General features: G+C 34.0%; 15 protein-coding genes, 1 long non-coding RNA gene, 3 other non-coding genes and 1 pseudogene across 28 annotated transcripts; 7 read left to right on the forward strand and 13 right to left on the reverse strand.

The window, feature by feature from the left end:
* The first annotated feature begins 13,373 nt into the window (after window positions 1-13,373).
* LOC117928599 (glycine-rich cell wall structural protein 1.8-like) lies at window positions 13,374-15,057 on the forward strand. Of its 2 annotated transcripts, XM_034848530.1 has the most exons (2): window positions 13,374-13,873; window positions 14,099-15,057. In XM_034848530.1, the coding sequence occupies exons 1-2, from the start codon at window positions 13,423-13,425 to the stop codon at window positions 14,800-14,802; spliced, it is 1,155 nt and encodes a 384-aa protein (XP_034704421.1). In that variant the 5' UTR covers window positions 13,374-13,422; the 3' UTR covers window positions 14,803-15,057. The 2 variants fall into 2 exon arrangements, with proteins under 2 accessions (XP_034704421.1, XP_034704413.1); XM_034848522.1 differs by having other exon boundaries at window positions 13,374-15,057.
* A 5,488-nt stretch (window positions 15,058-20,545) lies between these two features.
* On the reverse strand, window positions 20,546-25,194 carry LOC117926659 (ubiquitin carboxyl-terminal hydrolase 21). The gene is made up of 8 exons (XM_034845851.1): window positions 24,277-25,194; window positions 24,055-24,175; window positions 23,860-23,970; window positions 23,109-23,275; window positions 22,625-22,963; window positions 22,350-22,472; window positions 21,377-21,890; window positions 20,546-21,270 (listed from the first exon to the last, which is right to left on the reverse strand). The coding sequence occupies exons 1-8, from the start codon at window positions 24,886-24,888 to the stop codon at window positions 20,960-20,962; spliced, it is 2,298 nt and encodes a 765-aa protein (XP_034701742.1). The 5' UTR covers window positions 24,889-25,194; the 3' UTR covers window positions 20,546-20,959.
* Window positions 25,195-28,039: 2,845 nt separating this feature from the next.
* LOC117932504 (probable ADP-ribosylation factor GTPase-activating protein AGD8) lies at window positions 28,040-35,868 on the reverse strand. The gene is made up of 7 exons (XM_034853776.1): window positions 35,691-35,868; window positions 35,419-35,537; window positions 31,665-32,097; window positions 31,274-31,534; window positions 29,074-29,199; window positions 28,517-28,618; window positions 28,040-28,360 (listed from the first exon to the last, which is right to left on the reverse strand). Exons 1-7 carry the CDS (start codon window positions 35,757-35,759, stop codon window positions 28,253-28,255), a joined length of 1,218 nt encoding a protein of 405 aa, XP_034709667.1. The 5' UTR covers window positions 35,760-35,868; the 3' UTR covers window positions 28,040-28,252.
* Window positions 35,869-46,429: 10,561 nt separating this feature from the next.
* Window positions 46,430-47,326, reverse strand: LOC117930350. Its single transcript, XM_034850972.1, has one exon. The coding sequence runs from the start codon at window positions 47,324-47,326 to the stop codon at window positions 46,430-46,432; it is 897 nt and encodes a 298-aa protein (XP_034706863.1).
* Window positions 47,327-87,334: 40,008 nt separating this feature from the next.
* LOC117932216 (transcription factor MYC2-like) lies at window positions 87,335-89,948 on the forward strand. Its single transcript, XM_034853339.1, has one exon. It carries the CDS (start codon window positions 87,531-87,533, stop codon window positions 89,520-89,522), a length of 1,992 nt encoding a protein of 663 aa, XP_034709230.1. The 5' UTR covers window positions 87,335-87,530; the 3' UTR covers window positions 89,523-89,948.
* Window positions 89,949-111,268: 21,320 nt separating this feature from the next.
* Window positions 111,269-112,012, forward strand: LOC117906277. Its single transcript, XM_034819259.1, has one exon. The coding sequence runs from the start codon at window positions 111,431-111,433 to the stop codon at window positions 111,749-111,751; it is 321 nt and encodes a 106-aa protein (XP_034675150.1). The 5' UTR covers window positions 111,269-111,430; the 3' UTR covers window positions 111,752-112,012.
* Window positions 112,013-114,160: 2,148 nt separating this feature from the next.
* Window positions 114,161-119,708, reverse strand: LOC117907497. 3 transcript variants are annotated; one of them, XR_004650011.1, is made up of 5 exons: window positions 119,570-119,708; window positions 118,140-118,225; window positions 116,067-116,197; window positions 114,836-115,491; window positions 114,161-114,728 (listed from the first exon to the last, which is right to left on the reverse strand). It is a non-coding gene; the product is annotated as an uncharacterized LOC117907497 (long non-coding RNA). The 3 variants fall into 3 exon arrangements; XR_004650012.1 differs by having other exon boundaries at window positions 118,086-118,225; XR_004650010.1 differs by lacking the exon at window positions 118,140-118,225 and having other exon boundaries at window positions 119,570-119,707.
* Window positions 119,709-120,999: 1,291 nt separating this feature from the next.
* TRNAM-CAU lies at window positions 121,000-121,088 on the forward strand. Its single transcript is given in 2 exon segments — window positions 121,000-121,037; window positions 121,053-121,088. It is a non-coding gene; the product is annotated as a tRNA-Met (tRNA).
* A 70-nt stretch (window positions 121,089-121,158) lies between these two features.
* On the forward strand, window positions 121,159-121,247 carry TRNAM-CAU. The gene is given in 2 exon segments: window positions 121,159-121,196; window positions 121,212-121,247. It is a non-coding gene; the product is annotated as a tRNA-Met (tRNA).
* A 3,008-nt stretch (window positions 121,248-124,255) lies between these two features.
* On the forward strand, window positions 124,256-129,997 carry LOC117933684 (protein HAIKU1). 2 transcript variants are annotated; one of them, XR_004654358.1, is made up of 2 exons: window positions 124,256-124,606; window positions 129,639-129,997. XR_004654358.1 is itself a non-coding variant. In XM_034855172.1 (2 exons), the coding sequence occupies exon 2, from the start codon at window positions 125,055-125,057 to the stop codon at window positions 125,976-125,978; it is 924 nt and encodes a 307-aa protein (XP_034711063.1). In that variant the 5' UTR covers window positions 124,282-124,606; window positions 124,707-125,054; the 3' UTR covers window positions 125,979-126,553. The 2 variants fall into 2 exon arrangements, 1 of the variants encoding a protein (XP_034711063.1); XM_034855172.1 differs by lacking the exon at window positions 129,639-129,997 and adding an exon at window positions 124,707-126,553 and having other exon boundaries at window positions 124,282-124,606.
* Window positions 129,998-147,480: 17,483 nt separating this feature from the next.
* On the reverse strand, window positions 147,481-148,185 carry LOC117928592 (abscisic acid receptor PYR1). The gene has a single exon (XM_034848512.1). The coding sequence runs from the start codon at window positions 148,145-148,147 to the stop codon at window positions 147,506-147,508; it is 642 nt and encodes a 213-aa protein (XP_034704403.1). The 5' UTR covers window positions 148,148-148,185; the 3' UTR covers window positions 147,481-147,505.
* A 2,038-nt stretch (window positions 148,186-150,223) lies between these two features.
* On the reverse strand, window positions 150,224-152,929 carry LOC117904699. Of its 2 annotated transcripts, none has more exons than XM_034817458.1 (4): window positions 152,792-152,929; window positions 151,611-151,754; window positions 150,616-150,807; window positions 150,224-150,494 (listed from the first exon to the last, which is right to left on the reverse strand). In XM_034817458.1, exons 2-4 carry the CDS (start codon window positions 151,752-151,754, stop codon window positions 150,339-150,341), a joined length of 492 nt encoding a protein of 163 aa, XP_034673349.1. In that variant the 5' UTR covers window positions 152,792-152,929; the 3' UTR covers window positions 150,224-150,338. The 2 variants fall into 2 exon arrangements, with proteins under 2 accessions (XP_034673349.1, XP_034673341.1); XM_034817450.1 differs by having other exon boundaries at window positions 151,847-152,929.
* A 188-nt stretch (window positions 152,930-153,117) lies between these two features.
* Window positions 153,118-157,986, reverse strand: LOC117904684 (mitochondrial carnitine/acylcarnitine carrier-like protein). 3 transcript variants are annotated; one of them, XM_034817432.1, is made up of 5 exons: window positions 157,876-157,985; window positions 157,622-157,704; window positions 157,438-157,526; window positions 154,499-154,890; window positions 153,118-153,760 (listed from the first exon to the last, which is right to left on the reverse strand). In XM_034817432.1, exons 4-5 carry the CDS (start codon window positions 154,888-154,890, stop codon window positions 153,262-153,264), a joined length of 891 nt encoding a protein of 296 aa, XP_034673323.1. In that variant the 5' UTR covers window positions 157,438-157,526; window positions 157,622-157,704; window positions 157,876-157,985; the 3' UTR covers window positions 153,118-153,261. The 3 variants fall into 3 exon arrangements, with proteins under 3 accessions (XP_034673323.1, XP_034673314.1, XP_034673330.1); XM_034817423.1 differs by having other exon boundaries at window positions 157,622-157,985; XM_034817439.1 differs by lacking the exon at window positions 157,438-157,526 and having other exon boundaries at window positions 157,622-157,986.
* Window positions 157,987-170,543: 12,557 nt separating this feature from the next.
* On the reverse strand, window positions 170,544-170,617 carry TRNAN-GUU. Its single transcript has one exon. It is a non-coding gene; the product is annotated as a tRNA-Asn (tRNA).
* A 7,510-nt stretch (window positions 170,618-178,127) lies between these two features.
* Window positions 178,128-199,953, reverse strand: LOC117931069. Of its 3 annotated transcripts, none has more exons than XM_034851936.1 (13): window positions 199,476-199,953; window positions 198,762-198,839; window positions 185,996-186,787; window positions 185,608-185,901; window positions 183,671-183,756; window positions 183,032-183,564; window positions 182,371-182,889; window positions 182,131-182,232; window positions 181,440-182,049; window positions 181,091-181,321; window positions 180,861-180,985; window positions 180,420-180,742; window positions 178,128-179,125 (listed from the first exon to the last, which is right to left on the reverse strand). In XM_034851936.1, the coding sequence occupies exons 1-13, from the start codon at window positions 199,542-199,544 to the stop codon at window positions 178,523-178,525; spliced, it is 4,365 nt and encodes a 1,454-aa protein (XP_034707827.1). In that variant the 5' UTR covers window positions 199,545-199,953; the 3' UTR covers window positions 178,128-178,522. The 3 variants fall into 3 exon arrangements, with proteins under 3 accessions (XP_034707827.1, XP_034707834.1, XP_034707818.1); XM_034851943.1 differs by having other exon boundaries at window positions 181,440-182,232; window positions 185,608-185,726; window positions 185,811-185,901; window positions 199,476-199,952; XM_034851927.1 differs by having other exon boundaries at window positions 181,440-182,232.
* Window positions 199,954-216,073: 16,120 nt separating this feature from the next.
* Window positions 216,074-216,670, reverse strand: LOC117930357 (annotated as a pseudogene).
* Window positions 216,671-216,818: 148 nt separating this feature from the next.
* Window positions 216,819-217,261, reverse strand: LOC117930368 (transmembrane emp24 domain-containing protein p24beta2-like). Its single transcript, XM_034850990.1, has 2 exons — window positions 217,144-217,261; window positions 216,819-217,066 (listed from the first exon to the last, which is right to left on the reverse strand). The coding sequence occupies exons 1-2, from the start codon at window positions 217,259-217,261 to the stop codon at window positions 216,819-216,821; spliced, it is 366 nt and encodes a 121-aa protein (XP_034706881.1).
* A 2,520-nt stretch (window positions 217,262-219,781) lies between these two features.
* Window positions 219,782-223,337, forward strand: LOC117931360. The gene is made up of 9 exons (XM_034852329.1): window positions 219,782-220,234; window positions 221,092-221,243; window positions 221,463-221,558; window positions 221,648-221,710; window positions 222,284-222,352; window positions 222,425-222,527; window positions 222,615-222,686; window positions 222,833-222,921; window positions 223,028-223,337. Exons 1-9 carry the CDS (start codon window positions 219,922-219,924, stop codon window positions 223,172-223,174), a joined length of 1,104 nt encoding a protein of 367 aa, XP_034708220.1. The 5' UTR covers window positions 219,782-219,921; the 3' UTR covers window positions 223,175-223,337.
* Window positions 223,338-223,445: 108 nt separating this feature from the next.
* LOC117931351 (acetylornithine deacetylase) lies at window positions 223,446-231,437 on the reverse strand. Its single transcript, XM_034852316.1, has 10 exons — window positions 231,055-231,437; window positions 230,220-230,464; window positions 229,988-230,096; window positions 227,667-227,805; window positions 227,536-227,593; window positions 227,441-227,458; window positions 227,114-227,236; window positions 226,831-226,984; window positions 226,712-226,745; window positions 223,446-223,824 (listed from the first exon to the last, which is right to left on the reverse strand). Exons 1-10 carry the CDS (start codon window positions 231,370-231,372, stop codon window positions 223,721-223,723), a joined length of 1,302 nt encoding a protein of 433 aa, XP_034708207.1. The 5' UTR covers window positions 231,373-231,437; the 3' UTR covers window positions 223,446-223,720.
* A 43,329-nt stretch (window positions 231,438-274,766) lies between these two features.
* LOC117929183 (transcriptional regulator SUPERMAN) lies at window positions 274,767-275,993 on the reverse strand. Its single transcript, XM_034849437.1, has one exon. The coding sequence runs from the start codon at window positions 275,810-275,812 to the stop codon at window positions 275,066-275,068; it is 747 nt and encodes a 248-aa protein (XP_034705328.1). The 5' UTR covers window positions 275,813-275,993; the 3' UTR covers window positions 274,767-275,065.
* Window positions 275,994-288,358: the final 12,365 nt, after the last annotated feature.

Here is a 288,358-nt window from a genome sequence, read left to right on the forward strand (position 1 = left end):
GAAAAATGGGATAAGAAAATAGATTTGACATGCTTCAAGTGCAAAAAACCGAGACACATTAAATATGATTGTCCTCTCTACAAGAGCAAAACCAAAAGAAGAATGAAGAAGGCAATGATGGCCACTTGGAGTGAAAGTGAAGAATCCTCCGAAAAAGAAAATGAGAAGGAAGTGGCAAACATATGCTTCATGGCAATAAATGATCTTGATGAGGTAAACTCTAACTTTAGTGATGAAGATATGCATGATGTTTTTGAAGAATTATATGAGGATTTTGAAAAACTTAGTTTAAAAAATAGTTCTCTTAAAAATAAAATTCAATAACTTGAAAAGGAACTTGAAGAAGTGAAAGAAAAATTTTCAATTGTTGAAATATCTAAAACTCATCTTGAAAAAGAAAATGAGATTTTGAGGAGTGAAAATGAGATTTTGAAAAAAAAAAAAATGAAAGGTTAACCTCCTCTCTTTCAATTTTCTCTTGTGGACAAAAATCTTTTGAAACGATCTTAGCTAGCCAAAAACGTGTCTTTGAAAAACAAGGGCTAGGATTCAAATCTTCAAAAAATCAAAAGTATTTTAAAAACTACTTTGTAAAAGAATCTGCAAGTGCAAGTCCTTCTACCACTTGCAACTTTTGTGGAAGAGGAGGTCACATTAGTAGTACATGTGCCTTAAGAAATGGTTCTCAAAAGAATGCAAATGCTAAAGCTAAAAAGGTTTGGGTTGAGAAATTCAAGGTCACTAACCCTCAAGGACCCAAAAAGATATGGGTACCTTAATCAACTTAAATTTTATTTTGTAGGGATCAAAGAAGGAGAAGTGGTTCTTGGATAGTGGATGCTCAAGACACATGACCGGGGATGAATCCAAGTTTGCTTTCCTTACAAAGAGAAATGGAGGATACATTACCTTTGGAGACAATTCAAAAGGAAGGATCATTGGTCAAGGCAACATTGGTAATGGCACATCCTCTCTTATTGAAAGTGTTTTATTAGTGGATGGTTTAAAACATAATCTTTTGAGCATAAGTCAACTTTGTGACAAAGGTTTTAAAGTGATTTTTGAAGCATCTCATTGCATCATCAAAGATATTCAAAATGATAAAACCATCTTCATGGGCCATAGATGTGATAATGTTTATGCAATAAATATTTCAAAATAATCAGGTCATGATAGATGCTTTTCAATCATACATGATCAAAATTGGTTGTGGCATAGGAGGTTGGGACATGCTAACATGGACCTTATTTCCCAACTCAACAAAGATGAACTTGTTAGAGGTCTTCCCAAAATAAATTTTCAAAAAGACAAAGTTTGTGAAGCTTGTCAAATGAGAAAGCAAATCAAAAACTCTTTTAAAAACAAAAATTTCATTTCAACAACTAGGCCTCTTGAATTGTTGCATATGGATTTATTTGGTCCCTCTAGGACACCAAGCCTTAGAGGAAAATCTTATATTTTTGTTATTGTGGATGACTTCTCTAGATACACTTGGGTCTTATTTTTAAGTCAAAAGAATGAAGCCTTTTATGAGTTTTCAAAGTTTTGAAACAAAGTTCAAAATGAAAAAGGTTTTACAATTACTTGTATAAGAAGTGATCATGGGAGAGAATTTGAAAATATTGATTTTGAAGACTATTGCAATGAACATGGTATTAACCACAAATTTTTGGCTCTTAGAACTCCTCAACAAAATGGGGTAGTTGAAAGGAAAAATAGAACTCTTCAAGAAATGGCTAGAACCATGCTAAATGAAAACAATTTACCAAAATACTTTTGGGCCGAAATGGTTAACACTTCTTGTTATGTTTTAAATAGAATTTTATTAAGACCTATTCTTAAGAAAACTCCCTATGAGCTTTGGAAAAACAAGAAACCCAACATTAGCTATTTCAAAGTCTTTTGGTGCAAATGCTTTATATTAAACCCCAAAGACAATATTGGAAAATGTGATGCAAAATCGGATGTTGGAATTTTTCTTGGTTACTCAACTTCAAGTAAAGCCTTTAGAGTTTTTAACAAAAGAACCATGGTTGTTGAGGAGTCCATCCATGTTATTTTTTATGAATCTAACAATTCTCTCCAAGAAAGAGAGAGCTTTGATGATGATTTAGGCTTTGAGACCTCCATGGGAAAATTACAAATTGAAGATAGAAGGCAACAAGAAGAAGTTGTAGAGGATCCCAAGAAAAAAGAATCACCTTTGGCACTACCTCCTCCTCAACAAGTGCAAGGTGAATCAACCCAATGCCTCCCTAAAGATTGGAAGTTTGTCATCAACCACCCACAAGATCAAATTATAGGTAATCCATCTAGTAGGATAAGAACCAGATCATCTCTTAGAAATATTTGCAATAATCTTGCTTTTATCTCTCAAATTGAACCTAAAAATATAAAATATGCTCTAGTTGATGACAATTGGATGATTGCCATGCAAGAAGAGTTAAATCAATTTGAAAGGAGTGAAGTATGGGAATTAGTGCCAATACCTCAAAATCAAAGTGTTATTGGAACTAGATGGGTCTTTAGAAACAAAATGGATGAAAATGGCATAATTATAAGGAATAAAGCAAGATTGGTAGCCTAAGGTTTTAATCAAGAAGAAGGGATAGATTATGAAGAAACCTTTGCTCCCGTAGCTAGATTGGAAGCCATTAGGATGCTACTTGCTTTTGCATATTTTAAAGATTTTGTTTTTTATCAAATGAATGTGAAAAGTGTTTTCTTAAATGACTTTATAAATGAAGAGGTATATGTTGAACAACCACTCGGCTTTCAAATTTTTAACTTTCCTAATCATGTTTTTAAACTTAAAAAGGCACTTTATGGTTTGAAACAAGCATTTAGAGCATGGTATGAAAGATTGAGTAAATTTATTTTGAAAAGGGGTTTTTAAATGGGAAAAATTGATACAACTCTTTTCATAAAAACCAAAGAAAATGACATGCTCTTAGTGCAAATATACGTTGATGATATCATTTTTGGAGCTATTAATGTCTCTCTTTGTGAAGAATTCTCTAAATGCATGCATAGTGAGTTCGAAATGAGCATGATAGGCAAACTTAACTTCTTCCTTGGACTTCAAATCAAGCAACTAAATGAAGGAACCTTCATCAATCAAGCAAAGTATATAAGAGATCTCCTCAAAAGGTTCAATATGGAGGAAGCCCAAACAATGAAGACTCCAATGAGTTCATCCATCAAGCTTGACATGGATGAGAAAGGTAAGCCCGTCAACTCAACTATGTATAGAGGCATGATAGGTTCTTTGCTATATTTGACCGCTAGTAGACTCGACATCATGTATAGTGTATGCTTGTGTGCTAGATTTCAATCTTGTCCTAAAGAATCTCATTTAAGTGTTGTAAAACGAATTCTTAGATATTGAAAAGGGACTATGGACATAGGCTTATGGTATCCTAAGGGTGATAACTTTGAATTAATTGGATACTCGGATGCCGATTTTGCCGGTTGTAAAGTTGAAAGGAAAAGCACTAGTGCTACTTGTCATTTCCTAGGACACTCACTTGTTTCATGGCATAGTAAGAAGCAAAATTCGGTAGCTTTATTTACGGCGGAAGCCGAATACATAGCAGCCGGTTTATGTTGTGCACAAATCCTTTGGATGAAACAAACACTTAGTGATTTTAATTTGATTTTTGAGCATGTTGCTATAAAATGTGATAACACTAGTGCCATAAACATTTCAAAAAATCCAGTACAACACTCTAGGACTAAGCATATAGAGATAAGACATCATTTTCTTAGAGACCATGCACAAAAGGGTGACATTACACTTGAATTTGTAAGCACAAAAGATCAACTTGCCGATATTTTTACAAAACCCCTAAGTGAAGAGCAATTTGTTGATATTAGAAGACAATTATGGGTGATTTCTTTATGATCAAATGATTGTTTGATGAATTCTTGTTGATATTACACTTGAATATACCCTATGATTGCGTGAAATTCATATCATATGCATCATATAGAAATAATCCTAGGAAAAAGGCCAAATTTTGACCAAAAATCAAAATTCTCGTGGCATTGGACATTAAAAATTGGGGATTTCAACTGAAAAGGGCAGAGGGAGGATCATGAGACAAGAAAATGCAACAAAATTTGGAAAAATTGACCGTTGACCAAGTGGTTGACCGGTTCGTTGGAGTTGGGAATTTAAAAAGCCTTCCTGCGCTTCATTTCTCACCTATTCTCCTCCATAGCTTGAAGTCTCTTCACATCCCTACTTCCAGAAGACCGTTTTGGCCAGATTTCTGACCGATTGCAGGCTGTGGTCTTGATTTTGGGATGCCTTGAGGTTAGGGTTTTGATTTGAAACCCAAGGTTTCAGCTTTTGGGAGCATCTTCTCTCTGCACCGCGCACCTCAAGGTCTGTTCAACTTCATCTCTGTGCGCCTAGGGCTTTGGGTTGGTGGTTGCTCATTCCTATTTGATTTCATTCTCATTTTGGCCTTCTCCTTTTCCCTTCAGTTCATTAGATGGCTCCAAAGCGAGAGACGGGCACTTCCAGGGCTCGGGGAAAGCGCCCTGCTAAGCCATCTCAGCCTAAGCAGACGGAAGCTCGCTGAAAGGCGAGGTATGACACGACCCTCTTCAGTTCGATTGAAGACTATCAACGCTACAAGCAAAAGTTCGCCCAAAGGAAAGTCGTCCTAGGGAAAAGTGTCAATTTCTCCCAACTTCAACACTTCGGGTTTAAGGGACTATTCGGACGGATGGGATGGCTGCTAGTTATGACGATTTCTGAGCCGATCTTTCTGATTCTGATGCGGGTTTTTTATTCCCGGGCGACCTGTGGGCTTGGAGGACCGGTATTGTCCATTGTGGGGGGAGTTGAGATTAGATTGAGTCCCAAGAGTATCTGCCGCATTCTCGACATCTCTTCAGTTGGCCTTAAAGTGTATGAGGCCAAGGCGTGGCCCACTGTGCCGAGATTCGAGCCTAGAGAAGTTGTTTAGAGGTTGTGCGGACTCGTAGATGCCTAGAGGATGGGCAAACCATCAGCACATAGCCTAACCGTGCCCAGCCGAGTCCTTCACCACATGATATGCTCCATTTTATTGCCATGTGGAGGACATCGAGACGAGGTCTCCTACCTTGAGGCATTTATTGTGGACTCGATCCTCACCGGGAGACAGATTCACGTGGGATATCTGATGATGATGCATATGATCTCCTGCGTTGAGAGCACGACACGAGTACTCCTCTACGACCGCTTCCTTACCCGAGTATTCAAGGATTCCGGGGTTGACTTGAGTAAAGAGACGGACTTCGAGGCCCCCACTAGCTATGACACTTATGATGAGCAATCCTTGGGGCGCATGAAGTTTGAGAAGGCACCCGATGGCTCCTAGGTTAGGAGAGTTGGGCGACAGGCCCGGGGACAGGATCGGATGCATCCCGGAGTAGAGGAGGAGGCCGAGATCAGAGAGATGGAGGATAGGTTAGACCCTCAGAGGGACTTTGAGCAGAGAGGGTCTGAGCTTGACATTCCGCCTCCACCTCAGTTAGAGGGCATTCATGTTGAGGCTACCTTCTCAAAGCCTATGATGACTGAGTCGTCTTTCATAGTAGGACCATCATCTTAGCCATCATTTACCGAGTTACCATCTCAGGCACCTCACACTCCTGATCATGCGCTTTGGATAGATGTCTTAGCTTAGATCAGCTCCCTTGGGACTCGTATGGAGGAGCTTGCCTTAGTCCATGACTCTCGCTTCTACTCTATGGAGGAACACATGGATCAGTATCAGACTGGAGTCACTTCTTGGTTTGATCACTTCCAGCAGAGATTCGAGCACATAGAGGAGCGTATGGATCAACAACAGGCTACATTCGAGCATCTCCAACAGAGCATTGATCGTATTGAGAGTCATCAGGTGAGTCAGGATGAGGAGATGATGGCTTACCTCCACTCTATGTTTCCTCCTCCTCCCCCTCAGCCTTGAGATTGTCTCGAGTTCCCCCTCCGTTTCTTTTTTATGTTGCCAAATGAGGAGAAATTTATAGGATCTAGGAGACCCTCATGCATGTCATTGTCATCATAGTCATATCTATCTTGTTTGTACATGTGAGGTTTCATTTCCATATATATATGATATGATATTTTCATGATCCATTGCTTCCTATTCAAATTTTCGTGATTTACATTGTTTCCTATTAAAAATCGTTTGATTGATCCATGATTGGTTTGAGGGGGAGATTTTTTTTTTCTCTCCTAGATAACCAAGGTTTGTCATCATCAAAAAGGGGAAGATTGTTAGCCCAAGGGTTCTCCTAATCGGGTTTTGATGATAACAAACCATGGTTAAGTAACTAATTGGTTTAATGATTAAAAATCTCAGGTATAAACTCGAAAATTCATCAAATGACCAAATGGATACAAGATCGAGACACTTGGAAGACTTGCGATCATAGGAAACTAATGTAAGATGAATGCATGAGTGCACCTAGGATTTTCACACATTTCATGCATCTTTGAAAACTCGATTTATTCTTTAAAACGTCGATTTCATTAAAACCCGAGTTTTTAACTAATGTACCTTAGGCAAAATGTTTCAAAATTGGCTTAATAATTTACCTAAAGACCTTGCCTAAGTGTTAGAAAAGAAAGGAATTAAAAAAATAGGTTTTCGGGGTCAAAAAGGCTCAACCGGTCGAGGTTATGGCCAACGACTCAACTGGTTGAGGAACCGGTCGACCGATTGTGCTTGTTCGGTCGAGAGAGGTCAAAAACCTTCTCTCTCTCCCAATAGCCTTCTCTTCCCGGTCGAGGTGTTTCTCTTACCTATCGAGGTCCGGTTGAGGTAACAGTAACCTATCATGCATTAAATGCTCCAACGGCTAGTGAATCGGTCGACCCCTAACTCGATCGGACGAGGTTACCTTTTACTGTTTTTGACTCCCGAGCTTGGAAACCTATAAATTGAGAGCTCCATTTCATTTATTGACAAGAGAACACTTGCATTCAATAGCCTACCTACTTGTTCTTGATCAAAAAGCTTTCATTTCTTTCATAGTGCATTAAATCACCACGTGCATATCTTTTAGTGCACTCTTGTGTGTCATCCTAGCTTTGTCTTGTATTTGAGCTATCTTTAAGTTAGGTTGAGGGATTATATCTTGTAAAAATCTGAGTGTTAAAGCCTTCAAGAGGGTTGAATCTTGAAGAGGTTGTGTAAGAGCCCATTGGAGCCGAAATCCAAGTGTAAGAAGATTGAAAGCTTGGTTGAAGCCTCAAGTTAGTGGAACCCTCCCTCGATTAGGAGGTTAAGGAGAGTGGACGTAGGCAAGGAAGTGTTGAACCCGAGTTTGAATTCTCTAAACTCTATCTCTTTACTTTGCTTATATTGTGTTTGAATTTGTTGTGATTGAAAAGATTTTAAAAACCTAATTCACCCCCCATTTTGGGTGTTTTTCTTAACTAAGTATAGCCTTTGTTTTCTCACTTATTTTGCTTACTTTACTTCTATCAAATTTGGTTCTTTTCTCTTACCTTCAACTAAGAAAAAAGAATAGTATAAATGAAAAAAAAAAACTCTTTATCTTGAAATGACAACAAATCCAATTCTTACTCTTTCTTTTATTCCCTAGTCAGGTTCTTTTTTTTAAAAAAAAAAAAAAAAAAAAAAAAGAATACTATGATTATTGGAACAATTAAATGGAAACCTTTTTCATTTCTCAAGATCTTTAGGATACCATTTAGAACAACTATCCATAACCTCTTGGCTCTTTAAGTTCTTCAAGTTGGATAACATCACAAAGGAAGCAATACAAGGAAAACAAAAAGAATAATGCTACTTCTTTTCAATACATACAACAAGTGGTATGTAAAACAATTTTTCCAATAACTTTTTATATTAATAAGGAAAAAAATGCATGGGAATTATTAAAGAAGGGATTTCAAGGTTTAAAAAAACCACCACTTAAAAATTGCAATCATAGAGAGATTTTGATAACTTGGTAATGAAGGAAACTAAAAGTATTCATGAATTCTCTTCAAGAGCTATTAAAATAGGAAATAAAATAAAATGTTGTGGACATACGATTGATCAAACAAGAAATTAGTTGAAAAACTCCTATAAAGTCTTCCTACAAAATTTGATCATGTTGTTTCTGCTATAGAAGAATTCAAAGATTTGTCAAAGATGTGTCAAGTTCATTCCAATCACATGAAAAGAAAAAGAAAAAAAATGGCTAACAAGTCCTTGAATTATCAATGGAGCAAAGTCTTTCAATCTAAATCTAAAATGGTAAATAAAAGAGCATTGAATCTAATTAATAAAAGAGTGGAAGATCTTTACAAAGAAAGGATAATCAATATGCAAAAGAAAAAGGGATTAATTGATTAACCTACCTTGGAAAAGATCTTGTTGGTTCCTTTTTGAGAGGTTGGTGATTGAGTAAGAATTGGTTAATTCATTTTACCCTTATTGTTGTGTAAATTGATTTGGAAAAGTGAAGAAAAAAATCTCATTTTTGTGTATTTAGGTTATAATTTGATGAAGGAATGCATCTACAATGTCACACTTGACATGATGGGTTATGCATAATAATGACATTCCAAAGATAGCTTGAGCGAAGAATACTTTGAGCTAACCTAAAATCTTAGTTATTAATTTTCTCATTTCATTTTTAAAAACTATTTTTTTTTTCTAGTTTCATCATTTTCAAAATTTGATAAAAAAAATACCAAAAAAGTTTATCTCCTAATTGAACTTATTCTTGGTCATTTCTTTGGGTTTTATACCTAAATACTTATTAGGTATTACACATTTAAAGTCCTTGGCACTTGGAAATTTGACAACAATGAGAATATAAAATTGAGACACAAGCATTAATCACTTCAAAGTTTTTGGAAGCATTGCTTATGTTCTCCTTCCATCATAAAACAGAGAACTTTGAATAGAAAGGTGAGAAATATGTTTATTGGCTATAATGAATAATCTAAGGGATCACAATTGTTAAATCCTAGAACAAATCAACTTGTAATTTCAAAAGCTATGTCATATTTGATTAAATGGTAGCTTGGGAATGGAAATATGACATGCCTCAAATTTCAAAGACTTGTGAGGTTTTTCAACCATCAACATCTCAGGGTGACACTACTCAACAAACTCTTTCCTAGGAAAATTTATATTCAAGTTCTACATGGCCATTAACAAAAAATCCAGCGATTTATGAGTCTATAGATTCACAAAGTCTACCAAACAAAAGTATCATCTTTAACAAATTGTCTATGAATCTATTGATGTTGTTTTTTTTTATTTATTTTATGAATATGAAATTTTTTAACAAACCACAAAATAAAATATTTGAATCAAAGTCATGAATGAAAAAATAGCTACTATTGAGAAAAACAAAACTTGGGTGTTTATGGACTTTCCTAAAGGAAAAAAAGTAATTGGTTTAAAATGGTCCTACAAGATCAATGTTGGATGGTTTGTTGTGGATGTTGTTGGGAACCCTGGATTACTCTATTCCTTAGGATTGAATCTCTTAAGGTATATATTATTTATCCCTAAGGCTCTCTAAATTTAACATAGCAAAAAATTAACTATGAGTATAAAAACCAAAATAGATATTAAATCTAGAGGCTAGAACACATACATGTGATTTGGATATTTCCAGACCGTTTACAAGTCAATAAAGATGTCAAAAACATTATAAAACTTGTCTACCTGATGTTCTTCCACCTAATCTCTTCTCACATGGGTCTAAGCATGAAAAAAGTGTGGGTTTTTTTTTTTCTTCCTTAAGGGTGGCTAGGATTTCTCTCTGGTGGCTCTTTGGAAGACAAAAAAATGGCTAAAGTCTAAACCATAAACCCTTAAAAGGGTTTATATAAGGCTTCTTGTTGGTTAAAGTAACTTGAACACAAATTAAGCTTAGGTCACTTAATCTAACCCACCTAGGCCCTAATTAATTAATTAGTCCAATCTAGAAAGTCAATTCATAAGATGTAGTCCAACATTATGTTTTTACCAAACACCTTTATGCACACTTATGAACTAAAAACCCAAATCTCTCAAATAAATATGTCTTCATGAATTAGGAACTGAAGCAAGGACTAATAAGACTCATAAGAAAATAATGACTCCCTCAAAATCCAATTATGAAGTTGACTCAGCACTTCACTAAAGACAAGTTAACTACATTCTAGTATCCTACGAAATTACAATGAGTTAGAGTTTGGGTTTGTGACCTACTATTCATTTCATATAGACTACTTATGAACTGGTGTCTGTAATCTAACAAGGTAGTGGTATCAACCCATTAAGATTACATTTCCAATCCTTGAGTTATAGATCCTCTAATTATGTGATCAATTGACATTCTCTAACTCATAAAAATTATATGTCAAATTTCACTTAAGAAATTACTAGGGCCACAAATTTCATGGTCACATGTTCTTTAAATCATCCAATGAGATATCATGGTTCCTCTATCAAGCATACTTGTTGTAACCAACCTCCATACACAATTGTAGGGAATCCTAGATCACTATGTTCCTTATCCCAAGACCAGGTTAGGTGCATGATTTTCTTCCTAAGCCTCCATATTCTAGCAATAGAAGCAAAAATCATACTTTTTAATAAAAACAATCTAAATTTTATGGTCTAAAAAACATTACCTTTGATTTGGACATACCCAAATCAATTTCTTTTGGTGAAGATGAAGCCTAAAGTCTTCAGAGGTCTTAAACACCTAAAATATTTTGCTCGATGACTTTCTCTTAGTCCTTAGTACTCAAACGATGAGGAGGTTTAAGAAGATAAAGGTTAGGGTTATTTCTTCCCTTTGGATGGTGGAAGATGACTAACTTGAAACCCTAACCCCTAAGGGGTATTAATGGGGCTCCATAATTGGACTTAACTTAAGTCTACATGGGTTTGGGTCACTTAATCAAACCTAAAATGAGTCATAATTTATTAATTAACCTCACATGATCATCTAATTAATTAATTCGCTCAATCTAGAGATGTCGTTCACTAACCCTTATGTAACTTTATGTAATTACCAAAATACCCTTGTGCACATAAGTGAACCAAAAGCTAATCCAATCCTTATAAATCGTGCTAACAAAGTATATGAGCTTAAGTGGGGACTACTAGGACACATAAAAAAGTAATGGCTTCCTTTAAATCTAATTCTAAAATTGATTCAACATCCCACTATAGAAAATCAATTGCATTTTAGTACCCTATGTAAATAACGAGGCAATAAGTGCTCAAGTCTATGACCTACTATCCAATGTGTATAGTCTCCCTATGAACTGATATTTGTAATAACAAGGTGAAAGCTATTAGTATTTCAAGACTACCTCTACTGTCCTTAAGTTATATATCATCCTATTATGTCATCAATTGGCACTTTCCAAGAGCTTATTTCAAGTTCTACTTAAGGAACTACTATGACCATAGTTTACATGAACACATTTCCTTAAAATTACCCAAGAGAACACTATGTCTCAATTCCATGATATATCATGATATCTATATTGAGAATAGTTATTGCTAACAACTTCCATTAATAGTGACTCAATCCATCATGAATATATGATCACTTTAAGATTTCACCCATAAGTCAAAACTACTGTTAACGACTTATTGAAAATACTCATTATTACCGACTTCCATTAATAGTTACTTCCATTAAAAGTTAAAACTACTGCTAATTTTAGTACAAACTTAATATTCTTTCAAGGTTGAGAGACAACACAATGAAGCAGTTTGGTAAAGTCGTGACTACTCAATAGTCTTACGTCATAACTCATTGTAGGTCATGTTCAATGTATAATCATACATACTAATGCACTCACCATGAGAAACCTATCTCCAATGGCCAAGTATAATCATCCTTTAATTAGGAAGTGGTACACTAAAACCTCTAATGGTTGTCTAGGCTCATGAACTGACTATGAGTACGTCATTTTTTTATAAGAACTCATGACTTGAATATTTCGTGCAACTTCCAAAGTCTTGTGTTGATTAACACATGCTCAATATCCTCTTAAGGTTGAGAGTCTATACATTATAATAATTTGGTGAATCATTACATCAAATCTTCCTTCTTATTTTTTGAACCGAGTTCTAATACCAAGTTTGTTAGATGATTTTCTGTGGATGCTACATCAACAAGCTATTGTATTTCGCATAGATGAGAAAGCACATGTAAATTTGCAGGAAAAGAAATTAAATTAAAAAAAAAAAAAAGAAGCAAAATCAGGGCACTAATAGCTAGTTGATGACCGTAAGAGGACATCAGGCTATGTTTTCTGCTTGGGATCAAATGTGATATCAATGGAGCTCCAAAAGGAAAAGGTCTGGCTTTATCTTCAGCAAAAGTTCGGTTCATTACTATAACAGATTGTGCATGTGAAACTATATGGCTAAGAAGAATCTTAAATGATTTTCAGTTGAAGCAAGAGGAACCTACAAAGATCTATTGTGGCAACATGTGTGCAATTTCATTAACAAAGAATTCACTTTTTCATGCAAGGTTTGTTCGAGATTTAGTAAGCAAAGGAGAAATTTGTGACTATGGAGGAATTTGAGTGGTTCAAAGACCAATTGAAGATTACAAATTAAGTTGGGGAGTTAAGAGGTTAATTTATAACCTTGGTTTTGGAGTTTGTACTATGGTTCTTCTTAGATTAGAGGCATGGTTGAATTCTTTTAGAATTCCAATATGTTGGTGATGTAGGAAAATAACCATAGCAGAACTCTAGATCCATCCTCTGTTTTAGTCTAATTGTTAGTTGAGAAAATGGGAAGTAGCTTTTCCTAATTATCCCATATGCATGAGCAACAGAGACACAAAGCATAGTTACTGTAATCAGTGATCTTCATTTTAAAGGAGATCATTAATGCAGCAACTAATGACAAAAAATAAATAAATAAATAAAAATTCATGCTCAACCTTTTCCTCTTAAACCTTGTCCAATGTGTTGAAATGTGCCGTGACTAAAATATTATTTTAAAATGGTGAAAGTTGCCTATTTGCTTCAATCATATTTTAATATGGCGTGGGTAGTAGATAAGGGAAGATCACTTGGATACATACAAAGTCGCGATTATCCATTCAAGTTTGAGAAAAGGGAAATTAAAGTCGGGTTTGTTCAAGCTTTGGATCTAAAATATGGATATGCATTTGGGGATGAGATATGGTGGACAGCCAAAGCACACTAGTGAGAGTATGAGACTGCTGGTGCGAGTGTATAGTTGTGTGCATGCTTGTATATTGGGCCACACGATGGGGACATTCAACTTCTCAAACCATGTGCTTCAGCCACCCCTTGTGCAAATAACGCGGTTTTGGACCCCATACTATTCCTATAAATACCCACCCCTTGCTACATTCCTAAACCATGGTTGTGGGATTTTGAAGATATTTGATCCTATGGCCACCCACAGAGCTGTTAGTGCTGTTTTCTTTGTGTTATTAAGCATAGGCATATGTTCAGCCACTAGGGCACTCCTCACTTTTGAAGGAGAAGCTGGCTATGGCACTGGCCATGGCATTGGTGGTGGGGGTGGGGGTGGTTCTGGGTCTGGTGGTGGTGGTGGTTTTCCAGGAGGTTATGGCGGTGGGGGAGGTTCTGGCGGTGGTGGTGGCTATGGAGCAGTAGGGGGATATGGAAGTGGTGGTGGAGGTGGTGGTGGTGGTGGTAGTGGTGGTGGTAGTGGTGGTGGCTATGGAGCTGGTGGAATACATGGTGGAGGATATGGAAGTGGAGGTGGTTCAGGAGGTGGCATTGGATATGGTGCTGGTGGAGAACACGGTGGTGGTGGCGGTAGTGGAGGAGGAGCTGGTGGTGGGGTGGGATATGGCAGTGGTGGCGGAGGCAGTGGTGGTGCTGGAGGTGGTTATCCCGCTGGACCTGAGCATGGTGGTGGGTATGGAAGTGGGGGTGGTCAAGGAGGGGGAGCTGGATACGGTGGTGGAGGAGAACATGGTGGCGGTTATGGTGGAGGCAGCGGTGGCGGTGGTGGTGTTGGGTATGGTGCTGGTGGAGAACACGGTGGTGGTGGCGGTAGTGGAGGAGGAGCTGGTGGTGGGGTGGGATATGGCAGTGGTGGTTCTGGAGGTGGTTATCCCGCTGGACCTGAGCACGGTGGTGGGTCTGGCAGTGGGGGTGGTCAAGGAGGGGGAGCTGGATACGGTGGTGGAGGAGAACATGGTGGCGGTTATGGTGGAGGCAGCGGTGGCGGTGGTGGTGTCGGGTATGGTGCTGGTGGAGAGCATGGTGGTGGATATGGCACTGGGGAAGGAGCTGGCGGTGGTGGCGGCAGTGCTGGCTATGGCCCTGGAATAGAGCATGGTGGAGGATATGGAGGTGGGGGTGGTTCAGGAGGTGGCACGGGGTACGGTGCTGGCGGAGAACATGGTGGTGGATATGGAAGTGGGGGTGGTTCAGGAGGTGGCACCGGATATGGTGCTGGTGGAGAACATGGTGGCGGATATGGCGGTGGTGGCGGCAGTGGTGGTGGTACTGGGTACGGTGCTGGGGGAGACCACGGTGCAGGATACGGCAGTGGCGGAGGATCTGGAGGTGGCATTGGATATGGCGCAGGTGGAGAGCATGGAGGTGGCTACGGAGGTGGTAATGGTGGGGGTGGGGGTGGGGGTGTTGGCTACGGTGCAGGAGGCGAGCATGGAGGAGGATATGGAAGAGGTGGAGGTTCGGGAGGTGGAGCCGGTGCAGGTTCCGGTGGCGGTGGAGGTGGTGGTTATGGTGGCGGATACGGAGGTGGAGTCCATGGTGGCTACATTCCTTAAGAGCATGCAGCTGCGTATCATCCAAGAATTGGTGTCTATTTCTTGAACTATTTCATCAGTCTTTATGTATTAAGAATCTATTTCATCAGTCTTATCATGTATTAAGAATAAGGACAGGCTGAATTTGATAATTTCCTCTTCATCTTAAGTAAAGAGAGAGAGAAAATAGAAATTAGACCTGTTCTAACATTATTATAATTAATTCTACTATTCTTGAGAATGGATAATTACCTGGTTGCAACAGTATTATTATTATCCATCAGCTTATAATTCAACATGCTCACCTTCTCTTTTTCAATGAAAAATGCTTCCAATAAATCATGCCTGATAAAGACCCTCGTCCGTTATCATTCACTTGTTAATCTTGGAAGACATCTTGTCTTTAGTTGTCTTTGTCTTTGTCTTTGTCTTTGATCAGTTAAGCGTTTTAAATTACATGTATATATTAAAATATTTGAAATATCCAGCCAATTTGATCGACTCGCTGTACAAATGAGAAGGTGGGGATGATGATGATGATCGCTTGAACGCACTAACCACAGTCCTCCACATCATGTGACGCTGATATATGCTCTGATCTCTTTCGTACAAAACCACACCAGCAGGATATGGTCACCCACTTTTACTGAAATCGAGCCACGCCTTTGCAATGGCAAGGTGTTAGTGGTGAGCATATCATCAGAGATCATGGTCTGTTGGCCACAGACCTAGGAGCTAGACATGTCCCAATGGGTTCATAGTTTACCTTTTTTCAGTATTAGCATGTCAAATTAACAAGAAATCGTTTTGAGGACTTTAGATGAGTTTTCACCATGTGAAATAATGAACAACTTTCAGTCCAATCAGAGAAATCTACAATCCCACTCTACTAATAAACCTTATTCCCTGGAAAGTGAAGTAGCGGCCTTGCATCCCCAAGCTTAGCCGAGGGCATGAGGATGCAACTAATTATTTTCTATTGTATCAACCGAAGAGAAAAGAAGAGAAAATTTGTCCCCACTTGATCAGCTGGCATAGGTCAAGCCAAAATGGAGTTACCACCCTGTTTCATTCCATTTCCTGTCCTTTCTTTCTCATGCACACTCTCTTTATCATCGTTTTCTTGAGCTTTTTCCTTCAGTTGTTCCGATAACACCACCTTTGGAGTAGGTGCCAAAGAGAGGGGCGACTCCCCGGGAGTGTCTCCATCATTGATCATTGCCCGGCCTTTGATCATGTCAAAACCACCCTCATCATTCATCACCACCATGTTACATGGAACTTTGCTGGCATAGAATTCTCTGTACTTTTGATGATTCCTGTTATCACATGAACCAAGCGTAAAACCATTTGGCACATAACTATTCATAAGGATGTTAATAAGAAGAAAAAGAGAAGACCCAAGACAAAAAACTCTCGTGCGTAATAATGGAGTACCTGTCAAACACAACCCATGTCGCATGAAGGCTTATAATTTGCTCAATAACCACCAATCGTACAGGGTACCCCATTGCAACCTTTATTTGTGGTACAACCTGCGTTACATATGACATATACTTGGCATAATAGTCGGTAAAGAAAAATACTAAAAGAAGCCTTTAGGGTTTATGATACATACCCCATATTTTTGGCAAAGGTCCACTATTGCTTGGAGCTTTTGATACTTGGCATCACTCTTGCCATCATTTCTCTCTTCTATGATCGATAAATCTTGGAGTCCCAGCTCCCAAATATCCGACCGAACCTTGGACAAGACTGCAGCTAGAAAGGAAAATTAATAATCTAGAGGAAACAATAGTTTTCATATTTATTAAACCCCCTGGGGTTTTTTGAACACTTCCTGCAATATACCAAATCATTAATGGGTTTCTTATCTATGGTACTTGTAGCCATTAATCCATCCTTAGGGTAGAATATCTGAGACCTTTGAATATGCTCTAATCCCAAGCCCCAACCTCAAACAGTAGAAAATGAGGCCAAAATGCCTCATGGCATCCAACACAAGTGAGGGGCAAATAGTATAGTACTCACTTGGAATGTTGGGCCATGGCATGACACCAAGGAGGGTAACGGTGCCTCCAGCCTCAAAGATATTCTCAAGAACCCACTCGAGAATCTCCGTGGTGAATTCTTTGAGTGCATCCATCACTATGACCACATGTTTGGTAGATCGTGGTGATTCAAGCGATAACATATCATGTGCTAGTGTTCTCTTCTTGTTAGGGAGGGGTCCTGTCATCGTAGGGTGGTTATCTTCACAGGTAAGCAAAGGAGCTACCATATTGCTGATGACCTGAATCATATTTTGGAAGTTCGTTTTGCGGCTCACCATTAATAGTCGATAAACAGAACAAAAGAGTAGAAAAGGGATTTGATGGAGACTATTGCAAGCCTTATATAGAGTTTAATTTCACTTTTGTATTTAGGAAAAAGTTAAGGTTCTTACACAACCAAAGAATGCTTAGAATGTGCCTTTACATAGACGATGCTTTTATAGCTACCCCAATTATTGTGTTCGATAATGCCATGCTTTGACACATAGAGTAAATCAAACTTCCCAACTCAGAGATTTTTTTCTCTTAAGTTCATGAAGAATAGACTTACCAACTGCTATTGATTTAGGCAGTTATATAACCCATGTCTAAATTAAGGAAGGGTGATCAGCCAAAGTTAATCAGTCTACCACTCACGAAAAAGAAAAAGAAATTGATTGATTTTTGTAGCATAGCATATTTGGAGAACAACTGAGTCATATCTTGAGATAACCATTACCAATTCATTAACATAATGCCATCAGTAATTTTTTATTGAAATGGTCAGAATTTCACTAGACTCGCAATGATGATCTCATGGACTGAAGTTCTGCAGTAACCAAGTTGCACATTCAAATCAGTTTGTCTTTGATCCCTCGTTTAATACAATTTTTAATTTTTAGCATTTCTAGGAAACTTCTTTTGAAGATTTTATCACAATCCAAGAACTTCATACCCTTTTTTTAATATTTTGTATCCAAGAAGGGATTATTGGCACAAAAAAAAAATGAAGAAGAAGAAGACAGCATCCTAGAATTGCACACTTGTGTTAAAGCAATGGAAAATGTCAAATCCACACTTGGGCGTTGGAGACGAAGTATCACTTGCTTTCTGGTGATGCATCAAAGTCAGGCTTAGCTCAAAGCATTTGGCTGTTCCTACAATAGCTATGGAGAACAAAGTAGCTCAATTTTTGTAAAAGGAAACAAAATTCATCGCATGTTGTTTTTGCTGGTTCATCAGCTTTATGGAATCTTGATCAAGGTGAAGACTGGTAGAAACCTGTCATCAATTCCTCATCAGGGTCAGATTTTGTTTTGAGGAAATTCCATTTGAGAGCTTTCATGTGATACAAAAATACACTTGTCATTACTTGCCCATCAGGGGATTGTACTTAGAACTTTATGAAAAGGGATTGACGGAAAAATTGTGGTCTACATGCTCAAGGCAGATACATTTCTGTATAGATAGTACATCTCAGGGAGAAACTTCCAAGTACTATAAACAAGGGCTTTCAAAATCAGAAATGTTTTTATACTTAATTCACTTTGTTGCCAGCATAGGAAGTGCCAACAGGAGTACCATTTTCCTAATATGTTAAAACTTTTTCTTTGGAAAATGTTATTCTTGTAGAAGGAAACAAAGGTATCAATTCTGTCATCCATCTCTTTTCCTTTTTGTTTACCAGATCCAAGCATTGCTTAAGTAGGCCTACTCACATGGATTTAGCTCAAACATGTGGCTGACCCCATTACAAAAATTGCTTTTGCTTCCTCCAAATGCTCGATAAAGAGTAAAAAGAGTAGGAAGAATGGAATTGTTTGAGGCTATTTTGATCCTTGTTACAGTTTGGTTAAAGAAAAAGTCAAGGGTTTAGCATTTGTTTCTACCTAAATAAATCTTTTCTAGCATATAGAAGTGTTTATGATGTTTTGTAACATAAAAGTATATTTGGGAATTTAAAATGTTATTAATTTTTTTTCTATGCTTTAAAATATATTTTTAAAATAACTTTTATGTGTAATGTTTTTATTTTTAATTATTTTTCATATTTATATAATTATTTTTTAAAACAATTATTGGAAAACAAGTGAAAACAACTAAAAAATATTTTTCTTAAGTATCATGTTTTCTATTTTTCGATTGTCAAGTGTGTTTTTCTGTTTTTTTTTTTTTTTTTTTGTCTCAAAGAATAGTAAATTATTTTCAAAAATGGTTACCAAATGGCCTAAAAAAACTCAAGTTCCTTTGTTTATATAAAATCCAAATTAATATCTACAAAAAAAGCATAAATGATAAGGCAACATGCAAAATGAGGTAAAACTTTGAGTGGCAAGGGTCCCTTTAGAGAAGCAAATTTAATAAACAAAGCTTTCAAAATCCATATCAATTTTCAAAGTATGGAAAATGGGAAAGTTCCCTTTGTTAAAATTCATTTTCCTGTGGTGGATCTAAGCAAAGTTATCAAGGAGTTGGCTTTAGAACTTTCAGCTAGAACTTATTCTTTTAAGTCCAAATAACCTGTAGTTTAATAACAGGGATTAATTTTGTACAAGCAATAGAACTTTTTCTCAGAAAAATGTTACTCTGATGAGACAAGGGCTGAGGACAATTTGGGCCAAGTGAGATTGTAGTCATTTGTTTGATGGAAGGAAACAAAGGCGATTATGCCAACATGTGTATTCATTTTCTTGTCAAAAGGCATAATGAGATGAGAATGGAGGCAGGCCTATTCACATAGATTTTGAAAACAATATACAAAACGATTAGTTCAATGGACAATCCAGTCCTTTCAGTCACTGATTTCAACTGTCTGCTTGCTTTCCATCTCAATCCAAGTACCTGGAAATTATCCCCCTTCAAACCACAAGCTCTTGGAAAATACTTCCTTCTCCAATTTGCTTGGTTGGATATTAATAAGAGGTTATATTATATATCTTACCACTTATTTTATCTTAGGTTTGATTGGGTATGAGATATATTTATCCCATCAAATAAGCCTTACCATTTTAGGCATTCAAAACCTGAATCATAAGGTTCCCGATAATAGCAAAGTGAGGTAGTTAGCCGATAAAAGCAATGTGAAGTTGTTTGAATCTGTGAGGTAAATCTGAAGAAGTTGGACAATGCCACTTTGGTTTTTGCTTTTTTGTGTAGAAGTGGGTCAATGTCAGTCCTATGAGGGCCAGCTTTGCTGATGACCCTCAGAATAGGTATACGAAAGGCACCTGAATGTTATTATTTATGTGCTGATACCAAGGCACATAAGGCTCTTTTGTGCTTGCTTCAACACGCAAGCTAACGCACAAGCACCCAGATATGAACAATTATATAAAGGTGGCGCCCTGTTGCCCTGTTATTGACTGCAGTCACTCTTTCTGGGATATTTTTTGGATTTCTGTGCAAGCAGCTTCTTGTAGTATCAGCAAACCACATTGTTTCCGGTTATGGAATCGTTTCCTTTTGTCAGTTCTCAAAAGGAAAAGAGGGTACAAATACAATGGTAAGATGGCTTCAAAAGGTCGGTCTAATTTATCTTTCAAGAGCAGACACTGAATCTCTCACCGACCATAAATTTAAAGACAACACTCACCCACTGAGCACAACTACTTCCTTTGAAATTTCTATTTCAAATGTTGTTGAGGCAACTCTGTTGAAAACTCTCATTTTATTACTACAGCGCCTTGCAAAAATAATAAATCAAAAAGAGTGTATTTTTACCAGTCCAAAAATGGAAAACAGACATTTCAAAATTATTCCATCATCCAACATTTCAGTTTATAAGTTCCATTTTCAGGCAAAATGTAGTGTAAATACAGTTGGCTTCCAAAAGATTTCTCCATCTAAAAGAAACATTTGTGTTACCCAAAAACATGGAAGAACAATTGTTTGACACCTTACTCAAAACTCTGCACATAGTATAAACAAACCTAAGGTAACACGGTATTTACCGTTTTCTTGCCCCAAAAAAGCTGCACTACAACCTTGATCTTCGACACAGGGAAACTCAAAAACTGGTTTGCAGCTTTGTAAGTGCAAATATTCTGTTATTCAGAGGATCAAAGTCAATCTGCATTTAACATCTAATAATATCTATGTTGGCCAAGACAGACCAAGTGTGTTAACCAAAACCCTCACCCCTGCGTTCAGCGAAAATTTCCAGCTGCCACAGTAGGCATGACAGGACATGGGTTGGACTTCCGGCGAGCTCTAGTATTGGACTCTCCATTTGCAGATGATTCCATTCTTCTCTTGCTTTTCTTCTTCCCCAAGGAACCTTCACTTTGTGACCCCTTCATGGCAGCCATAAGTCTCATACTCCTTGATGCAGGCATGTTCTTACATAATTTACAAGCCTCCCTTTTCCGTGAATCCTCCAATGCTTTGTTCAGTGGTTTTTTACAAGCCACTTGGTTCTTCTGTCTCAAATGACCACGGGGAATATTATAACTCACTTCTGCAAATTTCACCCAAATTTGATGTTAGATCTTTATAGCAATTCCAGATGCACATTTTACATCGGAGCAAAGACAAATTTTGTATAGATAAGCAAACACTTTTACCTGGAGGCTCTTCTGCATATATATCTGGACTTGGGGATCTTGGTGGAGTTTGAGGATGGATTTTGGAATTGCAGTTTTCATTGATATGCTGATTTCCATCATGATCTCTGAGAGGGGAAGTGGTAAAAATATTCTGAGTGTGATCTAAAGTTCCATCAAAGCAACTAGTAACCCCAAGTGGCATTGGAGTATCAACCCTGTGAGGTACATCGCCATCTTCATGGACCTGAACTACATCACCTCTTCCCCCTCCAGAAAGATGGGTAGATATTTCATCTGCTGCATCTACAGTTTCACTGGCCTCACGGCTGTAAACATTTGCTAAGGTAGGAAGGGAAGTAGAGATGCTGTCCACATTATCTAGGACTGACTTGGGTGAATTGCCTGAGGTATTTGGGTCTAAGCATGGCTTTTGTGTTTGCATTAAACTTGAAAACCAGGGTGTACCTTGCCTTGCATAGAATAAAATGTACGCCTCTTGATGAAGCACATAATCTTCCGGAACTGAAGTAACCTGCCAATGTTAATCAAACATTAATTTCAGTAGAATTTTCCTCTTTTTCCTTTTTTTTTTTGTTTGATAGGCACACTAAATCCCTTAAGATATGTCATTATCATTAAATAAAAAAGTCAACAGCATCAGGAATGTTGCTTTCAGTTAGTTTATATTTCCAATTTTCTCTCAGAAAATTGCAACCAGAATAGTTAAATTAACTCTAACCCAAACTAAACCCAGAGTTGGGGAAAAAAATTAAGCAATGCAAGCTAATAAGATTCAGTAAACAGAAAAACTCATCTAAAAACAAATTTTGAACAGTATGACAAAAAACATTTGGGTTTGACTACATGGATCCTATATTGCCATTTGGCTCCTTATGCAGTCAAAAACTAACTCAAATCCATAATAATGCAATCCCAAGCTCAAGAAATAAAAACTAAATGCTGTCTCTGCTCTATATATGGAGATTATTACCTTTGAGTCATCCAATCTGTGCCATGTATCCGGTGAAGAACGAATGTAGGAAAAGTAATGCCCGGAAGTAGATGAAAATCCAGTATGCTCCACAATCGCATAGAGTTCATACTTCAATTCCACCTATTGGAGAGAAACAGAGAGAGAGATCCATTATTTGTTCACATGCCAAGAGCACAAACAAAGATAAAGTATCAAATTTGTATTTACAAACACAGCTCACGGGCACAAATAGATTTGGTTGATGCTGGTAGGTAAGAAAAGAAGAAACTCACATTATTGTCCTCCCTCCCTTTGGTGTATGGCAGCAAATCCAATTCTAATGGGAACTCCACGTGCTTATCAATCTTCTCCACATAAGTGCCATCTGTCTTGAATCTCTTCAAATGAAAAGCAGCTACTAAAGGGACCTGATCCAGTAAAAGCTGCTTCTCTACTGACACTTCTTCCTTACAGTTATCACATGTAAACTTCATCTCAGGATCTTCAATCTTTTCTACCTTGGTGAATGATTCCAAAGCACAAGGAAGCGTATCAACATCTTCAATCTCCAAACTCAGATCTATCAAGGGCTCATATGTGTCAGAAATATGCCCACAATTGCAGCATCGAAGCTGATATTCAAATACCAAGAATAAGAAAACAATTAATAAAATTACATTATGAACTCTCTACTTGAAACTAATGTCACGTTTAGAATGATAGTCAAAGAAAGTGAATGATAGAAAGGGAAATTTGAGGTTAGTTTCAAGTCAATACCTTGCTGATGAGATGACCACCAAAAACATGTTTCACTAAGTTATCATCTGGAGAATGAGAGCCTTTATCCTGATTCATCAAGTAAAAACTATCTAGTCTATCTAACAGGCACTGCAAGAATTCATGAGCATCTTCCTGCTGGTATCTCTGCAAACTAGATGAAATATCTGGTAATTTATAAGTTAAGGATCACAACAAAGGACAAAGCTCTTGAAAAAACAAGTATTTGAAATACCAAACAGATCTTGCAAACAAGTATAGATACAATAAATGCAAGATCAAAATCACAATCCCCATTAGGTCGCAGAGGAAAAAAGTTGTATAAATAAACAGGAAAAATAATGAATCAAACCAATGTTTTATGTTCCAACAAATTAAATAGCTATATAATTGTAAGCTGCCCATTATTTAGCCAGCCCTCAATGACCACAGTTTAAATTTCAAAACTTAAGTTCTACTTCCCAACATTTTTGCAACAACCAAACATAAATTATTGATCTTTCAATTTTGCTCAGATCTAGAGCCATGAAAATCATATTACATTTCATAATGATTTCAAAAATTAATATATATATATACATATATATATATATATATATATATATATATATATATATATATATATATATATATATACACACACATATTAATTGCAAACAAGTACACACTAAATTTCAACTATAGATCATCTGTTTAGCACCACATAAACAGAAAACAATTGGTATAGTCATAATCAAGCAGAAGAGGATACTATTCAAATTGTCAACAAGTTTCAAAGGCATAATTGCCCGCCCTGAAGAAGCCAAGGAAAGCTCAATATGATCTCGGAGAGTGCAAAGAACGCAGAACCCTTCATAAAAACCTAAGACAACAAACCATAAATCAGAACAAATCTAATACTAGATATAATAAATGTGGAATACAACAAAATCAATATAGAACTTACTATGACAAGGCATGGCATGATTGCAAGAACGAAGGCCCTGGACAAGGGGGACAGTGTGCGTGAAGCATTGGAGCACTGCATTAAGAAAGCATGTGTTGCCTAGATTTACAAGCCCAGCACCCTACATAATCAAGACATAAACAAAATTCAAGACCCCGAAATATATAACACATATATCTTGTGGGGGAAGAAACATCTTACTAAAGTTCAGCGAGAACCTACCACCATAGTGGGTTCAATTTCCCGAGGAAGGTATGAAGAGAATGGTGGTTTAGTTTCTCTGTTCCAAGACCACGGCGAAGACCAGCGTGAATTACTGAGAGGAAAAAGGGACGGAGAAGAAGACGACGACGAAGACGACAAAGAAGAAGAGAGCATTAGGCTCTCGTCTTCATGCTCTAGGGTTTCTTCCTGAGCCAAGAACCGCGAACTCAAAGAACCATCTAAGGTTTCGCTCTGCAACGGCAAAGAAGCCCCATCCGGATTTAAAAGAGACGGAACCAACGGCCCTGACTGATTAGCTAGGGCTTTAGAATGCGAAGATGGCGAAGACCCATCAATGACAGTCGAAGCCGGACCCAGAAAATGATCGCCTAGGGCTTCCCCATGTGGAAATTCTGAAGACCCATTTACCATTGGCGAAGTAGGAACCAAACCCTGATCATCTAGGGCTTCAAAACGAGAAGACCGCAACGAACCATTTAGGGTTTTCATATCAGGAATAGGAACACGAGCAGATGCGGAAGACCCATCCCGCGAATGATGAGAAAGCAGTGATCTAAAAGGAGCGGACTCAGTTTCTAGTGTTTCCGGGAAGTGGGTAACCAAATCCATCCGAAATTCAGATAGAGAAACGCAAGAGATTAAGAATGACCAGGAACCGAATAGTTTGTCGAAGGTCCAGCTTTGGGGAGAGTTCCTCCAGATTTAGGAGTTAATTGTTTAGGGCTTTTGGAAAATCTGGGGTTTCAAATTGAGAGGGAAGACGAAAAAGAGTCCAATCGTCAAACGTTCTTATTTGGGTTTCGCAGAATTTTGAAAAGGGAGGGAAAACATAGCCGCCATTTCAGTTTTTAAGCTTTCGGACTCAAATTTGAGAATGAGAGAGAGAGAGAGAGGGAGAGAGAGAGTGAGAGAGACATGGGCAATTGGGAACAGCGTGCGACCCAATTTTCCCAACTGTCATATTTACCCCTTTGTCCCCCTCACTTTGCCCCAATTTTGTTATTTTAATATACTTTCCTTCTAAATAACGGTTTCTATTTTTTTCATATCTATTTTTTTATTTTCTGTTTCCTAAAGGCAATATATTATCTATAATCTAAAAAGTAATACCATGTTTGGAACCAATTTTAAAAATGAAACTAAAGCAATTTGATTCTGTTTCCTTCTTTAATTTCTAAAACATGGAAAATAAATTATTCTAATTATTATTCTTGTCATAACCCTCATGCAATCATAAGAAAACATTAGGTCATTTATAACCTTAATCAAAATATTAGAATAAATGTGTAGGGAATTTTATTTATTGCCCAAAATATGAATCTTACTAAATTCAAAGGGAAAATAATAATACCCGTAAACTCTAGCCTTTTGTCATAAGGCTCTTACCTATTAAAAAGTTTTTCATCTCATTTATTTGTAATTTTGTATGCTTTATGTGAATTTTAATATTTAAATATAATAAAATTTATGAAATAATACTTCATCTTGCATGAAAAAGATGGCATGCTTAAGATATTAAGGTCTATTTGAAAACTGTTTTTTAAAATAATTTTTTGTTTTTTAAAATAAAAAAAAACACACAAAAAACGTGTTTTGCAACAAAAAAAAAACGTGTTTAAAAACAAAATACTGTTTTTTGTTTTTTATTTTTAATAATAAAAAATATGATGTTTTAAAATAACATCTTTTAGTTATGTTATATTATTTTAACTTGTTTTTTAGAGTTATTTTAAGAAATAATTATACAAATATGTAAAATGATTAAAAATAAAACACTACATATACATTTTATTTTTAAAGTATATTTAAAACTAGTAAAAAATATTTTAAGTTTTCAAATAAATTTTTATTTTACAAAAAATCATAAAACAATCTTCAAAACCTATTTTTTAAAATTATTTTTACAAACAATTACCAAGGTCTAACACTTTGCATATATATCCTAATATTAAACTAACCTAAAACAAATTTCCACTTTCCATATATATTCTAATATTCAACTAGCCTCCTTCACAATAATTACCACTGCATCTACACTTAGATCCTACTTGAACGAGTAGAAAAGTTTGATAGGAGTTGTCAATATAATTTAAATCCAACACAATTTATACAAGTTTTAGTTAAGTATAATTATAATTAGGTCAAATTCATATCGACTTTTAAAATCAATTTAATAACTCAATAGTTTGGGTCAATTTATATGATATAATTTTAACATGAATTGACCCATTTAATAATCATGCTAATTAATATAATTGTAACCTTAAATTATTTAACTCATTTTAAATAAATACGTTAATTAAGTCATAAATAAATTTGATTAAAATATTAATCATATAAACTTATATGAGACATAAGTCAATTTAATTATTAAATAAAATGACTTAATCATTAAATGAGTTAGATAGGTTATAGAATGTGTTACTTGTTTAATAATTAAATACTATTCGGTTTATATTTTTGAACATGATTATTATGCTTATAGATTTTAAATTGAAATTCTATCTTGAAAAATTCTCTTTTAATAAAAAAAAATGTAAACATTTGTGACCTTTCACCCACTAAAGTCTAAATGACTTTTTATATTAATTTCTATTTCATATCTCGACCAAATTTAGACATAATTAGTTTTTTTTTATTTATATAACAAAAAAAAAAAGACAAAAACAAAAACAAAAAAATCTTAGGTTGCTATCTATTTCCAAATAACTTTGGGAAAAACTCTTTAATGCATTTTATATGAAACAATTTTTTAGACATTTTGTTAGGAACATTTCTTGCGTAGTATTTCATCCACAACACTTTTCTCAAAATATTTTTTTATAAAGAATTAATGAATTTTTTGATAGAAAAATAGTAATGTGATGCTTAATAAAAATAAAAAGTTATTTTTAGAAACACCAACTCCCACTGAACACTTAACTTTTTTGCAATGTTATCAACTACTGGAAAACTTTTCCAATTCTCCCAAAATTACTCCCTACCTGCTCCCATAATCCAACTCCCAACTGGCTTTAAATATATATATATAACAAGGAGGAGTCACATTTGGAGCCTACCACGAGTGTGCACCCCAGTGACATCACTAGACAATACCATTGAAGGGTGGAACTGGTAGGAATCTTACAGCGTCAATTACTCACGTAGGGCTTCAGGCTTCGGAATCTTATAGCGTCAATTACTCACGTAGGCTTCAGGCTTCAAACTGAATTCAGCTACGCTATCATCCTCAAGAGGCAAGAGCTGTTTCAGCATGGAAACAATTTCTATTCATTGCCCCTCTCCACTCTCATGATTCATCCATGTATGCTGTTTCCTCTTTGCTCCCCAATTTCAGTGTCCGCTCATTCAACCGTCTGGGAGCAGGGGAAATAATCAGATGGGTTTGCATGGTTGCCCAAGGTTCATTAACCTCCACCTCAAGCCTCAGGAATAAACACATTCCTCATTGATAATCCAGCAATCAACCTTTCCAACCAACTGCAAATTCACCGAGCTCACACACACACTCTGAAATTCTAGACAAAGAATGGCCAAAAATGGGTTTTTGCTCTGGTTTAATCCCAGCTCAACTATTTGAATTAGGATCAATGGATTAAGCTCACAAATATGAAAATCTACCACCCTGTGACTCCTACTCCACAACGAGGATAATATTCATTTATTTCCAACAGAACTATTCATCTGCATTCCAATTCCTACTCCAAAGCTTGGGGCTTTCGATTCAAAAGCTGGCACGATTATTAGATAAAAAAAATAAGAAACTAAAAACCAGAAATATGTATATGTATTCAAATCTCAAAAGCAATACCACTTCTACAAAATAAACCAGCCCATTAAAAAGCCTGGATAAACATAAAATCTTATTTTCATCTTCTGAAAGAATTTCATCAACTCTTTTTTACACCCACTAGATAAAGTTTTGGCTGGTATAGTAACAAACTCAGGTGTTTTGAACACAAAATGAAACATATCAGAGGATTCTGTCTTGAAGATCTGTCATTAAAGTTGATGCCAGCGAGCTGAGTTTCTTCCCGGTCTCACCTGCAATACTCTTGAGAGAAGAGTAATCTTGCTGTGCCTGTGAAGAGAAGATCATCAGCAATATCAATCCATATGTAGTGCATTCATGACAAGAAAAAAAAATTACATAAAACTAAACATCATTAGCACAACATTCTTTGAAAATCTTCGAACTTAATCATAAACCGGAAACATCATAAATCTGCAAAGTTACCTGGAAAGAGAGCCGATTGATCAAGTCACCGGCAGAAATATCAAGGGGGGAATTATCTGAACTGTGACCAAAGAGATCAGCACTTGATATGGCCGTTGAACCCTAAGAGAGGAGAGGAACATTAAAGAAAAGATCATGAAACCAGGATGAGTCAAAAGACTATTAAAATCTTATGTTGGACTCCACACTGAAGGTCTCTACATTATGTTTCAGTTCACTTCCATAAATTTCAGTTAAAACCACTCCTGAATGAAACAGGTTAAAATAATAAAGAGCTATTGTCTTTAGGAGCTTAGCAAAACTTATTCTCCAGAGCCTATACCCGTAAATCCTATGCTTTCAGAATTATTCCCAAACCCCAATAGAAGAAAAACCAAGGGAAAAAGAAAGAAATACACTTTCATAAAACATAGCAGTACATTAAAATTCATTCAAATGACCCAGGAATCATTATGCATTAAAGATACAGGAATTCCCATTCCATGGAATAAAGAACACACTGGGAAATAATACAGTTGACAATATTTCAATTAAGTCAGTGAGGCAAGGATACATACTGAGAACTTCTGCAAGGAAACTTGAGAGTCCATGTCATTGGCTTTATTCGGATCCCCGAAATATTGGGCTGATGAGATAGATTTTGCATTTGAGAACTTCCTCCTAGCTTCATCACTTTCCTCAATCTGATAATTGTTAGATGTAAGAATGAAATTGCACTGGAGGAAGAACATGCTTCACATGCAAATTTACAGCTAACACAATAAACTGAAATAGTAATGATATGATAAAATTCAACTTTCTAATCAATGTTTGATGCAATTCATGCTAGGTCCAAAAAGGACCCAAAATTCTAAAAAAAATAATAACCAGATTTTTTTTTTTGATAGGTAAGCACGTCTTTACATTCATACATAATAAATGGTACATAATATTGCTACTACATGTTACTCTTTTGGAACAAAAAGGAGAGATAACTGGATTTGTGATATGTAAGAAATAAACACCAAACAGAAGCTTGTGAACAAATAACTGACATCAAGACGAGTCCAAACAGAAGAAACCATTGGATTCCTTATGCTCCTAAATAAGTAGGGTAAAAACACACAAACACACCCACTCCTGAATCTGCTTCTACTTTTTTCCTTCTAAGGTCCAAAAAACTCACTGCTGCAGAATAAATGTAAAACCTCACTTAAATCTGGTTATCACATCCCAACTTGTTGCTTACAAATTTGAAATTTAGCTATCCTATTAAAATATATTTTGTGGATAATTGATATGATTATACTTAATCTTCAGTTTACTAGCACAGGCAACAGAAACCCTGTCCAAATAGTAGTGTATAAGGGGACGAAGATCTCAAACAAGGAAATTTAAACCTTCTGTGCTATGCATGCTGTAAGATTGAATCTCCAACGAGGCTGTACAAGTTGTTGCTTCTCCATAAGTATGTTGGAACCATGAGTTTGAGCTGTAGTGATAACAGAGAAGCAAACTCCTTCAGGGACAGGGCAACAATTCAAAGTTTACAATCCCCTTTTTTTAATTTCTTTGCAGGTCTTAATTCATTTTTATAGATGGGCCTAACAGCAACCCCATAGTTCCATTTGACAAAATTAGAAGAACACTCAGGTTCAACAACTTTCTAACTTCGCAATTTCTCCTTCCCCATTCAATGTAAAACAGAAGTTGCTTGCTAAATAATATAAGAACCCACCATGCCCAAAATAAGAAACACATGTTCAACATGCCAAGGTTAAAGCTCAGAAATGAACAGCAATAAAAGATCAATGTTCCAAGGCTAAAGCTCAGTAAATGAACAGAGACAAATGATGGATCATCATAGTATTACCTAGCGTAATATAAAAAAGAAAACCAAATGAAGCAAATGGTAATAACGCACTATATGATGATTTCTACACATTCCTCAGCAGCAAGTAGTGAGAAGCATGTGAAGCAAATGGTAATAATGCACTACGTGATAATTTCTACACATTCCTCAGTGGCAAATAGTGAGAAGCATGTGTTTTTTAATAACATGATGGTACAAATAAAGGATAAGAACATTTGGTGACCGGGGCTTTATAGAGTAGAAGCAAGTGATTTTGGTCAGTCCTGCCGTATATCAGTAACGACGTTCCCTTAATATGATAGTATAAATTCATTCAACAGGCTGTTACTTCATTGCCTCTCACTTCCCAACCAAGAGGACTTAAATCTTGTTAAGTTAAAACAGGCTGTCATAAGTTAAAAAAGCTTGGAACAAAAAACTATAACAGGACCACCACCTGCCAGAAAACTCAAACATGTAGTTTAAAGTTCAAGTTAAAAAAGGAATTAATGAATATGCATGTTGACCAGGCTATACTCACCAACATCAACTAGGTTATGCTCACTAACAGAACAAATTATACCCCAGGTCATATATCAGAGACAAGAACACGATGAGCAGCTGAGGCCAACCAGAAACAAAATGCTATTTTAAACTCTAGGTCATTGGAAATTAAGTTTCAATGTTGATACGACCCTCATTATGTTGCCACTCAAATTTAGACCATAAAAGACTGATGTAGCCAGTGTGACAAGCCACATAAGTTACTAGGCAAAGTCAATCTTTAAACCCTTCCAATGATCATATAAGTGAGAATTTACAGTTAACAAGGATATGATCTACTTGGTGAACTGCATATACAAGGAGTAGGATAACCTAGTCTTGGTCAGCCATTTACAAGAAAAAAGATGGGCTGTAAAGCTTACTTGCACTTTTGAGGAATTTGAGCTTGCTTTCTTCTGAAAACCGCTGTCCATGCCATATTCCGCAAAGAAACTTGATGACTTTGGTGGAGATACATGGCTAAGCACATGTGTGCCTCCAGAATTCATCTCAGAAGATTGAACATTTTCAATGTACTCAAAGCGAGATGCAAAAGAAGAGCCAACAGAAGGGGTGTTATTAGTTGAGGTGGAAACAGGTACAGATGGTTCTTCAGGCTTCTGTTCATAGAGATTTTCACTTGGCTGCATCCAAGAAGGTTATTTTGTTAAAGAAAAAATGCACTTTAATTATGCATGATCAAGTAACAAAATTGGATTTCAGAAAAAGTATTCTATGTTAGTTTGTCAATACAGATAAGAGAATAGGATCTACCTTTGTTGTTAGCTTTCTAGCACCAAGCCCAGAACTTTTTCCGGTTCTCCTTGCACCAATAGGCTTCTTGACAGAACTTGACATAACTGTATGAGGAGCTTTCGGTGAAACAGGGACATCAGAGGCTTCTTGCTTTCCCAAAGAACTTTCTTTTGGGGCTTCATTGATCTTAAAATCAGCAAGTCCATTAGTTGCTTGTGCTGACTGTGAAGCAACAGGAGATGATGGCAAACCTGCATCTTCAGCAACACTTTTAGCAACCTCTTTAGAAAGCAATTGCCTATATAACTCGGCAGCTCTTGATGTATATTTAGCCTCAATTTTGCCTCCATCAGACCATCCATGCTGCTTAAAGAAAGCCTGTGCACGGTTGTTTCCCCCAAAGCTCATCATCTTTAACTGCTCTGCACTCCATGAGTCTAAATTTGTAGACCTGGAGCAAATCAATTTTTGGCACAGCAATTAGTAAAACAAAACTATCAAAAAGGGTGAAAAAAAAAGGAGAAAGGATGAAAAGGAAATGCTCCACACATCTCAAATGGTACAAGACAAGATTTCAATAACTAACATCATTACGATCCATATTTGGCGTACACAAAAGTTCAAAACTTTCCAAATGTATATAATTGGAACAACCAAATTATCATCTTCACTTCACTTTCCTAGTCATTTAATGATCCATTTGTTATATCATCAATTGTTTCACACTAAAATATATGGTTTAAAATGCTAGATAGAAAAAGATGGGAATTCCGTGAACTTCTTGTTTCGATGTCACTCCATGAAAGGTATATAAAAAAATTAAACTTTACTTTCAATTCTATGGTTGTTTGTAGCACATCCATATAAAAAAGAGCATATCAAGATAATTATTCCTATAAAAATGAAATAAAGTTGGATGTATTTACCATAAAGTCAAGAAATGAGACAAGGTCAAAATTTATTATTCATAAGCATTGGCCCCATATAGTTGACCATATAAACTCACAATAATAAAAAAAACCATCATTTTCTGTGCAATGTTGTTTTGATCCTTGAATGCTAACCAGAGCTATAAATCATTGAGTAAATAGCTTCATTTTCCATTCAATGTTTCTGTGCAATGTTGTATTGAGTATATATATAGCTTCATTTTCCATTCAATGTTATCTTGAAGCAAAATGTGATTGTAGTCGAGATATTTTAATTAATTCAGTATTAGCATTACATATCTGTGGTCTTAAAATTAAATCAATATCAGGTTCTGACGGTGTATCATACATATTTGGATAAGAAAAGAAGAAATTAATAGGCAAAGAAAGGTATGTATAACTCAATAACAAAAAATGTACACCGAAGTACGCAGGAGGTACGCATGGGGGGCACCTAAAAGAAGCTACAAAAAAAACCACCCTCACTCTCAAGAAGGCCCACCCAATCTACAAAATCAATCAAAGGATTTGACTCTTCTCTTATGCATGTGTTAACCCAAGCTGAAAGTTTACAAAGGAATGAATGTTTTAACTTTGATTGGTTTGTTCCTCATTTTCAAATGCTCTCCGGTTTTGTTCCTGCCATATCATCCAAAAGTATGCAAAGAGGGGCAGTGTTCACATCTTCTTCCTTTTCCTCAATCTTCACTACAAAGGAGCCATGCCAACTAGAATTCTCAAGATCTAGTGATGTAGCCAGGTGGATGTACATTGGATACAACTCAGAGGCAGAACTCACAAGATCTAATTTTAGATCACCTTTATGATCCCAATTTTCCAGATCTTCCAAATGACCGCACATATACACACAAAGCGTTCTTGGGCCAAGTCTGTAAGTTATTCCATCCCTGAGAAACCTCAATCCCAATTACATGAACTCTAACAACCTAGAACGAGAAAATTTTAAAGAATGGCCCTAACCCACTAAAACTTGTAACTTATCAAGAAAAAAAAAAGAAGAAGGCCATTGAAACTTGTAGAAGCTAAAACTCAGGCCAAACAATCAAAGAAGGGAAGAAAAATAACTTTTGCGGGCAACTGCAGAAAACTACAATCTTATTCCATGTCCAATTTATGAGCAAAGCCATACAGGATAAAACTACAAAGGATATTTTGGGTTTTCACACACAATTTCAGTCTGGAGAGGAAAAAAAAACAATTTGATAAGGAATGGAGGAATGATCTGAGGGAGGTGATTGAGAGAGAGAGAGAGAGAAGATAACTGAAGAATTTTGGCTTTGCATGTTGCAGACTGGCCGGCAGCAAGTTTTGTAAGACAAGAACTCAATCACAGTTTCTTAAGGTTGAAAATGGAAGCACAAAGTTAGGTGGGAAAGCTAGGTGATCTTCAAAGGAAAATAGAACAAGGCATGGCCAATTTCAAGGAGAAGTTGCTCTCCATGCAAAGTTGCATCTTAAGTTTATCAATTGACTTACTTCTCTCATCAAGTTTTTCCCCCTGCCGCAAACATCTGTAAATTGCCCTTTACACAGATTCAATTTTCACCTTCAACTTTGCATTAACACATTAAAATACTATTTTAGAGGAAATTCCAAAAAAAAGGCTTCATACTTCTTGATGGTTAAAAGCACAATAATGGTCAATAGGACAGACAGTTTGATAAGATGAACTGGGTTGTAAGAAGAACAAAGCAACCTTCAAGAAAGAAAACCTTGAAATATTGTATATGTAACAAGGCCCCACAAAGTACTCATCCTAACTAGTCCCAAGAGAACAACAAGGAGGAAAACAACTGCTTGTTCACTCATCTAGCCAAATCAGAGATCTTGGTGATTCAAGGCTGCCAACCCTAATAAATGAAATCACTGCAGAGGACTCACCCTTGGCCAAATTATCAACAAGGCATAAGGCCCACCAAGAAGGATCCACCTCCACCTTAAATGGTCATCCCTCATAGAAGAGATAGAGAAAGAAGAATGATATTGGAACAAGAATGTTCAAAAATTTCCTCAACGCTGAGGGGGTCCAAACTTGACTCTAGAGAGCCGTTATGAGGAGGGCATCCCCATCCAGTCCATAATAATTAACAAGATGGGAATTTTACCAAATTGTTTCATAACCTTAACCTAAATAAAATATAAAAAAATAAAAAAATTGATGATGAGGAGAATAGGACTATATACCTCCCCTGCTGAGATTTCCCCTAAGCCACTACAAATGTTAGATCTACTTGTATAAGCATCCTTATATATAAGTGCAATTAGCTCCCTTCCACCTAGCATCTAATTCAACTTTCCAATGAATTCCATCCCCTTGCAACCCAGAACTAGACCAGCTTCCTCCATGTCATACCTTACAATTCAGATGAATTTATGAGATTTACCCCATTCAAATACAAGAAAGTTCTTCCTCAAAATCCAGGATTGGTTTTATGGGTCACAGTAAGATCAATCGAGGTCTTCACTCAAATCTCAGAATTAAATCACCACACAAATTGATCTCAACCAACCAGGACGCCACTTGGTGGGCATAGAGGGTCTTCCATGACCCTCAGCCATGACCGACACAACAAGCAAGTAGGTTAAAATCGACCACATTGGTTATTCAGGTCCTAACTCGAGCAACCAACGAGCAATTTATCACTGTAACAAAATTTGCAGTACTGGCTTATAATACAACATAAACACGTGTATCACTAAGAAATTAAATAAATAAACATAGATCTTAAATCAAAACCCTAGTCGAAATATCAAATCACCAAATTGAACTGCCAAAACCCTAAATCATGGATCAAACCACCAAAACTCAAAATTGAAATCACCTGACGAAGCTGATGTGAACCCCAAGACTCCTATGCACGGCGGAGCAGTCGATGCAGAGGAAGATTCCATACGTGACGGACGCCCAAGTCGGGTTCTTCGCATTACAATCAAAACACATCTAAAAACCAAAAAGAAACAAAATAAAAAACCGAGATCCAATCGCGAAACCTCCAGATCTGAACCAGATCTCAAGAACAGAAAACCAAAAACCAAAATAAAAACAAAAGAAAACATTTAAAAATACCGCGAAGAAATTCAGTAAAGTACAGACCTTGTTGTCGGACTTGGCCTTGAGTTTCCTGAACACAGCATTCTTGTCGGTGAAGCCTTCGGAAGCCATTAGATAAAGAAGAGTAAATTTTCCGAGAGGAGGTGACGGGGGTTTACGGAAGATGGAGACCTCCTCTGGGAAAATGTCAGAAATATAAGCGAAACCGCAAATTGCTTTTTTGTGTTTTCAGAAAGTGTTTTATTTATTTATTGGTACAGGTTTGGATCCAAGTCCCCAAATTGCCCTCGAGTTTTGAGGAATATGCCGAATCCGGCTGTGCCCATGCTTCGGTGCAGTGGGTGATCCGTTTGTTTTCTTTGGAGTTGCACGTAAATGCCCCTCACTACACGTGTGCTTTGGCTCGTGGCATGTGGCAACGTCTTTCTCCGTTGAACCTCAATCCATCTTTGTTGTTAATTCGCTCCTGGACAGAAACGGCCCTGAAATGATACGACGGTTCAGTTTAGTCGGTTGTTTTGAAATGAATTCCAAAATTAAAACACTTCAAGCCACCAAGGAATCCTACGGATTTTACTTAAACTAAGTATTTGACCTTTTGCTAATATCTTTATAACCAACAAAAGTTACTGCATAAGTAAACAATTAAGTCATAAAAACAGAAAAAAAATTCAATATGACCAAAAATAGAGAGATGAAGTATAAGCTTTAATACCTTAAAAGAAAATATTAAATTCCTCTATCGAATTAGTATTAATGTTATATATGTAGGGACTCCTCTCCACGTGTTACCTTCCCTCATTCGAAGTTTTCCATCTGGACCATGAGACTAGACAATAGGCACGATCGGACTCTCTGAATGGACGAAACCACCCAGTCAACCTTTAAGGCATGTTGACCTGCGTAATCATTCGTATATGGCAGATGAATGATTGATGGGACCTCCCTCAACCCGTAAGTCGATGTCAATAAATTACCACACACAACCCCACACCTTCAGCAGGTTGAGGGGACAAGTAACTGCACGATTAGACATCATGTCATATCTTCTGACAACACCTACCAGCCGCCTAAAGCTGTAATGATTATCCTGCCACTTACAGGGCAGCCATCATTACAAAAAAGGTTAAAGTGATTGGTCAACACCATAGTGGCTTTCTCTTGAGCACTATAAAAAACCCTCTTGAAACATAACCCAGGTACACACGCTTAAATTGACCCATTCATTCTCTCCTTGAAAGAGTCTGACCTATCTTTGCTTAACTTAAGCTTCGGATGGGCATGCCCGAACCACCTGTCCGGACATCCTTTGTACAGGTAAAAAGCTCACTCAGTTTCCCATCACTGGACAAGAGCTCTAAGAAGCATAATGTAAGGAGGATACGACTCCAGTTGACCTTGCATCAACAATATATATATAGACATACCTTTACAAATAAGGTATGCAAGCATATTGTCTCAAGAATTGTTAGATAGATGTTTTTTTATGGTTGAAGGAAAATTTACTTGAACTATTAATAGGAAAATATTGGTTTAAAAAGTGGTTGTGGACTATATTTTGCATTATTATAATCACATGTTTATGTGTTTAGTTGATCTTATTTAGTTCTTGATTATTGTCCTCAATTTATGTGCTTGATTTATCCTTGTTAATTTTAATGTAATATCTTGTTAGTCATATTTGATTGAAAGTCGTTTAGTTTATTGTTTTAGTGGTTGTTTGTTAAATTTGATTTTTTAAGGCCTTCGCAAATAATGAAGATTGACCTATACTCTCATGTTTAGTTTGTTTGGTTGTCAAAGTTTCACTTTGTGATTTTAGTTTCTCTTGTATTGCTTGGTTTGAAATCCTTGGGTTTTGTTATTTGTCAATTCCAAATTCTCTTTTCTCTTTTAAAAAGAAAACATTTTCTCAAAATGTTTCTATTAAAATTGATTTAAAAAATTCACTTAGAATCCTTATGGTTGAAATCTCTTTTTGTGAAGATATACAACCAAATTTTATTTTATTTGCACCATTTTGGTTTTTGATAACATTTTATTGTTGAGTGAAACATGAATCCAAGTTTATGGTTCTAAACCAATGACATAACTCTTGGTTTTGGTAAATTTATCATTACTCATGCAAGGTTGGGAATGCATAAGCTAGACTCATATAGTATCAATTGGGGAACCCTTACATTTTATTTTATTTAAAAAAAAAAAACTTTAGTATTAACTTATTGGATTTACTGTATATTTGAATTAAAATTTTGATTTGACTAACTTAGGGTATTTTAAAAAATTTATAGTAGTTGTATGATGTTTTAAACTTTTTGAACTTGATTTTCAAATTTTGTTTAAGTTAAAAAGCAATTTTGAAGTTGGAGTTATGAATTAGTATTTTAGATAGTTCAATTTTCGCTTAGTTTTGGACATCCAAGTTCTTGTATTTTTAAATTATTAGATAACCCTATAAAATATTAAAAAATATTTTCCAATTAGGAGAAATAATTTTCCATTTTTGCACTCATTGCAATGTCCTTATTTTGATCGAGAGAGGGCCTTTGCTTGATTTAAAATTTGATCTATGTGTATCTTTACTTTTCCATTATTTTCTTATAAATTAGACATTTTGAATATGTCGTATGATTTTTTGCATGATTTTATCACACATCCACATTGGTTAAAAAAAAATACTTTTGTGCATGCTTAAAATTCACTCATCATATTTTGGATCCTTTAGAATATTTTTGTAAACTAGAATTACTTCAATAAATTGCTTGATCAATTGGATGATAATCTAGACATGTAGGATAGGTTCTCAAATTTTTTTTTTTAATTAAATTCTCCATCCAAATATTTTTTTTTAAGATTTATTTTGTGATGACTTTTATTTTGACCGCATGTTGGAATTCCTATATAATGTTTAACTTATCTTTTAATATAAAATTAATTGACATATCATGACTTGATTTTGACTCTTATTCTACAATATAGACATAATGAGAAGGTTGCCTAATTTTTTCCATAATAAAATAATGCTTTTAGATATTTATTTAGGATTTTTCTTGTAAATGTCTTTGTTCTAATTGTTTGTTGAGTATTTGGAATAAGTCATTATTTGTGTTATTTTTAGTTCACTTTCAAATTTCTCTAATCTTAGTTATAAGTTGTAAATATGCCATATAGGATAGATGAACTCTTATTTAAGCTCTAGGCTCACTTTAGTATTTTATGTTTTGTAATTGTATGTTTGCTAGAAATGCGAATCGTGATGTTGTATATTATTCGAATTTCTTAACTTCCTAATTTAAGTTGTATATATATATATATATATATATATATATATATATATATATATATATCAAGTAATATTTAGGGTTTTTTTTTATCATGTTATTCTTCTACTAATTGTTATTACTTGTCAGCTAATCCCTCTAGTCATAGACAAGTACCTTGTAAGATATGCATGCTATTTAGGTACGTTCCTCACCCATCCTTTAATTCTATAAATATGAAAACTTTATGGGTGCGCCTTTTCATACTTGACATTACTTTGTAGCTTTGACTATTGCTTAATTTCGAGAATGGATAAGAATGCGTGTTGTATGTTGTATTGTTTATTAAACTAACTTTTGATGTTTTCATAAAAGCGCTTTAGGATGCAACTCGAGCATCCTCATATCATTTGCCTATGTGATTGATTTCTTTGGTACGTTTATTTTGATGTGTATAGAATATTGTTTGGCTTTAATCACTTTCGTTATCCTTGATATCCTTGATTTATTGATCAAGAGCAGTACTACTTTTATGGTACATTTCCGATAAGAAATCTAACCTTCGGACCTTGACTCGTGTTTTCAAAGCATGATTTTCTAAAAATAAGGAGTCATTTTTTAAGAGTTTTATTTCTTATTTTATTTTTCCTTTTTAAAAATAAATAAAAATAAATGATGACTCCAATTTTATAAAAATCAAATTTTCATTACAAAAACGAGTCTTTTCATCGAGTAGGGACACGTGAAAAATATGGGTCCCTACCATGCATTAATCATTAAGCACTCAATCTAATTAGTAAGTTTAGCAAGAATGTAATCCTCTTGAATTTCTATATTTATCTTATGCCAGACATCCTAGTATCATAAGAATCCAACCTACTTTGGGTAGATCATGATTTTATTTCTAGGTAGAGACCCTCTTTAATTAATCTTTTTATCTTAAACTTGGAAAGTTTCCTAAGGTAAGTTTTTAGAGTCAAAATATGTGCTCCAATGACACATATTTGATATAATTTATGCACCATAAGACATTCAAATCATCCAACTTGATGCAAATCAATGCTAAGACCCTAGTCATGAATTTAAATTTTCTTTTGAAGATTTATTTTAGGCTTAAGAGAAGAAAATGATGCAAATTGAAATCATTTTAGATTTTAAAAGAGTAAGAAAAGGTTAAATGAGAAAATGAGCAAGTCAAAACTGGTAGAATATTCGGAGAGGCAAAACGAGGATGTCATGAGTTTGGAAAATGAGGAATAACCATTATGAGTAAGAAAGAAGACACACAAATATGGGAAATGAGCTATGAAGCAAAATTCATCAAATTTGCGTGAAAATTTGGAACTCAAAATCTTGTAGCAACATGTACTCTGAATTTAAGTTGAAATTTGGGGCACTTCCCAAAGTCAATTTTACGAAATCTATACATCTTTCAAAGCTCGAGAAGTCAAGATTCCAATGCTTCAAATGGTGTACAAATAAGAGCTAAAACAAGGAAGTCATGCGTGTTTGAAACGAACTAATCAGAGAGGAATGTTGAGTTCTAAATTAGTAACTTGAATTTGAAATGTTTTTTAGCCATTTAGAACTCAAAGGAATGCAAGAAAACTTTTGGCAGAGGCTAAGTTTGAATCCTCCTGCCTATTTCAAACAAAAAACATAGAATTTGAATGGGCAATGAGTGAGTTCGAAATTCACTATGAATTTTGAACTCGTCATGTAGATTTTGAATTGGACATTTTTTTTTTCCTATTCATGAGTTCAAAATTGATTTGAAACTCACCTAAATTTTGAATTCAACCATTCATAATCAAGTTTGAGTTTCGAAATACGTAGAAACAAGTTCCAAATGCATTCATCTAATTCAGAATTTTTCACACTTATTTAGATCTCGTAATTTTTGAAGTTTTTTTTAGGTTGTTTATAACCTTTCTTTGTAATAAATGGTCAATAGGAGTGTGTCACATGTTAGGTTATTGAATTTACTTTATAAACTCTCTTAGTTCTAGGGTTAAGAGTTCTCTTCTGGAAGTTTGACATTTATGGTAGAAGAAAATAACAACTTTGGTTTGTTTCCTTTCTTATTTATTAAATACAATGTTTTTAGTTTCTTTTGATTCAAATTAGAGACTTTTACTCTATTATGGATTGTGAATGCGACATCACACCCATGAGAGACTAAAAGTCAACTTGGAGCTTGAAGCATGAAAACTTAAGGGCTAAAAACTTATAAGAATAATGGATAAATTATTACAATAATGAAATTAATTAATGGTTAGGTTACAATTCATCCATTTTTGATCCTATCATTGTGAGTTATTTTAGGGAATGATATCATTATTACCTAATACTAGTGATTCTTGGTGACTTTTAATAATTAGTTATCCTAATCTTCCCTATTGTTATCTGCTCTGAAACAAAGTTATAAGGAGTAGGAAGGGTTAAAAAACTAAACCTTGAACCGGTAAACAATCTCATTCATTTGATGGTTTTAAAAATTTGTTTTAAAAAGGGAAAATTAAGTTTCAAATGCAATTATGAGTTATAGAGCTCAGGTTGATAGCAAGCAAACGAGGATCCTAAAACCCTAAAATCACTCACTTAAGAAACCCTTGTTCTCTCTGATTTCTATACCTAAAGTTGGATTGTGGAAAACTTCAGACTTGAATCAATTGAATTAAAAATCAATATTCATTTTATTATTAATTTGGTTTTCTTTACTTAGTTTTATTTCATAAAAGCAACTTATTTAACCCATTTTTGACACATTTCGTAAGCCAGGCCTTAAGAATGATATCCGAAATACTACGAAAGTTGTAGTAGCTTTTTCTCTAGAGCTACTATGTATTTAAGCTTATATATTTTGGTACAACAACTAAAATTAGTCAATAAGATGAACATACATTTTGTTTAACCCTTAGATTTTGTAAATGAGACCATTTTAAGTGATTATACTACTTCATATCTAAATTAAATGTATAACTAAAATCTTTGACTTCAATATTATCGAGGAGTTCTATTTTTAGGATTGACCACTCCCTAATTTACATATTTAGTCTAATCCTTAAAAAGAATGTTAATGTCCTTTTTTTCCTCAACATAACCCATCTATAGGATGGTGATGAACCAAAATCAAAATGGGCTTGATCTTGGAGGCTATGAGCTTGTCAAGGGCTCTCTCCCACTTAATATTTTGAAAATAAGAGTTTTTAATCATTTTTTATAACCTCCATAAAAATAAATAAGAGTTTTTACCCTATTTATTTAAGATTTAAAAAAACATTTTTCCAAAAATGAAAATTTTGATTCTTAAAGATCTAAAAAAGATGTTTGAGAAGATTTTTAAAATAAAATCTTTAAGAATAATTTTATAAAAGAAAATATTTCTTTTAACCTATTTCACAAAATCTTTTCATGAAAAAAACTTTCCTTATTTCATGCATATTCCAATTTACAACAAAAACATATACAATTAAACCTTAAGTAAACATTTTTATCAATACAAAATGTAATGTTACCTTCTTAAAAAATTTTAAGAATTAATGCCTATCATAATTTAACCTTCTTTATATTCAACAAACCCATATAGACTACAGTAGAGGATTATTGTTAGCCCCTTAGCCTTTTGACCCAATGATGGAAGAAAGGGTATCATGGGAAGACCTTGCACCCATGGGGATCCTAGACAGAAAGTAGGGATAGCCTGGAGGTTTGGTGGTTCAAACCCTAGGAGATAAAATGAGGAAACTATGTGCGCTCTAGACGGGCACCGTGCACACACTAGATTGGCACTGCGTGCGCACAACAATCTTGCACACCAAGCCACGCCCATGCGTGCACCATGTCACGCCCATGCGTGCACTAGGCCACACCCGCGCACACCAGACATATGTGGGGCTATGGAGTTAGTGTAGATGAAGGGTGAGGTTTCTTATGGAATATAATTATTAATTATTTAAATATTTCATTATGTCTCCTCAAAAGGGTCCGATGTCTCATCTAGACATCTTGAGAATGACCTGTAATGCTCTTTAAAAGGGGAAGGGGGATAGGTGACTCAAGAAGGCACCAAGAGGGTACCACGACATGGCCTTGGGGGTGCCTAGGACACACAGACGACACTCAAACATGCACACATGGACTCCACGACATGTGTGGTGTGCACCCCGTGGCAGCACAGCAAGGGGCTTGGCGCGCCCTACCTCTTCTCTACACTGGCACAGGGGCGCCTAAAGACTTGTGCAGTGAGCCAACTGGAGAAGCCATGGGCGTAATGTCGTGGTTCAATGAGGCGTTAAACATGCAGCTAACTCGGACCCTTGATGTCTATGCATGACACAGGAGCACAATGCCCTGTGCACCAAAAAGGAACAGCCATGGGCGGAACGCCATGACATGATATTGTGGAGCCTTGACCTGACAGTGAGAGCTAGACACATGCTCGGGCCATGGGCAGCTTGACATGGCATGGGCTTAGACATCAGTGTAGGGAAGACACACTGATGCACTAGACACCTGGTTAGTTGATTGATGCATGTTGCTGATTTAGAAGGCCTTGATCAGAGACACTTTGGTGGGCACCCGTTCACAAGAGACACCTTATAGGGATGAGATAACTTGTTAGGGAGGACTCATCAATAGCTCGATGAAAAAGGCTTGAGGGGACAATAACTAGCTAGTGGCAGCAGGTTGATTAGGACAATACTCAATAATAGGGAATTGGTAGATGGTTGTGATGTTGGTGGCTGGTGCGAAGAGACACCTTGGTTAGGAGGGGTGTTTCCAGTTGGGTGGTTATGGGCGGTTACATAACCACCGACAAGCTCTTTGGTTTGAATTTCAAAATGTAAACTACAGGCCAGATTATATAAAAGCCCTATGCATCTCTGAGACAGAGTATGGATGATGTTTTTGAATGCTTAGGAGTTTAAGCATTGGAATCTCTGACTCAGGCAAAGTGTTGAGACATTTTGGAAAGTAATTTTGTATTATTGTAGAGATTGGAATAATACAAGTTGGGAAGCATTCCCGTAATTGAGTTGGCTTGTTATGTTGCTTTTATAAGGGTTGAAGAGAAAGGTTGGCTAAGAAAGGGTTCTTAGCATTGCACACTCAGTGAAAAATTAAGGCACATTTTTAGGGGTGTGACAAGTGGTATCAGAGTTTGTACCAGAGATGGCTGGTGGTAGTGCAACAGAAGCCTTGCGGGAAAGGATTGCTCCGATGGAAGAAATGTTGGGAGAATGGGCATGTGAGGATGACATTGTGGCTTTGTAGGTAATGCACACTGTGAGAGAAGTGCAGAGGAGTTTGCTGGAGACGCATGATAAATTCTTTGATGAGAAGTTTGCTGGCTTCAAGATAGAAATCCAATCACTGATGGATGATTTTAGGGGCACCTTGTAGTCTTATGGAGAAGACATTGTAGTCCTCAAGAAGGTAGTATTGTAGGGATGTTCCTCAAGCTCTGAAGCCCCTCCCAAAGTCCGGGTCCCAGAGCCGAAGGTCTTCAATTGTAACAGGAATGCGAAAGAGTTAGAGAATTTCTTGTGGGATATGGAGTAGTTCTTCAAGGCTGCTCATGTTCTTGATAGTGAGAAAGTCTCCATTACTAGCCTATATCTGACTAACGATGCGAAACTATGGTTACGAACAAGGATAGAGGATGATGCAGAGTCTAGAAAGCCCCAAATCACCACTTGGGAGACTCTGAAAAAAAGAATTGAAGGATCAATTCCTCCCCAGCAACAAGACTTGGGTGGTCAGAGAATCCTTGAAAAGACTCAGACACATCGGATCAGTGAGAGACTATGTCAAGAAAATCAGTTCCTTAATGCTGGATACAAAGAACATGTGAGAGGATGACAAACTTTTCAATTTTATGTCCGGAATGCAATGGTGGGCTCATATGGAACTTCGGAGACAAGGGGTTCGTGATCTCCCTATTGCCATGGTTGCAATAGATTGCTTGGTGGATTACAAGATGGGTGGCGCCATCTCCACCATTCAGAAACCAAAGTCAGAAGGAGATAGGAAAGTAAGGCTGAGGGCAAGACTTCTAAGTAGTCAGGGTGGAAGAAACAGAACAAAAATGTGTTGTAGGGATAAAACCAGTGGATGAGACCACTAAATTTGTGCAATAGTACACCCGGATGGTAGGATGCTTTATCTACAATGGCCCACACCGAGCAAAGTTTTTAAATGCGAAAGTGTAAGGCGAGGCGTTTTTGTGTTCGTGAGGCGAGGCGTAAGCCTCGAGGCGTTGAGGCGTAAACTTTTTGAGCCTCACATTATATAATTAATTAATATTTTTAAATATTAAAATAAAATAGCATAAATAGAAACATGAAAACAATTCATTAGAATCATAAAAAAAAAACATACAAGTACCATACTTTCACAAAAAAAACCATAACAAAATCATAAAATAGATTCTAGATTCAACTATACTAATAGTTTCAAACTTTAACAAAAAACCATAACTAAGTCATGAAATAGAAAATAGAGTCAACAATAATAATAGTTCTAAACTTTTACAAAAAATCCATAACTAAGTCATGAAATAACAACTAGCGTCAATTGTTTCAACTTAAATCCTCATCTCCAAGGTCATCATCATCCTCATCCAATGTATCAATAGTAGGAAAATGTCCACTATCATGTATCCCCATTTCATGTAAATCTTCATCTTCATCAATTGGTGTCAAATTCAACTCCTTCTCTTTGCCTTTGCCTCCACTTGTACCTAGCATAAAGAATTAATTAAGTGTAAATATTATAAGTTTTTTTTTATTAAATTTAATCAAATTTATGACTTCAATTTTTGAGTACTTACTTGGTACTTCATTATGTTTTCTTTTGTAGGAATGTGAAGAAACCATGTGATTCGATGATGTTTCAATCTCTTGGGAGTTGGATGACACAGCTCTAATGGCATCAACACTGAATAACTCATTATCTTGAATCCAACAAAGATCAAGGGAGAGGAGGAGATCTTCTTTCTCCGCAATCCATTCATCATCCGAATCAATCTCCTATACCAAAATCGGATCAACATTTTGTTTCCTTTATAGACTTCGCTCTCTCAATCTAGTGTTGTATCTTACATACACTAGAGCATTCAACCTTTGATGTTCAAGTCTATTTTTTTTATTGTATGAATCTACAAATAATAAAGGAAACAAATTTATGTGTTAAAATGAAATAAGGTTCTCTAACATTGAAATATAAATATATGTATAAAAATTTACAAAAATAGAAGTATTACCAACTCAAATGTGCTCCAATTTCTTTCACATCCCGAAGCACTACAAGTAAGGCTAAGGATTCGAATAGCAAACTTTTGCAACTCCGGTGTTGAACCCCCAAAATGCATCCACCAACTTGTAGGACTTCTTAATGTTCGAGAATCAATTGCAATACGACTCCCAAATTCACCCATTGCTTGGTCATATGAGTCCAATTGAATGTCAGCTTTAAACGTTCTTGATAATCCAACATCCTATCCATGCATTCAAATAATCACTTCCTCACCTCATTAGCATTAGAGAACTTATCTCCATACTGCAATTGAGGATTAAGATAATAACCCGCTGCATGTAAAGGTCGATGAAGTTGCGGAGTCCATCTTGCATCAATTTTTCTCCAAATTGGGCCATATTTTCTCTCCACACCCCGACAATTAAATGCAATCTTCTCCTTAGTTGAATCCATCAACTCATAAATATAACCTATGGTTGGTCTTTCCTCTGAATCAACCTCTCTCAAGACACTAACTAATGGAATAGTGGTCTTTATGCAAAAAGCAACATGAAGCCAAAAATTTTGATCAAACAACATTGTACTTCGAGTTTTCACACCTTCTACCTTTTTAGCCCATGTGCTTGAATACCATTTTTCTGAGGAGAACATTGCTATAAGAGATTGCTTTTGCTTATAAAGACTTTGGAGAGTAAGAAATGCAGTGGCAAATCGTGTAATTGCTGGATGAAGAAGATCATGATTTTTTGTAAATGTTCTCATCAAGCTAAAAACCCAAGTATGCCCATATATGAACTTCACTACTTGCCTAGCTCGAGATAGTGTAGTAGCATGAACATTTAGCTTTCCAATATCCTTCAACGTCAAATCAATACAATGAGCAGCACAAGGAGTCCACCACAACTTTCTCATTTTTTCCATAAGCCTCATTCCAGCATTCACATAATTAGAGGCATTATCAGTGATGACTTGCACAACATTCTCCTCTCCAATTTCTTTAACCACCTCATCAAGATATTTGAACATCAATTCCCCGATTTTTATTGTATCAGAAGCATCAATTGATTTCATAAACCAAGTGCCAACAGGACTATTCACCAAAAAATTGATAAGACGCCTCTCTTTCCATATGTCCAACCATCTGACATAATTGAACATCCATATTGTTTCCAAGCTTTTTTGTGATTTTCCATAATGATACTTAGGTCATTCACCTCTTCTTTAAGAATCCATGTCCTCAATTCATGCATAGATGGAGGCTTAAACCTGGGCCCAAAATTTGCAACAGCATCTATCATAGGAAACCAATAAGGATCATTCACAGTGTTGAATGAAAGACCTTTTGAATACATAAACTTACCAATTTTTCTACACACTTCCTTCCTTTCTTCTTGCTTCCACTTTGAATTCAAAATAGTTTGTCTAGGTTGTGAAGTGGTAAATTTATCCATGGGTCCCCTAGGAATAGGTTCCCCATTCCCACTTACACTCCCACTCCCACTCCCTAATGTCTCTATTGTTTTAGACAAGGCACTCTCATGCATTGAAGTTGGACCCATACCAATTTCTTGGAGCAATTCATTTCTTTTCATTTTTTGATCTTTAAAATTGGCCAATGCCTCTTTGCATTCCAATCTAGCATATTCACTAACCTTGTTGCATGGTTTCATACCATGATGAGTTCCGGCTAAGTGATGCTTGAGTCTATTCACCCCTCCCGTGCATCTTTGATTGCAAAATTTACATCTTAAATATTGCTCCCCGGTAACTTCAATAACATACTTCCACACAAAATCTTTTCTTGAATTTGTTGAATCAAATGAACTCATTCTAAAAAAAAAAACACCAATAATAATATTCAAATTTCTGTATAACAATATAATTGACTAAAAAATAATAACAAGACATAATTGAAAGGAATTTAAAAATGAAATTCAAAATTTAATTGGTTTTAATTTAAAAAAACCAATATTTTTTTTAAAAGGAATTTAAAAATTATACACATAAATTTTAATTGGAATTTAATAATGAAATAAAGAAAATTTGGGTGAAAAATAAAATTAAACCAAAATTAAAAAAATAATTTTAAGCAACCAATTTACTGGAATATTTAGAAAATAAAAATGGCTTTGGGTGAAAAATAAAATTAAAGCAGAAATATAAAAATAATTTTAAGTAAAGGATTTACTGGAATATTTACAAAATAGAAATGGATGAAGAAGAAACGACTAGCTAAGAGTCTGAGACTGAAAGCTGGTCAAAATTATTGGCTGAGGGGTCAAATGATATATATATATATATATATATATATATATATATATATATATATATATATATGCATATATATTGGATGAAGAGGCATTTGATTTTATAAAAAAAAATTGATGAAGTGGGAGACCCCTACTGCCAAGAGAGAGCCAACCTCTGTGTCAATTTGTCGACTGCCATGGAAGATGGAGAAAACCATGGCAGATAGAGAAAAAGATGAAGAGATGAAACCGAGAGGGGGAAGCATCGGAGACGAAGAAAGGGAGATCGCGACATACCTGAAGATGAACAAGAGGGATCACCACTAGAGAAGATGCTCTGCGATTGGTCGTCGCCGGAGAAGATGCTATGCGATTGGTCGCGGCTGAGGTTGAGCACTCCGTCGCCGCTTCAGGTAGGGTTTCCTTTTGGATTTTTTCTCCCAATTTCTGTTTGTCTTCAATCGGGACTCGAGTTTTGCTTTAGGGATCAGTTAGGGTTTTTTTTTTTTTTTTTTTTTTATTAATTTCTTCATGGCCACATTAGCTTCTACGATGCGTGCACCTTCTTCTTGAAGCGTAAAAGGCGCGATCAAAGTGCGCCTCAGACATGCCTCACTGGAAAAGGCGTACGCCTTTCTCGCATTGCGTTTTATTATTTATGCGTCAGGGTGTTTTTGCCCCGCCTCGCCCTAAGGCGCGCTTGAGATACGCCTTTGAAAACTTTGACACCGAGCCAGGGGTTTCCCTAAAAGAGAAAAACTCTCGGCCCTTGTGATTGTAGATGACAAGGGAAAATTTGACTCAGAGACCCCTCCTAGAGTAAATCCATTGCAACTCCTGAATGTCATTCATGGTGAGACTCCTGTTCAAAAGTCCCTATTGCATGTGCATGTGATTGTGAATAGTGTGCAGGTTAAGGCTATGGTGGATAGTGGTGCCACTCACAATTTTGTGGACACCCGAAAGGTAGCCAAGTTGGGACTGAAATTAGAAGAGGATACCAGTCAGATCAAAGCAGTCAATAGCAGAGCCTAGAAGATCCAAGGTGTAGCAAAAAATGTCCTCGTGCAAGTTGGTGACTAGAAGGGCACATGTAGCCTACTTTGTATGCCCTTGATCCCGCATTTTGATGGCTTGATGGTGCTAGAAGAAAGTCAGCCATGTTTCGTGCAAGCCTCGAGGGCAAAGGATGGTGGTAAGTGTCAACCTGAAATGTTTTCTGCTATACAGTTAAAGAAAGGACTGAAGCGGGGCTAAGATACATACGTTGCAACCTTGATCGAGATTAAGGAGGGACAGTCGGAGAAAGTCCCTGATTCAATGGTCAAGATTCTGAAGGAGTTCAAAGATGTGATGCCTGCATTACTCCCCAAGGAGTTGCCACCCTGACGACCTATTGACCATAAGATATAATTATTGCATGGAACAAAGCTCCCGATTCAAGCCCCTTACAGGATGTCTCAAGCAGAACTGTTGGAGCTACGCAAACGGTTGAAAGAAAAATTGGATGCAAGCTGATCCAGCCCTCGAGGGCTCCATATGGTGCACCAGTGCTGTTCCAAAAGAAACACGATGGTTCTCTACGCATGTGTGTGGATTATAGGGCCCTCAACAAGGTCACTATAAAGAACAAATACCCAATCCCCTTGGTAGCCGAGTTGTTTGATAGATTGTTAAAAGCTTCCTATTTCACCAAGTTGGATCTGAGATCGGGCTATGGGGTTCAAATCCCCTCAACAGAAAAAGGAATGGCCTTTTTCTAGGCACTGTAGGGTCACTGTAGCGAATTGACTTCACTGTATTGCGTTTGACCGCGTTGACCATATGATATATCGGGAAAAATCGTCGATATATTGCGAGATATTGCCGATTTTTGGGGATTTCTGCCAAAATTTCGCCGAATTGATATTTCTCCATTAAATATCGTATCGGTACCCTTTGATACACGATATATAGCCGACATATCGCGATATTTTCTTCCTTGGCAATAGAAGATGAGAGAAAAACCACCTATGTAACTCGGTATGGTTCATACGAGTTTTTGGTAATGCCCTTTAAGCTAACTAATGCCTCTGCCACTTTTTGTAATTTAATGAATGATGTCCTGTTTGATTATTTAGATGCATTTGTGGTAGTATATCTAGATGATATTGTGGTATACAACCAACCTTTAACAGAACATGAAAAACATTTAAGAATGGTGTTCCAACGATTGAAGGAGCACATACTTTATGTAAAGACAAAAAAAATGTGAGTTTTCTCAGGAGGATATCACATTTTTGGGACACAAGATCAGTGCAGACTTGATCAGGATGAATGAAGGCAAGGTACAAGCTATCAAGGAGTGGCCAATTCCTAGCAAATTGACAGAGTTGCGGTCCTTCCTTGGCTTGACCGACTACTACAGAAGGTTCATCAAAGAGTATTCAAAAATGGTGTCTCCCCTTATTGACCTATTGAAAAAGGACAACAAGTGGGACTGGAGCATGCAGTGTCAGATGGCCTTTAAAGGCTTGAAGGAAGCCATCTCCACTAAACCTGTATTGCGATTGCCAGACTTGGACTTACCTTTTGAAGTCCAAACGGATGTCTCAGATAAGGCCTTGGGTGGGGTCCTGGTGTAGGAAGGACACCATGTGGCATTTGAAAGTAGGAAATTGAATAGTGCTGAGCATAAATACTCCACTCATGAGAAGGAAATGACAATTCTGGTTCATTGCCTGTAGCAGTTGAGACATTACTTTTTGGGAAGCGTATTCACAGTGGTCACTAACAATGTGGCTAACACCTTCTTCAAAACTCAGAAGAAGTTGAGTCCCAGACAAGCTCGATGACAGGAGTTTTTGGATGACTTCAAGTTTGAATGGCTGCATCGACCAAGAAAACATAACACAGTGGTCGATGCCTTAAGTAGAAAGAAAGTGATCGCTTATATCACTGTCATCTCAAAAGTCATCTCTGACTTCAGTGAAAGAATCAAGCAGACTGCAAAACATGATGCTGCATATGGTCGGTTGAGACAACAAGTTAAGGAGGGTGTAGTAAGGAGGCATTGACTAGAGGGAGACCTCCTTGTGGAAAAATGGGGAATGTGGTATGTTCCTACAGGTGGTTTGAGAAGAGAACTATTGCAAGAAACTCGTGATGCGAAGTGGGTAGGCCATCCTGGTGAAGAAAATGACTTTGGCATTGTTAGTTAGATCCTATTATTGGCCAAAGATGGGTGCGGATGTACAGGCTTATGTGAAGTCCTGTCCGGTTTGTCAGATGGACAAGACCGAGAGGAAGAAGGCTGTAGGGTTGTTGTAGCCCCTCCCCATTCCATAAAAACCTTGGGAAAACATTTTCATGGATTTCATCACCGGATTTCCAAAGGTTCGTGACTTCAAATCTACTTTGTTATTGTGGATAGATTTTCTAAGTACTATGTGTTTATACCTACTCCTGATGCATGTCATGCGGAAGAAGTTGCTAGGTTGTTCTTCAATCATGTTGTAAAACACTTTGGGTTGCCTCGAGACATAGTAAGTGATCGTGATGCATGATTCATAGGCCATTTTTGGGTGGAGCTGTTCAAACTCTTGGATTCAGAGTTGAAGTTTTCCACAACCAATCATCCTCAGACTGATAGGCAAACAGAGAGGATCAATGCCTTATTGAAGGAATACCTCAGGCACTATGTGATGACAACACAAAAGAATTGAGTTGATTTGCTCCACATTGCCCAGTTGTGCTATAATCTGTAGAGGAGTTCAACAACAGGGATGAGCCCCTTTGAATTGGCAATTGGGGTGCAACCAAGGATGCCTTTGGAGGTGGTCAAGCAAAATGTAGGAGAAAATAGACTTGTAGCCTAAAAATTGGCTCGATCTTGGCAGGAGATGTTTGATGAGGCCTAGGACAATCTAGAGAAGGCAATTAGACGGATGAAGAAGTATGCAGATTGTGATCGGCAACCCTCGGAATTTCAGGTTAGGGATAGGGTCCTCCTAAAATTGACTCCTTAGATATGGAAGAAAATTAGTAGCAAGACAAGACAGATGGGTCTGATTCCTAAATATGATGAATCGTTTGAGGTAATAAAACGGGTGGGATAGGTGACCTACATGTTGAAGTTGCCTGAGAGGCTCAAGCTTCACCCAACTTTTCATGTCAGCTTTCTGAAGGCATACCATGAAGATTTGGACGAAGAGAGGGTGTAGACAAAGCGGGCCCCTCCCTTGGTCATGAAACAATTTAATCAAGAGGTGGAGAAGATCTTGGATCACAGGACCATGGGACATAGTAGAAAGAACTGATGAACCAATTTTTTGGTTCAGTGGAAAAAAACTTCAGAAGCAGAAGCTACATGGGGAGGGATGTTACCTTGTGGCAGTTTGAGGAGGTGGTCCAAGCATACTGGCAAACTAAGTCGACGAAGGCATCGATTTCAACAAGCGAGGGTGGGTTTGTCAGCCCCTTAGCCTCCTGACCCAATGACGGAGGAAAGGGCCTCATGGGAAGGCCTTGCACCCATGGCGTTCCTAGACGGAGAGTAAGGATAGCCTGGAGGTTTGATGGTTCAAACCCCATGAGATAAAATGCGGAGACCATGCACGCGCCAAATAGGCACCGCGCACACACAACAATCTCGCGCACCAAGCAACGCCCATGTGCACACCATGCCATGCCCATGCGTGCACCAGGCCACACCCATGCGAGCACCAAGCCACACCCACACGCACACCAAGCATATGTGAGGCTATGGAATTGGTGCAAATAAATGATGAGGTTTTTTATGGAATATAATTATTAATTATTTAAATATTCCATTATGTTTCCTCAAGGGGGTCTGATGTCTCCTCTAGACATCTTGAGATAGCTCATAATGCTCTTTAAGGAGAGAGATGGTTGGTGACTCAAGGGAGCACCAAGGCCAAGCCTTAGCTGCACCGAGGGGGCACCACGACATGACTTTGGGCATGCCTAGGATAAACAGACGACACTCAAACATGCACACATGGGCTTCACAACATGTATGGTGTGCACCCCGTGGCCGTAAGGGCACGGGGCTTGGCACAACCTACTTCCTTCCTATGCTGGCACGAAGGCGCCTAAAGATATGTGTAGTGAGCCAGCTGGAGAAGCCATGGGCGCAATGCCATGGTTCAAACATGCAACTGACTCGGACCTTTGATGCTTATGCATGACACATGGGCATAATGCCTTGTGCACCAAGAATGAACAACCATGGGCACAACGCCATGGCTCAATGTTGTGGAGCCTTGACCTAATAGTGGGAACTAGACATATCCTGAGCCATGGGCACCTTGACATGTCATAGGCTCAAACATCAGTGTAAGGAAGGCACACTTATGCACTAGACACCTGGTCAACTGGTTGATGTATGTTGTTGATTCAGAAGGCCTTGATCAGAGACATTTTGGTGGACACCTGTTCACAAGAGGCACCTTACGGGGAAGAGGCAGCTTGTTAGGGGGACTCATCAGCAGTTCAATGAAAAGGGCTTGAGGGGACAACAACTAGCTAGTGGCAGTAGGTTGATTAGGACAACACTCAGCACTAGGGAACTGGTAGAGGGCTGTGATGTTGGTGGCTAGTGCGAAAAGACACCTTGGTTCGGAGGGATGTCTCTAACTAGGTGGTTATGGGCGGTTACATAACCACCAATAGGCTCATTGGTTTGAATTTCAAAATGTAAACTGCAAGCTGAGTCATATAAAAGCCCCCTGCATCTCTGAGACAGAGTATGGATGATGTTTTTGAATGCTTAGGAGTTTAAGCATTGGAATTTTTTACTCAAGCAAAGTGTTGAGACACTTGGAAAGCAATTTTGTATTCTTGTAGAGATTGGAATAATACAAGTTGGGAAGCATTCTCATAATTGAGTTGGCCTGTTACATTGCTTTTATAAGGGTTGAAGAGAAATGTTGGCTAAGAAAGGGTTCTTAGCACAATACACTCTGAAAAATTAAGACAAATTTTCAGGGATGTGACAATGTCATGGATTGATGCATTATCCTATTTGTCACCTCCAAAAATTAGAAACTAAAAAAATGGAAATTAAAGAAAAAAAAAAGGCAATCCACCACAAAAATGGAAGTATCATTTGTACCAACACAAAATGGAATGGTACCTTGAAATTTTTTAAGAATTAATAACTATCATAATTTAACCCTCTTTTTATCCAAAAAAATCTATGTATAAACACACCAGGGGACTAGTATTATAATTTGAGTAAATCCCTCTTTATTTTAGAGATAAATTCAATCAACAATTCTAAAAAAAAGTTTACTAGAAAGGAAGTCACACTAAAAGTAGTATCAAGAAGGGAAAGAAAAAAAATATAAATCTATATATATGTATATACATACAATTCTTGAACATGGAGATAACCCCCAACCAATTTGACGCACATGGGTCTATCTTTTTCCAATGGTTGGGTTTCTACTTAGAATCACCGAGCTTGCAACAGATTGCCCTCAAATATCAATACAATTATTGTGGTCAATTACAAACAAGCATTTCAACCTTGACCATTTTTTGATTTACTAATCATCAACGAATGTGTAGATAACACCATTTTTTAGGATCCCTATGTTTTTATTAGTTGCTCTTTTTTTTTTTTTTTTTAACACTTTGATGATGTGCCCACCTAGGTCTTCAAAATAATGAAATAAAACGGAGTCCTCAATGACTTTTATTTATAACCTCTGGTCAAATTAGGCTTCGATATCATATTGAACAATCAATTTTTCTAAAACCCTAAATGTATAATATTTGAGCACAGTATGCATATCATGTTTCTTAATACATATCACACAATATGTAAAAATATACAAATTATTAATATGAAATGAAATGCGAAAATGTGAAAAAAAAAGAGCACATTTTCTTTTTTATTTATCATTTGTGTAAGCAACAGGGCAATGGAAAAGCAATTCTATCAAATCAATACAAGTCCTAATTGAACATCAAATGCATGACATTAGGCTTCCATAGTAAGAAAAAGATCCAAAAGTCCTAATTGAACATGCTTCAATGCATTAATCAATACAAATGAGGCTACCAACAACAAAACAAAGAAATAAATCCATAGTCAAGTATGCACTAATGAATGATAAAATTAACAGGAACCACCAGCTTCAAGGAACACCCATTATGGCTACAAAAAATTTGAACGAGAGAGGGTATCCATCATTGCCTATCATAATAAACCCATTAGTGCAAAAGGTGACTTCAACAATCATTCAATTACTCCTATCTCGTCACAAGAAAAAGTTAAGGTAAAGCATTTCAGCCATTCAACTTTTAAGACATGTTGCTCATTTCAGACAAGAGTGGTTGGTCTGAGTTTATCATCTACAAATGCAGCATGCCCTAGCCAAAAGCCTAACAACTGTGATAAATTTTCATTTCTTAACTATATTTTCAATCTAAAGTTCAATTAGATCATTTTTCAAAATTTTTGTAAAATCCAACCACCGATATTCCCTCCTGTCAATTTCCTATGTCTTCATCCTTCCTTCTGAAATAAGAGTGTGCTGCTTGACCTTGTTAAAATTATCCAGGTCCTAGCCAAACTTGGGCCAGGAGAAATCTTGAGCTTAAAAGTTTGGCCCATATGGATGGATCCATGTTGAAACCCAGGTTGGGTCATCTCCACTACATGGGCGAATATTACTTTAATCAGTGTCCATTAAAGTACCCACCCAATACAATGTGGGCTCTAATGGGCTTTCCTCACAACCCATCATTGGTTTGATGAGCCTGAAAAGGGTATTATTACATGGAATTTGGGTTTCTCAAGATCTCCTCATATATTAATATGCCAATTCCTTTTCATAAAGTTTCCCAGCAAAAGGGCCCTATAAAATGTCAAATAATTTAGGTGGGTCCCTAAAATGCCTAATAGGACCCATCGGAATGAGGTCACTTTATTATTTTTTAGGGGCATTTGTTGGTTGAGAAAGGAATTGTTTCATTGATTGATGAAATTTAATATGCCAAGTTGGGGTATTTAATTTATTAAAGTTCATTAAAGTTATGAATTAAGTGACCTTTGTATTATTGGTTCACTTTCGGTTGATTCTGATCATGGTTTTTGAGTAGCCAACTTGCCATTTCATCCCTCTGCTACACCTAACAGGACTGCAATGTGACAACTCCTTGAGCTTTATTTTTTAGAATAAAGACCAATTTGATAACTTTGAAGACACGTTTGTCAAGCTTTTAACAAAATAAAATAAAATAAAATTTTAAACATTTATTCTAAAAATTAAATTATTTTTTGAAATAAATTGAAGTGTTTTTAGTTATTTCTTATTAAGAGTTTTAAACAACAACCGAAAATATATGAAAAATATCTTGTAAATTTTTGCATTGTCCATAAATGCAATTCGAAAAATTAATTGAATTTTCAAAAAGAATTTTCATTGTAAAAATAAATGCAAGCAGTTTTTAACAATCCGTTTTTAAAATAAATCATTTTTTGAGAGTTATTTTTGAAAATATTGTAAAACAAATACTAAATTTTTTTATTTTTTATTTAAAATTAAAAATAAGACCTAACTTGAAAAAAAAAATACTAAACATAGGGAGTGTATTAGGACTTCAAAATAATATATATATATATATATATATAATAAAAAGGAAGGCATGTGGCTCTCGCTAATCAACCCCCACACCAAAACAAAAAGGGTCCACACGCTCCCCATTGTAGCACCCTAACAAATATCATCATGATTTCTGGTAACTAACCGTGCCACATGGCTTATATGAATATCAAAACCCTGAAGCTTGTGGGTTCCAACTTTTGGCCAATTTCTGACACAAACCTAAATCAAACAACCCTCCCCTCCACTTCCCTCAACTGGCAAATTTCCAAAGTAAAACCATTTATTTTCCTCCCTTCTGGGGTAGACCATTAAGGCTTCCATTTTCTGCTTTCAAACCCCCTCATTCATGGTTGACATTTTGGTACGGTTTTCACAAACTGTCTGAGTGGAGAGGTGGCGATGAATGAAGAAATGGTGTCATTTTGGGCGAGGGAAGTCTCCCGAGGGCCCTTCAAAACCTGCAGGTCTCGTCCTAAACAATTAGTCACTGCTTGACCAAAAGGGAAAAATGTTCAGAATCCCACATGCTCTCTCTCTCCATTTTCCCCTTTCTATCTATCTCTGTCTCTTCACAGAATTTTCTACACACAAGCACGTTTTAAATTGCAAAGGGAAAGACACACAAATCAAAATCAATAAGGGCTATCATTGTCACCCTCTCTTCATGATACAATCATTCAGCCTTTGTTTTTGTGGTTCAAAATTCATATCATAGATTCGATGCACCGTGGCCCCTTTTTCCCCCAATGGTTCATTCCTTTTACTATTTATCTTATATTAAAATAAGAAATTTTATTTTCGAAAATCATAAGCAAAAAGGAATATATTTTAATTTTGAATAATGTTTGATTTTTGTAACGCGAAAAATAAAAAATAATATGGTTTGGAAGGTGGGATATGGGGGAGGAATTGTGGATAGCTGATAGTGAACTAAGGAAGGAGGGGGGAGGGGGACTGTGGAACGATAATGAGTGGAGGGTTGAAAAGGAAAAGTAGATAAGAGTGTGCATGAACCACGTGGAGGTGGTTGTCCCAATGCAGCCCCACAGGCACTGAATGCGAATGCGATGGCGGTGGTGGTGGACCAGTGGTGGTGCTCCACGAACATAGATATCACGTGTATATCCTGGGGAGCCCAAATCAGATTTTTATTCATAATCATAACAAAATTAATTACTCAATTGAAAAATAATAATGGGTCCCACACGTCTAGTTCTTCTCACACCAAACTCGTGCCCATTGCTGCCCTGCCTTTCCCTCACATGCTGCCTGCCCGCGAATTCTTGATAAATGTACTGCTATTAGGAAAAATAATATTTAAAATACCGTAGTTTAGAAAATAATTCCAATTCTACTGCACTTTTGAACACGTAGGATGAGATATGAAAACTTATTCCCCCTTTCCATTTCCCTTCCCGTTTTTCTTCTCTGCATCAAAACTCCTCTGCCCAAAAACCCATTGTCCTGCACCTGATCATGGGGTGGAGATCCTTGCCTCAACACCAATAGGAAAGAAGTGAAGTGCAGATCTGAGAAACCATTGCCCCTGGTGTTTTCTGTAAGTTTTGTGGTTATATTTGGTGGTGTGGTTGTGTTTGGTCACCGAGAAAGTGTGGGAAAGTTGTAAAAAAAATAAAGTTTTCGTTTTTTTTTACAATGAAACTGAGTAGACTAAAAATAATGAAGAAAGTTTTAGTTTTTTTGTGGTTCAGCTTGTTATGATTCTGTTTGGTTGCCAAGAAAGTGTGGGAAAGTTGGAAAAAAAAAATTTCCCAATATTTCCTACCAGTCCAGCCCGCGCACAGGATACAAAATCTGTCAAATTTTTTTTTTTTTTTTTATAAAAAAAACATAAGCTATTTGGTAATCTGATCATGATTTGAGGGGAAAGGTTGTGTTTTTCAGCCTGGCTCAAAAATGGTGGATTTAGGGTTTGTGAAATTTAAATCCAATGGCACAAAAGCAAAGAGACCCCTAGAACAGATCCAGAAAGCATGGAAAAAAAAAAAAGCATTTTTTTGTTTGTTTTTCTAAGGGGTTTTGCATGGACTTTCTCGAAAATCAAAGGAGGATGAATTTTCCCGGAAAGCGAATGGAGGATGGATTTTCTTGGGAATCAAACGGGGATTGCAAAAACTTGGGAATCAAACGGGGGTTGCAACAAAATAAAAAAATAATAACCTGATTAGATTAGTACCTGCAATAATTGAAATTGAAATTTAAATTTAAGGAGATTCTTCACTTTTTATTTGTTAAAATAAAAAATAAAAAATACTATCTTTTTATTTGTTAAAATTAAAAATAAATAATAAATATTTTTATTTGTTTCATTGCTCTCAACTCTTGCAAGAAGGTATGTTGATCTTTAATAGGCAATTCACATACATCAGTTGAAGAAATATTTTTATTTCTATACGAATCCTTGGTTGTCTTGTTTAATAATTTATTCATTTTTTATCTTTATTTCTATACGAATTTGAAGGAATAAAGTGGTGTGAGTATCTATGATACGGTTTAGGTTTGGATAAGATTGAATTTGTTTTTAGATATAGTGAAAATTAGACTAAACTCCAAGGTAAACGGAATCAGTTACATGTTTGGATAAATGTTTGATATATTAATAATATTAAAAACACGATGAATAAAATTGTGATATATTTTTACTAATTGAAAATTTTTCATTCAATTATAAAATAGTTATAATTAATTTGTTATTTAAAGTATTTTTTAATATTGTATTTATATCCTAACTTTTGATATATATTTCTTTAGTGCATATCATTTATCATGGGACAAGTTTGTCCTAGTGGAGTTGGGATACATGTTGAACCTTTTGTTGGGGGTTCGAATCACCCAACAGTGGCAAAAAAACTATAAATTTGATAAGTGTACATTGATTATTAAATGATATAAAATATTATTTGATGATAATAATGTGAAATGTGATTATAACATGTTTAATTTTAAAATCTATTTAATATTAAAAAATTATGATATATTATAAAATAAATTATGATAAATACATAAAATTTTAATATATTAATAATATTAAAAACACTATGAATAAAATTATAATATATTTTTACTAATCAATTAAATGAAAATTTTTCATTCAATTATAAAATAGTTATAATTAATTTTTTATTTAAAGTGTTTTTTTAATATTGTATTTATATTCTAACTTTTGATATATATTTCTTTAGTGCATATTATACGTCATGGGGCAAGTTTGCCCTAGTGGAGTTGGGGATGCATGTTGAACCTTTTGTTGGGGGTTCGAATCCCTGTTAATAAAAAATATAAATTTGATAAGTGTATTGATTATTAAATTATATAAAATACATTAAATTGAATATGATAAATTAAAATAAATTTAATTTGATTTAGTCTTATATATCTTTTATTTGATTCTTTTTAGGTACATCAATGGATAGTTTGCTTACAATTGTGTGTTATAAGGATTGTGAAATAATTGATGACACATCTCATCTGAAGAAGAGAGTCCTTTTGATTTAATCTAGACATTAAAGTTTATCATCGAAATCAACTCAAATGAATCGCTACATGATTTGCACGCTCCCTTAGTTTTCATTTCCTTTTTTTTTTTTCCTTCATATTAATTCCACTACCAAATTTGATAAAATCAAAATTAAGTTTTGTAAGTCTCTAAGTGATAAAAAAAAAAAAAAAGACATTCTATCGAGAAAATGGGTTATTTCTGAACACAAAAAATCGGTATAGAAGACCTTTATTGAAAATGGTGTTACTGCTTTGAAAAGTTTGAATGGACAAGACTCTAAGTTGAGTTGATGGGAAGAGGAAGAGACGCGGTTTATTGCGACTTTTAAGAGAAATATTTTTTTCCTCCACACCATCCTTTGACATTGACCACTTGTAACTCATCAATTGACCAACTTCGTTTATATGATTTATTATTATTTTTTCCAATTTTTCTAATGAAAACATTTCTTTGGTTTGAATAAATATTCATGTTAATGGTTCAGATAGAGAATTTTTCTATTTAAAATATTTTTCATCAAAATTAAAAAAAAAAACGTTGTAAAAGATTTTAAAATTTTTAAAAATATTTTCTAAATTTTATCAACTTTATTTTATAAAATTTTCTAAAATTATAAAAAAAAATTAATTTTATGAAAAAAAAACATTTATTATTACATCATTATTTATCATTTTAGAAAATTTTATAAAAAAAGGTTGATAAAATTTAGAAAATATTTAAAAAAAAATTGAAATCTTTTATAACGTTTTTTTTTTAAAAAAAAAAAATTGATGAAAAATATTTTAAATAGAAAGATTCTCTATCCAAACCATTAACATGAATATTTCTTCAAACCAAAGAAATGTTTTCATTAGAAAAATTGGAAAAAATAATAATAAATCATATAAACGAAGTTGGTCAATTGATGAGTTACAAGTGATCGATGTCAAAGGATGGTGTGGAGGAGAAAAATATTTATCTTAAAGTCCCAATAAATTGCGTCTCTTCCTCTTCCCATCAACTCAACTTAGAGTCTTGTCCATTCAAACTTTTCAAAGCAGCAACACCATTTTCAATAAAGGTCTTCTATGCCAACTCTCTGTGTTAAGAAATAACCCCATTTCTCGATAGAAGGTCTTTTTTTTTTTTTTATCACTTAGAGGTTTATAAAACTTAATTTTGATTTTATCAGATTTGGTGGTGGAATTAATATGAAGGAAAAAAAAAAGGAAATGAAAATTAAGGGAGCGTGCAAATCATGTAGCGATTCATTTTAGTTGATCTCGATGATAAACTTTAATGCCTAGATTATATCAAAAGGACTCTCTTTTTCAAATGAGATGTGTTATTTCCCATAATGGTACGTCTGTTTTACTATAGTCCACCACCTCATCAGCAGTCGATATCATCCATTACTCGATCAAGAGGTGTACGGACTAGAGGGCGAGAGGCTCATACGAGAGGGACTAGGCATACATCTGTTCTTAGAGATGCACCATCGACTGACATTAGCTTGCCACCTGTTCAGGAGACTCTTATTACACCTATGGAGGTGTCATCCACCCCACCTGTAGTACCACTTGTTGCATCATCACCGCCATCGATAAAGGCTACATTGGTTGATGAGGAGTTAGTTCATATAGCAAATGATGATCAACAATGACAAAAGACTAATCGTGGTTGAGAACATGGTCGAGGACGTGGTAGGAAACGTGGTCGTGGAGCTCATGGAGGGTTACATGTTAGCCCCATAGATACAATAATGGAACATGCACATCATAAACGTCCACTACGGAAGAGGAAGACTTCTTCGTGCGGTACACATTGAGCATGTTACTACATATGACTTGTATTTTGGATACTATTAGTATTTTGCATATCATTATTTTGGACAAATACTCAAGATGTATGTTTTTACTTGTTATATTTTGGATTAACTAACTTTTTATTAACGTAAGTTCTATAGTATTCTATCTATTTTGGACTTATTTTGCACAAAATAGTATTGTTATTATTTTGGAAAGGTGTTGATTTTGACATTTGGTTTATTTGTTTTCATTGGTTTTGGATTGAATGTCAAAATATTGATTATAATGTATACATGTGATAAACTTTAAACATTTGGTTGTACAGTAGATAATACTAATTAAGAGATAGGTTTTTTTTTTCTTTTGTGGAAGGTGTCTCTTGAAGAGACACCTTCAGCATAAATTCGAAATTTTTTACTGTGTATGGAAATTGTGGAAAGTGTCTCTTCAAGAGACACTTTTAGTATAAATCGAATTTTTTAAAAAAATAATGAAAATTGTGGAAAGTGTCTCTTGAAGAGACACTTTCCGTATAAACCCAATTTTTTTTCAAATTATGGAAGGTGTCTTTTACCTTTAGTATAATTCTATTTTTTTGGGAATTGTAGAATGTCCTTTTTCAAAATTCGAAATTTCCACTAAAAAATTGCTGAAAAATTGTGGAAATTGTCTCTTTAAGAGACAGTTTTAGTATAAACCCAATTTTTTAAAAATTATGAAAGGCGTCCGAATATAATTCCATTTTTTTTTTAAATTATGGCCTTCAGCATAAATTCAAAATTTTTCACTGTTTGAATGAAAATTGTGGAAAGTATCTTTTGAATAGGCACTTTCAGTATAAACCCAATATTTTTAAAATTATGGAAGGTGTCAAGAGACACCTTTCACAATTCCCAAAAAATGGAATTATATTAAAGGTGTCTCTTCAAGAGACACCTTCCATTATTTTAAAAAATTTGGGTTTATACACTTTCCACAATTTTCATACATTGAAGAGAGACATCTTGAGCTTTAAAATCATTTCCACAATTTTTAATACATTTGGAATTTTGTGGAATTATGGAAAGTGTCTTTCCAAAAGACATCTTTAGTATAAATCTAATTTTTTGGAATTCTAGAAGGTGTCTCTTCAAGAGACATCTTTAGTTTTAAAATCACATTCATGAGACATTCAAATTTGTCAAATTGTGAAAGGTGTTTCTTCAAGAGACACCTTTAATGCATATCGGATTTTTTGCCACGTGGAAAGTGTCTTTTAATGAGACACTTTTAATATAAATCCAATTTTCTGGAATTGTAGGTGTCTCTTCAAGAGACACCTTTACCTTAAATTCAATTCTTTCATGATTTCGAAAATTGTGGAAGGTGTCTCTTCAAAAGACACATTTCACGTGGCCAAAACTACCGTAAATCTATCAATATTTTCACAATTACCATTTTTTAATAATAATTTTTTAAAATTGCCGCATAAGTTAAAAAAGCCCCTTGCCCGGTTTTTTCAGAATTGTACGGTGAATTTAAAATTAATTAAAAAATTATAGTGCATTAAAAAATATTTTCAAATCTATATTATTTTATGGCATTTAAAAAAATATATTTTATTATTTTTATATCAATGATATACATTCAAAAAAATTGAATTTATGTTGAAGAAGACAAAAATTATTTTCAAATCTATATTATTTTATGGCATTCTAAAAAATATCTTTTATTATTTTTATATCAATGATATACATTAAAAAAAAAAATTGAATTTATGTTGAAGAAGACAAAAGACACCTTTTACAATTTTTATATTAATAACACACATTAAAAAAATTTGAATTTACCTTAAAAGTGTCTCTCTAAGAAACACATTTTAAAATTCTATAAAATTGAATTTATATTAAAAGTGTCTTTTAAATAGATATTTTTTATAATTTTCATATCAATTGCATAGTGAAAAAATTGAATTTATACTAAAAATGTATTTTTAAAAGACATATTTCATAATTTCATAAAATTAAATTTATATTGAAATATTTTTTTTTGAAAGATATTTTTAGTATAAATTTAATTTTTTCAATATGTGGCTAATATAAAAATTATGAAAAGTGTTTCTTTAAAGGACACGTTTAATATAAATTCAATTTTGTTTAATTGTAGAAATGTCTTCAATGTAAATTCAATTTTTTTTTTTCATTGTGTAATTGATATGAAAATTGTGGAAGATGTCTTTTCAAGAAACACCTTTAGGCTATGTTTGGTTCCCGGAAAATGTATGAGAAAGAAAATAGAAAGGAAAAATGGAAGGATAGAAAAAACGAGGGAAAATAACAATGAATTTAAAATCAATAATTATTTTTACATACTACTTCAAACTCATTTTACTTATTTTCACTTTCCAATATAAAGATTAAATAATTTGAAAATATATAATTTTTTAATTAATCTTACTTATATATTATTTTCTATAAGATAACCAAACATGAGAAAATTATTTTCCTTAAGGCTATGTTTGGTTCCCGAAAAATGCGAGAGAAAGAAAATTGGGAGGAAAAATGGAAGGAAAAAAAAAACTAAGGAAAGGAATATAAATTATTTCACTTGTTTGGTTATCTATGAAAAATTCAGGAAAAAAAAAAATTATTTTCTTTTGTTTGGTTAACCACGAAAAAAAGTTAAGGAAAAAATATAAGGAAAACAAAATCAATAATTTGTCTTAAATGATTATCAATTTGTTAAATAATAAAATAAATTTTGTGCTCTTATTTTCTAACAAATAATTATAGGAGAACGCATTTTGTGGGAGCCCATTGTTCAATAACTATTGAAAACTTACCCTTTTTTAATGGTACCTTGGCAAATTTTTTTTTCTTCATGTATATACAGTTCAACCCTCTCACCCTCACCATACCAAAATTTTAAAAATAAAATAAAACCCATGTGATCCCAGAGGTAGCCCAGAGCCGTTGATTAAACTCATCTTGCATCTCATTAGGCACAAATGGGGTCCTACAAAGCGGATAGGTCTTCTGATCGTGATTCATCCAACGGTCTAGATAGCTCCGGTGGAAAATGTGTTTACAATTGGTCAACCGCCTGATCTCTTCTCCTACTTCGAAGTCGTACAGACATACAGTGCGTCGCCGCCGCCACAAACCGCCTCCCCGAACTTCATCACCGACAGGATTTCACGAATCAGAATCGCCAATACAGGTGGGTATTCCGGCACTTGCGTCTGCATTTTGAACCACGAAACGTCGGTTTCCAGGAAATCGGAGAGACCCAAAAAGTGAAAGAGCGAGAAAATGAGTTTCCTGATGAAACCCAGAGCGATACAGCCACTGCTCCTTCGTCGTCTCCAACGGTTAAACAATGATGGAGTCGTTGAAAATGCGCTGCAAAGTGGTCCCGGCGACTCATATGAGAAGTTTGATCAACTTCTCATCTCCTCCGCCATCTGCAACAATGAAGATCTCGGTCCCTTCGTTCGCAAAGCCTTCACTCCTGGCAAGCCGATACCACCCAGATAAAATTTCCCCCAACTTTTCCCCTTTCTTTTCTCTTATTTTCCTCATTATTTTTTAAGGAAAATAGTAGGGAAAATATTATGATATTTTCTTTAATATTTTCCTTTATATTTTTTTTCCATCATATTTTCCATGTCACCTAAACTAAAGAAAATCATTTTCTATATGATTTTTTTTCCTTTCCTTAGCATTTTCCAGGAACCAAACATAGCCTAACAATTTTTTTCTTTCCTTAGTACTTTCCCGGAACCAAATATAACCTTAGTATAAATTTAATTTTATGGTATTATGGAAATGATATTTCTTTAATATAAATTCAATTTTGTTTAATTGTAGAGACGTCTTCAATATAAATTCATTTTTTTTTTACTGTGTGGTTGATATGAAAATTGTAGAAGATATATCTTGAAAAGACACCTTTAGTATAAATTTAATTTTATGGTATTATAGAAATGATATTTCTTTAGTATAAATTCAATTTCTTTTAATGTGTATGACTAATAAAAAAATATAGGAAAATTGTTTTTTGAAGAAACTCCTTTAGCACAAATTTAATTTTATGGAGTTATAAAAGGTGTCTCTTGAAAAGACACTATTAGTGTAAATTCACCTTTTTTTTTTAACATGTATCGTTGATATAAAAAATATGGAATGTGTCTCTTCAAGAAACACATTTCAAAGTAGCAAAAAATATCGTAGATTTATCAATAATTTTATAACCACGATATTTTAAGAATTTTTTTGGAAGTATCATTTTTTTAAATATCCGTACTAGTTAAATGCCCCTCCCACTTTACTGATCCTCGTCTCTCCATCACCACGCTTTTCAAGTTTCAAGCCACCACCGCCCACCTTATATAACACATATCAATCAAATTATGACATCAAACTTTTACTTATATATCTTATAATTTTATTATTATTTATATTTAAGAGATTGGGAGTTTTATAAATACCCAATCTATATCTCCTCTCTTTTTATACTCTTTTCTATGCACCTACTCTTCTTCTTCTTAACCATTTTCGTTTGGATTTATTCTTTGATAGGTATCGCTTCATTTGTTCCTTTTACTTTTTCTTTTCCTTCTTTGTTTACTTCTTTCGCTTCCATGCCAAAACCATGGATACAATTATTAGATATGATTTATCCATAGGATGACAACGGGACAAATACAGAAGAGTTCATCTCATCCCAATCTCATCTTTTTCATTTAAATAAATTCTCTTTTTTACCACTAAAAAAAATTTATTCAAGGTGGGGTGGGGTAGGTATGGAAATTTTCCATATTGGCCCATTTAATTTTTTATTTTTTAAATATTAAATTCTATTAAAAACAAACACAATTTATAATTAAATAAATATTATAAATATTTATAATTTATTTTTATTAAAAATAATATTTTTTATATATTAAAAAAGTTGAAATTGAAAAAAAAATCAATAAAATAATTTTTTATTGAATATTATGTATTATCGGGGCAAGATTGAATAATAAATTCATACTCAAACTTATCCCGAGTTTTAAAGGATTTTTCAAATTCATCATAAACCTATTTAATATTTAGATAAAAGAGAAAAAAAATGTGAAATAAATTTGAAATAGTATATAAAAATAATTTATTGACTTTAAATTTAATTTTTATTTTTCTTCATTTTTTTTTTCTTTATTTTCTTTCCCTTCCATTTTTTTGCAATTTTTGTTAACCAAACATAACCTAAAATTTTATATTTTGTTGTGGGATGTAGTCCAAATTTTCATGTGATGGCAGATGCAATTAAACACCTTCAATTATGACAATTACATGAAGAAACATTGCCTGAGTTTCCTATCCCACCTAGAAAGTGGGTGAGAAAAAAAAATTGTCCGATAATTCCTAAGTATGAGGAATTATTCTTGAATAAGTGGAAAATATTTTTCTATATTAAAAAAAATAAAATATAGAAAATCTTTTTCACTTATTTAAGTAACAACTAATGTGATTTTCTTCACTATTCAAATTTTGGTTTTCTATATTTTCATATTTGTTCATATATTCAATAAAATTTGTCATGCGATCTTGAGTACCCTATCAAATGAGTTAGTTCATGTTTATTTTTATAAATAAAAAATATGAGAAAAGATATATGAAAAAATTGAACAAAAAATATTTCTTTACAAGAACCTAAACATATGTCCTAAGAAACTTTAGAAATTTCTTGACGATTGTGGATAAAGATGTCTCACCTTATATCCATGCATATCATGGTTAAATTATTGGCTTATAGAATAAGCACATTAAGCAACCTTCAACCATCATGTTTCTTTTTGTTTTAGTCAAACCATGCAATCTTTAGGGGATTGGAGGAAGATTCTCCAAGTGTTTGTCCATGTAAGAAGTGGATAAGAAAGGAAAAAAGTGTTGTTATTAATGTTATTTCTGTTACATGCCCACAAGACCCATTTCACAAAATGGGTATCAATCTCCATTAGTTGTAGAAGTTTATTTGAGGTGGTCCAACACCTCTAACCAAGTCTTCCACATTCCCTATAGTCCAAGAACGTGACCCACGACTGTTTTGAAATGGTGGCAACGACAACAATATGGTTTTGATGGGAAATCACAACTCTAAATATATCATTTTGGTCCCTAAACTTGTCTCTTAAGATTTTCTTCAATAGTACACCATCTTCCCTGAGAGATTAGAGTTTGATTTGTGCGAATTTGTATGTTTGTATTATTCATGCCAATATTATGTTGGTACAATTTATTTAAGTTATTGTATATGTAAATTTATAACTTTATTTGCATGCAATATTGCCTAAATTGTGCTAGATAAATTATAGTTATAATATATAATTTTAGTTAAAATTATTTAGCACATTAAGATTCATAATCTATTCACAAATTAATTAAAATAATTATTTGGGGTGAACAATTAAGTTATGAATAATTCATTAACAATTTTGTGGTTGCCTATTATTTTACTACGTAGAGCCTAAAATATAGTTTTTAATGTCTAGTGAACCATATTATTTTAAATAATTAAGTAGTCACAGCATCTTTAATTATATAAAATTATATATTAAGTGGATAAGGATTACATAATAAATATTAATTGTAATTAATTATAAAAATATAACGATTTTGCCCTATAGAGATTTTATTATGTTTATATAATTAATTAGGATAAAATATTAAAATTAGTTTTTCCTAATTTACCCACAAGAGTTAGGAAGAATTAATTTAATAGTTTATCATGAAGTTTAAAGATAGAAGATATCAAACTATAATCATAATAAACATTAAAATTATGAATTCAATAAAATAGTTTGATAAAATCTATCATAAAGATAATAAATATGATTGAATTAGAGATTTAGCCTACAGTTAATAAAATTAGATTAAACTTTTAAACATGTTTTACATTGGTAAAACATGAATTTATTTTAAGCTTCAAATATTAATAAGCTTGTAATCTTTTTGTGTAGTTTTACCTAGTATTTCTGATATTTGTTGTAAGGTTCCTAAACTTAGGGGAGATAACTTTAAGATTTGGAATGAGAGAGTTCTTCTTCAATTAGAGTGCATGGACATAGACTATGTCATCAAGAAAGATGAACCACCTAAGATCAGTGATACCAACACACTTGATCAAATTCTATTGTACGAACGTTGGGAGAAATCTAATCGCCTCAGCGTGATGTATATTAAGACTAAGATTAGTGTTGGTATACATGGTTCAATTGAGCAGCACGAGAATGTCCATGAATTGCTAAAGGCTATTGACGAGCAATTCGTCACTTCAGATAAAGCCTTGGTGAGCACCCTAATTATGAAGTTCACATCCCTAAAGTTCACCGGTATAAAAGGTGTACGCGAACACATCATGGAAATGAGGGACGTAGTGGCTCAACTGAAAAAGCTTGAGGTAGAAATGTGTGAATCCTTTTTGGTGCACTTTATCCTCAACACTCTTCTGCCTCAGTATGGACCTTTCAAAATCTTTTACAACGCACATAAGGATAAGTGGTCTATCAATGAATTGATGACCATGTGTGTTCAAGAGGAAGAAAGGTTAATGATGGAGCAAGGAGACAGTGTCATGCTGGTAACGCAAAAGAAAGGAAAATCTCAAGCCAGTTAGAAAGGGAAGCATCAAATTCCTCCCACAGCTAACATTAAGAAAGACGAAAAGTGTTTCTTCTGTAAAAAGAAAGGACACGTGAAGAAAAAATGTCTGAAATTCCAAAAATGGCTTGAGAAGAAAGGTAACCCTACCTTGTTTGTTTGTTAAGAATCTAATATAGTTAACGTAAATACCAACACATGGTGGATTGATTCTAGATCTACAATCCACATTTCAAATTCCTTGTAGGGTATGCAAAACCTAAGGAAGCCAGTGAAAAGTGAGCAATTCATCTTATTCGGAAACAAGATGGGCTCATATGTGGAAGCAATAGGGACATGTTATTTAACTTTAGATGGTGGTTTTGTTTTAGAATTACAAAAGACCTTTTATGTACCAAATTTCTCATAAACTTGATTTTGGTTTCTAGACTTTGTATCTTTTGGATATTCCTTTCATTTTTCATGAACATCTTTTAGTTTGACATATAAATATAATTGTGTTGGGAATGGTATTTTGTTTGATGGTCTTTATCACATATTCTTACAAAATGATACCACTTATAATTCATTACATGTCCAAAATGGCATTAAGAGATGTGTTATAAATGAGGATTCCTCTATATTATGGGACCAGAGATTAGGTCATATCTCCATAGATAGAATCAAAAGGTTGGTAAATGATAGGGGACTTAGTACTCTTGATTTTACTGACTTTAAGACTTGTGTGGACTACATTAAAGGAAAACAAACCAACAAGTCAAAGAAAGGTGCTACTAGGAGTTCTGTTATATTAGATATCATACATACTGATATGTAGTCTAGACATGGACTCTCATTGTCAGAAATTCTTCATCTCTTTCATAGATGATTACTCATGATACATGTATCTCTACATGCTTCGCAACAAAAATGAAGCATTAGATGTCTTTAAGGTTTTCAAGGCAGAAGTAGAAAAACAATGCGGTAAACAAATTAAGATCGTGAGATCAAATAGAGGTGGAGAATATTATGGTAAATACATGGAAGCTGAACAAGCACCTGAGCCATTTGTGAAGTTTCTTCAAGAACATGGGATTGTTGCCCAATACACCATGTCTGGCTCTCCAAACCAAAATGGTGTAGTAGAGAGAAGAAACTGAACTTTATTGGACATGGTGAGGAGTATACTGAGCAGCTCAAAACTTCCTAGATTTTTGTGGACTGAAGCACTTAAGACGACAATGTATATATTAAACCGAGTTCCAACCAAGGTTGTCCCAAATACGCCATTTGAGTTATAGAAATGTTGGAAACCGAGTTTGCGACATATGCACGTTTGGGGATGCTTGTCTAAAGTGAGAATTTATAATCTGCAAAAGAAGAAACTGGACCCAAGGACTATAAGTGGGTATTTCATTGGATATGTTGAAAGGTCTAAGGGGTACATATTTTACTGTCTATCTCATAGCACTAGGATTGTGAAATCAAAAAATGCTAAATTTCTTGAATATGACTTGGTCAGTGGGAGTGATCAATTCAGTAACATAGTTTCTGATTATGATTATATAGAGTCTCAACTTTCCACTTCGAGTGATAAATTGTTTGTTGTTCATAACACCCCTCAAGTTCGAATGGGTGTAGAACAAACAATCGTTGAAGTTCAACCAATCACTGAAGACCAACCAATTATTGAAGTTCCACAAGTTGTTGACAACATTTTAGTAGATCAAGTTGATCAAGAGTTGCCTGACACTTCTGAACAACAAGTTGAACCTCATACTTCTCTAAAAGATAATGGTGCAACCTTAAAAAGGTCTACTTGAACTAAGAAGTCAGCAATTCCTAGTGATTATGTAGTGTATCTACAAGAATCTAACTACAATATAGGAGCCGAAAATGATCCCGAATCTTTCTCACAAGTCATGAGTTGCAAAGAATCACAATTGTGGTATAATGCCATGAAGAATGAGATGAGTTCCATGAGGTGCAAAAATGTATGAGACCTTGTTGAGTTGCCCAATTGTGCAAAAACCATTGGTTGTAAATGGGTCTCTAAGACAAAGAAAGACTCATTAGGCAACATTAAGAAATACAAGGCCAAACTTGTTGCAAAGGGGTTCACTCAGAAAGAATGAATCGATTACATGGAGACCTTTTCTCTTGTATCTAAGAAAGATTCCTTACGGATTATATTGGCATTAGTAGCTCATTTTGATTTGGAGTTGCAACAAATGGATGTGAAAACTGCATTTCTTAATAGAAAGCTAGAAAATGAGGTTTACATGAAACAACCTGAAGGATTCCCTTCTAGTGATGGTGTGCAAGCTCAAGAAATCCACATACAATTTAAAACAAGCATCCCGCCAATGGTATTTAAAATTCCATAACGTAATTTTTTCATTTGGTTTTGTAGAAAATGTTATGGATCAATGCATAAACCTTAAGGTTAGTGGAAGTAAAGTCTATTTTCTTGTTTTATACATGAATGACATCTTACTTGCAAGCAATGATAAGGGTTTACTTCATGAGGTGAAACAATTCCTCTCTAAAAATTTTGACATTAAGGATATGGGTGAGGCATCTTATTTCATTGGCATTAAAATCCATAGAGACAAATTTTAAGGTATCTTACGTTTGTCTCAAGAAACCTATATTAATAAAGTTTTAAAGAGATTTCAAATGAAGGATTGTTCACCTAGTGTTTCTCCCATAGTGAAGAGTGATAGGTTCAATCTGAACCAATGCCCGAAAAATGATCTTGAGAGAAAACATATGAAGAAGATTTCATATGCTTCTGTAGTCGGAAGTCTGATGTATGCTCAGGTCTGCACAAGGCTTGACATTGCGTTTGTTGTTGGAATGTTAGGATGATATCAAAGTAACCTAGGTTTGGACCACTGGAGAGCTGCAAAGAAAGTGATGAGATATCTTCAAGGAACCAAAGACTATAAGCTTATGTACTGACGGACAAGCAATTTAAAGGTTGTTAGTTACTCAAATTCAGACTTTGTTGGCTGTGTTGATTCCCGTAAATCAACATCTGGATACATTTTTATATTGGCCGGTGGAGCTATATCTTGGAGGAGCGTTAGGCAGACCTTGACTGCTACTTCTACTATGGAAGCTGAGTTCATAACCAAGAAATTATGACAAAATTGTTCTCTTTTATTTTTATTATTAATTAATATTATGGAATGTTTGTATATTTTTTATTCTTAGTTTAGTTTTTCTTTTTATACAATTCTAATTAAGCAATATATGTGGAATCATATAAATGAGAAATTCTCTTAGCTTGTAGCTATGAAGAAGAATATAATTGTGATAAATTTTCAAAGCTTGAAGCTATTATCTTATGCATGCATTTAAAATTTTTTATATGACTCATAGTCTGAAGCTATATGAATTTTATGTGTTTTCATAACTAGAAACTATGAAGAAATTATGTGAAATTTTTATTTTTGAATCGGATTATAGAGATTCTTAATTTGTTAAAATTCAAAGTTGATTTGATTGTCACTTCACTATTATCTTTAAACTATGGAGACAACTAAAAGACATTCAAATATAGCCATACACATTTTATGGTATCTTGCAGATCAATCAAGCAATAATGATGATCACCTTTTTAGATCATTAAAAGATACTCTCAATTCATAAAACAAATCGTGAATGTGTACTAAGGTCAATGATCCAACATATTTAGAAATCATGTGGACTATCCTTCATTAAAGATCATGCTACCAAGTTACATGATATTTAATGTTTCTTATATTACGCAAATTAAAGGAGGATTTATAAAAGGTGATAGAATTAAGCATATCTCCCACAATTTCTTCTATACTCACAAGTGCTAAGAGAATGGTGAAATTGATATTCAGTAAATCTAGTCATGTGATAATCTAGCATATCTATTCATAAAAGTGTTACCATTAATTATTTTGAAAATGTTAAGATGCAGTATTGTAATATAGAAATTGAGAGATCTTCTTGTTGAAGAAAGCATAATCATGTCTACATGAGAGGGGAATATTGATATGGATATACCACATTCTTTTTCTTTTGTCCAAGTTTTGTTTTATCGGGTTTTATTGGCAAGGTTTTTAATAAAACAGTTTTAAATGGTTAAAGCATTTAAAGGATATTGTAATATTTTTCCTTCATTAAGGTTTTTTCCACTAGGTTTTTCTTAGTAAGATTTTAATGAGACATATTTTTAAAATCATCCAAAAGTAGTGTTATAAAATATGAGAATTTATCAAATTCTAGGAACTCGTAAATGATCGTCCATATCGATGTAAATCTATTTGTGACTCATTATAAAAAGGGGATACCTCTAACGAGATATTCATTTAGTTTTCTTTCTTAAAATTCTATTTTTCCATGAGCATTCACATTTATTCTCTTCTCTTTTCCTTCTTTTAAGTCTTTTATTTTACAACAATAATAGATATTATTACCAAAATTTGTTGATAAAAAAACTTAATTTAGATAATGATTCACTTTTAAAAAAAATATATATCATAATTTAAATTTTCATTCTTAATTTATTCAATAAAAAAATATATGTTTAGATAAAAATCAAATAAATATAAAAAATAATTATTTTGAATTAATTTCTTTTTTCAAATCCAAATTTTAAACATGATTTTTTCTTTAATGTGTATGGCAAGTTGTAGCCATGAGGCTTAGACCACTCCCTTTGGAAGGTTCCACATTTTTTTTTTCATATGAGGAATGTCGAGACTTCTTGTCTTGAATCTCGATATAAAAATCCTAAGTTCCTATTTTTGTTATTATTATTATTATTATTATATTATTATTATTATTATTATTATTGTTGTTGTTGTTGTTGTTATTTTAACAGTTAACTTTAGGGTTAAAAAATTAATATTTTAAGATGATATAAGTTTTTCTATATAAAAAAAATTAATAATAATTTATGCTCTTATTTTGATTAATTTACTCAGTAAAAAGCTTCTTAAAAATAAAAAATTCACAAATATCTATTGTTGTGAATTGATTTATTTCTTTAGATCTAATTTTTTTTTAAAAAAATAATATATATTCAATTATATAATAATCAATGTTTTAAAATCCAAGTTGGACATTAAACTGAAAAAGTTTCTGGTTCACGATTCACTAATCGAATCAATGGTTGAATTGGTGATGTCATAAAAATATAATATGTATTTTATTAAAATTAAAAATAATTTTAATAAATTAATAAATATATATAAAATTAAAAATAAATAATATTTATTTTTTCATCTTTTATATAAATGTATTAGTATTTGAAATTTTATTAAATAAAATATGTATAATATTTAAATATGAAAATATATATTGAAAATGAAAGAAAATTTGTATTATATAATTTTGCTATATATAAGTTTTAAAAATATTAGATTATTTTATTTATATTGATTTTTTGAAATAACATACATATTTTTATTTTTTATTTTTACAATTCTTAACAACTCTAGGTGTCCAGTAGATTAGTTGTTTTACATTATCTTGAAGCTTTAGTATAAGTTTCAAGCCTTCCTTCTATGCACATTCAACTTGAATTTTGTTTAAATAAGCTACCAGACTCATCCCACATCGGAAATTCAAGAAGATGAAAAGAGGTTTATAAACCTCATTCAACCTTGATAAATCAAGTGGTAAGAACATAAAGTTTTGTTTGATGGTTAAAGCCCTTCAAAAATTGATTTTATAATAAATATTAAAAATTATTATCTATTTATTTTATATTTCTTATTAAAATACACATTGTTGATACCAGTTATTACTAATTATTAAAAATTAATTTTTCAAATATTAAATTATTAATATTTCAACAAATTGATCTTCAAAATTATTATCAAAAAAATTATTTAAAACAATGATTAGTAAAAAACTAAAAATTAAATGAGCATAAAATATAAATTTATATGTCAACTTTTATCCAATATAATAACAACAAATTTATTGTTGAGAGTGATAATAGAAAGGAGGAAGTTGTTCTTGCTTCTTAATGATATTCCATGTAAGAATTCATGGAATTCTTATTATGGAACAGAACATTAAGAGTCTTAATTGAGTAATAGACTGAGATAAAATCTTACTCTTGTAGAACTTGAATTTTTCTTGAATTTCAAGAGGAAAAATGGAGTCTGGTAAACAAAGAAAATCCACCATTTTTGAAACCAAGCTCGAAATTAGGGTGTTGCAGCCTCTTGAAAATTGAATAAACTATGAATGCTAATAACTTTACAGATAGAACATGTTATACCAGACATTCATGTAGTCTTTGTAGTTATAGCTCATGGGATGGAAATGTTGACTAAAAGCCTTGCAAGTAAAGGGTTTTTTTATTCCAATCAGTTAGGGTCATGACTCTAAGAATTTGACATTTAGAGAACGCAATCCTCTGAAGATTGTTTTTATCAGTGTTATGAGTAATTTTGATTGAATCAGTATCAATTGAGATAAACTCATAAAATTTAAGAGTTTTCAAATGATAATCTGAATTAAAATTGACTCATTGAGGAAAGATGGAAGGAAGGATTTTAGAAACTTCTACAAATTTGAACTCAGGTTCAATGAAAGCAATTTCTAATGTTTTAGGTTTTTTGACATATTGACTAGTTGAAAAAAAAACATGTAGTATTGAAATAGTGTTAGGGCTGGATCGACTCTAACCAGGAATACTTTTAAAGGTTGATTAGAAGTTTGCATGAAGCTTTTTGAAGGTTAAAGAGGAGGAAAAAATGGACTTGGGACTTAAAAGGAATTTGATGTCTGTAATGGAAAAGTAAGCCAAATATTTGAAAATTTTGAAATTATTGTATATACAGCTTTCATTTTCTTAGATGATGAAAGAGGTCAAGGTCTAACAAAAGTACCCATTACGATAAGGGAGATTCTTATCCCTTACTCTCTTAAATTATTAATTTATACTTAAAATTTATTAGAAACTATTTATAAATTTTGATTTTAATGAAATAAGTATAAATTAAATCAAGCCAGGATGGGAGAATGGAAAATAATTAAATCATAACTTGGATGGCGACGTAATGGACGTCAAAGTTCCAGCATGTCAAGAAATCGTCCTCAACTCCACACGCAGTCGAAGGAAAAATAAAAGCGCACCCAAATGAAGAAGTTTCTGTAATTTACTAATTTATATCGAAATAGAGGAAACGCGCCGCGTTCCCCCTCTTTTTTTGTAAGCCGCCAATTTTGAAGCCTTCGTGTCCATTAATTAAATTATTTATTTATTTTTAAAATAATAATAATAATAATAATAATAATAGTAACACGAGCAGGCGGCTAAAGGGCAGGCGGGTGATGTGGACGCCGACGCGTGGCGAATTTTCAACGCGTTGGAAAAGCGACTGAAAGCATGAATCACGTGCAGCAACCTCCCCGCTTGACAAATTTAAAACATATAACATTAAAAGGGGGCCGACATGGATTGGCTTGATATAGGGCCAACTTGCCTTGCCCTGACCCTGTCACGTTTATCTCATGCGCTTCACCAGCACTCTCCACGTGGGCTCCACGCTGTTGCTTTGGTACGCGTGCCATTTTCACAGTTTCACTCGGTATGCTCACCCTCTTTATCTCACCATCCTCCTGCAGATTTCAAATTTAACTACATATTTTATTCTACCCAACCCATATCCGAAAAAAAATATAATAATTTTTTTTATAAATATTAAATTTTTTTATCTTGAGCTAGGGCTAAAGTGTGTGACACATGACACATGACACATCAATATAATAATAGCTTTGAATATAATATTTGGCTTTCTTTGAATCCACAGTTGCATACTGATCTTCAAAAGCTTGTACTATTGCCAAATGTTCACTTCCCATCTACTCAATAACATAATTCTTTCATATTTTTATACTTTTTTTTTTTTTTTGGGTACATTGTCCATTCGAACACTTTGTATTAGCAATAATGTTTTAAGACAAGTCACCGACCACCTATTAGTACAATCAATCATATTTTTATGATTTTAAAACTTAATGAGTAATTATTTGAATTTTAAAATCATTAAAGAAGATTTTTAACTATTAAAAAATAAAATATAAAATTTCCATTTTAATGAAATAATTAGTCATTTTATTTATTTTTACATTTAATAAATCTTTTGTATCATCATATGCTTTTAGGAAAACTAATAATTTAACATTATATTAGAATTTAATAACATGCATATCTATGTTTATTTTCTAATTTGTAATTCTATATAAATTATTAAAAAAATTATTTTATTTTTTTATATTTGGTTTTATTAAATAAAATATAAAAAAAATTAAATAAAATGAGTTAAATTTATATATTTTCAAATTATTTAAATTCTATATAAATCTAAAATATATATATTAAATTTAAATCTATTTCTTATTTTCTTTTATTTTTTCTTTCTCGATCCCGTCCAACTCGAAGGCTAGTCCCAAGCCACCGAAGGGGACCAAGCTATTTATTTCTTTATTTTTACATTTTTTCTTTGATTTGGTTCTTGCTATATATGATTCTCTATCCATAGTTTAAATTATGTATGGCCTAGGATGGCAACAAGTGAAAATTCAAAATCAACCCTACTTAAAACACTCATTTAGGAATTTGATTCTCCTCCAAACATGTCTTTAAATTCATTTTGACATCATTTAATGGCTTTGAAATTTTATATTTAAAATTAGTCACTTTCTAATCATTTTGAATTATCAAAATGCTTTCCTTTTTATCAAACATAAAAGAAAATATGTCATTGTTTGTTTGGAATTTGAAACAGCTTTAAGAAAACAAATTTTGAAAACAACCCTTAAATACTAAATTTGACGAGAAAATGAGGTGCTTTGAAAAAAAACGAAGTATATTATCGTGTATTCTTTTTCCTCTTTATATTTTTAATTTATATTTTTTTTTTATAAAAAACACGAGAAAACCACCCAAGTTATTAATCGTATTTTCATATTTAAAAAAAAAATCATTGAAAAATGTTAGATTGATAACTCGCTATTAAACATGTGTTTTTTAACATGATTTTTAATTTTTACTTTTTATTGTCGTGCTCATTACCATTCACATGCTTAAGGTGTTAAAATAATTACAAAGCGTGGCCTAAGCATGTGCGCCTTCTCACAGAGAAAGAGAAGGAATATCCAAATAAATAAATGAATAAATAAAAGCATATTCTACGGGAATCTCATGTCCACATCTGGAAATATTTAATAAAATTTGAGTCACCCCCACAGGCTGTATGCTTACCCGTCTTATATACAAATCATGAAACCATATCCTCCTCCATCATTTATATAGGAAATTACATCATTATCCTTTCTCGCTACTTTATCTAAAGCTTGATGTTTATCATGATTGAGCCTCCACTAATACTTCTTAATTCCACTAAATCCATGATTCTACTATTATTATCTCCTCCAACCCATACCCACAAGTGAAGGTTTTTTTTTCTTTTCCTTAAAGTTGAGTGATTCTCTAATTAAATTCCCTATGTTTGATTTTAAACCCTTTTTTCTCTCGTATTTTTTCTTAATGTTATATTGTTATCATGAAAAATATGAAAAAAAAAAAATCTTATTAATGAAAATATTTTCCTCATATTTGGTTTTACAATGAAATCAAATGTAAATCCAATGAATGTCTATAGGATATACACCCCTTCTGATTTTTATTTATTTATTTTATTTATTGTAAATATGTCAAAAACCCTTTATTATCATTAGGTTACACATACTTTTTTTTTTTTCACTTTTAGTGAAATTAATAGTTAGATTTACCCCCTTCTAGCCATTTTTGGACTTCGCCATACTAGGAAATAAAATAAAATATAAACTTATACATTTTAAATTCAATTTTAATATAAAAAATATTAAAATATTTTTTCTTTGATTTTCTTTATTTTTACATTTTTATTTAGATTTTCTAGAACCAAACATAATTTAAATTTTCTAAAAATCCAAAAATAAGATTAATCAAAGTTAATGCCAATGACATTTACAATCTCACCTCTAAAGAACATTCAAAGCTAGAAACAAGGAAATTGGATTGATGAATATTTCTTTCTTATAAAGTAATATACCCATAGCTAAAAAGTCAAAATAGAAACCATTCAATGAATGGTAGATTTCAAATTCTTTAATGCCACAAAGTTCCACATTCTCTCTATATTTAATTAACTTTTACTCTTTTCAATTATGGAGTTTGAGATTATGCTAAGATCCACATCATTTTTATACATACTTTAAAGTCAAAATAATATTTTTTTTTTCCCCTTTAAGGGCCAAATAGCATTCTTCTTGCTACCCCTTTGCAAGTTGTTTTGACTTTAATGATAAAAATAAAAAAAGTAAAAAAAAATAAAAAATAAAAATTTTAAATTAAAAATTCCTACAATCATTAATAGTATAGTTCAAGAAATTAAGGTAGGACTGGTGAGCATGAAGAGGACAAAATAGGGTGTTATTTTTAATGTAAGGTCAGTAGTCCATGTGAAAGACGCAACCAAAAAGGAAGAGAAGTCTCACACGACACTTAGAAAACCGGAAATGATTTATAAAACAAAGTATGGGGGATTGAATAAGAAACATCATGTTCTCAAAACCACAAAAGCCTAAACTAAATGTTATGACAGCTGATTGATAAGACTTAAAAACTGCCAAGTTTGAGGCTGCATCGATTAAAAGTAACGTATATATACAAAGAAAATTAATTCAACTAATCGGCCCCATGAAGAAAAAAATACCCTAATGAGTTGAAAATGTTCAAACGTATCTTTCTACCTAACTTTTTCCAGGAAAATTTCTAAATTTAGGATTCGTCATCATGAAATGAATTTAACACGTTTTTGGTGATTTTGGGTTAAATTTGTGTGGACATACATTATGCGTTTAATAAATAAATAATTTTCATATTAACTATATAATATAAATTTGACTCGAATTAACTCATCTCATAATCTCGTTACTAATATAATTATATTTTTAAGTTATATAATTCATATTTGACTTATTTTAAATTTGCTTTTAAATAAATAAATTAATTAAATTATAAATATATTGATTAAGACTTAAGTTAATTTGATTATTAAATAGGTTATACATATTACACTATATTTATTTAATAATTAAGTAATATTTGAGTTCATATTTTTAATATGATTAATAATTGTATCGGGTCTAAATTGAACTATATAATAGAATATCTAAACTTTAATGCAATACAAATACGATTCATCAATATGAATTAGGTTTGGGTTAAACTATGTATTAAAACATCTAAACTTTTTATCATGAGAGAGATAGGTTTTAGAATTTGTTCCGATAATAATACTAATTCCCGTTGACAAATATGAACATATAGCAAAAATTTAAGATATTAGGACTCGCATAGAATCCCAACAAATCTGTAAGATATGTGATATATCATGCATGTGTTGCATTGCATGTAGAGAAAATTAGTTTAAAAGGTATGGGAAAAGATTGATTAAGATCATGATAAAGATTCTTATAATTTATAATGATAATATACTCAACACACTTTTGAAAAGCTCTAGGTTTTGATTTAAAATCATTACATAAATGGGTTGTTGGTCCAAATTCATCTACAAAGAAAGTAGTCTCTACCTAAAAAGGACTGATTTTTTATTTTTAAGGTTGAAAGAGAAATGATAGGGTAATGCACATAAGATGGAGTTATTTTTCTATAGTTTTCCCATGTGACATTTCTACTAAATTCCATCTATTTATGGTATGTTACAATAAGATAAGAAGTAAAAAAAAGCCTAGGGTTTATATGATTTAAAAAAAAAAAATTATAACATAAATCAAGATATATCATTTTTTTTAATGATTCTTCAATAGGATTTTTTTCATTACTATAATTAATTTTATAACAAATATGCAACATGTCATTAAAGCTAAATATTTTCAAAATATTATCAATTAAAAAAAACGTAAAATCATGAATCAATAAGAAATTTTCACACTTAACTAAAAATTAAAAAATAGGGATAATTTCATTGGCCTTTCTCGATATTTTAACTAAATACAATTAATCTCTATTGGTTTGAAAATTATTAAAGGGAATATTAGTGAAAATATTAAATGAGAAAAAAGAGACATATGATGAAATTTCAAATCAAGAAGAGATAAATGTATTTAACCAAAATCTTGAGACGTCAATGAAATTAACCCTTTAAAAATATTACTATTTATAATGAAATGATTTTATGTGAACATAAATTTTTTTTAAGATATCATGTTAGAAGCACTTTTTAGGTTATGTTTTGTTATCCAACAAATTAAGAAAAGAAAAAAATATTAAGAAAAAATGAGTTTTTTTTTTTTTTTTTTTTTTGCTGTATTATGAGAAATACTAAAGAAAATTTATGAATTTATGAATTATTTAATTTTTATATAAAAAAATTAAAATAAGTGAAATGAAATTGAAGTAATATATAAATATAATTTATTAATTTTAATGTTTTTATTTTATTTTTATTGATATTTTAATTTTTTGAAAACCAAGTATAGTGTAAAAATATATCTATATTTATTTATTTATATGGAAGATAAGTTAATATTAAAATATAATAGCCCAAAAGTGATTTTTGAAAGCAACTTCCTATGTTGACTCCACGTCTCCAGCGGAACCCTTCATGCAGCAAGGGCGAGAACTTGAAATTGCACAAATAAAGTGAGAGTTTATAAATAGCCCAAAAGTGAAGGGCAGTTTTACAAAAACGCAATAAGATATGAAATTGCTCCAGTGGGTTTTACATTTGCAAAGTAGTTCATTGTCCACGTGCCCCAACGTTTAAAAATATCCATGGAATAGACGTTATTTTCACGACACGCATCGAGCAAAACGTGCCGCAAAAAATAATATTTTTATTATTAATTTAAGCAATTTATATGAGCATCGGACGGAGGAGGACGACCCCATCAAGGGCCACAATTTCTGTGTCTCGTGACACCAAATGTGGACCCCACTATTTTGTAATTTTTTTTCTTTATTTTGCTTTGTCTTTATCTCGAATCATATCTTAGAAAACATCTAACTAGAGTTAGGGCAAATTAGTTAACTAGAGTCAATTTGACTGCCGATTATTTCGGGGTGCCCCGCGATTATTTGGTTACTGCTGGCGGCTCCACCCTCGTGGAGGCCCCAACCCCGAAAAGCATCTAATCAGAACTTTTACGCGGTTGGATTAAATCATCTTGGATACTGTTTAAACTAACTCTTCTTCAATTTCGTTGGGCCTTTTTTAAAATAATTATTTTCAAATAAAATTACGAGGATTCTGTGATACAAGCAGACGCCATGATGTAATTATTTGCAAGTTAATTCCAATAATAATAATTAAAATTGAGAAAATTGAATTTCCTTTACTAATTTGAAAAAATATGAAAAAAAAACTTCAAATATTTTCATATTAACTGACTCATTAATTGATCATTATTGTCTTGATCACTGAGAACTTAAGAGACATGATTATCCATATGGTGTGTCACATCCTAATGTTTGAAATCATGATTCAACTTGATATTTAAAAATAATATGATTAATGAATTTGAAGTATGAACTATGAAATATGATGGTATTTATATTAATTAGGTTGTATTATGCCAGCGAAAACTTTGATATCAACAATGTTAGTTTAAGAACACAAAGATAAAACAATCATACATACGGTACACGAGGTTTTAACGTGGTTCGGCCAACCATGCCTACGTCCACAGATGAGAGAGAATGATTTTATTATATAATAGAGAATATTACAGAGAACAAAACCATATACAACTATTGGGTTTCCAAAACATCTCATGTTTCCCCACTCCTTGTATCCATACCTTACTACGAGCCCTCTCGCTCCACCGGGTACCTCCCGTTCTTCCTCACATCTCTATCCACCTCGTATAGTCTCTATAGGCCCATCTCCATCTCATAACTTTTTCCCCTCATGACCTAAAATATTTATAGAGATATTTCTAACAACCTTCCTTATTCTATAAGGAAGTCTAATATTACAATAATATATCAGCTTAGAAATATTATATATAGTATTATTTACAAAAAAATGAATCTATACTAATTAGGAATTTTGGACACTTCCTAACAATCTCCACCTTGGACCAAATTCCATGAAATTAATCTTCAATTTCTCCATGACACAAACCTTTTTGTATCATATCGAAAGAGCAATCAACTCTACCTTAAGTGAAAATTTTTTTTTTTTCATCTTGTGTGCTTTGTGATCTTTTACTTTTCCAAAAATCTTCAACCCAAGCTCTGATACCAATTGTTATGCCAGCGAAAGCTTTGATGCCAATAATGTTAATTCAAGAACACAAAGATAAAACAATCACACATACGGTACCCGAGGTTTTAACGTGGTTCGGTCAACCATGCCTACGTCCATGGATGAGAGATAATGATTCCACTATACAATAGAGAATATTACAGAGGACAGAACCAGATACAACTATTGGGTTCCCGAAACATTTCATGTTTCCTCACTCCTTGTATCCATACCCTATTACGAGCCATCTCGCTCCATAGAGTACCTCCCGTTCTTCCTCACATCTCTATCCACCTCGTATAGTCTTTATAGGTCCATCTCCATTACATGTTTCCCCACTCCTTGTATCCATACCTTACTATGAGCCCTCTCGTTCCACTAGGTACCTCATGTTCTTCCTCACATCTCTATCCACCTCGTATAGTCTCTACAGGCCCATCTCCATCTCATCCGTGGACGTAGGCATGGTTGGGCTAACCATGTTAAAACCTCGTGTACCGTATGTGTGATTGTTTTATTTATGTGTTCTTGAGCTAACATTGTTGGCATCAAAGCTTTCGCTGGCATAACAACTGGTATCAGAGCTTGAGTTGAAGATTTCTGGAAGAGTAAAAGATCACAAAGCACACAAGATGAAAACAAAAGGAATTTTCACTGAAGGTGGAGTTGATTGCTCTTTCGTGGTGATATGATATAAAAAGGTTTGTGTCATGGAGAGATTGAAGATTAATTTCATGGAATTTGGTCCAAGGTGGAGATTGTTAGGAAGTGTCACAAATTCCTAATTAGTATAGATTCCTTTTTTGTAAAGAATATTATATAGAATATTTCTAGGTTGATATATTATTGTAATATTAGACTTTCTTATAGAATAAGGAAGGTTGTTGGAAATATCTCTATAAATATTCTAGGCCATGAGAGGAAAAAGTTATGATGAGATGGAGATGAACCTGTAAAGACTATATGAGGTGGATAGAGATGTGAGGAAGAACGGGGGGTACTCTGTGGAGCGAGAGGGCTCGTAGTAGGGTATGGATACAAGGAGTGGGGAAACATGAGATGTTTCGGGAACCCAATAGTTGTATCTGGTTCTGTCCTCTATAATATTCTTTATTGTATAGTGGAATCATTATTTCTCATCCGTGGACGTAGGCATGGTTGGCCGAACCACGTTAAAACCTCGTGTACTGTATGTGTGATTGTTTTATCTTTGTGTTCTTGAACTAACATTGTTGGCATCAAAGCTTTCACTGGCATAACAACTGGTATCAGAGCTTGAGTTGAAGATTTCTGGAAGAGTAAAAGATCACAAAGCACACAAGATGAAAACAAAATGAATTTTCACTAAAGATGGAGTCAATTGCTCTTTCGTGGTGATATGATATAAAAAAGGTTTGTGTCTTCGGCTAACCATGCCTACGTCCACGGATGAGAGATAATGATTCCATTATACAATAGAGAATATTATAGAGGACAAAACCATATACAACTATTGGGTTCCCGAAACATCTCATGTTTCCCCACTCCTTGTATACATACCCTACTACGAGCCCTCTTGCTCCACAGAGTACCTCCTGTTCTTCCTCACATCTCTATCCACCTCGTATAGTCTCTATAGGTCCATCTCCATCTCATGACTTTTCCCCCTCCTTGTATCCATACCCTACTACAAGCCTTCTCGTTCCACAGAGTACCTCCCGTTATTCCTCACATCTTTATCCACATCGTATAGTCTCTATAGGTCCATCTCCATCTCATGACTTTTCCCCCTCCTTGTATCCATACCCTACTACCAGCCCTCTCGCTCCATAGGGTACCTCCCGTTATTCCTCACATCTTTATCCACATCGTATAGTCTCTACAGGTCCATCTCCATCTCATAACTTTTTCCCCTTATGACCTAGAATACTTATAGAGATATTTTCAACAACCTTCCTTATTCTATAAGGAAGTCTAATATTACAATAATATATCAACCTAGAAATATTCTATATAATATTCTTTACAAAAAAAGAATCTATACTAATTAGGAATTTGGGACACTTCCTAACAGGTTGTGATTCACGCCTTATTACATTTTGATTCACCATTTATTTAAGTGAATAATTTTAGCCCTGGTGTGTAGGGATTGCTCCCTAGATAATATGATGCAATAGATTGAATTCATTTCTTTATCTATGTTTCTTAGTTTTTATTTTTAAAATTTTTTTATCCCATAAGTATTAATTGGTTATTTGAGAATACATGCTTACATCATTTGTATTATTTATGACTTCAATGCATTAAGAGTTATATAGAAAATTCAAATAATGGGTTCTTTATAAAGTGATGTATAATTCGTAATCGGTTCATGAATTTGAATAATTCATTTGAGAATATAATACACTGTCTCTTAATGGGAGGGATAACTTGTTTTGTTCATCCGGATGTTTTCCCATGATGAGTGCACTAATATGTGTTATGCACATTAAACAAGATTTAAGGTGAATCATAACATAAGATTATTAATTATCATGTTTTCAAATAAATTTTTATTTTATAAAATATAATAAAACACCTTTTAAAAATTATTTTTAAAAACTATTTTTTTATAGAGCCTTAGCTTTTATATGATTTTTAATTTTATATAACAAACATTTATTAAGGTTCTTTATGATTTGATTATTATAAACGGTTTGTTAAATTGATCATTAGTTATTGAAATTAGAAAGGAATGGTTTATACTGATTATGAATAAAACTAGTAAGTGCGAAGTCACCTAAAAATTGTGCAGGCCAGAGACACGGGAGAGCTCAGCTTCCAGTCACTTCTCAGTTTCAAAAAGGGTCTTGCAGATGTACCCGGTCAAAGCCCTTTCAAAGAATTGACACGTGTGCAGCACGTGCCACGTCCAGAAGCTACCATCTTGCTTCGTCTAGTGGTACTAGATACGCCGGCTTACACGATTAGACGCTGCGATTAAATCGGCGTAGGCTTTGTGGAACCCGCCTCCTCTGTCCCACTCCCTCTTTCATCCCAACCACTCAAATTGGTCCCAAATTCACTTCAAATAAACCCCAAATCCAAATGCAATCCAAATTCCCCTCCCCGACCACCACCACTTATCACCACCTCCATCACCCCACCGCTCCATTCATACCACCACTTTCTCTATCCCTCTGCCTCTGCCACTGCCACTGCCACTGAAGTGGTATTTCACCGCTAAACCCCTTTTCACAGCAGAGAATTTAAATTTCCTCTTATCAGTCGTGGTTTTTCCGGTGTATGGAATGACGGAATATCGTGTGCCAACCATGAATCTGTGGACCGACGATAACGCTTCTATGATGGAGGCTTTTATAAGCTCTGATCTCTCTTCCTTTAGTTGGGGGCCATCCTCCGCTGCTTCTACGTCTACTCCTGCGCCTGACCCCTCAAGGAATCTCGCCCAATCTCAGCCTTCCATGGCCGTCTTCAACCAGGAGACCCTCCAGCAGCGACTTCAAGCCCTAATTGAAGGCGCCCGAGAGAGCTGGACCTACGCAATTTTTTGGCAGTCCAGCGTTGATTTCTCGGGTGCCTCTTTGTTAGGATGGGGTGACGGCTACTATAAAGGTGAGGAAGATAAAGGGAAGAGGAAGATGACCCCGTCGTCTGTTTCCGAGCAGGAACACCGGAAGAAAGTGCTCCGGGAGCTGAATTCGCTCATTTCTGGGACGGTGTCGTCGTCGGACGACGCTGTCGATGAGGAGGTCACCGACACCGAGTGGTTCTTCCTTGTATCGATGACTCAGTCGTTTGTGAACGGCGCTGGGTTGCCGGGTCAGGCGCTCTTCAACTCGAGTCCGGTGTGGGTTGTCGGAACCGAACGGCTCATGAGTTCTCCTTGCGAGAGAGCCCGGCAGGCGCAGGTGTTCGGGTTACAGACTATGGTTTGTATACCATCGGCTAACGGCGTCGTCGAACTGGGCTCCACCGAATTGATTTACCAGAGCTCAGATCTGATGAACAAGGTTAGAGTTTTGTTCAATTTCAATAACCTTGAAGTTGGTTCATGGCCGATCGGAGCCGCCGCTCCCGACCAGGGCGAGAGCGATCCTTCGTCGCTCTGGATCTCCGATCCGACCTCTAATGTCGAAATCAAGGATTCTGTGAATACTACAGCTACTGGAGCTTCCAATCCCATTGGTAATCAGCAGAATTCCAAGTCAATTCAATTTGAGAACCCTAGCTCAAGTAGTTTAACTGAAAACCCTAGTATTATGCATAATCCTCAGCAGCAACAGCAGATTCACACGCAGGGTTTTTTCACTAGGGAGTTGAATTTCTCGGAATTTGGATTTGATGGAAATAATGGGAGAAATGGTAACTTGCATTCCCTGAAGCCCGAGTCTGGGGAAATTTTGAATTTTGGAGACAGTAAGAGGAGTTCTTGTAGTGCGAATGGGAATATGTTTTCAGGTCATTCACAGGTAGTTGCAGAGGAAAATAAGAAGAGGAGGTCACCGACTTCAAGAGGAAGTGCCGAAGAAGGCATGCTTTCGTTTACTTCAGGTGTGATATTGCCATCCTCTTGTGTGGTGAAGTCAAGTGGTGGTGGTGGAGATTCTGATCACTCGGATCTTGAAGCTTCAGTGGTTCGAGAGGCAGATAGTAGTAGAGTGGTGGAACCAGAAAAAAGGCCTAGGAAGCGTGGGAGAAAACCGGCAAATGGAAGGGAAGAGCCATTGAATCATGTGGAGGCAGAGCGGCAGAGGAGGGAGAAGCTTAACCAGAGGTTTTATGCCCTCCGAGCTGTGGTTCCAAATGTGTCAAAGATGGATAAAGCCTCCCTTCTTGGTGATGCAATTTCATATATCAATGAGCTCAGGACAAAGCTACAAAGTGCAGAGTCGGACAAGGAGGACCTTCAGAAGGAAGTGAATTCAATGAAGAAGGAGTTGGCTAGTAAAGATTCACAGTACTCCGGTTCATCTCGACCACCGCCAGACCAAGATCTCAAGATGTCGAATCACCACGGTAGCAAATTGGTAGAAATGGATATTGATGTGAAGATAATCGGGTGGGATGCCATGATTCGAATTCAGTGTAGTAAAAAGAACCATCCTGCTGCAAAGCTTATGGGGGCTCTCAAGGAGCTGGACCTAGATGTGAACCACGCGAGTGTGTCGGTGGTGAATGATTTGATGATCCAACAGGCAACCGTGAAGATGGGAAGTAGGTTTTACACTCAAGATCAGCTGAGGCTAGCCCTGTCATCCAAATTTGCAGACAGCAGGTAGGCGTTGCGTATAGCTTATTACACGACCCGGCCTGGGGTTTCAGTGTCAAAAAGGTTTAGGGCTCTGGGACATTTTAAGGCTCCCAGAAGGCGAGCTCTGTAAAATACACCACTCTTACCTGGTCTTTAGTAGTCTTTAGTATATAATTGCAGTTGAGGCGAGTTTGTCTTTTAGGATGAAGGATCCGGCACCGGCATCTGTTGATTAAGAACAGCCCTAGCCCCTTTTTTGGTGTTCATCTTTTGTTGTCAATGTATATAAGTGTTTACCTGATGAAGTTTCAGGGTTTTTATTAGTGTACTAGCCTGCTTTTCTGTTTGCGATATTGAAATCTACTATAATCTCTTGTATCCTCTCTAGGATTCTTTGTTGATTGAGTTCAACTCTGATGAAGGTAATAAAGTCAGACAAATTCAATCTTGTTCAGTTGGAAGTTGGGTCACCCAAATTGTTTCTCTAGTGTTTGAACTAATTGTGAGGGGAAAATGAAGCTTTCTGTTCTGCAGTTACCATAAATCCGTACTCGAGATTTATTGGGAGAACCCTGAAACTTGTATTTACTTTGATAAAACAGCAAATTGATTCCTTTTTCTGGAAAGCCTGCCTGCCTTTAAACCGGCTTTAAGTCATGAAAATACACCACACATGCATGGTAGCAGTGAGGCTGAATATAGTTGGACGTTTTCCTCCAATCTGGTATTGATATTGAATGGTGAAAGTTGTTTGAACGCAACTACTGTTCTGAAAAAAGCACCCCCAACTTGCACTATTTTGTAAGGGCCATATTAACATTGCCCCTCTTGCTTCTTTCTGGTGCATAAATTTGGAATTGTTAAAACCTAAAAGATGCCAAAAGCAGTTGGGTTTCTTTTTCTGTTGTTTTTTTTCCCTTGGCTTTACCCTCCCTCCTAAGGTGCATGTTGGGATTTGATACTTGTCAGGTTCAAAATAATCCAAAATCCACCACATCATTGCAGATTTTGGGCGGTGTTATGGGCTCTTTCTCTAAAGTGAAAACAGCAGGACCTTTTTCTTTTCTACAGATTTCATAAGGTGGGATTTCTTAGATCTTCTCTGCAATAGCTTTTCTTCATTGATTCTTCTACGCAACCCTCAAAAACTTTCGACCTTTCAGAAGAACATTCCTCTCTGCCCATTGCCTGTTTTCTCACCCTTACTTGGAATATTAACTGACTAAGTTGTGCCGATACCTCCAGTTAGTCAGAGCCCTTGGAAGTAGGTTTATCTGATTCATTCCTCCACTCTTCAACTACTCTACACCTGATGCCCAATTGTAGACACAATAAATTTTGCGGCCCCTCTGCTTCCGTTTGAAGGTTGCCCTGCCCTGCCCTGCTTTCAAAGCTTGATCTCATGCATAGAATCTTACCTCCATGCAATGAAACCATGTCAATATGTCAAAAAAGTACAACTAATCCTGTAGGGGTCTCTTTCAGCATTCCTAACCTTATCGTCTCTTTCCCACCTTTAATTTATTTATTTATTAAATTTCTTTTTTAAGCAAGGTTGCCAAGTATAACATGCATGAACCAGAGACGACATATGAAACAGAAGCATATGTGATGATTGAAAAAGACAGCAATATCTGTGTGCTGATCAGAAACAGATGAGACAGGAGCCCTTGAAATTTTTTTACTTTCTGTTCAATTTTGTGGAGAGAGAACCATAGTCCAAGGCATTTCATTTTCTTCTCCTTAGCTATCATTCCTAGACTGATGCGTCACCCAAATCACTCCTACTGCCCGGGCCATCCCTGTATGATTACTGAAAATTGTAAAGCGGATCAACACATGATTAGAGGACGAAACTTGGTGACTTTTGTATTACGTCTGGCACGTAGTCCCCCACTTGGTTGCCTGGGCTTATAGCTCATGCAATACGCAGCAGGACCACCAACTGGGTGGTCATTCACAAAATGTCTTATCTTTTGGTGACAATGAAAGAAAATGTTAGGTCGAGCAAGTGAATGGAAAATCTAGACTCTGTTCGGAAAGTTTTAAAAAACAGTTTTTGATAATAGTCTTTTAACAACCATTCTTTAGCGTTTTATAGAACAAAAATATATTTTAGAGGATGAAAAATTGTTTTTCGAAAACAGTTATCAAACTTACTTATCGTCATCTTGACATAGGGACTCATAATCATACATAGTTTTATTATGGGAATACTTAGCAGCCTCACAAGGTCATTTACACCTTATTGTAAGAAGACAAAGTTCAAATGGACCCAAAACATCAAAAGCAAACATGAAAATTGAGGATAAGAGTGACCATTCAAACAACTTTGATAACTCAGCCAAAAAACAGGGCAATCCAAGTGGGCGTGGTGCATGCGCATCATTTAATATTGTTAGCTCATAAGGCTAAGCGCATAAAACAAGCTTGAATTTAGATTCTTCAAGCAAATACTAGGGCTATGTTTGGTTCCCGAAAAATTTGAGGGAAAATGCGAGGGAAAGAAAATACAAAGGAAAAATAGAAGGAAAGAAAAAGTGAAGGAAAATAAAAAAATAGATTAAAAATTGATAAATTATTTTTTTTGTTACATCAAACTCATTTTATTTATTTTAACTCATCAATATAAAGATTAAATAATTTAAAAATACATAAGTTTTTAATTAGTTTTAATTATATTTGATTTTCTTTGATATTTTTCATAGGACAACCAAACATGAGAAAATCATTTTCCTTAGCATTTTTTTTTCTTTCCTTTGTACTTTCCGGGAACCAAACATAGCCTAGGGGGAATGTTACCAAAAAAAAAATACAGAAATGGAGCTATATCCACATGGGTATCGATTGGACCTTCTTGTTTGGAATTAGTACCTAATCGTGGGCCCTTGAAATTACTGCAGAGCCGTGATCTCGACCATGTACAATACAACAAACATTCAGAACTAGCTAGTAATACTTATTCTAATGTCATGTTTCATACAATATTCACCCTCAATCGTAGGATGAAGGTCTTGTTGGACATAATTTTTTTTTTTTTTTCCTATGCCTATAAACCCTTCTAAGAGTTTTAAATATGATTATATACAATATATTTGGTTACAATTAAAGGGTTTTTTTTTTAAATTATTTTATTAAAAATTACAACTTTAAGAAAAAGGGGAAAAAAAAAAATGGGGATCTACACACAGCTTCACTTATGCTTTGCTAAGATCATGATGTCTGGAGGTCCAAGAAGAGGGGCCGGAATGATGGTTCATAAAACAGGTAGCTGAGACAAACCAAATCAGCATTATTCTGGATAATTAACAAAGTAGGTTTAGGGCACATGCTGAATGAGACATGGTCAATTGACAATCATTGGAAAGAGTGAAGTGGTCCAAAGTTCAATTAATCCAAAGTTCAATCACCCATTAGTAACAAAAGTCTTAAAATTGTTAAATAATGCTCTAATCGATCCGTCATTTCTCAGTACCAGTCTTGTTTTATCAATGTAAAAGGGGACCAAGAGGAAAGTTGGTATCATGTGAATGGAAACTTTCCCATGTCATGAAATTTGTTGTTTATGCATAATTTCATGGATGGTGCAGGGCATTTATTGAAAATTTTTCTCCCTCAAGACTTTCGACTTTCGAGATTCAAAGAATGTGATATCAAACATGTCACACATCCACCCACTAGGGCCACCGCACACTTTCCTTGGCATGCCTTGAGCTTCACGTTTTAGTAAATGAGAATCAATCATATTCACATCAATCATTTACCCAACGTGAATCATGAGTGAGCGAGGTTCATGTATCATTAAATTTTGGGTATGCTCACTTCTTGAATTAATGGTCATATTTCCATTTGTATCCAAGACACATTCTTATTTGATACTTTGAATGGCATGATCATCACGTAGAATTACTTACTAAAAACTGATCACTTTTTCATAATTTGGCACAATTGAATTATACCTTAAATGACAATGACAAATATTGAATACTGTGCACTGAGACACAAATAGGGGAATTGATTCGGTCAAGCCTTATTTGCAATCAAATTGCGTGGACAATCTTAAGCCCGATGTTGATTTTTTTTGTAGAAATTTAACTTAGCCCTGTAGGTTTTTAGGCTTGGATTGGATTGATATGATTCTTTTCACTTCACTAAGACAAAAGTTGGGGAGAGGGGATCACTAGGAGGAATAGAGAATCAAAAACTCAACTTATTTTAATAAGTTTTTTTGGTAAAATATTCAAATAAATGCCGACCAAATATTGCTAAAATTAAGGGTTGATTTCATCATATTTTTTGATACTTACTTTAAAAGTTATTTTTGTTAAAGAATAGAAAATGGTTTTTGAAAATTTTATAAAATTGATGTTGTTTAGAAAGCTATTTTTAAAAGCATTTTTTCTATATAAAAAACTTGTTTGAATAAATTGTTTTTAAAAAATATTTTTACTAATTTGATTTTGTAAAAACATTGTAAATTTAATTTATGCAATATTAATAAAATTTAATTCAATTATTAAAAATGAAATTAGTTTGGTAATTACAAATAAATTTAAAAATAAATATCTTTTAGTAAAACATGAATAGTATATATATATATATATATATAAAGACTAATTTTAATAGAGAAAACACTCAAGATAGGGTGAATTAGGCTTTAAAAAATATTTTCTCAATCACAACAAATTCAAGTAAATGAAATACAAATATAAGGAAATAAAGTTAAAGAGAGCAAACTCGGATTTTATAGTGGTTCGACACTTTCTTGCTTACGTCCACTCTCCTCAAGCTCCTAACCGAGTAAGGGTTCCACTATACTTGAAGTTTTAACTAAACTTTTAATCACCTTTACACTTGGATTCTAGCATCAATGGTCTTTTACACAATCTTTTCAAGTTTCTACTCACTTGAAGGTTTTAACACTCCAATGACAAGTTTGAATCTCTCAACGTAACTTAACAAGGGCTCAAATACAATTTAAATGCTAAGAAGAATCACAAGGGCACACTAAGAAATATACAAATGAAGATTTAATGCACCAAGGAAAGAATGAGATCTTTTAAGGCAAGAATAAGTAGGTAAACAAATAAATACAAGTGTTCTCTTATTTATAAATGAAGTGGAACTCTCAATTTATAGGTTTCTAACATCGATAGCCAAAATACCAAAATGCCAAAAAGCAACCTTGACCAATCGAGTTGGGGGTTGTCCGATTAATTAGTTGTTAGGTAATAAATTCGTGGCGGGTAACCGTTAGTCCTCGATCGGTCTTCAATCGGATATCGACCAAACCTCGACCAATAAGGCATATCCCTCAACCAGGAATGAAAGACTACTGGAAAAGAAAAGATTTTTTGCATCTCTCAATCTAATCTTGACCAGGAAAGTGTAACTGGTAGACTGGTACCCTAGCCGATTGAGTCGGTTAATTAGTGTCTCGACCAGTTCACCTTTTTTGGCCCGAAAATCTTTTTTTTTTTTTTTTGTTATTTTCTCTTCTAACACTTAGGGTTTTTAGGTAAATTAATATACCAATTTTGAAACGATTTGCCTAAAGTTCATTTGATAAAACTCGGGTGTAGATGAAAATGTATCTTTAATGCATAAACTAAGTTTTTAAAGATGCATGAAAAGATATGAAAATTCTAAGTGCACCAATGCTTTCATCTTACATATGTTTCCTATGATTAAAGGGTCTTCCAATTGTCTTGATCATGCATTCATTGAGTCATTTGATGAATTTGCAAACTAACACCTAAAATTTTTTATAACTCAAACCAATTAACAACTTAACCATGGTTTGTTATCATCAAAACGCAATTAGAAGAACCCTTGGGTTAACATATATATATATATATATATATTGTAAAAAAAACATACTATTTTAGTATAAGTTAAAAAATATAAACATCAACATCTTTGTTAAGCATCTGAGAACAATTCTTCTGTCATTTGAAATAAAAAATTGTTCCCTCTATGGATAAAGATGTGATGTCAGGACCAGTGACTTTTTTTTAGTCTTATTTTACTTTTGGCATTTAGAGACTATAACTCGATTCTTGAGTATTGTCTTTATTATCCTTCTTTTTTTGCATGATGTACTAATCAGTTATTCCATTGGATGTCTTTTCCTTTATGAACATATGCTTGTGTTTTGTGATATGATGTATTATTTCTTGAGACATTTATTAGCTTGCACCTTGAGGTCTTAAGGCTTGACCTATCATGGAGGATATTGAGCCTATTAGCCTAGGATCAGAGATTTGACCTAGAGAGTTTGATACTATGACCCATCTTCTTATGATCAGAGCAGTACCTTACTCACTTTCACACCTTGACTTTGTTGTGACCTACATCCATCCATTATGAGCTTTGCACAACATCACCCTTGACACCATTACATGACCTTCCCATTACTAGTTGTTTTTATCTTTGCACATTTCCTTTTTGATCCGATTAGGTAGAATGTGAGGAGTTTGAGCCCAGGGTTGATCTTGCATGGTGAGGGATGACTTATGATCTTTGGGTGGCTTACGATGTGAGAATTGGTCGATTGCTTAATGGGACTGTTACTTATTCTGCCATGAGTATAGACATTGATCTTGTATGATGAGAGCTGGCTTGTGATGGGCAGTCGTGCTTGATGAGATCATTGTTTACTTTGCTTTGAGAAGATTATCTTCGAGATTATTCTGGAGCATTTGGAGTACGGTTTGGTGCACGATTCCAGAGGGTTGACGTGGTTATATTAGATAGACATCGATCTTCAGTATTGATTATCTGAGGGTTTGAGAACACGATGTTTGAGACCGTGGTTGCAAGATGGGTGGCCTTCATTTTGGTTAGCCGATACCCAATTACTTTCATTGACATCTAGACCATTCCTAGACCTTTGAGCCTTGCATGAGCATCATAACCTTTTATTTCATATAGCATTGCTCACCTTTTACACCGGGATAGGGGCCCTCTAATGTATACATGCTTTATAAAAGAGTCTCATGAGCCATTGACTTATTGACTTATCTTCTTCATTTTTTTTTGGTTGTCTTACCATCATTTCTCATCATACGTCATTGTTTATATCCTTTGTTCCATCTTTTGTCTTTGTCATCACATTTTTTTCATGCCATGGGTGATGATCTTTCACATTTTAGTGCATGGAGGACGGTCATGTCTCTTTCCACTCCTATCTCATGGATATTGGTTCGGAGATCCTTAGTTGAGAAGGTCATCTTGTCAGAGAGAGTTCATGTACATCATTGTTTGAGAGTATATCCATTTCATTATGTATTCTAAGAGGAGTTCATTTATTGATATTCAGAGTATGAGCGGGTAAAAAAAATATAAAACAAAAAAGAAATGAAAAAAAAATGATGATGATAAAAAAAAAAAAAAAAAAAGGTAATAAGCGCATGTATTTATGTTTGTATATGGTGTCATTCTCCATTGAGTGTGTATATTGGTCATTGAGGTTGCTTTATTGAGTTAGTTGCTTATGAAAGTTTGTATGTGAAATTTTAGGAGGCTTTCATCTCCTTGTGCCTATTTCTTTATGTATCTTATGTGTGAGAGACGAGTGACCTTCTCTTAGGGACTCCGGATCATTGTCTTCTCCATCATTGCATACATTGGTGATTTGACTGTTCTCTATGACTTGATTTGAGTGGATTAGTGCTCATTCATTTTCCTTTGATATATTTGTTCATCTCATGGTATTTCATTCGCCTTAACTACATTGTTCTTTATACATATCAGTTTATATTTCGTGTTCGATATTTTCCACATTTCATTTTTCTACATCCCATCAGCAATTCGATATTCTTCATTTCTTCTTTTCATCATTGATATATTCATCTTGGATTCTTTCTTCATCATCGATACATTCATATTGGACGTCCTTAGGTCCATGTTTTATGAGATTCGCTATACATATTGCATTCTACATATAAGGGTACAAATTTTGATTATTTGGTATTTGAGCCTAGTTTCATTTCGTTTCTTTCACCTTATTACCTTAGCCTACGTTACGTCCCGGGTCTTAAGACCACCCTAAGGCCATGGCATCACACATTGTGTTTGATAGCTCTTATGTAGGCGATACTTGGGATTGGTTCGAGAATATTTTGATTGTGATAGACCAAGAGTTGTGGTATGACCCTACACTAGGGCATAGCCACCTTAGAGAGCATTTTTTTTATAGGGCAATCATTTAGCTTGATACATGGCATTTAGGCATACCTTTCTTGGTCGAGGGTTGATTTTTTAGATGACCATTATGTCGAGGCATACTTCTCTCAGTTATTGACAGATTTTTGAGTCATGGCCATCCTTCGGAGAATATCAGATGTCCTTTTTCACATTGGAGCATGAGACATGATTGATATATTTCATCTGGTGTACCTTACTCAGGGGCAATCCCTTCTTAGTCAATGATGGTTTTTGAGGCATAGATGTTCCTTGGAGGTGATTAGATTCCTTTCACATTGGAGTATGAGATATGACTGAGTGATTTCCTTAATGTGATAACAGGAGCATAACCTTCTCGTCATTGTTGATAGATTTTTGGGATGATTGGATCAGGACACAGACACTTGTGAGAGCATGCAACGAAGTTTAGTTATTTAAGAGATTGCCCTATACTGGGGCATAACTTTTTCATTGGTGATTGATCTTAGAGATACTAGCTTACATCTAGGCATGATCATGTTAGAGTGCATTTTTGTTGAGGCATACCACTTTGCTCGATTTTTTTTCCACATTGGGACATGATATTTCTTTAGATGAGGTCAAATACTCTCTTCACATTACCACGATGACTTTAAGGAGCGGATATTCATTTTGATTAGATGTTGTATGATTGGTTGTACTATTTTCATCAATGTTTGCTTTGGAGATGCTTACACTGGGGCATAACCCACTCATTGATGATAGATTTTGTGAGATGACAGTTTATGCCAAACATATACTTTCCAAAGATTATCTTATACTGAGGGTTTACCCATTTTGAGATGATGCATTCATACTGGGGCATAACCACCTTGCTGATTTTGACGCTGAGACTCCACCTTCTGTTATGATTGTTGTTTTTGATGGATCATAATAGAGTTATTGACACCATGGGTTCAATCTTCTCAACATACTTAGTTCGACTAGGATACCCACTTTCCTTTGTTACACACCCATACATCCTATATTTGACACCATTATACTTGCATCCATCTTATCAGAGCCTTACACCTTTTGAGCCCACATATTTCATCATCTTACATGACATTATCCTCTTCTCTTGATCAGAGGAGGATATAGACTAGTCTTGAGCTTTCTAGTTGAGTTTTCACATGCCTTTAGACCTTAGGTTCAACATTTTCCATGATGGTAGGGCCTGTCAAATTGTTGATATATTTGTAGTGATGTTTTCATGTTGACAGTTGACATGTTGTGTCTTGACTTGCTTACATTTTAGACTTAGAGTCTTGGTCAGTTTTTGTTTGGTCCCTTGTTTTAGTTTTGCTTTGTCAACATAGTTTCAATGTTGCATTGGTCTTGTTTAAGCATTTATTCATTGATCTTAGACTTTTTCATTGCATCATCATTGAGCATATCCTAGAATGTCTTGTATGGTGACATTCTGTTGTCTTATGTTGGTTACTATCTTACATTGGGGCATACCCCCATCCTTGAGTTCATCAGATCTTTCGCTGGTTTTCTCATTACTCGATCTATTTCTTAATCTTTGCGAGTCGTCATACTGGGGCATACTCCCTTTAGCACTCTTCTACTGAGGCATACGCCTTCTCTAGGTTCATCATATCTCCTGTTGATTTCATGATCATTCGACCCATTTGCTGATACTTTCGAGTCTTTTACTGGGGCATACCCCATTTTCATTGAATTCATTATCCTAGTCATTTTTTTTATGGTTCTTTTGGGCGTTTCTAGTTGTAAACCACATTCCTTGTTTCTTGTTTTTGCTTTAGGTGTTTTCGTTTGCAGATCGCATACTTCTTCATTTTTCGTTAGTTTGTTTAGGGGCATCCCTCTACTGTCAATTTGTTTAGGGCATCCCCATTTCCTCAGCTTATTTAGGGCATCCCTTTATCGTCAGTTTGTTTGGGGTATCCCCCTTTCTTCTAGTTTGTTTAAGTCATTTCCCATTTCTTTCAATTTATTTAGGGCATCCCCCTTTCTTCAGTTTGTTTAGGGCATCCCCTTACCGTTAATTTGTTTAGGGCATCCCCATTCTTTTAGTTTTCACCACCATAGATCAAACATCTATGGGCATTTCAGTTTCACCACCATAGATTTTCATCTATGGGCATTTCAGTTATTTCACCACCATAAATTTTCATCTATGGGTTTTGATCAGTTATCACTACCATAGATCAAACATCTATGGACATTTCAAATTCACCACCATAGATTGTGTATCTATGGGCATTTGTTACAATTATCTCACTATCATTGATTTTCATCTATGAACATTTATTTCAGTTTTACCACCATATCAGACATCTATGGACATTTCAGATTCACCACCATAGATTTTCATCTATGGGCCTTGATCAGTTTTCACCACCATAGATCAGACATCTATGGGCATTTCAGATTCACCACCATAGATATTCATCTATGGGCCTTGATTAGTTTTCACCACCATAGATCGGACATCTATGGGCATTTCAGTTATCTCACCATCATAAATCTTCATTTATGAGCATTTGTTTCAGTTATCTCACCACTATAGATCAGACATTTATGAGCATTTCAGATTCACCACCATAGATTTTCATTCTTGGGCCTTTGAGATTATCACCACCACAAAATTTTATCTATGGGCCTTTAAGAGTTTCACTAGCATAGATTGACATCTATGGGCATTCCTGTTATATCACCACCGTGGGTCTTCACCTATGGGCCTTCTAATTTAGCGTTTAGAGTTAGTTTTTTGGTTTGGCTTCTAGAGCCATTTTTTCTCAGTTTAATGTTTAGAGTCAGTTTTGTCATTCAGAGCCATAGTTCCTAATATTCATGATCACTAGCATTACATGCTTTGTTCTCACAGTTTCACATTTCATCTTACTTCTCTTTGTTGCATATGTGTTTCTCATTTCATTGTGATATTCTAAAGTTTCTTCTCATCTTTTGTGTAGGATATAGTTCTATGAGCTCGTAGTATGTGTCTTGATTGTATTGTTAGATACTCTACGCCTTGTGTCCTCGTATGGTACACGTATGGTTTTTCCCTTTGTACTCATTCCTATGCTCTTTGGTGGTTCGACTGTTACTCGACTTCAATATCGATTTTTGAGTCACTCTTGCAGACTTTTAAGGGGTAGTTCGGGTCCATAGTGCAACTCTAGAGGCATTCTGAGAGCTACCATTCTCTTAGGATTTTAGAGTCCTTTTTGTTCTTTGTTGGTTTGAACGAGTTTGTATTTTACTTGTTTACTTTTAGGGGTCTTTCTTTTTCTTCGGTAGAGTTTACTTCATTCCACTCACTATTCACACTTTCTTTTCACTCAAGTGTTCATATTCCTTACACTCGTGAACTCCACCAAAGAGGGGCATATTTGTAGACCTCTTCTTTTTGCAAACCAACTCCAATGTTTATTATTATGACTTTTATCAATAGCACTAAAGGGTATTTTATATCACCCCGGAGAGGAGCTGAAAATATTTTTTTGGAAGTGGGGGACAACTTCCATGAAGCTGCATGCATGAGACGCGTGGCAAGGATATGACTACCTTGAAGCAATGGCGACGATTGAAGCAGTAGAGCAGAGGAGTAGCTGGGGAGGGGGATGATTAAAAAGAGATAGCAAAAAATGATGATCTGAGCAGGAGCAGGGAACATGAGAAGTTTGCATGAAAAGAAAGAGCACGGGAGGTTGAAAAAAGGGAGAAGATAGCTTGGAAGGAAAACAAAGCTTGAGAGGAGTCTCTTTCAGGTATGATTTCCACAACATTTTTTATCTTCTTACTTCTACATGATTCTATACTATTTTTTGGTACATTTATGAGTGTCATTTGATTGATTGGTGTGGGTATCAAGAGCTATTTGTTGATCTTGCTGAATATGATTATGCTCATACATGCTTTGTTTTTGGGTTTCACTTTGGTTCCTGTTATTTTCCTTATAACTGATTGATACATGGATTATTTTCTTTGAATTGGATATTTGATTAATCTTACAAATGCTCACTGTTCGTTCCACCTGCTTAAATCCATTGAATACAACATGAAATGGAATCTAGATTAATGGATTGTTCGTTTAGAGCATGCTCTGTTTCTTAAGGCCCTCATTGCTTTTGAAAAAATCCTGTCATTATTTTGAAAACTATCTCGAGGTTCAAATAGATTGTTGGATTTTTCTTGTACTCCAAGACCCTTGGAACACAACCCAGCTTCGATCCTTAGCTCCAACCAATCCAGATTACCTCCCCGCTGCCATTAGCATCGACCTATGTGAAAGAAGATGCATAAAAATGTGTTCATTATGTTCAAGACTTAGAATGAGGCTTAGAAGGCGCTAAAGAAGCTACAGAAAAATATTGGGAACTGAATGACAGCGTGCCAACTTGCTTCGATAGGTTCGGTGTCATCTCCAACGGTGAGGCAAACTGCTATGTCTGTATCGACAGCCCAGTTGGTGTCAGAGTATACGCAGAGGAAGATCTATGTGAGCAATGTGGAAGCAGGACTCAAGAGGTGGGAGATTGGAGAGATTGCATCTCGGATTGCACAACTTTATTTTGGGCAGCATATGTGGACGAGTGAGGCAAGTTTTTGATGGTGTGTTTGGTTTTGAATGGAAGATAAATGGTGCATCAGTTGATTAGCTGGCTTAATTATTAGTTGATGAGTGTAAGTGGACATTTCAAGAAGGAGACTTTAAAAAATGGAAGTTGATGGTTCAAGAAATATATAGATTTTTGAAAGCTGACACAACTTTTATGAAGCATCAGATGGGTTCACAACCCTATTTATGCTTTCAAAATATTAATTTTCAAAACTTTAAATTTTAAATAAATTTCCAAGACTCCAATTTTTATTTTTATTTTTCAAAACTCTTTTTTTTTTTTTTTATCAAAACTTTAACTTCCTAAACTTTAATTATCTTTTTAAATTTAATTTTCCAAACTTTCATTTTCAAATAAATTTCCAAAATTCCAATTTTCAATTTAATTTTTCAAAACTCCATTTTTTAAGTTAATTTTCAAAAACTTTAACTTTCCAAACTTTAATTATCTTTTTAAATTTAATTTTCCAACTTTCATTTTCAAACAAATTTCCAAAACTCCAATTTTTAAGTTTAATTTTCAAAACTTTAACTTCCCAAACTTTAATTATTTTCAAAATTTCCATTCTCAAATAATTTTTAAAATTTCAACTTCTTTCAAATTTAATTTCCAAAATTCCAATTCTTAAATTTAATTTTCAAAATTTCTCTCAAATTTAATTTCCAAAATTCCAATTCTTAAATTTAATTTCCAAAACTCCAATTCTTAAAACTAATTTTCAAAACTCCAATTCTCAATTAATTTTTAAAATTTCAATTTCTTTCAAATTTAATTTTCAAAATTCTAATTCTTAAATTTAATTTTCAAAACTCCAATTCTCAATTAATTTTCAGAACTCCAATTTCTTTCAAATTTAATTTTCAAAACTCCAATTCTTAAATTTAACTTTCAAAACTTCAATTCTCAAATAATTTTCAAAATTCCAATTTCTTTCAAATTTAATTTCCAAAATTCTAATTCTTAAATTTAATTTTCAAAACTCCAATTTTCAAATAAATTTCAAAAATCTAGTTTTCTTTCAAATAATTTTAATTTCACTCCAGTTTTCAAACATTTTTTAATTCTACTACTTTTCATCCTTAATTAGGATTTTAAGTCTCTAAAAATCCCGTTTTTAAATAAATTTGCTACATTTCCTTTCAAGTAAGCACTTTTCTCAAATTTTCTTTGATTTTAAAATAATTTTTCATTTTCCTTTATTTTTAATAAGTATGAAGACAATTTTCATAATTTCAAAATAATGGAATTTGTGGGATTAATTCATGTAAAATCAATTGGGCTTTGATGGGGGCTCTATATATGAGTTTTCTCTTCTGACTATCAACTACTATAGTTAATTAATACTGTCTGATCTTTGTCTTGCTCTTTGATATGCATGTGATATATTTTGTATTCATTATTATGCATTAACTCTATTTCATGATAGCCCTTTATTACCTGCTGCCAAGGTACGCTCTCACTCTCACTTTATTTATTTATTCTTTATTATGACTTACTTTTAATCTATGATCATTTTGGTATTAATTGATTTCCTAGTTAATTGTCATGTTTGTCTCACCTTATTTAGTAGAAACCCATTTTTAGGTGCTTAGAGGGGTACTACGGCTCACCACCGTATATTCCCAATAGGTAGCTTGACCAAGACTAGGTTTTCACAGACCTGTTTTTCCTTCAGGAGTCACACTTAGAGTTTTTCTTTCTTATTTTGTTTTCTCTTTAAAAAAAAATTAAAATAAGTGACGATTCCAAGTTTTTTTTCTTCTAAAAATCATATTCTCAACAAATAAATAAAAAACGAGTTTCGTCATCGAGTAGGGACGCATCGAGTGAAAATACGGGGTCCACAAATATCTTTCTTTTTCTCTCTCCACAAATTAATATCAATACCAAAAATCTTAAACTATGATATTCCTTTAAATTACAATTACTTTTCTAATATATTTTTTTCATTGTTTTAAAAATCGGACTAAACCGGCCAGTCTGACTGTCGGCCGGTCACCATTTCGGTCCGGTCTAGTCAATTGGACTAGATTGGGATTGAACCGGGGTTGGACCGCTTGAACTGGTGGTCCAACCGGTGAATCGGACGAACCAGTCGGTTCACAGGGAACTGACAGGTTCAATTGATTTTTTTTTTTAATTTTTTAAAAACAACATCAAAATGACGTCGTTTTGGAGTCCTAAGCTTGCAACCTCCACAGTCCAAACCCTCACTCCTCCCCCCGCAGCAGCTACCGCTCCACCCTTCGTCGACGCATCGCGGCTCGCGACATCCAATCAACTCCTGCCGGCAACCGTTACAATACGACAACCCTCCCTGTCGTCGCCTCTTCTAGTCTTCTTAATTCCCCGCTGTGGCGTTGGAAGTCGGCGTTAGAAACACCTCTCTGCTGCTGGAAGCTTGGAAACCACCCCGACCGACTGGTACCCTCATTCCGGTTGTAAACACCCCACACCCCCCGGGTGCTTGTAAACCCCCCATCCCCCGGCGTTTCAGAGAAAAGAGAAGGAAAGAGAAAGAAATGAAAAAAAAAAAAATTATTATTCATGCAATGTATTTTTTTTTTCAAATAAAAAACTCTGCTTTTCTAGTTTGATATTTTTCTTTTTGGGGGTTCAATTAATTTGGTAAGTTAACTAGTTTCTTTACTAATTTAGATAGAATTTATTAATTTATTAATTTTAAATAATATATAAAATAATAAAATATATTTATTATGTTATCGGTTCGACCGTGGTTCGATCGCCGATCTGACCAATGAACCGTGGACCGGTAACTTTTCCAATTTAATGATCGATCCAGTTCTGAAAACATTTTTTTTTAACCTCTCTACAATTTTTCATTAAACAAATAAATTTCAAATTAAAGTGTACTCCATATACAAAATTTATTAATTTTTAAAAATAATTTAAAATTCAAAATTTTATTTAATTAATATTAAAAATCATGAAACTAAAAAATTGATCTAAAACAACTGTATTGTTTCTCTTTTACATATAATCATTGTTTTTCGATTTTTTTTCACCAGATAAATAAACTCTAAATTAAACAAGACTTAATGCATTCGATCCATTAACAAGTTTAATAATTTTAAAAATAATTTAAAACTCAAATAATGAACTAATTAATATAAGAAATTTATGGATAAAACTTGGTTTAAAATGACTTTATGATTTTTCTTCTAGGTAGAATCATTATTTTTTATTTTTTAATCAAACAAATAAGCTCTAAATTAAACAAAATTTAATGTGATAAATTCATTAATAAGTTTAATAATTTTTAAAAATAATTTGAAACTCAAATAATAAACTCATTAATACCATAAATTTATGAATAAAAATTGGTTTATAATAGCTCTATTTTTTTTTTCTACACAAAATTATATTTTCATAAATTTTCTTACTATAAAAGTGAACTTCAAATAAATACAACTTGTATTGAATTTATTAACGAGTTTAACAATTTTTAAAAATATTTTGAAACTCAAAAAGTAATCTAATTATTAAAAATAATAATAAATTAAAATTAATATATTATAAGTTATGACTTTATTGTTTCTCCTATATAAACAAATATATATTTTTTAATTTAGGTAAATAAATTATAATTTAAGTAAGACATAATTATAATTTAAATTCTTTAATGAATTTTAAAAATTTTAAGAATAATTTTGAATTCAAAAACTGTTTCAATTAATTGTAAATTAAATAAAAACATTCTAAAATATTATATTTGTAATTCAATAATGAATACGTACATGCAATGAAAAACTTAACTCCTTTTTAAGTTAAACTTTATTCATTATTCATTTAAAATAAAATATTATTAAATTTTATTATTTTAAATTATTATTGTTTATTTTTTAAACAAAAAAATTTACAAGATATTAATATCCTTATGTTTCTAACATATACTAAAATAGTATTTTTTTTTTTTATAAAATACATAATTTATGATTTTATTATAATATTATTATTCATGTTCTACTAAAAACTATTCATTTTTTTTTAATTTATTTGTAGTTACAAAACTATTTTCATTTTTAATAAAACTTGAATTAAATTAATTTATATTGTATAAATTAAATTTGCAATGTTTTTACAATACTAAAACAAAAAGATTATTTTTAAAAACAACTTATTCAAACAAGTTTCTAGTTTTTTATTTTTAAAAACAATTTTCCAAATACCCTTATTTTTATAAAACACTAAAAAACTATTTTTATCCTTTATTTGAAAGACAAGTTTTTAAAAAAAAAAATTGGAAAACATGATCAAACAGATTTTTTTTTTAACACCCATAAACATTCAAATGCATGATGCATGGAGTTTCATATTATTTCATTCTTTAACAAGGCAAATATATATCTTATCCAAAATTTTACTAATTATTAATTAAAATTAATACGACATCAAATATTATTATTAAACATTAGAATTCAAGAATGAAAACATAAAGAGTTGTCTTGAATAAAAAAATGTCAGGTGAAATCAAAACCTTAGGACTCTTATTCTATTTCATTTATTAGTATACAACACACCTAGTATTTAACATAATAATTTAGGAAGATGTATAATGAGGATCTAAAACCATAAAGGAGTTATACTCTGCTGACTCTCAGCGATGCAGAGTAAGCCGAGCAAGCGCTTGTGAATCATGTTCAACATGTTTTGCCAGGGCCTCTCCATGTTCAAACAACTATGTTGTCCTTCCACGCATGCTATCCTCACCTCATCTTCCCCCATTTGCTCTCTAAGAACCCTATGCCACACTCCTAACACCCAACAATGGTTTTTGTCCTGTCTGAGAATGCTATTAGCCACTCCCGTATGGCGGAACACTGCATTACTAATAAGAGATAGACATGCATCCCACAGGCGATAGCTCGATAGCTCTCTAGCCAATTAGCGCACCAAGGATTTTCTATAAAAGTAATATCAAGTACCAAAGAAGGTAAGTGAATTGTCTCTTACGTACTCATTGCTTTTCCCTTATCTTTATGCGAAACTCAGCTTAGTTATTGGAGGGGGATTCCCAAAATCTACCCAAGTCTTTTTTTATTGCAAGAGTGTCCACCATTGAAGTGCTAAAAGATTCGAAAGCGAGAGATTAAGTGGGGGTGATCAGCTAAGCTGGCTACATTGGATATGTACCAACAACTAACATCTCCGGGGACCTAAACAAAAATTATTACATGTTATGTAAAATATTACATGACATGTGAACCTCGACAAAAAAATTGACAAAAAAATATCAAATAGCAAGAGTGCATTCTTGCAACTTCTACCCTATGAGTCGTTAGTGGAGCTACTTTATAGTGAACTAAATATAAGGCAACTAACGCCTCGTAGGAGCACGCTTAGGCTATCTTATCCCCTTAGGCTTATAAGGAGGCTAGGAATTCTCAACTTAATGCCCCGAAACCATTCACAATGCGCCCAGACCTGTTGCCCTCTTTGAGTGTATGAAAGAGTGGATGGACCAAGGATCTGGTTGGATCAACCGGTATAATATTGGATGACATGTGGTACACTCTCATATCATGCATTATGATTCCCCTCGAGACTTTGTTGTGCTTAATTTTACTATGTACAATGGCACCACAGATGCCTTCGACCACATCATGCATTACCTTAAAGCGATGACCCATTGTTGTGCAAGGCTTTTGCAAACAACTAGCATGTTTACTTAGATGGTCCTAAGGATATGTGATAAAAAAAAAAAACTATGACCATAGTAATTCTTTAATTAAAATTTGACATATGCTCTTAGACAATTAAAGTATGTCAATTGATCATACAATTGGAAGATCTAAAATTCAAGAATAGTAAAGGTAATCTTGAAAGGTTGATAACTTTCACCTCATTATATTATGGACATTAGTTCATGGAAAACTTATATATAGTTGATAGTAGGTCATAGACCTGAGGTCTAATATCATGTTTTAATATCATAGAATATTGAAGTGTAGTTAATTATCTCTAGTGGGATGTTGAGTCGATCATCAACCTCAAAATTGGATTTTGAAAGAGTTAGTATTTTCTTATGAGTCTCAATGATCCCCATTCAAACTCTCATTCATAAGCGACACATTTATTGAGGAATAGTTAGGTTCTCTATTCATATGTGTGCATAAAGACATATTGGTAAATACACAAGGTTGCAACAAGAACTTATGAATTGTCTTTTTAGATTTAGTTAATTAATTAATTGAATACTAATAAGGATAATTAATTAATTAGGATTCAATAGGTTGGATTAAGTGACCCAAGCCCAAGATGAGCTCAAGTTAATTAAGCCCACAAGAAAGCCCATATAAACCTCTTTAGGGATTAAGGCTTTATATTCTTATAATTGCTATTCAGTCTTCTAGAGAAGATTCCACTTCCTTGCATGCCTTCTAGGAAAGAGAATTATTGGATGGAAGATCTACTAATCTTTGAGATCTATGTTGACTTTTCACCTATAGGATTGGTTAAGGAATATCTAGATTACAAGTATAACATCTATTCTTTAGATATATTGTTTTAAAAAGTTTTATGCTTTTATTATGTAGATCTAGAGAGCCCTTACGATAGTTTTACATGCACCCTATAGATCTAGGAGTAGGAAATGGAGTAATCTAGGTTTTTCTTCAAATACAACAAGCGAGCATGTTTAAGACAATTCCACAAAGATGACCTAGTTTTATGACAAATATTTGGCAATACTACATACCCAAGTGTGGGAAACTTGGTCCCACCTAGGAAGGGTCGTATAAGGTTGCTCCTTACCACCTTGAACATTTGCATGGGAAGCTAATCCCCCACCTTTGGCATGTAGTTACTTCGCAACCACTAATGTAGCTCATTGTTTACGCAAAAGGTTTTTAATTCAAGCAACTACTTTTGATAATCCTTATAAGTCCTTTGATCCAGGCAAGAGCTTTTAAAGCTCCTAGGTAGCTTTAATACCTTAACCATCACCTAATTCATTCTTCCCCTCCCCCCCTCCCCCATCCCCATCCCCTTCCTCTCTCATCTTCCTTTCTCCCTCTTTTTTAGGTGATTAATGTATGTCAGATTAGAAACTTGATAGTGAAGACGAGGAAAAAAGAAAAATGGAATGAGGAGAACTAGAAGCTTACCAAAATAATGAAGCAACAACAACTAAAAAATAGCTCTAGTGACCTCCCAAGTAGCAAGAATGTAGGAGAGATGAGCCCGGCCACAAACAAGAGGCGAAGTATGGAAAATAAGCCAAACATGAAAGGGCAGACCTTTAAATACCCTCAATGGGAATGTCGCCACCACTAACATTATTAGCTCATTTAGCAACTAATTGTTAGGCACGAAGCTCTACAATCATGCCAATTAAACCCTTCAAGTACACCCCATCTCTTTCACTTAGCACTAGATTCATGTTGGTAGTGTGTGTGTGTTATAAAGTGAAAAAGAAGGAAAAATGTCAATCCCATAATGGAAAGGGATGAACACTTTTAGTGGCTATATAATACTAACTCACTTTCCTTAGTTTCATGGGGTTGTAGAGAGGTGAGGGGAAGCCTCGCGGGCCAAGGGACCCAAACCCATTCGAGAGGGAATTCGGATGGGTTGAACCAAAAATCCTTGATGTGCAATGTGTCTGCACACGCATCTTACGTGAGGGGACCTCCTCCTTCCTTGCATATGCACGCGAGTCCAACGAGTTTTTGCAATTTGAAAACCAAAAATTTTATTTTAAATTTTGAATTTGGAACTAGCAACCATCAGATTAAATTTAATTCTTCCATTGGGTTTTTAAATTTGATTTTTTAAACTAGGTCAAATGTGCTTTAAATTATTTTTCCATTCAATCAAAGAAGGATTAAATGGATTTTAATTTGTTTTATTCTGATTTAATTCTTTTAGTCATTTAACCTTTAAGGCTTATAGTTGTCTGGCTTTTAAGGCTTGTAGTCGTTTTGTATTGACTCTTGTTTTGACCATTTGGGAGATGCCTATATATTGGCCCTCTCATTAGAACATTTTCATATCATCTACTGCTCTGCCATCTCTCTCAAGCTGCTCTCTTACTGCTTTGTCGTGAACACAACAAGTTCCTTTCCCCCATCGCAACTGCTCCTACAATGCTCTTATACGATAGACCAGCCTTCTGATCCTACTAATGCAAGTTTGTTCTTACATCTTGCTTTCCTTTTATCCTTTGCGTCATCTGGAGAAATCCCTATTTCGAGTTGTACCATACCTAGTCAAAGGTGTGCAGCCGAGTCTTCTTTTGCTACAGAAGCATCCACCATTGGAGTGGTAGGAGATTCGAAAGTAAGAGATTAAGCGGGGTGACATCCTAAGCTGGCCAGATTGTAGTTATTCCAACATATATATGCCCTGTCCAAAAATATATATTAATTCGTACATACCACAATTAACTAAAAAAGTCTCTATCATTTATGTTTCTTTGCTATGCAATTTGTAATTGTTAAGAGAGTTGTTGGGTCCATTTCCTGAATATAATGCTCTAGGTTATATTTGACCGATGGATCATATCAATATGTAAAAGTCTTATTAAGAAAAAAGGAAACTTTAAAGTTGTTTTGCTGGAAACTTTTCCAATCAAAACTTATATATATCATGTTTAAGAAAAAAGGTTGACTTCTTCTACTTAAGTGAAGCTGGCTGCCAGCCATAATAAGATAGATAGAGGTTATTAGGAGGAAGCTGCTCCACGCATTACGATAATAAGATGGATGCAGAATACTATTAGAAGACATAGACACTGAGGTCTAAGAAATCGTTGTGAAATTACCTTCTTTTAGGCTCAAAAGTAGAAAAATCTATTTTAAGAATTGTTTATTTAAAGCATGCTTGAATGAGAAGCCAATAAAAGAAGTGGTGTAGCTGTGTTTCCGCGGCTCATTTACCCTAAATCCATGCAAAGAAAACAATGGTTGTTGTTTGTAATTAACAAACACCTATCGTCTCTCCGAACAAAAACCATCGACCTTGCTCACAACCCCTTCAAACACGAACCTTTCTCCACAGCGCAATCTCTCTCCCTCTCCCTTCTTTCTCTTCGATCACTTGTACCCCAATTCATGTAGACGCCTCTTTCTCTCTTTCTCTCTCTCCACCTAGAGCCTCTTGCTTTGTGTAAATCATGACTCTTAACTGCTTGAACTGTGGGCCTGCCTTGCAACGGACAGACTCAGACACACAGAAGAGGTATGAAGATAGGTCACGTTTAAGACTCTGTAGAGGGGTTGAGAGAAGCTGGTCTGGCAACTTGGCTCCACCCCCGTCACCATACGGGTCAATGAGACATGGTTCGGCCAAGAAGGCCGGGAAGGGTCATCGCAGGCTCAATAGTGTAGGAGAGGAGCCCAAATTGATACGAAGTGGTGGAATGAGAAGGGATTGGAGCTTTGAGGATCTGAGACAAAGAAGAGATGAGAAGAGAATACTGCTCAATAAGGCCTAGTACTTTTTCTTCTTTTTCAATAATTTTCTACCTTTTGTTTTTTTATTTTCAAATTGTCATATATGTTGCTGGTTGTATGCTCAGGCAATGGAGATTAACAGATGGGACTTACTGAAGTTCGTCTCATGGTTGGAGTGGGGGTTGCAATTTGTATTCTATTTTTTTTTTCTTCTTTAAATTTATTCCTTTCTTTTGGCCCCTTAATGGTTCGTTTTGTACCATTTCTCAATTTATCATGCTTCTTGTCTGCATTTCTGTGCATCCATTCACATCTGAAAATGTATTGCATCAAGGAAAATGATCAAATTAAACTTGACTGGATTATTAAAGTAATGATAACAAAATATTCTACCAGTTTCTCAACCCAAATGCATTCTCCCAGAAAGAACTTGTTAGTTCCAACTATTAAACATATGACAAAGATGAGATTTCCTGATGGCATCCTCTCTGAAACACTTTCAATGATAAAGAAATCAAAATTTTCTAATTGACGAGCAGCTTGGCCTTTTAACAGACGTAAGACATATTCTTACCTTTTTATCATCTAAACTGCCGCTTAGAATCAATTCATAATCTTCCAGTCAAGTCTCTCAGAACCCACCTGAGTACTCATTTGATTACCATGTGCATCTCCATCTAGCTTAACCGGGTTAATTGACTTGTTTCCAAAGGGAATTAAATTCTAGCTCTTGGTTACTTCAAAATTTTATCTGTTCCTCGTGGTCCCATGAGCGAGTCTGGGTTGCATTGCAGCTTTCTACACTCCCTTCCATAATAGGGAGATGTTGTCTTTACCAAATGAAATTCGTCCTCTAATGCTCGTAACTGTTGAATGGCTAAGGTAGTGGGGAAGAAAATAGGACAGAATTTGGGTAACATGAATGGAGTAAATGGGCGTTAAAAGCAAGCATTTGAATGGAATATGGGTCTCTCTCATTCTAGGCCTGGAGTCACCTGGCTAGATTTGGACACCTATGGTTTCCAAGATGATGAAGATGCTTATACCAGCGTAGCCTTGAGCTCTAACGTAAATAGTACACAATCCTCTCTGTCCTTGCCTTCTCCTCTCACTCACATTTGTGCAACATCACCAACTTTCATAAGGTTGCAAAATTATAATATAATGTTGGCTAAATGCCACCTTATTCGTCTAACCATGTGTTCTATTCTCTTATCAATTGTGATATTCCAAGTCATTTTAATGCCCTGATGGGTTGCACTCTCAAGGCCATTTTGAAGCTGGGTCCAATTCCCATATTTAGAAAACGTTTGGAGTTAAAATCTAGCTAGTCTAGCCACCTTGGATTACACAATCATCACCAATTTACCCTTGAAAGTGGGCCTTGCCAAAATGTCAGGAACAAATTCGGCCCAAGTACGAGCCTCTTTTTGCAGATTCATCTTCTGCCATGGCTGAGCGGCTGCTTTTGATGGTTACACCTACATAGGCAGTTCTGAAGGCAGTGGATTCCAGGCTTGTTGGAAAGTAACTCTATGTCTGTCAAGGGTCTTTGACATAGCACGAATTGTGAATTGCATCACCACCTCTCAGGACATGTCACGTGTATAACTTAAATTTCATTGCTTTATACTTTCATTTATACCGACTTACACACCCCGATGATCCGATCCTTGAACACTTGATCCAAACCTCAAGGACATTCATTTATACCGCACACACAATCTCATTCCCTTACACCTTTATCTCATTGTCTTTGTACTTGGTCTCATATCTGTACCTTTGTTTAAGGTCTCAGATTTCATCATACACTAGCTTCGAGCCAGATTGATTCAAAGTTCAAATAGATACCGATTCTATACCCTCACATTTTCCTTTGTCAAGAGAGATGGCCTTTTCATGTATATTTTTACCCTTATCTCTAAAAGAGATTTTTTTTTTCTTGGTAAATATCAAAGAATTTTCATCGTAATCCATGGATCAAGTTGCTTACTTGAAGCTAATCGTCCTCGTGCTTTTTCATGAAAGCTCATCTACAAGAACTTGGTGGCAAATCAAGATTTTCTTGCCCATCACAATGCAAAACCCAGAAGATGAATGATGGTTAAGATGGTTGGCACTTTGTACCAGAACCAATCGTTGGCTCAATTTTCAAGTTTTGGTACTATTCTTATAAACAAGTGGAGAAGAGGGTTGAAGGCAACAAAACCCAAGTGCACAAGTAGCACAGAAGAATCGAGGTAGACAAACACAGGGAAATTTAAAAAAATAAAAAATTGAAGTCCTTAAATTACAACTTCCTAATCGCTTTCCTTCTGGTTCAAGAATATAAAAAGATGCATTACATATTCTTCTGGTATCACGTTCCTTTCAGAGGTTGCAATCCCATTTAAAAAACACAAAAATATTGCACTCCTTTAACCGGCATCAAGTTATGTGAATAAAGAATGTTCTCTAATGTAATTTTCTATTCCGCCTGATAAACTTTCCATGCCAACTAGAGAGTTCTTCTCATCATCCATCATAGGCATCCAAGTTATTCCGAACAATAATAACATCATTCATTTTCGGATTACCTTACATCAATCATTTAAAAATAAGATTGACCTTTCTAACTCTGAACGGCGGCCAGAAAATACTTTAATTACATAACTCCATGATCTTGTAATGGAAGCAAAACCAATCAAAGAGTTTTATGAATAACATAGTCTTGTAATTATCTAAATGGACTTGCCAATAGAAAATTCAGATGTTATATTCAGAATTCAGAATTCAGAAACAAACATGTGCTGCCTGACATAAGCCGCACAGCAAATGTATGTTGCTTCTCACATACAGGGGTTAAAATTTAATCACCCTAGCATTCTCATCTGTAATAGTTCTATACCAATGACATATCCTACTCACCCGGGATTTTCCAACTTAAAGCAGGTTTCTCCAGGGCTGTTCTGCATCGTCTTTTAGTATGACAGATAACCAAATTGTCAACTGATGGATATATTATTTGAAGCCCCCCATCTGCAATCTCAAAACTAGGCAAAGTTATAAAGAAAATGGAAATTACAAAAAAAATAAAAAAAGAAGAATTATAATTCTTCTGAGAGACCATTAATAAATTGACTCACCACACAATTATGAGTCCTTTAGCCATTACAACTTCTTTGAAGATATTCACATTCCAACACTTCATGTTTCATCAGCCACTAAATTTGGTATCTGTAAAATGTTCATCCTACTCCACAAAAGGAACCATGAAACTGCCATTCTAGTTCTTCTTATTTCTTGCATCTGCTTTCCAATCTCTTCGCCGATGCACAGTTCCATTTGCTTCACGACTGTCCAAGCTACGAGAATTTTCAGACTGCATTTCATTTTCTAGCAGTTGTTTTGCCTTCATTTCAGGGAGTAAACTGGGTGCTTCACTTTCATTAACCAAGGGCACAGTGGGGGTGACAGGTTCAGCAGATTTGAGTTGCTCCTGAGAAGCACGGACCCTGGCATCTTTCTTCCAATTTCGTTTACAATAGACCCGAGTGGTGCAACAAACCTCATTTAACTGCAATTCTACTGGCACTGGAGATGCTTGGTTCAAGATGGAGCCTCTTTCCATATCTGCTTGAAGACGCTTCCTAGCCCTGTATCTACGTTGTCGTTCCCGATTTTTTAAGCGACGGGTCATCATGCGTTCTCTTTGATCAACAGACTTCATAGAAACACTATCTTTTCCTCGGCTAGCACTCATATTTTGCCTGTTTTCCATTCTATATAAAGCGTGTAATCTCTGTACAAATAAGAGATGCAACACAAGAGAGGGTTAAAATTAAAATTAGCTTTTCTATTTATAAAACATACTTTTTCATCATTTCATGGTCTCAACCATCTAGTCAGTAAGTGAATGGAACAATACTTATAGAAGCTACACTGTAACACCTCGTTGTTAGATCGGTCAATAAATGATAATCCATGATACTTCCTTTTCACAACCCAAATGAATATGATCCAACAAATGGTTAACATCAGATAAGTTTGAATTCTGCAATATGCTCAACTCAATGTGTATTTTTCGTTTATGCATGTTTCATCATTCAAGTGAAGCCAGTTGTATAGATCCCAAAATGAGGAACATGGTGAAAAAGTGCTAGATTTTATTTATTTATTTTTTAGTCTGTTTTTCATTAACAGTTCATTTCTGAGAATAAAAGTTAAAATCATTCATTTCTGAAAATAAAAGTGACAATAATAGGAGAAAAAGGCTTGATGGAAGACACTTCATTCAATAGTCCAGTGGCCCAAACCTCATTTTTGCCATATATTCAAGCAATTTAACATGGAAAGTTTTTTGAGAAGAATTCTCACCTATATGAGCTCAATGTGAGATATGCTCTGGAAGAAGTACATCTGCATCTTCTCTAGCATTCATTCCAAAAGGCAGAGTGCTGGATCCATGAGGTTGAAAAGATACAGCCCTTAAAGGGGTTTTGAACACACTGCAAATACAAATTGTCCATCCAATGGTGAATTCACGAATCACAATAATAAAAAGGTTAGGGTCATTATATATCATAGGTATACTGATTACCAAGGGCCCATTTGCTGCAGCTATAACTTTCAGTGAAATATTCCTATGCAAAGAGGAGGTTATTATTTAATCTGTAAAGTTCTAAAATTCTGCAGCCTCTTAAACTCTTCTGCAAAAGAATCTTCTTTCACAAAAAAATAAAAATAACATTTCAGCTTCAAATCCCTTCTGCTTTAATGTGCTTTGGTATTGTGACCAAACACCCAGTAAAGGGCTTCAATAGGTTTAGGCAATTAAGAAGATAAGCCAAATATGGTCTATGAATCAATCTTTGAAAAATTATAGTTGATTTTCTAGGATTAGCTTGGTTGATTCAAACAACGCATTCTTTTAGTCACCAGATATTCAATTTATTGCACCTTATCTTACATATTATCAGCCACATTTGAACATCATTTTTCTAACAACAATCTGAAGGTTTACCTACTTCAACAATACGTGACAAGAGCAATGCTCTGGTCTCTTTTCTTTTTTTTCTTCGGAAATTTAAGCATAAAAAACCATAGACCCTAACTCAATACATTAAATCAATTAGGCAGCGAGACTACATCTATGCACACAGCATTGCACATTCGTGTATGCAGGCCTGCAATGCACAACAGCCAGGGGTCACATGATTCATTCATTTCTTAAAGAAAACTGGTTTTTTTTCTTTAAGAAAGACAACACATAACCAAATAAACAAGGGCATGATTTTTAAATGAAAATTTTGAACACGGAACTTTTTCCGCATACTGTTTACTACATGTTAGTTCAATTGCATCATTTTGGCCAAAGGATTATTGGGGTCTATAAAGATTTGAAGGTGCTTTTAGATCCTCATAGTGGCAACTAGTTTTCACTTGACAAGCGATCTGTTCTTCTCACCAGATGCCATTTGCACATAGAAAGCAGTTTCATGCTCAATTTAATCAAAACCATGCATAATTTAACTTCAGCAAATGTAAGCCACCCCTGTCAACCAAAATAATGTCATACCTAGTAATAACTTGCTAACTCTTAAACTAGGATCTGTCGTTTTAAAGGCAAGAGGCACATGCAAGTGTTTTGATTCTCCAATTTGTATGAGATTATATTCAGCTTGTGTATGAAGTACACACTCCAATGTAATATGAGTCTTGTATATTGAGATGATGTTTAATGAGAGAACCACAAATTTTGTGCCTTGAGGTATCTTCCTTGAGCCTGACCCAGAGGCAAGCCTCGAGGAATAAGCTTTGGAAGCCTTTTAAAACTTTACTGGAAGCAAATCACTGGTGAAACAAATTAAGCTCTTAGCATAGTTTTGCAACCCAAAAAAATGAGCCTCAAGGCATAGACCTCAAAAGCCTTCTAAAACTAAGCTAGAATTGAACCACTGATCATTTTAGGCTCTTTGCACAGTTCAATAACTTGAACCACTAATCTAAAATATGCTTTTTTTCATCAAAGCGTGCCCCAACCATAAAAGCATTTTATAAAGGAGGAGCAGCTTTGGCCCAAGACAAGGGAAAACAATGTCCTAAGAGATTCAAACGCCTATGATGGATAGGACACATCAAAAAATGCGTGCACATTTGCAAATGTGAGCTCATGTTAATGACAAAACTAGAAGAGAGAATTAATTATTTTGCATTACAATTGCGTTATTATTGAAACTTCAGCTAGAAAATTACGAAGCCAAAATTTTTAATACAAACAAATATTCCATTTCTGTCTGAAGATAATTAGATAACTGCCCTTTTAATCTTAAACATTTGAGCAAGAAAACTTATTATTTATTTTCTTCCAAACCTGTATCAAAAATTATTTCATACATGAACCATTTCAGTTTTGTCTCCAAGTGATCCCAAATTATGTAAATGCTAGACCTGTTTTTCAGTCACAAGAGAACCACCAATTCTCTAGAGTCCTTAATGGGAATGCAGAATGAAGGTTATGAGGCAGGAGCATGGTCCTACATAAAAAATTCATATCAGTAAGGGAACATAGGAGCAAGGTTTAAAAGTTAGGAGCATGTGGGAAGCATCAATACAACATATGCAAAAACCAACTCAGCAACGTTGCCTTCTTCAACTGAAAAACGAAAAAAAACTTTCATATTACAGTGAATAATCAATAAAAAATTATGTAAGAAACATATCTAAAATTTCACTAATCCATTTTCCTCGAAATTGATTTGGTTTTAAGTTGCCTCCAAGGCTTAGAGCTAAATGATTAACTCTGACTGTGGCCCATGGGAGAGTGAACACCTTTGATAAGCTTTGAAGAGGAAGCCCCTCGACACTCTCTCCACAGATATGTAACAGCTCCACTAACAAGTTGGTCTATCATCTTTCCCAATCTCCAGTTTCAAACCCTTTACAGAATATGAACATTTTGAAAACAGTAATAGCATCACTAAGGAGCCTCACTGCACATCATCCCATTCCCATAGTAGTTAAAAGCACACCCAAAGGAATAAAAGGGCCAAGGCTCGGTGAGGCACAAGTGGAGTGCCTTGCTTTGTCCTTGGTCGGGTGCCTCGTGCCTCTATGAAGGCGTCACTTTAGGCCGGCAACACCTTCCAATTTATTATTATCATAAAACATACTGAACCATGTTTGTTACTGTGTTCCGGTGCCATTCTACAAAATCTGTGTTATGAAAGATGCCTTAGCAACCATCATTTCCATATAATTTTTCCCCTGAAATTTCCCACTGGAATAGCTGTTCTACTGGCTCCATATCCTGAAACTCTATCACAGATGCCCTTAATTTTGCAAATAAAAAATAAAATCAAACAACAGGGCAATGCCACTATGTCATATCAGACAGAAAATTTGGACAATCCAGCAAAAAGACAGTACTATTTTCCTTCTACTTTCTACATCATTTAAAACTAGTCCATTCATTACCCTGTACAGTTAATAAATCTTAAGATTTCATAGCAGGACATGAATTCAATTTTTCACTGCCCCAATTTGGGGTTTTTCTGCCAGACCCCCACAAAAGCGGGATCAACCAATTCAAAATCAAAGCATATAAAACAAAAACAGAATCAGAAATTTCCCATCTACAACAGCCCCTAACAAATTACAAAACCATTAAAGCATTCATTGGGAACATAGCTTCATGGGTCATTGCCCATTTTGCATGAAACAATCAATCAAAACATAACAAACAAAACAGGAAAACGGTACCAGAAAAAAACAGTCAAACCCAAATACAGAGTGAAAAAGAGGAAAATATTAATTAAAGAAGGGGAAACCAAAAAAGGAAAGAAAAAAAAAAGAGAAGAAAAAAAAAAAAAAAAGAGAACCTTTGTGGAGAACAAGTGTGAATGCAGATGGGTCTGTTTTGTTGACGGAGAGAAACGAGAGAGATGTGAGAAGAGGAAGAGATAGATGATTGAGGGTGCTGGAGAGCTTTTTTTGCCGATCTTAACGAGAAGATACATCAGACATCACCATATTTAAGAGGGTCCGGCTCCTCACGACTCACGATACCTATTTACCAATTTGACCAAAAAAAAAAAAAAAAAAACACCGAATATAAATATAATAAAAATTATGCAAATCTAATATAAACTCAAAGATTCTCTATCCCTTGTAATAATGTCGTACATGAATTTTTCACTCGATCTTTGTCCAAAATTGTAATAAATATTTTAAGAGATGTTGGTAAGTGTTGATTTAGATATATACTTCTTATTTTATTTTTAAATTAAAAAAATATTAATAATTTTTATATAAAAATAAAATTTTAATTTATATCTTTAAACATCATTCTTAAAATTTAAGATAATTAAATTTTTATGATGTTTCAACTATTTTTTAAATCATTACCTTTTCAATAAAATTATTATTATTTTCTAATTTAAAAACAAAAAAAAAACTCAATTAATACCTCTTAATTAATAAAATAAAAAAATAATGATATAATTAATAATTTTTAATGTGTAAATATTAACACATAGTGTTGATTTTGTAAATTAATTTTTTTTTTATATTAAATATTAACTATTCAATACTTTTAGTTGTAAAGGAAATTTAAACCAAATTTTTAAAAAGTTTTCAAAGTTGTTTTTGCTATTACATAACATGACCAAATATTATTATAAAAACAATAAGGAAAATAATGAAAACATTTACAATAGCAAATATTTTCAACTTCCCAAAAATTATGATTACATTTGATTCTCAAAAAGTACTAAGGAATAAAGAAAAATTAAGAAAAATAATTTTTTTCGTTATTAGTTATCACATGAAAAAAAATTTTAAAAACAAATATAATTAAAACTAGTGAGCAACTTACATATTTTCAAATTATTTAATATTTCTATTGATGAGTTAAAACAAGCAAAATGAATTTGAATTAGCAAATAAAAATAATTTATTAATTTTAAATTTACTTTTTATTTTCCTCCATTTTTTCTTTCTTTCTCCTTTCTCCCTCTACTTTCTTTCTTTTTTATATTCTCTCAAATTTTTTAGGAACCAAACATACCTATGTTTAGTTTCACTATAAAATACAAGAAAGAAAATCAAATATAATTTACATTATTTAGAAATTTATATATTTTAAAATCATTTAATGCTTAAATAATGAAGAAAAATAAATTAAATAAGTTTGAAGAAATATATAATAATAATTTATTGACTTTGAGCCTATTTTAAATTTTCCTTCATTTTTTTTCCTCTAATTTCTAATGTACGTATTAATAATATTATAGACTAAAATGCCCACCAAGGGGTGGTGGCGCAGTTGGCTAGCGCGTAGGTCTCATAGCTATTGGTTGAGTTATCCTGAGGTCGAGAGTTCGAGCCTCTCTCACCCCAATATTTTTACTAGTTAGATAATTAACATTCTTTTATTAAATTGGTTAGGCAGTTGTGCCATAACTCATAAGGGGTGGTGGCGCAGTTGGCTAGCGCGTAGGTCTCATAGCTATTATTTGAGTTATCCTGAGGTCGAGAGTTCGAGCCTCTCTCACCCCATTTTTTTTTTATTAAACTAAATTATGTTGTTTAATTATATTATTTCTCTTATTCAACTTTTGATAGATAGATAGTTTGTGATATATTCATCACATGTTCATAACTTATATTATATTCATCATGACATAGAATTTGTCTAATAGTTTTATGGTAGTCAAGTAATACATGGTACATTTAAACAATGTTTCTAAATTTGGAACTATACATTTAACGAAAAAAATTATTGTTCTTGGTTTAATGGTTTGATGGTCAAAATTATAGTTGAATTGGTGACATCATAAGTATATAATTTATATATTATTAAAATTAAAAATAATTATAAAAGGTTTTAAATAATTTACATTATTTTTATTCATTTTATTATAGTAATTGCATGCTATTGTGGTAAGTGGGGTGGCACACGTCATTTGTCATGGCATGGGCGATGATATTTGTCACTTGTTATGGCACGAACGATGACATGGATGGTAACATGCATCATGTGTCTTGGTATGAACCGTGACATCATGATAAACATCGTGATATGCGTTATGACACACGCGGTGTCACGTGTCTTAGCACAAGACATGACACCATGACATGTATCTTAACATGAACGGTGGCACACTATGAGAAAATTAGAGAGACTTCAACAAATTTATTATTTCCGCAATACCCTTACAAGAAATCAAAGCAATCCATGAGAAAATTAAAGGATCATATTATGTGCATTATACACTTTTTAGAAAATGTTTCTAAAATATAATTTGAATAAAATGCAACCATTGAGGGAGTAGATTTGGCATTAAGTTTTCTAACAACATTTCTTCAAAGATTGAAGGTTCACTACAAGTAAAATAATAGAAGGGGTCGGAGCGAGCCTATGGGAGAGCCATTAAAATAATTTGTCTGTCTTCATTAAAATATTTTCTCTAAATTTTAAGTATGGATAAACAAATATTACAAAGTAGAGTATATTACATTTTACCATGTCCATTTCCCTTACAAGAATTTATGTGTTACATTTCAAGGTGATAGGTTACAATGTCATATCTTTATGTGCACTAAATTATGATATTTGGTAATCAACTCACTCTTAAAAATTCTAACTCTTTGTCTACGCTTGGTTCAACATAAACTTTGAGGAAAATTGTAAAAAAAAGAATACATGTGAAAAATAAAATGAAAGAAAAAGTGAAGGAAAATGAAAAATAAATTTAAAATAATATATTATTTTGATATAATACTTTAAACTTATTTAACTTATTTTGTCTTTTTATATAAAAATAAAATAATTTGATTTATATTTTATGTAGTATAACTAAATATGAGAAAATAATTTTCTTTAATATTTTTTGAGAATCAAACATAACCTTAATATCAAAACCTTAATTTGATTTCACTCAATTAATTTATTCTACCTCCCTAGAAGCACATCAAATGAGAATTGATTGAAAAAAAATGGCATGATAAATTTATAATGAAAATTTACGCCCTTGGTTGATCCCACATGAAACCAAATGATTTGTTGGGCTAAGCCCACGTTTGGGTTCTAACTTCTTACCTATACCCATATATTGGGCTGGGTTTTAAGCCCGATGTGTGAGAGCAGCCTGCTGTTCGTTTTGGAGGAGGTTGAAGTCCAATTTTTGGGCAAATCATTGAGAGTGAAAAAGGGAGAAAAATAGGGGCTGTTTTTTACTTTTTTTAGGCATTTTCCTGAACTTAATTGCAGGGCCCTGGATTTCTTTCTATTTTATAGCAAACCCTTGAATGTCATCAACCAATGGGACCCATTTGAGGATGACGGTTGAGGATTAAGTGTACAAAAATAGATTGGTCAAAAGTTTACCTATGAAATTTGCAAGCATTTACCATCAAAGAATATTCCCTCATTCTTTAGTCCTTTCCCATATACATACATGAATAATTGGCATCATGATTGTTGACTCCCTGGGACACCTTGAATGACATCAAGGGTCTTGACATGGAGGCATTTTTAAGTGTTACATTTAAATCATCAAAGAAATCATACACATGCCTTCATTTTCTCACACCATCATGACACAAATTTCATTCTTTCAATAATAATAATAATAATAATAATAATAATATAAAATAAAATTCAGTCCTTCAAATTTTTTAATCTAACCGACTACTAGCTTAGGTAGGTGTCCCAAGCGTAAGCACGCTACCAATATTAATATGATGGCTCCAAGTTTTGGGTGGGGGTTCCTTGGAAGGCTCTCAAGGATTCTTCCTTTTTCCTCATCCTCATCAACAAATGAGGACCTTGTATTTCAATTTTCACACGTTGGCTGCTATTAAAGTTCGTGTGATATATGGCCTATTGCCTAACTTTTTCGTTACGGAGAGAAAAAATTGAAGAATGAGAGTACTTGAATGGGGGATTAATTCTTTAACATTATTTTAAATATAGAAACATCATAAAGGGGTTGCCCTTTATGATGTACGTACCATACGAGGCAGGGCAGGGTGGAATTTGAAAGGGTCAAATTCCAAGAAATCATGCCTAATTTGAAGTGTTCCAAATCGGACATGTAGAATTGGACTAATTGGAGAAATGACCAGGTACCCGAAGCTGTCCTAAAAGAAAATTAATGTCATATTTCAAACCTTATCTTATATTTGAATAAGGGCATGTGACTCAACTAAATTTCAAACTTACCGTGTAGAAAGGTTGTATTAAACTTCCGAAGATTGGAAGGAGTGACTTTGGGTACGTGGCTAGTATTGAAGCCATATATTTAAGGGATTGGTGTTACTTATTTTGGTATGCTTTGTACCAATTTTTAAATTGGTACCGAAATAAGTATAATTTTATTAATGTTAAAAATTAATTGTGAAAATAATTAGGAAGAAGGGGAATAGAGATGTTGGCTGAGTATCCAAATAATTAAATTAAATTAAATGGGAGTACAGGCGGAATAGGCCAAAAGGAGTTAGCCGCAAAGCCGGCGTGAGGCGCGTTGCTTTGACTGGCTTCACCACCACCACTCTCTCTCTCTCTCTCACCTAATTATTCACTTTCCTATTGACTACGGTGGCCTCTCTTCCTTTTCCATCTTCTCCACCTAGGGTTTCTCTTCTCTCTCTTTTTCTTTCCTTCAAATTCTATCTCCCTCTAGAGACAGAGGATCCCACATGCACTTGTGATTATAACGCCACTGTCCCCCAAGTCAAGGCGTAATCTCCTCACTCGTCCCTTTTTTGGTGTTGTTCTGCTTTTTTGCACCGCTTCTCTTTTGCTGGTTGGAGCTTGTAGAAGATTGTTGGTGTTTACTGGAGCTGATTTGTGGGGGCCTTTTTTGAGGCTGATTTGTTCTTGGATTTTTGGGATCCGGGAGGCTTGGAAAAGGGTATGATTTCTGCCTCTTGATTCTCATTTTTTTTGGAGCTTGGTTTGCCCCCTTTTTTGAGGGTTTCTTTGTTGTATTTTTGGGTTGCTGTGGATGATAGTTGGTGCTTGGGATTTGAATTTTGGAGTTGTGGGTGTCGTTTTGAAGCCTTGGACTGGTTTGACTTTGTGGGTTTTTGATAAAAACTGATGGTTTTGATTCTGGTGAAAGATTGGTAGTGTTTGAACTGGAAATTTGAAGTCTTGGGCGTTGGTTTGGAGCTATCCAGTGGTTTGAGTTTGTGCAAAATCCATATTTGGGATTGTCGTGACGGGTTATTGGTGTTTGCGTTCAAAAATTGAAGTTCGGGGCATTGTTAACGAGCTCTGGGATGGTTTGACTGGGTGGGTCTGTGTTAAAATCAGTATTTGTCTTGCTAGGAACAAGTTTGGGTTGTGACTTTGTGGAAATGGAATCGAAAAACAGACATAATGAGCATTTGGGAGTGAACAAGATTGGAAAGAATATAAGGAAGAGTCCGTTGCATCAACCGAATTTTGGCAATACTGCTAGACAGCAACCTCAGCCTCAGGTTTACAACATAAGCAAGAATGATTTTCGAAACATAGTTCAACAGCTGACAGGTTCCCCATCACAAGAGCCCCTGCCTAGACCTCCCCAGAATCCCCCCAAACACCCCAGTATGCGCTTGCAAAGGATCCGTCCACCTCCATTAAGTCCAATTAACCGACCTCATATTCCTCCTCCTGCCCTGGTTCCTGCTCCTGCTCCAGCTCTTGCTCCAGCCCCTGGCCAAGTTCCTTACAACCATGGCTTAGTTAGGCCTCCTCCTCAATTTGCTCAACCACATCCTATGCCTGTTCAGCCATTGATGCCAGGGGACACATCTTGGACTCATGTTGCTGAGTCTCCTATCTCAGCTTATATGCGGTACCTTCAAAACTCGATCATAGATTCAGGCCCCAGGCCACACCAAGGCCAAGGACCACCTAGATTGCAATCCCCAGTTCTGGGTTCGGTTCAAGCTCAGCCACCAGTTTCGGGTTTAATTCCTAATCCGCATGTTCCCCCTTTCCCTTCCCCTCGAATGAATGGTCCTGCCCTGTTGCCTTCTCCGACTTCTCAGTACCCATTTCCATCACCAAGTGGTTTCTTGAATTTGTTGTCTCCTCGATCCCCTTATCCACTGCTTTCTCCAGGGTATCAGTTTCCTCCACCACTGACACCTAACTTTTCATTTTCACCCATGGCTGGGTCGGGGATTTTAGGACCTGGTCCTCAACCTCCACCTTCTCCAGGCATTGTGTTTCCGTTATCCCCTTCGGGATTTTTCCCCCTCACAAGTCCAAGTCCGAGGTGGCGGGATCCATAGGTGTAAAGACAGCCTGGCACTTATACACGAGTTCCTTGTTTGATCACATCATGGGACTTTCTTTGTGTTTATTCTCCTCCTCATAGGAGCTTCAATTGTGAAAATTGTAATGTACACTGGTGGTGAAAGAGGTTCTCTTTGAAGTTTGTAGTACTCCCTTTTTCTCTTTATTTTCCCTTATTATCTTTTGTTGATACCCATTTCATGGTTTGTTTTTGAGATATGGATTCTGTAACAGTTGCAATCTTTCTAGTTTATTGGACAAGTTTTACTTTAGGTGATTTAGTGGAAGATGGAACTATTCAACTGGATACTTGTGGAGCTGTAGCAGGAAAGATAGAGCTGTAATGAAAAAGGAGGTAGAATCACAAACATTAAAATTTAATGTGTAGGAAAACTAATGGAAAGAGTTCTTGTATTTTTGTAATATTTTGGATTAAATATTTTTTTTTAAATATTTTACTTCTTGGAGTTTAATTTTCAGTTCACTGCCTTGTGGAAGGGATTGTCAAGGTGTCAGTTGTATGCTTATTGCACCATGTTATGATTAACAAGGGTTTAAATATTGTTTGTCATTTCAAATTTTGCTAGAGATTATTATTTTCTTTTAACTGCTGTTTATAGTATGGTCTTTGCTGCAATAGTCCCATAATTAGTTATGAGTTTTTATAGAGCACCATCATTGTGTTTGGATGAGCAAAAAATGGAAGAAGGATTCTGAAGAAAAGCAGTTTTTTTTTTTCATTTAATTGCTAAAAATGAATCAGAAAGTTGAAACTTTCTTTGGTTGTCAATTTGATTCTCTTTGAAAGGAATTTGAAACTGGGGAGAGAGAATCGTGGTATAGCTACTCCCTTGAGTTTCTGATTTTCTGACCTCTAACTCTAAGTGCCTGTCTATAGCTACTCCCTCGAGTTTCTGATTTTCTGACCTCTAACTGACTGTTGTCTGCTGGGAGTGTACAATTTGCAATTTGATGCCCTAGGAGGATGTTCTTGAGATGGTGAAAACCTTCTACTTGGAGCCTACACTGGTAAATTTCATTCAATGGTCCTTCAGTGTTGGACTTTCATAGCTGGACTCAGGGTCACATACAGATTATTCTGTGTTTCTTTCTTGTTCTGTTTTTGAACTTATTTTTCTATTTTGTTCTTCATTCCTTCTTTACGGATATATATATATATAGTCATGAATTCTTCTATCTTTTTAACAATCTGCTTCAATGACAAATGAAGGTTGCCATTTCTGTGACTGCAATGTACCATTCCAAGTAACAATAACTGAACAAAATTTCCATAATCCACCAATCTGTGACCTGATGTGCGCAGGCACTGAATAATTGTAGACAATCATCTCCTTGGGTGTGAAAAATCTCTCAGGAATTGATCAGAAATGACTCTCTCATGTTATCATATCCTTTCGATTCTTGGCATCTAGCCTCAGTATAAGAGTTTACTGTTACCCTAAATCTGAGAGGAAACTGTAATATCATACCACTGTGAGAGCTAATGTAATACTTGAATCCTTTGGTTTTTGCCTTTTGTAATTCCCCTTCTTACTCTTTTTCCTGTCTTTATATCTTTGCTTTTTTATAGGTAATTTTTTTCTTTATATTGGCATTTATTATTATTGTCATGCACGATTACTTACAGGATGGAGTTTCCTGAGGATTTGTGTTGTCCCTCCCGCAGTTTTTTGTCGTGTCTTATCATCAAGTTTATTTCTTCAAAAATTTGCTTTTGTTATGTAATTAATTACCATTTGATATGAAGTAGGAGTTCAATTGTTTCACTTTGTTTGTTTTTTACTTTTTCGAGTTTATTATGAGCTGTGGATTTCATTTTGAAATTTGACAAACTCTGCTTCCTTTGAAGGGATGCAACATACTTGTCCATCCCTCATTGTCTTCTATCTTCCTGAGTCTTGATTGTTTTAACCTGAGGTTCATGTTTTGATTACTGGGATAGGCATATTTCATTTTCTTGTAAAAATGGTGTCTTTTTTTTTTTTTTTTTAAATTGGTTTGGGGTGAATGTCATGGTTGCTGAGCTGAAACCTAGGAACTGTAGCTGGAAGAAGATACCTACTAACTCTTAGTTGTCGTACCACATACTTGTGAAAGGTTGTCAATGGATTTGAATGAGATATTATGATGATTTGATATCAGCTAATGGCATCATAAAACCCCATCATCCCTCTCCCTTCCTCTTTCACCCTGTAACAAACAAGGAGAAAGAAGACTTCTTTTTCCCGGTTTTTTCTTCATCCCCTGTTCTGTTGGTGGTTGCTGGGAAACAATGACTCATTTAACTTAGTTGTAAGGCACTAGGATGTCAGTATTTGTGAAATCTTACCAGGCTGCTTGTTTAGATTGATGCTTGATATTAACATTCAATGGGTCTGAGAATGAGCATCATCTCTTTTGGAACTCCTAAATTCATGTGACTTGAACTCTGAGTCATGAATTATTGTGGTTAGTCTTTAGGTGTGATAGTTTAGTAGATGTTGTGATCAAATTAGTACCTGACTGAGGACCATCTGCTGTATTTGCATTTAGACTCATCATCTTGAGCTCCTTGCCCTGAATTACTATTGTTTAGCCTTCGTATGTGTTGTGATAATTTAGCTGATAGTATGAAGCAGGATTTGGTTGCTTTCTCCAATACCGAACTTTAATTCATTGTAAGATTTCAAGCTACTTTTGTGGCATTACTCCTGGTATTTGTTCAAATCTTTGATTAGATGCCTAGTTATAGATTAGCAAGCTGGTTTTTTCACCTCTTAAATTATCAAAGTTGGTTATCTAGAGAGTATGGTTTTTAGGCTTTTATCAAATTTGATTGCCCCCACCAACCTTATGGGGCTGGCAATAGTGAACCTGTTTCCTGTATGATTGTCCAGTTGCTTATCTTTTCACGGTTACAACTGGTGAACTTGGAGTTAAATGAAAGAATCTAGAGATCTATTGGACATGTTTGGGAAGACTTTACCTCTGGTCTTATGAGGAGGTGGGACATAAACCCGATAATGATTGAATCTTGCATTACTCGCTTGACTTGTAGCATAGTCAGGGCTCTTACCACCTCCTGTTTGGGAAATCAAAGGAAGCAATGAAGGATTCTATTTAATAGGAGAAAAGGTTCAAAGGTTAAAGATTGATGTTGAAAGGTGTGATATTATGGTTGTGTTATCATTTGATAGTCGACTGGCATTTCCCCCCCCCCCCCTAAAAAGATGGCTTTAGTGGTCTGGTGAAGAATCCATTCTGGTGGTATGTGGTAGGGTAATCACATAGATGATTTCGTTTTATTAAACAATTTTACAGTAGGTAGATAATTCTCTGTTTACTCCTGGGTAGTTACCATTTTCAATGTTGGGTTTCCGATATATTGATTGACATTGAATTTTTTGACCATGAGACCTTCATATAATGCCCAGAAGTTTCTGCAGAATTTCTGAGTTGTTTCTGCAGAAGGTGGTAGGGGTTTATTATTTTTTAATTTATATGTAGCACCATGTTAAGTGGGTTGCGCAATGCAGAAGTGGTAAATACCGGGTAGGTGGTAGGATTCTGAATGATCAAGCATATATAATTGTCTGAATTTTTGAGGACTTCGTTGTGGGTGCTTCAATTCTCATTGATTGCCAACTCCTATACAGACTTTGAATGGGGAGGAGGAAGTTGCCGTGCGGGACTCGTTTGTTTGACTGAGAGGTCCAAAGGGCTCTAAAAGTCAACTAAGTAGACATGTATAGTTGAATTCCATGCTGAGTTTGAAGTTTGAACGCTAATCTGTGTTCCTCAAGAATTTGACTCACATTGTTGGTAGGTGGGCTTTGACTGGTCTCTTCTTAACAGAGCTTTTAGTTATCTGACTGATGATCTATCTTTCAAAACCCAGATGGACTTGGTTGTTTAGCACTCCAGATGCTAATTAAGTGGAGATTAGTAGTGTGGAACTTTTGACTCCAGATATTTTAATGCAATTCCAATGAGAATTTGTTTCAACATTTTATCCCATTGTTTTTTGCCTCGAACCATCACATTGGAAGCCCACTAGTTATTCTTCTGATGAATTTATTTCATAATGATTTATACTTTGGTTTAATGAGACTCTTCTACACTACCCTAAATTTGTCTCTTCTTGATGTTCACTTTTGAATTAAAAAAAAAAAAGGGTTCAAATTGAAAATTTTATTAAAATTTTCCATCACTGTACAATATATTGTTGATGGGTTGTGGTGTTTGGGCCTTTGGAGTGGAAAACTTGCAATATGAGTTGGGCTTTCCAGCTCTTAAGTTGGGTATTGGTGAGATGTGGAGCCCAGTTTCCATGGGTTTGAAGACTTTGGGTTGTATATCCTAAAATGTCTCTATCTATGAATATGATACCATGAAGCCAGGCCGAGGACTGATTGACCAGCTAAAGCATGTACGATACAAACATATTCAAGACAAAAATCATATCCAAAAGCCAAATTTAATGTTTCACTTTCCATCCACTGTGGCTTTTTGGATATGAACGAATGCTTTTGAGTTTTGACATCTCAATTTGCTTCACAAACTTACATAGTTTGCTTTTGTTTATATTCAAGAAAACAGCTGTTTTTCTCTCTAAGACATTTTTTTTTTTTAAATTTCTATTTTCTTTAAAATACTTTGCTTCTCTTGTGGTCCTGTTACCTTTCTATCTTTAATGGCCTTATCAATTGGTGGTGCCTTTTTATCTGCCTAGCCTTTATGCCATCAATTTCTTCTTCTGTTTTTCGTTAAAAAGAATAAAGAATAAAAAATAAAATAAAATAAAATTGGGTGGGTGTTTTGTATGAAAAAGAGAATAATGAGATTAAATCTGCTCTAAATTTGAGGGTGAACCAAGACAAATATGGGTGAGTGTAAGGAAGATGTCACATGGCAGTGGGTCTGAGGGGCATCGAAGTCTAAAGGCCACATGGAGTAGATGAAGAGGGTACCGCATATAAAAGTTCATATGACCCCACCCTCTACTCTTAGGGTCTTATCCTCCTGGGTGTCTCACAAGTTTTTACTTAGGTGGTGTTTGTTATTTTGGCTTTTTGCTGAAATCAATTTGTTTTCAGAATTTACATTGTTTGTTTTTCTATTTTTTCATGACTTATTATAAACTTTTTATTAAATAAAAAAAACCAAAATATGTAGTTTTTTCTAAATAAAAAAAATAATATATTGATTTTTCTTTATTTTTTAATACTTAATAAAAATAAAATATTACAAAAACAAACAACCCAATATTTAACACTTCTAAGTATTAAGGTTCTATTTAAAATTAAGTAAAAAAAAAACAAACACCATTTTAGTCCCCAACATGATTGCACCCAATAATAGTCGATGCCAGCCCAATTTAGAAAACCTATGCGATACAAAAAGCGATGAAAACCCGAAATATACACTTAGTTGCCACTGAATAGGGAATCTCTGGCTATCCATGTGCCCTATTTTACAAAAACAGCAAGCCAACAAACTGGTTAATTACACAGAGGAGAGCAGAAGAGGGAGTCGACCAGATGGGAAGAAAGACTTGGAGGAATGGCATCAACAGAAGAATCCAAAGGATGGGAGATGTAGGAGGGTAGCATAACCTTTTTGGCCCATAAATATATGACCCAGAAAAAAATTAAATGTGTCCATCCCCCACCTCCCCCAGATTGCTCTTGTGACCACTACTTTTGTTTCAAAAGAGGCCAATAAATTTAAGTAAAAGAAATGGCTCAGATGAGGCAAAGATTCTTTGACAACCCACCTAACATTTCAATCCTCTCTAAAAAGCTGGTGTTTGTTGCTTGCATATGACTCCCTCTTTAAATTTTTATTTATTTATTTATTTCTTTTGCTTTGTTTTATAGGCAAGTTGGCAAGTTGCAGGGCACAGTGAAATGGGCTTTAAGAGTTCAAAGGAGAGGAGGGGGGGTCACTTTCTTAAGACTTAGATTGCGATGAGGTTTAGTGGTGGTGATCACATGGTGAAGGCAAATCTTTATGAAGTTTCCATTCCAATGTGTGAACATAATTTAAAGTTGGATGGGGGGAGTTTTATAGGGTCAAGCATACCCATCTAATCAGGTATGTGAATGGATATTCAAAGGGGTTTTTGACAAGTTGGATGATGGGTGCATGGTGGCTTCATTTTCCATACCTTCCACTGTCCCCACTCTTCTACCAGTTTTATCAATTATCCAATTGAAATTTTCAGCCTCTCCTGTAGGTCCCATCTCCCTTAAATTTCTGAATTGATTGCTCATCCTTCTTCTAGCTTCTAACAACCCGCTTATGGATGTATAGAATTGGTGCATTTCTATCTTTTACCAAAGCTGATATCTAATGTCCATGGAAGTTTTCTTTTTATCTTTTTTTTTTCCTCCTGAAATTCTAAAGATTTGTCCCTTGTTTGGATAAATAACTAAACATGGTGACCCACACATAATGCATTTGGAGGAGGTAAAGGAAAGAGACGTTTGAGAAATATTAGGGGTGCACCACAAGGCTCTGTCTTCATAATGTTGGAAAGCAAGCCAAATCCCTGTCACATATTTTCTTGGAAAAGCCTTCGAGGCTGTCCTTTTCTTCAAGATGCAGTCTTGCGGCTCTCAGCTGTTCTGCTTTAGAAACCTCTATGGACTTGAGCACCCTGCAATGAGCCAACCTACATTTTATTTTGGGACAATTACGCGGGAATTACAAGTACATCTATCCCTTCCAAGGGGTCAGAGCCAAATTCTACTTGGAGAGAATAGAATAGAGTGTAATCTGCCAAACTCCACTAAAAAGTAATTTTTGAAACATCAGAAGAGCTCCGAGAAAAAGAACATCTAAGGCCATCTTCGTAAATCAAAGTTATATTCTTTAGGACGACATCATCCATCTCACATTGTTATGAGAAGTTCTTAAAAGTCTCTACCAAAAGTCAAAAGAAAGTGACCTTTATCAACAAATTTGATAAAATGGAACAAGATTTGAAAAGCAAATCTGGCCTATTGGTACACGAATTTCTTGGGCTTTGATATGCTGCTATGCGACCCTTGTAAGCATTTTTTGTCATTTCTTGACCCTAGGTTCCATGTATCAACTGATCAAGTCATGTCCTAACTAGCTTGAGAAGGGTGCCTTTGATATCCTTAGGTCTTTCGATTAATACTAGTCAAGCATGTCGAAACCTTCTATTTGAGAAGAGACTCCTCGATCACATAGTCTAAGACTCTTGCCACATGTGACCATGTATGGAGTGTAACTCCAAGGTAAGATTACATTCCATTAACAGAAGACATCCTTGACAACCTGCTAAACATCGTTTAATGTAGTTGTGACTAGCCAACAATGAGCTTAATGCGATACCTAAGGTCTGACTCGTTGATCTACCTTTTTCTAAGAAGGGGATTGATTAATCTTCCAACCAATCAAAGCTTAGTAGACGAAACCTATAAATAGATCTTGGGTTTTAAGAAAAAGAGTCCATTCCAGGGGGGAAAATAGGAACATTCCTTGTCTCCCTTCTCTAAAGACTCTTGACCAATCTCTTGTTCCACTCCTTGCTCCTTACTCTATACAAAAGGCACCTCCTCAAAAAAATCCACTTGCTTAAGCAACCCATTAGCTAGAGTAGGAACAACCATGATTGGCACCCTAATAGGCACATTCTTGTGCACCTCTCTAATCAAATCGAAGAGTCTATGATGCTAATACTTGCCCACTTTAGGGTAGTTCCCCAATAGTGATGCCTCAAGAACTAGTGGACCCATCCTTCATGGCCACAACCCTTTTCTTCTTCCTTTGCTCCTCAATACTAGTTGTCAACACACCTAGATTCATCTCCTCAGGTTGTATGTCCTCATTTTCTATTATATGGAATTGACAAGGGTAGTTGCAAGATTGAGAAACTTGAAGAGACTTTGCAGCCTACTCATGTCTTGTTGTATAAGTTGCATGTTAAGCCTACTCTTGGTGAAGAGTCCCTTCATGTTGCTTGCGATTCCTATTGGCTAGTAGTCAACACTAGGCCTTAGACTCCTCTACCCATGCCTGTTTGTAATTCTCCGTCCCTTATTATGAAACACTCACTAAGAATGAAGATTGTGGAACCTTGTGGGAAAGCACTTGTTGAACAAATCTCTATGAGTTTCTCTAAACATCTATAAAATTCGACGAAGTCAAATGAACCATATACTTTTCCTGCATAACATTGATATTCAAAAGCCAGTAGATATAGTTAAAAGAGGCTTTCTTCACCCACTCAACTAGATGACTGAGCTTGCCTTGACTTGCTCTAGCATAATTAAAATTTAGTACAAATTGAAGTGTTAGGCTATGCATAAAACTTGATGGCATGCTCTACTTGGGTGCTCACACTTGTCTCCCAAGCCCTAAACACAAGTACATTATCTTTTTCCCATTATTTCTTGAATTAAAAAGATTTGTCTAGTAGTGAAAAGTGTAAAACTTAGCTAAAAAAGGTAAACCTATCAAATGAACTTAGATGCAAGGTGTATATAAAGAACACCTCTAGCACAATAAGGCTAAGTCCATACAACTAGTTCAACACAACACATCCCATCAGCAACTAAACAATGTTTAAATACATATGCGCTAGATGCATCCTTGAATAGTATAAAAACTCTCACTATGGATGACAAAGATAGCTAGAGTCCTACTTTGAATTACTTCCAAGTCAAATATACATTATCGTTCAATGAGCTCATGGTAGACTCCAAGATCTCAAGTTATTAGGAAAGCTTATCTAGACATCATCCGAGATTTAGTATCAGGTGTGGAATTCGACAATGGCAACTCTAATCCTAAAGCTACCTACCATGATGCAAGGTGAGTAGCTTTATGAAGCACTAAGCTCCACATCCGTTGTCGCACTCAATATAGCCATACTCAAAACTTTTAGTCTATAAGCGGATGTTCCTTGCTTTCCATGCTTTCTGTCTCGAATGACACAACTAACATTTATAGACCTACTTAGGACATAAGTCATAGCATAGTGTGCCATACACAATTAGTGAATGAACCTAACCAGAGTCAAGGGGTATCGTGCTACCAACCTATCCTCTCACATGAGTGCCTGATCCACTACAACCATGAATCATAAATCCACTTAAAGCAACACTCAAACTCTGTGTTTCTCAAGTAGATAAACATGCCTCACCAAACTCTAAAATCTAAAACCCTAGAAACTAATTCCACAACCCTCTTACACCCTCCCAACCTACTCATGTTATGGTAATGCAACTCTTGCACAATCGCGATCATTGTGTATCACCAACACCTTTCTACCTTTCATGAAAGAGTAACTTACCATCATCATCAATCATTCAAACCAAAAGCAATCAATGTAATTGAAAAAAAAAAAATAGAAAAAAAGTGCATATCTCGAACATAAAGCCCATATATCACTTTCCTCACTAGAAAAAGAACCCATCAGAAAATACGTAATAGTCGTCAATGGTTGGGCAACACAGACCCTTTTACTTGTCTAATGAGAAACAAATTCCAAGAGAACCTCTAAAGTTAGCCTAAAACTTTTTTATTTTATTTTATATGCTTAACATGACATTAGTGAGGGTATTGACATGCACCTAAAAGAACATGCCCCATCATAACATTGTTCGTCACACTCACTGATGTAGTAAACTATATCAAGGTAACATATGTCCCATCCCAAAACTCAAAACTCTAAAAAACCATTGGCCTTGTTTGATAGAAAGTTACTCGCCTTAGTTCACAATTAGCATCAATTCCACCTGCATGCGAAAGTGGACATTAGGGTACTGACACTTGGATAAGTGGAAGTACCTATTAGGATAAAGTCTTAGAAAACATAACATGATGTAACTAATGGTTAATTCATTAATGAATTTATTTATTTATGTTTCTTGGCTTCCTTTATTATCTCATATGCATTAATTGGTCATTTGAGCATTCATGCTTATATCATTTGCATTGTACATGACATGAGTACATTAAGAATTGCATAGAGGATACAAATCATGAATGTCTTTCAAGATGATAAGTAGTTTATAGTCGGTTCATGGATTAGGACAATCTAGTGAACATTATAGTGCATTACCTCCAAATTGTAGGAATTACTTATCTTAGTCTTCAACAAGGGTTTCCCATGGTGAATGCATTAGTATATATTATTACATATTAAATATGACCTACAATGAATCATGATGTAAGATTATTGATTGTCATAATTCACTAAGTTACTATACTATATGGACTTTCAACATTGAGAGGATATTGAGAATGTGTTGAAGTCAACATGAGGCTTTAACCCGTGTGAGACCCTAATGTGGTCATTGTGAAACCAATGTTTGGTTAATCTTTATTTTGATGATAACAAAACAAGATTTAGAACTAATGATCATATTTCAAGTGTGATTAGGCAAGACGACTTCCAAAGTGGCAATCCGAAGACAAATCAAGCCAAGGATAAATCATGAAGAAGAAGACCACCTCAAAGAGAAGAGTTTTTCAAGACCAAAGTTTCTTAAGGTCTCTTTGTAAGGTTGTTGGTGCACTAGGACTTTCATGCATTTCATTATTTATTTATACACCAAAATCATCCAAGAGTAATATTGTTTTAAATATCTTAAGAATTGGATGATTTCATGTTTTCAACTAAAACCTTGTGTTAAATGATTTTCAAACTTGTGTTAAAAGGTTTTAAGTTGAAAGAGGTGAGTGTTGAGCCAAAAAAATGGCTCAACTGGGTCAACCGGTCGACCGGTTGTGCTCGTTCGGTCGAGGACCGGTTGAGGGAGGCAAAAAAGTTTCTCTTTCTCCCAATGGCCTTCTCTTCCTGGTCAAGGTTGAACCTCAACCGGTTAAGGTCCGATCGAGGTCCGGTTGAGGCCTAACAGTCACTTTTTCTAACGGCTAGTCAACCAGTCGACCCCTAACTTGACCGGTCGAACCCTTAACGGCTAGTATGACTTTTTTCTTCTATAAAAAGACTCCAAACTTCATTGTTTCATAAGCTTAACCTTCTCAAATCTTTCTTGATTATATTTGAGCCGTGGAAGAGTATTTTTGAGTGCACCATTATTTCAAAACTTGCATATCTTTAGTGCACCATTCAATCCTAGTTTTTCTTGTATCTTTGAGCCTAAAGTTCTATTACTAGGATTTTTGTGAGATCATTATTTGTATATCTTTGTGAGGAATTTTCTCAAGTGAGGGGTATCACTTGAGATGTTGTTTAAGAGAGGGATATCTCTTGAAGAAGTGTAAAGGGTGCTTGGAGCCAAAAGTCCAAGAGGGTGAATTGGAACCATAATACAATTGTAAAGAGATTGGAAGCTTGGTTGAAGCTTCAAGATAGCGGAACCCTCACTTGGTTAGGAGGTTGAGGAGAGTGGACGTAGGCGAAGAAGTGCCGAACCACTATAAACTCTCGTGTTTGCATTATATGCAATTGTCTTTATTTTGCTTATTATATACTTGTATATAATTGTTTCTTATTTTTGCATAGTTTAAATTTGTGAAAAAGAGACCATCACTCTATTTACCCCCCCCCCCTCCTCCCCTCTAGGGTGGTTATTATAGTTTGGATTAGCCTCAAATTCCTAATAGCCATATATCCCTATGGATTTGGTCACTATTGATGGAGGTTGGTAGAAATAGGTATTCTCGATAAAGGCATCGTGATATTTCATGGGATTGAGATAGTGTGTTATTTTGGGTGATCCAAAGGACATGTAATCAAGAAGACTATGACCATAATAATTCCTTTAGTGGAATTTAATATATGTTTTTTGGAGTTAGAGTATGTCAACTGATCACATAATTGGTAAATGTAAAACTCAAGGATAAAGAAGTAACCTTGATAGGTTGGTAATACTATTATTAGATTATGAACACTTGTTCATAGAGAGTCTGCATGTAGTAGATAATAGGTCAAATACTCGAGCTTTACCTTGTTGTAATTTCATAAGATATTGAAGTACAATTTATTCTCTTTGGTGGAGTTTTAAATCAACTTTAGAATCGAATTATGAGAAAGCCACTATTTTCCTGTGGGTTCTAATGATCTCTACTCGAGCTCCTAATTCATCGTGACATATTTTATTCAAAGGATTTGGGTTTGTGGTTTATAAGTGTGTAAAATGGTGTTTTGGTAAAAACTTAAGGTTGCATTAGATTTTATAAATTGTCATTTTAGACTGGATTAATTAATTAATTGAAGTCTAATAAGGCTATAATTAAGACCAAAGTGGGTTGGATTACGTTACCTAAGTCCAATTTAGGCTCAAGTCACTTAAGCTTATAGAGAAGCTAATACATATCTTTAAAGGGTTAAGGCTTCAAACTTTTAACACTTTGTCTTCCATAAAGGTTTTTTCAAAGAGAAACCCTAACCACTCTCAAGAGAAAGGAGAAGCCCACACTTCTTTACATGTCTAGATTCATGTGAGGAGAGATTGGGTGGAAAAACACATAGTAGACATAATCTACGACTTCTTTGATGACTTCAATGAATCAGAATTGATTTGGGAACATCCAAATCATAATTATGAATTATTTCTTCTCTGGATTAGTTTATCTTCTTGGTTTTTATAATATGTTTTCCGTTTTGATTATATCTAGAGAAGTCTAGGGCTAGATGCATGCACCTTATTTGATATTGGGTCAGGAAATGGAGAAATATAGGATTCTCAATAGTACCAACACCTTGATCATATAAGATATAAGTACCTAAATAAATTGATAAGCCTTACTTAGGGTGTATATACCATTAGATCAGGTTTATCGGGCCATTGTCATTAAGAGCTAGCCCAACCATTTCTTTAGGGGTAGACTATCCTTACTCCCAAAAGCTGTTAAAATGACATAGCTAAGCAATTAACATTCGTATTGCGTAGGTGTCATACCCTAAGTCAGAATCTCTGTGATGTTCCAACCTTGGATTCCATATATCAACTGGCCAAGTCATGTCCTAGCTAGCTTGGGAAGGGCGTCTTTTATATTCTTAGTCGACCAAGACTAAGAATTGGCAAAAGTCTTTTGACTATTACCAATTGGGCACATTGGAACCTTTATCCCAAAAGAGCTAGATGCCAGCCACATAGATTAAGAATCTTGCCACTTATGACCATGTGTAAATAGTCAACTCCAAGGTAGGGATATATCCTATCATTCCTAGTGACTCGCTAAATGCCACTTGGCTTAGGTGTAACCAGCTAATAAAGAGCTTGATGCAACACCTACGGTTAGACTTGTTGATTTGCCTTTTTCCAAGGAAAAGGTTGACTAATTTTCTAGCCAATCAAGGCTTGATAAATAAAAATTATATAAATAGATCTTGGTTCTCAAGAACATGGGGTTCATTCCAAGAGAAAAAAAAATGAACATTTCTTGTTGCCTTTTTTTGAAAACTCTCAGCCAATCTCTTATTTCACATTTGTCCCTTACTATACACATCTAAATATAACTTATTCATTTAAAGGGGCAAAACTGGATTTCTCATCGACTCCTCCTTATTGCAAGTATCATAAGACATTTGAGAGGCTCTAGTAGTCATTTCTTAATATTATTAGAGTTGCATAACAATATATTAGAGTCCTGGAAGGTTATGCACCAGCATAACCTATGAATTTGAAACAAGAAAGCTAAAATAAGTTATGTTATTTTTCATTGAAGAAATTTAACATCTTTATCCTTACCAAAAATTTTGTTCACAACCTTTGCCTAGGTTTTAATCTTTGCCAACCAAAATGTAATTGTAATAGTAATTTTCTCAAGTCACATTATTTAGAAAATGTTTTTCAACTTGAATATTGGTAGCTCGACTCATGTTATTGAAACTAGTAATGTGTGAATGGTGTGGTAGTGGATTACTGTCAAGAAGGAGAGTGACATATATCCAGGTTTGGAATTTGTTTTAAATTTGAAAATGACATGTACTAGTCAATCCTCATTCTTTGTATAAAAGTAGGAGAAACCAGAGCCCAAAAACAATTATTTTTTTGAATAAAGTGATACCCATTTATTTCTCTTTATTTATTTTTATCTGTTTCTTTACATGATATTAGGGCTCCGAGAGCTTCTCTAACAATGACATCCTCTCTCTAAACATCATCGAGCTACTCAAGTATTATGTAACAATAAGTGAGAACAGTTTCAACAACCATAGTTAATCCAACAACCCAACCCATTGTTTTAAAATTAGGTGACCACAACAATCTCCTATGGAAGCAACAAATCTATACTACTATAAAAGGATTAGGTTTGAAGAGATTCACATCTGGATCTACCATGTGTCTAGTTGAATTTGTCTCCACCACTCTTGGTAACAACTAGGAGCTTAAATGTAACCTAAATTTTGATTTGTGGAATCGCCAAAACAAATTGATAGTTTCCTGGTTGCTTGGCTCCATTTTAATGAGCATTCTCCCTCAATTAGTAGGTTGTAAAACCTTTTGTGAGATTGAGGATGTTTTAACATCTTACTTTGCTACTCAAAATGAAACTCAAATTATGCAATACAAATTTGATTTACAAAAGCTTTAAAAGAGAGGATCCACAACAGAGGGTATCTTAATCAAAAGAAAACTCTCATGGACTCATAGAGATATCATCTTTAAACGTGATTAGATCCTTATTTTCATTATATGGCTTGACAAAGAATATGAATATGTTGTTGTTCTGATCGTTTCACACCTGGATTCATACAATTTCTTTTATATTTCTACTCTTTTATTGGCTCATGAGAAGAGAATTGAACAATATAAAACTACTATTGTTGGATTTGTTATGATTGTTAACTTGGTTTTTTAGGGACAATACAAGAAATTTTCATCTTAATTCAGGAAATCGGTTTCAAAGTAATCAAGGAAATAAGTGGAAAGAAAAACAAAAATTATGTGGACAATTTGGCAGTGGGTGTAAACCTCAATGCCAACTTTACAAAAAACTTGGTCATGTAATGATAAAATGCTATCATCATTTTGAATACTTTTTTTTCACTAGACTCAACAAATTTATCACACTATTGTTAGTGATGACTCAAATTCTTTAGAGAGAAAAGACCAAGTGAGAATTATGGTTGTTGTATATACCTAGAATAAATAATGACATGTCTGATGAAGCATGGTTCCTTGAATTTGGAGCCACAAACCATGTCACCAATGATTTTAACAATCTTAACATTGGTATTGCATATCAAGGCAACAACAAATTGTATATGGACAATGGAGTAGGTTTTGGCATTCTTCACATTGGCCAATCTACTTTCTCTTTATCCACTTCTTACTATCCACTCATTCTTCGAAATCTCTTACATGTTCCTTATATAACCAAAAATCTAATAAGTGTATCTCAATTTCCAAGGGATAATCATGTTTATTTTGAATTCCACTTTTTTGTTTATTTTGTCAAGGATTTGGAAATGAGTCAAATTCTACTTCGAACAATGCTCACGAATGGCTTGTACAATTCAACTTGTCTTGCTCAAAACATCAGCTTAGTTCACCAATCACAACTTCAGTCTCTCCCATTTCTATTCCTACTATCACCATGCCTACATGTTAAACTACTACTTTTACAGTTTCTAACTTAGGTTATTTTCAATCAAGTTGTAACTCACAACATCAAAACAATTTTGCTTTGTAGCATTAAAGACTGGGTCATCTAGTTGCCAAGGTTGTATACCTTGTTTTCTCTCACTGTAATGAATTTTTCTCATCTAATGACAAATCTTTGTTTTGTTGCTTATCATTTGGGTATAAGTCATAAGCTTATTTTCTTTAGTTTTGGAACTCAATACACAAGACTTCTACAACTTGTGCATTATGATATTTGGGATCTTTACCTTCAATTTCCATAATTGGTTTTAGATATCATGTCACATTCATTGATGCTTACTCTCGTTTTACCTAGGTTTATTTTCTTAAAAATAAAATTGAGATGTTTCATATGTTCCAATACTTCAAAATACTAACTAAATTGTATCTCAACTTCCATTTAAAAACTTTAAGAATTGATTAAGGAAGAGAATATCGTTCCTTGACAACACTCCTACAAAATTTTGGCCTCATTTGTCAACTTTCCTGTACTTGCACTCCTGAACAAAATGGAGTAGTTGAACGTAAACATAAACATAATTTTTAGCAAGGTCTTACACTCTTAGCTCAAGCATCCCTATCTATGACATATTAGGATCATGCCTTTGCTATTGTTGTATACCTTAGAAATCCTTTACCAATTCCAGTGCCAATACTTATCCTATGGAATTTCCATTTCATATCAAGCCAAGTTACCCAGAACTCAAAGTGTTTGGTTGCACCTATTTTCCTTATCTTCAACCTTATAATGCCAATAATCTTGAATATAAATTATCTCATTGCACTTTTCTTGGATACAACACTCATCACAAAGGTTACAAGTGTATGCCTCATGATGGTAGACTTTATATCTTTAGGCATGTTAAATTTGATGAGCAATTCTTTCCCTTTGCTTAGTTCAATGCATCATCTTTACCATAGTCTTGTCCACCTTCTCCCTTGTTAACTCCCTTTGCTGCGCCACTGGTCTTTACACCTCTTCTCCCCATTTCTTACACTTTCTGTCTACACACTTCATTTACCTGAACTCTAGTGCTACCTCCTACTACTTCCTCCATACCACATTCTTCTTCTTTTCCTACTCTTTCTGCACATCATTCTTTAAAATTGGCCAATGAGTTGAATACTCATCCCATGATTACTCATGCCAAAGATGTTATCTACAAAACCAAAATATTTTCCATTTCTGCAGGTGAAGCCATTAAACCTCCCAATATTCAAATAACTTTCTTTGATAAGACTTGGAAAAATGCAATGCAAGAGGAGTATGATGCTCTTTTCTACAATAATACTTAGACCTTGGTTCTTATCCCTATTGATAGGAAAGTAATGGGTTGCAAATAGGTCTTTTGCATTAAACAACATGCTAATGGCACTATTGCTAAGTATAAAGCTCGTTTGGTTGTAAAAGAGTATCATCAAACCGTTGGCCTTGATTTCAAGGAATTCTCCAGCCTTGCGGTCAAACTAGTAACAGTGATTATTCTCACCTTGACCCTAGCTCAGAATTAGGTGCCAATAATGCCTTACTTAATGGCATTCTGAAAAATGATATTTACATATTTCAACATCCTGGATTTGAGCAAGGTAATTCCTCCACTACAGTTTTCAAACTTAATAAGGCTATTTATAGATTGAAGTAGGCTCCCCAAGCTTGGTTTGAAAAGCTTAAATTTGAACTACAACAACTTTGTTTCAAGTCTTCCTAGGCTGATGTCTCTCTATTAATTAAACGCATTACTTAGTCCTGCATTTTTTTTTTTTTTTTTATGTTGATGATATAATCATCACTAACAACAACTCTCACAAGGTTTAGTCTCTCATTAGTCACTTGCATATGATGTTTACTCTCAAGGACCTAGGTCCTCTGAATTTTTTCTTGGGGATTGAAGTTCATAAACTCCAAGATGGTAACCTTCATCTCAATCAAGGGAAGTATGCGACAAATCTACTTGAAAGAGCAAAAATGCTCAATGTAAAATCTATGTCAACTTGTATGATAACAGACACTCCACTCTTAGCTCGACTTAGCGATCCTATGGAAGATCCACCATTGTATAGAAGTATCGTTGGAGCTCTGCATTATGTCACCATCACTAGACTTGAGATCTTATATTGTGTTAAACAAAGTTTGTCAATTCATGCAACATCCCTCGAACATTCATTAGAAGGTAGTCAAATGGATATTGAGATACTTGAAGGGAACAACTAATCATGGTATGTTACTTCACAAACCCAACAATCTCTTTGTCATAGGCTACTTCGATTTTGATTGGGTCTTCGACTTTGATGATAAAAGATCTACTTTAGGTTATTGTGTCTACTTAGGTGGAAATTTGGTGTCATGGAGCTCTAAGAAACAACAACCTATTTCAAGATCTTCAATAGAAGCAGAGTATCGTAGTTAAGCTCATGTAACTACAGAGATCCTATGGTTACAAAGTCTTCTTGGAGAATTGGGTGTCAAACAAACCAAGGCACCATTGGAATGGTATAATAATCTTAACATAGTCTCCTTGTTAGTGAACCCAATATTACATTCACTCACAAAACACATGAAACTCTTAGAGGAAGTCATTGAAAAGAAACTACAAGTTTATCATGTTCCTTCTTTGGATCCAATGGCGGATATACTCACAAAGACTTTATTAGCTTCACATTTTCATAGAATAAAAGGCAAGCTAAATGTTGTTTAATTGACCTCAATTAGCTTGAGGGGAAGTATTGAAGCTAGTAATATGTAAATAGTGTGGTAGTGGATTATTGTCAAGGAGTGCGACATGTATATAAGTTGTTTGGAATTTGTTTTAAATTTGAAAATGACATGTATTGGTTAATTTCCTTCCACAAAATAAAAATAGGGGATGCTAGAGCCCAAAAATAATTATTTTTCTTGAATAAAGTGACATCCATTTATTTTTCTGTCTATTTTTCCTTGTCAATTTCTCTATTTCTATACACACTTGATAAGAAAAGAGTTTGATAGATTAGACTACCCTCCTCAAAAAAATGAACAAATATTTTTTATTCTAGATAGAAATCACCTACCTCAATCAAAGGAATTTTTAATTGGTTCTTTAATATTTTCTACCACTTCAATTACCAAATTCATTGCTAAGATGAAGCCAATATTGCGATCACAATCACAACATGACTCAATAGTCAAAGGTTTCCTAGGCCTTTATTTCAAGACCGACTCAACTTGAGCTAACAAGTTTTAGGTAGGCCATTGGAATCTTTTTTCATTGGATGATATAATTTCTTAATTATAAAAAATATTTTAATAAATTTTATGGCACTTGAGCCCCCCACCCCAAAAAATAACAATAATAACAAAAGTCTCACAATATGCTTACAAAGCTTCAACTAATCCTCTACCAAGCCACTTGTGGGACATATGTATCATTTCTGTGATGCTCAAGTATGAAAATAATTCATGGATGCCACACACTAAATTTAATACTCTCTCCCTCACCACAAATGCCACCACCACGTCACCACTTGTTTGCTGATATGGATTCTGTTATGCTAAACGCGCCAAAATCTAGTTAAATTTCCATTATGTCACATCAAAAACATTAATTATAAAAAATATAAATATGAATTAATTTTCTCTAGAAATGTGTATAATGAAGAAGTAGTTTGTTAATAAAAGCATTACCAATTAAAACCTTTTTTTTTTTTTTATAATTACAACTACTCCCAAAAATAGGTTTAAAAGTGTAGAGGATATATAATATGGGATAAAAATAAATAAATTAAAGAGGATAAAAAAAACTTTTAAATTATTAAATTTTTTAAAATTTTGAAATAAAATCTTAGGAACCGTTTTTTTAGAATAGTTTTATGTTTTCGAAAATAAAAAATATAAATAATATGATATTTTTTCTTAACATTTTTTAATTATTTTATATTGTTTTTATTTATATTTTGAGGGTTGTTTTAAGAAAGAATGGTATAAATATATAAAATAATTAAAAATAAAACATTAGATATAAAAAATATTTTTAAAAATATTAAAGATAGATTAAAAATATTTTAAGTTTCAAACATTTTTTTTATTTATAAATTTATAGAATAATCTTTATAAATTATTTTTGAAAATAATTATCAAATAGACCTTTAGGTTTTATTTTATTTATTTATTTATTTATTTTTATAATAAATGCTAACAAGTACTATAGATAATTGAACCACTTAAAACACATAATTTTATTGATTAAACTTTTACTTTTTAGCATTTATTGATATTTTAATATAAATTTTTCTAAACAATTAAGAAAATTTGAGTTTTCTTTTTTCTTATAATTTAAAATAAACAAATTATATGATTTGTCATAAATATCTAATAAAAACTAGAAAAATAATGAAGTGGGGGGCCCGAATCAATTGCCTTCCTTGATTGAGCCAAATTTGCAAAATATATTGAAGTTATTGTGAATGAAAATTTCCATTAAGCATAGATGAAGCAGGAGGTGGCGCATCTAACATGGAAATCAGCCTCACGTTCAGACAATTTAAAATAAGATGATAAGATTCCATCTAGTGTGATCATTTTTATTGATGGCATCGAACAAACCCTACCAATCATACAACAGAGAGGACTGAGGAGGAGCCCCATCAAGCATGATGCCACCTGACACCTCCACCACAAACAATGCCGACGGTTGCAAATGAAAGCTTATGATTGTGATTGGACGGCCATGATGAGTCTGATCGAGGCGAATAGGCCCCCCCCCCATGGCCTTAAAACTTAAAAGCATTGGGAGCAAGTTTTATGAGACTTAAAGGAAAACAAGTAGTGGAGAGACAGCCTTAGGCAAATCAGACCACACTTTTTATCCTGTTACTGAAAATGGAATGTGGGCTTCTTCCATGACTTGCCAGAAATGGCCTCTCCATTTCTTCAGCTTCCCCAGAAATTCCACTCCCACCCTGGACTCAACTGTACTTTCTCTTCCCAATGAACCAAAACCCCTCCTCACAGAGGCCAAGGACAGTGGCCACAACCTAGGGATTTCTTAACCTTGAAAAAGGGTACGAGATGCTGCTGCCATTATCTGCTTCTTTTATGTTTTTTTACACTATTGTAAAAAAATACCTATCTCAGCTGTACTAAAAGCAACCCTAAAAAAGAAAAAAAAAATCCCAATATAAAAATTTATCAAGACCTTGTAATCTTTTGAGACAATAAAAAGTGAAAAGGACAAAAAGAAGATAGAAGGAGAAGCATTCAAAAGAATGTCCTAAAAAGAAGGATAGAGAGGGGAAAGAAGAAATGGAAAAGGAAATAGAACAAGTAGAAGAAGAGAAGGGAGGGGAATGAATATTCAACAAAGACAATGATAATAGGAGTATTATTTGAGAGAGTAGAAGGAGGTGGAGGCAAGTGGCAACAGCCCCTTTCATTGTATGAGATTGAAAAAGATCACCAAGCACATTGGATGGGGTCCCTTTATCCCCTCTGGATTTTTGGATTTTTCCCACTACAAATACCTCATTTTCCTATCTTCCAATCTATCATTTTTATCATATTGGACGATCAAATAACGGAAACAAAATTGCCATTCTCCATCTCAGATATCAAAATTTCAAAGAAATTTTTTTCACAGGAAGCAAAGGGACACCAATAACCTCAATCCAGCATGTTTCTGTACAACTTCATCCACTAAGATGCCCTCCAAATGCTATTATGATTCCAAACTATTCCATTACCGCCAGGAATCACATTGCATCTCAGGCCGAGGGTGTTTCCACCATTTCACAACCATTTAAAGCAGGAAACCAGAAAAAAAAAAAAAAAAAAAAAGGAAAAAAGAAAAAAGAAAAAGAAAAAAGAAACAGCCGGATCTTTTTCTTTTCTCTCTCTTTCTCTCTCTCTCTCTCTCTCTTTCATATATTTTTTTTTTTTACAAGTTGGATTTTCACATCACCTGGTCCCGTGCCATGCCTTCGGTCACCGACGCCAGCTTCTGCAGATTCAACTTCACCACGGTATCGGCGAACAAACGCGTGTCCTCCTCTGTGTTCCCTTCTGGCATATCCACCACGTACGATTCCAAAACAACGGTCCAGATCTCTCCCCCATGATTCTGATATTCATGCACCGTAGTCACCGACCGGTAGTTCCGCAGCCGATGCTCCCCTCCGATGATACTGAACCCGGTCACGTGCCTCTCGTCGTCCAGTATATCCAATCTCTCCGTGCTGGTCTCCGCCGGCAGACCAGAGATGACGTTGACGTCTCTGAGGCATCCCACTCTCATTTCGAAACCGTCTTCCACATGGCAGCTCTTGATGAAATGCTTGTAGGTCTGCGGTTTGTCGAAGCGACGGACGACGGACCAGACAGTAGGGAGCGGCGCGTGGACACGTTGAGCGAGTAGGGAGGAGCATTGGCCTGGGCCGACTTGGTAGGTGTGGAACTCGCTGATGGAGTGGGCCAACTCTTGGAACTCGGGCTGAGTCAGGCCTGGTGGGATGGTGAGGTGGTGGGTCGTGGGTGTTGTTGTTTCTGAATCTTCGGACTCCGCCTCTGCCATTGATGAGGTCTCAGCTTTGTTCATCGCCGCAAAAAGAGACGCTGGAGAGGAGAAATGAGAGGAGGTTTTGTATTTCTCAATTTCCTGGGTTATAAGGGGGGAAATTGGGAGGAAGCGTGAGGGCAAAATGGGAAATGAGAGTGGGTATTGTTTTTTGGTGTCAAATGTTAAAAAGAAAAAAATAATAAAATAATTGGAAATGGGAAATAAAATAGTAATAATTTTGGGATGGTGGAAAGGTGTCAACTTGGTGATGACGACAGCTGGGTTCTCTCTACCTCCCTCCTCTCTTCTTGCTTGACACCTCAATCTACCTCACCTCCATTTTTTACCTCCTTTTAAAAAAGTAAAAGTAAAAGTAAAAGTAAATAAATAAATACACTCTTTATTTTTTCATCTTCATGAGAATTTAGTGTAGGTAAAAAATTGTCCGTGAGTTCTTAAAGGTTCCTTTTCCGTTTGGTATCTTTATATTATTTTAAAAGAAGTTGAATATTAAATAGAAATAATGTGAAATTGTAATTTCCCTATAAAAAAAAATTAATCTTGGTAAAATCAAATGATAAAATTAAATTTAGAATATCATGCATGGGCAATTTAATTATCCATGCTCATCGGTCTGACACGTCATTTTTGGAGGGGGAGTTGCAAGCACAGGCTAAGTTACAACTTACAACGCAGTGGAAATACGGTGTGTGCCCGATCCAAGATTGGCCCACTCCAGACCAAGCCCAAACCCGAAATAGAACCGATAGGCTCAAGCCAGCCCATCTTCCCCTTGACCAAACCCAATTTCCACTCCAACAATCACATTAATCTTTTCCGCATTAAATGGAATAATTATTTAAAAAATATGAATTAATTTCGTACATAGTAGACTAATCAATTTCAAATCTGAGGGATGAAAAGCCCTTTGTGTCAATAGAAGTTAAATCGATCCGAGAGTATAGCATTTCTAGGACATAATAATATTAAAAGCTGGGGATAAAGAATATCACTGAATGACATTGATGGAAGCACTTAAATCGTCTCAATCAAATTGACCCATTCATCATGCCCGATTGCTTTCATAAAACAGTTTTTTTTTTTTTTTTTTTTAATTTTAAATTTAATACCTCTTTTATTATCAGTACACCCTTACATCATTGCATCAACATAATATAATATTATTGCAACGCCATCACATTAATATAATATAAAGTTTTTATGCAACTTGCCCGCGTTTGTCACGTTACGTGACTAGAAAAACATTTGATGAGACTAGCATCTTTTATCCCTTCTCATCTCAGCTAAATCATGATACATAACGAAAATTAAAAAACAAAATAAAATGACAGGAGAAAGTGGAGGATGCGTGGTTTCCCCCCTAGAAAGAAAATTAAAAAAAAAAAGAAAGAAAAAAAAAGAAAAAAGAAAAAAGAAGCAAGGTGTCCACATCATTCCACGGCTGGTCCAGCTATGCAATCTCCATAATTCAAGTCACAACTTGCGCTTATTTTATTTTTCACCCAAATTCGTAAGTTGACCATTTGGGGCATGGTCCATGGTCCATGGTCCATTTTGAAATGGTCATACTGTGTCCTCCCAAGCTAATACAAAGCTGAGGAAATAAAATATAAGTTAATTACATGGCCATCAACCTTCCAACAGGGTTCTCAAGCAATCATGTCCATGAATTCATGTTGGCTTGTATATTTTATTAATTTTTTGGTTAAAGGGGTTTTGGATTCTTGTTCATACTTTTGCCTGAACCTGTTAAAAAAGTAGAAAAAGGAGAATGTCAGATGGGTGTAAATTGTTTAGTTAAACGTCCAATTGAGGGGGACATGATGTTAAACATTGGTGAAGCCTCCATCTTTGGTCTGGTTTATTTATATTTGTTTAATAATTTAAATTTTATTAATATATACAAAGACTGCAACCTCAGTAAGTGCGGAGTCTATAAAATTATAAAATTATAAAATTTAATAGTATATTTGATCGTCGTTTATGTAAAATAACCATTATGTCCTTAGAATGGATGTCTGGGCTGTCACCCACATCAAAGCACAGAATATCCATTGGGAAAGCACCATATGACAACTGAAAAAAACTTGGGAAAAGAATAAGGCCGGGAATGAAATTGCAGTATCGGGAGATATGGTATGGGATTAAGAAAGCAACAATAAAGAGTTAAAGGGAAGGAAAAGAAAGAAATTAGCTAGGGTGAGGTGGACTAGCAACCCAACATTTTAAAGTGAGGCCAATTGGGAGGCATTCTCTTTCCACTTTTGCTCGTCTTATCTTCTTTATTGGTCCTATTCTTCTTCCCGACTTGCTGCTTTAGTGTACTTGGGTGTTTCTGCCTCTGTTGCCCTCTATCAGATTTCCCCTACCAAAAATATCTCACTATCAACACTTGTTCTCTACTGTATGATCTACTGTTCACTGTAATAATTTTTTTTTTTTTCTTTTTTTTGGGGGGGGGGGGGGGAGAAAACTGAAGATATTACCTGATATTCAAACCTAGGGACATGGAATTGGGAGGTTTGTTTGTGGCCATGATTATGGTTTCGAGTGCTGAAAACTGGGAATGAACAAGAAAGTTCCTTCTTGGGTCCATGTCTAGAAGATGTTTCCCCAGCTGTTTGCATCCGTGAGGGATGAGGCTGCTGCTTGCTCCTAGTTTCCAGCTGCATGGATAGCTGAAGAATATGGATTTGGCAAATACCAAAGAATGGAATGAGTAAAATATGTATTAACAGTGATGCTGTATTAAAGAAATCGAGTGACAGCCTTATTCTAAGGCCCCCCCATGCACATAGATAAAATATAGAATGCTGTGAATAGCACCTTTAGAAGCCTAAATGCATACAAAAAAGAGAGAATATTTTTGTTGATCTCTTCGATCTAGACTTCAGAGAATCTGAAACCTCATGTGCTATGTACAGTCATCAATTTAGAAAGCTGAAAAGCCCATCAATTCTATGTGGAACCCAAGGGTCCATGGCTCTACTACTTTTTCTTTTTTTTTTTCCTCCTCTTTTCTTTCAAGATGCCACTACTTTTCAAATCATAAATGCTCTGAACTTTTTGGCTTAATGAAACTGTTGTCATCTCCACACCATGAGGAAGCATGATATCAATATCAATATCAACACCATCCCCACGGCATTGAAGAATGCCAATCTCTCCTATCATGTTTTTTGAAGAAAAAAAGGGGTTTGCAAACATGTTTTGAAAATGCGTTACTTTAGAAAACATTGAAACATCATTTCCGCCCGTTGGATTCATGACGATTACAGAGGGTTGGCATTTGTTTTTGTAAATAATTGCAACATAAATTACAAATGATCACAATGCTAAGATAGGGGCAAAAGCAAATTTGGAATTATATCTAAAAATATTTTCATTTTTAATGTCTAATAGAAACAAAATGATTAATGAACCCAAACGAAACAAAAATATTAAAAGCAAAAAATTGGAGAAAAATAGAAGCATGGATCACCTTATGAAGCCGCTGTTCGAGCCAAGTGATCCGATCTAACAGTGACCCTTTGAACTGAGCCTCTCTCACTGCCAAATCCATCGGTATGCATTGTTTCTCACCTTTTTCTTCCATTAAATTTTGCTTTCCCTCTAAGTATTTCATCTGCATTTATACCAAATCACACAAATCTTAAAAACCACGGCCATACAAGGAAAAAAAGAAAAGAAAAGAAAAGAAAGAGAAGAGAGACTGACAGTAGAATCCAAGCGATCCACCCTAGAAAAAAGAGGCATGCAGGAGAGAGGTTTTCTTCTATCACCCATAATTTTTTTGCCATAAATTTTTGGTGTGAGAGATTGAGGTGATTGGGAAAGGTTGAGAAGGGTTATGGTTATGTTGTTTGTTGAAGCGTTTTAACTTGAACCGTTACAGAGAGATTGGATCCACTTGGCTGACCAAACCACACCACCTAGGATTCATGCAAACAGTTTGTTACACCACGTGGCAGAGTCGTAAGGTGAGGTGGTAGTGGAAACTGGAGAGGTCTTTGGCGGGTTTTGGGCTTTGGCAACCTCATCAAAACCACATTTTACATTTTGACATCTCCTCTAGTTTTAAAGCTGCCCCTCCTTGCTTTTCAGCTTTGAAGCAAAGCATCACAAAAATGGGGAAGAAACCCATCTGGGAAAATACATAGTAGTGGGAAGTGACACCAATTGCAATCACAACTTGGTTTATAGACAACTTAGATTATAGAGAACTTTTGTAGTAGGCTTATGAATGAATGAATTAAGGAAAAAGAAAAAAAAAAGTTTGTTTCTCTATCCAACATTGGATTACACAATAGCATATCATGAATTCTAATCAAGCGTCTTAAAGAAAATTATACCTCTAATATCATCAACCCTGACATCTAGTCATGCTACCATTGGGTTAAAAGTATTTGATTCCTAAAGTTCATTTGGGTAGCCAAGGAAGAGGAAAAGAAAGAAAAATGTTAGAAAATAGCTTGGGAATGGATTCTATTGTAAGATAACCTTTGTCTACGTATCATTTTCTATTGTGTATGCATCTTCCTTTTTTCTTTCCTTGGTTCCTTCCAAAGTCATCTTTGTTTATGAACTCATATTTGCTGAGTGTCCTAGGTGAGAGGGTCCAGGGGAAACTCAAAATGTCCTCATTTGGTGAATTATGCCAACCTGGTGAGAGTGCTTCTGCACTATTCTGGTGCACAGTATCCATACGAAGTCAGGTGGGCCATAACAGTTTCACTCAAACTAGGCCCCTGACCCAATTTCCTCATCCATCTGCATCAAATTGGACTGATTCAGCCTTCTGCGAATGGTGCTTCTGGTTTGGGACACCCTCAAAGGAAGGCTTGGCCTTGGGAACTTTCTGCAACATACATAGGAGTCAGCTTGAAGGAAAAATTTCTACAGACATCATGCCTGAATGTTGGTCATTGCTTGATGGAAGCATGCTTGAAGCTCCAAAAGGAAAATTAAAGAAATCTTGAAGCATAGCATGGCCAAAGTTGGATTGACATTTTTTGATAACAGACGTCATTTAATGGCCCAAAAATGGCATCAAGATAAATGATAAGTAATTGATGGCTAAGATTTATTCAAATGGACTCAGTTCATTCATATCTTGGCCAGTTGGCAGATAATCATCCTAAACTTGATCTTGTCACCTCATATGCCAAGAAGCATGCTGCATTTGCTGGCACGCTTCGAGCCATGGCAGGTCCGAACCCCTTGTACAGGCCTTTGACTCCCTCTGAAGCCAAGGTTTTCCTGAAGGCGTCAATTGAGCCAGAGAACTTTGGATTTTTATAATCATCCACCTGAATTACACTCTTGACCACATCGGTTGGGTAGACAGAAGCCCAGAAGGAAGCTCCAGCCAGGCCTCCAGCCAAAATCAAAGAGCCTCTTCCCAACCCAGATGTGTCTGGGCCACCTGCAAGATATTGCTTCAGTGCTTCATAGACGCCAAACATTGCAGCGTTTCCAGGTATTTCACGTGCCATAGTTGGCACCAAGCCCTTGAAAAGACCCCTCACACCACCTGATTTGATAACATGCCTCGCCACATCCATTGGCCCTCCATACTTCACTGCCACTCCAGGTGAACCAGAACTTGCCAGTGCACTCTGAGCTTGAAGCCTGTTCCCAGAATATCAAGCAATGGAGTAACTTTGAACATATTAGTAGATTCCTCATGAAAAATAACAAAGTTACACATCAGTAAAATTCAGTAATTATTTGCTGCCACCAAATAGGAATTTGGGATCAATCAAGATAGAGTGATGACCACCTTCAAGAAAAATTCAAGAATGTTAAAGAGTTTCAGGAATAAAAATATTCAGGTTATCATATTGATCTGAGTAATGTTACACTTCATGACCCATTAACAAAATTTATGGACAACTTGGATGACACTTTTCTTCTTCATTTCAAATCCAAATAATAAGTTGTCCTGTTTACTTTTCTTTATGTTTGCCACATAAGATTACAGGATTAGAGAATACACATATATATGTGCGTTGTGCACACACTAGAATAAAAAAACCATTTACAAATTCTACGGATAGTGTTAGTGCCACTTTCTTCATTTCAAATCCAAACAATCATAAACCATCTCATTATTTTGAAATATGTTGTTGCGAAATCAGATTTAAGGGATTTGTGATGGGGGATTTCATATTCCACGTTTAGAATCATTAGGGAATTTCACACAGACCAGGACTTATTCATAACATTCAAAATACTAACTACTAATTTAAATTCAATTTGAACTTGTATGTAGCCATGATAAAAAAGAACAAAGTCAAATTCAGGCATGCAAAACAATTGGAAGTTCATGTCACAATTTAAGAGGAAAAATAACACCACAATACCGACCTGCACTTGATCAATTCAGTTGGGCAAGCAAGAAAGGAAACAGCAACTCCAGCCCCAGCCCCAGCAACGATCTGCTGGTTGACTGTAAGTGGGGCACCAGGTTGAGACCTCAGTAATGCCTCCATTTGTCCCCTCACTGAGAAGAGTACAGCATTGAAGGCTGCTACAGTGGCAAGAGGTGCCCCCATACCTTTATACAAACCCCTTGGGCCTTCTGCTGCTACTGTCTGCCTGACAGCATCCATTGCACCAGAGAACTTGGGGGGTTGGCCAGGGAGTGGAGGAGGCTGGCTTTGAAGCTTGACCTTAATGGTATCAAAAGGGTGACCCACAATCAACTGTGCTGCCCCTCCAACAGTCCCAGCAGTTAGGTCCTTAGCTACGTCTGCCATCTGTGAATATATGAAAGGAAGAAAGAAACCAAAAAAAAGAGGAGAAAGTTAGCTTTGGAATATGAAATCAAATCATTGAATGGACCATAATGAATTGTCTAAAGAAAACATGGTTATCTTTGTTTTCCTGGATATATAGCCAATTGAACTCTGGATTTGCAACGGAGATATCAAGGACAACAGTTTTGTTCCATCAGCACTCTCAATTTTGAAATGATAGTAAAATGAATGAATGCTTCAGAGATGAGGATAAGAACATTGGGGCAATGTGGTGCAATATCCACAGGGTGTTTGAGATGCTTACAGAGGGACACAACAGGTCCTAACATGTAAACAGAGCCCCACAAATGGAGCACTAAAAACTGTGAAATTAAAGGCTTTTCTTCTTATGGATCTAACCAAACTTCAAGAATAAGCGGCACCTGTTGTTGTCACTTTGTAAAGAATTCAGTCACCAACCAATGCTTGCATTACACCCCACAACACTTTGTTCTGGGACTAGGAAAACTATAGCCACATTAGCTCCACTTGAGCATCCATCTTATTCATCAATGACAGATCACCTACCAACTCTTTTACTTGTCATAATGACCATTAAAATGAAAGAAGGTCCTAAATCATGTTCTTTTATTACTTCCAACATTGTTGAACATCATTTTCAAAGGTGATGATAATATAATGAAACAATAACAGGAAAATCCATTAATGTACAGAGATCAATCAAAAGAAATCAAATATATTTTTCTCTTAATTGGCAATACAAAGCATGTAACAGAACCCAATAAAAGATTTCCTTGGGCAATGAAGATTGTTCAACTCAGCTCAGACAACCTCTTTCCAATTATATGGGGTCAGCAAAAGATAGCTCCAAACATTATGTTCCACATAATCAAACAAGAAAAGTAATTAAATACTTGACTAGAACTTTAATACTATTCAAGAAAAGAAACAATTTATGAAAGAGATCAGATATATGAGCATGGATCAAGAAACACAAGGTCTCTGACATTAGTGCTGTAAGTGAAAGCAAATATTAATAAACCAGAAGAAAAGTGGCATATGCAAGGAGAAGTGGTGTGGCAGTGGTCACCAGAATTTCTGGGAACAGAAACTGGACTCTCCTAAAATGATAAAGCATATGGATGCTTAGCATGCTCGTTCAATTCCATGATATCATGGAAAGCTTTTGCACCTAGGAAATGATGATACCCAAATCATTATTTTGTGTGTGGGATTAGCTTACCGATATTTGGGCATAAGAAACAATTACTTTTATATGGATGCACATTGTATCAAGATGAGATAGAATTATCTTTTGTTGACTATTCAAAACTTGGCTGCAGACAATGCATTTCCTATTGCTAATATCTATTGTCAAATCTACAATCTATAAATGCCATTTATTATGACCAATCAAACGGAATTTGGTATGAGGCAATCTAATGGCAAGATGAGAGCTACCCTGCATTGGCACATATCAACATCGAATAAGCCCCAGTTGAGGATATCTATTGCCTTACGTGAGAAAGAAGTATTCCATGTAAAAATGTAAAGATTGAGATCACTTAACAAAATACTTAGTAAAAAAGGCCAATACAAAATTAATTACCCTGCAATGCAGTTGAGTTAGAAATTGTTAGAACCGTATGTGAGAGACACCAGGATAGCACTCCAGTCATTAGAGGCTCCTCACTATCCAAAGGCTATATCTATAAATCTGTACTATAGTTGAGCCAAATACCATATTCTCTCCTAGGTAGCTCTTACTGTGTCCACAATGGATCTACTACATATGTCATACACTATACTAAACAGCCATTCACTTAAACTAATAACTTATGTTCCCTCTCCTCTATTTTTCCTTTGGTTTTCATTTCTCTCTCTTTCTCTCTCTCTTTATTCCATCAACTACACTAAAAGAAAAATAACAAAATGACTCCATTTTTCCATATTAGAGAAATAATCAAGTAAGAAAGGAAAGTCACAACTTCTGACAATATATAACCGTTCTCTACATTATATTTTGAAGACACTTTACACAGTTGTCTGTGGATTCATTGCATATGTACTACCATACTTTCCATTAAAGAATTTATAATATGCAACAAATATCTGAAAATATACTTCAACCCGGAATTGATTCGAAGAGCTCTATTCCATAACCAAGAAAAAAACACTCAAAATCTACTTTCCTTTAAAGCATTTATAAATCATCTCATTCATGATGCAACAAACATCAGTAAAATCTATTTCCACCCATAATTGATTTTAAGAGCTATCATTCACATCCAAGAAAAAAACAGCCAAAACCCAATGTAAATTTCAGTAGATTTGGACTTCAAATCAGATAAACAAAATTATATTTTTCCTACAGATTATTTCATTTCCAATGCCAGAACTGCACCAAGTTGATTCACACCAAAACAAATGGAGCCCAGGTGAAATCAAACGATTCGCAAGTTCAAATACAATAATTCCCACTTCATTACTAATCTAAAAATCCGAGTATAAACGAAATCAAACGATTCAATAGAACCCGAATCTCACCAGTTCCGACTTTCACGCCAGCAAGAAGTTGCAATGGAAAGAAGCGTAGAGTTGAACCCAGCAAAAACCCTTTACTCAGAAAGGCCAAACTGAGAGACCCAAAAGAAAAACCAATAGAAAACCAGATCTAATAATAATAAAAAGGGGACAGAAAAAGAAAGATTAAGAGAAAATGGTAAAATACCCAAGAGTGAGAACTAAGTTGGCATTGCAACCGCCCTTAGAAAGGAGGGAATGGGCACCCTACAATCGCTAAAGTTGAGATTTCTGAAGCAAGCAGAGAAAGGGGGAACTCACAATTATCCCCTTATATAGAAAATAAATAAGAATTAAATAAACTATCAAAAGAAATGAATGTAAAGAATCTTTGAAGATTCAGAGCCTCAGGTTGAATTGGGACAAAAGTGAAGGGAAAGGAGATATGGTTGCGATGTGAACCAGTGAGAGAAGAGGCTGCAGACTAGGACACCCATCACACTCTTTCAACACCAAAAATCAATCTCAATTCTCGACCTCTCCAACGCTCCTGGGATCCCTCTCACTCTCCACTAACAAACAATTCCTTTTCCCCCATTTATATAGTCATCCTTTTATATATTAGAAAATGCACGCCAACTCATTATTTCTTAGGAGTTCAAATAATTGGATCACTTACCTGAATCTAAACAAGACACAATCATTTTTTCGCCTAAAAATTTACTCTTTTTTTTTTTGGTTTAATTGTTGTTTGCTTAGACACAACCAAGGATTGAAATATCGGTTTTTACGGATATATCGATACTTCGATTTTACGGATATATCGGAAATATCGGAGAAATATCGGTGGATATTTTTTCACAAATATCGATAGAGTGAAAATTATTTAAAATTAATAGGAATGCTTGAAAAAACTTCAAAAAATGATAAAATAAGTAAAAATACACATTTTAAAGTTATCTTGTAAGTGTAATTAACATATATATAATTAAGAAGAAAAATATCGTAAACAAATATATATTGGTAGATTCGATATTTGAATTTTAAAAATAATATATATGAATTTTAAAAGTGTATAAAGTTATAATTGAGTTAAAAAAATATTTGATTTTATTGAATAAAAACAATTTATACATAAATATAATACATATGAGATTACAATAATCCTTATACTAAGGAAGAGATCGATGTGGTTTCATTATATTGTTAGATAAAGAGGACTCAACTTGTTGAAGATAATATTTATTTAAAAATTTTTAAAATACTTTTATTAAAACATGTATTATTATATTTAAAATGAAAATTAAATTAAATTATTTAAAATATTTTATTTGAGATTTAATTTTAAAAATTTTATTAAAAATATATAGTAACAACTTTTTTTTATTAATATTAATTTATTTAATAATCAAAATAAAATTGGATAATTTATAATTATTTATATGGATAGAGGAAAATTGTTCTCATGATTTGTTTTTTTTTTTTTACCTCTACTAAATCTAAAAATTAAAAGGGCTACCCAGTTAAGTTGCCCTCCAGCCCAAGTTGCCCTCCAGGCTCCAGCCGAGAGAAATCCTTTTTCTGAAATTGCCCTCCAGCCGAGAGAATTCCTAAAAAATACCTATTTTCCTCTGCCACTCTCAATCCTCGCAGGTACTAATCTAATCACGTTGATATTATTTTTTTTGCAACCCCCGTTTGATTCCCAAGAAAATCCATCCCCCATTCGATTTCCGGGAAAATTCATCCTCGTTTGATTTCCGAGAAAATCCATTCAAAACCCCCAAAGAAAACCAAAAAATGTGCTTTTCTTTTGCTCCCTGTGTTTTCTAGATCTGTTTTAAGGGTCTCTTTGCTGTTGTGCCATTGGATTTAAATTTCACGAACCCTAAATCCACGATTTTTGAGCCAGATTTGTATCCTGTGCGCGGGCCGGACTGGTAGGAAATATCGGGAAATTTTCCGAAAAATCGGTAAAAATACCGAAAAATAGGCGATATTTTCGGCGATATTTTGAAATTCTCCTCCGGTTGCTCCGCGCATCAGATCCACTCGCGATTTTTCTCCGATTTATCGGTGCTTCACTGATATTTCGCCGATATATCGGCGATTTTGCCGATTTTTTGTCGATTTTTCCGTCCGATATCCGATATTTCTCCGAAATATCGGCGATATTTCCCGATTTTTCAATCCCTGGACACAACCTCTTACCTACTATTTCTTAAACTATGCTCTAAATAAATCAAAGAATAATTTTTAAAATTTGGAAACAAAATTATCCCATTACTCATATAAATAAATTAGAGGATATGTTATTAAAAAGAAATAAAATTATGTCTAAATTAAAATTGCAACGATTTTTTAGAAAGGGAAAATGACACTTTTTTTTAAAACAAAAATACCCTTAATAGATTTATTAAAAAAACGAAAAAAAGGAAAATCTATTTTTATCCATTTAAAATTACATTTATAATTGTAAATATGAGGTCATTTTTAATATTTTAATTGTTTAGCCTAAATATTCCATAAGATTTATGTCCATATAAAGATATCTATAAATAAATGAGACTATGAAAATAATCTTTCTATATCTAAAATTGAGATTATAAAAATAAAGATTAATTTCATTCATCGTCTCTAAGGTTTTAGCTAAATACACATAGTTTTTATTGGTTTCAAATTTCACCAACACCTTCTTATAATTTTTATTTCTAATTTTCACTGACTTTCATTTTCATTCAAAATAAAAGAGACATTTGATGAAATTTCAAACTTGTGAGGATTAAATGTGCTAAACTAAAACCTTAAACGAGGGGAATGAAATTAATCGTAAAAATAATGACTATAAAGGGATTTGTAGATTTCAAATTTGTTTTGGGGAAGGTCTACCCAAAAGGGAAACACAAATTTAAACTGTATTTGTGCCCAAAAGGTATTAGACCATTGTTTGCACGAGTGTAGATTCAACCCAATTCTAAATGAAGATTGGCAGAAATGTTGAATTTTCCACATTGAGCTTAGGCTCAACCTAATCTAGAAATGAGAAAAACATAAAACTAGTGGGTTTTTTTTTTCCCTCTATGTAACCCTAAAATGAGGGTGTAAAACCATAAATTTAGGTATAGACTTTAATTAATTCTAAGAAAAGTACGAGAAAGAAACAAGTATGCAAATATACACAAATTTGGAGAAAAGAATTAAAATTTGAAAACTTGATTTTCCATTTTACAACTTGAGTGCACTTCTTTCAAAAAAAATTCCTTCAGAATGCATTTTCTTAGTAACATCTCAATTATGTAAAAAATATCTTCACACATAAACTTCTTTTAAATAGAAAAAATTATGGAATAAATTGGTTTTAATTGATTTTCAAAATTAAGAGTAAAATCTATATACATCGTTCTATTTTGTAATATTAACTTTGAAGGAACTTAATTTAGACGATGGCTTGATCTTGGGCCTAAGCTTAATCCTTGACTTGAATAACTTTGATTGAATGGTAAATACTTGATTCAAATTGAAGATGCTTTGAACTTGTTCTTCAAATCTTTGAAGGCTTGAAACAAGATCTTTCCAACTTTTCTCATGTGTTTAAATGTAAAAATATGTATCTTTTGAAAGACGAGAAGGTCTCCTTATAGAAGAATATAATTTAACTTTTTATAATTTATCATACATTCAAGTTAATTATGGATCAACAAAAAAATCAAATAGTCATAATTATTTTATAGTGCGACTAACTAAAAGTTGCCTCATGATATAAATTTTTCTACCATTAAATTAATGTCATGGGTAGTGTGTGTTTCTCACAAAGATGAAACAAGTTATTTTTCATTTATATATATATAAAAAAAATACATGTTTTGATCAAATTTTATCATCAATGAATCAAGTCTAGTGATAAGCACCCACTAACTTAGTGTAAGAATTAAAGATATCATATTTTGGTAGACTTGTAGAGAGTTAATCTTTTTCCTTTCTCTCTCTCTCTCTCTTCAACATGGTTGCACTCCTTCATGAGATCGTCCATTGGGTCATACTCCTCCTCTAGATAAGAATGACCTTAGTCACTCATGACTGAATTAACCATCCTGAATAATAATAATAGTAATAAACAAATTGAAAGATTCTATTGAATTGGATTAAATTAAATTAGTAAAATGAAATTAATGAATGTACTTAATGATGATTTATCTCAACGCATAAATGAATGTATATATAGGGTGCATGGTAAACCCTAATATCAATACTAACATACAATGTCTTTTTTCAAAAAAGACTTAAAAATGGAAAACAAAGGATTTTGAAGTGATTTGCTATGATATGGAACTAAATTAGAAGTGTGCTCAAAGTTGACCATGTTTGCATACGCACTATAATGTGCATAGTTTCTCTACTCAAGGATTGATGTTGTCACTATAGTGTTGAGTTTATGCATAATGTGGTGAGCATATGTTGAAGGGGTTATGCATATGAACAATCATGCACTCACTTGGTCCTCTTGGAATTTTTTTTTTTTTTTTTTTTTTTTTTGTGTTGAGTAGTTTGTGCATGGTATGTGTGCACACTTGGGCTCATGTTGATTGCTTTTTCACTTGGATTGTAGTGTGCCTATGCACACTACATTTGCTCACTAAATTTTATGCACACTTAGTGTTCTTTATGGTTCATATATGTGCACACACTTTTCTGCGCATGGTTTGCTCATGCTCATGGTCTTTTGCAAACAACTTATGCACAATACTGTGTACACTTAACTTGTGAATAGTCTTCCTTCTTCATAGTTTGTGTCTTTTACATATATAGACTTAGATGCTATAAGTTCTAGTAATCCTATCTTTGGTATTTTATTTTATTATTATTATTATTATTATTATTATTTATCAAGGACATCATGTAATTTAGGCCTTAGTATTTTATTACAACAAAAATTTGTAGTCACTAGCTAACAAAATTTTCTACATTGCCATAAAGTATCTAGTCATTGAACTTGTAGAACCCACTTATGTTTTTATAACCTTTGTTAATCTTAAATGACGAAAAAGAATGTTTGAGTAGTTTGATGTACTTATTTGAAATGGAACTTGAGAGTTTTTTCCTCTATCTCTATATAGAATTGTAGTGGGTGTAAATGAGTTTTACATATCAATAAAAATTTTGATGGCTTTATTATAAGCTGTAATGTTTGTTTAGTTTCAAAGGGCTTTCATTGGTGCCTTGGTCTTGATTACACAAATACTTTCAATCCTATTAACAGTCTCATAAAACTTCACCTTGTTTTATGTCTTGTTTTTTTTTTTTTTTTTTTTTTTTTTGTAATATTGGACCCTTCTACAATTTGATGTGAACATTGCTATTCTTTAAGGTCTTCTTAGTGATGAAGTTTATGACCTTGTTTAGGATAACTTATCTTTGAATTTAGTTGGAGTTGAAGTTAAAACAAAAGACACAATTTTTAAAGGATAATATTGATATTGTAACAGTTTTATTAAACTGAAAGAACTTCTTGCATAAGCCAAAGCTTCCATCAAGGACTATGGACGTCTTCATTATTTTTTGGGTGTTGAAGTCATTCCCACTAAAACGGTCTTTATCTCTCTCAAGAAAAGTACATTCATGATTTATTTGAGTGTACATCCATGCTTGGTGCTAAGGATGTCCAAACCTTGATGTCCAAATCTTTTTTACTAACCTTACACGATGCCTTTAATTTTGTTGATGCTATTGAGTACTACCATGTTATAGTGACCTTTTATACCTCCTTATATTGCTTTCATAGTAAATAAGTAGTTGATATATTAAGCTAGTTGGAAATTTTGTTCTATTTCTTATTAATTAGATGCCAAATACTTCATTGGGTCTTATTACCTTCTATTTGACTCCAGATTACTTCAAGATTAATTTTGAGCCTTTTTAGAGTTAATGTTTTTCAAGGTATGTATTCATTTAAAGTTGATAAAGCTTATGGAATGGTTGAAAAGAATTTAAGATATAGATGATATAGAAAAGTTTGAAAATCATGAAATTAGCAAGCTAGAAAATGGAGAACATTCAAACAACCAATGGGGTCAAACATTCTTTTTGAATGTTAACGCCCTACTTAGGGGTTCAAACATTCAACCTTCTAAATTCATTTCCTACTTTGCCACTAACTCTAAAAACTTGTTTTTAGAATGTTTCAAAATTGAGAAATTCTCTATAATTAATTTCTTAGGTTTTTCAAGTATAAATAGATATGTGTAACTGAAAATTAGTGCACTCTGAAATCCTAGAGAATCAAATCATTCTTAAAATTTGTATCTTTATCCCAAATATTTCAACTTCTTTCTTGATAGAACCTTTTGACTACAATAAACATCTAGGAGTTGCATTTCTTAAACTTTGACAAGGACTTTAAGGGATCTATTAAAGAGCATGAGGGAGTGCTGCATCTAGGATGTAAAAAATGAGTGCAGGTGTTAATGGTATAACACAACTATATAAGACCCTAAGGAGTAGTGCATCTGATTGAGTAAAATTAACCATGCACTCTTTTATCATATTTAGTAGATTATTTAACAATTAAGAGACCACCTATGATTTTTTTTTTTTTTTAACATGGTAGGTTATTAAGTGGTTTGTCCATGTTATATCGCATGCTTATTATGCAAATCTTGTAGGTGTTAATGGTATAACACAACTGTTAGGAATTTGAGGCTAATCCAAACTATGGTAATCACCCTAAAGGGGGGGGGGGGGGGGGGGGGGGGGGTAAATAGGGTTGTGGTCTCTTTTTCACAAATTTATATTATGCAAAAATAAGAGACAATTATATGCAAATATATAATAAACAAAATAAACACAATTGCATATAATTTAAAAGAGTTAGGGAAGAGAGAGTGCAAACATGAGAGTTTATAGTGGTTCGACACTTCCTTGCCTACGTCCACTCTCTTCAACCTCCTAACCGAGTGAGGGTTCCACTATCTTGAAGCTTCAACCAAGCTTCCAATCTCTTTACAATTGGATTATGGTTCCAATTCACTCTCTTGGACTTTTGGCTCCAAGCACCCTTTACACTTCTTCAAGAGATATCCTTCTCTTGAACAACCTCTCAAGTGATACCCCTCACTTGAGAAAATTCCTCACAAAGATATACAAATAATGATCTCTCAAAATCTTAGTAATAGAACTTTAGGTTCAAAGATACAAGAAAAACTAGGATTGAATGATGCACTAAAGATATGCAAGTTTTGGAATAATGGTGCACTAAAAAATACTCTTCCAAGGCTCAAATATAATCAAGAAAGATTTGGGAAGGTTTTGCTTATGAAACAATGAAGTTTGGAGCCTTTTTATAGAAGAAAAAAGTCATACTAGCCGTTGGGGGTTCGACCGGTCGAGCTAGGGGTCGATCGGTTGACTAGCCGTTAGGGAAAGTGACCGTTGGGCCTCAACCGGTCCTCGATCGGACCTCAACCACTTGAGGTTCAACCTTGATCGAGAAGAGAAGGCCACTGGGAGAGAGAGAAAATTTTTGGCCTCCCTCAACCGGTTCTCGACCGGACGAGCACAACCGGTCGACCGGTTGAACCGGTTGAGCCATTCTTTTGGCTCAACACTCAACCTTTTTCAACTTAAAACCTTTTAACACAAGTTTGAAAATCATTTAACACAAGGTTTTAGTTGAAAACATGAAATCATCCAATTCTTAAGATATTTAAAACAATATTACTCTTGGATGATTTTGGTGCATAAATAAAGAATGAAATGCATGAAAGTCCTAGTGCACCAACAACCTTACAAAGAGATCTTAAGAAGCTTTGGTCTTGAAAAACTCTTCTCTTTGAGGTGATCTTCTTCTTCATGATTTCTCCTTGGTTTGATTTGTCTTTGGATTGCCACTTTGGAAGTCGTCTTGCCTAATCACACTTGAAATATAATCATTAGTTCTAAACCTTGTTTTGTTATCATCAAAATCAAGATTAACCAAACCTTGGTTTCACAACAACTATATTAAACCCTAAGGAGTAGTGCATCTGATTGAGTAAAATTAACCATGTACTCTTTTCTCATATTTAGTAGATTATTTAACAGTTAAGAGACCACCTATGATTTTTTTTTTAGCATAGTAGGTTATTAAGTGGTTTTTCCATGTTATATTTTATGTTTATTATGCAAATCTTGTAAATGTAATTGATAACATATTAATCATAATGGAATAAGAAATAAATAAAAAATTTAATTTAGGGTTTAGTGTTTGGAATACGTAATCACCCTCCCTCTATGTAGTTCTATATATCAAGGCTTAGAAATTTCTTTCATAAGCCTTTCAACTAATGCATGAACTGCATATTACTCATTGGATTGCAACTAAGTGAATTTTACGGTATCTTAAAGATACACCATTTCATTAACTTTTTCTTTAGAAAAGTTCTCCATACCATCTTCATACATTTTTAAATGCTAAGTAGGTTGGGAATAAGAATGGTAGGACGCTTACAAGTGTTTATTGATCTTTCTTGGTCATAATGCTATCTCATGGAACTCAAAGAAACAATGGTTGATTGCTTTTTCATCTACTAAAACTAAGAATAAGACCATTCCCACTATTATAGCATAGCTTAGTTCGATTTACTCTTTATTAAATGAATTTGGGGTTGTTTGATTAAAAAGGTAACCACTAAAATATAGAAAAAACAATGGTAAGTCTCATTTTTTAAGTACATTTGATAACGCACTTAAACTTCTTGACTTAGAAACTACCAAATCTATTTAGTAATAGAAACTTGACTAATCACATATAGTAGCAATACATGATTAGTGAATTATAAATTTATATACTTTTTTAATTCCATTTTTATTATTTTTTTATAAAATAAAGATTTTATTGTTGAATCCTTTATATAATAAATTAAAACATTTTATTATATATTTTAACCAATTTATGGAATATACTTTTAATGGATTTCTTTTAAAAATTTATCATTTTTTAAAAAATTTATTATTAAATTGTAAAATATATATTTTTTAAATCAAACATTAATTCATTTTATGTAATAAAATTAAAATTCCTAAAATTATATTAAGTGATGATCCATTTTTAATAGGTTTATGTTGAAATTGACTTTCTTTTATAATAAAACAATTTATTTATAATTATTTAATACAATAAAATTGGATTTTAAAATAAACTATATTTCATTCATTTATAAGAACTTCTAGATTACATATCCTTTAGATCACTCAAGGGGACACATGGTCTTAATCTATGAGATATCATAGCATCTCTATTGAGAATACCTATTGTCACTAGCCTCCATCAATAGTGACCCAAATCCATAGGGATATATGAACACTTTATGGTCCCACCCATGGGTCAAAGGCTCCTATTAACTTTGGCACAAATCCAATATCATCTCAAGGTTAAAAGTCCATGCAGTATAGTAGTTTGATGAATCATGACAACTGATAGCCTTGTGTCATGATTCACCGTAGGTCCTTTCCAATGCGTATCACATTCACTAGTACACTCACCATAGGAAAATCATCCTGACAGCCAAGACAAGCTATCTCTCCAATTAGGAGGTAGTATACTACAGTCTCATATGGATAACCTAAATCCATGAACCAATTGTGAACAACTCATTACTCTACAAAGAACCTATGATTTGGATTTTTTTATCCAACTCCTAATGCACCCAAGTCATGTACAATATAAGTAATGTAGGGCGTGTATGCTCAAATAACCAATTAATACAAATGAGATATTTAAAAGAAACTAATAAACATAAATAAATAAATAAATTTGTAAATGAATCTCAATTTGTTACATCATGTCGTATTTTCCAGGGCTCAATTCCAACATCCTCGACCATGATAATCCTCTTATCCTTGTTAATCATCAAGTTGTAACAACCTACACCCAATTGTATAAATATTGTCTACTTTGAAACCAAGTAAGAGGAGCCTATACATATATAGTGTCAAGAATTTTCTTTCCTATCTAATATGAAATATCACAAACACTTACCCATGTAAACATAACGTTCTTGTTGTGTCCTATGAGATTGTGGGGCCAAACAGATAGACACCTTTCATGGGACCAAACAAACCCTTATATTAGGGTCAAAGATTGACTTTGATACCATTTTGTAGTGACCTACACCTAACCGTGTAGACATTGTTTGCTTTGGACTCAAAAGAGCTCTCACGGTTTTAAAACACATCTACAAAGTAAGAAGAGCCTATACATATATAGTGCTAAGAACTTTCTCCCACATCGAATATGGGATATCACAAACACATTCCCATGTAGACACAACGTCTTTATTGTGTCGTATGGGATTGTGGGGACAAACAGACAAACATACCCTATGGTGCCAAACAAGCCTCCATATTGGGGCCGGGGATCGACTCTAATACAATTTGTAATGATCTGCACCCAATCGTTTAGATATTATCCATTTTTGGGTCTAAAAGGGCTCTCACAGCTTTAAAACATATTTATAAGGTTAAATATATATAAAATAATAAAATATATAGATTTTATTATATATTAGATTCAATATAACCATTAGATTAAAGGAAATCTTATTGCCTATCACACTTAAATATAACCCTTAGATTCAATCTTGTTTTTGCTATCATAAAAACACAAAACTAACCAAATCTTGATCTTACATCCTATGGGCAATTGTGGGATATGATGAGGATATTGTATTTTCTATCATAAAAAGTTGGAAATTTTTTTTGATACTATGTATGTATGAGCTTCTTTTAATCATGTAAACATGTTTTAAAGTCATAAAGACTCATTGGGCTTAAGACAGACAATATTTACATCAATTAGAGCGAGTTTGTATAGGAAATATATAAATTATGTTACATTAATGAGAATAAAAGTAATTTAGTCATTATATTAAAAGAATAATGAATCTCTTCAAAAGAAAAGAAAAAATTGTTTTCATCTCATGCAAAAAAAAAAAAAAAAGTAATAAATGAACTAAAAGAATTGTATATAATCTCTTTACTGTGTTTTAATCTTTTGAGAAAAAATTGGTAATTAATCTAACCTCTCTACTGTGTTTTGATATTTTATTTTTAATTAACAAATTTGAGAAGTATTTAAAATGGAAAATTAATTAACTAAAATGAGAGCTTGAACCTCCAACCTTGTCGTTAACAACCACATGCTCTAGCGAACTGAACTATTCCAACTACATTTGAGTTAGAAAATATCATAATAATTTATTATTATTATTTTTAGTAGTTTTTAAGATTGAAAATGTATAAATTACGTGATAATAAACGCACTTTAATCATTATATTAAAGGAATGACTCTTTTAGTAAATTTCTTCACAAGAAATAAGATGTGTTTTCGTCTTATAAGAAAAAAATTATATAAAAAAAAACTAAAAATTGTGCTAGCACACCGTTTATAGCATAGTTTGACGCATCTGTGTGTAGTTTAAATGGCTTAATGTAATTTGACAATTGCAATATAGGGTCAACAATCACTACCTACTTTAGGTCCTCAAAAGCTTTTTGACACTCTTCTGATTAGTGCATTGCCATGATCGTTTCATACATCCCTTAGGAGATTTTTGAGTTGAGTAGCCCTCTTCGAGTAGTTCACAATGAATCTTTGGTAATAGTTCACAAGCCCTAAAAATAATCTTAACTCACTCACATGGATCTTGGAAGTTGTGGCGAAGGGCTTTGATCACTAAGAAAATTAGGGGGATACAAAATACTAGACCAAGGTATAAATGACCTATGGAAAATGGTTTTGATATGTTAGACCTTGACTTGAGTTCTATTTGTTGAGGTTCTACTTGAAGAATGATTATCCGTATGTACTTGAAGAAGGCCTTATCTCATTGTTAGCAAATGGAAACTAGAGTTTATTCCATGCACGACATCAACCAACCTAGGTCTTTCATCATAGAAAGGGTAAAAGGAACCCTCATACCTACTTTCCTTCTCCACCCCAAACCTGAATAGATATAAGGTTGTCAGTGTTCAAGCTAAGCCTTCCATTGGTTTTAGCTTGAAAAATGAAAAAAATAAAAAAATAAAAATTGAGAGTTAGCCACAATCAAACAAAAAAGTATTATAATATTTTTTATTTTAATAGTTTTTGTAAGATTGCAATTGTATAAATTATGTGATAATAAAGTTACTTTAGTCATTATATTAAAAGAATGATTCTTTTGTAAATCTCTTTACATGAAACAAGATGTGTTTTCATCTTATGAGGAAAAAAAAATTGAGAAATGAAAAAGAAAAAAATAAAAAATTATTAAAATAGAAATTTAATTTCACTAGAAGGAGATTATAATAATTTATTATTATTATTTTAATAGTTTTTAAGATTGAAAATGTGTAAATTATGTGATAATAAAGGTACTTTAATCATTAAAAGAACGACTCCTTTAGTTAATCTCTTCATATGAAATAAGATGTGTTTTCACCTTACAAGAAAAAAAATTGAAAAATGAAAAAATTTTGAGAATTAGCCACAATTAAACAAGAAAATATTATAATATTTTTATAATTTTCAATATTTTTGTAAGATTGAAAATGTATATATTATGTGATAATAAAGGTACTTTAGTCATTATATTAAAAGAATGTTCCTTTTATAAATCTCTTTCACATGAAAGAAGATGTGTTTTCATATTATGAGAAAATTTTGAGAAATGAAAAGAAAACTAAAAATTAATGAAAATGAAATAAAGAGAATTATTAAAATAAAAAATTAATTTTAAAAGAAAATATTATAATAGAAAATTATTATATTAATTTTAAAATTATTTTAATAGTTTTAAGATTAAAATGGTATAAATTATGTGATAACAAATGTACTTTTAAGTATTATATTAATAAATCTCTTCATATGAAATCAGATGTGTTTTCATCTTATAAGAAAAAAATTGAAAATTGGAAAAAATAAAATAAAATTAGCCACAATTAAATAAGAGAATATTATAATATTTTTTATTATTTTAATAGTTTTTTAAGATTGGAGAATGTATAAACTATATAAAGGTATTTAGTCATTATATTAAAAGAATGATTCTTTTAATAACTTCACATGGAATAAGACATGTTTTTGAGGAAAAATTTAAAAAATAATAATAAATTTCGCTAGAAGGAGGGCTTGAACCTCCGACCTTGTGGTTAACAGCCACACGCTCTAACCAACTGAGCTATTCCAGCTTTTGCGCTTATGAATTATTATTGCCTTTATTTATACACATTAATTTGTTCTTTAGCCTTTTCCCTTCCTTTTTTACACATATTTTTCTTACAAATCCTTCCTTTATTATTATTATATTTTTTTCTTGTGTTTTTGTTATACACTTTTTTCTTTTTTCTGTCCTAATCACTCATACATTGTTTTTTTTTTTTTTTTTCACTTTATAAACATTTATCCTTATATTTAAATCACAATAAATGATCATTCATCAAGGGTTCTATTTGAACTTTAATTTTAAAAAATCATAACCAATTTTACATGCACATTTTTTTATATATATATGTACATTTTTTTTCTTTTTTCTTTTTTAGTACAATTTAGATAAAAATAAATAAATAAATTTATGATTATATATATCTCGTACCTTAATTTAAGATTATTTTATCTCATATAGAAGAGAAATAAAAAGAAGGTTATAATAATATTATCTTTTATCTTTCGTGTTTGATTCAATATAGGATATGATAAGTGATGAGATAACTAATGTTATATAATTGCTAACGAAATATGACATAAGATATGTTATCTCATGTCCTATCTTATCTATGTAATATCCAATCAACCAAAAATAACCTAAATATTTAAGAAAATAATAATTTGAATAATACAAATCAACCTATGGTGGAGATCAATATGATTTTGGGATAATTATCTTTAAAGTAAACATATTAACTTATTCCCCAGCAGTTATCATACTCCTGGCTATTACTAAACAATTTACATATATAGGATCCTCAAACCGGAAATTGGTGGCTTGCGATAACTGGGAAAGATGAGGTACTGGTTAAAGTAGGGTACTGGCCAAGGGAAATTCTGACCCACTTAAATGATGGAGCAAACACAGTGGCATGGGGAGGATATGTGATTGTGGGGACCGATGGGGAATGGTCACAGGCCAGATGGTGATTATTCTCATGCTTGTTCTTTTACTGATATCATGCACATAGACCAAGCTAGTCATGCGCATCCCTCCATGTTTAACGCAAGGAAGTATGTTGATAGACCTGTCTGTTATGGCTTGGAAAAAGGACCAGAGACTTGGAAGGGTAGATCTATAGGTTATGGCTTCACTTTTGGGGGTCCAGGAGGCCTTTGCTTTTCCATCGAAAAAGCTTACCTTGAGGGTTGGTTTTCCTCCCTGAATGTCTAAAACCTTCAATCTCCTCTCTTAGGTATAGACGGATAATATTTTTACATGGAATGGAAAAATCATATGCTCCTCAAAAATGGAGTTAATAACCCATCTATAAAAAAAGAGAAAAAAAAACTTTTTACATTGAAAAATAAAATCCTATACTTCTTATGGATTTTATTACAACCCAATCTAGAGAAAAGGATTCATAAAGAAGATTATTCAAACAATCATCTAACATTCATTCACTCATCCCTATGACCTAGGGATGAATAAAAAAAACCCTTCAAAACAAAGGTAAGCCCACCTTAGAAAGGTTCTAACATGCCTTTCCCTAACCTAGGGCTCTAATACTAGTTGTAGGAATGATTAGAAAAAAAAATCATTAGGGTGCACAAAAACCTATCCTAAGGATCTCTAGATCTACAAATGAAAGCATTAACATAAAAACAAAATAAAATCCTAAATCTAGGAGTGTAAAAGCAATACTTGCAATCTAGATGTTCCAAGAATCAATTCTAGTTAGTGAAGTGGTTGGGGTGGATCTCAAATACCTCATGATCTTCCGCCTTATGGTTTTTTCTTAAACATTGGCATGTGGGGATGGTGGAATCCTCTTTATAGGGATAGAGGCTAGGGCTATCTCCTTTTGGAAAACAGAATGGCTAAAGTCCCAAGCCCTAAACACTTAAAAAGGTTTGTATAGCTTATTTTTCGGCTTAGACTTAAATGCATCTTTGATTTAGGTCACTTCAACTAGTGCATTGGGTCTTAATTAATTAATTAGTCATATTAGGCTTTATTAATCAATATTTTCATAATAGGATCGGTGATTAAACTGGAAAAGTTACTAGTTCATGGTTCACTGGTCGGACCGGTGATTGAACCGTAATGTCATAAATAATAATTTATATATTATATAAAAATTTAAATAATTATAAGAAATTAAAATTATATATAATTAAAAATTTTAATAATATTTTATTTTTATATTTGACATATCAAATTAAATGATGAAGAGAAATATAAATATATTAATATTTTAAATTTTATTAAATAGAACATTTATAATATTTAAATATAAAGATATATTTAAAATGAAAAAAAAATTATAATATTTAATTTTATTTGCATGTCTTTTGTATTTTATTATTTTGAAATTATTATATTAATTAATTTATATTATTATTTTAATTACATTATATAATTATTATAAAAATAAATGTGAAAGTATTTTATACTTTTATAGAATAAAATTTTGAAAAAAAAATATTAATTTTTTTATATATTTTTATTTGCAAATATAATACAATGAAGAAACTTCATAACTTAATGATTAAGCTTCAATTTTTACACTTGAAGGTCTCAGCTCAAGCTTTCCAGCTTGCAAATATATATATAGGGATTGTAGGGTATAAAAGATATGCAAGAATCATTAACTTGTAAGACTAAAAGCTTATTGGGCTTTATGACAAATGGGTCGGATGAGCTCCTCATAGAGTGATATGGTTCCCTTAGGAAACATTGTCGTTTTGGTGCAAAATGCATCAAAATGTTTTTTTGGCTTAAAAAATGGCTTTAAAAAAAAAATTGGCTTAAAAAAAAAAAAAAAAAAAATCTTGAATCGGTTAGTTCGTCCGATTCGATTGTCGGTTCAATCAGTTTGATTCCGATTCAACCCTTAGCCAACTCATTTAGTATGACCGAACCGAAACTGTAACCGACCGATCTGATCTGATTTTTAAAACCATGTTATTAATTAATCAACCTTGTGCATTTACCGAAATTCCCTTATACACATATATGAACAAAGAACCTATATGTCTCCCAAACAATGTGTCACCAAGGAATATGAATTCAAGCATGGACTATTATAACCCATAGGAATATATTAACTCCATCAAAATCCAAATCTAAAGTTGACTTAACATCCCTCTATAGAAACTCAACTACACTCTAATATCTTATGATATTGGATCGGGATAAAAAAAATTGAAGTCCATGACCCACTAACGATTACATGTAAGCCCCCCATGAATCGGTGTTTGTAATCTAACGAGGTGAATGTTATCAACTCCTCAATATTACTTCTAATATTCTCTCAAACTTGATAACTCATTATCACAAGTCCTTAGACCAAGAACTGTTAACTCTATATGACCCAAGAGGAGATGTGTACCAAAGCATACTTTAATTTTCTTTGTAGAGATCTAACCCTGGAAGAAAGAAATATGTTTTTATTATGGAGAAATGTAAAAGGAATTATCATTGGCATTGGTAATATTGATAATGGTGTTTCTCCCAAAATTAAAATACTTTAATTTGAAATATCATTTTGCTAAACCTTAATCATCTTTTAAGAAAATCTTGAGGATCATATTTTGATTTATCATTTGAATACAATTTCCACAAAAGAAAATTTTTGAAAAAATGTAATGAAGCATCTCTTAGTTTCAAATGGCTTATACGATTCTATAAATGTTAGGATAGAACCCTTTAAAGCATGAAATGATGTAATAAATTCAGAGTTTGTTATTCATTTAATAAAGTTCCAATTTCACTTCAATCTATCCTTATTTTATTCATTCCACCTTATGATCATTTTGGTCCCCATCTCTTGCATTGTACATGACTTGGGTGCATTAGAAGTTGTATGAAATATTTAAGTTATGGGTTCCTTACAAATAGATGAATTATTCATAACCAAATCACAAGCTTAGGCAATCCATTTGAGACTGTAGTGCATTATCTCCTAATTTGAGAGATTGATAGTTTTGGTCATCAAGATGGGTTCCCCATGAAAAGTGCACTAGTGTGTATGGTTATACATTGGACAAGACCTATAATAAGTCATAACATAAGGCTGTTAGGTAATCATGACTTTACCAAGTTGTTATGTTATATTATCTTTCAACCGTGAGAGAATACTGAACTTGTGTCAAAGTTAGTAGTGACTTTGACATACGAGTGAAATCCTAAAGTAATCATATATTTCATATGAATTGGGTCATTGTTGATGGAAACCGCTAGCAACAAGTATTCTCAAATAGAGGCATCATGATATTTCATAAGATTGAGACAGTGTGTCTCCTTCGTTGATCCTAAGGAGGTGCATTCATATAAATTATGGTCATAATAGTTCATTAAGTGGAACTTGACATAAACTCTTTGTGAACTAAGATATGTCAATTGATTACATCATAGGAAGATAGTACAAGTAGTCTTGAGAGACTAGGAGTTTTCACTTTGTTAGGCTACAAACATTAGTTCATGGTAAGACTATATATAGTGGATAGTAGGTCATAGACTCAAGCACTTAATGTCTCATTATCATTTACATAGGGTGCTAGAATGTAGTTGATTCATTATCCCACAAGTCCCAACGGTCCTCACTCAAGCTCATATACCTTAATGTCATGGTTTATGAGGATTGGATTGACTCTTAATTCATTTATGTGCATAAGGACATTTTGGTAATTTCATAAGATCACAAATGGCTTATTGGAAGGTATCTTTATATTAGACTAATTGATTAATTAGACAACCCTAATGGGTTAATTAATGAATTAAGACTCTTTTGAGCTAGATTAAGTGACTCAAACTCATGGTAAACTTAAGTTACTTAAGTCTAGTAAGAACTCTATAAATATCGCTTTAAAGGTTAAGGTTTCAATCTTTTGCTTCTTCTACCATCCAAAAAGAGAACCCCAACCTCCATCCTCTAAACCCCCTATTGTTTGAATGCCAAGGTTCAAGGAAGAGTTATTGGGTAGAAGATTGTGGGTGTACAAGGCTTCTGACAACATCATTTGGTTCTTCATCAAAGGGAAAAAGATTTGGGAACATTCAAATATGTGATAAAGTTTTATAAACCATATATCTAGATTTATTTTTGTTTAAAAATGCATTTTTGCTTTTGTTGCTAGGATCTAGATTCCTTAGGGATGCATCCATGCACCTAACTTGATCTTGGAATAGGGAATGAAGTGATCCAATATTCCCTACAACAAAGACATCTATGATATTTGATCAATCTATCTTTTTTTTTTTTATTGAGTATATGCCAAAAATGATGATGAAATATAAATTAGAAAAAAGAATTGATGAAATTTAGCCCAACAACAATGGAAAGTGAAGGAGAATGAAACCTCAAATGAGGTTGAAGAAAACTCCACAACAAATAGAACAAGCAACCAAAGAATCTTCCTGAGAAATGGAGATAATGTAAATCATCATCAAATGGACCATATTAATGTAAGTGGAGTAAAGATTTTGATTCTTAAATTAAATATGCTTATTTCTCTTGTCCTCTTATTAATTTGAAATTTTTATGAGGCAAAATTGATAATGTTTCGAATTACAATCATATATAGAAAAGCTAACAAATCACTTTGATGAAATTGACATAATTATGAGCCCAAGGTTTGAACTAAGAAGAAGTCATCATTAATGAAAACCTTAAGTGAAATAAAACAATCATATGCTTACATGTTTCAATGGAAAATCTCTCATTCCCCTCGATTTTTCTTTCTCTAAATTTAAATTGAAAAAATGTTCTAAGAATGACCAAATTTTTATTTGGAATATGTTTTCAAGTCCTAAAAAAATAATAATAAAATAAAATATATAAAAGAGTGAGAGAAAAAAAAATGATTTCATCTTGCATATCTTACATATTTCTATGTAAAATGTTATTATGTTAATTGTTTGTTTTTATGATATAATTTAGGATTAATTAAGACTTTTTATTGAAGACAAAAAGGAGGAGAAATAATTTTATTTTGTTATTGTATTAAAATGTTAATATTATTTTAACAATTCTATCAATATTGATGTCATGTACAAATTAATTATATATGTATACATCTTAATTAACATCAATATCTTGTCAATTGCTAATTGTTCCTTGTATTATTTATATTTGGGTATATTATTTGAGCACCCTTATTATACTTCTTAAAAGTTATTAAATTTGAATATTTTTTTTACACCAAAGGAGCATATGGTGAGGGAGAAAATTTTAGCAATCTTGTTTTTGCCATCATAAAAAATGGGAGGATTGTTTTACTAAGATTTAGTTAATCTCGATTTAATGATAACAAAATAAGTATTAGATCTAATTTGACTTTTTAACTCCTATATAAACACCCTATACCACATTTAATGCTGATAAAAGAGTTCCAAATTATTGTTCAATGATCTTTTAAGCCTTAGGAAATATCTTGAGTACGTTGAGCATAAATTTGCATCTCATTCTTAATGCATCACTCAATCCTAATTTTCTTAGTATCCTTAATGTCACAAGATGCTCCAAATAACCCTCCCCGTGGCTTATAATGAAGGGCAAGAAGCTTTTGGAGATTCCATAAGTACCACACGAGCTTAGGAAAAAACCAAGTATGACATTTAAGTTTAATATAGTGGAACCTCAGAAGCATAAGTATGAGGAAGATTTTGGGTTTGTTCACATCTAACCCCACCATGGATGAGGTAGTACAGCTTCTTCAACCAAAATTGATAATCTGTCTTGTGAGGACACTTAAATCTTTTTGTTCATAATCATCAACTAATTATCTGATGTTGTTAGCCCCTTTTATTTTTTTTTTTCCCATATGGAATCACATTTTCTTCCCTAAGAGCATGCTCCCATGGAATGCATCAGTTTCTGTAGAACGACGAAAATACATTACTCCATTCACATCAAGCAAAATGAGACACTGTTGTGGCTAATGTACTAAAACAGCCATTGCACGGTAAGGATTAACTTTATGGATCTGAATTCTTCATTCTTGGGGAAAATATTTTTGGTTTATAAGCTTTCCTCATGATGTAATCTGATAAAAGTTCAGGCCCTATAACACCCATTGTATTATCTCGCATCAATCGTTGCATGTTAGCATTCTATGCTGTGTAAACCAGCCTTGCTGGTTGGTATAAAGCCTAAAGGTGTTAAACAACAACATTACGGTTAAGAGATACCAAAATGTATCATTTATTGTTAGGAACTTAACCCACATTATCCTACTCAACGCAGATCTACTCCCAACTGTAATTTTCAATTGCCAGTGAGAAAACAACAGCCCTAAACTAAGCAGGTGTTTAACCTAATAAAGATGATAATAAGAAAGCAACACCCAGACCTTAATCTCGTTGGGATTCATGCTATCCACCGTAAACTTCCTTCTTAGAAGGATAAAGGAGAGGAAGCAAGACAAACCTTGCAACACAACAGCTGAGAGACATGCCACGGCTTTCTCACCAGCTGAGTTAACACCCTTACCCCTCTGGAACATCTGCAGAAGGCAAAAACTTTAGCAATTTATCCTGATAACAAGATATTGGAAGAGGCAACCAAGCCATGTCATGATTTTAGATAAACATCTGCAACTCCTCTCAGACAACACTAGGTATGGGTTGCCGTCACTTTGTTTCAAGTTACGCCAAAAAATGAAACCATGCCTACGCAGCAAGCATGAAATAAGAAATGAACAAAGAAAAAAGGAAGGCCAGAACTTTGCAATCTCTTGAAGGTTCTTGTATTATCATGAAAAGATGGAAAATTGGTGGTCCTTTACAGAACATGGTCAAGATTATCGATGATCCTGTACACACCAACATCCAAGTTGGGCGACCATGAGCAGCACATATTCTGAAACTAGTTGGGAAGCCACCCAAACAGAATAAAAAATTATTCATAGCATGCTTCTCAGGCAAAGGCTGCACCACTTTTGAATCAGGCTCTGGCATTAGTTCTGTCAGGGAAAGATAAACCAAGAGAAAGAGAAAGGGATAGTTCTTCATCACTATTTTTCCTGTTTGAATCTGGATTTTGATGCTTATCTTGGTTACTTTTCTTGTTCACAATCCCAAGAAATGAAGGCGCCATTTCTTGTTTTGTTGGTTTCTTTTCAGCCCCTAAAGAAAGCTCAAGATTTGGATACCCAGATTTTGTCTGGTCTTCTCCATCTATTGAGGGTACTTGCTGCTGACTGAACTTGACTCCCAAACCAAGGTCTACTGAACCTGATGCAGAAAATGCAGATCCCCCCGTCATCTTTAATTTCTCAGAAATCTCAATGTTATGAGCTCCCTGACATCTTTGATCCTCAACAGGGAAACTACAATGAGGATCATTCACCCCAGATGGATATCCATTACCCGAATACTTTGCGTCTCTAGCAGTATTGTACTCATACATTCCACAGAAGTCACTCTGAGCCCTCTCACATTCAGTTTTTTCCTCAACTTTCATGCCTTCACTCCTATGTTCTCCCCTTGCCTGAAGACACAGTTTGGGATCCACCTCCACTCTTCCCCCACAACCTCTATGTTCATTCTGCAGGAAGACAAATATACATCAGTAGTGATTTAACGGGGTTATGAACATGTTGGTATCTCATGCAAATTTGGAGGACGTCAAAGTAAAGAAATGTGAGCTATGATAAACAACAACAACAATAGAAGGAGAGAAGCCAACACACACAACATATTCATTAAAGAACATAAAAGGGAACATGAGGGATGTATAAGTGCCAGCATCAAACACATTCACTCCTAAATCATGTATTCCTCTGAAAGTAACCACCATAAACATTCTAAGAATATTGTTTCAGGCTTGTCGAATATTAATAAAGTAACTATCATAAAACAATAAGGAAAAGATAAAGAAGTAAAAAATTAGCTTGAACTTAGTTTTACTTCTCAGAAAATTGAACCATTTTTACTTCGGAAACTTAAACTGCATTACATGTCAATGATGGCAATAACATTATGATAAATTATTTCTCAAAATAGTAACATACTGGTTTCAGTCTTTGTATTTTCAGTGTTGGTTGTGCACAGCAAGAAATTTTCCAAGTTACATTTGCTCTAGAAGGTTATCTGTTTCTTTGGCAATTTAGTTCTAAGAAGGTCAAGGCCATAGTTGTCAAAAAACAATAAAAGCCTGAGATGGCTCTGGTGATTGCCCAACACTGGGCCAGGTCAGAGTTAGACACTGGCATACTTGGCTGGCCAGCCTCATGTGTTCCATTATTATTACTGATATCAGTCAGCAGTTATATGCTTCTAGATGATCCAATTGTATACTGAAATACCAAACAAAGCCTGATTATATGAAGACAACTAATAGAATTTTATGGACAACTACAAAATATACAGAAAGGCAAGACAAGAAAGCATTTCAAGTATCAAAACTAATGAATTTAGAATGAAAAATCAGAAAAAGTAATCTACACTCCACGTGATTTTAAAGATAGATGTCAACTGACGACAACAATGCTACTAAAGCAGGGACCACATCCATCATAAGCATCACAAGACAACATCAAATCAAGGAAAAAGGAGATGAATATTTTCCATATTCATCACCCACCTCAACTTGTTGTATGTATTTTGCATTCAATAAAAATTACCAAGTAAAATCGAGTTTCCAATCCACATTGTTTCAAATGTACAAACTCTATCCTAACCAATAAGATCATTGCCATTTAAAAGTAAATGAAGGTACTAAGCAATAAAATACTAGTTAAAACTATCCATAAGATTTTAAAGGCCAGAAAATTTTAAATAAAACTGAAGAAAGTAAATCAATTAATAACACGACCAATGTGCAAACAAACCAATATTACCAGGGAGATGTTAGTCTGTAGCATATCATTGGAGAACTGCTCTCCTATAGGAGCACTAGAACATGAAATGTTATTGACTCTACTTGGTTTCTGATCAAAACTTGTCCTTCCAGAATTGATGCGTCGTAATTCCTGTGGGGCTACGTTAGTTGCAGATCGACTTTCAAACAACTGCCCAGAGGTAGTAATAGACAAATCTTGGTCTGAGGGTAATATATTCAAGCAGGGAACAGAAACCTGTATATGAGAAGTAGGGACATGTTCTGAGTTATTTACCCTCCTTACTCTGAATACACCCCATAAAAATGATAATGCATTCCAACCTGCCAAGAACAGATTGTATAAGTTAGCAAATAAACATATGCATGAGCATGTACTTTGTGCTGTGCACATGAGACATGGCCTCTAATATGAAGGTTGGAGTATTAAGACCATTCTTACGCTGGGATTTTTCAGGAAGCAGGTTGGATGAAAATATCAGAAGTTCTATTCCCTTGAGATTTCCTTTGAGGGCTAAATCATTCTTAATCATCCATTCCAGCAAGCTCTTGTAGTTTCTCCCATAGCTGCATAAGAAGCATATTTAAGAGAATGTCAGTAAGAAAGGAAGCAGTAGCAATTTATACATGGAAATTTACATGAACAAAGACAAATATGGCTAAAAACCAAACCTCTCAAGATCTGCTGCAAAGAAGTAGAGAGCAATGTTATCTTCAGTGGCATAATTTTCCAGGAACTGAGCTGGCCAAGTACTCAAGCGAGGTACTTCCTCCAAAATGATTTTTGGAGGAAGCATGTGCACCGCTTCAAGAACTTTTGGTGATGCACAAGTCGATAAATGTGCTTGAATCCCAGTATAATGACTCGAAAGCCTTCCAATTCTATGCACTTCAAATCCTCCTCTGCATGAAACATGAGAAATTTGTTCATTAGCATTCAAAAGGAACAGCACTGATTTGAGTCAAACGAACACTCGACAAACTTAAAAATGCACATCCTGAAAAGAGGAAAAGGCTATACTGCCATATGTAATCAAGCTCTGGAACAGCAGAAATCCGAGAAGGAAAGGACACCGTAGAAGCAAGCCTTGGCACATCTCTCACATACAACCTTTCATCAGAAGTAACAATGGAATTTGAGTTCTCTACTTTGATCATATTTGCTGCTTGTGTATTGTGCTCAGCATGCCATCTCACATCCTTAGCAACTCTAATTTGTTGTTCATTGGTTTCATCAGCAGAAAACAGATTCACTAACCAACTTGAATGCCTTGATAGGTAATCTCTTGAAGAAACTTTGCTGTTCACATTGGAACTGGACATAGATAACTCATCAGATTGATTGGGACATCTGGACCTTTTGTGCAATTCATCTCTTCCAACAATAGCAGCTTTGGCCACATCTCCCATCTTACTACTTTTGTTCACTTCTTTTGAATTTCCAGCATCAAGAATAGGAACCTGAGAACTCATGGTTGGGCAAGATTCTCTAGAATGGCCTATTCCTTTGCATCTGTGGCAGTGTGCACTTCTACTTCCAACTGAGATTTTCAGCCTGGGCTGGCTGAAAGAACAGATAACCCTGGATTGTTCTTCCTGATTAGAGAATTTTCCCGTTTGAGATGATTGATCTTGCAGAATAGCACCAGGATTACAGTTATGCCTATTAATAGTCAATGATGAGCTAGACGTGAGCACAACCTCAGGGATACCTCGGTTCAGCTTGGGTTCATGAGAAGAATCAGACATTCTGGGAGATGGATCTTTATCCACATCAGATAAACACAAAGCTGACCTCTTTGCTCCACTAACTCCTGCTAACCACTAGAAAATAATCAATCAGTGCGAATCAAACATTCAACAAAAAAAATTAGATGAACCAATAATCAAATAAAGAAAAGAACAACAGTATAAAAACCATTTTTTTAAATGAAAAAGAAATAATTTCCTGCCTTGGCCATGGTAACATTTTAAGTCTTTAGGAGCAAGCCGACTGGTCGGTTCTGAAGAATTATTAGAATTTCTATGAAACTGCATAAACCTCAACTCATTGCAAGTGATCCCAGAAGAATAGGCTAATACAGTTTCACCACGAGAAGCTGTTTTTTTGTCAGTTGTTGGTGCAGAATCACCAGAGCCAGCCACTGGTGAAATCATGTGTGGGTTATATGATTTGGATTTATGATCCCTTTGAAGTGAGTTCTGTTTTGCATGTCGTAATCTCTTCAAATCCTCAACATGAGAAAAATTAGAAGAGAACATTTTAACTTTTGATTGAGCAACATTCAAATGTTTTGAGCCAACATCATTAAATGACAAGGATTTACTCATCATTCTGCCAATCCCCTTTTTCATGTCACTGGTATCAGTTTCTCTGGTAAATTTTTGCTTCTGAAGAACAGCTTTCTCAGGCAGTTTAACTTTCAGATTTGCGTCTAAAATGTGGAATGAATTTGATTTAAGAAGAGAACCTGTAAAAAGAAAGACAAAAGAAAAGAAAACCCCCAGTTAGTAGATTACAACCATAAACCAAAAGTCCACCTAGAAATGCTAAAGCTTCTGTCTCACGGATAAAATGATCTTCCAGGAGAAAAGGCTGTCAGAAAAATTTACCCTGTGACATTTGTAGCTGTTGTGGAATTTTTTGTGACTTATGATCTGACACAGTAGGTAAGCATGCATTTTGCAGCGTATTATTAGAAGAATTATCACCAAAAGATGTTTCATGGGCTTGCTTCACTTTCCCCTTACACAAGTTCCTGAATGAAGGATCCCGTGATAATATATCTTTTTTGTGGGGGCTGGGTACCTTAGTTGGTCTGGTAATGGTTTCAAGAGTCCTCTTTTTCGTAACTGGGACAGTTTCTAGACTGTCTGCAGGTCTCTTAGCAGAGAATTGGGGTGCAGAATCAAGGCTTTTTGTTCTGCTTCTGGAAACAGTTGAATCCATACTCTCAAATTCCAAGAAATTCTCAAATTTAGAAGTACTTGAATTCCCAGAATTCTTTCTTGTTTGATTCAAGGATGACCCTTTTAAAAATCCAGTTGTACACTTCATTTCTTTTTGAGTTTCTTCCTTGGCCATGCATTCTTCACACATCCAATCCCGTCCAGGAACTTTCTCCAGCTTTATACGCATGCAGTAACTGCTTGATAGGAAGTATGTTAGTATGTTGACTTCTATATACATGCAGTCATTCAAAATCAAGCAAAAAGGAGAAATTTTAAAATATATATATATATAGGACTGACATGTGCTCTGCCCCATCACGGCACTGGGTACAAGTAGCAAGCAGTTCCTCCAGACCTGCATCCCCACATATATCACAAACTTTTACCTGTTTACCAGAGGCACAAGAAAAATAACCATGCAATGTTATTCCCAAAACAATCATAAAAGAAAGAATGTAGTGGACTTCAAAGAGTCGACATCAATGAAGCAATCAAAACTACAACAATGATAAAAATAGGAAAAAGAAGCAAAGATGATAATGTGGCTTCACTGACATGCCTTTGTCCAATATAACAATCATAATTTCAGATAAAAGTACCCTCCAAAAGATTTTAGCCCAATCAGATACTAAAGCCTCCAAAAGGTGCATTAGTTTCATTTAGTTAAGCATATTTATGCCATAAATTAAAATAGATGTTGATAAGCAGAGACATTAAATTCATTCAACAGAACACAATTGAAATCTCTGGATCAACTTTACAACCTCTACACCAAAAAGGGAAAAGAAATCAGGCTTTCAAAAGATGATAATTATGGATACTTAAGTTCTTTTATAGCTGAGCAAAATATAATTGATAATTCATTCTCTAAAAGTTTTTACACCACAGCATTAAGTTTTGGACTGTAATAATTAGCGAGAATTTTGCCCCTTCTCAGGTGAGCACTGTAAATCTAACACTAATATAAAGAACCTATGGTCCTATACGGTTCTGCAGTTACCCTATAAATCAATGTAGGGTATAGTCCATTGTGCATTAAAATTTACTGTTGGCCATGGTGAAATCAAAAGTAGTCTAGTAACAAATAAAATCACATGTCGATTTATAGAGTGAGGTTTGACACCCACCGTATAGGTCCATACACAATCTAGTTCATTTAATTTGCCCCAGGTCATGTTGAAATCAAAAGTAGTCTGGTAGCCAATAAAATCACATCAACCAACCTTTCTAAAGATTGAGAGAGACCAGATGATCCATCCTATTTATCAAGTATATAAAAAACAGGCTACCTCCATGGAAGTTTAACCATTTGTCCCAGTAAACAGCAACACATAATGTAGACAACAAAAGGATGTGAAACTAAAACTAAAATAGAATCCACAAAATAAGGAGTACCCATCAAAGAATATATAGGTGATATGTAAAATGGATGGGTTAGATTAACAATATCTCAGATCATTTGGACATCATAAAACAAACCAGAAGAGTTTACCAATCCATGGTACAGACCGGCTTAGCAATCATAAACAAAATGAATTCTCGTGTAACACTTATTTCAGATCTCAAAATTGAGAAGCCTAAGAAATTGCCTTCCTAGGAAATGACAAATATCTCTTTATTATATAATATTCTGACTTGTAAGGTCTTCTGGCACATACAGTTTCATACTTTAAATAGCAAGCCTTTAGCAGCATAAGTAGACACTACCCCACACTCCTACACCTGTCCTCCCCACTCACCCCCAAAACCCCACCCCATGCAGCCCAACCTAATAATTAAAAGTTCTATTATAGAAAAACCACCCAATCCCTAGATTACTACCAAAGTTAGTAGTCATTAGTTAGTATAAAATATAAAAATATTACAAAATTGAAGATAGCCAGACTTTGACCATCATCCTTCACTACTGCAGCTCACAAGGTGTTACAATTGAAACACTGAAAATGGGAACAGCAGAACAGGTCTCCAGAATATCACATTTCTACCCCTGTTCCTGACACCATGTCACCTAGGTGACCATAAAAGGCCTCATAATTGCTGAATATGTAGACCACAGGGTAAGCAATATAAGTGCCTTCTGCATGAGGATGCCTTGACTACACCAGTTCTTAACTAGAGAAAAATTACCATTGCTAATAAAAAGATAAATAATAAATAATAATAATAATAAAAAGAGGTGTTCTCAGTGCCATGAACAGATATCTTGGCAATATAAATTGAGAATAAAAGATGCTTACTTCATATTCCAAAACATCTGATTTAACATTATCATCAACAAGCTGAGATTGCAAAGGACGTTTCTGTGCGCTTGATGTCTTAAGCAATGCACAAGACTTCTCAGAATGTTCCTTTTTGTCTGAAAAGTGTACAGCTTCAGTTTCTTGGTGCCCATCATCCAAATCAATATCAGATTTCACAGATCTAGCACAGTTGGGAATACCTGGCATTTGACCACCAAAGCTAGAGGTTGCCACTGCCACTCTTGCCGATGATGATTCAACTTGTTTTCCAGAGCATTCAGAAGATTCTCCCTGGAAATAAAACAGGTATTAAGTAACAAACCCTTGAGATTCGCATCATGGAAAGGAATTTTTCCATCTAGAAAAGAAACTTTGAAATCTACACCTTTGGTGATGTTGGACTCGGGCCAGCATAAACACCTCTTAAGGAAGAAATCTCTGATGGGTCCAATTTGTTTGATAAGCCAGCAGTTTTCCTCATAGATTCTTTAGTAAATTCAGATTTGTGTTCCAATTCTTCTCCACAATGACTACTAACCAGACAATGTGAAGTTGGTTCAACATTGACGGTAGCTACAGCTATAGGAGAGCTATTAACTGAAGCAGAACTGTATGATACATTCTTCCTGTCTCCTTCCCCATTATGATCACCAACTGGGCCATCAGCCCTACTAATGCATGAGATATCATCACCAGGGCATTCTAAATCATTCTGCTTTTTGTGCTGATTTGAGAAGATTATATTACCATGAAATGTTGATGGATTTGGAAGACCACTATCTTCTGCAAGAGGTTGACCCATCTCAATGTCTTCAGAAGTATGAGAAGCCCTCAAAATAACCTTACTTTCAGCATTTTCAGAGAATGACTCATGACTTGAGCACCCGCTGAGAAGATTACTTGTTTCGCTACTTGTATGCTGCTGGTCATCACTGGCATTGCTCTTGCAAGGAGATAGCAACTCCGCATCATTGAAAAAGCACTGACTAGCTATCTTTTCCTGACAGCCTTCATCTGAAAACTCCGTCATTTTTCCCACTAGTGATGCCACGCGGTCAAAATGCATGCAAGATGAGCACGGGGTAGCACACACGTTGTATATCCCAGATTCTGCTCTTGTATAAAGTTTCCCACTTGAGAAATGCCCACTAAATCCTTTTTCAGTACCACATGATCCCTGTGATGAAAACAGTAAAAAATTATAACCAAAAGAGATGGATCTGTAAAAGGAAATACCATAATCTAATAACTAACCTACAAGTATTTAAGCAGAAATTAAAAAAAATTTAAAATTGGAAAAGAGAGAGAGAGAGAGAGAGAGAGAAATGAGGCTGGCAACAAAAGAGGGTGGGGGATTAACAAAACAAGCTACTTGGCGACAATGCTGAGCACAGGTAATTGGAAAGAACTGGATACAGTTCCACGTCACCCAATTCACCACTTCAGAAAATTAGGTTTTCAGGAGATGACAACTTATTTGAAGAAAATAGTGAAGCAAAATCAAGTAAACAGAATTGAGTTAGATTTAACAACACTGGATCTTATGAACAAGATAACATATACGTGAGCAAAGGTTAGTGAGCTTACTAATGCAACACTATCAAATTTTTTATGTAGGTATTAAGTTACAAGACTTCACATCCCAAAATTATGCATTAATGCTGAAAAAAATAAATATCTTGCATATAAAGATCCAGAGTGTAATTGCCCAATATACGGCCACATGGCACTCATACATTTGGAAGTGTACATTCTATTTATATATAAATTCACAGATTCAGTTTCCCAGTGTATAACAGCAACAGTGGGAAATAAAACATCCAAGACTATGACTTATTCGAAAGCATCTATGGTGTGTATGCATATACTTGTAAATGTGATTTCCAAACACAATATAATAACAAAGGATGCAAATGTCAATAAAATATTGGTGGTTTGATTTTATAGAAATATCAACATTGAGATTAGTAAAAAATGAAAGAAGTCATGAAAACTGACCCCAAAACATGAAAATTCTGAATGAAACTTTGAGAAATTAAAAAAACAATCCACAATTTGCAAATTAAACTAATTTTGTTAACAATATAGCTATATCTATCTATCTATCTATAATTAGTGTCATTGGTCAATAATATAATGCACGTTGATAACAAATATGACTTTGAAAGTGAATACTAAGTAATAATATGGAGATAAAAATTTTGATTCATTAAATTTCAATATTTGAAAACACATTACATACAAAATGATTACCTATGTTGTTTGAAGGTACTTGATGATGATAAGATACATGAGAGAGGGAAACCAAATGAAAGAAAAATGAGAGAGGTGTTTCAATGAGAGAAAAACAAGATAGGGGGCTTATTTATAGGTTGGAGTTCAACCAATCATTGAGGACAAAAGTTACCATTGGAATTTGTAAAAAGGAGGCCCAGCAGTCATAATGGAAATATCTAGTCTCCCAACATATTGCCAAAATATAGGAAAATATTGGCAATATTTTGACACATTTAGTGTTAAATTTTCCTCATTTCAGTGATATTGATATTTTGAAGATATTTTGGCAATAGATCAACAACATTTTGAGTAAATGTTGTAAATTTCCATATATCCCCCTCTTTTTATGGTGGTACCACAAAGTTATTGATATTTCGACAAAAATATCAATTTTTTCATCCTTCGGCAATAAAACTTCCAATTTATTCTTCTTTAAAAGCTCTCTCTCCTGGTGATAAGGTTAAGATGTAAAATCAATTGCAATATTACCAAAATCTGTTTCAGTGGGGCCACAAACTAAATTGTCTTTTTCAGTGGTTAGGTTTGTAGGCTTGATGCCAATTCAACCGAACCTTATGTCAAGTTGGATTTTCAACCAAAGGTTAAGTCAAGTCAACTAACCAGCACATACTCAAAATAGTAACAGTTACATGCAAAATTATGCATCTATAGTATAGTAAGGAATTGAAATAAATCACAAGAAAACATAAAAGCTTACAACATATATATATATATATGTTAATCGTATTAAAAAGAAAAGAGTATACACGATGTATACAAGCAACCAAAAAGCAAAAAGGCGCGGATACACAAAAACAAACAACCTCACACTATGGAGTACCTAACCAATCCACAAAATCAAGCATCGATAAAGAGTCATCCCCAATATACAATCTAACCCAATCCCAAAATAGATACAAAAAAAACTTTTAAAAGAATGATCTAAACTTTTAAAATTCTCAAAGGCTCTCTTATTTCTCTCCCTCCAAATGATCTAAAAAAACATAAAGGAGCAACCTTTCAAGCCTTTTTCCTTTTTCTACCAACAAAAAAGCCTCCCCAACTCAAGAGCAACCCTCTCACTGAAGAATGCATCACCCACTGTACACCAAATAAAGCAAAAATCAGTTGCCACAAAATACGAGCTTTCAGACAATGAAGAAGAATATGATCACTCGTTTCTTCTTCTTCTTTGCACATGTAGCATCTATTAAGCATTGTTCGACTCCTCTTTCTGAGCTGATTCAAAGTCAAAATTTTGGCCCAAGTCGCCTCCCAAGCAAAGAAGCTAACTCTAATAGGAAACCAAGAGTTCCAAACTGTACCATGAGGGAAAAGATCTGCTCCCCTACTATCCAAGGAAAAGTAGAAGGACTTAACTAAAAAAAGACCACTCTGTGTCTGCCCACTCCACTATGTCCTTAGAATCCATAGAAAGGGAATGATCATGTAGCCTCCCAAAGAAGTTGTCTACTTTCTCCAACTCCTGATCATTGAACTGTCTAATAAACCTAGGATTACAACTACCACCATCCCAAACATCAACCACTCGAGCATCTTTAGAGGAGGCTATAGAAAAAAGATTCGGGAAAGCATCCCTCAATGGAAAATCCCCGCACCATCTATCCTTCCAAAACTTCACCTTGTTCCCAGAACCAACCATGAAGCAAGTTCTAACTTCGAAATCCTCCCAACCATTTCTAATTGTCTTCCAAACCCCCACTTTATACTTCTCTCTCACCCCATTCATGCACCAACCCCCATCTTCTTGTCCATACTTGCCAACAATTACCCATTTCCAAATAGGATTTTTTTCAATCACAAATCTCTAAAGCCAATTACCCAAAAGGGCCTTATTAAAAGTACCAAGATTTCTAAATCTCAATCCCCATTTCACTTTTTTCCAAGCAAACAACCAACCAGCTCAATAGATGGGTTTTTTAACCAAAGCTCACCCACATCAAAGGAAATCCCTTTGAATCTTTTTTCCAATCTAGCCACTATCCTCTTAAGGATGACAAAGAGGGACATATAGTAAATCGGTAAGCTAGATAAGGTACTCTTAATCAAGGTCTACCTTCCGTCTTTTGAGAAATACCGCCCCTTCCACCAAGCAAGCCTTTTTTGAAACTTCTCCTCCAACCCTTCCCAAACCTTAGAAGACTTGTAAGGAACACCTAAAGGGAGACCAAGGTAGGTGGTTAGGATGGCACCCACCTTGCAACCTAAAACCTTAGCAAGCTCCTCCAAATTTAGGACATTTCCTATTGCAATCATCTCACTTTTCCCCAAGTTTATCTTCAGTCCTAAACACACGTCAAACCACATGAAAACTAAACTCAGATACTTAAGATTTTCCTTACTACCATCACATAGAATGAGGGAATTGTCTACGAACAACAAGTGAGACACCTCTATTCCCACAACACTTTTTCCTCTTGACTAAAAAACCATTAATAAAACCACTTTCCTTTGCCCTAGAGAGCAAGCAGGAAAGAGTCTCCATCGCCAAAATGAACAGACAAGGAGACAAAGGGTCTCCTTGTCTCGGCCCTGTAGAATTTTGGAAAAAACTTGAAGATGAACCATTTACCAAAACAGAGAAACACGTTGTAGATATATACCATATGATCCATCTTATCTACTTTGAACCCCATTTTCTCCATAACTGTCAAGACAAAATTCCAATTAACATGGTCATAAGCCTTTTCGATGTCTAGATTGCATAAGACACCTCTCAAATTGTCCTTAATTCTGAAATGAATGGCTCATTTGCTATCAACACAACATCTAAAATTTGTCTTCCCACCACAAAGACATGTTGAAAATCTGAAATTAAGGAGCCCACCACCTTTTTAAGTCTATTTGTTAGAACCTTAGCCAAAAGCTTGTAAAACACTCCAACCAAACCAATAGGTTTAAAGTCCTTTAGGTCATCTACAACCCCAACACCCCCCCTCTTTTCTTAGGCACCAAAACTAAGAATGGAGCATTCAGACCCCAAGCCATAGAATTCAGCCAAAAAACCCATAACCTCAAGTTTCACAAAATCCCAACAATGTTGCCAAAATGCTAAGGAAAAACCATTTGGACCTAGGGCCTTATCTCCACTCAAGTTGGATAAAGCTACAAGGACCTCCCCTTCAAAGAAAGGGGTCTCCAAAGCTTCAAATCAACAAGCTGCAAGGAATCAAAGACCAGCCCATCTATACTCATCCTCCACTCCCCTGTTTCTGCCATAATTCTTTGAAAAGCATTTGTGATTGTTTCTTTGATGTTATCCTCCCCGTCTACCATTACACCGCCTACCCTTAGCTTGGCCATAAAGTTCCTTTTTCTACGAGCATTGGCCATTTTGTGAAAGAATCTACTGTTTTTGTTCCCTTGTTTTAGCAACAACACTCTTGACTTTTGTTTCCAAGAGATTTCCTCCATCTCTGCCTATTTCTTAAACTCATCCACCACACCTCTTTTAACCTTAGTTTCCTCCATTGTGAGAGTTCTTTCCCTTTCTTTTGCATCCCACAACCCTAGTTGTGCCAAGGCCTCCAGTTCCTTGGTGGTCACATTTCCAAGAACCTTCTTATTCCAAGTTTTCAGGTCCTGTTTCAAGGCTTTAAGCTTCACTGCCAGAATGTGACAAAAGGACCCTTGAACAATGTACCCCTCCCACCAATTCCTAATAAGATCTTTGAAGTTTTCTACCTTTAACCACATATTCTCAAATCTGAAAGGTATCTTAACTTTCCTTATCTCTCCACCATCCAACAATATTGGCGTATGATCTGAGACTGGCTTTGAAAGGATGCTTTGAAACAGCCGATTGAAATGATTATCCCAATCATCAAATACAAGAAAGCAATCCAACCTAAAGGCAAACCCATTATTTGACCCACCACAACAAGTGAACAAACCACCAGAAAATGGAAGATCTTTAAGGCACATCTCCTCAATAAATTGAGAAAAGCGCCTCATAGAAGCCGATAATCTTTGACAATTCCTCATTTCCTCCGAGAATCTTACTATATTGAAATCCCTTCCCACACTCCAAGGATCGTTCCAGAGACCTCTAATAACACTCAATTCATTCCAAAAGTCTTCCTTCTCCTCAACCAAAACAAGGTCGTACACCCCTATAAACATCCAAATAAAATTATCCCCGCAATTTTTGAAACAATAAGAAACTGAAAATGCACCTAACTCCATATCCATAAGCTCCAGCATCTGATTGTCCCAAAAAACCAACATACCCCCTAATTGACCCCTAACATACATAGCCCCCCAGTCTAGACACCTCCCCACACCCAAACTCCTTACCAGGCAAGTTGTCATTTGTTGTACCTTTGTTTCTTGAAGACAGACAAGGTCAACCAAGTGGGAATGAATCATAGATTTAATGATTCAGCACTTATCCCCCTCATTAATCCCTCGCATATTCCAAGAAAAAATTCGTAGCTTCATGGACACTTCGACTAATTTCCTAGAAAATTTCCTTCCTCTTCTCCTACCAAACAAATTAGTTTTATAAGAGACTAAGCATTCCAATTTCCTTAGCTCCCTCTCAAATTTGGACCCATCAAAGCTAGACTTTTTCACCACCTGCCCCATAGACTTCCTATTTGTTCGGAATTCCAATTTTCGAAAAAGACCCAAAATTTCCCTTTCGTAGCCATCCACTTGAAGCCCTAAAAAATTGCCACTCATTTATTGAAATTGCCCTGGGAGAAGACGAGATCCCCCTGACTCCATTGGGACACTATCCTTAACCAAAGTTAACTGTACATCCTCTTCCCACCCCTAGTTATCAACCTCAAAGCCATTGTGATATAAATGAAGATTCGTTAACGACCTATCCTTTAAGATCAGAGCAAGGGAACCGCCTCTAACTGCCTCTTCTACAAAGGACATCTTGTTGTCCTTTGTCGCCATATCCCCCCAACAGATCATCTCCAAGTCACGCCTTGCTTCATCGACCAAGCCCTCCAGGGCAAAAAATGGAGTAGAAGATAGAGACCCCTACTCCAAAGAAAAAGAAAAGTGGTTCCTCGTATCTTGGAATAGAGCCGCTTTCACCACCAAAGCTTCATCGACAGGGGAGAGAGCACCTTCCAAAGAGAACAAGGAGCTTCTACATAGCACTTCTCCAGACTTAGGGCAGAGATTGCCCCCACAATGATGAGTCCACCTCGCTTGGCTCTTAAAAAGGTCATGTTACTCTTTTAGGCCAACGGAGAAAGGGAGTAGGCCAACTTTCCATCACCGACCCAAACCTCCTTACCTGGGCCAAGGACCCTTTCTAAGGGTCAAGCCTTCTCTCTACCACAGCCCACAACTTTAAAAGGGCACTCCATTCCCACTTTCAACCCTTGAAAAGAATCCTCTGCAGCAGGAAGTCGGTTACCCTCTTCCCATGCAATCCCAGTAGTCGTATGCTGCTCCAAACGCAGCCTTTCCTCTTAAAAGCTTGAAGAAGTCTCACTTCTTGCAGCACTTGGCCTTTTAGAAATCGGCAACACACCTTCTGGAAGCAACCCCACAAAACCCCACGCAAGAAAGCATGGGTGAATCCTCTAACTTCTTTTTCCCTTCTTCCAGTCTCTCCTTACAAAGGGTTATCGTAACCACCCAAGGCGGGAGCTCCCACCACAGGTATACAATAAAACAAAGGTATCTACCACCACCTGCAACTTTCCCAACACCTTTCTCCCATTTGTCCAAAGTAACACTCTTGCCCACTACTGATTTTTTTCCTCCCACTGTCTCCTCATCCACCCCCAAATAGCCCCTACAAGCATCAACCACTTGTTTAAAGAAATCCCTATGCCAAAGCAAGAGTAGAAGGTCCATTATCCTCACCTAAGTAGACTTTGTTTGAACTTCTCTTAAACAGCTTGTTGTCAGGGCCCATCTCTCCAACAACAAGGTCTTCTGCTTAAACACCTGCTCTCTTTCCTACAACACCCTCCTCTTTGCCTTCTTTGGGAATTCAAATTCAAACAAAATCAAAGCACCTCCCAATAAGAACAAAGAAAGGTTCCCCTTTAACCTCCAATGGTATCTAGCCCACTCCTTCAAAGGAGATAAGAACAAACCGTCATCCGAGAAATCTCCTTACCGACCCACCAAGCACCAGTTAAGAGTATGCAGCTTGTTGAAAGCATCAACACCCCCAAACTATAGCCATACCAACTCACTCTCACTTCCCCAATCAATTGACACATTATCAATCTTCAAAGGCTCTTTCCTCTTAATAAGGCCAAATTGAGGTTTAGGACCATCATCTACCTTGATTGTGAGCTTCACTCCACGGCTGCTGAAGCTTATAACTTCTCCCTCCCTCCAACCAAGACTTGTTGAAAACCTTCAAATCCTCCTATAGATAGCAAGCCCCTACCCCTTTTAGCAGCAAGAATAAACCCCTCTCTCCAAATATAATCTAAGAAGAGAAACTTCTTCCCCTCTCAGTGATGACCCCAAAGATCTTCTCATTATATGACTCCAACAGAAATCTCGAAGGATCTAGAGTCAACCCTAAACCATACTCCACCTCCACTCCTACCCCTCATGCTCTCATCTCCACCCACTTCAAACAACTTCTTCTAAGAATGTTACACCAAGCCGATATCATGAAAAAATAACATATATTGGTTTAGATAATGATTTCCTATCAATTTGATAATTTGCTAAAAGGGTTGCTCCATTTTCTATTTCATATACTTCATTGACTCCATTTTTTCTTTTTATGCATCAGATATGGCAAAAGCGAGGTCTACCACTACTAAAAATGTCAATTGTCAACAACAATTTCTCACAACAACAATCCTTTATATTACTTCAAACAATAAGAACAATAATAGTAAAATATATGTTAGATTGGATTAGGTTTGCGTCTGACTAAACTAAAATTTCTCAACTTAAGCCTATCCTCTTTTTTTTTTTGGATAGGCAAATGAAATAAATTTATAGACAATGCCAAAGAAATGGAAAACCAAGGTATACAAGACATATACAAAGCACACCAAAAGGCCATATCAAAAAAGAAAGCACAAAAATAAATAAAATAATATATATATATATATAAATAAATAAAACCACCTCCCCTCTCTCAACAAGATCTCAACCAATCTATAAAATCAATTAAAAGGATTGAGCCTTCTCCTATACAACCTAACCCACATTAAAAGGTTACTAAGGAATGTACATTTTATCATTTGATTAGATTGCTCCTCATTTTGAATGATATACAATTCATTTCCTTCCATATTGGGCAAAAAATGCACAAATCAAATATTCCCTTATTTACCAGTCTTATGTTTTCATATGACTAAATAATCAAACCAATCTAACAAAGCCTTTGTAACCATGGAAGGTAGCACCCAAGCTACACCGAATAAAGAAAAGAGTAATTTCCATAAAAACCTTGTTTTAGCACAATGAAAGAGAATGCAATCAATTGATTCTTCTTCGTTAAAGTATTTCTACATTATCCAACTTTCAATCATTCAAATGTCTAGAGACACAAGTATTCCAATGCCTCTCATACCTAACTGATCATACAAATCTATTACCCAAGCCTCTTTTGATGAGGCTATGGCCTATTACATGGGGAAGGACAAACAAAGCTCATCCTACACCACTTATCCTTCCAAAAATTCACCTCCTCCCATTATTCACTACAAAGGATGTTCTAATGTTAAAAAGGTCACATCCCTTCCAGTAATTTTCCATAAACCAACACTATAATCAGCTTTCACCTTACAAGTATGCCAACCCCCTTTTTCCCTGTACTTCCCATCTATAACTTGTTTCCACAGTGCTTCTCCTTCAAATGCATACAAATGGGACACCTCCATCCCCTCGCCACCCCTTCTCATTACCTTGAAACACAACAAGAAATCTCCCTGCCTAGCCCTTCTTAAGAGACAATTGAGGGCCTCCATTTCCAACACTAGCAAATAAAAAAGAGGATCCCCTTGTCTCAAAACCCTAGAGCTTGAGGAAAAAAAAAAAAAAAAAAAACAAATGCGTGTTATTAACTAGCAGAGAAAACTACACCGTCAATATGCACCTTTTAATCCATCCAATCCATTTATAGCAAAACTCCAACTTTTCAAGAATTGCTAATAGAAAACCCTAGTCAACATTGTTATAAGATTTCAATATTAAACTTGCAAATAACTTCAAAAGATTTCCTCATCAACATAGAATCAATGGCCTCATTAACTATAAGGACTACATCTAGAATTTGTTTTCCCTTTATGAAAGTGTTTTGGGACTTGGTGACTACTTTTCCTACCATCTTCTTCAACCTTTATGCTAGGATATAAGCTAGAATCATGTACATACCATTTTACTAGACTTCTAGGCCTAAACTCTTTCAAGTCCTCTACACCTTCTTTCTTTGAGATTAACACCAAAAACATACCATTCAAACATTTTTCAAACTTTCCCTCATCATAGAACTCCTTGAAAAAAAAAATCATGTCATCCTTCACAAAGTTCCAACTAAATAGTCAAAAGGCCATTAAGGACTCATACGAACCTAGAGCTTTATTCCCATTAAAATCCAACAAAGCACTAAATACCTCCTCCTTTGAGAATGGCACCTTTAATCCTTCTGCCTATTTAATGCTATAAATGACATACCATTAATGCTAGGTCCCCAATCCCCTATATTAGGCTAGAGATTGTGAAATGCCTTAATCATCCCTACCTTTATCTCATTCTTCCCAAAGAGCGAAACCCCATTAACTTCAATCCTAACCAAAAAGTTCTTTCTTCTATGCACATTAGCCATTTTGTCAAAAACCTTAGTGTTTCTATCACCTTCCTTCAACCCAATCTCTCTAGATTCCTAGTTTCATGTGGCTTCTTCCAATAAGGCCCACTTAGGATACCCTTTCCTCACTATCCTTCTAGCTTCAACCTCCTCAATAGTCAACCCAAGCCTATCCTTTTAAATAAGTCTCAATGAAGAATGCAGTCAACATACCTAGTTTCCACCCCTAGTTATAAGGGAATATTGCAGTTCACTTGGATTACAGGACTCCAACTCACAATTCAACCAACCCCTGCCTCAAGTTAAGAAGTTTTCAACCTAAGATTGACTTAAGTCAAGTCGATTGGGTTTCTCAATTTAGGTGAGCAATGAATGTTTTTACTACATTATATACTTTGTAGTTATTAATGTTTTAAGTACATTGCCAACTAACCAGCACAGGCTCAAACGAGTGATGATGACACTTACATAATCATGCATCTATATATGAAAATTGCAACAAGTTGCACAACAACATAAAAGCATATGATATTTCATGGAATGAAAACAATTATGATTTTGTAAATAAAAACAAATGAATATTGGTCTGGATTATGGTTTCACTGGGTTACTCCATTTTCTCTTTCATCTTGCACGTTACTGTCTCCAATTTTTTTTTATGCATTGGACATGGCAAAAGCAAGGCAGATATAGACCTGCCACTACTTTAAAAAGAATCAACTCTCACTCGCTTTTTCTCACAACTTCAAAACCAAAAATAAATATATAGTACCTCCAGATAAGAACATAATCATATGATAAAAGCACACACATTAAATGATAAAATATGTATAGGTTAAATTGAATTAGGGTTGAAGTGAGCTGGATTACAATTTACCAACCTAAGCCTATCTATTTCCAAATTGGTCCCAATTGGGATTCTATTGAACCTGCCGGGTTTCCAAGCCTTGTTATGAGGGAATATGGATTAACTCACTTGGGTTAAAGGATGGTAATATCACAATTCAACCAAACTGCACCTTAGGTTGGAAGTTTTCAACCCATGGTTGACCTAAGTCATGTTGATTGGGTTGCTTAATTTAGGTGAGCAATGAATGTTCTTACTAAATTATATATTTTGTATTTATTAATGCTTAAGCACATTGTCAACTAACCAGTCCATGCTCAAAAGAGTGACTATTAGACTTACAAAATCCTGCACTATAGATAGGAATTTAAATAAGTTGCAAAACAATATAAAAGCTTATAATACATATGAAATGAAAACAATTATGGTTTATATAATAAAAAAAAAAACGAACATTGGTTTGGATGATGGTGTCCCATCAATGTTCTAATTTGCTAAATGGGTTGCTCCATTTTCTATTTCATATTATACTTTATCCACTCCATTTCTTTTTTAAATTTATGCCACTTCTAAAAACATCAATGGTTATTGATAATTTCTCACAACTAAAATCTCTTTATAGCTTTAAAAATAAATAAATAAATAAATAAATAAATAAATAAATAACAATAAAATTTAACATCTTACATTTAAGAACATAACCATAAATAAAACTACATAATATATGATTAAATATGGATATGCTAGAGTAGATTAGGGTTGGGTCGAGTTGGATTGTGATTTCTCAATCCAAGTCTATGCTTTTCCAAATTGATCACAAATAGGAATAGGTCAACCTTCCCAATTTCCTATCCTAGTTCTATGAAATATTGATTCCTTGCTGAGCATACAGCCTTCTTAAACATTCTTAATGATATTTAAGCTTATTTAGTCTTTCCTAAACTTATCACCAATGACAACACAAAACTTAAAAATAAATAAATAAATCATCATCTATGTATCTAAACTAACCTCTTTAATTCCAATTTAGTTCTCCAAACTTTTCACAGAAGGCAATAGCATGAATACACAATAGTTATTAATATCCCAAAAGACTTAACTGACACTTCACTTTACCAGCATTGCTTAAGAACTTTCTTGATTAAGTGCATTGACAAGCTAATTAGCTAAAATCAAACATATGCTATATTCCTAATTAAAATTACACAGATAGAATTTTAAAGATAGAAACAAAAATCGAGGCCTCACCGTGGTCAATTGAATTACAGATTCTGCATCATCTGCTGGCCCCTGTATCCGATAACCCCCTTTCAGAACTGGTGTGATCTAAATAGCATGCAAAAACTCAAAGTTAATTACCATACTCAAGATCACAAACACCGAAAAATACAGATTTTTCTGGGAGGGAACCACAGAATTGCCACATAAAAAAAAATTAAAAAAAAAATATATATATATATATAAGGTTCATATTAAAAAAAAAAACGTCTTTAAAATGATCAAATGCAGGAAAAGAAGGTGATCGATTGAGGTCAATTCAATTTAACCTCTCTTCTAATAAGCAAAGAACTTAAATTATGAAATCATCATATTTTTTTCATCATAAAAGACCAGTTTTTCATGTTTCCTAAGACAAAACAGCATAATAACTCAAAACTTTCTCTTCCTTTTCTTTCTTCACCTTGCGCCCAGTCCCCGGCAAACAAACAGAAACTGAACGAATTCATCCACACAAACCACTGAAACAAACCAGCCAATAACAGAAAACTAAAAACAACCCGCAACCCAAAACCCAAAAATGGAAGAATTCAAACACCAAACCCTAGTCCCCCGAAAGCAAAACCAGCAAATCACATAGCAAAACCAAAACATTCGCAGAGAATGATAACAACTGATGCATAAACCAATCCAAACCCAAGAAATAGCTCAACAGAGACAAACAATCAACGCCAAAATCCATGCCTTGGGTTGCGAAACCTCTTCACTGACACCATACAGCTCTTCCAGAGTTCGAAACTTGTGCTTCGTCATTGTACATAAGTGTAGACTAGGAAACTTGACCCATCAACGACCACAACAATCAAGAATTATCAGTTCCGTAAGTGTAATGGTGTATGTATATATAGAATGAACAAAGTGAAGAAGCCTCAGTCTCTCTCTACTTTCTCTCACCACACAGAACCAACGTGTTCTTTGCTTCTCTCGGTCTTTCTCTCTCTCTCTCTACACTATTTCGAGGAATATTAGAAATTAAATTTTGTTGAATGAACTGCCTTTTTTGAGAAGCAGATTTTTTTTCTGGGGAGCGCCAATTTCGTGTTTCGAATTCTCCTTCTTATAGTGGGGCTTCGTCTCCGCCGTACCAGCTCTTCCTGACTTGCCTGCCGTTTGATTCCAGGGTTCTTCGGATTCGTAGCTTCTGGATTTTCATCGCACGGTACGATTGATACGTGCTGGATGTGCGCTAGTACACCCCTTATTTAACGCTGCGGATGGAACAAGCAACGGACAGGTGGCACGTGCAGTGCTCATGAATTTGGAAGTGCTCTTCCGCTTCCACGTCCATCATACTTAAGCTGCTCCCTCCTTCTCGGATGAAGACACGCGATCTAGACTCTAGAATGTGGCAACTTTGGAGAAAAATCATTATTTCAAAAAGTAAAATTGATTATCATTTCCATTTTCTTGCCAGGTGGCAGAATATCATAAGGGAACAGGTAGTGTCAGAAGCAGGTGATAATTCATTTCAAACGGTAGTTATGGACGTCACGCTAGGGTCCGGTAGTAATCGCTATCTTGCGCACAGTGCGTGTGTCTCTCTAAGGGTGCCATCCGCAATATGACACGTGTCGTGACGTATCGTATTCAAACGTGAAGGTGCTGAAAATTTTCATGGTCTAAAATGGTAAACTGTAGCGTGAGAGTCATGATATATGGTTTTTAATTCGACGGTCCTGATTGAAATGCATTCAACCCAACGTCTCTTCCACTCCAGATCTTTGAAAACAACTCTGATCCCATGTGGTCCCTCCCATAGCTGGTAACATCGACCCTCGGCTTCTGAATTCCTCAACCTTTTGATTTATCTTAAAATATGAAAATGAAATGAGATGTGATGGAAGTGTTAGGTATAAATTTCCGAGTGGCCAAATATAGTATTTATGGAGATTAATATATAGAATTAAAGAAATTAAAAAGGAAACAACTTGTATTTAAATAAAATATTTTTTTTAGTGATGTGCACTCATAGAAAAAGGAGAATCAAATTTAATAATTATTTTAAAATTCCATACCCATTACCTTCCTTCTTATCAATTTCTCAAAATATTTTATATTACAAAATTTTAAAACATGTTTGATAACTGTTTTTCAAAAATAATTTCAAAAAATAGTTTTTGAGAATTATTTAAAAAAAAATGTTCTTTGATTTTTGCATAACAAAAGTTTGTTTGAAAACCTAAAATATTTTTAATTTTTTATATATGTTTTAAAAATTATTTTTAAATCTATCGTACATGTTTGTATAATTATTTATTAAAACAAATGAAGATAACAAAAAATAATTAAAAAATATTCTCTAATAACATCGTATTTTTTGTTCTTAAAAACAAAAAACAGAAAACAGTTTTTAGTTGTCAAACACGTTTTTTATATTTTTTGTTCTAAAAAATAAAAAACTGTTATAAAAAACAATTTCCAAGCATTTTCATTTAAGTTATAGTTGTGAATCTTGTGATAATGAACATAAATAGTATTTTTCCAAATAAAGACTCTAAAAATATTTGTGATTTTAGGTAAAATTATATAACATATGATTAATTTATTAGAAAATCTTATGTTATATTTAAGAAAAAATAGAACATGAGAAAGTAGGTGACCATTAATGAGGTGAAGTGAATCACCCATATTGCTTAGCTTACTTTTGTTTTGAGAAGATGTTGCTTGTTAGTCTTGGGAAAGCAACAAATGCATCTTTACCCATTATTTAGGAACAAATTGCCACTAGGTGCTTTCATTTTTGAAAACAACATTTTTCCTTTTGGCTTCTTATACTTCATTCTTATTTTCAAAGAGGTAGCTGGCCACACATGCTTCATGCCCATGAATAGGGATAGGTTTTTGGGGAACTGAAAATGAAATTTATAAAATATATATATTCATTATATATGTTACCATGGGTTTCAAAAGAGGAAAGGAAAATTTGGTGCTTGAACCCTACACAAGTTAGTGGGTTGTTTGGCTTTCTATGGTAAAAACCTAACATGGTGGAAAACTATGTGATTGGAATAAAAATCTCATAATTGAATAACAAGAAAGTTCGGAGAGAAATCCTAATGTATTTGGTTACCAGATGGTAGAAGAAAAAAAATTGTAAAAGAAAATAATAAAAAAGAAAAGTAAACATAATTAAAATTAATTAGAAACTAGTATATTTGTCTAATTATATAATATTTATATAAAGCAATTATAATAAATAAATAAGTTTGGAACCCATCTCAAAGTTTACAACCTTCTTTCAAACCATATGGTTTTCTGAATGAAGATGACAATATCGAATAATGAAGTACTATAAGAGTGGATATATATGAATTCAAATATGTCAATCACTCATGTTATGATTGGCTTATGTTTTTTATCTAGCATTCAAATCGAATGACTAAATGAAATTATATCGATACTTTCACATATTATGTGTAACGTAGGGGATATTTTTATTTTTCCTCAGTAAATCTTTAGAACCATTGTAACTCAATTTTTTTTTTTCCTTTTACCTTTTCTCTTTTTTCTTTGCCTCAAAATTTTCCTCAAATTTTACAAAACCAAACACAACCTAATATCTTCATGAGATTTTCCTCAAGCCTAGCTAAATTCATATGATTTTTAATCATCATACAACTTGAATTCCACCGCCTTGATAATTTTGGAGTCTATTTGATAAGAATTCGTTATAACTCCCCTGATTTCATAGGAGTTTAATAAATTAGGTGATTGATTAAGCAATCAAATTTATTGGAAAATAATCTTGTTATATAAAAAATAAAACCATTTCATTTTCATTGGGAATTTTTTAAAAGTATAGTATAATTCATTTTATACCAATTATCTTCGCCTATCTTAGTCAATATTGCAAATAATATTTAACTTTGTCTTGTAATCTTATTCATTTATATTTTGCCTCCATTATTAGTCCTTTGATCCAATCATTTGCGGAGCCAACATATGCCCCAAAAGAGCAAGTCCCCCCAAAAAGCAAAATTCCCACTAAATTAAAAGAAAAAAAAAAGGTTTAACAACTAAACTAAATTTACTTCTTTATACGATATTGTTCCCGAAAATCAATTTTTCTATTCTACCTCCTCCGTCCAACATTTCTAACTTCGGTAGTGGATCCAATGACATCAACGATGAAAAATTGAAAATTTGATAATTAATTACAATTGGTATCTTAGTTTTTGACTTTTTCCCAAGGTTTTAAACATATTCACTCATCCACCTTGTATATAAGGATATAATAACCCATGAAATAGACCTTAGCTTGCCCACACTAAAAAAATATTTACCTTGCCTAACTTGTAGATTAAGCTATGTTTCCCCCATGGTTGATGCAAACAACGTTTCGATTAAATTGTTTATTTTATGATTCGTCAAATAGTTTGTCTTCCCTAACATATTTTATGCTTTGAAAAGCTTGGATATCATGTGTTTTTCTTTTTTATTATTTTTTAATCCAATAGTTTGGTTTCAATGGCGTGATTAAAAAATATATATATTATTAAAAAATGATACTACCTTTTGATTTGTTATGTATTTATAATGAACTCATGAAAAATGAGTTTATCTTTCACACAAAACTCATTTTTCAATTCGTCTTTTTAGAAGATGAGTTTAATTTTTTTTATTAAATTTAAATTTTAAAAAAATAAATTTTATGCGTAATTCAATTGAATACAAATTATAATAATTTTTAGATTAATTTTATAGAATAATGTTTTAAATATTTATTTTTAAAGGAAGGAATCCGTGTACTTAGGGCAAAAAAACCCTTAATGATGCTTGGAAAAGGATTAAGACATGGAACTTGGGGCTACTGTAATCCCACGTGGTTTGGGTGGTGTGAGTAGTTATCAACTATTATAGCAGTAGGTTTGGAAATCTTTGCATGCATATAGGCATTACCTACCACGTGGTAATTTTTTTCGTGTTTTTTAAAGTATAGTACGATTTTTTCCGTGGCTTTTAAAGCAGTGTAGTACGACCACGTTTTAAATGAGTGTCACATGCATGTCATCCTACTTTTACACCAAATATGTCGGTCTGAAGAGCGATAATTGAAGATGGGTGTGGCCCAAACCCATTTTCCTTCGGACGTGGGAATGCAGAAACGGGCGGTCTTCTTTTCCTCTTCCCTTCAATCACGGGAAATGATATGTAGCATGAAACAAGAGAGACTATTCTTTGTGAATGATGAAAAGGGAAATAAAATTTTATTTTGTTTAAGCTTTTTTTTGGTCGTTTTAAAAGAAAATAGAAATTTTAATTTAAAATATAAAAATTATCTTCTATTTTTTAGTGGATATAATATAAATAAAATTTCGTTTAATAGTAATTTTATGAAGTATTTTTAATATTTTTAATATTTGAAAATTTTTATCATTTAAAAATTAAAAATAATAAAAATACTTTCTAAAATCACTCGTAAAAATATTTTAAGAGTTTCGTTTAGTAATAATTTTAGAAAGTACTTTTAATTTTTTTTAATATTTAAAAAAAATTTATTTTTAAAATATAACTTTATAGGATCACTGTAAAAAAATATTATAAATTTTTGGTTTATTTTTCTTATTAAAATAAGGGTATACATTTTCAAAAAAATTCTCTAAAAAGAAATTAGTGTAAGAAAAGTTGTTCTTTCATTGAAACTATCATATAAAAATGTATCATATAAAAAAATGGTACATTATAAGATATTTCCTACCTTTAAAAGGCTCTTTTTAAGTGAAATTAACATGTTTTTAGATATTAAAATAAATAATAATAATAAATTTAATTTATTTATATATCTTATTATTAAATATTTATTTTTATTTGACATATATTTGTGAAAAGTTTATAAAATAAAAATGAATATTTAAAATACATATCAAAATAATTAAATAAAGGGTTACCCCATTTGAGGGGTTTTTAGTACACAGGAATATGGAATGAAAATAAATATTTTATTTCTATTCCTACTTTTTGATAAATGAAAATGAATTTGGTGATTTCATTTCTAGTTTTTGAATGAACCTAGAATTCAAGATTGAAATGATTATTTATTTTCATTCTAATGTTTGATAATAATAGAAAAGAAAATGAAAAATAAATAAATTGATAATAATAATCTTACACATAGTTTAAAATATATATTTTTTTATTTTCATTTTAAAAAATAAATTTTGATAGTTTTTTTGTTACTAAATAATAAGAGTAAAAAAATAGTATTATTATGGGATGAATAGACATTGAGGTTTGATAAATGAAATCTAGGGGAAAAATAGTAATTTTAAACTATGTTATATTTTTTTATGGGATGAATAAATCAGAATATTACCTATTTGCAATGAATTGAAATCCCACTGCTAAGTAGGATTTGATTTATGTCAAAATCATTTATTATTCTATTCCTATCTTCATAAAATTTATCCAAACATAAAAATGAGGAGGGAAATGAATGAGATGTTTATTCTCACTCCTAATTCTCACATACCAAACACCCCCTTAAGGTTTTAACTTAATACAATTAGTGTCATTAGCCTAAAAATTTGTCAAATACCTTTCTTATTTTGAATTAGACAGGAAATGAGTGAAAATAATAAATGAAAAATTGAGGGAAGGTATTTAAAGAAATTTCAAATTGATTAGACCAGATGTATTTAATCAAAATTTCGAGAGGTCAATGAAATTAACCCTTAAATAAACTATAAAAAGCATGAGATATTTGATTGAACGAGAACTTACTATTCAAGATATGCATGTTAAAAAGTGGGGAAATTATATGGAATTTTTAGATTATTTTATCTTTATATCGAGACACTAACATGTGACATTAAAGTTTTCATTGATAATTTAATTCCAAAAATGTCAATCCTTGAAATGAATGGGTGACAAGACACAAAAATTTGCTTTTAATTTTATAAATAAATAGATTTTAGGTTGGGGCAATTGTGAAAGCCTATATTCAACGGCAAAGTTCGATATGGGGAAAAGATTTTGGTACAAATATATTAATGGAATGGCATAAAGTCACACACAGCGATGCTGATATGTTTTTAGTTGCAGAGGACAAGCTAGCTCTTAAGTCTTAAGGACCACAAGGCTGAATATAAAGACAAACCAACCTTATGGTCAATGTTTGTTGAGTATTGGACCCCCCATACCGACTTCATTTTCCATGGCTCATCTCTTAAGTGGATGGAAAATAGACTGTTGTTTATATTTTATTTTTGTACAATTCTGATATGGACTGGGTTGGGCCAGTCACCAACTATTCAAATTCAGTGCAGGCCCAATTAGCGCTTCAGAAAATCTTGAGGCCCGAGTTTGACCATTTATATATATTCCATATTCTATGTGTAATATTTGGATTTGCATACGGTAGATGCTCATGATATATGACAAAAATTGTGAAGGGAAAAGGGAAGAAAATTCAAATATGATAAAAATTATTTAAAACTTACCCATTTTGAGAATTTCACTTATATATATATATATAAAGAAAGAAGGAAAATAAATTAATAAAAATGCGTGAAATTTTTTACCAAATTTAAGTTTGTAATTTATTTTTCTTTCCTTTTTTTTTCCTCACAATTTTTGTCTCCCTCAAACTTTCTAACAAATCTCATTGTCTTTTGACATACAAATGAATTATTATAAGTGAAATACCATCTTTAGATTCAGGTGATAATGTTGTTCCACTCATCTTGGTTTAGGATTTTGCGTATTTTCTTATGATTTATATTATTTGAAGGCTCAAGATTCTTCTAAAATTAACCCCAGATCAAACATGTAAGTGTGATTGAGTTAAGAATAATGACATAAAAAGTATAAAATGGACTTATATAGAAATAAAAAATATAAGAGCTTGTTTGGATACATTTTTTGTTTTTTGTTTTTAATAACAAAAAATGACAATAACTTTTATATAAAATGTAAGAACTTTTATCTAAAAAGATAATGAGTTAAAAAAATTGTTTAAAAAAATTGAGACATTAAAAAAATTTTAATACCTCAACTTTTTAAAATTTTAATAGTATTTTTTTTAAGGACATAAGATATGACTTTTAAAAATAGTTTAAAAAAATTAAGGTTAATTTTTTTTTTACTATTCAAAGTTTAAAAATAACTTTTAAGGATATAATATGAGTATATATTTTTTTATAAGAGTCTTTGCATTTTATGTAAAAGTTACCATTATTTTATATTTTTAAAAATAAAAAATAAAAAGATTATTCAAATAGCCTCTAAGTGTTTTGAAAACATATAAATATATATATATATATATATATATATATATATATATATATATATATATATATATATATATATATATATATATATGTGTGTGTGTGTGCGCGCGCGCGCGTGTTTAAAAATTACAAAAATAAGAAATTTTAATTAGAGTACTCAAGTGAGCCCTCAAGGGTCACTTAAGCAATCCTAATGCCCCAACATCCTTAAAAGGTGCTTAAGTGCTCCAACATCCTTAAAAGATTTGTAATCTTTAGGCTAAAAAAAATAAAAAATAAAAAATATAAGGATAAAATCCATAAAAATAGTGATATGATGTAACAATTTGATTTATATCGATTATTTTCTATCTTGTTTGCATTATTTATCTTCTATAGATGAATATTTATGTCTATTTTGATTTTATTGCATATGACTTAAGTGTCTTGAGAATTGCATAAAAGATTCAAGTCAAAAGTTCTTTACAAGGTGATAAGTTGTTCATGACTAGTTCATGAATTTTGGTAATCCATTAGAAATTGTAATGCACTATTTCTAAAGTGATAGATGTTATTTGTTTTGCTCATCGAAATGGTTTTCCTATGATGAATGTATATAGTCACATATTGAATTAGACCTACAAAGAGTCATGACTAGATTATCAATTTGTCATAACTTCTCTAAGCTTTTACAACACATGGGTTCTCAACTTGAGAGAGTATTGTATTCATCAGTGACTTTGACCTATGAGTGAAATCCTAACGTGATCATATATCCTCCATGGATTGAGTGATTAGTAATTTAAGCAAGTAGTAATAGATATTCTCCATAGAGGCATCATGATATCCCATAGGTTTGAGACAATATATCCTCTTAGGTGATCTTAAGCATTTATGAAACCCATAACTACAATAATTCATTTAATGGAATTTGACATTTGTCCTTTATGGATAAAAGTATATCAATTGATCATTATGTAAGTGAATCTAAGACTGAAGGATTAAAGAGATAATCATGAGAGGTTGACAACTACTACCTTGTTAGATTATAGATATTAGTTCATGGTCTTAAAAGGTGCTGAGTTGAAATCCTTAACAAAATTTGGTGTATCTTTAAAAAAAATTGGTACATGCAATCCTTGAGTTGTCAAGACCTCTATCTTATTACCCATGGTCCGTTTATTCCTTTAAGGATCTTTGGGAAGTGATTGGACATTGTTCCCTATCCCAAAACGGACTTTGGAACCCTAGGGACATCCTTAAGGAGATTTGGTACATCATTAGAAAATTTGGTACATTCAATCCTCGGTTAGCGGGACCTCAACTATCTTCCTGTGGTCCATATTATCCTTTAAGGACCCTTAAGTAGTGATTATATGTCATTCCTCACCCCAAAATAGACTTTGAAATTTTAGGTACATCCTTAAAAAGATTTGGTACATCCAATCATTGGGCCATCAAGACCCCTATTTTCATTCTTGTGGTCCATTTGTTCATTTGGGGACTCTCGGGTAATGATTGGAGGTTGTTCCTTGCCCTCAGAACAAACTTTGAAACTCTAGGTACATTCTTAAGAAAATTTGGTACATCTAATTCTCGGGCTACCGAGATTCCTATCTCCATTCCTTTGGTTTATTTGTTCATTTGGGGACCTTGGACAGTGATTGGAGGTCATTCCCCATCTTGAACTGGCTTTGGAACCCTAAATACATCCTTAAGAAAATTTAGTACATTCTTAAAAAAAATTTGATACATCCTTAAGAAAACTTGGTACATCTAATCATTGGGCTACTGAGACCCCTATCTTATTTCATATGATCCATTTGTTCCTTCAGTGACCCTCGGGAAGTGATTGGAGGTTATTTCCTACTCCGGAATGGACTTTGGAACTCTAGGCACATCCTTAAGAAAATTTGGTACATCTAATCCTCGGGCTAATATAACCCTTATCTCTTTTCCCATGGTCCACTTATTCATTTGGGGGCCATCGGGAAGTGATTGAAGGTTATTCCTCATCTCGAAACGAACTTTAGAACCTTAAGTACATCCTTAAGAAAATTTGGTACATCCAATTCTCGGGCTATTGGGACCCTTATCTCCCATTTCATGGTTCATTTATTCCTTTGAGGACCATCAAGAAGTGATTGGTGGCTGTTCCTCACCTTTAGAATAGACTTTGAAGCCAAAGTAAATTCTTAATAAAATTTTGTACATCCTTAAGAAAATTTGATACATCCAATCCTTGAGCTACTGTGACTCCTATCTTCCTTCCCATTGTCTATTTGTTCTTTTAGGGACTCCACAAGAAGTGATTGGAGGTCGTTCCCTACCTTTAGAATGGACTTTTGGACTCTAAGTATATCCTTAAGAGAATTTGGTACATCCAATCTTCAGGCTACTAGAACTCTATTCACATGGTCCACTTGTTCCTTTGGAAACCATCGAGAAGTGATTGGAGGTTGTTCCCTACCTTGAAACGGATTTTGGAACCCTAGGTATATCCTGAAGAAAATTTGGTACATCCAATCCTTGGGCTATCATGACCCCTATCCCTATCCATAATTGATTTCTTCATTAAGGGATGCTTGAAAAGTGATTGGAGGTCATTCCCCATCCTAGAATAGACTTTGGAACCTTAGGTACATCCTTAAGAAAACTTGAAATAAATTGGCATATGGTAATGTATATTTATTTACTTTTACCTTTAAGTTGAATGTTTTCTTTTTAGCAATTGATTGTCTTATTTAAATTTGGACTACATTGCTTAGGATGAAAGAGGTGAACAACTTCAAATGTACAATCGTTAGCAATTATACTTTATATTTCAATGGATAAAACAAGTAATGTTGTCATAAATTCACACAAAGGGGCGAGTTCAAGCAAGTTTATAAAGCTATATTAGTTGATACTATATTATATGAATTCAAACCATAAGCAAGTGACAATGTATGTATTATTTATTTGAAAATGTTCATATAGAATACATAAGATAAGTGATTGAAGTAATTGTGATTCAAATGTTGTTATTTGTACACCCCAATGAATGTAAAGTATATGATTCTTTTAACAAACTTTATTTGTGGTGACTGATTTTTTGAACCAATTATTTGTGAAGTGTCAAGTATCAAAGAATTGTGGTATGTGTAGTTGTCCTCATTGTATACAAAATTGAATTGAAATAAGGAAATATATTGAAGACATTCATTAACTTCATGAAGTATAAAACCATAAGTCTTATACAATTTAGATTGATAGTTAGTGCAGTCCTAGATTATATTTATATGGTTTTATAATGGTTTGATGTTGTTGATCCAAATGAGGTAGTTGAGTCATATTTCATAGTCATAAGAGGAAAATAGATTGTGTTTATTCATGACTTGATGAAAATGAATAATAAATGAGATTATTGTCACATTTGATGGTATTATACTGTGAATCATTTGAATGGTTTTCTTCAAAATATTTGTCAATTTCAAATGGACTATAATTGAATTGAAAAAGAAAGGAATATAGTTTTAATAAAGGAGGGGTGAATTTTTGTGGGCATTATGGAAGAAAGAGGTTGACTCTTACATGAAAAAGTGAGCCTAAAAAAAAAAAAAAAAACAGATTGTTAACTGGTAGGCATAATAGTGACCAACCTTTTCATATAGGGGTTGACTCTTTTTGGCTTATGACCCTTCATCATAATATTAGTTTTGTTTGAAGTGGTCAGTAGCTAAAATAAGGGTTGGCCCTTTAGTTTATAGGCAATCCCATCATGTTTTAAAAATAGGTTTTGTTTTATGTGGGTAGTAGGCAAAACGACAGATGGCCTATTATTTAATAGGTAGGCCTTTGAACATGGACATTGCAACCTTAGAACGTGGATAGTGAGGAAAATAGTGGTTAACCCATGTATTCAGAGGTGGAGCCTGGACTTATAGCACATATCAAATAAGTATCCAAAAAATAAATAAACAAAAGTAAATGCATTGCGTGATGTTTGGTATAGACAATACATTTCAATATTTAGCACATTAATATCATACCATAAAGTGTTAATGAAACTGACTTGGATTGCTCATAATCTAACCAAGACATTAATATACGATGAGTATAGGTATGCTCATGACAATTATTATAAGTAATTAGTTTTGACAGGGAATAAAATAATTATACTTATTTTTGTAAATGATGTAAGTATTTTTATAAGGAATATATGTATTATTGGAAATATTTATGAACATATGTAATTTCTTGATATATATATATATATATATATATATATATATATATATATATATATGTATGTATGTATAAAAAAAGTAAAATTAGGGATGTACATCCATTCCTCATAAGGGTGTACCTAAGGTTCTGAAGTTCGTTCTAGGGTGATGTTTAGAATAACTTCCAATCACTTCCCAAGGGTCCTTAAAGGAACAACCGGACCATGGGTAATACGATAGGGGTACTGATAGCTTGAGAATTAGATGTACCGAATTTTATTAAGGATGTATCAAATTTTGTTAAGTATGTACCGCGGGTTCCAAAGTTCATTTTGGGTGGGGAACAACCTCCAATCACTTGTCTATGGGTTCCCAAATGAACAAATGAATTATGGATAATAATATAGGGGTCCTGGTGACCTGAGATTGGATGTGTCAAATTTGGTTAAGAATGTGCCAAATTTTGTTAAGGATATACCAAATTTTATAAAGGATGTACCTAGGGTTTTGAATTTTGTTTTGGGGTGGGGAACGACTTTCAATCACTTCTTGAGGGTCTTTAAAGGAACAAATGGACCATGGGTACTAAGATAAGGGTATTGGTAGTAAGAGGATTGGATGTACCAAATTTTGTTAAGGATGTACCAAGGGTTCCAAAGTTCGTTCTGGGTGGGGAACAACCTCCAATAACTTCCCTATGAGTTCTCAAATGAACAAATGGACCATGGATAGTAATATAAGGGTCTCGGTAGCCTGAAGATTGGATGTACCGATTTTCTTAAGGATGTACCAAATTTTGTAAATGATGTACCTAAAGTTTTGTAGTCCATTCCAGGGTAGGGAACAACCTCCAATCAATTCCCAAAGATCCCTAAAGGAATAAACAAACCATGGGTAATAAGATAAGGGTCCCGGTAGTTCAAGGATTGAATGTACCATTTTTTTTTTAAGAATATACCAAATTTTGTTAAAGATGTACTAAATTTTGTAAAAGATGTATCAAGGGTTCCAAAATCCATTATGAGGTGAGGAATGACTTTCAATCACTTTCCGATGGTCCCCAAAGGAATAAATGGACTATGAGAAGGGAGATAGGTATTCTGTTAGCCTAAAGATTGGATGTACCAAGTTTTTTTATTTATGTACCTAGGGTTCCAATATCTGTTTCGGGGTGGGGAGCGATCTCCAATCATTTTCAAGGGTCCCCAAAGGAACAAACAGATCATGGGAAGAGAAATAGGGGTTTTAGTAGCCAGATGATTGAATGTATCAAATTTTTTTAAGGATGTATCTAAGGTTTCATAGTCTATTTTAGGGTAGGGAATGATCTCCAATCCTTTCCCGAGGGTCCCCAAATGAATATATGGAATATGAAAAGGGAGATAAATGTCTCAATTTCCCTAAGAATGGATGTACCTATTTTTGTTAAGGATGTACCTAGACAGAGGACCTTTGAACGCTTATTGAGGGTTTCCAAAGGAATATATAAACCATAATAATGGTGATAGGGATCTTGTCGTATGTATATTATTTTTCTCTTAAGGATGTACCTATTTTTTTTTTTATGAAATTAATATTAAATGTTAAATATAATTTTTTTTAAAAAGATATTGTGGACCCCGCATTTCGGCTCATGCATTTCCCACTCGATGGCGAACTCGATTTTTATTTGAAAAATGATTTATTTTATTTACTAGAAAAATGACTTGGAGTCACCACTTATTTTTGTTTTATTTTAAAGGGTAAACAAAATAAGAAAGAAAACCCTAAGTGCGACTCCTTATTTTGGAAAAGGTGATCTACAAAAAACCTAATCGGATTTGGGGGTCAGATTACTTATCGGGAAGGTACGGTAAAGACCGTAGCACCCCTCTAAGTCCCTAAAGTCAGGTCTCTACTAATAAAATGAAGCTGATGTGGCAATGAGGAGGAAAACAATGAATAATCGAATCGATCATGCACATATGAGTATCAAAATATGTATAGAGAATAACCAAAGTGGAAGTGGATGCGTACCTGATCAGTAAACGGCAACGCGCTATCACAAAATGGGGTTAGTGCATAGTAATGAACATAAAGTGTATCACTCATATCACCCAACCAAATAAAGAAGCACCAATATCATGTATGGTATTATTTCAATTCCATTTTTATTTTAAAGGAAATTTATTTGATGTCAGGTTCCCACCATAGCCCAATCTATTTTTGAGTGAATCAATTTCGTAAATTCTATCACCAAGAATTACGAAAAGTAAATTCACACTTATTTTAAAACATTTTGAAAAACAAAGAAAATGCAAAAGTGGCTTGCCAGAAAGAAAATGGCAACCAAATTTGATTGAAAATGAGTCTTGCGGAACCTAAAGATTCTAACTATGAAAACTTTGAAGATTGGAAGTTATTTAAAAAAGAAACATAATTTGGAATTACAAAATGAAGTCAGGAAAAATTATTTTCTAAACCGAAGAGGATTGTAGAAAAAGGAAACTGACACATGGCTCCTGAGTTGCATGCCAAAGGTGGCCATGCAAAACAGGTCGTGCTTGAGGAAAGAGAATGGGCCTGGGGTGCAAATGAACTGGCCACTGAACCACAGTATTAAACACACAACTACTGGTCTTCACCCGGATGCTGAACTCCCGATTTGTATTGAACAAAAGGTCTAACTACAAACCCTTGTTTTCTCAGGGAACCTAATCATCCTTGAGGTCCTCCAGAAAAACTAGATCAACTTGTTGGCTGAGATAAACCATTGATGTCAAAGGAGGAATTTCCATTGGAGTTCGCGCCGCTCAACATCCCCATCGAGCTCAGATTATTGAATACTGGGACCCGCCTTGAGATAATTGACCTTCAATGGTAAGATAGAAACTTCCTAGCATAGAAATCACCTATAGAAGTGCTCATCATAGATGATCCTCTACCAAAGTTGATGTTCCACCCCATGCTGCCTCCACCAACTATGTTTCCCATTGAACTCATAACCCGAGGACTTGCATTAATCCCAACGAATTTAGCGAAATCCAACATTTTTCGTCATCTCTGTTCCACAAGGACTACACAATTAGCCAACTCTTTTTTGATTCGGAAGCTTTTATTCACTTTCTGCAACTTCAACGCAGCCTGGGATGTTTTGTTAAGACGACCTTGCGGACGACCCAGAAGTTCAACCAAGCTCTAGCCATATTAACCTAAAATCAACAGAAATGTTGCCAAAGGATCATGCATGTCTTCACTGCTCCCTATCTCCAAAACAATTAAACATTCATCATTTGGCAGCATACCATATTCAGCATCAATCCCCTTGCAAATTGATGTCACATAGGCTGACCTGGGATGCAACTGATTCTACACGTTGAAGTGTGTGACTGTGTCTGCAATGAACTCCGCTCTTGTTACCCTGGCAACCTCTCCCATCTCATGTGGAGTCACCATTGATGTTTAGTAGGTCAGATCCATGATTGCTTACAACTGATCTTGCCGAACTGTGCTTGGTATCCTTCCGATGCTTTCAGGATTAAAGTAGCACCCTTACTCTTCAATTTGTTTTCAGTTGGACCCAATAGAGCAAGCAAGGAGCTGTTTTGCTGCTATACAAGCTGCTAAATCAAAACAACTTCAAGCTATAATGTTGTCTTTGGCCTGCAGCGATCTGAGTCAACAAAATATCCAGCTTCTTAATTGGTTCGGACAACCTTGACTGATTCTTCGAAGCTAAATTCTGTCTATTCAGAAGTCCACGCGGAACTGCAAAAGAATTCCCAGCAATTACAACACGAACTATCTTTACTGCAGTACCTTGTTCCTTCTTATCTCTTAGATGTCTTGTCTTCCCTTGATTTTAGTGGCAGCCTTATCTGCGGTGGTAGGTCAGCGTCCAGAATATCTTGTACCAAAAATTCACCAGCACTGGTTTCTTTTCCATGCAGACCAGTAACAGTCCCTGTAACATATACAGAAGGTAAAAGCATTGTTCCACCAAGTTTAACTCTTCCACTCTCATCCTCTAGCACCAAACTATCATCTGAGTGCATACAGTTATGAGGCTTGACAAGCGAGGCCACAAATTTCTCCTTAGAGTAGCCTTAACCACAACATTGAAGTCTATCACCTGTCTGAGATTATCAACAAAAACATTCCCACTTATTATCAGTGGTTGATTGTTAATTCCATCATCTGCAACACCTCCTTCTTTGGCGGCTTTTTCTTATCTCTCCCTCATCATGAACAGCAAAACAACTACTGTCACCGATACAAAACAGCCGAACCAGAACCAATAACGACTAAAATAATCCTGTAAGAAACCCTGTGATGGTTGGTCTAATGATCAGAACCATTAGTCCCACAGGAAGAACTCAATGGCTCACCACATAGCCCTTTATTCCTAAAAAAATTATTTTTGTCAGGAATGGCTATAGATTAGCTTGCGTCTATGGACATTCCTCAAAGGTGTGACTAACTTATGATGAAACCCTCATTCGCAAATACCCACTGCTCAGAATCAATGAACAGCTCATCCACCGAAATGTTGAAATTATCAAAACTTATGTCTTTGAATTGATCTGCAGGTTCGAGGCATTTATAACCTTTCAAAACTTCTGAACCAGTCCTTTCATAATCACTTTCAGATTATTCTCTCTGCACGAGGTTAGGAATTGATCCTGTCTTCTTATTATTCTTTTGGAAAACAACCAGTGGAAGAGGCTTTGATGCACGAAAGATGAGGAGGCTGCCAAGGATGGCAAGGGTGTCAACTGAGCCTCTTTAAACAATTGAGCAGTAGTTGTGCTCGAACCAGATGCTCGTAGGTGTTCATGGATAACAAGTAAGAGTTCCCTGGAATGATAGGTAATAGACGTGGCAGTAGCTATAGCTGCTCTATGCGCCTCAAGGTAAGGGTAGCAGCATCTATAGCTGCTGATGTATAGGTGAGAACTAGTCCGCCTGGCTTATAAAGTGGTATAAGCTGACCAGATGAACCCAAAACCACAGTTACAAGAGTTTCCATGATAGACTCTTCCTCTGCAGTGGGGTCTACTAGGATGTAATTCTTGTGGAGTATGCCTGTCAATGAGAATAGCAAGATACTCAGTGTGAGCTTCCTCTTCTCTTTATTGACTAGCTCCTTCTCTGACTTCCATACCTCATTTTCCTCAGAAACAACTACTACTCTTCTCTCCTCATTCAAAGAAACTATTGGGATCCGCAAGTGAGAGAAGGCAGCCACTACTGCAAGTAAGGCAGCCACTGCTGCAAGTAAAGCAGCATCAAACAGAGAACCATCTGCATCCAGACAGTACATGTCCAGGTAGGCCATCCAAGCGGTTTTTCCACTGACTTAGGATAGATTTTTCAAATTAATCACGCCAGAGCTTAAAATAGTGTCAGATAATTGCTTTGAAACAACTAGAGCTTCCTCAACTGGCCTGCTGGACATGACAAATGGAGAACAAATTGGAGGCATGTAGACAGCTGAAGAACAAAAGTGATGGACATCATCTTTAGTTTTAGTGGCAAATGGCTTTGCATGATAGCATCCTTGACAAACCACTAGGCGATATTTTGTAGTATACATTTTCATGCGACCATAAATATCCGTGGCAGCAGTTCATTTAAACTCGGAATATCCCAAACTTCCTTTCAAACAGGAGTTGCAGGAGGTAGATTTGGAGGAGATTAGCTCCCATTAATGCTATAGATTCGAACATAGCCTGGTGGACTGCTCTTTGGCTCATTCCTTCATTCACTATTGCCTGAGCTTGCCTTACAGCCCCCTGGAGTGCAGTTTCCAGCATCTTCATCTCCAACTTCAATTTCTCAACTTCAACAATAGAATCTACAGAGTCCGACACATTGGTTCCTAATCCAAATGCTAATTCCTTAACGTCAGTGTTGTAATCATGGGCTTGCGGATCAACTATTCAGCATCCTTCTCACTCTCGTCCCTGACTTCTTGCATGCAGGAACTTTTCTTAAAGGGCTCCACCTTTACACCCATTTGTGTCCTGAAACGATAGTGCAACGCATCTGGATTCATGCACTTAGTTTCTTCCATGGTGGGTGTACCCAGAAATTAATGATTTCCACCAACTGATCAACACCATTTTTCACCAGAAACAGTAGCTATTCAACCACAAGGCAGCCTGTCGACCATGTATCCGAGGCAATTGCGTATTTTGTAGCTTTAAACTCTCCTGCATACTAGGCAAACCACCAGCCTTCAAAGAACCAATTCTACAAGCCTAATACATCACCCATAAAACCATAGGAGTATTAGTAGAATAGTCACCTCTGCCATACAGATCGCTGACAACAATGGTATCCACAGTGCGGACCGCTCTCTGTTCATATGCTCAAACACTGATCTACCAAGCTCTTAGTAACCTTTTCAGGATAAACAGATTCAAGGAGTCCCAATCCCTCACAGTCTCGTCATCCCATAGTCCCACTCCCCATTACGGCTTCATATTTAAGAAAGTCCAAACACGCAGAGCAGAGACAAAAAGTAGCAAAAACAGAGCAATGGAGGGGGAGAATGAAATGAATCATTAAGAACAATGCTTCACCTCTTAGTTAGTGGGCTTGCAAATGAGTGAATTAAAAGGTCTTTTTTCTTTAAAATGTCACAGAGGAGGTAAAACAAAGTTAAATCAATTTTCAGTCATAAACAGGAGCAAAAGAGGAGCAGTCAACCATGAAGAACAGAGCATAACCCATCCAAAGATCAACAACAATGCATCTCAATAACAATAAATGAAGAGAAAAAGGAAGAAACAAGAACACAGTGGAAAACTTACCCCTGGGAAAATCTCGGAGGCCCCCTTTCTCTGTTCTTCCCTACAACCTCAAAACTTCCTCCCCTAAGCCCCCAAAAAAAAAACTCCTCTCTCTCCAGCTGGCCTTGAAGACTCCCACCAGCTCAGGAATCCTCCCCAAAACTCAATCCCTCCTGAAGCTCTCTCCCAAAAATCTCTCGTTGCTCCCACCTCCCTCTCTCATACGCCCCCCTTTTCCTCTAGCTACCAGCCTCATTTTCTTTGCAGCTGGCCTGCTACCCAATAATGGCCTGCAAAATCCCCAGCATATCCTCCCATATGTGTTGCTCTCTCATTTGTCCATCAACTCCACTAAGCTGATTCCACAGCAACCAACCATGAATGGACACGTGGCTCCTTGAGAGCCCTCCACTTGCAAAGAATTATAACCTGTAGAGATGCAAAGGAATGAGCCCCAAATGGGGGTCTACAGATATATTTTATTTTAATTAAAAAATTGAAGTTAAGGATTGAATGTACTAATTTTTCTTAAGGATGTACATAAGATTCCATAGTCCGTTTTTGAGGTAGGGAACAACTTCCAATCCCTTCTTGAGGGCCTCTAAAGAAATATGTGGACTAAACAAAGGAAGATAGGGGTCTCGATTTCCTTAAGAATTGATATATCTATTTTTGTTAAGGATGTACCTAAGGAGAGGGCCTTTAATTACTTATTGAAGGTTAAATGAATATATAGATCATGATAATTGAGATAGAAGTCTCGATTCCTCTAGGAATGGATATACATATTTTTCTTAAGGATTTATCTATTTTTTATGAAGTTAATATAAAAGGTTAAATACCGTTTTTTTTTATGAAAAAAAAAATTCTTTTATATTTTATTTTAATTAAAAAATTGAAGATTTTAATCAAACAAAAAGTAAGATCCACAATTAAGTTAAAATCATAAAAAAAAAGATAAAAGTATCATCACTTATTGTGATTTTGATATGATAAATTTTAAATAAAAATAAAAATAATAAAATAGTATTACAAATATATTTTTTACTTTTACATTTATAAAGTAAATAAACATTTTATTTAATATTAATAAAAAAATCTTATATCATAAACCTCTATAATAAAATATAATTTTTAAATTTAAACCTCAATTTATCAAATGCATTATTATAATTAATATTTTAAATCATCAACTATATTATTTATGGGATAATATTTTATTTTTGTCTATTATATATTTATGTTTTTATTCAATTTGTTATATTAATTATTTACGATATACTATCATTAAGGTTAATACGTAGAAATAATAATTAAAATAAATAAATATAAAGAGATTAGAGTGAAAAAATTAAAATTAAAAAAAGTTTAATGAGAGAATAAATAAGTATATTAAAAGAAATGTAGAGGAAGAGAAAGAATTGACCATAGGTGGCAAGGGATAGGATGGTTGGAGTGGGAAAAAAAGATAAAAAAAAATGGGCAGGATAGACATTTCAAACCCGGTACCACAAGAGAGTCCCATGCATTTGTCTCACTTCCTGATGCGTTTTTGGCGATGCAAGTAGGGAGCCTAGCTTTTCATAACCAATGTACTTTCATACTGTTTGTGCATTATCTTATTCCACGTGGTTCCGTCCCCTTGGCCGCTCAGATTTTCTTTCGAATGCACGCCATGTTAACAAGCATCCGAAACAGGTACATCACAAAAGCTGTGGGGCCAGTAGGCCCCAGTTCTTCCACCATTCTCATTTTCTCACCGTCGGCTCAACCCCTATCACAGATCCTACGGCCACAACAACGTCAACTACTTTTCCAGGTCCATTCAGTCAAATAAACAAATGGTCCAGATCCCTCGTCTTCCTCACAACTCTGAATCCTCACGCTCAGCGATGCTCCTCCACGAACACGAACTTCACTTCGTTCGAAACTTCGGTTGATGGAGATTCCGCTCATATCTCGGACCCCACATCCTCCGACGACATCGTTTTGCTCCTCTTCCGGGGGAGCAGGGTTCTGTGTTTTACCGGCCACGAAGAAGAGGAATGAGTCGAAGCGGTGTTTTGGAGGCTTCGTTAGGGCTTCGGCGGAGCGGAGCAGGGAAGGGATCGATGGAGGGAGAGAGGGAGAGCGTGGTGGAGGGTTCACGAGCCCGGCCATGGAGGTGACCACATTGAATCGGAGCTTCAACGACACTGAGTTCCCCGTTTGGGAGAAGATCGGAGCCGTTGTGAGGCTCAGCTATGGAATCGGTATTGCTCTTTTTTCTTTTCTGATTCGGAATGGAATAGATTATGTACGCAAAAGTTTATTGTCCAAAAGGGAATTCTTTTGCCTTTTGGAATGGAAACATTTGGTGCTTTAACACGTTCGGTTAGGGAAAGCAGCGAAGAAAGAAAAAGAAAAAAAAAAAAAAAAGAGAAAAATCTTAAAAAATGATTTTCTTTGCTCTAACAGTCGAAAATAGGGGAAAATAGCATTATTCAAGTCACAAGTAGAAATTTGTTTTTTCCTTTTTGTCCTTCTTTTGCTTGGAAAACAAGAAAAGTGCTATTGAAATTTTAGATAGTAGTTGTATTAGTCAAGCAATATCTTCATGGAACTGTGATAATTTATTTATTTATTTTTTTGTTGGATATAATTCTTGTTTGGGTATTTTCAGAAACAACAATCCTTGAAAAATTGCTTATTGTTAGTGTTTCTATGCTCAGGCTATACTGTTAAAATCCTGCTAGAGATTATACACAATATTTTGTGGACCCCAATGTTCTTTGTGGCACAAATTATTTCATGTTTTTCCAACTGCTCATTTCTCTAGGATTCTATTTGCAAAATTTTCTTTGGCCCTGTTTGGCACAGTCTTAAGCTTTCGAGACCTAAAAGCTCTCTTGGTCGTGGGTGAGAAAAGCTTTAGGATAAAGCTTTCAGAATTTAAAGCTTTTAACAAGAATATGTAAACTGTGGCTCATATAACGTGTAGTTGATTGTTTTCTTTTCTTTTCTTTTCTTTTATAGTGAAGGGAGAGAAGAGTGTTTTAATGAAATGCAAGTTTAATTTTAAAGTCTCTGATGGTTCTTCCACCCACTTTTCATTTGGGAAAATTTTTAGGTATATATGGTGCAATGGCTTTAGCGGGAAGATTCATATGCTCAATGACTGGAATCGATAGCATGGGAGGTTTCAATCCATCTTTAGATGCGATTCTAGAGGGTCTTGGATATGCAGCGCCACCAATCATGGCCCTTCTCTTCATACTCGATGTATGTTAATCAGCTTTAACAAATTTGGAACATTCTCAAATTTGTTTATTTGAGTTTATATGGGTTTCTTTTTTATGTTTTCTGGCTGGAAAAATTCATAATGACAACAATGACAGCTGTTGTCATTGTGAGATTTTGGATATTCTTGCCATTTTTTCTCAATTTGTTTTTGCTTTTTCTTAATTCATGGCTAATCTAAACAAATTGATATGGTCACAGGATGAAGTTGTGAAGTTATCACCCCATGCTCGGGCCATCAGGGATGTAGAGGATGAGGAAATACGGAGTTTCTTCTATGGGATGTCACCATGGCAGGTTTGTTTTAAATTTTATATTGGTAGGATACCCTTTTTCATTTACATTTGGAAAAAGAAACCAACAATTTTTTCAATAATATGCTACAGTTCATACTCATGGTTGCTGCTAGTTCAGTGGGGGAGGAGCTTTTCTACCGAGCTGCTATTCAGGTTAGGCTTGGAGAAGTGTTATTCAATCTTTTTGTATGAAATGTCAAGGTTGTTTTTGTGTGGATTACAAGATATCATCTTCCAAAATCATAGGCTAGTGAGAAATGTCAAGCTGACTTTCTTGTTCATTGAGGCTTGGGCGCTTTACTGAAATTATTCTACTAAAGTCTAAGTAATAATAATATAAAATAATGTAACTTGAAAAGATGTATTGACAATAATATCAGCCACCATGTGTCTCCTGAAAAGCATTCCCCACTTGGGTTTTATTTTATTTTTTATTTTTGGATTTATAGGAGCTGTTCTGCTTGGAGTCTCAGATCTTTTTTGGCTTTGTCTGTTCTACAGGCCTTGTCAAATGTTGTTTAGTTCATTCATCAGCCAAAAAGGTTTTTCATATGTTTTAAACCGGAAAAGGAGTGCTGTATTATACTAGTTTGAATGAGAAAATAATGTTCTGATCCAATAATGTTCTGTTAGGCTGCCATTTGTTCTCATTCCTTTTTGTGTTCTTGAGCAAGATGTATACTTTGATGCTACTAGTAATATGAGAAATTGTGATATTTGTTGTAGGGAGCATTGGCTGATATATTTCTAAGGGGCACCAATTTTGTGACCGATGCTCGAGGGATGACAGCACTGGTAAGAGCTCCTTGGTTTCTTACTACCATGACAACTGAATTTATATCTGACTGTGAATTCTTCAAATTGTAGACTGGAGTGCTGCCTCCATTTGTGCCATTTGCCCAGGCGTTTGCAGCTGTAATCACAGCTGCTCTTACTGGTTCCCTCTATTATGTGGCTGCCTCTCCAAAAGGTTGATTATATTACACCTCTTTTAAACAATGTACCTAATCATTTCATTTCCTACACTTTGATTTACAAGTTTCTTTTTCCATATCAGATCCTACTTATGTGGTTGCACCAGTTTTGCAATCTCGCTCCGGTCGTGCGGATCTAAAAAAGCTCTTTGCAGGTTTAATCCTTGTTCCTCGACTTATCAATCTGTGAATAGCTTCATGGTGTTACTCATGTTTTTGGGGTGGTGGATATTTTTGATAAATGAATAGTGAATACCATGAGTCCTTCACCCTTATCTATTTCTGTTGTAACATTGTGCAGCCTGGTATGAAAGAAGGCAAATGAAAAAGATCTACTCTCCACTCCTGGAAGGACTCCTAGCCCTTTATCTTGGGTTTGAATGGATCCAGGTAACCCTGGCTACCTACTCTTTGTGATTATTAAACTAACTGCTGGCAAAACGTCAGAGATCAAAACCTGATAAATTTTGCTGTATTTTTCTGATGCAAATGTCAGACAAATAATATTCTTGCTCCCATCATCACACACGGTATATACTCCACTGTTATACTGGGACACGGCCTTTGGAAGATTCACGACCACCGCAGAAGACTGCGCCAGAGGGTCCGGCAGCTTAAGACAGACGTAAAAAATAAATCATGAACATGTGTAAAGAGGTAGCTGGGTTTGGATCAGATTTGTATATTATGTAGCAGAGCCTGTTGTGTCTTGGACGAATCTCAGAGGAAGTAGAACGTAGGAATAATTGTATACAAACAATATATACAAAATTTCATAATACTAAGGGGATTGCATTCATGGCTTATTTGTTCATTTATTTTATTTTTTATTTTTACCGATAAATTATTCTCTCATATTCTAATTTCTATTAACCAAGACAGTTTCTACTCGGCCTGCAAAAAGAAATTAGTCAGACAAACTGCAACTGATGTAGGGCACAATCTATTGCAGAATCTCAGTATGTAAAGCATGAGATTGTCTGAAAACATAGAGAAGGGGAAGGAAAACAAAACTAAAGACAGTCAATATCAAATCAAGAAACGTAAGCCCTGCATGTAAAACAAGTAACTGGCTTTGAAAACTTATACAATCCCTTAATACTGAAAGGATTAGAGAAGAAAAGTTCATGAGTTTATTTGAGCATTTGCATATTTTATGTTTGCTGGTATGATTTAGCAGTCAGCAGTGTCAATCTTCCAACTGGGAAATGATGCTGACAAACACTTGGTAGCCTTGGCACATATCAGAAAGAAGGCAGTATTCATTCTTGGCATGGTATGTCGCCATTAAACCTGCCAAGCAAGGAACACCGTCAGATCAACAAAAGCATGCTTTGTTTACTTTCCTGAAAACTCCATTCAAAGGTAAAACATCTTGTTTAGGTTCCATTTGGATCCAGGAAATCGTAAGGGAAATTAAGAGAGGGCGGGGAAAGGAAAGCACAACCAGAGGAAAATAAAAGAAAATATCTGAGCTAAATAAGATTTTTCTTCACCCTTTCTCCAACTTTGTTCACTTTTTTAAAATAGGGAATGAGGAGTTCAGGCAGAAATTATAAACTGAAAGAGGCAATATTGCTGCTGGAAATGCTATGCTGTGGAATCAGGCAGAAATTCCTTGAGCATCAAAGTGGCACATATTAGGATCTGTGTGGCTTTTAAAACCCTAGAACCCATTTAAAATGACAGTTCTTTGGATATGACTCCATTTAGGATGCCATTAAAATTTGTTATTGGTTTCTTGTAGGTTTGCCCTTTATTTCTTTTTAAAATTATTGATTGTATTCCGTTATGAATGTCGCTAAGGAATTGAAAAAAGACGGTAATTATTTTATAGGTCAATAAAAACTAAACTATTATGGGCCTAAAGCCTATAAAACAAAAACTATTAAGCCCTTTAGGGGGACACTGCCAAGGTACGCAGGATATAAGCGCCGATCACTCAAGAGACAGAAAATGAAACAAAAGGGATTCCCTCCATCTTAAAGACATCCCAAAGCATCAGTGAACTCTAAAAACAACAGCATTACATTTCTAACTGATCTCGCTAAACGCTCAAGCAAAGAATTCAAAGAAACATTTATAGTAGCAACTCTGTTTGCTCTAACCAGTTATTCCAGTTTGAACATTCCACAGAAACACCAAATAGGCAGAGAGCCTTATCCATGGCTCCTCCCCCCTGTAGACTTTCCTTGCCAACTAACCAAAGCTTTCTTAATTGATTTTGGTAGCACCCAAGAAGATACCAAGACAAAAACCAAAGTACACAATAAACTCCGAGCCATCCCATAATGGATAATCAAATGTTTGGTCAGATTCCCCGTCCTGCTAGCACAAACAACACCAATTTGCTATTCTTAGTTCACTCTTCCCCTTTCCGAGCTTGTTCAAAGTGAGGATATTCTTCCAAACCACTTCCAAAATGAACAAACAAACCAATGCATTTCACTGAAAAGCATCCATCTTTTGATAAATTTCACAAAATGTTATCCTCCTTATCTACAGGCACAACAGCTTCCTGAATACAAGATAGGAATGATTCTACCAATTTCAATTCCAATCATGAACCTTTTGATCAACCTTAGATCGCAATTACCCCCAGTCCCTTCCAGATTAGAATGTTCAACCATAGTATTTTAAGAGAGGAAAAAAGTTTCAGAAACTTTAGCACTAAATCCATCACCGGTATGTTTGACCACCACCAAATGTTTGACCAAAATTTAGCACTAAATCCATCACTCACAGAGACACAGGTCATATGATAAATAACATTCTCTTTTTCTGAAAAACCTTCCATAAACCTAATCTATCTTCTCATCCTAGAACACTAAAACACTAGCCACTGTTTTCCTCATTGAACACAATGAACATCCTCCATAGTAGAACAAAAGTCAGTATGGATGTAACAAAGCTTTTAAACTTCAATTAATCAAATTGAAATTTTGTTTTGGTACATGGAACCTTATCCACACACTCAAAAGCACTTTAGGGAAGCAAAACTCTTCTAAAAACAGGACCAAGCATTAGAAATCATATAGGACTCAAATTGCTTTCAAATTGAAAGTTCCTAAATGCTCCAAATGTGTGGGTTCCCAACCCAAGAAAACACTCCTAATTCAAGTAAAAACTCTAAGACCATAAAAACTTGGAACAGAATTAGTTCTTAAAGCAGGAAATTTCCAACAAAGAGACTCTTTAAATTCTAGAAAAGACTCAAAGAAACCCTGACAAAAAAAAGAAAAACCCAGGTAATCCATAAATTTTCACTAGTATTAACCATGGGTAAATAACTCCATGCTTTAAAAGTGGCCTTTGCCACCACATTATGCCTCTTGCTGCTCCATGTTGCCACACTGAAACATACTGTAAACAAGTTGACTATCTGACCATCACTCTTATTGATTGTCCTACTGTGCACAAAGGACCAGTAACTTCCAACTGGTTGGAAGATATGGACAAAAGAACTTTAAACTAGGAGTGAATTTTACCTTCTAACAACCTCAATATCATATAGTCACTTCGTGCCAAGATAGATACTATGAACTGACTTCTAATCTAAACAGTGTGAATGATTTTGTCTGGTTAAGTCTAGTTAAATATATCAATTTTCCACCAAGTTTTATTGTAACTTCCTGGTGAACAACCAACTTTGTTTACAGCAACGTTTCAAAATTTGATTAATAGGAAATCAACTGGCTACAAATCCAGCTTGTTAATTTCTTCCATTTCACCCCTATCATATACTTCCTTTAGAATAAATAAAGTCCACTTCCTGTTTGTGTCATTTGGAAAGTTAAGTGCCTTTATACTTGATGTGGATATATCAAGTTTGACTCTCTTCAACATGAAAAATAATTCCCAGGTTGGGTCAAATAAATTAATTTTATAATTATTCTCGTTTGCTTAATAGCTTCCCAATTCATTAGACAGTTCCCCTCATTCATTTTCAAAAAATAATAGTAATAATATTGACTAGGGATGAGAGTATCCTAGGCTGCTATTATTCACTAATGGAGATACAAAAATAATACCGCCTCTCTTATATGCACTAGTAAACTAATATAATCTCTAGCAAAATTCATCCATATGGTTGTGCTTCACTAAATTATCCTTGAGGTTATATAATAATTTCCAATAGAAAAACCCAAAATATTTGCAGTAAAGAGCAAGAGTACTTTACCATAGCCTGAGGTTTGAACATCAAAGCCTTCATCCTACCACAAAAACAAGAGGAGGAATAACTAAAGGAATATCAAATCCAAAAAGGCCATTGAAGAGAGAGAAAGAGAGAGAGATCACCTGCAGTTCACGAATGAGCGGCAAACTCCCAGTGATTGAGTAAGGCTTCACATACCCAACCACCTCCTCAGTTGCCTTCGATAGTACATGGAAGCCATGAGATTTAAGATCACAAGCAACTCCAGACATTGCCTCATCAAAACTTATTGTAAGGCTGTGGAAAGAAGCCCCAATAACTACTTTTTATCAAAAGAGTACGTAAATAGATGAAAATCAGAGAGACAGTTTTAAGGTGAGATTCAGCATATTTCTTCAATTCATATAAAAGAAAAAGAAAGCACACCTTCCCCTTAGGTCTTCATCTGGTAGGACATATTTCGAAACTGGGCCCCGTGATTCTAGCCTCTCGATGTGGTTATTTATGTCGTCTACATATTCTTGTAACTTCTTCATTACATCTATCACACTGTAACAGATTATATGAGAAAAAAAAAAAAATTCAAAGCTCTGTGTGCATGTTTGTCTATTTCTTCCCAGTAAGAAAAAGAGCTAAAAATTCCCAGAAAAAGAAACATGAGAAAAAGAAAAAGGTAGACCAAATCACAAGTTCAAGAAGTTAGCGTCCTAGAAACTGATTAAATTTGAGACTAACAGGAAGTAGGTTTCTTACTTGTAAAATGGAGTTAACCTGAAAAAATAAAGGGCAAAATGAGACATCATTTTATATCAATGGCTTCAATGAATAGTTTCTGGAAGGTTAGAAACCTGACATCTCCTGAAATCGTACACTCAGCTGGAATTTGATTGATCCCGCCGCCTGGATCTGTAATAAGAAGATAGGAATGATCAAGAAAAGGGTATTTTACAAAAGAAATTCTCACAGGCCCAAAACTAACAATGCCATTGAGTTGGCTTCATGGTTGATGGTGTCGCAAACCCATAGATTTGCTCCTTTGGATGGGGAGGGAAATCTCTATAGAAACGCAGCTGGATTTCTTTAACTGCATCCATGGCTAGCTCCAATGGATTTATAGCCTGCAGATATTCAACAAGAGTCTTCATAAGCATACAAGAAAAATTGAACGCATTATATCAGTTGTATTTCTAAATTGAACACTATAGGGTCCAAGTTTTGTAAATTATTCAGATACCCATGCTGGAGATTGTCATTTGTATATCAGTATAACCATTTTCTTAAAAAGGTATGATACTTGTCATGATATGTATCATGTGTCAGAGAGATATCCTGTGAAAACACTTGTCATGCAATACAGTTAGGTCGACCCAGTCAACTGACTGTTTTTTCAAGACCAGAAGAATTTAAAGAATTCCTTTCTTCTCCGTTTAGATTCTTTTTTTCGAGATCGAGGTTTTAGAGCTATCATTCACCTTATGAAAGATCTCAAATTTCTCTCTCAACAAAGATAAAAATTTGTTTCCAAATTTTCCACCCGTTTCTACATGTAAGAGAGACCCATGAGATAAAGGTTTGGAATGATTTGAAAATTGGTGGAAAACTGGCTGGAACATGGAGCTTTTGACATAGTATTTTATGAAACACAGAATATATGCATATATACATACATACATAAACACAAATTCACTTTCTTCTTGTTTGTAAATTGGTGGAGACCTTGCTGGAACGTGGAGTTGTTCTAGTATTTTGTGAACATACATAAATATATACATACATATAGGTTCACTTTCTTCCTGTTTGTAAATTGGTGGAAATTTGCGGGAACATGGACCTTTTGATATAGGATTTTAGGAGAACTTGGAACTTCTAGTAAATCATAATGATGTTTATGAATATCAGATTTCTTGCAATATATATGTGCTCAAATGTGTAAGCATATTTTTCTATCTATTTTGCAAATGAAAAAAAAAACTCGGGACACATGATTTGGAAAAATAGGAAAAGGACATTATATTTTGCCAGTTGAAAACTAAGAGAGTAACTTCTCAAATTTCTTGTATATGATACTTCTGTAATAGACCAATTGCAGAACAAGGTGGCCACAACTTCAAATTAACAACTCATAAGCATCCAAATCAAGTAACCTCAATATTAACCCAGTTATTTGGATTAGCAACATATCCAGTTATCCATTATTACATATTAGTAGTCATAATTCTGTCTGATCACAGGTCATTATATCTTTCCTTACTGTTGACACATCCCTTTTGGCATTCTTCCTATAGCACCATTGCCTGGTATCATAGCACCCCAATGATTTAATCTACTTTGCACACAAAAAACCATATTAGTTAGCTTTCTCTTATCTTATCAATGGAGGATTCTACCTTAGACTTCTCTTCTCCTGGTACATTAATTCATAATACAAATCTTCTTGTAATTGGATCGGATGTCATTATAATGGCATTCACTAAAACCAGCCCAAGAACAAGGGCTTTCTGGCACTGAATGATTTAGTAGCTAAGTGCATGGCTAGTTATAGAAAACTTTTTCTCTGAGCTACTTGAATGGATCATTCTACATCCACTAAGCTACTCATGGGGATCATTTTAGGGGAATCACATGTCTGAATGCTGTTTGCTATATTTCAAACAGAAAAATACATTGCATTTAGCTCTGCTTCAACTCATTAAATAGACTTCATTGAGTATGAATAACTCTCTATCTTGCACACAAACTGACAGAGTCTTGGGAGGAAAAGTAAAGAGGGAATAATGCAATAAATCTCTCTCTCTCTCTCTCTCTCTGCATGACGAGATGAGAAAGGTCTCTTTCCCTCTTGCTCTTCCTCTCACTAAGATGAGAAAAGCTTATAGAACTGTTTCTCTCACGTCCTTTCAAAATATTCCAAACAGAAAACTTTATACCAAAAGGGAAATTTGCTGATAAAATTTTCCCAAATACCGAAGAACTCCATGCCTAATAAAACTAAAGATGAGAAATTGCCATGGCATTGACAGATCTAATATCTCCTTTATAAAAAAAAGGGCTATCAGGAATGGTCAAGTATGTCCTGTGCCCTGCTGAATAGCAAGTGCAACAACCTTCTCAAAAATTATCCTATTACATAGAAGAAGTGGAACGAACTGAAACTAACTTCAAAGGCACTCCAGCCACAAGGTTGCAGAGGTTGACAATGAAATTCAACACTTATAAAACAGATATTGCAATGGTGCAACCATGTGACCTATGACAAATTCATAAAAACAAATCTAAACAATATAGATTGAAATGTAATACCTTGTGTGGTAGACCACTATGAAAAAGCTTCCCAGTCACTCTAAGTTTCCATGGGATCATACCCCCAGTACCAATGCAGGGTTGTTTATCTGCTGTGTCAATCCAATACCTGCATTGAAAATACAAAAAGCACATCAAAGAAACCAACTCCTTTTAGCTTCACTGTAACAGTCATTTTAAGAAATGTTCCGTCTCTAATTTCTCTTCCTTGGCAGGAAATAAAATAACTTACAGAGGACCTTCCTTTAGCTTATTCAGCAATCCATCTTTTACCAGAGCATCCACACCAACCCCTGAAATAGCCGAGTTCTCTTCATTGGCTATGAAGACAGCAACCACAGTAGACTTCAGTTTTGGCTTGGTCTCTCCTAGCCTTCTCATGAGTTCAGTTATAAGTGCAACATGCCCTAAACAATCAGTAGTTCCACGGCCACGAAGTTTATCCCCATCAATGCTCAGTGTGAAAGGATCAAAATCCTGCAAATGAAATCATTATGCAATTCAAAAAAATCATCACCATTTCCCACACATATTATTCATATTCCCATAAACGTAAATGAAAATCCAAGATCCTGGTTCCTACATTAAAAACAAATACCAATAATTTTATCCTAACAAGTATTAAGTTTGAGATTTTCAAAAGGGAATTAAATTGTTTTTATCCGGCCATAAAGATCAATGTTTCAATAAGCATCATTCAAAAGCTAAAATTACACTTCCTACTACGAATTCCAAATTATTATTAATTCATAGCTCGTCCATTTCACAAACATGCCAAATTTATAACCACAAACAAAAAATCGTCAGAAACTGAAATCCTGTGTTTGGTTGCCGAGAAAAAGGCAATATATATATATAAAATAAATAAAAGAAATCAAAACCTCCAACCTCAAAAACAAAACTAGGACACAAAACATTAAACAAAAATCTCACTCTCTGTTCTCCTTCCCCTCCCCCATTTCCTCACCAACCAAACACACACACACACAAATCAAGAATCCAAAACCGCCAAAACCTAACTTCAGAAACCAAATCGAAAAGAGAAACAGGGGATAAAAGCAACAGACCCAATCGTTAGGGTTGGCCGTGACGACATCCATGTGCATTCCAACAAAGGACAAGATCTTCCCAGGCACAGTGCCGGGGTACTCAACAATGACGTTTCCTCTGCCGGGAAAGTAAGTGACGTGGTTGACTATGAGTGGTCCGCCGCCGGTTTGGGTGCTGTAGGGAAGAAGTGCGTCGAGGACATGCCTCACAATCCGGTCTTCCTGAGGTATAAGGTCCGGCGGGTTGTTCTGGACGTATTCGGATTCTCCGATAAGCTTCGAGAGAAGCTTTACGAAGGAGTCAGTGTTGAGATCGCCCACCGTGTCCTTCACCATTTCTGATGGGTATGGGGAGTCAGCGAGAGACAAAGAAGCCGAGACTCTGGAAACCGTTGAATGGAAGTCCGAGGTGGTTATTGCACTTATACTTGGGTTGGAAATTTTTACTGTGTTAAAATTAAATATATTTACATCAAAATTAAGATATTCCAAAGAATATTTAAATAGTAAATATCTTTATTTAAAGATATTCTTTAAATTAAATTATTTTAATAGAAAATGTAATTAGAAATTATGTAGCTAATAAAGAAAAGATTCGTGGTAGATAATATAGAAAAATAATAATTAAATAAATTAAATTTATTTTAGTAGAAAATGCAACAAGAAATTATGTATTTAAATGTAAAAGTTGAAAGTTCGACTTCCAAGAATGGATTGGAAGATTCACAATAAAAACAAGTTCAAGGCAAGAAAAATAAGAAGAAAAGTAATGAAAAGCAAAATACTTGAGGATAATAAGAAAATAACATACTTAGATGAGAAATCGAAGTACTCGAATAATCTACATTTAGGCACTAGAACGAGGCACGTATGAGTAATAGAAAGATGTGGACATTCAAGTAATAGAATGATAAATGCTTGCATCTAACAAATGCACTTCCCCGATAGCTTGACACATATCACCCTTTGATGGAGGAGTAGTGTGGTGACCACCACAAGTTCAACACATAAAATGACCGTGGATAAGATACTAAAGCATTAATGACATTGTTAGTATGGTGAGGAGACCAAGAATGTTTTACACTAGTGATCTTTGCTCATCTTCTTTAAGACTTCTTATCCTTGTGAAGGCTAGTTGTCTTCATCACCACTCATTAGTAGTTCACATAAACATCTTTTGCATGAATATATTTTAGGATGTAACCCTTAAGAATGACATGATGTAACAAAATGAGATTTCATTGATATATAAATATTTTGATTTTAGATTCTACTTTTCTATCTATGATTGCATCATTACTTATATGAGATTTCAAACATATATCACTTGTATTGTACATAACTTAAGCGCATTAAGAGTTGCACAGAAGATTTAAGTCATGAATTGTTTGCAAGTTAATGAGTAGTTGTTCATAATATGTTTATAGATTTAGGTAATACATATGAGATTGTAGTGTACTACATTCTAGTTGGAGAGATAACTTGTCTTAATCATTAACATGAGTTTTCTATATTGAGTGCACTAACATGTATGATTACACATTGAATATGATTTACAGTGAATTATAATGTAGGTTATCAAGTACTCATGACTTTATCAATATATTGCATAAGAGAGTATCAAGTTAATGTTAAGGTTTTTAGTAACTTTAACCTACAGATGAGACCCTAAGTTGGTCATATATTTCCTATGGATTGAGTCACTCACTATTAATTTAGGCAGGTGATCATATCAAAATCTATATAAATAAAATGGTGGTTCTTCAATCATAGGAGTATGGTTGTAGCTTTAAAAAAATTCCAATGAGTCAAGTATTGAACCTTGGGGAAGTGATTTTAGAATGCAGATGAAGTGGAAAGATTAAGAGATAGAAAAGAAATGGGGATGAAAAATTCTTTCTTGATTTCTCACTTTGGATAAGAAAGTGGTTGGAAAGTTGTTATACAAAAAACAAGTCAAAATAGATTCCCCATTAAGTGCTTAGAATACCCTATGGGGACCCTAGGCTTCAATATCTAATTAAGTATAAAAATTTAGTGGTTTCATGACCGAACTTCTCTATTATACCAAAATACTTAGCCTTTTTATGTAGCAATTCTGGTAAAGGAAAAGAAAGAGTCACTACGACTTTTGTAGTATTCCAAGTATCGTCCTTAAGGACTGGCTTATGGAAATTGTCAATACTAGAATAGATGAATTGCTTTTGTTTAAATCTTAAAGTGAAAAACAATATGTGAATAATGTGAAACTAAGTAAAAGAAATTAAATTAATAAAAAAAATGAATATTGATTTTAAATTCAATTGATTCAAGTTTGGGGTTTTCCACAATCCAACCTAGGGTATAAAAATTAGAGAAAACAATGGTCTTTTAAGTAATATGATCTTAGGGTCTTGGGATCCTTGGTCACTCGCGATCAAGTTGAGTTCTATAACTCAAAATTGCATCCGAAACCTAATTTTTCATTTTTAAAAGGAATTCCTAAAACCATCAAATGAATGAGATTGATTACCAGTTTAAGATTTGACTTTTTAACTATTCCTACTACTTATAGCTTTGTTTTGGGGCAAATAACGATAGGGGAGACGAGGATAACTAATGACCAATAATTACCAAGAATCACTAGTATCGGGTAATAACCTGCCGTATCATTCCCTAAACTAATTCACAAGGATAGGATAAAAAAATATTGATAAATTGTCACCTAACCAATAATTAATCTCATTGTTATAATAATTTACCCATTGTCCCTATAGGTTTCCTAACCCTTAGGTTTTCATGCTTCAAACCCCAAGTTGGCTCTTAACCTCTCATAGGGGTTATGTCACATTCACAATCCATAATAGGGTAAAAATCCATAATTTGAATAAAAAGAAACTAAAAAAAATATACTTAATAAAGTAGAAAAAAAAAACAAATCAAAGTTCTCATCTTCTTCCACCTTCAATGTCAAACTCTCTGGAAAAAAAAATCTAAGATCCCTAAAACCTAAAATTAAGAGAGTTTATATAATATCATCAATTACCTAACATGTGGCACACTCTCATTGGCCACTTATTACAAAATAATTTCCTAAAAATGATTAAAAAAATAATAAAATGGTGATTTCTAGTCGTGTGGGGTCCACTTAGGACGGATGGGGTGCCCTAAATGCAATTCCCGAGGTAGAGGAGGTGAAACATCAAAGTGGCAGTGGTGAATTCGAAATTGGTATCATTTCTAAGTGGATTTCTAATTCATTAATTGGATTTCGAATTCATAAGTTGAATTTTGAAATGACCTTTCAACTTGGTGTAGTTGTCTTCAAATGACCATAATTTCTTCATTTTAGCTTCGATTTGCACACCATTTGAAGTGTTGGACTCCTGACTTCCCGATCTTCGAAACAATATATAGTATATATAAAATAGACTCCATGAAGTGCTCTAAATTTGTCCTCAAAATCAGAATATATATTGCCATCAGATTTTTGAGTTTTAATTTCCATGCAACTGAATCTTGCTTCATGCCTCATTTCCCATGTTTTCTTGCTTTCTTTCTTACTCCATAATGGTCATTTCTCATCTTCCAAACTCATGATGTCCTTGTCTTGCCTTTCCTTATGGTCCATGAGTCTCAACTCACTTATTTCCTCATTTAGCACTTTCTTGATCTTTCAAAATCTAAAGTGATTCAACCTGCACCCTTTTCTTCCCTTGAACTTGAGATAAGTCTCCAAAGTACAAATTAAACTCATGGCTAGGTCCTTAGCATCGATTTAGGTCAAGTTGGGTGATTTGAATGTCCTTTGGTGCACAAATCATATCAAATATGTGCCATTAGAGCACATATTTTGGCTCCAATCATTTCATGATCCCAATATATCAACCATTTTCCCAATTATGGTATCTAGGGCTTAATAAATTTCATCCTAAGTCAAAATGGATTTCTTATTAAGTGCTTTAGATACACATTAAGCCCTATAATCCCCAATTGTCAAATTTGATGGTTTCGTTGAGCTTAATATCTTATCTATTTGTTCAATTATCGCATTAAGAGCTTAATAAAGGTAGTTCCAAGTAAAAAGGAATTTCCCATTAATTACTTGGGATACCCATTGAAACCCTATAATCATCATTTATCAAATATTGAGGTATAATGCTTTCTATTTGTGAAACCAAGGTTTGGTTAATCTCGATTTTGATGATAACAAAATAAGGTTTATAACTAATGATTATATTTCAAGTGTGTTTAGGCAAGACAATTTTCAAAGTGGCAATCACAAAGACAAATTAAGCCAAAGAGAAATCTTGATGAAGAAGAGTACCTCGAAGAGAAGTGTTTTTCAAGACCCAAACTTCATAAGATCTCCTTGTAAGTTTGTAGGTGTACTAGGATCTTTCATGCATTACATTCTTTACTTATGCACCAAAATCATCCAAGAGTTATTTTGTTTTAAATATTTTAAAATTGGATGATTTCATGTTTTCAACTAAAATCTTGTGTCAAATGTTTTTCAAACTTGTTTAAAAAGGTTTTAAGTTGAAAAAGCTAGTTATCAGGGCCAAAAACATTGAACCGGTCGAAGCACTGGGCCAACTGACTTAACCGTCCAGGGTACCAGTCGACCGGTTCCCCTTGTCTGGTTGAGGTCCGATCGAGGAATGTAAAAAACATTCTCTCTCATCTAGTAGTTTTTCCTTCTCGGTTGATGTTCTCTCTTTCTTGGTCGACTTCTGGTCGATGTCAGATTGAGGTCCGATCGAGGCAACGGTAACTTGCTAAAGCATTTAATACTCTAACGGCTAGTCAATCGGTCGATCCCCAACTCAACCGATCGAACCCCCAATAGTTAGTTTGACTTTTTTCTTCTATAAAAAGGCTCAAATCTTCATTGTTTCATAAGCTTAACCTTCCCAAACCTTTCTTGAATATACTTGAGTCTTGGAAGAGTGTTTTTGAGTGCACCATTCTTCTAAAACTTGCATATCTTTAGTGCACCTTTCAATCCTAGTTTTCTTGTATCATTTGAGCTTAAAGTTTTTGTACTAGGATTTTGTGAGATCATTTATTTGTAAATCATTGAAAGGAAGTTTCTCAAGTGTGTGGTATCACTTAAGGGGTTGTTCAAGAGTGGGATATCTCTTGAGAAGTGTAAAGGGTGCTTGAAGCCAAAAGTCCAAGAAGGTGAATTGGAACCATAATCCAATTGTATTGCTTAAAGGCTTGGTTTGGAAGCCTTGAATTAGTGGAACCTCAAGCTTGGGATTGAAGCTAGATGAGAGTGGATGTAGGCCGGGTTGCGTCGAACTACTATAAAATCTTGTGTTTACATTCTCTTTTCCCTACTCTTTTAATTTATATGCAATTGTCTTTATATTGTTTATTATATACTTGCATATAATTGTCTCTTACATTCACATAGTTTAAATTTGCAAAAAGAGATCATCATCCTATTCACCCCCCTTTAAGGTGATTACCATAGGTTGTATTAGCCTATTTTTTCAAACACTATTGAATAAAAGAGATATAATGACAAACTAATTTGACATATGAATGCATTATGAGCATATAACATTCTAATGGAAGGAAGGGAAGCCCTAGGGCACTCTTCCCCAATCTAAATAACTACTCAATAAACATTGAATGGAATTAAACTGAAAGAATAAAATAAAAAGCAATAAATTAAGCATCAAAACTTAAAGAAACTATGAAATTATAATGATCAATGATGATAACAAAAATTAACTTATGCATTAAATAAAACCAATTCAAGACAAAGGGAATAAACAAAAGTAAAAATAGGAAAATAAAGAAAACTTTAAAAAAATAAAAAATTGTATCCCAGATCTTTTCTTCCCAAGGTTGACTCCAAGAACTGAGCAAGAACATGCAAGAACTCCACTTGAAGGGAGAAGATCTAAATCCTCCTTTAATGGCTAATTATTTGCATTTATATCATTCCCAAGCAAGCCTTAAATTCCTTTATGTAAGAGCATCTCCCCTCCACATGAAAAGTCCCAAAGATGGTTTAGAATTAGTAGGTCATTGGGTTTAACCCATTTCCTTGGGTTTAAGCATAGGAAAATGTCACTTATGGGCTACAATCATGTGCTCCTTAAAATAAGGTGGCAACTACTAGGGAGTGACGTCTTTACGGAGCCTTTGATGACATCCTCTTGAGTTGGAACATCACTCATATTTCTTCGATTTAATCTTCAAAAAAACAACCTTAAAAAATTTTGAAATTTGGTTAGATTTAAGTTTGAAAAGTGAGGAATAGAAAAAAATTTGTTGTAGCTTGATTGGACATGTCTAACTTATTCAACCACCTCAAAACATTTATTGGTCAGACAAAGATTACATGTAAGAACTCCTTGCAATTTTAGTTTATAAGTGCAATTCATCCTTCATCCTCATATTTGGAAGGTCTTAAGAGGATATGAAGGTCATCATCATTCATTAAACATAAAAAAAAAAAAAAAAAAAAAAAAAAAAAAAAAAAAAAAAAAATCAAAGAAAGCATGAGGAAATCAAGTAGACACATGATGACACATGTGAAACCAAGGTTTGTTTAATCTCGGTTTTGATGATAACAAAACAAAGTTTAGAACTAATGATTATATTTTAAGTGTGATTAGGCAAGACGATTTCCAAAGTGGCAATCATAAAGACAAATTAAGCCAAAGAGAAATCATGAAGAAGAAGACCACCTCAAAGAGATGTGTTTTTCAAGACCTAAGTTTCATAAGATCTCTTTGTAAGGTTGTTGGTGCACTAGGATTTTCATGCGTTACATTATTTACTTATGCACCAAAATCATCTAAGAGTTATTTTGTTTTAAATATTTTAAAATTGGATGATTTCATGTTTTCAACTGAAACCTTGTGTCAAATATTTTTCAACTTGTTTAAAAGGTTTTAAGTTGAAAAAGTTGGTCGTTGAGCCAAGAACGGCTCAACCGGTTGAACCAGATGAGGAACCGATTGACCGCCAACTCAACCGGTCGAGAGGTGCAAAAAACCTTTTCTTTCTTTCAGAATGGTTGTTCAACTGGATGAGGAATTGGTTGACCCACACCTTAACTGGTCGAGGTCCAATGGTCACCTACCAAACATTAAATGCTAATGGCTAGTCAATCAATTGACCCCCAGCTTGACCGGTTGAACCCCTAACGGCTAGTTTGGTTTATTTTCCTCTATAAAAGGGCTCCAAATCTTCATTGTTGAAGAGTTTAACTTTTCCAAACATTTCTTGAATATATTTGAGCCTTGGAATAGTGTTTTTGAGTGCACCATTATTCTAAAATTTGCATATCTTTAGTGTACCATTCAATCTTAGTTTTCTTGTATCATTTGAGCTTAAAGTTTTTGTACTAGGATTTTGTGAGATCAATTATTTGTATATCTTTGAGAGTAAGATTCTCTAGTGTGGGGTATCACTTGAGAGGTTGTTCAAGAATAAGGTATCTTTTGAGGATTGTAAAGGGTGTTTAGAGCCAAAAGTCCAAGAGAGTGGATTGAAACCATAATCTAATTGTATTGCTTGAAGACTTGGTTTGGAAGCCTTGAATTAGTGGAACCTCAAGCTTAGGATTGAAGTTAGAGGATAGTGGATGTAGGCCAGGTTGCGCCGAACCACTATAAAATCTTGTGTTTGCATTCTCTCTTCCCTACTCTTTTACTTTATATGCAATTATCTTTATATTGTTTTATTATATACTTGGATGTAGGTACACTTTTAGGACACTTAGACACACCCTTGGTCATTGAGACGATACCTAAGACACATAATCACTTTTCTTATCACCCTAGGACATTTAGGCACTTCAGGCCCATTTAGGAATATCCTAGCCCACTTAAGTCATTCATTGACTCACTTCTTTTTGCATGGCTTGCATGGTTGTATGGTTTGTTTGGCTTGCATGTGTTTGGTTTATTTATTCATTCGTCTACTTATTTATTTTCAGAAATTGCATGAGATTGATGATTTTATTTATTTGATTTACATGAACTAACATTTTAGTATTGATCTTTTTTATTTTATTTTTTAAAAATCTGCATGATCTCTCATTTATTTATTTTATTGTTACTATATTGCAAGATTTCTAACTCATTTTATTTTATTTTTATTTTTAGTATTTTACAAGGGAATTTGGGCTACCTATCGACTTTCTTTAAGGCACATGGATCTAAAGAAAGCAAGTAGATATCCAAACCATCTTTGACTCGCGAGAATGCACATTTTGAAAGAAAGGCGCCAAGTTGCCATTTTGAATATAGTAGAATGCTCATGTGAATAAAGAATGTTGAGGTGTAATATCATTAAACTCTTCCTTTGCACCTTCGTTATTCATTCCTTTTAAGTTATAAAAATGCTTCTTTTAAAATATTTGTGAATAAATGATCTCTTATTCTCTTCTCCGTGTCACTCTTGACACAACATTCTAACGCTAATATATTTATTAGAGTCGAAAGAAGACTTGAAGGATCCAAAATAGAATTAACGTATTTTGATGATAGATTTGGTATTTCCACTATCAAGCACTTTGAGATTAGTTTGAGAATCTTGGTTTAGTTATTAGAATTGGAGAATCATCCAAGCGAGATTGATACATATTAAATCCATCTTGTTGTTGCACCATAAAAGTCTCAATTTCTTGTCAAACAAAACAACAAAAAAATTCTCATTCTCCTAGATTCTTTTCTTGATTTCACTACACTTAATACAACCCTCTCTTGCTTTTCACTTTGCTTTACTCTTCTCTCAAACTCAACACTTCACTATCTCATGTGACTAATCTCCTACAAATAAGAACATGATATAAACAAACGGAGTCAAAAGTATTTATTCTTGAATTCTTCAAAATGAGTACATTTCTTCCATTACACATGATCACCTCCAACTCAAGAAATAAGACTGATTGCCTTTGACACTAGGGCTTTTGCTAATTTCTTCAATTAGTCAACTTTCCCCTAAACACGTGTATAGGACCATCAGTTGATCATTTCATTAGACGGGTAAAGTGTTCTACTTCCAACAATTTTCTAGAATGATCACCCTCTTAACATTAAAATGACCTCATAAGCCAACAAGCAAAATCGTGGCATATGGTTGTGCAAAGAAAAAGTCTAATATGATTTTATTACTTTCTTTGGTACTAGGAATTAAGACATGATATTTATTCTCAAATATCTCTTTCTGATGCATTTTCAATGAGAATAAAGGCAAAAGGCCTTGGAAGTAAAGGACTCCAAGAGTCTCATTCTAAGCGTTTTCTGTAATCATTCATAGATTACTGACTTTACAACATCTCCATGAAACTTTCTTCTGCATTTACAATATTCGATTTAAAGTATATGCAGATGAACCAAGTGGGAAATTATGTTGGTTTTGACTGGTTCTTACGCAGCCCTATTCTGGATTGGCCTGGGCCTGGGTCAGCCCAAAGTTTTGGCCATCAGGGTTTGTATTTTTAATGGGTTGGGGTAAGCCCATGTTAACTTTTTAAGACCCAGTGTTTGGGCTATGGCGCAGGCCTGAATCTTGAAACAAATCAAACTGATCAAGGTTTAGCCACTTCCTTTTGACTCTAGCTGCGAGCAGAAATTGAAATCAAAGTCATAATAAAATAATTTAAATAAACATTATTAAATATGAAATAATTTGTCGTATAAACAAAATAGGGCTTTTAAGATAAGCAATATTTCCTTTGTATGAAAATTAAATTAAATTTTTAGTCTCACCACAATGACAAAATTTTGTTCTATGTGATGCCATAATGTCTCAATTTGAATGGTCCAAATGAATTGTTGTGAAGCCCATTCTATGGGCCCATTTGGTGGTGATTCATGCCTCCTCTTATTTCATTTGAAATTAGAATTTTTTTTTCAAAATTTGGCCAAAAACCACTTCCAAATAAGTTTTAAAACATTACAAGAGCAATTATTAGACTTATTTGATTTACTTTCTAAGCTTAGTCTCATTTTTTTATATATATTTTATTTAAATATAAAAATTAAAAAAAAAATCAACTTTATAAATTAAAAGGTATCATTCATTGATGTTTTGATTCGATTAAATTTTTAATTCCAAAATAATTTTTTTTTTTAAAAAAAGGTTACTAAAGGCCAAGTTGCATTAATCATGGGGCACATAGAGTGGACACTAGCCGTTGGATATCTCCAACAGTACTATGAGCAGAAGTCTTGACATTTATTCCTCTAGGTGCCCAGATGTTCTACTTCTTCAAGACACATTCCCACCATTCCCATCGCCACATGCAGTGGTACACCACCACCTCTATATTATGATGCTACCTACTACTAACTTCACATAATATTCATAAAATTTAATTTACTGAACAATTTTGGGCTTGACTCAAATTTGTGCAGTGAATTTTAATTAAGAAGCAGTGTTTCATCTTTTTGCTTGAGATATGTGCCTGCCTCCAACCTGTGCTTCAATGCTTGTAAGAATGAGTGTCTCCTTCCAAATCTCTAAGTGGAAAGCTCTTGCACCTGCGTGTTGCTTGAGTGCATTTAAATTATGTGTATCTCGTAAGTCATTAGACTAAATGTGAAGGAGGAGATAACCATGGCCACCAGAATCCCAGTACTTTTGCCATCACTCTCATGAACCCCACCACTAGAGGGCACACTGGGACCGTGGATGCTCTTAGTCTTTTACAAACCATTGGTTCCTCAACATACTATAATGGTTTTTTGTTTGATATGACAGAATAATTGAGGCAATTTTAACACCCATAACAATCATTCTAGGTTTCATGTTGGTAAAAATGTTTAAGATGGTGGTAAATATGGAAGAGAAGAAGTGTCGCTGTAGGAACAGCGATTGTTTAGAAGGGAGAGAGAGAGAGAGAGCAGGTGAAGATAAGAGAAATGCAATGATTACTGCATGCTCTCTGGCTTGGGAATTCGAGCCCCATGCACTCGAACACGACATTTCCTCAATTACCAGTTCCCACACGCATAACTTTTAACAACCTCTCTCTTTCAGCCAATTTTTCTCCTCCTTGTCAAATTTACACAAACCCCTTTTTTGAACTTTCCGAATCTTGGTCGATTTTCACTCTGCTATCACTATGTCAGCCAATATAATAAAGCAAGCCCTCACTAGCTTTTTGGGGATCAGTTGCATTGCTTGAGCAGCATTCCCAGCTAAGCTATATGGGGTCTCTCTCGCTTCCGGGATCTTTCTGCACAACCCCTACACTTTTGTTTCTAAAATGAAATATGCAATGAGGAAGGACAGTGGATACTGGATACTGGACACTGAATTCATGGTTCCCATCTCTCTCTCTCTCTCTCTCTCCTCAAAGACTGAGCAAGAGAGAAGGGTAGAAGAGGGAAAGAGCAGGGGGAGGGGAGGGGACCAAGCACTCTCTGTCCTGCCAGGTACTTTATATCACTCAGCCCTATTGTGCTCTCTTAGCTGGCTCTCTGTCTAGCTACGGATTTTTTTGTGGGGGTCCACATTCCGGGTAAGGTTGGTGGATACATGATGGGCAATAACTAGATAAATCTATTACTCGTATGCTTTTTTACTTATTTTTCTAATTAATTTGTTATTTTTTGTGCCTTTTGTTCTCCTCTTCACTCAAGGGCTTAGAGAGGGGTAGAAACAAATTTTGTTTCTAAGATCAAGTACTTTGATCAAACACCTATAAATACATGCACAATAAAAATATACTCAATTTACTCAATTTATCTTAAATCATAACTTTCCAACTAAAATTTTAATTCCTTCTTAATATCGGAAGTTAATATAAGTTTATTTGATTGATAGTGTGTTTGATAATAATTTTAAGAAATATTTGTAATATTTTTAATTTTTTATTAATAAATTATTTTAAATATTATAAAAGTTGAAAACGCTTTCTAGAATTACTATCAAATAGACTCTTAGATACCCTAGTGTAATTTGTAACTTAAAAAAAATTTATCCCTTTTCATGCCACACAACTGATCTCTAATCCCACATAGAATGTTTGAAAGAAAAGTTGTTTTACAAAATTATTTATAAATGATGAATTTATGATTTTTTTTTTTTTTTGATAACTTAAAAATAATTTAACATCAAATGCGGTCAAAGACATAACCTATCAACATGAAACATGCTATTAAACAAACTTACAAGTAAATTTAAATAATTATTGTGCTAAAACCCTAAGTGCTTATAATTTTTTATTTTTTTTTAATTTATACATAACATGGTTTGAGTTGAGGCCTCTTCAGTAAAATATTGGTTCATATCCATACCCTCTTAGGTTAGTTTTATACATAGTTTTGGTAGAAGCTAAAAAAACATTATTTTTTTATAAAAAAAATTAAGGCTATTTTATAAAGAACTCTTAAAACATCACGTTATTTATAAATTGAAACATTTTTAGTCCATATTTTATTTTATTAACTCTATTATAATATGTGAAATATGGGTGATTATGAAAATGTTGAAAATATAGGCTAAAAATATTGTAAAATATTTTGATAGAATGAAAAATGATTAAAACTCATAAAAATATTTTTAAAATAAAACAAGCAATAATACATATATTACAGATCTATTTAAAGAAAAACTAATATATGCAAGTTAAAATTTGTGACGTTAGGTAATAATATAATGGTTGTTAATAAAACTATATTCCATCTTAATATTTAAAATTTGTTATATTTAATAAATACTTTGAATTTTACAAAAATTAAATGTATATTGAAAAAAAAACTAATTTAAGAGTATTCTAATTATATATACATGGATAATTGATTAAAAGAGATAAAATTCCCTTAAAATTTGTAAGTATAACCTTCCACTTAGTGTTTTAAAAATGGGATCGGATCGATTAGTTTGATCATCTGATGACCAAATTGGTCTGATCCATTTTATTGAACCATTAGGTTATTAAATCATTTGTGATTTGGCGAAATTAATGGAACTGATGGTCAAATCGGTGAATTGGATGAACTGAGGGATTCCCCATGAATAAACACAACCATTCCCCTCGAACAAAACGAATTGAGCAGTTCCCCATGAATTGAAGGGTTCAATGGTTTACTTATATTTTTTTTTCTTTTTTTTTTTTCTCCAAAATGATATCCTTTTGATGCATTTTGCATTGAAACAGTGTCGTTTCATTTGGGTAAAAAAACTCCTTTTGCAAGCCCTAGCCTCTTCGCCCCACTCCCAATCACCTTTTGCCCTTTCCAGGAGGTTCCCTCAACCCCCCACCTTTGGCACCTCCAACCAACAGGCTTGCGTTGGTGTCGATGCCAACGGACGATCGCGACGTCGATGGACAGTGATGCCAATGACTGCGATGCCAATGACTCCGTTGATGGAAGCTGTAATTGTTGTTCGGCTCACTGTTCATTATTTAAATACTCATCATTTGATTTATCTAATTATTTTATTTTCTAATTTTTAAATATGTGATTTTATATTTATGATTTTAATTTTTATATTTATGATTTTAATTTTTAAATTTATGAATTTCGATTTGAATCATTTTATTCATTTGAAAATAAATTTTTTATTTTCAAATAATTTTTTTACTATCAAATATATTTTTGACTTTCAAATAAATTATGATTTTTAAAATTTGCGATTTTATATTTATGATTTAAAATTTTCGAATTTTGATCTGAATCATCTTATTCATTTAAAAATAAAAATTTGATTTTAGAATAATTTTCTCATTTAAAAATAAAATTTAAAATTTATGATGTTAAAATAATTTTCTGATTTTATAATAAATATCTAATTTTCAAATAATTTTTTTATTATAAAACATATTTCTGACTTTCAAATAAGTACCTGATTTTATAAAAAAAAAAGTTATGATTCTTTAAATTTCTTATATTTTGAATTTTTGTTTTCAATTATCAATTGAATTTATGATATTATTTTTATTTTTTACCATTATTTTTTATTTTAATAATATTTAAATTATATATTTACAACACTGATTTGATTATGGTCAACCACTAGTCCGATCGATGAACCGTGAACTAATAATTTTTTTGATTCAATAACTAGTTCGGTTTTGAAAACATTGCTACTCTTAATAGCTAGCATAAAAAATGACCTATTCTGGACAAAATACCCCTTTAGACTTCAACCTATTTTCCCTTCAATTATATATTTCCCCGTCTTTACCTTTTTTTGTTCTTTTTTCCTTTTTCTTTTCCATTTTTTCATTTTCTCTAATTATTCTGGTTTTTCTCTTCTTCATCACATTTCTTCAAATGTTATGCACAAATTCTCTTCAATTTTCTTCAACTTTAAGTGCTTAAAGTTATGATTGGATATGTATGTTTATTTTTTTCATATATTTTTATTTATTGAATATTTTCAAACCTTTAATGAGATGTAGTAAATATTTAAATAACTTTAAAATTGTTATAATTTTCTTTTTATTTTAATATCATTTACAACCATGAAAAGAGAGTTTAAGAAGTAAACAACCAACTTAAAAAGTGTGGAAAAACATTATTCATATGACAAGATCAAATGATGGTAAGTAGTAAAACCTAACTACAAAATTTTATGATGGTTTTGGTATTGTTTGCATATTTATTTTTTTATACAAATGTAAATATATGCTGTAATAGGATTTTGACATAATGTATAAAGTTATTTTTTTTAGTCTTATACCAAAACTTTACAAATGTTAATTTGAACTTGAAGTCAGTTAAGTTTACATATAGTTATTTTATAGTAACATTATATTATCATTGAGTTTTTTTTTTTTTGGTTATACTTAACTCGAGTTGAATCATTTGCAAATTACCCTTAATATTAAATGAATTACAATATAACCAATCTTTTAGTGAATAAATATATTTTTATTATTAAACATAGTTGAGAATTACAATATTTAAAATTATTTAATAACTAGAAACATTGTATTTCTATAGCATTGTTGGTATTATTTGTGGTCATAAAGATGATTAATAATATTCTTTATTTTTTATTTATTAAAAAAAAACAAATATGTGTAATGAAATAATATGTATTTAATAATGAATAAGTTTTTAAAAATGAATACCTACTTATTGATGGCAATGCTCCATTATAACTCAAAAAATTTCTAATACTGTATAGTGGTACCAATAATTGAGATTATTTTGTTATTTCAGTGGTTGATGAAATAACAATAATGCTTCTATATGAAAGAGAATAGGTACGGGATGGAAATACTTTCTACATCAAATGAGGTAAAGGTAAAGACATTGAGGTCCTAAAGAGTATGTCATATGAAGAGTTGGGGTTGTCCATCATATTCTAAAGTTAGATCTAACGGATTGTTCTCTTTCAATGAAGTAAGTATTCAATGCCAACATACCACAAGTCCTAAACAACTAATTGATAATGGAGATGTGAAATTCTTAATCTATTAGTTTAAATTGTACAAATGGTAAGTTGTTCATTCCATTGTATATCACAATTGAAAAGAGAATTGAGAATCATAGTTATAAATCAATCTATGACTTTTATTCTAAATATCAGATGTCATCCGAGATTGATAAAGAATTGAATTGGGACCCAATGTTGATACGTAAAAGTGGAAACATTCATTTTGAGTCAATTGAATCTCTTAGTGTTAATGGTGGAAAAAGACCAATATTTCACAATAAACCACTTGAAGGGTATGATGGTCATGATTGGAATATAAATGAGACTGCTGTTAATGAGGAGGATTATAGGATGGATACCAACCTTACAAATGATGGACAAATGGCCTAAATTGACTGCTTAAGAATTGGTTCAACTCGAAGTGCACAAATTCTGACCATCATTGATACACATGATGGTTTCATACATGACAATCCCACCATACTGCATAGAGTATCAAATGAAGAACAAAACATGAAGCAACAATCTATAGTTAGAGGAGTTAGTGGTGACCATTTAGTAGAACACCAAATATACTTAAGTAAGAAAGAATTACATCAAATGTTGTACATGGTGGCTCTCAAAAGCAAGTTTGAGTCAATCAAAACAACTAAATCCATGACTAAGTTATTGCTTGTTGAATGTTTTGATAAAGAATGCAAATGGCAAGTTCGTGCTACCAACTTGGGAATTTCCAATATGTTCTGAATAACAAAATACTATTCAACACACTTGTTGGTTAGACATGATGTCCCATGACAATTGACATGCAAGTAATTGGCTGATTGATGAGAGCATAAGAGAAATATATCAAGGGGTCAATTGTGAATGTCAACCAAAAGACATTGTAGAAAACATTCAAAAGCAGTATAGAGTTCAAATTAGTTATGATAAGGCATGGAGAGCAAGAGAACTTGCTTTAAGTTCTATTAGGGGATCACTTAAGGAATCTTATAGTGTTTTACCATCATACTGCTATGTTTTAGAGCAAAAAAATATTGGTACCATTATTGATATAGTTACTAATTATGATAATCAATTCAAGTACTTTTTTATGTTTATTGGTGCATTTCTTGTTGGGTTTCACACATTAATAAGGCTTGTGGTTGCAATTGATGAGATATTTTTGAAAGTAAAGTACTTAGGGAATTTGTTTACTGCAATGTGTAAAGATGGCAACAATAAGATATACCCTTTAGCTTTTGGGATTGATGATTCATATAATGATTCTTTATGGGAGTGGTTTCTAACAAAATTGCTTGATGCAATTAAACACATTGATGATTTGTTTATGATGTCAGATCGAAATGATAGCATTGAGAAAATAGTACATAAAGAATTTCCCCATGCAAGACACAATGTCTATACTTATCACATTGGGCAAAACTTGAATACAAAGTTTAAGAATTCTGTAATTCATAATTTGTTCCATGATGCTGCTCATGCTTATTGTATTTGAGAGTTTAATGTTATATTAGGTAACTAAAGATGATTGACCTTAAGAGTAGCAAGATATTTGATGGATACAGGAGTTGATCAATGGGTTTGTTCACACTCTACTAGGAAAAGATATAACATCATGACCATAGGGATCGTTGAAAGCCTTAATGTTGTGTTGAAAAATGGTAGAAATCTTCTAGTTTTGCAATTGGTTGAAAAATTGAGAAACTTATTTAACAAATAGTTTGTGACTCATCAACAACAAGCAATGTCAATATCAACTGAACTTACCATGTGGGTTAATAGACAACTTTGTTCACGGTACGACATGTCATCGACATATCAGGTGGAATCTATCAACTTAAAAGAGTGTAATGTTAAATATGTTGACATCAGTGCTCAAGTGAATTTTGACACTCGTTCATGCACATGTTAACAATTTGATATTAATCATATTTCATGTGCACATGCTATTATTGCTTGTAGATATTACAACATTTCATGTTACACTTTGTGCTCTTAGTATTTTACTACTAAAGTACTATTATCTTCATATTCAAAGTCTATTTATTTAACTGGAAATGAGATAGACTAGTTAATACTTGATTACATTCATAACAAAGTTGTGTTGCCACCTAAAACAAGGTGACCAACAAGAAGACTAAGGAAAGTAAGAATCTTTTCTGACAGAGAAGGTAAGCACACATTTCGTTGTAGTCGATGTGGTCAATATGAGCATAATTGAAAAACATGCAAGCAATCAATCCCTTGAGATCATTATAGATTTGGCACCTTATCAACTGACATGGAATGAAAGTTGTAATAGTGATTTTTTTTTTAAAAAAAAATTTTTAGTACCCATGTGAATGAAAATATAAGTTACTTTTTTGTATAAGGTGATAAGATAATCACATAGATGATTATTGTAATAGTGCTTTCTTTTTTTGGACATCCACACAAATGGAAATATTAGTTACTTTATATATATTGTGATGAGGCATGTATAAAGCATGAATGGAAATTGCATGTTTTCTCCAACCATGGACTAAACTATCCTCAAGTTTATTAACAGAGAACTTGATAGTAGTTCAAGTTCTATATGAAGACTGTAAACTTAGCCACCTTCAAGTTTGTATATGAAACAACTTGAAAATAGTTAAGTAAATTTCAACTGTAAAATAACTTCTTATAAATCTATACAAAATACACTTGATACCCGTCAAGTCCAGACTAAATATAATACTTGGAATAGACTTGGACTTAACATCTTTCAAGTTTGTTCACAGTTAACTTGATAGTAGTTATGTTTTATGTGAAAATTGTGGACTTAACTACCTTCAAGTTTATATATAAAACAATTTAATAACAGTTAAGTTTAGGTTAAAATGTCAACTATAGACATAACTTCCTATGAGTCTATAAAAATTAACTTGATACCTATTATGTCCACATTAAATTTGATAACTTTAGAATATACACAACTTCTTACAAGTATGTTCATAATTAATTTGTTTTCTAGAAAGATCGTAGTAATATTATTGATAACTTTGTAATAACATTGTTGTTTAATTAGAAATCTACCTCCATGATGCCATATTTAAATTTATATTAACATATATCAAAATGTCAAACATCATCATATGAATTAATTACATAGGCAAATCTTTCATATAGAATAACTTTGTTGACGTTTTCTCCCAAAACTAGTCCATATGAGCACCTATTAGTGAATTAAATGGATGATTATGTATCAAGTATTCAACATATTTGATTACAAACATTCCATAGTCACCACTTCATGATACACCAATTATCAATGTTAAAGGTGTTATTAAGAATTAAGTGTACAAGATATAGAAGTAAATCTAAGAATCACTTACTCATGTTCTTGTTAAGGAATATCTTGCAATCATTTAATATCTCATTCTTGGTAGTTAACCTTAGTGTCACCAAGAACCCCATCATATGTTATGACATTCAATATATGTGACAACAATTTAGCTAATAGTTTAATGGCAACTGGGAATCTTGCATAACCATTAATGCTCAATAATGAGTCATATACATGTATTATTTTTCAAGCAAGGTGGACAACTTGCAATACTAGTGACTAATCCAAACATTGATATGGACATATACAATGTCAACGTTAGACCATTTGAGAGAATAAATAGGTTGAGAACCATTAACATAATCAATAAGAATGTCGTTCCCTGGTATTTTAAAGTGGTTCCATTTCTTGTCATGATTAATCCATCTTGCTTGAGCATTTTTCTAAATAAAATAAAATTAACATTCGTGAATAAATAACACAATTTAACCAAGATATTGGGATTTATCATTACAAAAAAATTAAAAATGATAAAAAAAAAAAACAAAAACAGAAAACAAAAGTAAAAAATTACATACCCAAAACATAATATCCATTGTGATAAACTTTTAGGAGCAAATATTAGGATTTTTCATTAACCGCTTACGAAAGAATAAGAAGGCAACATCAATGTGTTAAAAATTACAATAAAGTAAATTAGTTATATTATTTGGTTTTAATCTCAACATAGTAATAAATAAAAACAAAAACAAATGCATCATTTACAAACCATGTTAGCAAGCCATGAACCATGATTAAACAGTGACTGAAACAATTTTTTTATCTACATGCGTGCAGTCAATGTCAACTGTAGACCTTATTGACATCGAATGAGAAAAAACCATTAGTAATTTAAGAACTTGCGAATAACACAAATTTACAAGTTATGGATGTATACAATTTACCCTTGGTCATGGCTCATCTACTTTCGAAGTAACTCAAATGCTTCTTTAGAGGTTGGAAGCAAATGATCAAATAGAGATAATGGTCTCCTTATCTCTTTTTGTAGTTTTTTTTTCTTGGTGAGATTTGTAAAAAGGTACTGCAAGATACGAGATTTTTTAATCTCATGTCTCCATTTAAAAATAGTAAGAGATAGATGGTGAGGTATGACATATACTAAAAACCCATTCGACATAATCGGGGTACCAAATAGCTTGACACTATCAATAACTGGATCATCGTTAGAGTAATCATTCTTCAATTATCTAGTTGTGTGTTTTTGTGCAAGTTGAAGGTCTCTAAAAGCTTCTATGTCAATTTTCACATCCATGGGAATGTCGTTCCTCTCCACTTCATCATTTATAACATCCTAAAATATTTCATTTTCAAAATCAAAGCCCACATTGTTGTTCTTTTCTTTTGTACTAGATTTTGTGAATCTAGTGTCATGTATAACATGTGCTGCATTCGAACTCTTAACCCGAAGTTGCATACACCACCCAATAATAATGAATATGAGAAAACATACAAATAATGAACTATTAGAAAATATAATATAGTAATCTTGTCATTAACTTCTAATAAAAGTTGTTTTAATTCATCTATCTTCAAGTTAAGTTCCTCAATTTCTTTCTTTATATGACTGAAATTTGACTTTAAACTTTGTTTGAATTTCACAAACTCCATCCATAATTTTTAGACATATTAGACATGAATGAAATAATAATTTAACACTTACAAAATTAAAAAATAAATATTATGACAAGTTTGTTCACTTTTAAATAAAACACTTGTTAAATTCAAGTTTTTCATGATACCTATGAAATTAACTTACTACAAGTTTATTTACAATGAACTTAACATTGGTTAAGCTTAGGTTCCACATGTTAATTATAGAGTGAACATCTTGTATTGTAGTAAAGTCCCAAAAAAAAAAAAAAAACATGTATGCATTATTTATGATAGTTAAGTTTAAGTTAAGTTACCTTTATTGATAGGACATATGCATCATTTGTTGTTTTTTCTGCCATTGTAGCAATAGCAACCACAAAATATGTTGCAATCTCTGATGGGTAATTTTCATTCCTTAAGTCATCTTTCTTGGCATATTGAGGGTAGTTGATTGGTGCAAAATTTCTACTGATGTTCCTTATTTATCCAAATGCTTACAATAGTCTTGTTGTCATTCCTCTAAAGTGGGTGTTAGGAGCGAATGAAAAGATAACTACAAAATTCAAATAAACTTTAATTGTTAGTAAACAATAATACAATATTATATATAATTGAATTGTTAAAATTTAAAGGTAATAAATTACTTACATTAGGCTATAAAAAGTTTTTTTCAACCTTAATAGATCTAGGAGCACTAGTTGCACTCTAGTTTAATACTCAAGGGTAGCTCTCAGATGCACTAGTATATTTCAATCCAATAAGTGAAATAGCCTCGTATGCCCAAACTTGGAAGGCATATACAAATCCAATAAGACTATATGCTTCTATTATAGCTTCTCAATTTGTTTTCTTCTTATCTTTGTATTTGGATACCAGTTTTCCAGAGCTCTTTGAAAACCAAAAAGTGTCATCTCATAACAGATCTCTCTTCATGGATATTTGTTAAAAGCCTCCAAATTATCAATAAGAGGAACCCATTGCATATCTATTAAAATTTTCCTTTATTTCTCAAATAAAACATGCTTTAGAAAATGCAAAATTTTCAACTTTACCATATCTTCATCTTCAGATTTTTTTCTTATTATTTTTTTCCAGTTCTCCTGAAAAAGGAAAAACTTTCTCTAATTCATTATGATACACCTTGTTTTCTCCTTTAAAATATGCATATTTTATTCGTAATGATTTTTTTTTTTGTCACATTTTGGAATATGACCAAAACTCGAGTCTGTAATCAATAGAAACTCATCTTTATTAAATCTTAAGCCCTTTAATTTTAATAAAATCCACATTTCATTGTTCTTTTTGGTTTCACATTGACGTAACAACAATTAATGGACAATTTGGGTTGAAAATCCCAAGTTGGAGTAAAAAGTGACCAAAACATTACTCTCTAAACATCTCCAATTATGGCTTGGCCAATTTCTTCTCCATATTTTCAATGGCTATCAAGTAAGATAAATATGCAATTTTTCTAGGAAAATACTCCTCTTTGGGCATTTAGTTATAAAAGATGGCGGATGATGAATGTCAATTTGTAAGATAATAAAAAAAAAAAAAGCAAAAAATATCAATATAAATTATGTAAAAATATATTAACAAACTTATCTATATTTAATCTATAATTTTGTATTACTTTCTAATATAAATTTCTTTTCGTATTATCCAATGATGTCATGAAAGACACTAATATTCTACAAGGTGCCATATTTCATAATGATGTTGTTGATAATATTGATGCAATTGAAGTTATTATATTTTATCAAGTTGCAACTAGAAATAAAAATACAGAGAATATTTTGATGTCCCTTGAAACAAAACTAAAGCATCTTAAAATTGAACTTGTTGACAGTGAACTTGATAATAGTTAACTTTAATTTTTTTCTTATCATTGAAATATTGCTTCGAGACTTGGAATATGATCTTACTAAGAAAAATTGTAATTCAATTTCATTTTTTAAGTTTTATTAACCAAAATATCAAGAACTATCATGAAAGATTGAGAAAATAGAGATATAAAAAAGTAAATTTATCAATAAAACATTAAGTATTTAACATATTTAAAATAAAATTCTAAATATTTAGACCAAATAATTTCACAAAAATTCTATTAAATTACATTATTAATTCATAATAAATAAATTCATTAAAAAAAATTTCAAACACAACTAAAGCAACTTCAAACCTTTTGATAGTGAACTTGATTGTAGTTAAGTTCAATTTTTTCTAATCGTTCAAATATTGCTTCATACCTTAGACTATGACCTTACAAAGAAAAATTACAACTTCAATTTCATAAAATTTTCAATAAAATACATTATCAATATATGACAAATAAATTCATAAAAAAAAAAAATTAAAACTCAAAATTTCAAGTAGAAAATTTTTGTTGATGATAAAGGGGTTTCAAAGCATCATTTTCTCTTACTTCCCTCTTTTGCTAGGATTTTATACCTCTTCGGTTTGGTATTCTTTAATAATGAATTTTCTTCTTCCTCTATTTTCATAAACTAAATTAACTAACAATATTAGTAGGATGAAAAATGGGGTTTAATTTTCAAAAATAAAGGAAATTGAAACACAACACTTAGGGTTTCTTTTCACTCCAATATATTGAATATGCAAAGTTCATTTTTAGAGTTTGGAGGAACTGAAACGAAATGACATAATGAAACTTACTCTACGTTTTCTCTCATCTTAACTTCTTGCTTTCATGTTGGCTTCTTGTTCTCTTGGAATGAATGGAAACATCCTTTGTAATTTCTTTCCTGAAGGGTAAAAAATGAGGTTGAATGGTAAGAAAGGAGCACACAAAGTAGGAGGTGAGTTGGAGGGAAAATGGGTTGAAGGCTAAAGGGGTATTTTTGTTTGGAATTGGTCATTTTTTAGGCTATTAAGAGTGAAAGGTCACATTTGCAATTTTAAGGGAGTTTTGTCCCTTTTAATCAATTATCCCACATATATATAAGAGTAAATAACTTTAAAATAAAAGTGCTATTATAATTTTTAATCAATAATTATCATGAAATTACAAATAAATAAATAAATATTAAAAAATTTAAAAATAATCTTTTTATATTTATATATATATAAAAAGAGTTTTTAATCATTTTATTGAGATATTTACAATTTTTAAATAAATAATTAAAGTGATAATTATGATTAAAAAATGTTACGTATAGTGATAAAATTGACCATTAAAAACAATAAAAAAAGGTAATAGGCAATTTATGGTAGAAAATCACCAAAATATTGGTTAGGAATTGTCACTTTGATACTTTTTTTTTTTGGCCATTTTTATGAAAAAAAGTCATTAAAAATAAAATAAAAGAAAACCCCAGCTTTCCACTTGGTTTTTGTTTTGATGTTATTTGATACTCTATATAGATGTCACAATGGGTTGTGATTATATTGTGTTAAAGCCTAGGTATTCTACATACGTAAACCTAAACTCAACACAAATAATAATATAAAAAACATAAACCTAAATGCTATCTAATTATTAAACAGGTAACTCATCATATAACTCATCTAATATATTGAATAATCAGGTCCTTTTATTTAATAATCAAGTTGAGTTGGTTTTTTTAAGTCTATATGATTAATGTCTTAACCAAACGTATTTATAAGGAAAACTATTAGGAATATCTTTATAAATATTATGGGTCATGAGATGAAAATGAACTCATATAGGTGAATAGAGATATGATGAAGAATAGAAAACACTTGGTAGATCGAGAGAGCTTGTGGTATTCAAGGACTGATTTTTATGAAGATGCAACCCATAATAGATAATATTTTTCTAGTAGTAAAGTAACATTTTGATCATTATCTAATATTTTTTATAAATGGCAAGCATAAACTGAGCTAGTTTGTTAACAACAAAAAAATGTTAGGCCGATGAGAGATAAATATTATAGTGAACCAACCACTTTTCAATAGTCAGTTGCATTAGTGGCAACAAAACCATCATTGTGTGTGAGAACTTTGGAAGTATTGGACATTGGAATGAAAGCTTCTTTAGTACCATCCATTTTAGTTTTAATAGAAGATCACAAATGTATTTATGTTGACTAAGAAACATGCCTTGAGTAGTTGGAATGACCTAAACACCTAAAAAATAATGAAGATGAACAAGATCTTTTAGAAAAAACCATTGAGACAAAGCAAATGAGAATTGTCTCAGAAGCTTATCATAATTTCCTATAACAAGTAAATCATCCACATATACTAGAAAGTGGATCAAGATTCCATTAGCATTATAAATGAACAATGATTGATCTAAATAAGAGTTGGAAAAAAAAATTTCCTTCAACTCATTATACCATGTGTGGGGTACTTGTTTAAGCTCGTAAATAGCCTTGCATAGTTGACAAACATGAGAAAAGTAGGTATCATTAATGAACCTCGGACGTTGCATCATGTAAACCTCCTTAGTAAGTGTGCCATGCAAGTTGGCATTATTAACATTCATTTGACAAATTGGCCAATTGTTGTTCAAGTTAAGATACATGACTAACCAAATTATAGTGACCTTTACAATGGGACTAAATGTCTCATAATAATCAACTTCGGGATGTTGACGAAAACCTTTGGCCACTAAGCAAGCCTTGTAGTGAGCAATACTACCATCGAGATTCTTTTGATGTGAAACATCCATTTACACCCCACAATGTTTTAAGAAGACATTCGTGGTATAAGCTCCCAAGTGTCTTTTCTTGTGAGGGCATTAAGCTCTTATGTCAGCCATCGGACAAAGTAGGTGATACAAGGTAATAGAACACAAGTAGGCTCAGGTAAGTCGAGTATGGTATGTTTGGTGGTGTGGTTGACATGTTTTTAGCATGAAAATGTTGTTTTGAGATCGAGTGACCATATGATGGATTCAATGAGGTAGTTGTGGCTCGGTGGTGGTGGGTGAGGGCACACCATTGTGCTGATCCATAGTTAGAGTAGGTGTAGGGATGGTTGTGATAGTGAAAGCTCAAATCTATGTAATTGGTGTTTGAGTTGTTGTTTGAGTTGATGGGGTTGAGCCATTGGATACCAACACAGGAGACATAGGAATAGTGAAGTGTGGAGACTCAAGGGAGACAAGAGAAGAGGAACATAAAGGCCATGATGAGTTATTAAAGGTTGGTGTAGAGAAGGAGCTTTTAGAGGCAAATAGGAATACATTTTCAACAAATAGAACGTGTCGTGAGACATATAGCCTATTAGTCGATAGATATAAGCATTAATAGGCACTTTGTGTGGTTAAGTATCTGAGAAATACACAAGGACACTACAAGAAATAGGATTTTTGGTGACGGTCCCCAACCGTCACCAAATCTTATATATTCGTGACCAAAGAAAATATCATTATCTTTACCTTGGCCTCAGGTGTACCCTAAAAGTGGATGAGCCACTTCCAATCATCATCCGATAAGTGTGAAGGTCGATGGCACAATCTCTCCTCATCTGTATTATAAGGGTTATAATACTTGACCTTCATTTTATTTCTATAGCTTCTAAACAAATTTCCATAACATTGAAGAATGTAGCTCTTACATGTTTCTTCTAGTTCATATTTTTCCTGTATTGCATTAAAATGTCATGTATAAATAAGATGTATCATTTTTAAACAATAACATTACAATTTAGATTGAATAGTAACTAGCATATACCAATACTAAGGCCCAAATCTTTTCTTTCACATCTTCACTAACATGATTCCAATCTTGAACTTGGATGGGTACATTGTGTTGAGATCGTACCAATGTTCCCATATAGCTTGACAATATTTCCCATTTTCCATCATAAACAACTTGCCCTCTGGTATTGAATCGTGTAGTTTTTTTTTCCCCAGGTTTCATACTAAGTAAATCTAAGTTACGTGTTGGGCCACGTGTCATCTTTTTGTTAGAGGATGAACCTATTAAGAGTAATAATGAAATTAAAAGAAACATAATTTACTTATCTTATATAAAATTAAACATTAAAAACCTATCATTCAAGAAATTAAACATATGTAAACACATTTATCATATGTAAAGTTAAACGTAATCTTCTGAATCATACCAACAATAGAAGGATCTGAAGAATCAGAAGGATCAGAACTACTAGGAGTAGTAGTTGTAGCAAGTTGCATGTCTGAGAGTTGTTGTAGATTGTCCAACTCATCTTCTGGAGACACTATTTGTACTCTTCCTCTTCGATGTGACATTTCCTACATAATAAAGTAAATTAGAAAAAGTAATACAAAATAAGTTACATAAATAATATGAAATAAATTACAATTTGTATATCTGGTAAGTATATATTTATGTACTTACCAATATTATTAGCTACACATCATCTATATCATCATCATGAATGAATTCATTATCTCTTTCAACAATGTTTTCCTGTCGTGATAGTAAAACATCTGTTTGGATAGTTTCTCATGCAAAATCATTTCTATCCCAATTGATTAAATCATTCTCGACCAACTCATGCACATCACGTTGACTATGAAATTGTAGGCCCTCAATTTTGTCCATCGACACTGACATTTATCCTTTGGGTGTCACCTGCACCCATCGTTCTCATATGGCACCACTAGGGCCCCTTTTGGGCTTAGTCGGTGTCCGAGCCTCGTGTGGGCTTGTCTGTGGTCCATTGTGGTGCGTATGTGGTTCATTTTGGAGGGTCATCGTGGCCATTTTCCTAGTCGTTCACATCACCCTATAGGAAGGAAGTGGGGTCATCCCGATGTTTTAACTTAGTTGGAGTTTATAGGGGCATGTTGAGATTCGGAGCACTCGGTCTTGTTTTGATCATATCTCCCTTTTCCGAACTCAGAATTGCGTACCGTTTTTTCATGGATTCCTCACTCTTCCAGGAACATTCTATCAAATTTTCAAATTTTTTGCAACCTGTTCGACCGGTTGGCATCCGGTTCATCGAGTCAGCTGGTGTAAAACACTGATTTTGGTAATTTTGGGACCCAAATCCTACATGGCTCAGGCCCATAAGCTCCAGATCAGTTTTGGGCAATGTTGTGGGCCCATTTTGGGCCTTGGTTTGGGTTCCTTGCAGCCCACCACGAATCCATATGGATTCTTGGTGGTGAAACAAGTTGAAAACTGAAGGGAGTAAGCTGGCCTCGTAAATGCAAGAGAAATAATGGGGGGTGTGTTTTCCATGCTGATGGAGGGGATTTCGGTGCTGAAGGGGAAATAACCCAGGAGGCTCAAATGCTGAGAGGGGTATGAGTATAAAAGGTGAGAAGAAAAAGAAAAGAAAAAAAGAAAAATGAGGGCACTTTGGAGAGGGGATATTTTGTTGGTGAGAAAAACAGAAGGTCAGGGCACCTTCTGAGTTAAGAGCGTGGGGGAAAGCTTCAGCACTGTGGTTATTTTGAAGAGGAGAGCTACAACATCTCATTTTTTGGAGGTCATCATCGACATACATGGATCATATCTGGTGGAGATTCTGAAGTAAGTAGGCTGAATTTTTTTTTACCTGTAGTTTATTTTCATCTTCTTCGTATGCGTTTTCTCCTTCCGCATCATCTTTTATTTCCTTTGATATGAAGATTGTATTGCTTGGGTGTGGGTAATAAAGGCCACACATGATTATTTTTGATTGGTTATGAATGGTTTAGAAACTTCTTGGCCAAATTTGGGATTTTTTATCAACCGTCTGAACCGGTTGTGAACCGGTTCAACCGGTTCAGCATCATAGCTGGCTGCCTCTGTCAGCCATGAGGAACCCCTGACCTTTCTTTGTCCGGTTTTCACTCATCCGGGCTCGGAATTGAGAATCGTTTCTTTTGTTTATTTCCTTATTCAATTAGAAACTTCCTGGCCAAATTTGGGATTTTTTATCAACCGTCTGAACCAGTTCAACCTGTTCAGCACCATAGTTGGCTGCCTCTATCATCCATGAGGAATCCCTGACCTGTCTTTGTCTAGTTCTCACTCATCTGGGTTCGAAATTGAGAACCGTTTCTTTTTTTTTGCTTTCTTATTCAATTAAAAACTTCCTGGCCAAATTTGGGATTTTTTTATCAACCGTCTGAACCGGTTGGGAACCGGTTCAACCGGTTGGGAACCGGTTCAACCGGTTCAGCACCATAGTTGGCTGCCTTTGTCAGCCATGAGGAACCCTTGACCTGTCTTTATCTGGTTCTCACTCATCCGGGTTTGGAATTGAGAACCGTTTCTTTTGTTTGCTTCCTTATTCAGTTAGAAACTTCTTGGCCAAATTTGGGATTTTTTATCAACCGTATGGACCAGTTGGGAACCGGTTCAACATGTTCAGCGCCATAGCTGGCTGCCTCTATCAGCCATGAGGAACCCCTGACCTTTCTTTGTCCGGTTCTCACTCATCCGGGCTCGGAATTGAGAACCATTTCTTTTGTTTATTTCCTTATTTAGTTAGAAACTTCCTGGGCAAATTTGGTTTTATCAACCGTCTGAACCGGTTCTGTCAGCCATGAGGAACCCCTGACCTGTCTTTGTCTGGTTCTCACTCATCCGGGTTCGGAATTGAGAACCGTTTTTTTTTTTGCTTCCTTATTCAGTTAGAAACTTCCTGACCAAATTTGGGATTTTTTTATCAACTGTTTGAACCAATTGGGAACCGGTTCAACCGGTTCAGCACCATAGCTGGCTGCCTTTGTCAGCCATGAGGAACCCCTGACCTGTCTTTGTCTGGTTCTCACTCATCCGGGTTCGAAATTGAGAACCGTTTCTTTTGTTTACTTCCTTATTCAGTTAGAAACTTTTTGGCCAAATTTGGGATTTTTTTATCAACCGTCTGAACTGGTTGGGAACCGGTTCAACCGGTTCAGCACCATAGCAGGCTGCCTCTGTAAGCCATGAGGAACCCCTGACCTGTCTTTGTCTGGTTCTCACTCATCCGGGCTCGGAATTGAAAACCGTTTCTTTTGTTTGAATCCTCACTCATTTAGGAGTTTTCTAGAAAAAATTGGGAATTCTTCTCAATAGGTTGTATCAGTTGAGAACTAGTTCAACCTGTTCTGCTGGAGGACTTTAGGTAGCCCTAGATTTTGGCATTTTTCGAGCCCTTATCCATTGGAGCTCAAACCCATTTGCTATAGGGCACTTGTGAGCCATCTTGAAGGTTTAAGTCAGTGTTTGATTTTAGTTAGTATGGGCAATTTTGAAGTTATGGGTGGTATGGTCTAGATGAGTCTAGTTCGATTTGTATGACATTTGGGGAGTCCCTTACCTCATTTCAACCAGCTATTTTCCTTTTAGGCACAAGCTTTGATGCTTGATTTTGAATACATGTTGCGTGGTGAGTCACCCTCTGCTGTAGCACATGGCTAGGGACCACATGTATGCATCGTTGGTTTTGATTGTTGAATCATATGCATGCATGATGCTTTATCCTGAATGTTTGTTATGTGTTTATCTATGTTTGGCTGACCTTTTATGCAGCGCATGGCTGGGGACCACAGGTACGCACCCATTGTTTTAGTTGGTTGAATTCATATGCATGCCAAATACCAATTAGGATTGTGTGATTCATGACATCTATTTAGCCTAGGGTTTCATCTTTGACCCATATGCTCCCACATACCCAATTCATTAGTAGAGACCGAGTTTCGGGCCTAGAGGGGTGCTACCTCGCATAAGGTACCTTCCCAATGGGTAACCTGATCCCCAGACCTAGAATCTAGTTTTCGCAGACCGCTTTTTCCATACTAGGGTCATTAGGGGTTTTTGTTCTTACTTAATTTTCCTCATTTTAAAAATAAAAATAAAAAGTAAGTGGCGACTCCATACAACATCGTTCCTTCCCGGATGCGGGTTTTTCAAAACTGGAAAACTCAACTTTTTCATTCTTTCTTTTCTTTTAAAAGCGAGTCGTGCCAGTCCGGTAGATCAGGTGAGGGTCCACAGAAATGATATAAGATGTTGATATGGCTCTGGATCATTAGTAGATACTTTCTGATTCATATCATAAACCCTTCGAGTTTGTATCTCTATAACGATGTGCCAATTTTCCTTAATTGAATTTTGAACATAAAAGACTTGTTTTGCTTGAGATGCAAGCACAAATGGTTCATCTATGCATATGGTGTGTTCAAAATTCAAACACGTGAACCCATATTCATCCTTCTTTATTCCCCTTCCACTATTGATTACATCCCACCAGTTACACTTGAATAAAATAACTCTATTTCCACCAAGGTAATGTAACTCAATTACATCAGTTAGCACACCATAGTAAGAAACATGACCAAGAATTGGATTCTTATCTCTTGCACTTGCAAAGCTTGATACCTCTGTAGTCACAACAACTCCACTATTTTGAGTTTTTTTCCCTTTTCTTGTTCTCTTGTGTGAAATCTGAACTCATTAATGATGTATCCTCTATAACATGTAACTGATGTACTTAGTCTACGAGACAATGATAGTATGTGTTCAAAAATTAGACTTTCATGTCGCATTTGTATAATCTATAGATTCAAATATAAGATGTTAATACATACATGTGTATTAGACAATAGAACAATTTATGTAGTGAATGAACTTACACGTTCTTTAAACCAACTAATGAATTCTCTTGTGTGAATCAAATCTTCATCTCATGCACGAATACGAGGCTTAACCCTTATAGATTGCTTATGCTCTCTGATAAAAAAGAAAAAATTAATTATAATGTTCACAAAGACTAAAATTAAATTTTTGTATGAGAATTAGTATAAAGTTTTATTCAAATAAGTGTCTTACTCAATAAATGACGCCACTTCCTCACAATTAGTCAACACATATAAATGTGCTTTGGACCATTCTTCTGTGCTAAGAACACGAGATGTTGACTTTCCTATTGTACGTCCCATGCATTTGAAAATGGTTAACCCTCCACCATTTGTTATGTTATTTTCAATGACATAATTTCTTTCTTCACGGTCATGCTTTGTTTCAACATCATGTAAATATCTTGAACAAAAGGTTGTACATTCTTTTGCTATGTACCCCTTTGCAATAGAACTTTCTGGACGACTCTTATTACGGACATAAGACTTTAATGTATGTAAATATCTATCATTCCACAACATGATAGATTTGTTTCATGAACAATACGAAACCTAATATACATAAGATTAATTGAATGAGAACATACCGCTCGATAGGATATATCCATCGGTATTGCACTAGTCCAGCGACCTTTGCCTCACTTGCAAGATGAATAGGTAAATGCACCATAACATCAAAGAATGATGGAGGAAATATTCTTTCTAATTTGCAAAGTGTGACTATTATGTCATTCTCAAGGTGCTCTAATTGATCAGTCTTCAACACTTTAGAACACAACTATTTGAAGAAACTACATAGTTCAACTATAACAGCACAAACATTCTTATGTAGAACTCCTCAAATTGCAAGTGAAAGGAGTTGTTGCATGAGAACATGACAATCATGAACTTCAACCCAAATATCTTTCTTTCATTCACTTGTACACACCGAGAGATGTTAGAAGCATAACTAACTATTTTGAGTTTTTTTTAAAAATATAATATATATTTAAAAAATAATATTATATTTTATTTCATTTTCTATGTAAATTAAAAAGAAAAATCAAATATAATTAAAATTAGGCTTCATTTGATACACTTTTTGTTTTATTTTTTTAAAAAGAAGCTTTTATATAGAATATGAAAAAATGTATAAATTTATCTTATATCATTAAAAATATTTTAAAATTTGAAGTAATTCAAAATTTTTAATCCATTTTTAAAAACTATTAACTTTTTCGTATGAGCGGATGATATTATATATATATATAAAATAAAGATTATTAATATTTTTTATTTTTAAAAAATGTAAAATAATTCTTATGATACTTTACATAGCATAGATTTCTTTTAACTTTTTAGATATATTTTAAAATTGTAAGAATTTCCTTATACTCAGAGTGGATGATAAGGTCAGGATTATGATTTTATGACAAAAAAATTCATTTTTATTTTCTCAAAATGGCAAATAAAAAAAATATCGGTATGTTCCATTATGACCTCATGGACTAGGTCAACAATGTGAGCAAATTTAAGAGGTATATTTTAGTAACCCATATGGTTGAATTTTCTTCCCACAATGGTAAGAGAAGAATTAGAGTGATTGGTTAAGCTGGGGATAATAAAGGGATTGGGTGAGGTATAAATATGGCAATAAAATGGGAATATCCCCAATCCCACAATGGAATAGGATCGCATTGTTTGTGATTGCTTCATTTTTCCACCAATGATATTGGATCTGATTGTGTTGTGCAGCTAGAATTCTAACACAACCCACTCCTGATATCTTTGTTCATGCAAATTTAAGGTATATTTTGTTATATCAGTTAAGGTTCATCATTAAAAAAAACTAATTCTAATTATTTTATTTTAAATTATATTTAATTGATTAATAAAAATATAAAAATTAATATTATAATTTTTTTTAATAAGTCTTTTTTTATATTAGTTATATGATAATTAAATATAAAAATATATAAATATTAAAAAAAATCATATATATATATATATATATATATATATATATATATATATATATATATATATATATATATATATATATCATCATTTATTTCACACTATTAAATGTATTTGAATTAAATAAATTATAGTTTTAATATTAAATGTATCATAATTTATCTCATTAATCTTATTCTATAAAATCATTATTATTATTATTTATTATTATTATTAATAGAACAAAGATTATTTTTTACAATATTTATTTTAAAATTAAAATATTACCATAAAGAGTCGTCTTTAGGAGTAATTATAGGAAGTTTAAAAGTAATTTTGAATATCTAAAAAATATTTTATAAAAAAATAAAAATTCTTTCTCTTTACTTATCTTGATTGTTAAGTTCAATTTGAGTTGAATTTAATTAATTAATTATTATAAAATTTGTGTAATAGTAATAGCATACAAAGTATACATATGTTACATGAAAAATTCAAAAAATAAAAAATGTAAGAATTTAACTTGCGTAGGTAAAATATATATATATATATATATAAATCAAATTTATAAATTCATATATAACAAAAATCTTTATATCTTTAAAATTTGTAAAAATAAATTTTATGGTAAAAATTTATTACTTTAAATTTATTTTTATTTTTATTTATTGCTTTATTATATTTTTCTTTTCCCCTTTTCAAGTATTCCATGATATATAATAATAAAATTTTATTATTTATTCAAAGAAAAATAAATAAAATAAGTTAAAAATATATATAAAATAATTTGTTTATATTAAATGTATTTATAAATTTATATTATAAATTTTAAAAATACATTTTATGGTATATATCCATATATACCATAAAATACGAAATTTTAAAATATGAAATTTTTACTGCCAACAATAAATATAATATAAATAAAATATTATATTTATATTATAAAAATAAAATTAAATGGATTTTCTCATTTCTTTACAGCCAACAATCAAAGTTTTATTTTTAAAATTGTATCAAGTTTTATCAAGCTTATCAAGTTTTAAAATTTTAAAATTTTATATTACATTGGTTTCCTAATATAATAATCAACATTCAATCGTGATTGTCATGGGTTGACTTTTCAAATTCTCTTCAACTCTTTATTTACTTATATATTTATCTTATATTGATTAACTGATTACATTTTCTTTCACTTATCTATTGATCTTAATTGTTAATAATAAAATTTAGTTATCATTTTTATTGATACTTTAAATACAATAAAAATTATTTATCAAATAAAAATTATTTATAAAATCAAAATTATTTTTTGATTTGCTAACTCACTTGCATTTAAACTTTTTATCAAATAATATCAAATTGAATCATCATATTTTAAAACTAATATATTAAATTTTATTTTACTTTTAAACATTAATGAAATTAAATAATTTTAACTAAAGAAAAATAGGTAACACACTAATTTGTTTCTTAACTTAAAATAATAATAATAATAATAATAATATAACTTTAAACTTTTTATAATTAATAAGAACTATTATTATTACTATTAATGATAATTTCTATGGTATATAATATTTTCTAAAAAATTATAATAGGTAACCCAAAAAAGTTTAAAATAAATAATAGACTTTGGTCATGATTGTGTGAATCCCATGACCATAGGTTCAAAATATTTAAAATAAACCTCTATGCATTTGGTCATGGTCAATGTGAAATTTGTAACTATAAGTTCACAAAAAACCGTGACTAAAACATCATTTGTTACACTTTTTGTCACCAATGATAAAATTATCGTGACTAAAATTATTGACGCCAAAAATTTCCTCCCTAAATTTACAAATAGTCACGGTTTCAAATAAATCCGTCACTAAAATACCCTCTCATCAATGTTTTTGGTGACGGTTGGTAAAATCACCATGACTAAACATGTTTTTTTCCCGCCCTAAATTTATTAACACATATAGTCACAATTTTACAATGGCTGTGACAAAATAATACCTTTGGTCACGATAGTTGTGGCCGTGACTAAAGGTTCGTCATTAAAAACCCATTTTTTTGTAGTGGGTGTAGAGCATGGATCAAGTTTGTGATTAATGTAAAGATGAATCCATGGTTAACATAGGTAGTTGAAGCTTTTGAGTTTGATGTAGTTGCTGTAGTTATACAGGGTATGGAATAAGGACATAAGGAGATTTATATTGAATAAGTGATGTGGGAAGTCTATTTATGAGATATGTTGTTGTTTGGAATGCAAATACCAATAAGTTCAAGGAATAGAGACTTGGTGAAGTAAAGTGAGATTTGTTTCATCTATGTGATGGTGACAACATTCAGTTGACCTATTGTATTGAGGAGTGTGTGGAAGTGTGATTAGATGTTGAATCCCATGAGATTGTAAGAAAGATTTTAATTTTGGATATTTTCCCCCATATTTGAGTATAGTGTGATTAGTTTTGTTTTGAATTAAAAGAGATTGGATTAAGTCGTGTATTTTGTGAAATGATCCACAAATTTAACATAGTATTTAAAATTATTAACAAAAATAAGTGGAGAAGGTCCCCACACGTAAGAATATACAAGATCTAAAAGACTACAACTAACTAAAGACAATTCTCCAAAAGGAAGCTTGTGACTTTTATTACTTAGACATGAGTGACAATGAGAAAAAGGCATATATGAGACACTAGTAAAGACAAACTCAATTATTTTTCTAAAGAACTTAAGATGAGGGATATATGAGGTGATCATGCCAATTCTTGAGAAAGGTTCTGGTTTTTTAATGAGGGAGCTTTCTAGTCATTGCCACACATACATGTCATCCTTATTTGGGCCTTACGACAATGGTGCCCACATTTTGAGATCTTTCACAACGAAGAAAGGAAGGAAAAATTCAACTGAGGTGTTATTAGATTTAATAGATGCTCTTTTATATTATGAGTAATAAACTAATAATAAATTTCTACTAGAATTCAAACTCTATATTCTATTATAATTCAAACTAATAATAAATTAATAAATACTAATATATATATATATATATATATATATATATATATATATATATATATATATATATATATATATATATATATTAAAAATAACATTGACTTGCTCTAATGCTATCTCTTATACATGACTTTCTAATTTGTTTTCAATGTTTCCCCACCTCGGAATACAAGTTTTTGTGCCTTCTTTTTTTAGGTACTAGTAATATATTTATATATTTTTTTCTTCATGAATACAAGTAAGTTCATGTTTTTTTAAAAAAATTATATATTATATAGAAGTTAATATTTTTTTTATTTTTTTATTTTTATTTTAAAAAGAAGTGTATTCAAATAAGATCACAGATGCATTTCTTATTTTTTTTAAAATGGAAAATCTTATACAAAATATAGGAATTCTTATTAACAAGATAAATACATTGTATACTTGAAAACAATTTCTAAAATTCTTAAAATTTAATGTTATATTTGATTTCCGAAAAGTATTAAGAAAAGAAAAAAAAAATTTATCATATTTGGTTTCATCATGAAAAATATAAAATAAAATCAAATATAATTATTATTCATTAGAAATTTATATATTTTAAAATTATTTAATCTTAATAAGTGAAATAAGTTTGAAAAATGATAAATTATTGACTTTAAACTTTTTTATTTTTATTTTTTTTCACTTTTTCTTTTTTTCTTCGTATTTTCCCTCAAATTTTTCAAGAACCAAACATAACATAAAAAAATTAGTTTCCCAAAATTTTAAAATGTTGAAAAAAAACAAAGGTTAAAAGAATACCTGATAAATTTATTTTTAAAGCGTTTTTATATTTTATGCAGAGGTTTCTAACTTTTAGAAAAAATCAAAATTACATCCAGAGGTAAGTTAGCCAGTTCATATGATAATACAAATGATGGTATACTGAGTATGCTTTTTATTTCCTTTGTTCCCATAGATTTTGGGTTCTTCCCCATTGTCCACTTCTTTTAATCTGTTACAAACTTTCAGTGGCACATATCTATGCTTTTCAACAATATGCAACATCCACGTCTCAATTATAGAAGCTGGAGGAGAAGTGCTTTTTCCTTTGCTTTTGGCTTCAACTATAATCCAGTAAGCTTTAAAAAACACACCCACTTGCCACATATTTGATCAAGAAAACTCACCGTTAGAAGAATACAACTTACAGAATGGTTAACACATAAATTAAGAAAAAAAAAATTTCATTCAAACCTGCTTTGACTTATGCCACAAAATCAAAAAGGGTCACTGAAAATTAATGAGCTTGATTTTAGCTTCCATTTTTATTTAAATGAGAGTTTAGAAGTAAAATAATTGTGATTACTTGTTGGCTATTAATAGGCTAAGTGGAGCCAAGTACCCTCTTTCTTTGGTCAAATTTGCCCGCCTGTCCTTGTGTTCTATAAGCTATTATGGTTTGTCTTCCTTTTCTCCAATTATCAAATCAGATATTCTCCTTAAAAACTTACCGGTTACCACCAACTTAATCCTCAGATACCTTATGTAAAAATAATAACCCATTGTTTGGTTCATTTCGTCTGGCATTGGGATTTAGTACTAATTATTAATGTTTTATACCAAAATAATGAGATACCATATAAGATAGATACAAAACCAACGTGGGATTCAGGACTCAGGTACGAGGCAATGTCATTTTAGTCGGAAACGCGGCACCTTGTAGCCTTCCGTAACTTTTGGCTAGTATAAATTCTGTAGGAATAGAAAAATTCCTAGCTAGGCTAGTGTTTGGTCAAACAGGCTTGGTTATTGCAGCAGTCCCCAGGTTCCCCTTTTCCATTTTTAAATGCCTATTGCCTAGTGTTACCATGATCCAAAGCTCAAGACATCAAATCAGGGCTCTCAATTAAATTTTTATTTGCCCATAATGGGTCATGTTCAATAGAACAGTGGCACAATTGGGATCAATATCATGCATGAAGTCTGATGAAGGAAAGGTTGATCAGCAAGTGTTGAGATGTTAAAGCATTAAGTGCAATATAGTTGAAAGAATGTGAGAGAGTGAAGGTTCTTTCTGGCAAAAGGAAGGACCTGGGTTGGTAGGGATGCAGCTTTGGAGGGAGTAGGACTGCATATGCAGTCCTAAAAGTCCAGGGGAAACGACACCAACCGACCATATACACACACTACAAAACCACCATTTCTGATGAAATATGACAGCAAACAAATTGAACAATTTCATTCAATGTGGTTTGGGTAATGGGAGACTCTGGTCAAATGGGATCAGCGAGCACAGTGGTTGGGATCTGAGTTGAATTGAATTTCATGTGTGTAGTACTGATGGAAGGTGGATGTAGGTTTGGAGGTGGTAGGGGTGGTGATGTGGTGGGGCTAATAAGCTAGCAATATTACAATTTGGATCTCCACAAGATAGGGGATGCTGAAACAAGAGCATACAAGTAAAGAAAAGAAACTTTTGGGAGCGAGCAGCTTTTCCTTGCTGCATATTCTCCTGATGTTTGCTTTGATAATGGATCATGAGTATTTTTCCATGGTAGTATAGTACTATGCCTTTTTTCCTTGTTTTCTGCTGCTGATTTTTATGGAAACCCTTACAAAATGAATATTGTTCTCTCCTACTGCTGCTGCTTTCTTGATCTATGGTTGCCCTAGGACCCTTAAAAACAAGGGGCTTGACTACATATTCTAGATTTAGCATGGCGCAGAAAGATTTTGGCGAAAGGTTGAGAGTGATATGTTACCCAATATGGCCCATTGCTTGGAGCAAGGTCAAAATGAAGATGAATAATTAAAAGATATATTCTTCATTCAGTTTGGAAGACCTGCAGCTACTCCAACCAATTGTATGGATTCAAAGGACCCCATTGATGATCCCAGTGATGATAGCCCTGCAGCTATGGCTACATCTATGCGGTCCCCCAGTAACTCCACTCGCCCATGTCTTGTCAGATGATCATGTAACCAACCCATCAATTCAAATCAACGACAAAACTTTCTTCTCAACTATTTGAATTATTAAATGGCTAATATCTAAGAAGTTCATGTTGGAATAACTAAGAAGATGCATTTTATGTATTGAAATTTAAGGTTTAAAATCAATTTACAGACCAAACTAGAAAGATGTGTATTGAGGTGACCCAACACCGATAAGATAAACAATCAATGCAGATAGTGAAAGGGACTTCAAAGTTTAATTTCCAGGCATGATGTTTGCATCCCTTAGGCACAGTAGAAAAATTAACCGAAATATCTATCTCAATTGTCTAGCTGATCATAATCTGGATATAAGTACTCCACAGATACATGAGTTGCTAGTTAGCCCTCATTAATTTTTCCCCATTGGCCATTTCTTTTGGATGGAAACCAGAATGCAAGATCTTAAAATTCTTCAGTAAAATACTTCACGAAGACATATTTGTCCATCTATACAAGATAACAAAACGATATTGAATTGAAAGAAAACCACTTGTTTCATGTGCATTGGATTGTCATGTGTCAGATGGACATGTGGTTGCTCATATAATTTATGTGGCCTACCACTATATATATAACTATATATGTATATATGTGTGATATGTCCAATTTCCAAGCAAAAAAATAAGGATACGCCATATATATGTCAAGGGTTGTCTCCCCAAATCAATCCAAAAAAAAGCATTAACTCAAATATCTTTAATGGGTTTTATTTGGACACATGTTGGAGGGATTTTCATTTCATATTTTCCCCAAAAACAAAAAAGGATCAATAACAGAAGGTACATGTGAATATTGGAAGATCCAACTTTGGTTAAATTGTGAGTCTCTCCATACCCCAAATGACCAAGCTATTCAATAGTGTTCTCAGCAAGGAGCCAAGGACTAGCAGTAGTATCACAGCCACCTTCAGAAACAAACTTGACTGAAGTTGCAACTGAGTTCGAACATCTTCTCCCTTCCACACATAAAGAACAAAGAAGCAAGGTAAAGAAAATGATCAACAGCACTGCAGAAACTAATCCCTTGTGGATGTCAGGATAGAAAATCTACCATTTTCGTTCTTGAGGTATTAACTATTTATGTGGAGCTAGCCAGTCAGAAAATGTCTGATATAACAAAATTACATGTTCCTTCCACAATGACTGTGTAGCAGCACTTCAAGCTGTATGAGAGCTACAAACTATCACCCCCTTCCTAAAGATTTCTCAGGTTGAAGAAACATTAATTTTTTATTTTTTATTTGGGAATTTTTTTTCTAGAATAATCAACATATGCAAGGTAATTGTAAAAAGAAAAGGAAGCTATAAATGGAGGGGCAGTCCCAGAAAACATTAATCCTTGTACCTTGTCCGAGTGAGTAGTTATTGATGTGTCTTAAATTGCACAACTCACAAGGAGATGACAACAGACTGCTTTCGGCTTGTTTTTAAGCCGTCTCTTTGTGTGAAGCGTCCTTCGATCGTTACAGTGCAAGCCCGATGCCTCCTACCATCGACATCTACATTTGGTAAATCAATAACATTTTCATTTTTCATAATTTTTTTTTCTTTTCATAACCATTAAAAAAACATAAATTGCTATCTTATATTCTTCCCATATTCTTTATTGTTCCGATATGAATCATAATCCTAATAATGTTCTTGCCATGGTAAGTATTATATAAGATTATATATACATTATTCATTTCAACCCTTACTATCTTTGTAAGTATGTAAGTAAAACTAAAAAAATTAAAAAATCAATATAAATCAATCAAAATCAATTATGTTAATTAAAAATTTTAATAATTATTGAGGTTGGTTTAGTTTGAAAATTTTGAAAATCGGTATAATTGATTTAATTTTCAATTTTTTATCTCCTAATTGATAAAAACTAAGCTGACATTCTGACTTATAATTATTCAATATTTGATAATTTTTTTTTATATTATACTCTATTAAAGTTCATTATTCTTGCATTTTGGTTAACCAACTTTTAAATACATTCATTATATTTTTGGCTAAAAAATTCAAATATATTTTAAACTTTAAATGTAAGATAGTCTCAATTAGTTTTATTAAAAGCCTAAATTAACTTGTGTCTAATTGGTCATCTAAATCGAACTATATCGACTTGTTCAAATTTAATTTCATTTGGTTTTTTCATCACTAAAATATTAGTTCAATTTTAATTCAAGTATAAATAGATTACATTGATTCAACTAATTTTTTTCTTAAAAAAAAAATAATAAAAAAAAAAGACCAAACCATATCCTTTACACCTAACTTATAAGCAACCGTTGAACATGTTATAAGAAAGCCAATAAGCGATTTGAAATAAAAATAAAATAAATATCCATAAGAGTTTTTTTCTAGAGTTTCATAACCAATTGATTAATTTGTCAATACTATGGGTATTTGCGTCCATCTAGGTATAAGCTTCTCTCCCGTCCAAGTCTTAAATGGACAAAGTGCTATCTAAATAGTATTCATATTCATTGTACAAGTAATAAATTATCTGAATTGTTATATCAAGAACGTCAACTCTAAGCCTAAAAATTATTATTTATAAGGCTAATTATTAGTATTTAAAATAGTAAAAATGAGCTAGAATAAAAAACCATCAAACATCTAAATTCAAGTATGACAAAAGTTCTTTAAAAAAGTCACAACTCATTTCTTCCAAAAACTAATTTAAGTTTCAAAAGGGCATACTTAAAACCAAATACATCTTATTGCAGCAATGTTTAAGTTACTTGAAGAAGACATTGTTGGTTGGACTTGTACCAACAAGTACAATCTCTTAAAGCACTTCTCTAAAAGAAATAACGTTTAAGTTTTCAAAGGCAAAGGCGGTCATGAACTTTAACAAAAGCTTTAGTGGTTTTCCACATATGTTACTTACAATTACTATAAAAAAGAAGAAGAAGAAGAAGAAGGAGGAAGAAGAAGAAAAAACCCTCAAAATAATATCCAAACAAATTTTCAATTTTTAAGTTTTCATTTTTCAAGAAAAAAAAAAGTCAAATATCATTAATTGTGTTTGAAAACAATTATGTCTTGTTGGGTGGAACCGTGGAAGTCATCGCACTTATATCCTTAATAATAATAATAATAAAATAATATAAATAAATAGAGAAAAAGCCCTCAAAATAATGTCAATATATATTTACCCAAACAAATTTTCAATTTTTAACTTTTCATTTTTCAAGGAAAAAAAAAAGTCAAGTATCATTAATTGTGTTTGAAAACAATTACGTCTTGTTGGGTGGAAGTCATCGCACCTATATCCATATCCTTAATCGATGACAGTTACAAAATCACATGATTAATCATGTAAACAGACAAATAAACACTAACACAACTCTTAATTTCTATTAGAACAAAAGTAATATTAATTTTTTTGGAGATTTAAAGGTTAAAGATTTCACTTCCCCACACATAGAAATTGAAAATTCATTTTCATAGGCATAATTGATTAATTTGTCTACAAAATCTTCATGTTTGTTAAACCGATCTGTCATGTTTCTTAATCTAAAAACATCGTAAGACCAAATATTAATTCATTTCTTGTAAACAAATCTTCTCGAAGAAACCCTTATTCACTAACAGCCATGAGTCTTTAATGTCATCTACGTTTAGTTCAATGCATGCACTTAATAAAATTATGCAATAATTGTCACTTCCCAATGTAATCAATAGGTTCACCACCAAGAATCTATGAGATCTGACAACCTTTAGAGAGCTTGAATAAAATTAATATCAAAATTAAAGTTAAAATAACTTGCTAACAATATGGTGGAGAAAACTTTGGATATTTGGACAAAAAATAAGAGTAAATAGGAGGTAAAAGCGAAGAGCTACTGAATTTTTTGACACAAGATTAAGGTGATGTTTATGTTTTTACTAAATAGAAAAGTAAAAATATTTGACATTTTTTATTCAACTAAAAGTAACCTATTAATATCAACCGATATCATTAAATTAAACAAATTGATAATAAGATCATTTCAGTTATATTGGTTGATATCAATAGGTTACTTTAAGTTTAATAGAAAAAACAAAATATTTTAACTTCCAACATGATTAAATTGAATATATTGAGAACAAGTTCATTTTAGTTATATTGTTTGATATTAATAAGTTACTTTTTGTTTAATAGAAAAAACCAAATATTTTGGCTTTTTCTCTTCAATAAAAAAAAAAAAAACACCACCTAATATATAGACTCTTTTAATTTCATAAAAAATATTGATTTTTGCAAAAACAATTGTGAAGTTGAATCAAATATGTACTTAGAAATAAATCCTTATGCCGGTACATTCAAAATTATTGAAAAATGAGTTGTTCTTAACAAGCAATGCATCTCAACCATTGTAACATCTTTCGGTAAAATAGATTTAGATCAAACACAACAACTAATTTAATCTTTGTAAAGAGAAGCATGTGCATAGAGATATTAAGGGAACACATTTTTCTTAGGGAAGAAAGATTGAAATTTTCTATGTATGTAGACTTAACCAAAGAATCTATTGAATGGCAGATGATAGTTTGAAACAAAAATAATTTGAAGAACTCAACCAAACAAAATTATTGAAAGAACTCAAACATGGTAATATATGTTAGGTGAAAAACAACTGATTTAAATTTTTATAAAGAGAAGCATGTGCATATAGAAATTAAGGGAACACGTGTTTGACTTAGGGAAGAAAGCTTGAGATTTTCTATGTATATAACTAGGCATGGTTTTTTTTATTTATTTAAAAGATTTAAAAATAAACTTGACCAAATGATATATTGAATGGTGGACAAGCTGCCAGTTTTAAATATGAGGTAATAGAAGGAAATGGCAAATTTGTAGTTTGTGGAAACAAGGGGTGTGAATTCGCTTAGATTATGCGATGGATATAATCCCCACGGAAATGTATGCCCAGACTTTACTCAGAAATCTGTAACAGAAAATGACACTGCACTGCAAGCTTACCCAGTATTTCACTCAAACCCTAATTTTCTTTTATTATTAATCTTCTTAAAACTTAAACCCCCCTTCTTGTCCATTCAATTTACACCCTGCATCTCTCTCTTCTTCTTCTTCTTTTTGTTCTTCTTCTTCCTCTTCTTCTTCAATCACACAAAGCAAATTATCACCCATCACAGAAAACAAAATTAATCTCACACTAGGTCTCTCAATACTTGACTGTGTATCAATTCTACACATTAATGCCACTCAGCTGCCTAGAACAGTAAGCATCAATAAATTGCACACTATGTTTTAATTGTGGAATATTGTTATGACGGCGAGGGTCTGTGTCCTAGTCGGAGCTCTAGATCAAGCTCCTCCATGGCTGAGTCGTTGTAATTGTTGCTGGTATTCTCATTATCGTCGTCGCCATTGGACACTGCAGACGGCTCGGGTTTGCTGGAGGGACAGAGAGCGATGCCTTGTGGTGGTGCAGAAAAATTAATTGATGGAGGGCAAGGTGAGATCAAGTTATTGGGTGGATACGGGGCGATGGAGAGGAGAGTGGAGGGGGAATCCATACATGAATTTATGGAAGTAGGGGTGAAGAGGGCATTAGGGTTAGGTGGTAGCTGGTAGAGAAGGCATAGCCCACCATTTGTGATGAATTCTTGGGTTGGGATTATGAGGGTGGATGATGAGTTAGTGGAGGATGATGAAGTGGGGTTGTTTGAACCCGGGTGCGTTTGGTGGAGCCTCGCTCGGTCGCGGCGGTGCACATTCATGTGACCTCCTAGGGCTTGGGCAGAACGGAATTCCCTTCTACAGAAAGTGCAAGTGTATGACCTAGGTGGCCAAGTGGTGCCCATGATATTGCCAGTGTCTTCTGCAAAGGCTCTTACCTCCCATGAATCATCATCTTCTTGAGCTTGTGCTTGTGTCTGTGCTTGCTTAGGGTTCCACATCCACGAGCTGCTTGTTGAGCTAGGGTTTTCTTCCTCCGGGCGTTGATGCTGCTGAGACTGAGTCAATTTCTGGAGCTGGGTCAAGGACACAAGGCCAAGCTCAGCAGCCATGGCACTAGTAGTAACATTTAAGACGGGTGATAAGAGTTGATGTGGAATGAAATGGAGGAGTGGGTTAAATAGGAGATTGGCTTAGCAGACAAGGGAACCCTAACACCGAGCATATCACCAAGGTTTTGAAGTAAGCAGTTGGATTTTAGCAGAGGGAAGAGAGAGGGAAGAGAGAGAAGAGGAAGACACTTACATATAAAAATTAACTTGCCCACACAACTAGCTATCTTCTCCATGTAAGGACAATCTCTTACATTGGCTTTAACGCCCCATATATTTACTGATTCAAATGTCTCATACAATTTAATTTCCTCCTCATTTAGATATGGGGAGAAATCTAATAGATAATGAAGAAAACCAAATTCAAAAATGAAAATAAGAGGAGCTATTTCCATAATAATCATATTGCCATTACTTTTCTCTCATTGGAAGCTAGTGAGATGTTATTGAAAATCAGGCAATTGGGAATTCAAATGAAGTTTCCTGGCCTTGGCTTTTGGGGTAACCTGCCTAGTAGATGTCCTTCAATTCATTAATTTCCTTTCTTTTTGTGTACATGACCGGTTCAAGTTTTAGTACTCATAGGAACCGTTAAAGGGGGGACACAAACAATGTGTTCCGGTTGTTTTGTTTCATCACCAGCATGTATTTTACCGGCCTTTACTTCACTTGGGATTCTCTTTTAATCCTTTCACCGAGCTAGTCTCATGCATGTCCATATATTGAACAGAGGGGAGCCAGAAACTAAGTAAATTTAGTGCTACAGACAAAAAAAGAGAACTTTATTAGAAGGGAGCACTTGGAGACCACAGCAGCAGTTTGAGCATGAAAAATATTTCAAGAAACAAGGCCTGTGGTCACTACTGATCAAGTTACAACTTATTAAAGAAAATATGCTCAATTCTTGAATCTTGAAATGCCGACCTTATCTTGGAAACATTTCATACATAGAAACAAACACTTGTACATTATATACAAACCCCATCTTATATCCTATGCAGAAACAGAATGGAGCAATTACATTTTCTATGTGAATGCCAGCTACAGCACAGCATCGATCGGCTTCTCCAGTCTCAAGGCTACTAGACTTAATTTGAAGTAAAGAAATCAAGTGCCCTTTCATGTTTAGCTAGAGCTTATTTTTCTCTTAAAACACTTTCTGTTTATGACACAAACATTAGCTTCGATATACCTGTTCCTGTATTCCCTTGTCATTTACTGGGATTCCCCTCCTCCTCCCCCTCCCCCTCCCCCTCCCAAAGTTCAATCAAATGGGCATGTGTCCAGGGGGGATTTCACACTTGGATGTAGACTGTCATGCATAACAGGAGTACCGATCGATGCTTATGATCATCTCTCTCAAATTCCATCTTTTGTTAGTTTGTCTTTGTTGCATCTGCAAGACCCTTCATCCAAGGTAACTGATTTTCTTCACCTTTAAAGAATGATTTCAGGAGGTCGCAATGCAAGAATAATATATAAATTAAGCTTGAAAACAAACTGTTCAGGAAGGTCATAATCTAACCCTTACATATTGAATAAAAAAATTAAGTACTGGAACTGTGTTTTATCAGTCCAAGAGTTGAACCAGTCTCTCACCTAGCTTTTCTCGCCTACGTCATAACCAAGAAACACCAATCTTACTTCCCCACACCGTTGTTTACATCGTTTATACATAAATCTGAGGCCCTGCGTGCCACCAAATTCTATAACATGAAGACTCACTCAACATACTGTCTGTCACAATGCTTAGCTAATCTATAACATATCCTTTCAATTCATCTGTCTTCCTTGCCATATCCTACTAGGTGGAAGATATATTTTATGAACCTAGACTTAAACTACTAACTACTCACAATCAAATTGTGTATTAAGTTCCTTTTGTTTTCTTTTCCTCGTTTCTAGTGAGTAATGAGCAAGCTAGCTGGACTAATATCTGTCACATTCATCACCATATTATTGATCTTATCATCTGGAAGGATATTCTTGATGTAGGTCTAAACATATCCCTTTCCCTTGTCATCTGCATCATTAAGGTATAATATTATGCTGAATCAAGATAACAATCTATAGTACTCCCCCATTAAAATAATGGAAGTTAAAGTGAATGAAAATGTATGAGATTAACTTGATGTGAAACTGTGTGCATGGATCATTCTTATACGGTATTAAGAACAGTATGATTTGTTTCCTCGTCTCAATCAAGACAAATCATATACAAAAATGCCTTAAAATATTTGACAATATTTATAATATTATACAGTAGACCATCATGGAATTTGATTAAGGAATAAAACCATATTTAATCTTCTGAAGACAGAGAGAGCTTATGATCCAATTGTGTGTATACATGTGTGCTCAGATGTATTGTATACATGTATATATATATATACATTTATTTATTGATAAGGAGTCTGCTGCCATTAAGATTAATTAATTACTTTTGTCAGACAACAAAATGCAATTTGGGGGACTGTGAAAAGTACTTATAAATTCATATTTTGGGTTAGGAAAAAGCCTAGTTTCAATGTAATTCCCAAGAAATTAAATAAAGCGCCTGTCTGCATTTGAAAGTGTGCAACTGTGCATAGATATTTTCCTGGCTTAATGGCGTCCATCATATGGCAAGTTTTGTACTAGTTTGTTTCGTCATTAACTGCATTAGTTTGGTTGTAAGAGAATGTCAATCCAGATCAATGATTCTTGGAGAAATTTTGAATTTTTGGGTAAATTTGACTTCCTTCTAGTTTGATTGCAAATTTGAATTATGGTTTGGAAACTATGCCTGCTTAATTAAATAATCAAATGATTTCTATGAATTCAACTACTCTAGTATTTAGTGTTCAGTCAGAGAATTTCCCTCTTTTTCCATATCCACCATTGGAACAACGAGCCTTAGGTACTTCCCTGCAAGAGACAAGTTAAAAATCATTCTAGTTAGTTTGCATTGTACTACTTTAAATATCTACATGAATGATCAGTTAAGTGGTATGCTTTATTTGTGTACCCATATTGTAATATTTAAGCAATTGAACATAAAGGAGACCCATCAAAATCCCTTTCATTTTGGTTAAGTACTGAATAGAGAAAAGTAATGGAAGATGACATACTATTGAGGATTGATAACTATATATCAAGCTTTTCTGGTTTCTCTTTTGAGTTTGGAGAGACTCTTGAAGAGGGAAAATTTGCACAAGTATTGATGTATGTACATTCAATTTTGGATTTTCGATCTGCTAAATAATTTGACTTTGAACTTCGATCATGAAAATCCTTTAAGGCCAATGTTTTGATAACTTGCACATACATGGCCTGTGACATGGCCTCTAGTTTTAAATAATGCAAATGCGAAATTAATTAATCCCCTTCACTTATCTCATTGCATCCTTAGAGGGAAAACTCTGGAGGGGCAAATAAAAATCCTTGATTGTAGCTAAATTTATATAGGTTTCAGGCTAGAAGATAACCTTTTGAATGCAGTGAGTTGTAGTGCCTGTAGCCTTGTGATAAGAGGCCAAGTCTCTTTCCAATTAAGTCTTTCTGAACAACATTTTTTGCTACCACTAATTGTAATGGTAGTATCACCATTAAATTGGTTCTTTTATGCTTTCTAAAGAAGAGCTGGACAATCATGCATATATGCTAAATTCTCACAACTAGGGAAGAAAAGAATTCAATGAATTCAAGCCTAGAAAAAATAATTGAAGATATTTTTTTATTTTGTAAATATTGTAGGATAATAGTTACAAAGAAAATAATGCTGATCAAGGAATATGGTAATGGAAGACATGTATGAAAACCACTATGGTTTATATTAACAGTAGGAAGTCACAACTTCTGGTAAAAGTTCAAAGAGCTAGTATGAACCAAACATCAACCGGATGTATATACTTTAAAAGATTATAGAAAGAAAGGAAACTTACAATTGATTGATCAATGAATGGTGATGAAGATGTTTAAAAGAGACAAAGAAGATGGTTGATGACAACGATGTTGTTGGAAGGATGAGACGAAATGTATCAATATCAAGACACGTTACAAATTGAAAATTGTGGTGGGGCTGGTGATTGAGAACTGTAGAAAAAAAAACTCCCCCAGATCATTCAAATTAAGCTCTCAACAAATTTTTCCAGTTTCAAATTCAAAACCCTCGTGTAGATCCCAGAGATGGTTGGACTTCAAGCTTGAACTTATAGTTGGAGTGGATCCATCATCCATCCATGTGTTTGTTTGAATCTACAATTTGCATCTTTAGGGTTGCGTGGTGCTTATGGAGAGAATGTCTTTCAATTATGATGATGATGATGATGATGATGTTTTCTTCTGATGCCTTGATGCTTCAAAAACTGTCCCAATTGCCTGCAAGAAGAGATGATTGAAATCGGGCTTTGTACGAATGGTTCAAAGTATTGATCAAACCCTGTGTACCACTCAACTAACCCAAATCTGTCCCAACTAGGATATCAATTGCTTGATTCAGTTGACTGTCCAAAAGAAAATACGTCAACTCAAACATAATAATAATAATAAATAGAGAATCTCTATACTTCTCATACGCTCCTCACTCACTCTTGCCTGAACAAGCTATTATTCTGACATATTTTGGCATACCCATTATCAAAATTGGCGTAGAGTATAAAAATGGTAATAGAATTTTCATGGTTCAGCCATTGGTATGGTTGGTGGTTGTGAATCATGATTAGCGGTTAGACCATGGTTCGGCCATTGGCTAAGGTTCATCAGCTGGTCGTGACTCGCGAGGTGTTGGTGGCTCACTTCCATGGTTTTCAATTGGGATTAAAAGTCTTAAATGAGGTCGGGCCCCATTCTGGAGTCACACAAAATGTGGGCCTGTTAGATGGACTAGGCCCAAGTGGGCCTAGCTTTGATGGGACGTGCCGGGACGGCTCAACCACACAGCTGGGACCGACCCACTTTGAACTGGTCTGGGCCAGTATGTTCCAGGACGTTCCAACCGCAGCATGGGGCCGACACTACTTGGAACTGGGCTGGGCCAGGCAAAGGGGCCGGCTCGATTCCTTCAGCCTATACTTCAGAAAAAGAAAATATATATATGACGAATTATTTGAGGAAGAATCGTAAAAGCTTTTATTAAACTTTTCAGAAACCCAAAAAAGTTGTAGACTAGCTGAAATTGGTTATGGTTCTTTTAAAGTCAGGCCCAACAAGAAATGGATTGTTTGGGTGAGAAAATGGCCCATACCAACAAGATTTGCCACACGTACCAGTGATTGGGTGGGAGTCCCTTTCCAACTCGCCTATTTTCAAAATCATTCAGAATGGCAAGTTGTAAACAGCCATAGCCACAAGGCACAGTAGGTTTCCCTGCTTCTCACTATGTTTCTTGGACAGAGTTTTGGTTCGTCCTCAAAGGAATCAAATCTGGTTTTCTTGAAACCACTCTTGGTTTTGGTTTTGGGGATCAATTTGCTTTGATATAAAGCGAATTGTTAGATGCATTCCCCTAAACTATTTATCCATTCACTCATTTTTAATAAAAAAAAATTAATCTATATATGAAATATAAAAAATATCATCTTTTTCAATCTCTCCACACCCTATTCAAAACTCTAACCCTATTTTTTTCTCTATTTTCTTGGTGCACAACCGATGATAGCACCTGGCCGTGGACCCATAAGTTTTTTTTCCTTTTTTTCTTTGTTTTAATGTTGAAAAATAAAAATAAAAATAAAAATAAAAATTGAAGAAGATGATGAAGGGTATGGGAAGGAAGAAATGGAAGAAAAAAAAAGAGCGAAAATGAAAAAGAAATATGTGTCTTAAGACTCAAGAAGAAAAGAAAAGGATGGCTTATATTTCCTATGCTAGCATCCTTGGCAACGGATGTATGCTAATGTATGCTATGATATGTACATATCCTAATAATATCTATCATGCAGTTGGGTTAGTTAGAAAGTTCTAAGCAGATCTTGGCCTCACTCTTTGGAAAGCATCGAAGTGAATACTTCGATACCTCAAGGCATAACTATGTATTGTGCTATTAGGGATCTAATTTGTGTTTGGTTGTTTAAGTGATGTGGAATAGGATAGCAACTTATATGAGCACAAATCGACATTTGGCTATGGTTTTTATGCTCAATGCATGATATTGTCATATCTTGAAGTAGTGAAAAGCAATCGATATAACATTATCCACTATGGAGTCAAAATATATTGTTTGTCCAACCGTCGTTCAAAAGGGTGTTTGGTTCAAGAGGTTCATTCATGACTTTGATATGGTTGTATGTGCTTCTAAGCCAATTACCATCTACTATGGTAGCATGGCAATTTTAGCTTAGGCAAAGGACCCCAAGTATCATGGTTGAATTAAATACATTGATAGTAATTATCATTTCATACAAAATATATATATGGTTGCATAGGAAGAAGTGGTCCTGGAGTACATATGTATGAGTCACATGGTTACAAATCCCCTAAGTTAATAACTATAAATATTTATCAAACTCTTTTTTAGGAGTATAGTACTATATGGATTGTTATTTCATATTATATCTTCCAATGGACCATTGTACTTGAACACTTACATCTATTTATTAATGGGATTCATTGTTCAATTTTAGGTGATTGAGACACAATTACTTATTTGATTGATATACGAATAGTTTCACCATATGGTTTGTACCATAGATGAAAAGGTATATCAATAGATGGAGATTGGCTTGCTCACATGAGAGATCACATTGACTAATGACTAAATGCACTTAGATAACATATTTGGATCATTATACTTTGTGTGGCTTTGGATAGGTCCAAGATGAGGTTCATGACTATGATGGTGGGGATGGAGTATGGAGAGACTTACAATATATGGTTAGCCTATGTATAAGCCAGGTGCAAGATCTCAATGTGACACTTAAGTTAATCGCTTGATGCAATTGGACAAATCTGCATAATGTTGGAGATGTGACATACACTCATGTTGAAGAACTCCACCATAGTATCTATTTCACGTTATATGTGTTTGACAATCAATTAAGAATTAAAGTGAGTGAATAGATCTTTGTTTCCTTATTGTGTGTGTTCTTATGGATCTTTATGTTCACCTTTTATACTGTATGTTATGCATTTCTAGTATGTTACATATGGGCATGATTAGAAGTGACTTGAATGAATATTACTGAGAAAACAACTAGACTATTTAGTGTTACATCCGAGTCTTATCTCGTTATCAACAACTTATGTTACACTTGGTTTTGCAATAATTATGAAGAAACTACTGATAGTATGGCTTTGAAATATTTTTGATATGGATTAGAGATACTTAATTCAATGTAACTAAATGAATTTAATGCATATCAAGATATTTTGAGATGAGCTATACTAGTACGTATGAGACTTGATATAGTGCTCCCAATTTTATTTTGTATGCTTAGCGATTGTTAGATTCATTAGGCGATATGGACTAAGATGTTAAAGAGATTAATGGTAGAGAGATACACATTTATCATCTTTCCCATTATAAGCGAGCAAGAGGTGAAGAACTTTATTATCTAATGAGAGTTGCCCAAAAGTGGGCAAACCCATCAAATTAAGTAGTTTTTTTATACAAGAATTATCAAATAGAACCTTCTTATGAGAGGGTTATTGGATAAAAGCCTCGTCATGATCATAGAATTATTTGATGGGAGACTATCCAAATGAACTTGTTGCTTGCTTCCCTACCCTCTAAAGCACACTAGTGAAAAAGGCAATCTAATTTTCTGAGCATTGTCTTCCTCTGTTTCTCTTTTGCATTTTGTATGAGGCTTTTGAGTTATGAGCATATGTGATTGGCTTTCATAGTCTTTTAGTGCCACAAGACAATCATAGAGCCTTATGAAGGCATGTTCAAATATTCTCAACCTTTTTCTTGCAAATTTCATATTAGATATGTAAGTGTTTTTTTTCTTTTATTCTTTTATATTACACGCATAAACGTGAACCACAACATGCATTTATAAATCAATGAATACTGGACATTAATTAGATGCAATCAAAATATATAATGAAACCTTAGGACTTGTTTGGTAATTGTTTTGAAAAATAGTTTTTAATTCTTCAAAACAAAAAAATAAAATAAAAAATAAAAAAATACATTTAACAACCAAAAAATAAAGAATAATTTTCTATTCTTAAAAATAAAAAAATAAAAAATAAGGTATTTTCATAATATCTTTTAATTATTTTTAGTTGTTTTTACTTGTTTTATAAGAATTATTTTTAAAAAATAATTATATAAATATAAAAAATAATTAAAAATAAAATACTACATATAAAAATTATTTTTAAAAACATATAAAACAAGTTGAAAACACAGAAAAACAGGTTAAAAGCGTTCAAATTCCTAAACAAACTTTTATTGTATAAAATATCAATGGTTTTCATAAACAATTTACAAACATAGAATTTCTAATTTCTAACACTTTCACCCTATTTGCCTTATACTACATTTATTTAGAAGTTCACCAGTTAAATAAAATGAAAATGTTGTAGCAGCTTTGAATGGATATGACATGAACCAAGATTCAAAACATCGGGAAGTAAGTTTAGTATAAAATAATAAAATTAAAGATTTAATTTAATTCATTAAAGTTTGAATTAAATACATTTAATTATCATTAATTTTTAATAAGTGAAATGATTTTAAAATAACATCTAAAAATAATTAATTAAAATTAAATATTTTTTTTTGTTTTTTTCATTTTTTTTTTTTAAATTTTCCTCTATATTTTATTTCTTTGTATTTTTGCTCAAAATTTTGGACAATCAAACATAGTCATCCTATTTCTAATGTTTACTTAATTAAAAAGATTATGGCAATGAGCTCCAACTGTTGGGGGAGAGCATTAGGAAGAAGGCAAAATGATAATAATAATAAAAATAAAAAAATAAATAATAAAAACCAAATTCTCGTGTTTAATTCACCTTAAAAATTTTGGAACAAATTATGAATAATTAAAATTATTAAAAAAATTATATATTGTTAAAGTCTTAGTTATATTAAAAAAAATCAGAAATTAAATAAATTTGAGTAGCGTGTAGAAAAAAAAAACAAAGATTTTGTATTTCAACTTATTTTTATTTATCTTCATTTTTTGTTAAATTTTTATTTTTATCATTTCTTTTCTATTTAATTTTCCTTTATTTTTTTTTCAAAATTTAACATCTAGACTATGTTCAATATTTAAAATGAAAAATAAATCAACTCATTTTACTTATTTAACTCTTCAATATATAAAGATTAAATAATTTTAAAATATATAAATTTTTTACTAATTTTAATTATATTTAATTTTAAAATTTTTTTTTTATCTTCCACCAAATATAGCATAAAGAAATAATTAAAAACTTTATACATTCCTGGAAATCCATCCCCGGTCAACTTCTGCCTCCCTTATGGTCAAACCCTCTAATTAATTAACCAACTTTATGGCATCAACTGACTTCAAACTTAATCAAAATGTAACATACCCATCATTTATTAATTTAACTTCAAAACATTCCCACAAAATCAAATACCCATGGACAGTTTCATACAAACTCCATATATATATATATATATATAAACACACCTCTCTCTCCTCAAACCAAAGCCAAGAAGAAAGAAGAAGAAGAAGAAGAGGTGTCTGCAAGCATGGGGTGGATGAAACAGGGCTTGATGGTACTGAGTGTGGTCATGGCCGTCGCTGCAATGGTGCCTGCTGGTGCGGCACAAGTCGCCCCGACATCACTGGAGATTTCAAGCGGATATTTTAAGTTCTGTTTGAGGTATAGTAATAGCGTGGCGCTGCACTGTCTGGATGAGGAGACGACGACGAGTACCTTGTACGAATGGCCAAGCAAACTATGCTGTAAGGCAGTGATGGAGCTCCCTTACCTATGCTCACCCTGGTTTTTCACACATTCACGTTTGAATGGTCCCGTCTTCCACTATTTGGTCAAGGTTTGTAGGAAAGGCCACCTCGATGTTGAAAACGAGGGGCATTGATCGTAGCCCACTCTTAGGAATCAAATCTGGTTTTCTTGAAACCACTCTAGTTTTGGTTTTGGTTTTGGGGATCAATTTGCTTTCATATAAAGAGAATTGTTAGATGCATTCCCCTAAACTATTTATACATTCACTCATTTTTAATACAAAATAAAATTAATCTATATATGAAATATAAAAAATATCATCTTTTTCAATCTCTCCACACCCTATTCAAAACTCTAACCCTATTTTTTCTCTATTTTCTTGATACACAACCAATGATAGCACCTGGCCGTGGACCCATAAGTTTTTTTTTTCCTTTTTTTTTTTTGTTTTAATGTTGAAAAATAAAAATAAAAATTGAAAAGATGATGAAGGGTATGGGAAGGAAGAAATGGAAGAAAAAAAAATAGCGAAAATGAAAAAGAAATATGTGTCTTAAGACTCAAGAAGAAAAGAAAAAGATGGCTTATATTTCCTATGCTAGCATCCTTGGTAGCCTGATGTATGCTAATGTATGCTATGATATGTACATATCCTAATATCTATCATGCAATTGGGTTAGTTAGAAAGTTCTAAGCAAATCTTGGCCTCACTCTTTGGAAAGCATCGAAGTGAATACTTCGATACCTCAAGGCACAACTATGTATTGTGCTATTAGGGATCTAATTTGTGATTGGTTGGTTAAGTGATGTTGAATGGGATAACAACTTATATGAGCACAAATCGACATTTAGCTATGTTTTTTATGTTCAATGCATGATATTGTCATATCTTAAAGTGGTGAAAAGCAATTGATATAACATTATCCACTATGGAGTCAAAGTATATTGTTTGTCCAACCGTTGTTCAAAAGGGTGTTTGGTTCAAGAGGTTCGTTCATGACTTTGATATGGTTGTATGTGCTTCTAAGCCAATTACCATCTACTATGGTAGCATGGCAACTTTAGCTTAGGCAAAGGACCCTAACTATCATGGTTGAATTAAACACATTGATAGTAATTATCATTTCATACAGAATATATATGGTTGCATTGGAGGAAGTGGTCTTGGAGTACATATGCATGAGTCACATGGTTACAAATCCCCTAACTAAGTTAATAACTATAAATATTTATCAAACTCTTTTTTAGGAGTATAGTACTATATGGATTGTTATTTCATATTATATCTTCCAATGGACCGTTGTACTTGGACACGTCTATTGATTAATGGGATATTACATTTATTCATTGTTCAATTTTAGGTGATTGAGACACAATTACTTATTTGATTGATATACGAATAACTTCACCATATGATTTGTACCATAGGTGAAAAGGTATGTCAATAGATGGAGATTGGCTTGCTCACATGAGATCACCTTTCACGCTACATATAGCTAGCAAAGATGAGATATAATGACTAAGTGCACTTAGATAACATATTTGGATTGTTATACTTTGTGTGGCTTTGGATAGGTCCAAGATGAGGTTCATGAATATGATGGTGGGGATGGAGTATGGAGAGACTTACAACATATGGTTAGCATATGTATAAGCCAGGTGCAAGATCTCAATGTGACACTTGAGTCAATCGCATGATGCAATTGGACAAATCTGCACAATGTTGGAGATGTGAAATACACTCATGTTGAAGAACTCCACCATAATATCTATTTCACATTATATGTGTTTAACAACCAATTAGGAATTAAAGTGAGTGAATAGATCTTTGTTTCCTTATTGTGTGTGTAATGGATCTTTATGATCACCTTTTATATTGTATGTTATACTTTTCTAGTATGTTACATATGAGCATGATTAGAAGTGACTTGAACGAACATTACTAAGAAAACAACTAGACTATTTTAGTGTTATATCCGACTCTTATCTCATTATCTACAACTTATGTTACACTTGGTTTTGCAATAATTATGAAGAAACTATTGATAGTATGGCTTTGAAATATTTTTTATATGGATTAGAGATGTTTAATTCAATGTAACTAAATGAATTTAAGACATATCAAGACATTTTGAGATGAGGTATACGTATGAGACTTGATATAATGCTCCCAATTTTCTTTTGTATGCTTGGCGATTGTTAGATTTATTAGGCGATATGGAACAAGACATCAAAGAGATTAATGGGAGAAAGATACACATTTATCATCTTGCCCATTATAAGCGAGCGAGAGGTGAAGAACTTTATTATCTAATGAGAGTTGCCCAAAAGTGGACAAACCCATCAAATTAAGTAGCTTTTTTATATAAGAATTATCAAATAGAACCCTTTTATGAGAGGGTTATTGGATAAAAGCCTCATCATGATCATAAAATTATTTGATGGGAGACTCTATCAAAATGAACTTGTTGCTTGCTTCCCTACCCTCTAAAGCACACTAGTCCAAAAGGCAATTTGATTTTCTTACCGTTGTCTTCCTCTCTTGCACTTTTTTATGTCTACCCGTGGATGTCCAGGCCAGCTTACACGCACCTTGACTAATCCCACGGGGCCCTGAAATTAACGACCGGGTAACCCACCAGTGACCTTGAGGGGACTCGAACTAGTGAC

This window comes from Vitis riparia, chromosome 2 (genome assembly GCF_004353265.1).
Source record: "Vitis riparia cultivar Riparia Gloire de Montpellier isolate 1030 chromosome 2, EGFV_Vit.rip_1.0, whole genome shotgun sequence".
NCBI classification, from domain to species: Eukaryota; Viridiplantae; Streptophyta; class Magnoliopsida; order Vitales; family Vitaceae; genus Vitis; species Vitis riparia.

Coding starts and splice junctions, on each gene's coding strand:
- LOC117928599 (XM_034848522.1), top strand. CDS start 13,423: ATGGCCACCCACAGAGCTGTTAGTGCTGTTTTCTTTGTGTTATTAAGC.
- LOC117926659 (XM_034845851.1), bottom strand. CDS start 24,888: ATGGATTTGGTTACCCACTTCCCGGAAACACTAGAAACTGAGTCCGCT. Junction 24,176..24,276: donor AAATTGAACCCACTATGGTG/GTAGGTTCTCGC, acceptor TTGATTATGTAG/GGTGCTGGGCTTGTAAATCT. Junction 22,964..23,108: donor GTGGTCATCTCATCAGCAAG/GTATTGACTTGA, acceptor TTTGAATATCAG/CTTCGATGCTGCAATTGTGG.
- LOC117932504 (XM_034853776.1), bottom strand. CDS start 35,759: ATGGCTTCCGAAGGCTTCACCGACAAGAATGCTGTGTTCAGGAAACTC. Junction 35,538..35,690: donor AGGCCAAGTCCGACAACAAG/GTCTGTACTTTA, acceptor TTTGGTTTTTAG/ATGTGTTTTGATTGTAATGC. Junction 28,619..29,073: donor TTTCCTTGCAGAAGTTCTCA/GTATGTATCCTT, acceptor CTCCTCTCTTAG/GGTTCAACGGCCATATCAAG.
- LOC117930350 (XM_034850972.1), bottom strand. CDS start 47,326: ATGTTCAATTATGTCAGATGGTTGGACATATGGAAAGAGAGGCGTCTT.
- LOC117932216 (XM_034853339.1), top strand. CDS start 87,531: ATGACGGAATATCGTGTGCCAACCATGAATCTGTGGACCGACGATAAC.
- LOC117906277 (XM_034819259.1), top strand. CDS start 111,431: ATGACTCTTAACTGCTTGAACTGTGGGCCTGCCTTGCAACGGACAGAC.
- LOC117933684 (XM_034855172.1), top strand. CDS start 125,055: ATGGAATCGAAAAACAGACATAATGAGCATTTGGGAGTGAACAAGATT.
- LOC117928592 (XM_034848512.1), bottom strand. CDS start 148,147: ATGAACAAAGCTGAGACCTCATCAATGGCAGAGGCGGAGTCCGAAGAT.
- LOC117904699 (XM_034817450.1), bottom strand. CDS start 151,915: ATGGGTGATAGAAGAAAACCTCTCTCCTGCATGCCTCTTTTTTCTAGG. Junction 151,755..151,846: donor TGGATCGCTTGGATTCTACT/GTCAGTCTCTCT, acceptor GTATAAATGCAG/ATGAAATACTTAGAGGGAAA. Junction 150,495..150,615: donor TCCCTAGGTTTGAATATCAG/GTAATATCTTCA, acceptor TATTTTTGGTAG/GGGAAATCTGATAGAGGGCA.
- LOC117904684 (XM_034817439.1), bottom strand. CDS start 154,890: ATGGCAGACGTAGCTAAGGACCTAACTGCTGGGACTGTTGGAGGGGCA. Junction 153,761..154,498: donor ACTGAATTGATCAAGTGCAG/GTCGGTATTGTG, acceptor TTCTGGGAACAG/GCTTCAAGCTCAGAGTGCAC.
- LOC117931069 (XM_034851927.1), bottom strand. CDS start 199,544: ATGACGAAGCACAAGTTTCGAACTCTGGAAGAGCTGTATGGTGTCAGT. Junction 182,890..183,031: donor ACAGCTACAAATGTCACAGG/GTAAATTTTTCT, acceptor TTCTTTTTACAG/GTTCTCTTCTTAAATCAAAT. Junction 180,743..180,860: donor GCTTCCTGAAAAATCCCAGC/GTAAGAATGGTC, acceptor TGTTCTTGGCAG/GTTGGAATGCATTATCATTT.
- LOC117930368 (XM_034850990.1), bottom strand. CDS start 217,261: ATGGAAGAAACTAAGTGCATGAATCCAGATGCGTTGCACTATCGTTTC. Junction 217,067..217,143: donor GCAAGAAGTCAGGGACGAGA/GTGAGAAGGATG, acceptor CATTTGGATTAG/GAACCAATGTGTCGGACTCT.
- LOC117931360 (XM_034852329.1), top strand. CDS start 219,922: ATGGAGATTCCGCTCATATCTCGGACCCCACATCCTCCGACGACATCG. Junction 221,244..221,462: donor CCCTTCTCTTCATACTCGAT/GTATGTTAATCA, acceptor ATATGGTCACAG/GATGAAGTTGTGAAGTTATC. Junction 222,687..222,832: donor TCTAAAAAAGCTCTTTGCAG/GTTTAATCCTTG, acceptor AACATTGTGCAG/CCTGGTATGAAAGAAGGCAA.
- LOC117931351 (XM_034852316.1), bottom strand. CDS start 231,372: ATGGTGAAGGACACGGTGGGCGATCTCAACACTGACTCCTTCGTAAAG. Junction 226,746..226,830: donor CGCTCATTCGTGAACTGCAG/GTGATCTCTCTC, acceptor TTTTTGTGGTAG/GATGAAGGCTTTGATGTTCA. Junction 223,825..226,711: donor TGTTCAAACCTCAGGCTATG/GTAAAGTACTCT, acceptor CTTGCTTGGCAG/GTTTAATGGCGACATACCAT.
- LOC117929183 (XM_034849437.1), bottom strand. CDS start 275,812: ATGGCTGCTGAGCTTGGCCTTGTGTCCTTGACCCAGCTCCAGAAATTG.